The 288,358-nt window shown below is 43.6% G+C and overlaps 3 protein-coding genes across 4 annotated transcripts; 2 read left to right on the top strand and 1 right to left on the bottom strand.

Moving 5' to 3' along the window:
* The first annotated feature begins 61,301 nt into the window (after positions 1 to 61,301).
* ARHGAP20 (Rho GTPase activating protein 20) lies at positions 61,302 to 158,961 on the top strand. The gene is made up of 15 exons (XM_066621614.1): positions 61,302 to 61,403; positions 80,176 to 80,261; positions 115,352 to 115,522; positions 127,334 to 127,483; positions 131,111 to 131,152; positions 131,591 to 131,675; positions 133,706 to 133,783; positions 136,912 to 136,978; positions 141,164 to 141,352; positions 150,885 to 151,054; positions 153,539 to 153,700; positions 154,210 to 154,319; positions 154,701 to 154,890; positions 156,831 to 156,945; positions 157,582 to 158,961. Exons 1-15 carry the CDS (start codon positions 61,302 to 61,304, stop codon positions 158,742 to 158,744), a joined length of 2,880 nt encoding a protein of 959 aa, XP_066477711.1. The 3' UTR covers positions 158,745 to 158,961.
* An 8,134-nt stretch (positions 158,962 to 167,095) lies between these two features.
* On the bottom strand, positions 167,096 to 203,727 carry FDX1 (ferredoxin 1). The gene is made up of 5 exons (XM_066620561.1): positions 203,516 to 203,727; positions 201,774 to 201,898; positions 198,233 to 198,362; positions 188,930 to 189,023; positions 167,096 to 170,111 (listed from the first exon to the last, which is right to left on the bottom strand). The coding sequence occupies exons 1-5, from the start codon at positions 203,647 to 203,649 to the stop codon at positions 170,094 to 170,096; spliced, it is 501 nt and encodes a 166-aa protein (XP_066476658.1). The 5' UTR covers positions 203,650 to 203,727; the 3' UTR covers positions 167,096 to 170,093.
* A 23,117-nt stretch (positions 203,728 to 226,844) lies between these two features.
* RDX (radixin) lies at positions 226,845 to 287,747 on the top strand. Of its 2 annotated transcripts, XM_066618815.1 has the most exons (15): positions 226,845 to 227,207; positions 232,464 to 232,598; positions 236,610 to 236,687; positions 247,868 to 247,951; positions 251,768 to 251,863; positions 260,311 to 260,585; positions 262,109 to 262,192; positions 262,612 to 262,758; positions 263,069 to 263,165; positions 264,560 to 264,723; positions 276,343 to 276,473; positions 280,034 to 280,194; positions 281,478 to 281,570; positions 282,748 to 282,996; positions 285,370 to 287,747. In XM_066618815.1, the coding sequence occupies exons 3-15, from the start codon at positions 236,676 to 236,678 to the stop codon at positions 285,532 to 285,534; spliced, it is 1,758 nt and encodes a 585-aa protein (XP_066474912.1). In that variant the 5' UTR covers positions 226,845 to 227,207; positions 232,464 to 232,598; positions 236,610 to 236,675; the 3' UTR covers positions 285,535 to 287,747. The 2 variants fall into 2 exon arrangements, with proteins under 2 accessions (XP_066474912.1, XP_066474911.1); XM_066618814.1 differs by lacking the exon at positions 232,464 to 232,598.
* Positions 287,748 to 288,358: the final 611 nt, after the last annotated feature.

Below are 288,358 nucleotides of genomic sequence, written 5' to 3'. Positions count from 1 at the left end.
AGGCTCCTGTGCCCCCTTGCTAAACAGAAACAAACAAAATGACATCCCCCCCATGGGGTGCAGGGGGCACTTTGGCTAGAGAAACCTTGAAGCTGTTTAATAATGCTTACTATTTCTATAACACCGTTCAAGTGCTCCAAATGTTTCACATCATTATCTCTGAAATCCTTACAACAGCACCATCAAGCAGCCCGGTATTACCAACTGCACACTGCACATGAAAGAGAAACATGGCTTGCTCGTGGCCCTTTAGTGAGTTTGTGAATGAGAAGATATTTCAGCTGAGGACTTCCCAGCACATGCTTAGTCACGAAGCTGCACCAGCTCCCTACAAACAAACAGGGTTTATTCTGTATGCGTGAAAAATTTTTTTTATGGCCCAGTCCTATTTGGACACCGCACTGACGTCACACGGATGCTGGTACAACATCCATTGTACCCTAAGCCCAACCAGGCAATGCCATGCCAGTGCATCCCTTCCCAACAACACCAACAACATCCATGGAAACCCCGATACAGTCTGTCATCCGTGGAGCAGCGTCCTGACATTGACATGTCATTGGGGTTACAACTGTGTGTCACTGGGGTGATGTCCAAGAAGCCAATCACCACATCCACCCAGCAGCCAGAGAAGCACCACCAGGGTGAACTGAGCAGGAGGTGGAGACAGGTGCAAGGTTAATGAATGGTCACTGCTGGGGGGAGACCCTCCTGCCAGATACTAGGAATGAGGAACACAGCAACGGGCACCCCCACCACCATGGGGAGATGCTCAAAGGACACTCCACACAAACACGCACACGACAAGACACAAGAATGCCACAGCATCCCTGCCTCCTACAGGAGCTATGGTGGGGTGTATTGGAATCTGGAAGAACTGGCGAGGAGGTAGATGTGGTGTCAGCAGTGGCCCCTTTAAGGGTAAGGCCTGGGCATCCAGCAGAGCTTGCTGCACAGCTGCAGCCACTGGAAGGCAATAGGGCCCTCAGGGATATAAGGAGCACCTGAGGCAGAAAAGGTTTGTGGGTTTTGAAGGAGTGCAGGTTGGAGGTAGTAGAGGAGACTGACTTGGCTTATTGAATTTGGAATCTGACTGTGGATTGTGACTGGACTTTGGCTTTGGACTTGGATACCCTGACGGATTTGACTGACCTACCTGGAACCTGACCTTGGACTGTAACTTGGCTTATTGGCTCTGGATTCTGATTTGGTAACTCTAATTGATTGGACTGGTTTACTTGGCATCTGTGGACTGGAACTGGACTCTGACTTTTGTTTACTGCACTGGTGAGTTGTACAAGGGGGACTGATCAGCCTTAAGCAGGCACAAGGCCCAGTGGATTGGGATTTGGCAGAACATGGGGTGAGCAGAAAAGGAACTGAAGCAGCTAAGAACCCCTGCACCCACAATTCACATCCCCCTTGTCCCACCCACGCAAGCACACAATACCAAGGAATTCCTTTTGACTACAGCAGAGCAAAGGTAGAAAGATGGACAGGCAACTTGAAAGAGGGCAGCCATATGAAACAAACACACAAGTCTCTCCATGGCAAGGGTTCAAGGCTATGTGGGGCATTCATCTCCTGTAATGAAGCCACAGGGAGGCCCCTTCCTGGGAGGGCAGGGTGGGGGAGGAACCGAGGCAGGAGGGGACGAAAGTCCCCTTCCTCCAAGGAGACCTCCAGGGGCTGCTGCAGGCTGCAGTAGTAGCTGCTTTGGGGCTGCCTTTAGGATTGGGCTGTAAGCCAGCAGCATTTTCCCTCTCTGGCACAAACAGAATGTCTGCTTGTATATATGTATGTTGCTAAGTAAATGTAGAAATACAAGTCATGGATGCCTGCACACTCTCACTGGAGGTGGGTAATTCATTATTTCTGTATATAAACACCATTAGAATACACAAGGACACCATTAATCTCTCTTTCCCTGGGTACTTACAAGATTTGCTGCAATAACGGAACAACGAGCACCGCTTACATTTAACTCCACCAGCACCACTGAGTAGAGAGAGGAAAGCACAGATTTCACACTCTAGGGATGCTTGCAATTCTTCGCCCACTTAGCCGGGAATAAGTCCAACTGAACTCAATGGGACAAACTTCTGAGTAGGAGCAGGATTTGCTGTAAATTAATATTTAAGGCCAGAGTTTTCAAGAGGTTGCTTTGCACATGCCTAGCATAGGCACAGAGAGAACACCCTGATTTCATTTTGGTAGCGTTTAATATATGCCTGTTTAAATTACAGCACACTGAATGGTGGGCTTGCGCATATACATACGAGAGCTGTAGGTAGCAAGTAGCGCTGTACAAAGTGAAGCAAATGAAATATGCCCCCAGTCATGTCGTCATGAGTGTGATCAACAGTCATGAGTGTCGTCAACAGTGTTCTCAGCCTGCGAGTTGACGTCTTTGTGCTCACTAAGGCAGCAATCCTATACATGCTTTCCTGGGAGTCAGCCCCATTGAACTCAGTGGGACTTACTTCTGAGTAGACACGCATAGGATGGGCCTATGAGGCTACAATCCTATCCACACTTTCCTGGGAGTAAACCCCATTGACTATAATGGGATTTACTTCTGAGTAGACATGCATAGGCTTGAGTTCTAAAGCATTCAAATGTGGCTGTTGCCCTGGTGGCCTGCAATGTGACCTCCAATGCTCTGGTGGCCTCTAACATGGCCTCCAATGTGGCTGTTGCTCAGTGTTGCTCCACAAAGCAGACACTTGTGAAGGGTTTTTCCATTGCTCTCCAAACCACCGCCCATCTTTCCCTGGTTTTGAAGTGCCTGTCTGTCTAGCTACACGTTACATTGGCTAACACTGATTCTAGTCCAGTGTTGTCTACTCTACAAAACATGCTTGTGAGAGTCAGTGCCTGGAAGGGCCCATTAAGCTCAGCTGAGGAACTAGCCTGCTGGGGGTGGAGCCTGCTGACCTGCTGGGGACTGATTGACTGATTGTTCTCCTCCTCCTTGTTGGCAGGTGTGTACTATTTCACCACAGGGCTTGCCAGAGGCGCGAGCTGAAGGGCAAGGGCCAAAGGGCTCTTTGCCCATAGCACTTAGCCCAGGGGCTCATGCCACTCTTCCCAGTCTCTGACAAGGCTCCCAAGACGGTCAGCAGCTGTCTCCTGAGTTCCCCTCATCACTTAGCATCCAAGGCTCTGGAGGAAGATGACTGCCAGCTAACATTTCCACAATAGAAAAGTGTCTTAACGCTCCCCCAGTTTGCAATCGTTAGGAAGTGGGTCTCCACAATTTTTACATCCTTTTTCGACAAGGATTTCTTATCAAGGTTCTGCTGCTTTTATTGACCTTTACGTCCTACAGACTGAGGACTTTAGATTTAATTATTTATAGTCCTTGTGGCACACACCAGATTCCAGCAAGTTATTTCTCCAGTTGGAAACAAAGAGAAAAATTATTATGGGGCGGAAAAGGTCTCACTCCCTTGAGGGTGTGGAGGGAGAAAAGTTATCTCAACTAAGCAATCCAGGATTGAAGATTTCTTTGCATTAACAAAGACACCATTAAAGGAGCAGAGCAATCCAGATTATTTGGAGGCTGCGTGTGCAAATGAGAGCCCTAAGGCAACCCTCTCCTAAAGTTAGCAGGAGGGTAGCTGCTTATTATGTGTGAGAAATGCTAATAATCTGAAGGGAAATACGAATATCTAAAGGTCAAGGCCAGGATTGTCTTAGCATCCATTTATTTGTGGCTCAATCTAAATTTTAACACCCAAGGCCTAACGTCTTTGGTTTTAATTGTTAAATTTTCAGTCTACCTGGCTCAAGGCCGTACACACGAAGCTGAGACACTTGTGGTTTTCACCAGAGATTGTTCTGGCAATGGATTTGATTCAGGCAAGAGTGACTATAAAATAGAGACTGAGGGACATCGAACAAAAAGAAGTTGTCAGCAGATCTCCAGATTTTCTTGCCTCTGACAACACAAGGTATATAGCTGCCCTGGCCACTTACCTTTCACTGTTAAACAGTGCTTTTTTTTGTAAAAAAAAAAATAGGTGCAGGAACTCACAACTTTTTATTTTATTTATTTATTTATTTATTTATTTATTTATTTATTTATTTATTTTTAAACCTTTTTTATACACGCGTGCACCACGCGCGCGTGCACGCATCCATCCCGTGTGAGCTCCCTGATAGCAAAAGCACTCCTGCCACAGCTGGAGTGAAACACCCCATTTTTTTTAGGTGGGGAGGTGCTCCATTGGGCTATAGGAAACTCTCTCTATTGGGCTATAGGAAAGCCTATACAGTAGTTAAAGTGTTCAGAACAAATATATAAGGTCTTGAGCCCAGCTGGTGGCCATCAGTGCCTCAAGTGTTAGTTCCAAACACTTTGAGCCTAAGAGCTCTGTTGGCTCACTGAGGAATATTTTTTTTTTTTAGGTGGGAAGGTGTTCCATGGCTGCAAAATATAAAGGTTGGTTGCTAGTTGCCAAAAGGGGGGCCAGCTGAGGCTGCAAAACTCCTCAAAGTTCAGTCCCAGGCAGCCTCTTCTTTGAACTTTTTTTTTTTAAGTCCCAGGTAGGACTTAACCCACAGCCTCCAGCAGGGGGCTCACTCCAGGAGCTTAACTGTGGGTTAAGTCCTAACTGGAACTTAAAAAAAATAAAGGTCAAAAAAGAGCCTGCCTGGGACTGAACTTTGAGGAGTTTTGCAGCCTCATCTGGCCCCCCTTTTGGCAACTAGCAACCAACCTTTATATTTTGCAGCCATGGAGCACCTTCCCACCTTAAAAAAAAAAAATTCTTCAGTGGGATTTGAACCCCTAGCCTCTGGCTCCACAGACCTACAGTTTAACCACTGAGCCACCAGAGCTCTTAGGCTCAAAGTGTTTGGAACTAATACTTGAGGCACTGATAGCCACCAGCTGGGCTGAAGACCTTATATATTAGTTCTGAACACTTTGACAATAGGCTTTCCTATAGCCCAATGGAGAGAGTGCTGGGCTGTGGAGCACAAGGTTGGAGGTTTGAATCCCTCCCTAACCAGCAGTGCAGAGGGGGGTGGTGCAGGCAGGGGGGAAAAAAGGTGGGGGCAGAGAGGAGGGAGAAAAGAGGAGGGGGAAAAAAGGTGCCGGCACACCGTTCCGGTGCGTTCCATTACAAAAAAAGCCCTGCTGTTAGAGCTTCCTGGGCAGAGGAGAGCTTTCTTCCTAGCTAGGTGGAGAGCTCTTCGGCATTTGTCGAGGGCTGTTTCAGAAAGATCCCCGTCTCTGTTCCCCTGTGGTTCAGGGGAGGTTGAGACACTTGAACATGTCATGTGCTATTGCCCACTTTATCAAGGGATCCGAGATAAGTTTATTATTCCCCTGAGCAGAAAGTTCTTGGGCTTGTCACAAACAGAAATGGCCAAGAAACTTCTTTCAGGTGCTAATTCTCAGCTTTTAAGACCAACTGCAAGTTTTTTGGCTGCTGCTTACAAAACCCGAATGGGCATTAATAATGAGAGGAAATTTTAATTGCTACTCCCTCTTATTTGTTTGTAATACTACGATGGCTATTTTATTGTATTTTAATGTTGCATTTTAATGTTGAAAGTATTTTAATGTTGAAATCTTAAATTCTGCCTGTGGTAGGGTGGTATTGTGTGTTTGTTTTTGCTGGTCTTTGACTGTAACAATAAATACCTACAAAACATGTGCAACTCTATCACATACATATGGGCCTTCCCCATAATTTTAAAATTTGATCTGGCAAGAGTTCTTTTATAGATCTATCAAACCAATCTTAAAATAAAGAACTCTTGCCAGATCAAAGGTCCATCTCATCTGGTATTCTATGATCAGCTGGAAGCAGCAGGCACAACCAAGGGTTAAAATGTAGTTATAAGAACTAAAAGACTGCAGTAAAAGTAGGAAATACAGTCACAGCAAGTGTGAGAATGGAGAAACCATGGGGGCAGATAAAGAGGGGTTTTTTGTATTAATACAACATTAATTGGTTCTAGGGAAATCTTTTGGGAAAACCATGGCATCCCTCCCCTCAGTTCTTCCCAGAACTACCACCAGAACTACCCCATAACTACCAAGAGTTTCAGCTGGTGGATTCCAGGGCTCCGATTAGGTGACTGCCCACCACTGGATGTAGATGTTCAAAACTGTGAGAAGTGAATGTGGTGGGGGACCCAGAGCAGGAAGTTCATGACTGTGGCTTCAGAACTCTGAGATCTGTTGCCTAAAGATATCCACATAAGAAACTTCCTCCTTGGATGGGAGAAAAATATGAAAAGCTTGCTTATTTATGCAGCCTACTGAATATTTTAATATATTCATAACATATGCATGTATATATTTAAAATGTAGTCATCTCTAAAATCCCTTCTCAAATATATTTAATTGTATTTTTCCACTGCAGCTGAGTTGGTTGCATGTGGAAATGTACAAGCTTCCCTTGGCTTGACCCAAAAGGGGTTCAGGATTTGCAACGTTGACTTCAGATGAATCCCTGAGGATCTGTGAGTTAATGGACTACTCTCTCACAAAGTGTCCAAAGCTTCCCCCAAAGTGTCCAGAGTTTCCCAAGCCTCACTGCTGCTTCCCGTTTCATCCCAAGAAACTGAGAAATTTGCCTTGGGATGTGGGGAAAACAGTGAATGAGGTGAGGGTTGAATGTTCCAATCCGCCCCCACCACTACTGCCTCCCCCCATCCCAAGACACCCTCTAGTACTTACCTTGGGGCTGGTGGAAGGTATTGGTGGTGCAAAGACAGTGCAAATCACTCTGAGTCTCATCAGAGTATTTTTTGTCCACTGAAGCTGCATTCAGACTCCAGGTCCCAGCAGTCCCTGTGGAGAAATTATGATCTGTGCATCTTTTCAGGCCAGGAATACTTCAGGACTGGGGAAAGAGAAGGTGACAGTGGCAGACTCCGTTTGCAAGACTGAGGTGAAACAAGTCATGATTCTTGATGCATGTTGGCATACTAACGGATCTTGCTTCACCCTGATTCTGCTTGCAAGAAATCAGTTAGGGTAGCTTGATATTATATACATTGGATGTTTCAAGCTCTCCCAATGGATTTTGTGCAACATCTCTAGTTTATAATATTTGTTTTTATGTTGATCTTCTTGATTCTTATTTTTCATACAGCCTTTACGTACATACCCTGTACGCAGTTTTGGCAGATGGATGAGACATAAATAGTGGAATAAACAAACAACAGCTTAATATAAATTGATTCAATTTAATTTATAATTGCATTCTCCACTTTGTGGTACGTTATGGAACCTTCTGTTTGGTCCAAAAATAACTGCACAAGGAGAATGAACTGAAGTTTTTTTAACCCCACCCATAAACCTTGCATATATGAGATTAGTAATGAAGCATTAGGGCATTCTATTGTTCCTTGCTGCAGCTGTGCCAGGACACTGTCTGCACGCTCCTGCACATTTCCTGCTCTTCTGCAAAAGGAGGACAGCCTCACTATGCCATACCTCTAAATCATTTCCCCCTCCCTTAAGAAGAACCCTGCTGGATCAGGCCAAAGGCCCATCTAGTCCAGCTTCCTGTATCTCACAGTGGCCCACCAAATGCCCCAAGGAGCACACCAGATAACCTGCATCCTGGTGCCCTCCCTTGCATCTGGCAATCAGAGGCAGCCTACCTCTACCTTGCACACATACCTACCTACCATGACTTGTAACCTATGATGAACATTTCCTCCAGAAATTTGTCCAATCCCCTCTTAAAGGCATCTAGACAAGATGCAGTCACTACTTCCTGTGGCAAGGAGTTCCACAGACTCCCAAGTTATTAAGCACTGTAAAATGGAAGTTTATGCCAATAAAGGTAAAGTAAAAGTAAAATGGAAGTGGCATGATTTCAGCCAAATTTAGAAAAAGAAACCAAGGCCTCAGATTATTAGATATGTGCAAACTAGGAACAGAAGAATGGCTGACCTTTAAACAAACAAAGCCAGCAGACAGGTTGTAATGGAAGATCAGAAGATCATCAGGTGGATGATGTGGTGTTGACAGTGATCCCATGTTTTGACAGCTGTTTGACAGCTCTGGGAAGGGCAGGGCTGGCTCCACAGCTGTAATCAATCAAGGCCAATGGGCCTCTGATGGACGAGCTTCATTTGACCTTGATGGGACTTTGAATGGACATGGACTGAAGAGATGGCTCAGCTGAGCCTAATTTGGACTTAACAAGGTAGCTCACAGCTGAGCTGCATTTTGGATTATGAGACATCCAAGGATAAAAGGCAGCTTCAGAAGGACCAAAGACTACCCTGACCCAGAGGGAGATGCTACCTGACCCGGAGGAGACCTGACTTGGACTGTGACCCGGCATATTGACTTTGGACTGTGAGTTGGCAATCTGCATTTATTGGACTGGGACCTGACTCTGACTTTTGCTTGCTGCACTTGTGAGTTTAACAAGGGAAACTAATCAGCCTTAAGCAGGCACAAGGCCCAGTGGGGAGGAGCTATGGCAAGACACAGGTATACTTTTCTAGCCTCTGGACATAGGACCCATGCAATCAAACAAGATACTTTATTATCTGTAACAGCAAGTTATAGCAGTGATGCATCATTCCTGGAAAGTAGGAACACCAACAATATAGTTATGAGACCCTCCTTTGGCACTTCACTGTCCTGATTCACGACAGGCAAAAGAAACTACTTCTTTACAAAACCCAGAGTTAGCTTTTACAGCATGGTCTAAAGGCATAAGATTCAGCTACTTTACTGAAGCTAAGCAGGTCTACACCTGTTCAGCACCTGAATAGGTGACTACCAGAGTACCCCATATAAGGCCTTTCAAATTATCTGCTGGGGGGGTGGGGGAAGACAGAATATGAATGCAATAAATAAATATGAATGTAATAAATAAATAAATTCATGGGAATTTGTGGGTGCAAGATGGCTAATGCATTAGAAAGGTGGCTTTTAAAGGGAATTATCCAAATCTGTGGGGAACAAAGGCACAATCCTATGCATTACTACTCAGAAATCCCATTGGGTTCAATGGGAATTACACCTAGGAAAATGTGTATAGGATGCAGCCACTATCTACCAATGCCTGTGGATGCCTACTGTTATGGCTAAGTGTGTTCAGAGTCATCATAGCCCTGAAATGCTGGAGGCAAGCAGTGGAGGATGATTGTGGCCTTCTGACTGGACACCTGTAGAAATAGAATGCTGGGCTTGATAGACTGTTGGACTGATCCTGCAAGATTCTTGAGATCTCACTGAGAGTCTGTGAGCTCTGATGGAGGGTGACAAGGGCACCTTCCCCCCAATGCTTGGCATTGATATCATTGCCAGGGACCCAGAAGATGCTGTCAGCTTGGCAGCTGATCGTGTCTTCAAGGAGCAGAGCTCAACTGCTGGGATCAGCCCTTTAAAAGGGCTGCCAGCAAAGAGCAGAAGGAGAGCTTTAGAGAGGAGCAGAGGGAAAGAAGGCCAGCAGGAGAAGGAGACAAGAGAAAAAGCCAAGGTGAGAGAGACCCAGCCAGGGGAAAGGGGGAGTCAACAGGACAGGGATGGCAAAGTGTCCCTGGAGGAGGAAGCTAACCTGACTTAGCTAGGAAGGGAGCCAGAGGGGAGGAGAAGCAAACCTGCCCAAGAAGGGGGAATCAGGTATGACTGCAGGTCTCCCAACACTTATGAGCCCTCCTGGGGCTGGCAGGACCCTGCCATTTAGCTGAGGCTAAATGGGTGGGGCACTTTGGACCTATGATGCTCCACTTGCCTCAGAGGATCTGGGGCTGCTGAGTGTCCAATTGAAGGAGGTCCTGTTTTCATACTCAAGTGGAGCAACTAACAGTCCCATCTGATCCTGGGCCAGCCCAGAGTATGCAACAGCGCTGGCACAAGAGTTATTTGGATTAGATCAGTGTTTCTCAAACTGTGGGTGGGAACCCACTAGTTAGATCCCAAGCTAAGTGCAGGTGGGTCCCCATTCATTTTGATATTTTATTTTTAATATATTAGACTTGATGCTACCACATACTGACTGCATTTGGGGAAATATTACAGACCTAGACCTGTACTTAAACAAGCTACTCTGTATGTTCTTTTAACAATGATAGTAAATGGGACTTACCGTACTCCTGGGTAAGTGTGGATAGGATTGCAGCTTAGGATTGTTAAAAATCTTCCTGCTTAATGATGTCATTTCTGGTCATGACATCACTTCTAAAACATGACATCACTTCTAAAAAGTGGGTCCCAGTGCTAAATGTGTGAGAAACCACTGGACTAGATAGCAGAATCTAAATTTAAGTAATAAAGCACAATTATGCCATGAAGGGGAACTAGGGTCCAATTCGATGCATGTCTACTTGGAAGTAACTCCCACTATAGTCAATGGGGCTTACTCCCAGGAAAGTGTGGATAGAACAATATCTCTGAAACAGTGCTCTTCCCCCGCCCCTAGTACTGTATTTCTTCTGACTCGTCCTGGAAACATCCTAGTTGTTTAGGAAACATAACACTGAGGTTGCTTGGGTAACCAGAATTTGACTACCTACATCTAACTGTCAATGACATGCAAGTTGTAAGACATGGAACAGAAATCTGGGCAGACATCACTGTGGATTTTCTGCCGCAAAACCTACTACATATACAAAATAAGCACCATAAGGAATGTTTAAGGTCTGCCTGTGAGACTCTGGTGGGTTTAATTTAAAACTATGGATTCCGGTAGAGATGGAACTCAGTGACAACTATAGTGGGATTTTGAAGGCTTGTAAAAAAGAATAGAACCTACAAACCATTTCCAAGATATGTTTATCAATAAGTAGTCATGTGACCTGCGATACAAGGACATCTGCAAGAGGGATCTGAAGGCCTTAGGGATGGACCTCAACAAGTGGGAAACCCTGGCCTCTGAGCGGCCCGCTTGGAGGCAGGCTGTGCAGCATGGCCTTTCCCAGTTTGAAGAGACACTTTGCCAACAGTCTGAGGCAAAGAGGCAAAGAAGGAAGGCCCATAGCCAGGGAGACAGACCAGGGACAGACTGCACTTGCTCCCGGTGTGGAAGGGATTGTCACTCCCGGATTGGCCTTTTCAGCCACACTAGACGCTGTGCCAGAACCACCTTTCAGAGTGCGATACCATAGTCTTTCGAGACTGAAGGTTGCCAATACAATACAAAGTCATGTGACCAAAGGTTTTTGTATTAAAATTAAGTTTAAAGTATAAGTTTAAAATTAAGTTTTTATCACATGTTTCACTTACAGCCCAATCCTGAGCTGCCTGGAATGCAGGGCTGACGCAGCCCTGAAAATGGCTGCTGGGACATCCTGAACACCACCAGGCAGCTGCCACTGGCTTCTCAGGGGAAGGTGACATTCATCCCCTTCCCCCAGGTAAGGAAAGTAGCCCCACAATGGGGCTACTGGATTCTGCAGCAGCTCTGGAGCTGCCACAGAATCAAACTATTAGCGCTGTCTTTTTGGTACATGGTAAGCTGTCCCAACCTGGGTCTTCAGTCACAGGATCCATTCATTCACATAGAAGGGAAAAAGTGTCTTGCACTGAGTATAGAAGAATACAGAAAAAGCAAGAGCAAATGTTGGCATGTGGGAACATAGTGCTTTATAATAAAGGATATTTTGCTCTTTCAGACCACTGAGAACATATCCTGCACTGATCACATGAGATATGCAAGGGCACAATCATCACAGTCATTGTACTTTGACAATTTTATTTGAATGGAACTTGCAGGAGAATATTTTCAGTGGATTGTGCCAACCCCCATATCAACAATATACCTGAGCATACACACAAGATGACTCTAATATACATGTCATACCTTTAATCCAGTAGTTTCTCTTTACCTACCGTCTTCATTCATTCTTGTCTTGGGAAGATGATTTATCTGGCTTTTAACATATCAAAAACCTTAACAAAAGAAGGCCTGGGGCATCCTCCCAGAAGCTCAGGGGAGGCTTAGAAGAATGACAGACTGTTCTGGGACTACGCTAGAGATGCACTGGCAGTACAGTAATGAAATTGGCCCTGTCTGTGCTTGAGTCATAATGCAGTGGGTCTGTCATACTTTGGCATTCGTGCTGTATTCAGCAAGTGACTTTAGAGCAAATTTCATAAGGGAGCACGTCGAAGAGAAGCTATATTAATATATAATTCTTTCCACTGGATCATTCTGAAATTCCGTTATTTGTGGCAAGCTAGTTAAATATTCCAGGCATCTACTCAGATCCTTAACTCCTTGGCAATGGATTTGGCTCTACCTCTCAACTGATCAGGTACTACTTTCCCCTAAGTTCAGAACCTTATAAAAATGTTGACAGTTCGTATTTGGAAATAACACAGGCCTACAAAATTGAGGGTCAGAAAAGTTTTTCCCAAACTTTATGGTGGTTTGATATGAATTTGGGGTGCCGATTCCAAAAATGGCATCCATTTTGCCCTATCACGTCTAGTTTTGGAGATATAGTATAGCCTCATTAGTGTAGGCTTCCTCATGAGGAAGCTGCTTGAACCATTCACTGAAGAGGCTATGCAGTGTCTCCAAAACTAGAATTGGGAATTGGTGTAACGTTTAAGGAAGCAAAATGTGTGTTGGCTGGTGTAATATAATAGCACTAGGAGTGTGCACTCATTCTTACGATAAATGGCAATAGATGTGAATGGGGCCCGTTTGAGTTGTTTCCCATTTGTTCTGAGATGAACAGGTTGAGGACTGAATGGTATGACTCAGTCATACCACCTGATTACCACTCACCAACCTGATTCATTTTTGAGACCCCATCTGCACTCATTTTTAAAAATCCTTACTTTTATAAGCAGTTTTCCTCACCATCTGTATTGGTGGCAACAGGAGCTCCACTCTGCAGCTGTCTCCTAGTAGTGTTTGTTTTCCTTCCAGTGTCATTCCAGGGTAGTGGGGTTAAAAATAAATAGAAAGGCCAAATCCATGAAAAATGGTGGCTTCTACATAGCATTTCTCATTTTTCATGATGATGGCCATTTTCTTCCTACACAACCTGGGGATGATGTGTCCCAGGACCCATGGATAAGAAAAATAGCTGCCACAGGAGCAGAATATAGGGGTGCGTCATTGAACTATCTTCTGCTTAATGACGGACTACATATATGATGATGATCAAAGCACAACAAAGAGGCTCTTAATGAGTCAGTCAAATCTCCCATAGCCTGCAGTAGAATGTCTGTGTACACAATAAAGAGGCTCTTAATGCAAAGAAGAGGCAATCTGTCTCCAGTAGCCTGTTCAGCCAGAAAGTGTCTGGCAGGGAGTGTCTGTTTACACAACAAAGGCATTCAATTGGGCTGAATGTTCACTTAACAACCTAACTGCATAACAACAGGGATCAGAGAACATATTCCCATCATTAAGTGATGCACACTTGTACAGGTGGAAGTGAAAACTTCTTGAAGACATAAGGAAAAAAAATTAAAATAAGAAAAATGCATAGGGGGAAATGAATTGGTACCTTGTCACCAAGTCTTGAAATGAACTGGGAAGGGACAAAATAAATAAAATGAGACCCCCAAAATGGATGGGATTGTCAAAATGACAAAATATTCAGCATTTATTATCGATGAATGCAAAGGTTGAGACCCTTTTTGTGAACATCTTCACTAGCATTAAAAGCATACATACTTCAGTTATTTTGAGGGGGATTTACTCAGAAGGGGGTGAGGGTCAAATCCCACCCAATGTTCCAGCACCAATGCAGCCGTGAGGTAAGGTAACATATGTTTAGGAGTCCCCGTGACTGTCTCCTCACCACACGATGTAGTGTACACCCCGTTGGCACAGTTGCATCAGCACTGAAAAGTTGGATAGGCTTTTGAGTCAATCCCCCCAAAATAACTTGTCCAGCTCTCATACCATTTCTTACATTTTTTTCTAATGCTTCCATTTCCACACCAAGATTTACAACCCAATCTTATAGGTGCCTTCCACTGATGGAACTAGTTTTGTGTCAGTGGAAGGCTCTGCAATGGCGCTGCAGATGCAGTCATGACACTCGCAATGGAGCTGTCAGTGTGAATAGCTGGCAGCCATGCACACATACCACCAGAGCATTACACACATGCCACTGGAGGTACATTTGTGATGGAGGTGGGCAGTTGGCAGGGAGGGGGTATAACAGGGCATTTGGAGGGAGGATCTAGTGACAGTTGTGTGCATAAGATCCATCCCCCATTTTTCTGCCTGCCTGCCCTCTGGCTCTCCTTGGAACTACACCAGCTATATAGTTGGCATGGGTTCAAGGAGTCCCATAAGCCTTTGGGTGGCCTGTGCAGATGTAAAGAAAAAATTTCCCCTTCCAGATCGCCCCTCCCCCCATAGCATGCAGCATGTACCTCCGAGGAGGCCCTGCACACTACAGTGTGGCAGGGGATAGAATTGGGTTGTAAGATAATGAATCTGAAGGGCTAGATTAGATAAAGGCAGTCCAAACTGCAGTCTTCTCATGCCCATGTTATTGTCTTCTGTCCACACTGTTAAAAATGTTGCAAAATGAATGGACATTTTCTCCTTGCATATGGTATAGCACATTGTTTCTCAAACTGTGGGTCAGGACCCACTAGGTGGGTCACAAGCCAATATCAGGTGGGTCCCCATTCTTTTCAATATTTTATTTTTAACATGTTAGACTTGAGGCTACCATGGCATGTGACTGCATGTGACTGGGGAAATGTTACAGACTTGTACTTTTAACAAGCGACTATATATATTATTTTAACAATGATAGTAAATGGGACTTACTCCTGGATAAGTGTAGGTAGGATTGTAGCCTAGGACTGTTAAAAATTTTTCCTGCTTGATGATGTCACGTCCAGTCATGACATCACTTCTGGTGGGTCCTGACAGATTCTGACCGATAAAAAGTGGGTCCCGGTGCTAAATGTGTGAGAACCACTGGTATAGCAGGTTGAAACCTTTAGTTCCTTGAAAAAATCAAATAAACCTTTCAGAAAATAAATGAGACAGATGCTTTACATATCAACACAGATCTGAAAGTGGGCAAGATTTTATCTCGGATGCCTTTATTAACTTTTTTCTTTTTATTAACCTGACTTTTAAAGAATTCATGTTTGAAAGCAAGACGAACAGACAATTAAATGAAAGATGTTTTAATGGGATTAAGAAGGAAACCAAAATCTGCAAGGCAACTATGCAAATCAATTGCAGGCCTGTCTTTTAATTTGCATGCTCCCATGTTTTAAAATAGAAATGCTTTCAAATGATTCATTGCCATATGCTTTTCTGGGATGGCAATCCTGCATCGGATATGATATGGCCTTTAGAAAAAAAAAAGAAGACATTAGGATAAATTGTGTTTTAATGGATGCAATGTGTTTTACAATGCTGCACAATTTTATTTTAAGAGGATTAAATCGAGCTGATCATAACAATGCTAAGGAAGGGCCTAATTAAGAAGTCATATGAGAATGGGGGGAAGGCTGATCTGTGATGGGCAAGGCATTCTATAATATAACAAATCATCATTAGGATGGAAAAAGAAAAACTCTTCTGGGGAAAAAAATTACAGATTAATTGGCTTTGCTATGGTACGTTCATTTGATGCACACATCTGCCATTGTGATATCCATCAATGTTGTACCCAATAATGGCTTAAAATGTTTAAGAAGATTGAGGAAAATGTTTCTTACTTCCATATTCAGAGTGACAGTAAAGCAACTGGGTATCCAGATCAAATCTAACTCCTGCTGTCTTATTTGAGGATAAAGGAAATGTCTGGTCCAATATGTTTAGTGCTCTCAGTGGCTTTAACATGCTGTTTTAAGACTCCCTGAAGATGTCATTAGTGCAGCCTGGATGCTGATTGCACATAAAAGAATGCATGCCTATTGCAAAACATACTCTTGTGGCCAGCACTCATCCTGTGCATGATGCCTTTGCTCTACATTAGTTGTCTTAGAGCAGCGGTTTTCAAACTGGAGACAGCTGAGCGCTGCAAACAGCCTCCCCCGCATTACCAGAACTTGCCATTCTGCTGGAGAGGCTTCCATTGTTGCCGCCGATCGGCCCCCATGTTCGCTCTGCCCAGCCGCGTCTGCCAGGAAATCCTGGAGTAGAGCCTGCTGGGGAAGCAGAACATGGAAGCAGTGGGGCAGAGCGAACATGGAGGACGATTGGGACCGACAATGGTAGCCTCCCCTGCAGAATGCTAAGCTCCGTTCATGCAGGGAAGGGATTAGTGAGGGTGCCTGATCTGACCTGCAGTCCTAGAGAGCCCTTAGAACACAATCCAAACTCACCCAGCACTGATGCAGCCATGCCAATGGGGCGTGTGCTGCATCCTGTGGTCGGAGAACAGTCATGGATGCCTCCTCAAGGTAAAGGAACTTTAGTTCATAACTCCTGTGTGGATGCCAGGAGAAGACTGCTTCCAATGTTGGATTTTAGTATTGCAAGTGTCACCATTTCCTGTGTTGCTGCTCGCATTTTGAAAACAATTCTTTCCTTGATGCTTATACAAATCTGCAGGTGCATCACTTGGAAAACATTTGTCTAACCTATACTGGCAGTGTAGGAAAAAAGAGGGTTTCACCATAACAAATGCATAAATTCAGTTTATTCTTTTGAAGTGGACTCTTTGGATTTCAATTGGTTTCTGCTTCAGTGACACAGAAACTACTATCTACGCTACAACTTTGCCACTGTAACAAGGACAAAGACTTTTGTGAGCTATTGTGGTAAATGTGATTGTTAGTGCTGGGTAAGTGCTCCCCCTGCCACTCCTGAATCCAGCATCGATCTCCAGCTAAACCTCCTGCTTTTTTCTTGAAAATAAATTGTGTTATTTCTGAGTCCATTCCAAAATTCAGGCCCCGTTGCTGGCCCAGTGACGACATCAGGAGCACCTAACCTTTGTGAGTTCCACAACCCATCCCTGAGCCACAAAGCCTCCATTCCCCCAAATTTACCTGGTGATAGTAGCAATGATATTGGGGCCTTGTGATAAGGAGGACTTGTGCTGAGCCCTACTAACCCTGGAGATTATTGACGATTATAAACCCTGGAGATTATTAAAGGAGCCTCTTTATCCTGGGCTCCTGGAAACTGAAACACTGCTCATAAGTGTTCAGAGTGCTCAGGGTATAAAATGGGCATCATGTCTGAAAGTCAGTTTCTGTGAGGAAGGAGATTGTCATTGTGGCTGGGGTAAAATTCTCATACAGGCCTGCAGGTTCAGAGAAGAGTGGGAAGAGGCCCCAGGGCTGGGGAAAGTAAAGGAGCAGAAAACCCAAAGGAAAGGTGGTTGAAGGAAGGGTTTGGAATAGGTAGTGGAGAATAGGCAGTGGAGTTTGGAATAGGCAGCCGCCAATCACTGGCGTAGCTAGAGGGGAGGCGGTGCACTAAGTTTTGCAGGGAGCCTCCCTGCAGCCTGCAAGCGGCTCCCCCCTCCCCTTTGGAGCCATGTGGGCGAGGGGGGGGGAAACAGAGGTGAATGGCTCCCAAGGGGAGGGGGAGGAGCCGCTTGCAGGCTGCAGGAGGACAAGCCCTACGAGGAACTTGGCATGTTCAGCCTGGAGAAGAGAAGGCTGAGAGGGGACATGATAGCTGTCTTCAAATACCTAAAGGGCTGTCATATGGAAGAAGGGAATAATTTATTCTCACCTGTCTCTGCAAGCAGAACTAGAAGCAGTATGTACAAACTGCAAGAGAGGAGATTTCGATTAGGCATCAGGAAAAATTCCTGATGGTCAGGGGGGTTCGGCAGTGGAACAGGTTGCCGAGAGAGGTGGTGGACTCTCCCTCACTAGAGATATTCAAGCAGATGAATGGGGGATGTGAGCCCCCCACTGGCAGAATGGTGTGCCTTGTCAATTGTCAAAAACCTGATGGTGTACCTTGACCATTTTAATGCCCTGTCAGTGTGCCATGAAATGAAAAAGGTTGAAAACAGCTGGTGTAAGGGACTGCAGCCTTTGTTTTACTATTGACACATGCATTTTATGTATCACACAATTTCTGATAATGAAACTGCCATTTTGATCAGCTTGACTATCTTTAGGAGACACAAATTCTCCTCTAGCAGGTAACAGCCATTTTCAACCACTGTGCCATGGTACACTGGTGTGCCATGGGAGTTTGGGGGAGGATCTTTAGTATGTGTTAATATGTTTTTATTTGTTTTTAAATTGTTTTTAATATGTTGTAAGCCGCCTTGAGTCCCTTCGGGGAGAAAGGCGGGGTAGAAATAAAGTTATTATTATTATTATTATTATTATTATTATTATTATTATTATCTTTTGTTAGTTGGGCCACTGGGGGATGTGAGCCCCTGCTGTCAGTGTCGTGCGCCTTGTCAGTGGTAAAAAACTGAATATTCATAATATTCAGTTGAAAGTGAAACTAAATATTCACTTCAATATTTTATTTTTAATATATTAGGCTTGATGCTACCATGGTATGTGATTGCATTTGGGGAAATTATTATTATTGCAGACCTGTCCTTTTAACAAGGTACTATGTATATACTTTTAACAATGATAGTAAATGGGACTTGCTCAGTGGGTAGGACTGCAGCCTAGGATTGTTAAAAATTTTTCTGCTTGATGATGTGACTTCTGGTCATGACATCGGTTCCGGTGGGTCCTAACAAGATTCTCATTCTAAAGTGGGTCCTGGTGCTAAATGTGTGAGAACCACTGCTCTATACTATCAAAGGTTACAGCCAAAAATCCAGTGGGGCGGAGCTATGGTACATCATTACACCCACCGCCCAGGGCATTGTCCTGCCCGCTGCATGGGAAGTGGTCCATCATGGGGGTCATGCACTGGCCTCGAGCCAGTGATGCACTCTATTCTCTTGCAGTCTCTTCTGATGTAAAGTTTACATCAAACCCTAGTGATGCCACTGGCAGTACAATTTAGAATAGAGTGCAAGAAACATTCTAGAAAGGTGAGTTCTATGTGAAACAATGCTCTAGGAGAGATCATTAAATATAAGGCAAGTAAGTGGTGCTGACTGGCCTCATGCTTCCCACAATGCACTGCTCCCGGTTGTTACAATAGCACTAGGACAGAAAGCACTGTAATGTATCAGTGATAAAGGAGGCAGCATTATGAACATAAGAACAACCCCACTGGATCAGGCCATAGGTCCATCTAGTCCAGCTTCCTGTATCTCACAGCGGCCCTCCCTTGCATCTGGCATTCTGACATAGCCCATTTCTAAAATCAGGAGGTTGCACATACACATCATGGCTTGTAACCCGTAATGGATTTTTAACTCCAGAAACTTGTCCAATCTCCTTTTAAAGGCACCCAGGCCAGGAGCAAGGCCTGTGCAACATCCTGTGGCAAGGAGTTCCACAGACCAACCACACACTGAGTAAAGAAATATTTTCTTTTGTCTGTCCTAACTCTCCCAACACTCAATTTTAGTGGATGTCCCCTGGTTCTGGTGTTATGTGAGAGTGTAAAGAGCATCTCTCTATCCACTTTATCCTTCCCAAGCATAATTTTGTGTCTCAATCATGTCCCCCCTCAGGCATCTCTTTTCTAGGCTGAAGAGGCCCAAACGCTGTAGCCTTTCCTCATAAGGAAGGTGCCCCAGCCCAGCAATCATCTTAGTTGCCCTCTTTTGCACCTGTTCCATTTCCACTATGTCTTTTTTGAGATGTGGCGACCAGAACTGGACACATTACTCCAGGTGTGGCCTTACCATAGATTTGTACAACGGCATTATAATACTAGCCGTTTTGTTCTCAATACCCTTCCTAATGATCCCAAGCATAGAATTGGCCTTCTTCACTGCCGCCGCACATTGGGTCGACACTTTCATCGGCCTGTCCACCACCACCCCAAGATCTCTCTCCTGATCTGTCACAGACAGCTCAGAACCCATCAGCCTATATGTGAAGTTTTGATTTTTTGCCCCAATGTGCATGACTTTACACTTACTGACATTGAAGCGCATCTGCCATTTTGCTGCCCATTCTGCCAGTCTGGAGAGATCCTTCTGGAGCTCCTCACTTCTGGTCTTTACCACTTGGAAAAGTTAGGTGTCGTCTGCAAACTTAGCCACCTCACTGCTCACTCCTGTCTCCAGGTCATTTATGATGAGGTTGAAGAGCACCGGTCCCAGGACAGATCCTTGGGGCACACTGCTTTTCACCTCTCTCCACTGTGAGAAATGCCCATTGACACCCACTCTCTGTTTCCTGGTCTTCAACTAGTTCTCAATCCAGCAGAGGACCTGCCCTCTAATTCCCTTACTGTGGAATTTTTTCAGTAGCCTTTGGTGAGGGACTGTGTCGAAATTCTAAAAGTCCAGATATATAATGTCCACAGGCTCTCTTGCATCCACATGCCTGTTGACCTTTTCAAAGAATTCTAAAATGTTTATGAGGCAAGATTTACGCTTACAGAAGCCATTCTGATTCTCCCTCAGCAAGGCTTGTTCGTCTATGTGTTTTGAGATTAAGAACATAAGAAAAGACCCACTGGATCAGGCCATAGGCCCATCTAGTCCAGCTTCCTGGATCTCACAGCGGCCCACCAAATGCCGCAGGGAGCACACCAGATAACAAGAGACCTCATCCTGGTGCCCTCCCTTGCATCTGGCATTCTGACATAACCCATCTCTAAATTCAGGAGGTTGCGCATACGCATCATGGCTTGTACCCCATAATGGATTTTTCCTCCAGAAACTTGTCCAATCCCCTTTTAAAGGCATCTAGGCTAGACGCCAGCACCACATCCTGTGGCAAGGAGTTCCACAGACCGACCACACGCTGAGTAAAGAAATATTTTCTTTTGTCTGTCCTAACCCGCCCAACACTCGATTTTAGTGGATGTCCCCTGGTCCTGGTATTATGTGAGAGTGTAAAGAGCATCTCCCTATCCACTCTGTCCATCCCCTGCATAATTTTGTATGTCTCAATCATGTCCCCCCTCAGGCATCTCTTTTCTAGGCTGAAGAGGCCCAAACACCGTAGCCTTTCCTCATAAGGAAGGTACCCCAGCCCCGAAATCATCTTAGTCGCTCTCTTTTGCACCTTTTCCATTTCCACTATGTCTTTTTTGAGATGCGGTGACCAGAACTGGACACAATACTCCAGGTGTGGCCTTACCATAGATTTGTACAACGGCATTATAATACTAGCCGTTTTGTTCTCAATACCCTTCCTAATGATCCCAAGCATAGAATTGGCCTTCTTCACTGCCGCCGCACATTGGGTCAACATTTTCATCGACCTGTCCACCACCACCCCAAGATCTCTCTCTTGATCTGTCACAGACAGCTCAGAACCCATCAGCCTATATCTAAAGTTTTGATTTTTTGCCCCAATGTGCATGACTTTACACTTACTGACATTGAAGCGCATCTGCCATTTTGCTGCCCATTCTGCCAGTCTGGAGAGATCCTTCTGGAGCTCCTCACAATCACTTCTTGTCTTTACCACTTGGAAAAGTTAGGTGTCGTCTGCAAACTTAGCCACTTCACTGCTCAACCCTGTCTCCAGGTCATTTATGAAGAGGTTGAAGAGCACTGGTCCCAGGACAGATCCCTGGGGCACACCACTTTTCACCTCTCTCCATTGTGAAAATTGCCCATTGACACCCACTCTCTGCTTCCTGGCCTCCAACCAGTTCTCAATCCATGAGAGGACCTGTCCTCTAATTCCCTGACTGTGGAGTTTTTTCAGTAGCCTTTGGTGAGGGACGGTGTCAAACGCCTTCTGAAAGTCCAGATATATAATGTCCACGGGTTCTCCCGCATCCACATGCCTGTTGACCTTTTCAAAGAATTCTATAAGGTTCGTGAGGCAAGACTTACCCTTACAGAAGCCATGCTGACTCTCCCTCAGCAAGGCCTGTTCGTCTATGTGTTTTGAGATCCTATCTTTGATGAGGCATTCCACCATCTTACCTGGTATGGATGTTAGGCTGACCAGCCTATAGTTTCCCGGGACCCCCCTCCTTCCCTTTTTAAAAATAGGCGTGACATTTGCTATCCTCCAATCTTCTGGCACCATGGCCGTTTTGAGGGACAAGTTGCATACCTTAGTCAAGAGATCTGCAACTTCATTCTTCAATTCCTTAATAACTCTTGGGTGGATGCCATCAGGGCCCGGTGACTTATTGATCTTTAATCTATCAATGAGGTCTGAAACATCTTCTCTTTTAACCTCTATCTGACTTAACTCCTCGGTTAGGAGGGGCCATTCGGGCAGCGGTATCTGCCAGAGGTCTTCTGCCGTGAAGACAGATGCAAAGAACTCATTTAATTTCTCTGCCATCTCTAAGTCTCCTTTTATCTCCCCTCACCCTCCCCTCATGGTGAAGGAACCCTCACCATCCAGAGGGCCAACCGCTTCTCTGGCGGGTTTCCTGCTTCTAACATATTTGAAGAAGCTTTTATTATTCCCATTAATGTTGCTGGCCATGTGTTCCTCATAGTCTCGCTTGGCCTCCCATATCACCTTCTTACATTTCTTTTGCCACAGTTTATGTTCCTTTTTATTCTCCTCATTAGGGCAAGACTTCCATTTACGGAAGGAAGCTTCCTTGCCCTTCACAGCCTCTCTAACTTGGCTGGTTAGCCATGCGGGCACCCTCCTGGATTTAGTGGAACCCTTCTTTCTTTCAGTATACACCTCTGCTGGGCCTCTATTACTGTTGTTTTAAGCAGCCTCCATGCACTCTGGACTCTTTTTACCCTCCCTTTCAACCTCCTTCTAACCAGCCTCCTCATTTGAGGGAAGTCCGCCCATCGGAAGTCAAGGGTTTTTGTGAGAGATTTGCCTGGTATTCTTCCCCCGACGTGCGTGTCGAAACGGATCGCAGCATGATCACTGTTCCCCAATGGCTCAGTAACATTGACATCTCTAACCAGGTCCTGAGTACTGCACAATATTAAATCCAGAGTCACCTGTCCTCTGTTGGGCTCCATGACTAGCTGCTCTAAGGCACAATCATTTAGCATGTCAAGGAATCCAGTCTCCTTTTCGTGACCAGAACACAAATTGATGCAGTGTATATGAAGATAATTGAAGTCCCCCATGATTCCAACCCTGTCCCTCCTTGCGACCTCCCTGATCTGTTTCCTCATTTCAAGGTCCCCTTCCAGTTTCTTGTCTGGAGGACGATAGTATGCCCCCAGTATTACATCACTCCTCAGGCCTGGTAATTTAACCCATAGAGATTCTAAGGAGTCGGACCCACCTTCAGACTCTACTTTGCTGGATTATATCCCTTCCTTAACATAAATGGCCACCCCACCTCCAACATACCCCTCCCTGTCCCTCCTGTAGAGTTTATAGCCTGGGATTGCGGTATCCCACTGATTCTCCGCATTTCACCAGGTTTCCATTATGCCCACTATGTCAATGTTTTCCCTTGTCACTAGACATTCCAGTTCTCCCATCTTTGCTCAGAGACTTCAGGCATTTGCATAAACGCATTTGTACATGGAATGCCCCAGGATGGGCTGCTTATTAGCTCCTTTATCCCTGAATCCTCTCATTGTGCCAAACCGTCTATCACATCACATCACGCTACCATTCCCAATTTCTTCTCCTACTCTGCCTTTGACTTGTTGTTCTCTAACCTCCCCATCCTTGTCCCATCGGGATGAGGAGTCCCGAACCGGATACCCCTCCGCTCCTGTCGGCTTTCTCCCAGGGATCAGTTTAAAAGCTGCTCTGCCACCTTTTTAACGTTATGCACGAGCAGTCTGGTTCCATTCTGGTTCAAGTGAAGCCCGCCCCTCTTGTACAGACCCCGCTTGTCCCAAAACGTTCCCCAGTGCCTAATGAATCTAAACCCCTCCTCCCTACACCACCTTCTCATCCATAAATTGAGACCCGTGATCTCCACCTGCCTAGCTGGCCCTGCGCGTGGAACAGGTAGCACTTCAGAGAATGCTACCTTTGAGGTCCTGGCTTTCAGCTTCCTACCTAATAGCCTAAATTTGGCCTCCAGGACCTCCCGGCTACACTTGCCCATGTCGTTGGTGCTGACATGCACCACAACCGCGACTTCCTCCCCAGTACTATCTATGAGCCTGTCTAGATGAGAAGTGATGTCTGCAACCTTCGCACCAGGCAGGCAAGTCGCCATGCGGTCCTCACATCTATCGCAAACTCCCCTCTCTGTTTCTAATAATCGAATCCCCCACTACAAGAAGCCCCTGACCCCACCCTTGCCGAGGAGTATCCTGAGTGTGTTCGGATACGGGCCCGCCCCCTGGAGAAGGGGTCCCTCCTAGGGGATTGTTTCCCTCCTCTCCAGGATGACGTCCTCCAGCCCCGAGACTTCCCACCCCGGTAGCTGAGGAGCTGCACCTGAGGTTGGGACGAAGTTGCCCCATGGTCCTTCTCTGCCTTCCTCTGCTTCTCTAGGTCAGCCACCAAGGCTTCAAGGGAGTGGACGCATTCCCTGAATCCCTGGAGCTCTTTGCACTGAGGACACACCCATGACTTATGTCCCAGAGGCATATAGTCATACATGTGGCACTCGATGCAAAACACTGGATAGCCCCCACCCTGCTGCTGGCTGTCTGACTGCATAGCTTTTTTTATTTTGTTTGTTTTTGTTTAGGGGTACTTAAAAACCCTACACTGGTTAGCAGCCCTCTTCTCAAGGGAAGAGAAAGGGCAGTATCTGGGGCCCTGGCTTCCTCACCCTGCTGCTGAACTTGCACAGATGCTAAACTCACGGTGCCTTACCTGGCACTTTGTTCCCGAGGCACTTGGTTTCTCAGAGGCTACGCGTGCTTCTGCAGAGTAGTATGGGAAATACTACTGTAGTTAGACCTTTATTTCATTGACTGTTGCTGCACCCTCCACTGCCTGGAAGGCCTTGAAAGGTCAGAGCAGCAATAGAAATATAAAAAATAAAGCTGCCTTTGGTTAGTGACATTTTAAAACCACATATACATATGGATGCTTAGCATCTGTGGTGCTTCCGTTTTAATGGAAAGCAGTCAATATGGGTCATGTCAACTCATCTCCTGCCTAGAGATCTACAGAGCACTTTATTGACCATTTTGACCTTTCATCTTTTCTGTTTCGTTACTTTTCACTCTGAAAGGCACACAGAAGAGCATCCCCTGCCCCCTCCAGGCAGGAAAATCTATCTGGGAAGAACCTTGGCAGCTGCGTATCTTGGTTCTCAAGTGAAGACAACCTACAGCCTTTTTCCAGCCACGACAAATCACAGTGACTGGAGATCAGCCCTGCACTCAGTCACCCACCAAGGGAATTGTTAAGAAATGGGTTTTAGTCACAGAGTGAAGGTCATGTTTCTTCCTCTCCGGCTATGGTCTGACAAGGCATCTGGTAAAGCAGTCTCCTTGCCTGAGAAGTGTAACATGGAAGCCATGGACTCATGCAAGACCTTGGCTCTTCCACAGAAAGAGAAATTTCAGTCAGTTTTTCTTTTTCATGACAAGGAATCTGTGATCTTGTGCGCGTTTACTCTTCCCATGTTACCTTGCTGATAGGAACAGACCACTTCCACAAATGAGGCTGTTTAATGCAAGTCAATCCCAGCATGTCTGGGAAACAACAAGGATTATGGGCAGGGGCATCCCTGCTGCAGATTGCGCTCAGGGTGGTAGCGCTTATCTAGAGCTTGGCGTTCTGGAAGTTCAGAATGACGTAATGAGCTTGCCCCTGACCTTTCGGGCTCTTGCATTGATTTACACACAAAAAGCCCACCTCCCTTTGGGCTGCTTGAGGCCCAGCCACCATGCAGTCTTGCTCACAAGCGGTGAAACATGATCAGTGGCAAAAGATGGGCCTGAAGTGGCCCAAAGATCACCAAAGGGAGGCTTTTTTCCTTCCCCATTGTTACTTGGGGGTCCCATCTATGCCATCTCTGTTGCTAACATAGTATTTTTCTGGCATTGGGGCATATCTAGAGAAGTTAGGACATATGTCAACTCCTCTCCCCACCTCCCTCCCATGTCACACCCTGATCCCCTCCCCCCCCCAGTTTTGGCCTTTCTGCCAGTCCAGTTGTGCTGGTGTCCAAGGAATGTCGATAAAGCATTTTTCTATCATTACACTGCCATTTGTGGTGCATCTTTTGGTGGACAGACTTCTATGCCAGTGGGGCTGTCACTGAGCCAGAGTACATGGAGATATGCCAGCATATCTTGAGGACAGGATTGGGCCTTTGATTATTCAGAAATTCAACCTAGCTATTAACTCTCAGTTGATTATATGAGAAAGAATCCCAAAAGAATCTGTCTGTTCAATCTGTATCTCCCACACATTTCCTTCTACCCTTCCTGAAGCACAGAAGATGTGTACATTTCAGCAAAGACATTTTAGCAAGCACAGAAACTTACAATAATATAATCTGAGCCTCCAGCACAGTCCTATCAGAACTACCATAAATAGAAGATGCAGGATTTCAACCATTTGGGCCCAAACCCTAATTGCGGCCCAAACCCTAACCAACTTTCCCACGCTGACATAGCTGTGACCATGGGGCATGTAATGCATCCTGCAATTGGGTGGCAGTCACAGAGGCCTCCTCAAGGTAAGGCAATGTTTGTTCTCTTACCTTGGAGCCGCATTGCCTTTACCGGGGTGCAGGAAAGTTGGTTAGGATTGCGCCCTGCGTTGTACATAAATTATAAACATTTGTTTTGTGATTCCATTCATTATTAATTTTCCAAATCCTCCTTTTGGGATAGGGTAGCAGAAGCATGTTCTAGTGAGCTACCCAATCCTGTCTGTATCTACACAAAACTAGAGATAAGGCCTGTTGATGTTAATGGGTTTTGTTGATCTCCAAGTAAGTGATTAGGATTGTAGTCCAAGCTTGCTTTCCTTGAGGATATTGTCTTCTAGAAAACATGGACCAGTAGTTATTGCTACAATGTCTTTCCTCAGTAGTTCCTGTGAAGACACTGGGGTGACTTGTACCCCACTCCTGCTAAAACCCTCTCAGCTATACATCTGAGGCCTATACATTTTATGTGTGTGAGAAATGTCAGTTGTGTGCATATATAAACAGTCACCTTTAAGTAAAATGTTCTTTCTTGATCACTACCAATTCTGTTGGTTGAATGTGGCAAAGGTCCTAGCTTCAAAACAGCCACTGCAGTCCAGCATGGGAGATCTGCATGCAGAAACAGGTTTATGTACACACACCCCTACCTGATGCAGATGAGCATTTGAATTCATATCACGGTGCTCATAAGAGCCCCACTGAACAGAATGGATGCAGCTTTGATGGTAATGTAGTTCCCCCTCTGTGGCAATGATTTGTTGTTGTGTGTGTGAGACTAGGAAGACAGGATGTGGTGATTTATTTAGAAGCAAACACAATTAGGACTTCCAGCTCCTTTTCTTTTTGACTCTCGTTCTATTCCTCAGCCTCCAACAGCTACCTGATGTGCAGATGTTAAACAATTAAAAGCTTTCCTATCTCTGCATTCTCCTTTCTCCTATTTCTTTGGGTCAAGAAATGGTTGGGGGGGGAATGTGGGATTTGTCAATATGGTGCATGCATAGTGAAGCAGACTGGCTTGCAGGTGAAAAGGAAAGCTTATTATCTGGAATCTTCAGGGTGCTCCAATTTGCACTGCTAATGTCCTTTTGAATAGGCTTCCCCTCCGCCCTCCCCTATAATCATATGTGTTGTATATAAATTGATGCAGAGTGACTCAGAGCCAGAAGAACACACTGTTTTCTTCTTTCTGAGTGCCAGCATGGGTTTCCGCAGTGAGGCACAGCAGGTAGGAATGGCCTGCCCAGATTCAAAGAACAGCTCATGCTGACAACCCCATGTCACAGACATTTTTTAAAACCCTGGGAGAATTAAAGCATCTCATTCATCCTCACAAATGTATCAAGAGCCAGGAACTGAATGTGTCAACGATGAAAACAAACGCCTCAAGCGCCGTGCTGTCAGTTCATGTCCAGAGAGATGGGGAGAAGGCATTACAAGAGCTATCGTGAGGCTGCAATTCCACATACTCTGGGAATGTAATGCCTTCCTGGTCCTGTTGGGTGCCGCCCATTCAGCACCACTCCAGCCGAAGGCTTCCTAATGGCTTTGACACGTATGTGGTTTCCTTCCAGCACACTAACCCTCCCTGCATTGTCTATTGTACCACACCAGTCTATTGATGCCACACCAGACAACTACAAGAGGTACTCACATCCTTTCACAAGATCAGAGGACTCCCAAGGGGGCAGGGCAACATTCTGGCTGCTCAGACCGCCAAACCACAGCTAGGCCTACTTTGGTGCTGTGTCCAGGTCTATCCTCAGTGAATTTTTGTTTCCTGTCCTCCAGAGCCTACAGCCGCAAAGCAGCACCTTCCTCCTTGTCCTCAGCTGCGAGAGGTGGCAGCTCCACACAAGTTGAGTCCACTGGGTGCCCTTTCAGGAACAATGCCAATCAGAGGAGCACTCCAGAATGACTTGTTAACATTCACAATGAGAACTAGTAGGTCAGTCTAATATGACATTGGAACCTCTCTTGGGTAATTATACTTGCTCACCCCTTTGTTTACTCTCAGGCAGATAAGAATTCCTAGGGATCCACAGACAGGAATTTAGCCCTTTTGACCCAGTGGCTCATCAGTGCTGATTGGCACACTGAAATCTTGCATATCTCACTGGCTGTGCATGACTGGTAGGCCGTAAGTGAAGGACTGACATGTGCAGGATTTTCAAGAGGTGGCTGTGAGCTGGCCCCCAGTGTGGAAAATGCAATCTCCAACTGTATTCAGTTATCAAACACTGCAGGCCTATGTGCTTAACTTTCCAGGGCATATCTCAGTATGAGCTGACAAGCTTTTCATAGATAAGTGCAGTCAAAATGTGGCAGTTAATAGAGCTGAGTTGAATCAGGAGGGCTGAATGTCAGGCAGCCCAACCCTAACCTGTGCTGGAACAAGGAGGCTGGCAGGCCTGCCCCGTATCCAGAACAGGGTTGGGGCTGCTGGTGGCTTAGCCTGGGGAATGGGGAAGTCATTCCCCTTGCCCCAGTTAACACCACAGCAGTCCCAAAGGGGCTACTCAGATCTGCAAAACCTAAAGAGGTGGCGCAGATCTGAACAGCCTGGAGTTGCTCAGTGCTGGATCCTGGCCCCACCCCTGCTTGGCTGTGGCCCACCCATGGGCCCACCCACCACCCGCCCCAGAATACCTCCTTCCAGCCCTCCCCAAACCCCCACACTGATCTGACTCAGCCAGTGTGGCCTTACCAGTCCGCCAGCACTGCAAGCCTTGCGCCAGCCTCCCTCCTTGCACAGTGGTACAAAAGTACTTAGCACTTTTGTAGCACCTCTAGGCCAGCTCAAGGGACATGCACCAGCCCATCCAAGGGTCAGGATTGTGCCCTTGGTCATTTTTATTCTTTTTACAGTCACTCATTTTCAGCAACTATTTTGGGAAGCCCTCAAAAAGTACAAAAATGTTCATGAAGGGGAATGTCATTATTTTTTCCCCTGAATGCAGGTGTCTATGTGCATCAGTGCATGTTAAAAAGAATAGTTCAGTGTGCAGTCGCAAGTGAATCAGCTTTAACAGCCCACTAAGAAACACAAGTGAGGTAATTCGTTTCACTTCTAAAAAATGGCACAGAAGCAGCAGCAGCAGCAGGCTGGGGCAACAATAGTTTCGAACAGGCATGAAAAGATTTATGAAAAAGCGCATGGTGTATATTGCCAATCTCATATCCTTTAAAACAGCCATGTTGACATGAAAAGTCAAATATCGTGAATGTTCAGCACAGCACTAACATCGAGTAAAATGAGCCAGTGTGACATAAAGAAGCTTAATGGCCTTTCAACTATAAAATAAACTCAGTGGCCTTGGGCAAGTCACTCTTTCAAGGTTTACTTTTCTGACTTCCCACCATAGAGATGTTGATGACATGTGGTACCCGAAACCACCTCTTATTTTGGGTTGCAAGAGTGCATCAGTTTCAATTCCTGATTCAGGCTCTTCCTGCAGCTCTCTGTTGAATGAGGAATAGAGGACCAGCTTCAGTCTCCTCTTGCTCTTTTTCATCCAAACGCTCTCAGGATGTTTATAAGGCTAAAATGCCACCCTGAGCTCCTTGGAGGAAGGGTAGGATACAAAACTCACTGGAAGCAATAACAAGAAAACAACAGTTCAAGATATGGAACCGATGGTGGGTGGCTGAAGGAAAGAGAAGTCTTTTACCACACAATATCCCCCCCCACACACACACACGCAGTAAGGAATTTTTATATCTATATCCTATATATCTCTAGGATTTTGAGCCAGACCTGCTCCTAGTCAGACACTTACATAAGACCAAAATGACACACTAAGTGGTACAGATGCTCACCTTCACTGTTCCCATTCAGTTGCTTTACTGCCCAATAAAGGCAGACAGTAATACATTTGGAAGTTAGCTTTATGTGGGGGAAAAGCACACAGCCAACCCAGCACAGCTCTTTGCTGCCTTCACTTTTTATTTCTTAGTGACTCAGTAGTTACCGATATGGCAATATTCCAGTTTGGAAGGGTTATTTTGTTCATTCCTCCCATGTTGTATTTGTCTCATTTTCAGTGGAAAAACTCTGGGAAAGGAAAGAAACTCTGCTTTCCATAAGTTGGAGGGGAGTTCCTGGACCCCCTTCTGCAACTCTTGGCCAAATAAATGCTGCACAGTGGTATCTATGTATCCCGTACTTTGTTTACGTGCTCTGTGAAAATGTTTTAAAGATGGCTATAGTGAAGTTTGGTAGGTGATGGTAACTTTGAGACAATCTACACCAGCAGTTACCCACCGGGACCCACTTAGCACTGGGTCCATATCATAGAGGCAACATTGGACTGCCGTATAAGGTATTTTATTAGGATGACTGAGGTAATGTATGTGAAATGCTTAGAACACTCTAAGTGCTGAAGGGAACCTAACAGCCCAATCCAGAAACAACCCTGTGAGGTAGGTTAGTCTGAAAGATAGTAACTGGTCCAAGCCCACCCAGGAAATTTCATGATTGAGTGGGGATTTGAACCTGGATCTTTCAGGTCTGTGTCCAACAGCAGAACCACTACACCCATCCTGGTTTTCCAGTATTATATTAGATTATAGTAGATCTAGTGATATGGAACCCCTTCAAGTCCCATTGAAATGAACAGAGGTGGTAGAGAAATCGTTCTTCGTGGCACTTTGCATTCTAACATAAGAAGTGGCTTTGCTTTCAGGCTGGGAACCGGAGACCAATAGGATCAAATCCTATTCTATCCTACTTTAAAATGTGACATTATACAAAGGAGTTGAAGTGACCATGGATAATTTAGGTTGCTGTTCAAAAGCTGGTTGTTGAAGCAAGTTTGGACTTGCTACACAGTCATTTTTGCTGTGGCTATGGCACAATATGCTACTGTGTTTTGCGCCTTAATGGCTGCTCCCCAACTTCAAAAGAGAGGTCAGTTTCATTACTGCTACTGATCCACCCTGTCCAGTAACACTGTAATAACTCAATGTCACAACACATCAAAGGCCCCACAAAGGAAATTGATTGCCCCCCGATTATTATGCCAATAATCAAGATGATACAAGGAAGGTCTTTTTATTTGGTTGCATGGTATAAAATTAAGGTGACATCAAACAGAATCTGATGCATTCAGGAATGTGCGCATACATGATACATCTGAGTTTTGATAGTGAAATTGATTCTCATAACAAGAAAAAAGTCTCTTCCTTCAGGGCATGGCTGCACAGGGGTTTTTAAAAGGGGTCACACAGGGTTGTCAACTTTTCCAGCAGTCCCTGTAGTTGTGCCTTTATCAGTTGCTTGATCTGGAGACATTATCATGTGAAACATATTATCTCCAAGTTATGAAAGCTTACCTGCTGATTTCTGCAGATGGGGCTACTGTTAAAGATATAAGAGCAGGACAAACAGTTTTCTTCCTGGTCAGTTGGCAAACTTAGAGTAAGATAGGTACTACATATACATATACTACGTCTATACATATACTACATCTGACCACACCGCACCAGACTACATCTTCCCATCCCACACCAGTTACACCAGTAACTTTGTTTGCACCTGTTCCTTATCCGTTCATGCAACATCCACGCACACCATAACTATGGGTGATTGTGGAACAAGTAGAATCTATGATTTTGGCATACTCACGTGCTGTATAGATGAAGATGAATTTAAAAAATCAACAGACTTTTGAACAGACTATATCAACAGACTATACAACAACAACAAAACAACAACAGTATTTATATACCACTTTTCAACAAAAAGTTCACAAAGCGGTTTACAGAGAAAATCAAATATCTAATGGCTCCTTGCCCCAAAAGGGCTCACAATCTAAAAAGATGCAAAAGAATACCATCAGACAGCCACTAGAACAGACACTGCAGGGGGTATTAGTTGTTAATACAGGTATTAGTTGTTAGAATCCTTATTGACAGTGCAATCCTATTCACACTGACCTGAGAAAAAGCCCCACTGAATACAGTGGAACATACTTCTGAGTAAACTTGCACAAGCATGCAGTGTTAGATAGCTCCCAAACAGTTACATAGTGTTGTTAAGAATCCACAGTGTTGGAACTCTGTTTCTAGCATCTCTCCTCTCTGTTTTGAAAGGTCCGCAGCATATGTGGTTGTCTGTGGAATTACCATGTTTGTGCATATGCACCTGTCTAGACGGCTTTATTAACATGAGCCTGTATCATCTGCTACCCTTTCAGCTCTGCAGATCCCATTGACTGCTTTAGCTGCCTGGGGGAGCATTGGGGCATCACAACTTCTGGCGCTTGACCCAGAATTTACATGACAGTGCACACATTTCACTCTGCTCTGTTGCACCACAGAAAGTTACAACACAGGCCAAAGACATCATCTTTTCTGCTTTTTGGGAGCAGATTGCATATGTCACCTTCTTTGGGTCCTGCTGAAATATTATGGTTTTTCATTTCTCATAGGCACCTATGGAAACTTCCCCTGGATCTAACAGCAGCTGTGTCAGGGGCTGGAGGAGGCAATATCCAGTAGGAACATAGCGTAAAGGGGTTAAATACCCATTCTCATATTCCTCAGTCCAATCATGCCCACCTAACATGGCTGATATTCAGGATAAAAAAGAAGATCTCATGATGCATTTGGCATTGCAGGCTGGTTTGACTTTAAGAAAGAATAGGAGAAAAAAACAGAGAGAAGGAAGAAAGGAGGACAAGAAGGGATGGAGGAGTTATGTCAGCTGGACTTCAGTTGGAGGGTTGAAGGGATTAAACCAAAGGCAAGATGGCAAAACTGCATTTTGAGGAAGGGTTTTTTTGACCTTTTTATTTGGCTCACAAACATTTGCTCTAGTACAGCATGAAGCAATCTACATGGGAAACAGGTTTCCCCCTGCAGCTTATTACTCCTACCATATAAGCAGGAAGTTGCATTAGTAGCTAAGAGGCAGCTATGTTTTAATGTTTACTGCTAAAGTTTCAATTTTTAAAAATGTGAAATGAATCCTCGGTTTGTATAGCTACTCAAATTCATCCCTTGTTAGCAAGAAGAGTCACACCCCAATCCTATTGGGTTCTTATGCGGCAGATTTCAAGATCCACTTTTGTAAGGCCTAGTGTGGCGCTGCAAAATCTACACTGCTGCTGTGTGCTTTGGAGCCGTTGGCACAAATGGCCAGAGACTCTGTGCATGTGCCAGAAGCTCCCAGACATTGCTTGGAGCAGCACATACCGGCGGAGCATGCAGGGATGTGCTGTAAGTAAGGTATAGGTTTGGGCCATTAGTTAATGATGTCAAAAATTTCTGTTTTGTGTTATCCCTAATTTACGTTGTAAGGGCTGTGTCTACTGTGCCGTTTTGATAGAGATGATATTCAACAGAGGCAATCAATTCTGAACAACGTAAGCAAAGAGTTGGGTTGCTCAAATCTTGAAATTGGAGCCATCACCTTGTTTCATTCACCCAACTGGGCTGGAATTCGGTTCTTTGTTTTGCACCAGCATTTCCTTTGTTCCGCAGTTCTGTTTTCAAGCAGGATCTCTGACCATATATAATTCAATGTCTTTTATTTTTTAATTTAACTTTATTTATTTATTTTGCTCTGAACAACCATGCTTGATAGAAAATAAGTAGAATTTTAAAAAGCATCACATTGATCTGCTTCAATACTTCTTATTTAAGGGCCCAAGTCTATACTGGCTGAACGCTGGCGCTGGGTGTCGCAAATGTGCTGTAGGAGGAGCCACCAGCGCTAGGCCCGCACCAGTCGGCGCTGGACCTCAGCTTTGTGTGGTGACACCGCAGGAGTACTGTAAGGTAAGTTGCGCCACTGAGTGGTGGTGAGGGTTTTCTGGGCAGGGGGAGGCATTCAAGGGGGGAGGCATTCTAGGGCACTTGGTGCCACTGTTCCTTCAGGCACCAGGAAGCTCAGGATTGGGCTGCCCATCTAATTTCTAATTTAAAACAATTTCTCTGGGTTAGTGACTTGTCATATGAATTAATTTTATATATATCCACCCTTTCTCCAGGAAGCTCAGTAAAGTTTCCTTGGGGCTTCTGGGCAGCCTCCCATTCAGCATAGGCCTCTTTAGCATCAGTGATATCACAGTATTGTATACTCTTACCTGCCTTCTGATGATGGCCGGATCCCAAAGGATCTCCTCTATGGAGAACTCGTGCAAGGAAAGCGCCCTACAGGTAGACCACAGCTGCGATACAAGGACATCTGCAAGAGGGATCTGAAGGCCTTAGGAGTGGACCTCAACAAGTGGGAAACCCTGGCCTCTGAGTGGCCTGCTTGGAGGCAGGCTGTGCAGCATGGCCTTTCCCAGTTTGAAGAGACACTTGGCCAACAGTCTGAGGCAAAGAGGCAAAGAAGGAAGGCCCATAGCCAGGGAGACAGACCAGGGACAGACTGCACCTGCTCCCACTGTGGAAGGGATTGTCACTCCCGAATTGGCCTTTTCAGCCACACTAGACGCTGTTCCAGAACCACCATTCAGAGCACGATACCATAGTCTTTCAAGACTGAAGGTTGCCAACAGGTTGCCAACATACTCTTACATGAATCTTATATAATACAAGATTATTATATACACTTACATGAATCTAGTTTGTCAATATTCATGAGAAATCACACAGAGACCCACAAGACATTTTTACAACTATAAAAATTAAAATGTTTTTGCCCCCAAGTGGCATCTTCTAAGATGGAAGTCAGCAACTGATAGCCTCTGGGCCAAAAGGTAACCCTTTAGGTCCCATGAGCCCACCCCCAATTCTCAACTCCAAAGACAAATGAGGAGTATAAATGGGAGCACCTCTGGCAAGAGGGCTTGTCTGCAAGACATGGGGTAAGTATAGGGTTTGCCCTTCTGTGTCAAGGGGTATACAGTATGCTTAAATTCTAAGTGAGAGTAAAAACAGAAGAATAGTTTCTATCCAAACCCCTCTGTAAAATTCACAGTGTGTAAATATTTTGATCCTTGAAATAAATTCTTAACTTTTGGCAGGGATTTGAAGGTAACAGCTGTCTCCATGCACATATGGGTGAACAGCATTGTATAGCGTGAGATCAATGCTCCATTGCGTTCCATCATTGACCTTTGCTGTATGTCATGCATCATTTTGCTCAACATTCTCTGCGCTCGGGCTTGGTCTATTAATCCTCGGCAGCTCCGACAGTTCACGTTGTACAACCCCATCTGGATCAAAAATCTGCTCTTTGTGTGTGTCTAAACCTACCGGGGCGTTGCAGTTTGGATGATGAAAGCACAGTTTTTGTTTTTATCCCCTTGAGATTGTATTTCTTCTCAAAATGTGGGGGCAAGAGGAACACTTCTTATGCATCTGTTGAGTAAAATCTTAGGGAACTGGGGAAGAGATAATTAGAAAGTAATAGACTGTGACTTACTCATTTTTGGCATGGTAAATAGAATGTGGTTGATCTGGTAGATGGGATCTCAAATAGGGCACAAGTAGTGTGCGGGGGGGGGGGGGGTGTTGTTCAGATGTCACAGTGTTATATTATGATTGTTCAAAGCAGCCAGAGAGCTACTGCATATTATTTTCTATATGGGTGGCCACTTGTAAGAGGTCACAGCAGGTGCAACACAAGTGTGCGGGTTTCCAGAGTATTAGCTACTCTCTTGCTCTTCATTTTGGTGATCTCCTGCCAGCAAGTCAGGATTTGCCCAAGTCTACTTGCTCCTGCTTTACCACCTACTGTCAGCTTATTAACTTCCCTAGGCATGCCTACATTAGGCTGCAATCCTAACCACACTTTCCTGAGAGTAAGCCCCATTGAACAAAATAAAACTTACTTCTGAGTAGACCTGGTTAGGATTATGCCCTAAATCTCATTGAATTCAATGGGACTTACTCCCAGGAAAGTATATGTAGGATTGAAGCCTTCAAGTCCAATCCTGTCCCCCCTCCCCAAACAATGCAGTTGCACCAAAAAGGAGTTCACTGTATCCAGTGGAGAGGGGATAGGGAGACTTGGGAGGGGAAAGGGGAATTATTTCCCCTTACCCCTTTGTAAGACTGCCACCCCGCAGTGGGTCTCCTTGGATCTGCGCCAACTCTTAGCTGGTGCAAGTCTGAGGAGAAGAAGGGGGAGGGGAGCTCCTCAATAGGATCTGACATGCATCATTCCTTCTGGATCCACCCCCTTCTGCTGCCTCCCTGCTCCCATTCCTCCCCCTCCCACCCAGTTTTGCCCCTCCTTGCCTAACCCCTGACCCCAAAGCTACAGCAGCATGCACCGCTCACAAAATGGCCACTGATGCAGTGCTCTGAGTCTGTAAGCAAACATTTTATGGCAGCAGAATGGAGGGGAGGGTAAGCTGAAAACTTAAAGGAAATAGCAGAGGTGATGTACAGCTTCCAGGAAGTACATGACTACTCCTGTCTTTGCTGTGCCTGGTCAGTGGCTGGATGGGGTGGAGATGTACAACCCACTTCTATGCTGGCCATAGCAAAAAGACCACAACCAAGGGTGCATGCGCATGTACATGCACATGTGTGTATGTGCACCTGCATCTCTGGATAGGGTCTAACCTGGGCACAGTTGAAAAGCGGTATATAAATACTGTTAACAACAATAACAACAACAACAACAACGATAATAATAATAATAATAATAATAATAATAATAATAATAATAATATAATGCATAGGAGGCAGGAGTGGGAAAACTGGCAGCCTCCAATACCTTGCACTTCCATCTGGTTAGGGTGAAATTCAAAAATGGATCAATGTCAAAGCATAGCCTTATTTTAGCTTGCAGCTTTATTTTGGCCAGTAAAAAACATAACTAAATATATAACTGGTGAATGCATGCTAAACCTAAATAAACAGGAGTAAATATGGTTTCGAGCCCTGTCAGGGAATCATTTGATAATCCTGATACATCACCAGTTTTAGAGCTTGGATTCCGTACTAAAGGTTCAATGGAGAACCATGGGAGGTACTGCTGGCCCATCCATGCAACCACTTGATGTGGGTTGCATCAGTGATAGATAGCAAGGGGTCCAAGGGGGCAGCAGACTCAGGATGTGGTTCATTCTGCCACCAACCTCCAACCTGCCATCAATGCAAGCTATGACAATCTGTTTCCCACACTTCTTGAGCATGAAGCAGCTCATTGCTCTCCTTACCATGCTCCTTGCGCACTGCTGTGAAACGCAGAAGTGCAGGACTTCTGGTTTCATTTACAAGGCCAGTCAGAAGCCCTGCACTTCTGAGTTCCACAGCAGCATGCAAGGAGCACGGTAAGGGTTTTGGTGTTATTTTTGTAGCACAGAAGTGGTGGTCCCAAGGTGACATCTGGTGACATTTCTGAGTCATGCCGACCTTTGCTGGGATCTAATACCTTTTCCTGTTTTATGGAGGTGAACAGACAGAATGGTTTCTTAAAGCATTAAATGCTCATCTACCGGAGCTTACAAATATGATGCAATGGAAGCAGTAGTTTATTCTGCACTCTTTAAAACTACTATTAACCCTAAGAGGACATGCCCTGCCCCTCTGTTAACAGAACAAGCAGCCTACTGCTCCATCTCACATATTAAAATAAAAGAAATTGCACAAATGGTTACTACAATATGGTTACTATCCACTTTAGCAACCTCCTCCTTCCTCGGCCCCAAGCCTCATTGCCACTGGCCCTCATATTTCTGAGTTAGGGTGGGCTAAACACCCAATAAACAAAGGAAAGTAGTAAATGTAAAGCTGTAATAAATAAAGCCACCAGCCCGTTGAACAGTTTGTGAAAAAATGCTTAAATTAACAACCCTGGAAATGTTAAATAAAACATTTAAACAAAAGTTTAAACCTAACAAATTTTTTTTTGTTTTGTTTTGTTTTTACACCTCTTGTGGTCCAAAGATCCAAGTATTCTAGATTATGGATATCAAAGTCATTCAGGTTAAAGAAAATTAACAAAGGGCGCTGTTGAAATTCCTCTCAGGCTATTAAACATAATAGATGCAATGACTGGGTTCTTGTTTTAAACCTTGTTGTTTAAATTGTTTTGGCTCGACATTGGAAACTCAATATGGCTCCAGAAAGAATGCTTGTATAAAGTTATGGATATATTGGGAATGGAAAAATTGACCACCGTGGATAAGCAATTTTTGGAAGAATCATGATCAAACTGTACCAGTATCTTCTTGTATATGGCTAGTTCTTTAATAGACAAATAGGAAACAAATTGTGTGTGTAATGATCTGCTTTGATTACTGCTCAAAACTTTCAGTAACAAAAATTAAGATCCCATCCCAGTTACATTTTACAAGCATCTGGGACTGAACACAAAAGTTACTTTGCAAGCAGAATTACTTGCAAAACTAATAAATACTAGGGAGGCAACCCTTTTCCCCAAGCATTTATAGAAAAATAAGTAAAAGGGGCTTGCTCGCAAGGCCACTTTCAAGGCACCCTGAACCACATGGAAGCAATCCATTTTCCCATGGATGTGTGTTTTGTTGAAGCTAATGTATGGCATACATTCCATATAATTAGAGATGGTATAAAATAACTGCAAAGAAAAACTAAAAAGCCCTCCATGAAATGTCAAGGGGCAACACAATTCTGTGCAATAAACAGTGTGTGTTTATAAATAAAAGAGCCTGCCAGACAATCTTGATTGCATATTGTGACAGAGTTTTAATATTGCTGGACAAAGGGAATGCAGACAATGAAGGATTCTTCCAGTTTAGTAAAACAATTGATACAATCTCTCTCTCAAAATATTGATATTGGCAGGGATACGGACAATGTCACATGGACCGAACACTGCTAGGGTAACTAGAAACAAAAGGCTGGAGCAAAGAGCATATCATCCACCCAGGCCAGGATCTCAGGAAAGTGCCTATTGAGGCACCCCTACTGATCTGTCTCAGGTTCAGTCTTCCTTTAATAGTGTCAAAGAGTAATTGGCCTCTTAACAGCATCTGAAGATGAGAGGAAGAACAGCAAACACGGGGAAGGGGCAAAGATTTAGACAGGCTGACCTAGCTAAATCGGAAAAATCAGAAGAAAATTAAACAGTACAATCCTTCTGTCTACTCAGAAATAAGTCCAGTTGATTTCAGTGGAACATACTCCCTGGTAACCATGTATAGCAGTGTTTCTCACCCTGTGGGTCAGGACCCACTAGGCGGGTCGTGAGCCAATTTCAGGTGGGTCCCCATTCATTTCAATATTTTATTTTTAATACAGTAAAATAAAAATATTTTATTTTTAATACTTCATGCTCCCATGGTATTTGGGGAAATGTTACAGATCTGTACTTTTAAAAGGCTGTTATGTATATGCTTTTAACAATGACAGTCAATGGGACTGGCTCCTGAGTAAGTATGGGTAGCATTGCAGCCTAGGATTGTTAAAAAAATTTCCTGTTGGATGATGTCACTTCTGGTCATGACATCACTTCCGGTGGGTCCCAACAGATTCTCATTCTAAAAAGTGGGTCCCAGTGCTAAAAGTTTGAAAACCATTGATGTACAGCAGGGGTGCCCAAACCCCGACCCGGAGGCCACTTGCGGTCCTTGGGGGCTCCCAATCAGGCCCTAGAGGAGCCCCCAGTCTCCAGTGAGCCTCTGGCTCCCCAGATACTTGCTGGAGCCCATGCTGGCGCGACACAACTGCTCTCAGCATGAGGACAACTGTTCAACCTCTCAACTGAGCTGTAGGACGAGGGCTCTCTCCACTATTTGCTGTTTCACATCTGCGATGCAGCAATGGCAGCGAAGGCCTTTGTGCAAGGCCTTTTATAGGCCTTGAGCTATTGCAAGACCTTCATTCATTCATATAAGTTCCATCTCTAATAAATTCATTTATGTAAATTTATTCAAATTTGGAATGTAAATTAATTCTTTTTCCCCCCTGGCCTCTGACACAGTGTCAGAGAGATGATGTGGCCCTCTGGCCAAAAAGACTGGACACCCCTGAAGTATGGGATTGCAACCTAAGTCTGTGGATTACAAAAAGACAACCAAACTGAAACATCAACTGTAAACTACAACTTTGCAGTCTCATTTGTGGGCTGTGAAGATGGACTCCCCCAAACACACTTTTGATTATTCTTTAGTGGGAGGGGGGCTATGAGATGGGGGTGAAGATGTCCATTGTGCTGGAAGCAGGAGGGACAGAAAGCATGTTTTTTGGCCTAGGTAAACAGGTGGCACCCCATCTTCCTAGAGCCTCACAGGACAGTATGGAAAGGTGGAAAGGGTTGCCCAGTTGTCTAGGGTGAGGTGGTGTAGGGACACCCCAGTCTTCTGGTGTTGTGCTGCAAATAATAGGAAAGTAGAGAGCTTTGTCAAGTTACCTAGACAGCATAGGGAATGTCCCTATCTCTGAGGGCTGTGCTGCACTAGCTCACTGTACAGCACTCAGAAATAATTGTGCAGTTTCAGAAGGATTACAGTTGAATTACTGCTGCAGGAGATAGGGAGAGTTGCCTGGTTGCCCTGTCTTCCAGTGCTGTGCCGTTACCTGCTCCTTCAGTGACTGAAAACCACCACAAACAAATTCAAGGGACATTTTGGGGAGGGTTGCGAATAGGGTTACCAGATCCAAAGGAGGGCAGAGTGCCTCTACCTTTAACCATTGTCTAGAAGAGGGAATCTTAGCAGGTGCAGCTTTTTAAAGCCTTCCATGTTGAGCTGCATCTGCCAAGATTCCCTCTTCTAGACAATGGTTAAAGGTAGAGGCACTCTGTCCTCCATTGTATCCGGTCACCCTGCTGGTAACCCTAGCTGGGAAGGCATTTTATGCTCCAAATTTGCCTTAAAGTATCATCATAGTGATACTTCAGCTGAGCACTAGAAAGAAAAGCAACCTGATGTGGAGACACAGCTCCACAGTAGACAAAGCCATCTAGTACACCAGTGTTTCTCAAACTGTGGGTCAGGACCCACTAGGTGGGTCACGAGTAAATTTCAGGTGGTTCCCCATTCATTTCAATATTTTATTTTTAATGTATTAGGCTGTTGGCAACCTTCAGTCTCGAAAGACTATGGTATCGCGCTCTGAAATGTATTTTAATGTATTAGACTTGATGCTATCATGGTATGTGACTGCATTTGGGGAAATGTTACAGAACTGTACATTTAACAAGCTACTATGCATATTCTTTAACCAATGATAGTAAATGGGACTTACTCCTGGGTAAGTGTGGATAGGATTGCAGCCTAGGATTGTTAAAAATGGTTCCTGCTTGATGATGTCACTTCTGGTCATGACATCACTTCCGGTGGGTCCTGACAGATTCTCATTCTAAAAAGTGGGTCCCAGTGCTAAATGTGAGAGAACCACTGTAGTACACTGTTTAGGCTGAAATCCTACACATACTCGGGAATAAGTCTCATTGAACCCAATGAAGCTTACTTTTGAGGAAGCATGCATAGGATTGGGTTGCTAGTTATTTTAAAGATGTATATCCTTTCAACTTATCTCCAAAGCAGTTTAAGACAGATTAAAAATACGTATGCACCCACAAATACCCAGCAGCCCTTGTTCCTCTGCCCAGTGGCAGAAGCCAGAGTGGCTTTCTCCCTTGCCTTTTGCAGAGCCATGTTCTTTCCAGCAGGAAGGGAGGAAGCAAGCTCCCTGCTGCTGTTCCATCAGTGGCAAGGGATGAGGTCAGTCTGATCTTTGCCTTGCTGTGGTGTTCTTGCTGGGAGGGAAAAAGTATGTGGCCCTTGTGCCCCCCTCTGGCAGTGGCTAAGATTAATAGCCCAAAGGGCATGTGATCACAGGATGAAATCCAACGTGGTATTCACTGTAACACACCTAGAGCTCAATTCTATACATGTCTGCTCAGAAGAAAGTCCCATTATAGTCAATGGGGTTTACTGCCAGGAAAATGTGGATAGGATTGTAGCCCAATTTACATTAATTTTATCTTTAAAATATTCAAGAATGTATTTCAGCAGAACTATTTTTTTAAGTATTTACATTCAGTTTGTGAGAAAAAGCTGGATTAAAACTGACGCAAGCTTCTCCTCCTCAGATTTATTTGCTTTGATGTGTTAGCACCCAAGTTGACGAAGGTATAAATGCACCTGACTGATGACTAGGTGTGGAAATAATTGCTCAGTGCAGGCTTTCTGATTTCCCTCAGCATTGTGATGAGATGAGGTAATGCAATGCAGGCATTATGGCATCCTTCAGAAAGTAGCATGACCAATATAGAATTCATCACAATGTCTAAAACAAGCCACTTACTCTGAGAAATTGTGTTATTGCTGGTTGAAGCACTTCGGTGCAGAAGCGGTTAAGGGCCTGAAAAAAAAAAACACCAAAATACAGAGATGACATCATACTCTAAGGTACCAACATTCCTATAAGATCTGACATATATATTCACATGTTTAAATTATAGTTCACGGGCGATGATTTTTGCTTTCTTGCTTGCTCAGAGTATCCCCTTAAGCACTTGACTTGTCCAGAGTCCAAAATTCATTCATTTCCCTGTCAGTCCTCCAGAGATCACCATTTTCCACTAATTCTTTTAGCCAGAAGGAAACCCCTGCTTAATGGAATGAAGCAGGAAACCTCAAAACAGCAGGAGAATCAAGATTACTGTTCCAAGTAGTGTATGAGGACAGAAAATATTTTATTTAATAGACATCTAGCATCTCAAGGCTCTAGCTCCACTAGAACCCTATAATAGCATTATGCTACCTAAACTGTAATGGCTTCCACCATAGAATCCTGGGAATTGTATTTGGGCGTAAATAGTGCCTTTGCTCCCCTTGACGTATTACGGTTTCCTGGGAGGATGGCACAAGAACCAGTTTAAGTTTGTAGTTTAGACGTGGCCTGTGTGACACTCATTCTAATTTATCTATGGTATTCAAATCCAGACAGAATGTTACTTGGTGTAAAGTGGTACTCATTCAAGGATGGCTCAAAGTCTGGGACTTGTAGGGCATCATTTTGTATTGAGGTTTAGTCAGGGGAGGCTCAGTCTGGCTGGCCCCTGAATCTTAGTATTGTATTGGTAACTGTGGCAGGACCCAGCTGCGCCATCATGGGGGGCCCCAGTACAGGACTTTGTCCCCGGGTCACCAGCCCACACAGAAAGAGGATGACTCCTGCTCCAAGTTCTTCTCCCAGAGCACCAACAGTCCTTTCTCAGCTACAGGAAGTTGGCTGACTCTTGCACTGAGTGACTAGTCTTAATGACACCTGTGCCCTATCATTCTACAGAGAACTGAACAGTTGTTGTCATCCTTAGGCAGTCACTGTGGTGTGTTTCACAAAGATTAACTTGTCCAGGCAGCATGGTTTGTGTGCTTTAACAGTGCTTATAGAGGCAAAGGCTGCAATCCTAACCACACTTTCCTGAGAGTGAGCCCCACTGAACAAAATAGGACTTACTTCTGAGTAGACCTGGTTAGGCGTGTGCCCATAGTTTCAGTGACTCAAGTTGTATTGATGATGCTCTTGATGTTCTGACTGCTCATTCCAGAGTTGTATTTCTCGTCTCTTATAGACAGATCATATTGTGGCAACTCCCGTTGTTGGACGAGCAGACTACTGATCTTAATGACTTGCATAGTCAACGGCATACTGTTGTCAATTAGATTAGAACATGGCTGCACTGACATCAGTGGTAGAAGTGTGTTTTTAACTGGGTACCAGCACCTTTTCTTTTTGTCCAGGTTCCATCTAGAACTGCCAACTCTGGCTGATGCTGAGATTTGTTTTTCCAGCATGGTGTAATGTTGGAAATTCCAGCAGTGCAGGGTGCTTTCTGGCAGTGCAAACCCGGGCCACTGTCACACACTTCTGGGCCCTTGCTGCAAATGGGCATCTGTGCAGTATGCACTGCAGCCATTCCAGAGGCCACCAATGGTGCTGGTTAGTTGGCAATAGAGGCATGTCATGGGCAGGGCTGGGGAGGGCAGGGGGAGTTTTGGAGAGGCGAGGGGGAGTTTCAGGGAGGATCAGGGGAGGAAGAGTGGATCTCAGTGGCACTGGGGTGTGCCAAGTCTTATCCCCTCTTTCCCAAGCCTTTTTCTCTATTTGAACATATGCCAGCAAAATGGCTGGCATGTGTCCAAGGAGACCCATAGCTTATGGGCCTTTATGGGCCATAGGTGATTGGGCATCCTACTTGGAGGTAAGTAAAAACCATTCCATTGGCATGGCTGCTGAGGACTCCCAATCCGGCTGGTGGACAGCCCCTAGTCTCCAATGAGCCTCTGGCCCTCCAGAGACTTGCTGGAGCCCACGCTAGCCCAAGGCAACTGGCATGATCGCCAGCTGTTCTACCTTTGCGTGTGGTGTGGTACAACAGTTCCTCTACTGCTTGCTGTTTCATGTCTGTGATGCAACAATGGCAGCAAAGGAAAGGCTGGCCTTGCTTTGTGCAAGGCCTTTTATAGACCTTGAGTCACTGGCATAGCTAGAGGGAGGGGGTACTAAGTTTTGCAGGGAGCCTCACTGCGGAGTGCGACGGCCCCTCCCCTTGGGAGCCATTAGCCTCAGTTTAACCTCACCCCAACATGCAAGTGGCTCCTCCCCTCCCCTCTGGAGCCATCTGGGGGGGAAAGAAGGAAAATGGCTCCAAAGAAGAGGGGCTGTTTGCACGCTGCAGGAAGGCTCCCTGCAAAACATAGTGCATTGCCCCCCCTAGCTATGCCAGTGCCTTGAGTTATTGCAAGACCTTCATTCAGGTAGGTCATTGCAATACCTTCATGCAGGTATTATTGAGATAGTATGCAATACAACAAGGGCGATTTTGAGTAAATGTTAGGATGAACTTCGTGATGGTACAAATTGTTTGGCAGTGCAACACCCTGCCTTGGAAGGTGGTACACTCTGAAACCTTAGAAGTCTTTAAGCAGAGGCTGGATTGGCAACCTTCTGGACTAGCAGAGGGTTGGACTCGATGAATTTGTAGGTTCTATGATTCGGTATATGAACTTATTTGAATGCTCTCAAAACTTTATGATATTAAGATCACAATCCTGTACACACTTACATGGGAGTAGGGTCCACTGACCTTGGTGAGACTTACTTCTGAGTAGACATGCACAGTATTGAGTTGCAAATGTTAACAACTTTTTAGAGTCAAGGCTATCGTTAAAATCAAATTCATAGTCTGCTATTTGATCATTTATGGACTCCTGGCTTATTATTGTGCTTTTACTATACTTTGCTTCATTTGGAATCAGGTTAGTCTCCATTTCTCCACAACTCACTGATGTACAGTATAGAGAAACTGTTAAAAATTAGATTTCACCCCAGAAGAGCTTCATTTCCTTCCAATGATCCCCTAATGTCTCCTTGAAGATTAAAGAGCTGAAGAATCCTTTCTCAATTAGGAAACTGAACTTATTTCACAATGAAAATGATTAATTTTGATCACAGTTTTATTGCTTTGACATACCCTGAGCTTAGATTCAGTCAGCTGTAGATGCTAATAATAAATTAAGGCTTGAAATTATAGCCACAGGTGATAAAACATGTCAAGAAGCATTCTGGATGCCTAGAATTCAGACTGTGCTTCTAAGAACAGAAGCTATCAAGCAGTTTTCTGTACTCTCTCTCTCTCTCAAAAAAAAGTCTCATTAGTACCTCATTAACACCAGCTGCTAATGATGGGCAGGTCATAGTCTCACTGCTAGTTAGGAACAACCATACTCAGGCATTAAGACAAACCATTGCTTAAGGTGGGGTGGGAAAAATTTCAACTTTAGGGATCCTGGATCTTTAACAATTGTACAGAAGAGGGAATTTCTGCAGGTGCAGCTTGTCACTAAGGCCTAGTCCAGTGGTTCTCAAACTGGGGCATTGTGACACCCCAGCCTGAGGGCCCTGGGCTCTGCCGCCTGAACATAAGAAGAGCCCTGCTGGATCAGGCCAAAGGCCCATCTAGTCCAGCTTCCTGTATCTCACAGTGGCCCACCAAATGCCCCAGGGAGCACACAAGACAACAGACACAACCTGCTTCCCAGTGCCCTCCCCTGTGTCTGGCAATCAGAGGCAGCCTGCCTCTAAAACCAAGAGCTTGCACATACCTACTGTGACTTGTAACCCGTAATGAACTTTTCCTCCTGAATTTTGTCCAATCCCCTCTTAAAGGCAGCTGGGCAAGATGCCATCACTACTTCCTGTGGCAAAGAGTTCCACAAACTAATTATATGCTGGGTAAACAAATATTTTCTTCTGTCTCTCCTAACTCTCCCAACACTCAGCTTTCGTGGATGTCCCCTGGTTCTGTTGTTATGTGAGAGGGAAAAGAGCGTCTCTCTATCTACTCTGTCCATCCCCTGCATAATTTTGTATGTCTCAATCATATCCCTCCTCAGGGTGGGGGGAAGGGCAGAGGTGGGTGCGATTGCTCCACTTTCACTTTCTAAGGCTCGGGGAGCCCTGTGGAGGGTTACGCAAGGCTTCCCACACCCCTGGGAGGTTGCTGCAGGGACTGGTTAGTGCATGCCAGTCCCTGCACCCGCCTTAGTGATACAATCCTGGGGATCACGTTGTTGCCTTTCCCCTGACCCCTGGGAGTTTGAGACCCGCTGACCTAGTCTCCTGACTATTTTAGTGTGTGGCGGCTGAAGCCAACTTGTGGTCTGTATGTCAACTTCTAGCTTCTGTGGCTTGAACTCAGGACTGGTCGGTGCCATAAAGGGCTACATAACTGCAGTGATGGCTAGCATAGAAGGCACAAATGCTCAGCTACCCAGCTGCACAACTGTTTCCACTCAGGATTCCTCATGTGTTCACTGTAAATATTATGAAGCTTTGTATTGACTTTGTTATTGGGTATTACCTATATCCTGTTTGCTATCTTAGTTGGTCCAAATAGTAAATGCTCTCAAATACAAATTACATTAGATGCAAGTACCAAGAGTCTTTATGTTCTGGACCCCTATAATTGCTAGCTTACAGCCCAATCCTATCCACACTTTCCTGGGAGTAAGCCTTATTGTCTGTAATGGGACTTACTTCTGAGTAGGCATGCATAGGCTTGGACTCTCAATCAGGGCATGAGTGAATGATCTCAGACACAAATTCAAGTGGGGTGAGACTGATTGTATGGGTTTTTCTTAATGCAGGTGACGCCTTTGCTCCAGCAAGATACTGCATCAACTAAGGGCCCAATCCTATCCAATTTTCCAGGGCCGGTGCAGTGGTGTCAGTGGGATGTGAGCTGAATCCTTTGGTGGGGAGGCAGTCACAGAGGCCTCCTCAAGGTAAGGGAACATTTGTTCCCTTACTTCTGGGCTGCATTGTGCCTGCATCAATACTGGAAAGTTGGATAGGATTGGGCACTAAGGGGGAGGGGGGAATCCCCACAACCAGCCCCACCCATGTTTGTTTCACACCCACATGTCCCACAGTTGCACTGGATAGTCCCATGGGGGAAGTTGTTCATTCCAACATAACTTGGGATGTGCGTGGTGGTCTGGCAATCATGTATCTTCTAATTTATTCTGGCTGGCTGGCATATCAAAAAGCTTCTGTAAGATTAGTTGCAGCCCTTCAAAAGTCTGTATTAATTTCTGCAGCAATCCTTAGGTACCTTGAACCTCAAAACAATAGAAGAGTTCTTTTTTTGTTACTCTGAAAGAATTTGAGCTGGTGGCACAAAATAAATGGTGTCTTTGCTCATGCTTCTGAGAACACTGAGGAGACATGATGGGCCTTGGGCCCATCAACTTATTGCTTCAATTGTAAATTCAGCTTTGAGAGATGATGCAGTTGATAAAGCACAAAAGGTTAACAGGGAGAGATATGGATTAGAGGATGAGAGGTGACTGCAAATCTCTAAATAACACTGGGATGCCACCTTAGAAAGCCACTTGAGAGCCCCTTGCTTCCAGGATTCAGCAAGAAACTGTTGAACCAGAATTTGTCAAGAAAGTTGACTGTATTTAATTTTACTTGGGCTGAGCCAATATGTTGTTAAATAACTAAAGTTCAGCCAGAAAGACTATTATTAGCTATTATTGTTGATGTAAACTATCACTGTACTTAGCTCATGCATTTAGTTCCTCATAAGAACAATCACTGACTGAATTTCCCACAGTCCATGGCCATTTTGGCCTCTCACCAGATCTGGACCAAAGACAACAATTTTTCTGTCCACAATACTTTATTAACTCACAGCCCAATCCTAACTAACTTTCCAGTGCTGATGCAGCTGTGCCAACAGGGTGCGCCACTCAAATGTTTGTTTGCACCAATAAATGTTTGTCCCTTTACTTTGGAGCTGCATTGGTACTGGAAAGTTAGTTAGGATTGGGCTGTGTGAACAGCTATAGTGGAAATGCACAAGATCCCTCAAGGCGATAAGGTGTGGTGTCAACAGTGGTCCCCTGCTCTGATAGGCCAGAAAAGCCTCAGAATGCAGTGAGTGTGCTACCCAGGTTCAGGCACTTAAAGGCAACAGGGCCCTCAGGGAAAAAAGCAGCACCTGGAGGATGGAGTGGGTGTAGAAGGAAGGAATCCTATCCCACTGTCTAGCACTGGTGTAGCTGCAATGCAACCCTGAGGTAAGGGAACAAACGTTCCCATACCTCAGTGGTATTCAAACTGGGGCATCATGATGCCCCAGCCTGTGGTTCCTGGCCTCTGCCCCCTTAAGGAGCGGGGGCAGCCAGGAGACAGGGGGGAAGACAGCGGTGCTTCAGGGGCTTGGGTTCACTTGCCCAAGCCTCCTGCAGCCTTTTAGGGGTGCGGGGAGCCCTGCGCAACCTTCAGCGTGCTCCCTAGGTCAGGAAAAGTGAAAGTGGAGCAATTGTGCCCTGCTCCACAAAACCAGAAGAGAGCACGATTGCTCCGCTTTCCCTTCTGACAGGCCTGCAGGGACTGGGGTGCACCCTCTAGTCCCTGCAGCAGCCGTCCCTGTGTGCTGGGAGCCCTGCACAAGCACCTGCAGGGTGCCCCAGGTCAGGGAAAGGGAGTATGGAGCGATGTGCTCTGCCTCCCTTTCTCTGACCTGGGGTGCCTTGCAGGCACTTGCGCAGGGCTCCCAGCACACAGGGACGGCTGCTGCAGGAACTGGAGGGTGCACCCCAGTCCCTGCAGCCCCCTGAGCGATGCGATCCTGGGGATTGAGTCGCTGCCTCCCCCTGCCCCTGCAAAGACTTACTGTGGGTTTCAAACTCCCAGAGAGTTTGAAAACCGCAGCCATACCTTGAGGTGGCCTCTGTGACTGCCTCCCCACTATAGGATGGTGCATGTTCCCCATTGCCACAGGTGCTCTGGCACTGGAAAATTGGATAGGATTTGGCTCTGAGAAAGCCAAAAGCAAGAAGCTTGGAGGAAAGAGGACTGACTGGTGGACAGACTGACTAGCTGACTGATGGACTGAATAGAGACTGCTGAAGATTGGTGTGTGGCTACCACACTCAAGAACTGCTGAGAACCAAGGTGTTGCTGCAGTGGCTGGAGAAGTTGCTAGTGGCAGAGGGGAGGAAAGAGGACCTCTGCAAGTTGAACACATGAGCTACCTTGGTGGTGGGGTCCAGCAGTGCTGCAGTGCAGAACTAGGGCCATTGTCGAGGAAAGAAGGGGAGCTCATTAGCTTTAAGTGGGCATAAACTCGAGGTGAAGCTTGGAATGGAAATTTGGCTAAACAACAGCCAGCAAAATGTTTTATCTACTGTGCTTTACATAAGTCTGGTCATCAGCTGTGCCTTCTCCATCCCATATTCTGTCATCCCACCTTTATTTTTGTTCTCTCCAAATCTTTGTATATACATGCCTGAGGGGGATTGGGAGAGGGAGGGATTGCAGAGGCTGAGCAAGGAGGAGGCAAAGGGAAGTTTGCAGAGGGGGAGGGGGAGGGTTTGCAGAGGGCGAGCAGGGAGGAGGCAAACGGAAGTATTGCTCTCCCTTGCAATACCGGGTAGTTGGGACTCGTCAGCCTAGGAAGGGAGCTCATCTAAGAGAAGGAAACTCTGACCTCAAACCTCCACTGCCTTGTGGCTACATCCAGTTGTGGAAAAGGCTTCAGGAGTCAACCTCGAGGCAAAATCAGGAGCCGGAGTCCCTGAGGCAGTTCATGGCTGAACACAGTCACGTTCTGGCAACTCCTGCGACGCCACTGGAACCAACCGTATTGGCTTCTGCCTTTCCATTGGACCATTCCAGCGACGTGGAGAGGGGGGATTTGCTGCATGGGTAACAGCCTATCCTCCATACCTTCTTTACCCAGGCTTCGCGCACTGGAGAGGACACTCCAACTTCGCCATACGGCGTCGGCACAACATGGGAAGCAGCAGTTTACCGGTTATAAGTCTTTGTTCGATTGGCGTAGAGCATGACGCCAGGGGCTGCTTCCGACGGTGGGAGAGATCATTCCATCTCATTGGGCAGCTACCGCCCGCCTTAAGCTGGGCAGTCCCCAGCCAGTAAGGTGTTGCCTCGCCACGGTCCATTAACCTCATGGGGTGCGTGGGGTTTAGGGTGAAAACCGACAAGCGGATCGACAACTCTGCACCATGCAACAGAAAACAGAAAACTACTGCCCTAAAGCTGGGCACCTGGAATGTTAGGACAATGACACCTGGCTTCTCTGATGACCTGCAAGAAATAGACGACGCACGCAAAACAGCTGTCATCGACATGGAGCTGAGCAGACTGCAGATGGACATCGTCGCCCTTCAAGAGACTAGGCTGCCAGATTCCGGATCTGTCAAGGAGAGAAATTTCTCATTTTTCTGGCAGGGAAAACCACCAAACGAAACCAGGGAACATGGCGTTGGCTTTGCGGTCAGAAATACCCTGCTGAAATCCATCATCCCACCTACTGTGGGAAGTGAAAGAATTTTGTCCCTGCAGCTCCAGTCATCAGCAGGACCTGTCACTCTCATCAGTGCTTATGCACCGACTCTGTCGTCTCCAGCAGAAGCCAAAGACAAATTCTATGATGACCTGGCCACCACTGTAAAAAAAATCCCTGTAAAAGAGCCATTGTTCATCCTCGGCGATTTCAATGCTAGAGTTGGTGCTGATAACAGTTCATGGCCCACTTGCTTAGGTCAGTTTGGCACTGGGAGGATGAACGAAAATGGCCAGCGCCTGCTAGAGTTTTGCTGTCATCACGGTCTCTGTGTCAGCAACACGTTCTTCAACACAAAGCCCCAACATAGAGTCTCTTGGAGACATCCAAGATCAAAGCACTGGCACCAGCTCGACCTGATCCTCACCAGACGCTCCAGCCTTCCCAGCATCAAGATCACACGCAGTTATCATGGTGCTGCCTGCGACACTGACCACTCCCTGGTGTGCAGCAGAGTGAAACTGCAAACAAAGCGACTGTATCACACGAAAAAGGAAGGAAGACCTCGCATTGATACCAGCAAGACCCGGGATCAGAGAAAAGTGGAGATATTTGCACAAGCGCTTGAGGAATCTCTTCCAGGCCCGGCCGACGCAAACGCATCCAACAGATGGGAACACAACAAGAATACCGTTTACAACACCGCCTTGTCCATATTCGGCAAGAAGACCAACAAGGCGGCAGACTGGTTTGAAGCCCACTCTGAAGAGTTGACACCAGTCATTGAGGAAAAGAGGAGAGCTCAAGCACATACAAGGCCTGTCCCAGTGAGCGCAACCTGCAGGTCCTCCGAACTGCTCGCAGCAAAGTCCAACAGACTGCCAGGAGATGTGCTAACGACTACTGGCTCCAGCTCTGTTCCGAGATACAGATAGCAGCTGACACGGGCAACATCAAGGGGATGTATGATGGTATCAAGCAGGCCCTAGGTCCAACACAGAGGAAAATTGCCCCTCTGAAGTCTGCCACAGGCGAGGTCATCCAGGATCGGGCGCAGCAGATGGAACGCTGGGTGCAGCACTACTCTGAGCTATATTCCAGAGAAAATGTAGTCACCGAAGAAGCACTGAACAACATTGAGTGCCTGCCTGTGCTGGAAGAGCTTGACAGTGAACCAACCCTAGAAGAACTTCACGTGGCCCTGGACTCCCTTGCCTTTGGCAAGGCACCTGGAAAAGACAGCATCCCTGCTGAAGTCCTAAAATGCTGCAAAGAGATCATTGTCACTGAGCTGCATGAAATCCTCTGTCTCTGCTGGAGAGAAGGTGGAGTACCTCAAGACATGAGGGATGCAAACATCATCACGCTGTACAAGAACAAAGGTGACAGGGGTGACTGCAACAACTACCGCGGCATCTCTCTCCTTAGCGTTGTAGGAAAGCTGTTTGCCCGAGTTGTACTAAAGAGGCTCCAGGTACTTGCAGAGAGCGTCTATCCAGAATCGCAGTGTGGATTCCGAGCCAACAGGTCCACCACTGATATGGTATTCTCCCTTGGACAACTGCAGGAGAAATGCAGGGAACGACAGCCACTCTTTATAGCCTTCATAGATCTCACAAAGGCTTTCGACCTGGTCAGCAGAGACGGCCTCTTCAAGATTCTCCCCAAGATCGGATGTCCACCCAGGCTCCTCAGCATCATCAGATCTTTCCACAAGGACATGAAGGGCACTGTTGTCTTCGATGGCTCCACATCAGACCCTTTTGACATCCGAAGCGGAGTGAAGCAGGGCTGTGTTCTTGCACCAACCTTGTTTGGGATTTTCTTCGCTGTCCTGCTGAAGCAGGCCTTTGGAACTGCAACAGAAGGCATCTATCTCCGGACCAGATCAGACGGAAAGCTCTTCAACCTCTCCAGACTGAGAGCAAAATCCAAAGTCCAGCTGAAATGTCTGCGTGACTTCCTCTTTGCCGACGATGCAGCTGTCACTACCCACTCTGCCAAAGATCTCCAGCAGCTCATGGATCGTTTTAGCAAGGCCTGCCAAGATTTTGGACTGACAATCAGCCTGAAGAAAACACAGGTCATGGTTCAGGATGTGGACTCACCTCCCTGCATTACAATCTCTGAGCATGAACTGGAGGTTGTCCATGACTTTGTGTACCTTGGCTCAACGATCTCCGACACTCTTTCTCTCGATACCGAGCTAAACAAGCGCATCGGTAAAGCAGCTACCACGTTTTCCAGACTCACAAAGAGAGTCTGGTCCAACAAGAAGCTGACGGAACATACCAAGATCCAGGTCTACAGAGCTTGCGTCCTGAGTACACTTCTGTACTGCAGCGAGTCATGGACTCTTCGCTCACAACAGGAGAGGAAACTGAGCGCTTTCCACATGCGCTGCCTCAGACGCATCCTCGGCATCACCTGGCAGGACAAAGTTCCAAACAACACAGTCCTGGAACGTGCTGGAATCCCTAGCATGTATTCACTGCTGAAACAGAGACGCCTGCGTTGGCTTGGTCATGTCGTGAGAATGGATGATGGCCGGATCCCAAAGGATCTCCTCTATGGAGAACTTGTGCAAGGAAAGCGCCCTACAGGTAGACCACAGCTGCGATACAAGGACATCTGCAAGAGGGATCTGAAGACCTTAGGGATGGACCTCAACAAGTGGGAAACCCTGGCCTCTGAGCGGCCCGCTTGGAGGCAGGCTGTGCAGCATGGCCTTTCCCAGTTTGAAGAGACACTTTGCCAACAGTCTGAGGCTAAGAGGCAAAGAAGGAAGGCCCATAGCCAGGGAGACAGACCAGGGACAGACTGCATTTGCTCCCGGTGTGGAAGGGATTGTCACTCCCGGATTGGCCTTTTCAGCCACACTAGACGCTGTGCCAGAACCACCTTTCAGAGCGCGATACCATAGTCTTTCGAGACTGAAGGTTGCCAATACAATACAATACATGCCTGCTTGCTGAGGGTTTCATGTCATGGATCTCATGAAGTGGACTGTAGGGGACAAAAGCTTATGACAAAATAAGTTAGGTAACCTTTAAGGAGCTACAAGCTCTTACTTGTTTTTGTTGCAACACAGCTATCCCTTTGGAAACTGCTAAGCATGAGCATCTTTCCTTGCTTTCCCCTGGGAGCCAGGTAGGTGGCAGCAACCCAAGTTTGTGTTGCTTCTCACCTGCATTGCAAATTCACCGGTTCTGCTGGCCTAGCCCTTTGAACAGTTACAGTAAATAATTAGATACCAGGCAGTTCCTGAAACTGAAGTGCTGTAAACAAACATGATCTTAACCCATTTTTGCCCAGGCTGCAGATGTATGCATTTGATCCATGTTGTCTCATTGCAACGTTGGGCAGAAATGGCTTAAACAGAACCACCTTTGTCTTCCAAAGTCTCCGTGAGGTGCCACCATGCTTAACAAATCCTTGTCTTGAATTGAGCAGTAGCAAGCTTTGCTTTGTCTGTAGATTGACTCCAACAGTCAAGAAACCCAGGCAAAGGATGTCTGTAACCTTAATCCCCTTCTTTCCTAGGATGAACAGCAAGAGTGGCTTGGCCAGAGTTTCCTTCTCCTGTACCTTGATAGCAATAATTCTTAGCATTTGCATAGCAGTTTTGGAGTATGTAAAGCAGTGTTTGAGTTGTTTTGATGTCATCCTTAAAGCAACCCGGTAAGATAATAAGCATTATTATCAGCACACTGCAGCTGAGACCAAATGGCTTGCCTAAGGCCTTCTAGTAGTGAGTCCACGGTAGAGGTAAGATTTAGCAGTAAGCAGCTCAGGGCCCAATCCTTAACAATTTTCCAGCACTGATGCAGTGGCAATGCAGCCCCAAGGTAAGGGAACAAATGTCCCCTACTGCAGGATGCAGCACACACCTTGTTGGCACAGCTGAATTGATGCTGAAAAGTAGGATAGGTTTGAACCCTCACTCTCTCAGCCACTATGCTAACCCAGTTTATACACAAGAGGAGGCAGCTGAGGTTGCATAAGTGGAAAACTCTGCCCAGAGCACTGTTGATTACTGTTGGGGGGGGCATGGGGCCCCACAGGGACTATAGGAGCTAAGAGCGAAAGCAGAGTATCTGCACCAGAATGAAATTGGTGGTGTTAAAGAATCGTTTGCTTGGATCTTGGCACAAAGAGGAAAAAGCAGTTGATGTACATTATAAGGGGGAGGATCTTTGGGATCAGGCCCTTCCCAGGGACTTACTCCCAGGGCCAACCTGGGAGTGGGGCTCATAAGAAGAGCCCTTGAGCTCAAGATAGTCTGAAATTTAGATTTTAGTTTTGTGACATTTTACAAGTTTTGCAACTTGTCATGAATATCTTTATAGGACCAAAAGGTGACGTGCTCAGCTTAGAGCTGAAAATTTAAGTGAATAAAGATGTGACCTGGTAAAAACACATTATTTTAAAATAATTGCCTCAGAAGCTGAAAGTGGCCTGGGTCTCTGAACCTCTGAGGTGGCCTGCTTACCCCCAAGGAAGTGTGAATAGGATTGTAGCCACAGTCCCTCATTTTATTGGCATCAATTGGGTCTACAGTGGATTAAGTGGCTTGAATTTTTTGCTAACATATATCATTCTGTCCTGTTCTCCTTCGCCCCCCCCCCCGCCATGTGTAGAGTAAGAGGAGAAACCTTCTGGAAGATGTATGCACTTTAAATGAGAATCCCTAGCTGCTAGTTTGGATGTATAGTTCAAAATATAGATATATCAAACTGTTGCCAGACACTAGTCATGTAATCAGGATGATTTGAGCATTGAACACAATGGGGCTGATGCATTACTGAAAACTCCACATTTCAAAATATGAACCCTGATCCACCTATAAAACAAACTGACACTAGTGACATCATCAGCCCTCCACTGGGATAATCTATTTTGCCTTTGTTTTGTTCTTGGCAATCGTTGGCTGCGTTTGTTTGTTTCTCTTGAGATTAATAAATTCAAGGTGTGGCGTCTTGATGGCTGCAATAGGTTATTTTTTAGGTACTGTTTTAAGATGCTCACTTCTTGCATGTGCACATGGTGCCCACTCTGTCAGCTGATTTGCAAGCACTATGTTCTAAACCAGTGTTCCTCAACCAGTGGTAGGAGTACCGATGGTGGTACTTGAGGCAGTGTCCAGTGGTACCCGTGGGAACCCCCAGATCCCTTCCATCTGGCAGTGAGACCGACAAGGCAACACAACAAGCAGCAGTAGGAAGCTCGGCTTGGCAGGCAAAGCTCCAGCGTGCACTTTTCATGCACTTAAAAAAGGCCTCCCATTTGCCCTGAGCCTCTTACTAGTGTTCATTGTGTTGCATCTGGCCTCCCACTCTGACATCATCAACAGTTACTTCCAGTAGAATTTCCAATAGGTGGACCATGAGAAGTGGTACAGTGGAGGACAAATGCTGAGAAACATTGTTCTAAGGCCTTCAGAAAGCATAGTTTATGCATAGCTGTTTTCCTCTGAGCTGCTCTTTATAGATCCAGACATTTGACATACAACATTCTGTTGGTTTTTGTGACAAGAGGGATGGTAAATGGAGGCCAACAAATGGTGCCCAAAAGTTAGGAAAAAGGCACAAGGATAGAACTGCACATTACCTTGAGTCCATTTGTGTCCTGATGTGATGTGATGACAATGTGTCTTTTCCTATTGTCACTCCACATCATTGGGGGTGGTGATGGAGGGAGGGTTTTAGGGTGGATTTGGAAGCTGATGTAGCACAATGGCTAAGACTGCTCAAATACAAATTAGGATTTCCCTGGTTTGAATCATGCCTCATCTGTAAACCCACAAGGTGTCTCAGTCAAGCCACTTGGCCTCAGCCTATCATTTGCAATATGGGGATAATAAAGTATATTACTGGGTTGTTATGAGGACTATATTAAGGTAATGCATATGAAGCTTAGAGCAATCAAAAAAACCCTCTACAAATGTTAAATATCATTTATTGATTTTTTTTAAATAAAGCATCTATCTGTAAGGATGGGCACCCCCACCAATCCGTTGCCTGAGGTGACTGCTTCAGTTGGCCTTATGGATGGGTCGATTCTGCCCAGGAATAATATCTTGACAAGGGGAAGACTAGCCTTGGCCCCAGCCATCAGCCAGAGAAGAAACAGCCACGGGGGCTCACTTCTCCCTCACCACCAGCTTGAACACTGCTTGCTCCAACTAGCAGTCACTCAGGGAAGAAGCACCCTTGTCTCAAAATACAAAATGTATTTTGTTATTATTTTAAAGTGGTGGGACACGGAGCAGGGGCCTCCACTGAAGATCCAAGCATGCAGACAGGAACAGTGGCAACTTTTCCTCCTACTTAGAGTGTTGGCAGCCCCATGCATAGACTAAGTTGTGTTCTCTGCATCACAAGAGTGGGTGGGATAGGGAAGGGGCGACAAAGCCTTACCAGCTGCTTGCTCGCTAATGTTGGCAATTTTAAAGGATTTTTTTCTGACAACCATAAATAAAACATCTTTTTAAAATGAGATATAATATTCCTTTAAATGTATCACAAGTTTATGTATGAGGGGGTGAGCCATCAATTTAGTGAGCCATGAATATAAAGTCAATGTTTCTGGCTTTGTTCCTTTCCCCAATCTCCCACACAGAGTTGCAGATGTTTCCTATTTTAAAGGGTCATCCTTTTTTCAACAGCATCACAGTGTCATAGAATGCAACAGATGCCTCCTTATTTCTGCACTTCTACAGAACTTAAGAGATGCTGCTGTACAACACTAAACCTTCAGCTACTCGATAATATAATTCAAGATGAACCTGACTGGCCTTCTCTCTGTTTGGTGTTTTCATACTTATTTACTGAAAAAGTTTCTATTGCCCCTTTCTGCCCACTGAGGACTTTCACAATACACAGTAATAAGATATGATAAAACAAAATAAGAATATGATAAAACAAAATAAGATATGATAAAACAAACTCCACATGGTATATCAGTGCAGATATAAGAAGATGAAGCTGCAGGAGTAGAATTACTGTAGCTTTGTGGTAGAATTAGTAGCAGCAGCTAAATAGTACCTATTTAGCCATTACTTGGGTGAAACACAGGCAGGGGAGGGAGGAAGCCAGGTGTGGCCCACTTTGACTCCACTGTTTTCATCTCTCTTGCTCTGTGTGTTTACGTCTGTGTGTACACATTCAAATCCACTCCTGCCAATGGATGAAGTGGAGTATTTGTATTGGCAACCTTCAGTCTCGAAAGACTATGGTATCGCGCTCTGAAAGGTGGTTCTGGCACAGCGTCTAGTGTGGCTGAAAAGGCCAATCCGGGAGTGACAATCCCTTCCACACCGGGAGCAAGTGCAGTCTGTCCCTGGTCTGTCTCCCTGGCTATGGGCCTTCCTTCTTTGCCTCTTAGCCTCAGACTGTTGGCAAAGTGTCTCTTCAAACTGGGAAAGGCCATGCTGCACAGCCTGCCTCCAAGCGGGCCGCTCAGAGGCCAGGGTTTCCCACTTGTTGAGGTCCATCCCTAAGGCCTTCAGATCCCTCTTGCAGATGTGCTTGTATCGCAGCTGTGGTCTACCTGTAGGGCGCTTTCCTTGCACGAGTTCTCCATAGTGGAGATCCTTTGGGATCCGGCCATCATCCATTCTCACAACATGACCGAGCCAACGCAGGCGTCTCTGTTTCAGCAGTGAATACATGCTAGGGATTCCAGCACGTTCCAGGACTGTGTTGTTTGGAACTTTGTCCTGCCAGGTGATGCCGAGGATGCGTCTGAGGCAGCGCATGTGGAAAGCGCTCAGTTTCCTCTCCTGTTGTGAGCGAAGAGTCCATGACTCGCTGCAGTACAGAAGTGTACTCAGGACGCAAGCTCTGTAGACCTGGATCTTGGTATGTTCCGTCAGCTTCTTGTTGGACCAGACTCTCTTTGTGAGTCTGGAAAACGTGGTAGTGCAGTACATGAAAAATCTGGAAAAGTCTGGAAAAAGTGGAGTGCAGTACATGAAAATGTGTGCTAAAATGAATGTGGTAGCCTTTGTCAAGTACAGTCTACTTAATCAGGTGCCTCAGTTGGCAGCATGTGTGTATGTACATGTGTGTAAAATCTAATATACATATAGCTACATGTATAGAAAAATGTAAACTGTGGGGCCACACAGCCATGGAATGCAGGAGGTGCACATCAATGTGCTCATCCTACATATATCTAAGAGGGCAATCTGTAATGAAAATGTGCAAGATCCCTTGAGGAGACAGTGTGGTGTCAACAGTGGCCCCTTCCTCTGACAGGTCTAGAAAGCATGGAGTTAACACCAGAGCCTTAGATTGCAGTGAGTGTGCTGCACTGCTGCAGCCACTTAGAGGCAACAAGGCCCTTAGAGATAAAAGAAGCACCTGGAGGAAGAAGAATTGGTGGGTGTAGAAGGAAGGAGCTTGGATGAAAGAGGACGGACAGATGGGCTAACTGAATGATGGATGGACAGACTAAACAAAGACTGCTGGAGATAGTGGAGACTGGTGTGGCTCCGGTGCCCAAGAGCTGCTGAGAACCAAGGTGTTGCTACAGTGGATGGAGAAGCTGCTAGCAGGAGGGGGGAGGATCTCTGCAGGTTGAACAGGCAAGCTACTCTGGTGGTGGGGTCCAGCAGAGCTGCAATGCAGAACTAGAACCATTGCTGGGGAAAGAAGGGAAACTAATTAGCTTAAAGTTCTATAGACAAAGGTTGGAACTGGAATTCCTGGAACAACACAACACAATCCTATCCTCACTTACCTGGGAGTAAGTCCTATTGACAACAATGGGGCTTACTTCTGAGTAGACATGCATAGGATTAGGCTCCAAGCCACTATAAAATTGTCACAGACTGTAACTCTTGCATTTTACAGCCGCTTGACCCCTATAGTTTACCTACCATGGTTAACCTGCTTCACAGAATGGTTCTGAGGACAAAAGGAAATAACCTAGTTCACCACCCTGAGCTCCTTGGATGAAAGGCAGTATAAACAAGTGAAAAGTAAAAATAACCCTTTACAATATTCACTTTTCACCTTTTCCCTCCCCCTATGTGTATATAGAGCTGTCTACTGAGGATCTCACTTCATGCGTCTGATGAAGTGGGTGGGTTGTAGCCCTCCAAAACTGATACTGCAGTCAGCTGGCTAATCTGCAAGGTGCCACAAGATTCTTTGTGTTTTTTTTTTTGCTGCAACAGACTGGAAATCCCTGCCAAGTGTTTCTGCAATCAAACCTTTAATAAAATATATTTATTTCACATAAAAGCAATGGCTGTTATTAATAATAGTGATATTACTAATCCATTCGTGCTTCTTCTTCCTCTGCAAAACAGACTTCCGGGTGAACAAACCTACCCAGTGGCATAGTTGGAGGGCATGCAAAGCACTACATTTTGCAGGGAGCTTCACCACAGTGTGCAAGCAGGCTCCCCCGTTCCCTTCAAAGTCATTCTGGGTGGTGGGAGGTGTGCAAGGGACCCCTCCCTGTCCCCTTGGAAGCCATTCTGGGTGCTGGGAGCAAAATGGAGGCATTAGTTTCTGTTTTGCACCCACCACCCAGAATGGCTCCAAAAGGGGACGGGAGGGGCCCCTTGCACCCTGTGGTGAGGCTCCATGCAAAACTTAGTGCTTGCCCCCTCTAGCTACGCCACTGAACCCACCATCCCAAACAACAGCACTGCTGCAGCTCAGTTTCCTGGCAGACTGAGCTCGTGCTGTTGACCACAGTCGTGGGCGGAGCCAAGTGGGCGTGGCTACCAGGAGACCTTCCTGCTGATAGGCCGGTACGCGCAGGGATAGGGACGTGGCTCCCGGGCATCTTTGATCTGTGGGCGGGGCTTCGGGGAGATTTGCTGGTGGGGCGTGGCCAGCGGTGCTGCTGCACTGGGGTCCCTGCTTGCAGCGGCGCTCGCGCTCCAAGCACGGGTTGCAATGGGCAAGATGCTGTTGCTGCAGTAGCGGCTGCTGCAGTCCGGGGAGCCAAGAGCCGCCCGCCTTTCCATGAGCCCTCGTGCTGCCGGCAGAGGCTCTGGGGCTGCTGCTCTGCTCTGGACGAGCCTGTGATGCTCCCGGGCTGACGTCAGGTGCCTTCCAGGGGGCTTGATGGAAGCGATGTCCCCGCAACAGGACCACGTTGGGCAGGGGCGCTCCTCCTCCCTGGCCGGGGGATCCCGGCTCTCCTCCGCAGCCTCCGACGGCAAGAAGGTGAGTCTGGACCTGCCTCCGCTTGCCTTGCACGCTTGCCCGGTGTCCTGCCCGGGCAGTCTCCCCTCCCTGCACCCAACACTCGCTGCTCGGCCCGATCCTTCCTTCCTTCCTTCCTTCCTATCTATCTGTCCCTCTAGCCACCTATCCCTCCACGTATTTGTCTATCCCTCTCTCCATCTGTCTGTCTGTCCTCTGTCTCTCCATGCTCTGCCTATCTATCCCTCCATCCTTCAATCTCTCTCGTTCTCCATCCATTCCTCCATCTGTCTATCTCTCTTTCTCCATCTATCCCACTGTGTATCTCCATCCTTCCATCTGTCTATCCCCCCACCTATCTGGCTGTCCCTCTGTCCATCTATCCCTCTATCTATCTGTCTATCCCTCTCTCCATCTGTCCCTCTGCATGTGTGTCCATCCCTCCCTCTGGGCAGCCACACTGTCTTGCATGGGTCTTAGGCTGCAATCCTCTGTGCACATTTACCATGGAGAGCAGTGGGATTTCCTTCCGAGGAGCCTGCCCAGGCTTGAGCTGCTCATCCCAGGTGAGCCTAATGCAGAGGACTGCAGCCCTGCGGCTCCGCGTGCGTTACCCTTTTCCCAGGAAGGTCCCTGGCATTGAAGTGAACGAGCAGCACAGCGGCAGGCAGAGGGAGGGTGGATGTCGCTGCCTCCTATTTACTCTGTGTGTGTCTGGGAGATTGCCAGGTCCTTGCAGTCTTACAGCCCAAGCCTCTGCACGTCTACTCAGAAGCAAGTCCCATTGGAGTCAATGGGGCTTACTCCCAGGAGTGTGGATAGGATTGGGCTGCTGCTTCTGAGTCCTATAAGAACATAAGAACAGCCCCACTGGATCAGGCCATAGGCCCATCTAGTCCAGCTTCCTGTATCTCACAGCGGCCCACCAAATGCCCCAGGGAGCACACCAGATAACAAGAGACCTCATCCTGGTGCCCTCCCCTGCATCTGGCATTCTGACATAACCCATTTCTAAAATCAGGAGGTTGCGCATACACATCATGGCTTGTACCCCATAATGGATTTTTCCTCCAGAAACTTGTCCAATCCCCTTTTAAAGGCGTCTAGGCTAGACGCCAGCACCACATCCTGTGGCAAGGAGTTCCACAGACCGACCACACGCTGAGTAAAGAAATATTTTCTTTTGTCTGTCCTAACCCACCCAACACTCAATTTTAGTGGATGTCCCCTGGTTCTGGTATTATGTGAGAGTGTAAAGAGCCTGTATCGTTCAGTGGCGTAGCTGGAGGGGTGCAAAGCACGAAGTTTTGCAGGGAGCCTCCCCGCAGCGTGCAAGGGGCATTCGCCTCCGTTTTACTACCCCCGCCTGGAATGGCTCCGAAGGGGAGGGACCCCTCGCATGCTGCGGGGCGGCTCCCTGCAAAACTTCGGGCTTTGCCCCCCCCTGCTACGCCACTGCGCCGTTCTGGTCCTTTTAGCCCCCTTCTGTTCCGGGCGGGGGGGGGGCGATATTTTTCCCCCAGCTGACCCTTTTCCTTACTGCATTTCTACTGCTGCTGAATTGCGTGACATTTGGGCTGCGATCCTATCCACACACTTACCTAGGAGTAAGCCCCATGGACTGTAATGGGACTTACTTCTGAGTAGACATGCAGAGGTTTGGGGAGCAGAAGGGAAGCATTCAAACCTGGGAGACAGCTTTCTTTTTGCAGGCCTGGCTGGGGCATGCTAACCTTGGAGGACGCAGGCTGCGATCCTATGCACGCTTGCCTGGGAATAAGCCCCATGGGCTATAATGGGCTTTCTTCTGAGTAGACATGCACAGGCTTGGCTGGGAGCCCTGTTGAGCGTGGTGGCGCTTCTTTCTTCCCATGGAATTTGACCCCTGGAGGATCTGCCCGGTGCAACGGGGTTGGGGCTGAGGAAAGCCTCCTGCAAGCACCTGATCCCCGTGCATCGTGTCCTTTCCAGGCACCTTCGTGCGGGGGAGGCGGGTGCGTGACTCCCCCCCCATGCAGTTTCCCCTGCTCTGCCCTGGGTTCCTTGCATGCCCACGGTCTCTTTGCACTTGATGGAGATGTCATGATGGGGAGGCTGTTGCATTCTTGCTGCCTTCCCCCCCCCCCCCCGCAGGGCAGGAAGAGGAGCAGCTGGGGGGTTTCTTGCCCCCCCTTGCTCCTGATATGTCATTTTAGAACAGGCAAAAGAAAACATTTCTTTACTCATCATGTAATTAGTCTGTGGAACTCCTTGCCACATGATGTGGTGGTAGCATCTGGCCTGGATACCTGTAAGAGAGGACTGGACAGATTTCTGGAGAAAAAGTCCATCCCAGGTTGCAACTCCTGATGGGTATGTGCAACCTCCTGGTTTTAGAAGGAGGCTACCTCAGAATGCCAGGTGCAAGGGAGGGCACCAGGATGCAGGTCTCTTGGGTGCTCCCTGAGGCATTTGATGGGCCACTGTGAGATTCAGGAAGCTGGACTAGATGGGCCTTTGGACTGATCCAGTGGGGCTCCTCCTATGTAATTAGTCTGTGGAACTCCTTGCCGCAGGATGTGGTGCTGGCATCTGGCCTGGAAGCCTTTAAACGAGGATAGGGTAGATTTCTGGAGGAAGAATCCATTTCAGGTTACAAGCTGTGATGGGCATGTGCAACCTCCTGGTTCTAGAAGGCATTCTAGAGGCATTCTACCTCAGAATGCCAGGTGCAAGGAAGGGCATTAGGATGCAGGTCTGTTGGTCTTGTGTGCTCGCTGAGGCATCTGGTGGGGCACTGTAAGATACACAAAGCTGGACCAAATGGGCCTTTGGCCTGATCTAGCAGGGCTCTTCTTATGTTCATGGCATGCGAGGGGGGGGGGGTTTGAAGGTGGCACCTCAAGCATGGATAAGTGGTGGCCTTTTGACTAGCCAGCTGTAGCTGGAACCCACAATGCCCATTGGTGTGTGTATGTGTTTGACCAAAAGGTAGTGGCATTCGGGGTGGGGGGGGCAAAATGCTAAGTTTTTTCAGGCACAGGGACGTCTGTGTAAAGCACCCCCTCCCCCTTGCCTTCACAGCCAGTTGCAGCTGCAAAAAACTTAGCATTCCCCCCCCCCCCAACACCATGCTGTGGCCAGCCTGCATGCTCAGTCCACAGTATTCCTGACAGGAATTTCCTGTGTAAGGAAAGCTCTTTGATATTGCCGTTCATGGCATTTTTGCCCCTCATATTTGGCCCTTTGGGCACTCAGAAAAACGCAGTCACGTGTTTTACCACAGCATGTCAGATTGGTGTCCCCTTCCCATGTGCCTACAAGAGAGGGACGTGCTCAAGTGATTTTTTTTTACCATTTTTGGAGGAGGGGATGTCTGTTGTGCTGGTTTGTCACTTCTCTATGCTGTACTGCAACCTGAGGGCAGGTTGTAACATGTGACAGTTGAATGCACATATGTTATGGTGCCATGTATGCTCTCTGTGCACATGTGTTGGGGGACAGCTGCCAGGTGCGGCTTCACAGTGTGTGTGGACAGGTAAGAAATATGTGTGTGTGTGACTGTATCATGGCACACAAGGCTCAGGGGTTGTGCATTTATTTTCCTGCACCAAAGGAAATGTTTGTTGTGTGTGTTTAAAGCTTCTATCAGAGAACAGCCCCTTCCCCTCCATAGGCTTTATGTCATTTCTTTTTTTTTTTTTTCATTTGCCACAGATCAGCAGCTAATGAGAAGGAAGGGGGGTCATTGAGCGATTCCTCTTTTGGCCTTCCAGATGAGATGTGTTTTAGACTTGCCTCTGCCTACCTTTCTCAGTCCTTCTTAGATATTAGGAAATTCTGTGTTTTTTAGCATAGAATTTTATTTCTATTTGTATCTGCTTTCTGCTTTTTTACATACTTGATAACGACTTTCTTTTTCCTTGAAAAGACTCAAGAAAGAACCCCAGAGTAATAATAAATTTTTGAAATTTGATGATCTAAGTTGTTCAGGCTAAGGGTCTGTATAGTCCATAATCTAGTTTCCAGCTGTGGGGAATCCCACAAACAGGGCATGAAACAATCTCCCCCCCCCCATTATTTGCCCCCCAGCAACTAGCATTCTGAGATATGTTCTGGGTTCCCTTCATGGCTTGTAGTTGGTGCCTGTGGCCTCCTGGAAACTACACCTGCAGATTCAGAAGCCCATGTGTCTGTGGAAATGGATTATTAATGTATTACTCTGTTCATGCTCAGAGACATGTCTTCCATGACTTTTGCGCATGTTCTAGTCTTGACATTGGAAGGTCCTGGCATTTGGAGATGAAGGCATAGTGAGTCCTCATAGAGATGTAAACTCTGCTTTTGTTGGGTCATCCCTTACAATTAATGCCCAAGCTCACTGTTTCTCAAACTGTGGGTTAGGACCCACTAGGTGAATCACGAGCCAATTTCAGGTGGGTCCCCATTCATTTCAATTTTTCATCTTCATTAGACTTTATGCCAACACTGTATGTGACTGCATTTGGGGAGATCTGTACTTCTAACAGGCTGCAAAGTATATGCTTTTAACAGTGATAACACAGGTCAACACACATTTTGCTTCCTTAAACGTTACACCAATTCCTGGGTATATTTGGGGTGCCGATTCCAAAAATGGCATCTGGTTTGCCCTATCACATATAGTTTTGGAGACATGGCATAGCCTCTTTAGTGAATGGTTCAAGCAGCTTCCTCATGAGGAAGCCTACACCATGGCTTCCTCATAAGGAAGCTGCTTGAACCATTCACTAATGAGGCTATACTATATCTCCGAAACTAAACGTGATAGGGCAAAACTGATGCCATTTTTGGAATTGGCACCCCAAATTCATATCAAGCCACCATAAAGTTTGGGAAAAACTTTACTGACCCTCAATTTTATAGGCCTGTGTAATCAGTGGACCTTACTCCTGGGTAAGTATGGATAGGATTGCTAAAAATGGTTCCTGCTTGATGATGTCACTTCTGGCCATGACATCACTTCCAGTGGGTTGTGACTGATTGTCATTATAAAAAGTGAGTCCTGGGCTAAATAGTTTGAAAACCACTACCCTAGCTGTTGTTATGGCTTCTCAAAAACTCATTCACAGAATGGTTGCTAAAAGTCATTTGTACAATCCATTTTGTGACCTGAGTGAGTCTTGGCTATGTTAATGCCAGATTAGTAAGTATTCTATTTTGCTGCCTTTTTTTGTCAGCCCTGTGAGTCCCATCATAGTTATTATGCATGCAGAAGCTGGTTCCTTTTTTTTGTTAGTTATTGTTGAATCAGTAGTCCTCAAGCTACTGAGTGGAGAGGAGCATCACTGAAATTCCAGCGTGGAGAGCTGGGTTAATGGTGTGGTGTAATAACTAGAATGTCAGCTCTGGATATAAGAAGTTCAGGTTCAAGTCTCTGCTCACCCATGAAGCTCAATAGGTGATCCTGGGAAAGTCTCAGCTTTATCAGCCTCATAGGGTTGTAAAACAAGATGACCTCACGTATGCTTCTCTGAGTCTCTGGGAGAAGAATGGAAAACAAACGTCATAAAGATACAGTAAAAGAAGCAATATGCTTGGCTGGGTAGACTCTTCAGTGCTCTTATTCAGATCCTCAGTGGTGGCATAAACATTATCTGGGAGAGATTCCCAGTGTAGACTGTGTCTTATTCCCTGCACTCTTATTCCCTGCCTTTCAGAGTATACTTTGTGTGTGTGTGTGTGTGTGTGTGTGTGTGTGTGTGTGTGTGTGTGAACTTGCCTTTGTGTGTGAAACTTGGTAGAGGAGGAAGTGTGATTTATGAGTCAGGGATGTGTTGGGGGCCCCAGAATATGGTCCAGCATACAGTCTCTCCCCCTCCCACCCCTCACTGTTATTTTTTTTAATCTTGGCCTGCAAGAAACTATTCCAGAATAAATAGTGCAAAAGACTAAGGGGAACCAAGCTGGGAAGGAAATCTCCTATTTGCAGGGTTTGCATTAAAATGTCATTAAATCCCCGCAAGCGCATTACTGCAGCAGGCTGCCAAAATTGCTTATTGGGATTTTAATGCCTGCCTGGTTTATTATAGTGCACTTCATAAATATTTTCAGTCCTGATTGTGTCGGAGAGAGGGAGAGAGATGAGGACTTCATATCTGTAGGTTTTCTGCTGGACTCTCCTCTCCTTTCAGTGTGACCTTGTTGTACTGCTGGACCTTTTATTCTTTTTGGTGTATTGGCCCATCAGTGTCAACAGTTGTGAGCGCCTGAAATCCTATATGCTTCTGTATTGCATTTAATTCCTGATGGCAGTAAGAATGTTACATTATCTTATATCGGTTAATATTCTAAGGAGGATTGCTGAAAGTTTGTGTATTATACAACTGTAAAACCACATTGCAGATCTCTCTTTCTGTGTGGGACCAACCCAGGTACCAGTATATACATTCTCATATGATGATGATTTTAATTGAACCATAGAAATGATTGCAAACCAGGTATGTATAATGTTTTGCAATACTAGTTAGATGTATTTTAAGAGTACATTCACTCAGGTTTGTAAATAGCAACATTCCTACTGATTTAATTTGTCTCTGGGTAGGAAAGTTTTTGGAAAAAGAGTTTTTTGTCTTTCATGCTTCTGCTGTGCCCCAAATTATTATTATACAGAGGTGTGTGTGGAAGTAAGCTACAGAAAGAAAAATTGAGGACTAGTAAGTTTTTTTTTTCATAGACTTGTTTCAGATTGCATCTGCAGCATTTCCTTTACATTGAAGCTAACACCTTGCCCCAGACTTGCTGGACAAACCAATCTAATACAGCAAGAAAGTGTTATCTAAATCTTTGATAATACAAACATCTTTATTATTTGTGCAGGATCAGGCACTCTGATGTCATCGTCTCACTACTTAAGCCACCCTTTCTTTGTTTGAATGTCTTTGTATTTAAATGAGTTCAATCATTGTTGGTCAGTCACAACCAAGCTTGTTGGTTAAATTTGTTTGTTCTGCCCTGACAATGCAATCTTCAATTGAAATTAATCATCCTCTATCCCATCTTTTCATTTACAATATGAAACGAGAACACTGCTAATATTATATCTCACAGCTTGCCAAAGATCAGTCAAATGCAGAGGATATCAGTGCTTCAATCCTATGCCCCTGTAGAGAGATAGAGACTACTTCAGATGCACAAAGGAAGCATAGGCAGTTGTTGTCCAAGAATGTGGACATAGTTATTAAAAATGAAACTATAAACAGACATTTCATTTTCCGATAATTTCTGTAACATGTTACTATAACAGTAAATTCTGACATAGTAAACTCACTGAAAAGCCTTTCTATTTTTTTCTCTACTTTTCTTGTCCTTCATCATTCATTCTCTTCTCTAATGGACACATCACCAATTTTGAACCTTGAATATTTACATGCATTTACTCTGGAATAAGGTCCATAGGAACTCAATTTTGAGTAAACATCCACAAGATCATACTGCATGACTGTCCAGATCAAATTACATGATTTTCAGATAATTTTGTCAGCTGATTCTTTTGGGGATTTGCCATTGTAGAATAGAAAATTGCATGCCAGTAGATTACTAAAACACTGCCTACCATGGGTCTTGTGGGAAATGAACTTTTTGGTCCTTGACTAGCTGAACTTCAGCTAAGAACACCCCCCCCCCCATTCCCTTCAATCAAGGATTGTCCACACTCTTGGCTCTGCAGAATGTTTTGTAGCAGGTCTGAGGAACTGCAGACTTTAAGTAATGGGTAGCAGATGTTCCCCAGTGCAGGAGCAGCTTGTGGGTGAGTAGTCATCTTTTGATTTATTATTTTATTTTTCACATTTTTATACCGCCCTTCCTTCAAAGAGCTCAGGGTGGTGTACACAGCTGCTCCCCTCCTTTTGTCCTCACAACAACCCTGTGAGGTAGGTCAGGCTGAGAGAAAGTGACTGGCCCAAAGTCACCCAGGAAGCTTCATGGCTGAGGGAGGATTTGAATCTGGATCTTCCAGGTCTAAGTCCACCTTCCAAACCTCTACAGCACCCTGGCTCTCAGATTTGACTGCTGCAATCACCTCCTTATTGGCTCCATTGGCTCACCTTGGTCCCCTTGCCTGCATTCACCCTAAAGTCCTGCTCCCCCAAAAGTCGCCTCCCATTCCCCCTTGTCATCCCTTATACTTGTGAGAAGTCTACCCTTCAAAACTCTTTTTAAAATCCATCCCTTTTCTGGAGCATTTCTAAGAGTTGGACTTGAACCTGGAAGATCCAGGTTCAAATCCCCACTTAGCCATGAAGTTTCCTGGGCACCCTAACCTACCTCACAGGGTTGTTGTGAGGGGGAAAAAGAAGGAACTGTAGGAACCCTGAGCTCATTGGAGAAAGGGTAGTATAAAATGTGAAAATAAATAGGGTTGTGGATTTCCCAGCTACACTGAAAAACAATATTCTTCCCCTGCCCACCTGTCTCAGTTTCCCTCCCCTTCCTCTGTCCGCCTAGGTTGTAAACTGTTTGTGGCAAGGATTTGTACTCTCCTCCTTTAGAGCACCATGTACCGTGATGGTTCCATATAAATGAACAATAATTTCAGATAACATAGCACTATTTGATGGCTACTCATAAGCATCTCACCATGCAGCTGTGGCATCCGTGTGTGGAGCTGGTAATTTATAGAGGCTGGCTAAGCAGTGGATCCAACTTTATCACACCCTTGGGGAGAGAAGCAAGGTTATGTGAGATCAGCTTCACTGAGTCCCAGTCAGTACAGATAACTGGCTGCCCACATGGATACAGCTACCGTATGGTGAGATTATAAACTGTTGCCAAGCAGTGTGGTGTCATCTTGAATCACTCCCACAACCCATATTTTGTGGTGAAAGGTTTATTTTTAATGTTTTAATTGTAAGAGATTGTACACCAGGTCATATTACAGAGATCACATAGCTATATGTTGTGCTTTGCATTGGTCTTCAGTGGCTGTCCCCAACACTAGTGAGTCTCTGCAGCTAGTGACTCCTTATTATGTACACTTAAAGGGCCCAATGCTACCCAACTTTCCAGACAATGATGCAGCTGTGCCAACAGGGCATGTACTGCACCCTGCGATGGAATGGCAGTCATGCAGGCCTTTTTAAGGTAAGGGAACCCTTACCTTGGGGCTGCATTGCAGCTGCATCCTAGCTGGAAAGTTGGATAGGATTGGACCCATAACCCATTGCGTTAAAATCAGTGGGTTTAGGTACAGCTCATAAGAGTTCTGCATAAGATTGGGCTGTTTTTTAACAAGGTTGGGAAAAATCTGGCTGTCTGAGCCTCCAACATTTATGTAGAAACTTGAAATTTTTGTTCAGCTCTGTTCACAGTCAGCTCCTAATTGATGCTGAATGATAAAAAATTTTTTTGCTAGCTTTCTGGAATTTGACATATTTTTCCCCACTGTCTTGTCTAGACATGAACATGTGCATACATAATAGTTCCTGAGGTCAGGCCTAAGGATTGGCTATGATGCTAGCTGGCTGTGATGCTGTATGCTGTGATGGTAATGTTGGTCACTGTCTCACTTGTAAGAGCATATTTCCTTATAGAAAAATATGTATACCTATATGACTCAATACCTAGGAATTTGATACTGTTCTGGAAATGTGAAAAATGTGATTTTTTTTAAAAGCCCAGTTGGTGTTTTGTTTTTTTAAAAGCTCAGTTCATGTCTCTCTCAAGAGTGTTACTGATTCCAGGATCTAAGGGTCACAAGACAGGATGAATGTTGTGATCTTTTCATGTATATGAGAAAGATGGTTTATGTTTGCTTGTTTAATACCACTAATTTTAGAGTGCAATACTAATCTTGAGTTAGGCCGGTGCAAGTCCCCTGCGCCAGCCTACAAGTGTCACAAATATGCCATAAAGCACATTTGCAATGACTTGGGAGTTGGGTAGGCTTATGCAAGAATTTGCCCTGGCCTCCCGTCGCTGAATCCACACTGGTAGGAGGTATGTTTGCACTGGTGGCAGGCTGCCAGCATGGGGGTTTGGGGAGGGCAGGGGGAAGCCATTTGGTTCTAAGGTGGGGGAGGGTGGGCCTGCAGGCAGGCCAGCCCTGGGAGGGGGTGGTACCAGATCCAGCACTTAGACTGGATCCTAACTTCCCTCCTGGGTGGCCTGGCCTTACACCAGGCTGTTTGGCTCTGCGCCAGCTCTTTAGGTGGCACAGATCCAAGTAGCCCCATGGGGCAGCCGCAACACAGGGAAAAGGTAATTAATTTCCCTTACTGAGTTGCACTGCAGCCTGGCCCAGCAGCCATGCTCTGGTTGCAGCGCAGGGCAGCCAGCCTGCCTGTTCCAGGGCAGGTTAGGATTCGTCTGCCTGTCATTTGAAGAGAGAGGGCACAGTCCTAACCCACTTTCCAGCACTGACATGAGGGCAGTGCAGCTCCAAGGTACGGGAACAAGCATTCCCTTACTTTGAGGAGGCCTCCCTGAGTGCCACCCAACTGCAGGGTGCAGCACATGTCTCATTGGCACAGCTATGCCAGTGCTGGAAAGTTGGTTAGGATTTGGGCCATAGTGTTTTAATTGTCTCTTAATTATTAGAGGTCACATTTCACACACATACAAAGCAGTACTAGCAGGGGGTTATACATTCCAGTTATGTATAAAGTACACACACCAACTGAGGGTTCAGAGAGTTATCATCTGTCCAGAGCAAGAGTCTTCCTACGTAATAGCATTTCTATGACAACTGTGTGACAGGCACAAATTCATCTGGTGAAGCTTTCTACAAGAGCAAAACCTTTTCTGGAACAGTTGCCTCTGTGGAATTTCTGCTTGTCTTGTATTTGTGAAAGGTACAGGGGCCCTACCAGAAAACAGACGTGGTAACCTTATAGCTGCTTGTGAACGTTTCTCACAGAATGACACACTGTTCTTGTTCACAGAAAACATACATCAGTTCATTCAGGAATCTCAGGACTGTTTGTTAAATAGACTGTTGCCACATGGGTTGTTAAGTGAGTACATTACGTTCTGTGACAGGCACGTGTTGTGTTAAGACTGTTGGGTTTATCCAGATCTTCCCTTTGCTCCAATGGTAGAACGTAGTCCGGGGTGGGGAGGAAGGCTGTTTTTCCTTCAATCAGGAGAAAATGAATGAGTGCGTAAGTAGTAAGTAAGTAAGAGTGGCAAGTCAGATGTCAAGATGTCAAGAATGATTAGTTTGTGGCTGCAATTCTATGTATACATGGGGAGAAAGTCCATTGTTAGCCTTACTTCCTAGTAAACATGCATAGAATAGGGTTGTGTGAACATGAAAATGCTTCCAGTCAGGGGTGGTATCGTATCTAAAAATTAGGTTGGTGACAGCAAACATGTTTGAAGAGATTCACTTCACATGTTTGTTTAGTTTGTTCCGTTACATCTTCTGACTATTAACACACTTGTCATTCTGAAGTTGTATGCTTGATTCTATCAAAGTCGTAATGGAATAATTATTGCTGAATCTTTTTTCTTGTTGACAACCTTCAGTCTCGAAAGACTGTGGTGTCGCGCTCTGAATATTGCTGAATAGGCTGTAATGTTCTGGGGCAGTTCTTTACATAAGATGTACATGTAAAAATAAAGTTCCCTGTGACATGTTGAGGTCTGTTCTTATATGCTAGAGCAGTGTTTCTCAAACTTTTGTCAGGGCCAACAATTAGGTTGGTCATAAGCCAATTTCAGAAAATATTCATTTCAATATTTTATTTTTTAATATATTAGACTTGATGCTCCCATGGTATGTGACTCCATTTGGGAAAATGTTACAGACCTGTACTTTTAACAAGCTGCTATGTATATTCTTTTAACAATGATAGTAATTGGGACTTACTCCTGGGTAATTGTGGGTAGGATTGTAGCCTAGGATTCTTAAAAATTTTCCTGCTTGATTATGTCACAGTCATGACATCACTTCTGGTGGGTCCTGTCAGATTCTCATTCTGAAAATTGCATCCCAGTGCTATATGTGTGAGAACCACTGTGCTAGAGGCCTGGCATGGCACAAAAACGGAATTTCTGGTAAAAACGGAAAACTGCCATTGTCATTATTCTCTTTGAGACTGTAATATGGTGGTCTCCTAAGCATTTCTGTGGTTAAAAACCCTCATTACAAGTTAGAGCAACCATTGTCAACCACTGTGCCGTGGCACACTGGTGTGCCACAAATGGTCTGTAGGTGTGCCGCAGAGTTTGGTGGAGGGTCACTTATTATTAGGGCCATTGGGGGATATGAGCCCCCTGCTGGCAGTACAGTGTGCCTTGTTCATTGCCAGAAGACTGATGGTGTGTGCTTTGAGAGTTCTAGTATCTTGTCAGTGTGCAGTGAGATGAAAAAGGTTGAAAATCACCGAGTTAGAGTGAAAAACCAGTTCAGTTTTAAAGTGCCTATAACATCTGTTGCTAGCTGCCATTGTATGGGTGAAAAGATGGGATGTACTGTATATCCACAGGCCTTTATATTTTAAATAAAGGCCTGTGAAGATATGTGATCCAGACTTTTTTTTTCCTGTGTCTGGGTTCTCAGTTTGTTACTGATGTGAAGTTCTCCATACCATAGAATGCTTTTGGTATGATGGACCCATGTGATCAGATGTCCTTCTCTGCCTTTTGAGGAAGGAAGTAGCAGTTGAGTAAGGAAAGGCATTTGCTGGTTGGGCTTATTATGGTGCATTATGACACAGTGTGCCACAAGTCTACAGAAAATCGGCGTATAGATTGGTGATATTTAAATAAAAGAAATCATGTTTACTTTTCTGAGCCGCTGAAGATGAGGGAAATTGAGAATGGATATTTAAGAAGTTAAAATCCTTTTCATTTTGTCTGAGATATACATTAAGAGAGAATGTGAGCTCCTGCAATCCTGGGGGATACTTGCATTTTCTGAACTGAATTTCAGACCAGCTGCTTCAGAGTGAGAGGTGCCTTCTTTGTGGGCAGTAGATGTATGCAGAATTTTTTTTTGTTAGTATAAATGAAACACAGGTATTTTTTTCCTCTAGCTTCAAACCCCAGTCAAGTTAGTAACAACATGGTGATTGGAGAGGAAGGGAAAGACAAAATGGTGATTGGACAGCAGACAGATAAGTTCATAAACCCTGTTCAGATCTTATTTTCATGTGATAAATGTCCGTGTCATGGTGGGGAAAATAAGAGGACTTTAGCAAGCCCTGCCCTATGCTAAAGTACTTCTGAAGCCCCATCCTTGCATTTGCCCACACATCATCATCATCATCATCATCATCATCATCATCATCATCATCATCATCATTAATAATAATAATAATAATATTAATATTAATATTATTATTATTAATAACAACAGTATTTATATACCGCTTTTCAACTAAAAGTTCACGAAGCGGTTTACAGAGAAAAATCAAACAACTAATGACTCCCTGTCCCAAAAGGGCTCACAATCTAAAAAGAACACCAGCAGACAGCCACTAGAAAAGACACTGCTGGGATGAGGTGGGCCAGTTACTCTCCCCCTGCTAAAAAGAGGAGCACCCACTTGAAAAAGTGCCTCTTGCCTAATTAGCATTCTTGCTCCCACCACCACCATATGGACTTATATCATGTGCAGATAAGGCAGCGATTTTCAATTGGTGTGCTGTGGCACACTGGTGTGCTGCAAAAGGTCCCCAGGTGAGCTGCAAGGCTTTGGAGCACATTGGTTGAAAGCTGCTGAAAAACTTTTCCGAGTTCTGTGGCTCTGTTTCTAGGGCAATTCTCTGTGGTAATAAATCGTCCCTCTTCTTTTGCCAGCAGAGTGGACAGACAATTTGTTATTACAGAGAGTTGCCCTAAAAACAGACCTGCAGAACCTGGAAGAGTCTTTCCAGAAGTGACATCACAAGAGGTAAAGACTGTAAAGGTCAGTGTGCTATTTGAAGAACAATGTTGAAAATTGCTGAGATATCGTCTGAACAGATTTGTGCCTGTGTTACATCCATTGATGGTTGACAAGTTGTGTGTGTGTGTGTGTGTGTGTAAGAATTTGGAAAAGGGAGAGAACAGCTGTCAAGGAACTTTTAACAGCAGCCTCTATCTCTCCCTTATGCACACACATCCAAATAATAAGGGCATATCTACTAGTTCACCTTCATTTTACACCAGTTTGTTTAAAAACAGAATGTCTGCATGAAACTCTGGTAGATCAAATATGGCCATACTCTTACAGCTTCTTAAAATCCATTTCTTTCCAGCCTACAGGTGTACACATTTGATCCCTGTTGCGTATATGCAGTGCTGGGCAGAAATGGCTTAAGGTCCTTCCTAGAAGTAACTGCAAGACTCAAGGGCACCTCAAAAGTTTAAAGTGGCTTTAGATTGGAGCACAAAAATGCCCTCAAAGGATATTTGCTTTTTTGGACCTATAGTGTTTTGTGGCAGATTCATTTTAACCCCCCCCCCCCCCAATGCATGTCCTGTGTGTGACTGGCTATAGCTTTGTACTAAGATACCAGATTTGAAGTGGGGAGGAGTGATTTGTTTAGAAAAGTCCTATGTTTCTTGATTATTTTTTTTTAGGGATTTTGTTTCCCCCAAAATGAGAAGATTGGAGTGAAAATAAGAGCATTTTTTTTACAAAGATGATCAGGATTGGTATTTCGATGAGCTTCTCAAGTTCATGACCAAAAGTTATGAGGTTGTTCAGGTGCAAGTTCCCCCCTCCCCAGTTACAATCTGGCATTCTAAAACAGACCCAGATGAGGGGAAAAAACCTGACTCCTGAAAAGTTAATTATGGCATCTGATATTTAAATGATGTACTGGGCACTTAGAAATATTTTGCCATCCTGTTTTGAAGCAAGCATTAGAGAAAGATCATTATGGTACCTGTTCTTGGGATGGTGTGTGATCAGCCTGTTCTCTTAATTTATTCTATTTTGGGTTCAGTCCGGTATAGCTTAATCCTATTGACTTTAACATAACTGTGCATGGGATTGTGGCTGTTGTGGTTGCCTTGTAATCTGCCCCAAGCATTAGATAATTAGCATGGGTGAACATCTTAAAGAATTAATTGTGAGCAACTGCACTTCTGTGCCACAAGAATTGTAGCTCTCAAGATTGTCTGATGGTTGTTGGCAACCTTCAGTCTCGGAAGACTATGATATCGCACTCTGGATGGTGGTTCTGGAACAGCGTCTAGTGTGGCTGAAAAGGCCGATTCGGGAGTGACAATCCCTTCCACACCGGGAGCAAGTGTAGTGTGTCCCTGGTCTGTCTCCCTGGCTATGGGCCTTCCTTCTTTGCCTCTTTGCCTCAGACTGTTGGCCAAGTGTCTCTTCAAACTGGGAAGGGCCATGCTGCACAACCTGCCTCCGAGCGGGCCGCTCAGAGGCCAGGGTTTCCCACCTGTTGAGGTCCACTCCTAAGGCCTTCAGATCCCTCTTGCAGATGTCCTTGTATCGTAGCTGTGGTCTACCTGTAGGGCGCTTTCCTTGCACGAGTTCTCCATAGAGGAGATCCTTTGGGATCCGGCCACCATCCATTCTCACAACATGACCAAGCCAATGCAGGCGTCTCTGTTTCAGCAGTGCATACATGCTAGGGATTCCAGCTCGTTCCAGGACTGTATTGTTTGTAACTTTGTCCTGCCAGGTGATGCCGAGGATGCGTCGGAGGCAGCGCATGTGGAAAGCGTTCCGTTTCCTCTCCTGTTGTGAGCGAAGAGTCTATGACTCGCTGCAGTACAGAAGTGTACTCAGGACGCAAGCTCTGTAGACCTGATTGTAGATTGTACAGGCAAACTGTAGATTGCCTGAATGGAAGCTTAAAAAGAACTTTTTGGACTATTATGCTAAACAGTGTTGCCTAAATGCATTTACTTAGAAGTTCTTTTGAAATCTCTCTGGCGATTGTTTTGTTCTAGATATAGGCCATTGTAAGTTCATTGTAAGTTCATGCAATAGCTAAGTGCAGGTTAACACAATATACAGTGCTTCAACAGGTATTAATCTGCCAGTAAAAACTTTAAATCCAAAGCAGTGAACATATGCTCAAGTTGTCCCTTAGCATAATAGTACAAGTTACTTTGTGCAGCCTTTGAGAAAGTGCAGGACTACTGATTACAAATATTTTCTACTCATCAGAAGTCTGATTTTTATGCTGTGCTCCATAATGATATTTTATTTGAAAAATGGCCCAATCCAGCATAGTATGCCCGCATGGACTGCCTAATAGTAGTTGTAAAAGCACTTGTGGTAGCATACGAAGTAGTATGCTGCCTGAGTGCCTGCAGGAAGGCTGAAGCCTTCCTATGTGCATTGCTGGATATGACTGCCCACCCACCTGAGCAGGTAAGCCAGTGGGGAAAGTGGTGAGGGGAGGAAGTGCAGAACAGGGCAGGGAGGGGGCAGGAATGGCAGTGGGGAGGCTATAGGAGGAAATAGATATGGCAGCAGTACCGCATGATCCAATCCCCCTTTCCTGTAGCCTCCTTTGCTCTCTTTATCTCCTTGGACTTGCACTAGTGAAATTGCTAGTATAGGTCGGAGGAGACCCATTGCGGAGCAGGAGGCTTATGGAAGTGTAAGGAGATTTAAATCCCCTTTTGCCTCTGAAGCCTCTTGATTGCCTCCCACCAACTGGATACCGCTTGCCTGTTTTTGGCATGGCTACACGGGGGGGGGGGGAAGATATAGGTTTGGGTTGTAGATATCTTCTGTGTTTCCGTGTTTAGATGTTTCTTTATATTTGTCACTGCTCTAAAAATTACTTAGAATTTATCTGTAGGCAAAGTTTTAGGGACATTTCTATTTTAATTTCCACCTTGTGATTTTAGTGCCTGTGAGGAGGTGCTCTCAAACAGAATCTGAGAGCAAGCAACTCACTTAGAGCCTTCCTGCGTGTTATGAGATCTCAGAGTGGGGTTTCTTCGGCATCAGAACTTGGCCCGTGTTTGTGTTGGCTCACCCACACAGAGTCATATCCCCGGTAGTAGTTTGGAACTAGTTTAGGAATATCTGAGCTGTGTTGGTTTTAAAATCCCACTGGGAAAGCCCTGAAGTCTAGGAGCACAAGTGCACTTTGCCAAGCATACTTGCTTCGTTTGTGTACACTTGTTGTATGTGTGCGCTCTTCTGGTCAAAGAGAGACTGGAATTAAAAAAAAATGTTGTGCTGCAGTACTGTGAAGTAGTCTTGGCATGAAAGCTTCTTGGGAGAATGTCCTCTCCCCCTTAAAAACTCTGTGAGTGTACTTGATTGGCTTTCCTTTCCACTCAACGTTTGATAAATGGCAAGTGACATTTAGCTGCCAAGTATAAATTTAAGTCAAGAAAAAAGGTTAATTGGCTAACTGTTTCACTGCTGATGTATGCAATGTACGGAATACTTTATGGAACTTTTTTTATCCTTGCAACAACCCTGGAAATGGAGTTGCTATCATTTCCAGTTTACAGGTGGGAGAAAAAAAGATTAAGAGCTGTTTATATGTATACTGTATGTCCCCGGACTTAGAATGAAATAAAATTTGGACCCTGTTTTCCAGATCGCACGTCATGGGATCTGTTTGCAGGACTACTTTGGGCTTCCTCTGGAGCAGAAGGTGCTGTCTTATATTTAGTTGGGCTAAATGGACTGCCATTGGTTTCATACTGTCTCCTCTGATTAGCAACTGAGCCCCATAGTCCTAAGCAAATAATTAGTTTCCCTTCAAAACACCAAAATGTATACTAAACTTATCAAGATCTGAGGAGTAGAGGGACACCTCTACTGCACTTCTTGCTGTGTATTGGACGTCTATTAAAAAAACACTACCTGTATTCTGCATTATGTGGGATTGAACTTATGCTTCATAGACTGGAGTTCTGACATTCTCATGATGTGAGCCCCCCCCCCCCGAATGAGTTAGAGCCGAGGGTCACACCCTGACAGTCACAGCCCAATCCTGTTGATGGTCTTTGCTGCCGGAACTAGTGTTCTCATGGTGGAATGTGTTTTTCTGGCATAGCCAAAGGTGCTCCAGAGCAGCACACTTCTGGACCTCCACCGCACAGGCCCAGTGTGCACTGGTAGACAGAGGAACGCCCAGTAGTGACAGTGAGTTGGCAACTCGGGCAAAATGGGGTGGAGGAGAGCAGAACAGGGGAGGACCAGAGACATGTTGAGAGAAGGTGGCACCCAACGTGGGCAAGTTGTGCTGTATGATACTCTCTTCCCAAATTGCTTAGCTTTGGTCAAACTCTCCTGGGAGGGCTATGTACGAGGTATATATTAGGAAACTGGTGAATGAACTGTTTCCAGTGGAACAATTTTTTTCCGGATCGAAGTGGTGGAGGTGGGGTGAGATGTTGATAGGAATGATGCCCATTGAGAAAAACTTATTAGCAGTGAAATTGGTATTCCTCATAAAACAGGTGCTGGCTTTGTTATAGTGGGGTGTGTCCTAAGATTTCCTTCCTCCTGAGTCTTCCTACTGCAGGAGGACTCCTGAGGAACATTTCTTCCACAGGAAGGAGGAAACCTTAGGATACAACCCAATGTCCCTTGTTTAAATATTCAGCATGCTAGTAAAGACCAGAGTCAGAATTGGGCCATGCAGGAATGGTTTGTGATGGTGTTTGCTGGAATAAATCATGCAAGACTGGTAACCTTCTGTGTTGTCTCACCTGAACATTTCCACTTTCCCAGTATGTAACATTCTGCAGACTCTCCTGTCCCATCTCTTGAGGACTGGGGATGTAGTCTCTGCCAGTATGGTGTTGAAACCCTTCTCTTAAAAGTATTTTTCCCCCAAGTTATTATTGTAAAGATTGTCTTACATTTAGTCTTGTTTCTGTTTTTCATCAGAGGATGAGGAGCTTGGTCCAAAGACGTCAGTCAGCACCATCTCTGGTTCACAGCAAAACTCTGAACAAGTCCAGAACCACTGCCAGGTGAGGTGGAATGTGCTTCTTTTGCAAGTTTCCCTGCCCAGATTGTAATGTGTTTAGCGGTAGGCATTTAACTACACAAGGCTGCAAATGACATCTGCAGAGATGCAAACCATCCCCAGAATGGTTTTTTCAGGAGGCATTTCCTGAAACTGCCTTTGCATTCAGAATTTTTCTGATTTGAGGGGAAAGTGTGCATTCCATTCATATACAGCCTATCTAGAATGGAAAAAGGCTGTAACAGTGTTTCAGTTTTGGAGGTGTCTTCAAAATCTTGGCGCTTTTAGTTACCCAACATATCAGTTTCTTTCCTTTTTCAAGGGCCTGAGCATGGGTATATTGGCAGCCAAAATGCTCTGTTTATGTACTTGTTTAAGTAGCTCATGGGTATCCCTATCTGTTAGAGCAGTAGCTCTCAAACTTGCTACTTCAATTTGTCTGCCAGAAAAGCTTTCTGCTGTGAAACTCCTATGCATTTAAAGCAATCTGGGGTGTATTCTAGGGGGTAGTTATTTCATATGAAGTGTTAGCCAGGCCTATAGGACCTCACTCCTATATGAATGAAGAACATACTCTTGGAGAAATCTGCAGTGGCTGTGTGTTCCTTGGGAAGATCAGTGGTAGTGGGCAAACTGTCCTTCAGGGAAGCTTGCCTGCTATTACTTCTTGAAAATCCTGATAAACTTTCAAGATCTAGCATTTCACAGAGTATGGTTTTCAAAACCACTTACTAAATTCAAAACTCAGCACCAGTGTGTGATATGTGGTGGTGTGTATGACACTGTAAAGAGATTGTCAAGTGATGAAATTAATTAGTGAGTGTCTGCACAGCATTTTCTAGTTGCATTTTCTTTCTCCCAGAGGATTATGTTGCTATTGAACCAATACTTTTCCAGCATTTTGTGTCTTCATGATTCATCTTCTCAATAATCTTTTGTGCCAATTTCTACCAGTCTCGCCTATAATTCATATAATTTACAGGGATTGGATCTGCTGAGGTCACTGGTAAAATTACAGGTGACCAGAACTGACCATTTGACCTTGGTTCAGTTGATTTCTTTTCCTTAGCTTGGTCTGTTCTCCTGATCTGTTTAACAAGACTCCATTCCTCTTCATCAGTAATAAAACAAACCATGTTTGAATTTTCTTCTCTGTCCTGTAAATGCTTAACTCTTCAGAATTGCTCCCTTTTTTAAGCAGCTAAGAGCAACAGGTGATGTGTCTTGTAGCTAGGTAATCACATATTCTTGTCTTGAAGCTGTCTTAGTACCCCTTTGTAGACAAAGCACTGATTTAATTTTAGATTATAGATTCATTTGGGCACTAAAGCAATCAATCCTATTGTTGATGCTCAGTATACTGTCCCTTTAGTGGCTGAACAACCTTTAACAATATAAACATTAGATCACAAAATACTTTCTTCCAACTCTAGCATAAGTCTGTGGGGGATTTGTATGAAAAGTATCTCTTTAGCAACTAAGTGATGAGCAATTCAGCTCATTTATTGAACTTTTAAAGAGGGAATTTTATTAGGAAACACTTGGGGAAAACCTACAACCCAATCTAAGTAAATCCCCACGCTGACCTGGGAAGGCAAATCAGGCCAGGGAACGGGGTCAGGATTTGTTGTGTGCTGCCACTGAACCCACCTGGGCCCGATCTTCTCCCTCCTCACCCCCATCACCGATCAGTCAAGCTGGCGCAGATCTGAATTGACCCATGCAACTACTGGAGGTTACGGCAGGGCAGAGAAACCAATATTCCCTGACCCTGAGGAAGCCTCCAGTGGCCAAAAATCCTCTGTGGGAAGATATGTCTAGAGATGGCGACTGTTTGTTTAAAAGCGAACTTCTAGAGTACTTAAGGAGGAATTTTTAATAGACTTTATAAATAAATGTATTGGAATCCTCCTGTTTATAATTCTAAGTTTAGCATTTCATACACGGAGGAAAAGATGTGGTTTTGAGACATTTCCCTGGTTTTCTTCCATTTTTGTTGAATAATATCAAAAATCTGTGTTCCGTGGAAATCTCGGTCTTGTCTAGATCACAGTAAATGATTTTGACATGTTATTTTACGGTCTTATGCCAAATGCTAAGTACTCCTAGATAACAAAGATCATGTGTGTTATCTAGTAACGCAAACAGCTTAGCTCTACTATGGAGATACAGTGTGTACCCTAAAGCATTGCACAGGCTGTTCCCAAAAGGTTTAATCTGAAGACATGTGGATCATCTGAGCTATGTGACTAGAAGAGGATAGAACCAGAAATTTATTAAATGTAAATTGCCAGGAGGCCTTAATTGCCTGTTCCAAGAGGCCCAAGTAGATGATGGATGTTTCATCTAAATCTGGTTGGGAGAATTACTTTGTTCCAAACATTGTCAGAATGTGCATCAGTTTACACTTGTGTGTTGTACATAAATTTGGTTTTCTGACTTTGCGGGTATTCATGGTATCATGTATCATGATTTTCTAGTGCATAAATTAGTGTAGTTCAAAGCATTGCTGTTCAATGAACTGATAGTGCATTATGTTTAATCTTCAGGGATGATCTTGTAGACTATTCAAGTCTTTTTAATTTATAGGTTGACCTCCTATAGTAAATTCACCCCTAGGAGAGCTGATGACAGCTATTAAAGGATCCTATCAAGGATATAATCTGAGGGCTGCTTGCGATTTCAGAGAATTATTTGTGCTATACAAGTGTCTTCTGTACATAGGCTTGGTGCTCTAATGTGTTGTAGCAGTAGCCGTTGATTGCTTTCATAGATCACTATCGTGTTATATGTGGCTCATAGTGAATCATTAACTCCACCAACTTCCTATATACCTTAGGACAGTGTTTCTCAGCCTTTTTCCCCTGCTGTAGCACCTCACATCATCCACCTATTGGAAGTTCTGCCAGAAGTAACTGGTGATGATGTCGTCACCAGTTACTTCAACTCTGGTAAGAGGCTCAGGACAGATAGAAGGGATTTTCTGAGCACACAAAAAGCACTTGCTAGAGCTCTGCCCTCTGAACTGAGCCTCCTACTGCTGCTAGTTGCATTGTGTTGCTAGTCTCACTGCCAGGCAGCAAGGGTCTGGGGGTCCTGCGCATACCATCGGACACTACCCCAAGTATTACTGGTGGTACCCATACCACTGGTTGAGAAACACTGCTTTAGGAGTTTTCCATGCCACAGTCCACATGTTCACTTATCCTGAGTTGAAACAGGACTGGTGTATGCAAACAGCATATGAGGTAGCTGTTATGAGTTCTCAGACTGCCAGCTTCATCTTGTAGGTCAGAGATCGTATGAATTCTCTTTCATATTAGAAGCATTCCTGCTAACTGGCAAAGAGTTATTTTTTCCCATGAAGCTCGTCTTATATTTAGCAAGGGGAGACTAACTGTCCTCCTTCATCCCAGTGTAGTGTCTTTTCTAGTGCCTGTTTGCTGGTGTTTCTTATGTATCTTTTTAGATTGTGAGCCCTTTTGAGATGGGCCATTTCATTTTCTCTGTAAACTGCTTTGTGAGCTTTTTTTGTTGAAAATCAGTACATAAATATTCCTAATAACTAACACACAAACACATACGCGCGCGCGCGCGCGCACACACACACACACACACACAGAGGGGAAAAAGAATTCTGTCCTAGACATCTCCATGACATTCTAGTTCTCTATATAGAGTTGTTTTTTTCTTCATGTGGCAGTGTTCGGATATGTGATGATTTGCATCACTGCTGCCTGCAATTCCAAGTACTATAGTCTGGGAACAATTTTATAACTTCATCTACTATTTGTGTGGCCCAGAACATAAGAGCACCTTGTTCTCCAGGAGCTTTTGATATACTGTAGCTGTTAACTTTTATGTTCAGTTCAGCAAACCCAAAATTCAGTTGAATTAAAGAGTTTAAGATTCTTAGGGTTACATAAACTCTTACATGCATTTTCTCCCATCCCTTCTTCAGTATGGCCATTGTTCATATGGTTTAATATTTCAAAAGAACTCCTTTTTGGGTGTACCTAGAAGAAGATGCTGCCAGGTCCAGATTCAGCCCCTTCTATGTTGCCTAGTCCCTTACATTGTAGATTAGATTTTTTGTCTTTTGGTTAATGTCTCCAAAGCTGAACTTGAGTAGGGGTCCAATACTGTTGGGTTTCTGCACTGCCAGAATTCCAGAATTGCTGCATTGCCAGAATTCTGGTGGCACAACATGCTTTCTGGAAGTCACAAAAGGTGACATGCCATTTAGCACAGCCAGGCTACCACAGCAAGTGGTGAGTGATCATGCATTAGTGACCTACCAAGGATCCCTGGCACTAGTATGTCAGCACAAGGAGGTAGGTAGGAGACAAGGGTGGGTGAGAAAGCACAGAGAGGGAAGGAACGAGGTGAACTGGGGTGGAGTGGGGGTTGATCGAGGCCAGGAAGAATGGTATTGGCACTTTGGCCAATTGGAACCTTTTCAACTTTGATCTGACTTTCTGGGTCCACTCAGGCTTGTGCCAACAAAATTGCTGGTGCAGGTCTGAGTAGACCCATTTGGGCAGCAAAGGCTGAGTCCTGGGCAAAGGAACAAATGTTCCCTTACCTGGAGAAGGCTTCTGAGACTGCCCCCTCCATGCAGGATGCCTTGCACACTCTGGTGGCATGGCTGCATTGCTGGGGGTTGGGTTGGATTTATTTAGGATTGGGCTGTAGGTTTTTGTTCACTGTAGCAGAGTTGAGAAACAAAAGAAGCAACTTCGTAAGTTTGTTAGGACCTGCTTTCTGATAACCATGGCCTCAAAATAACTGATACTAAGTGTGAACCAAGACCTGGTTCTGCCCTAGAAGAATTTTTCCATCAGAAATTCCAGACTTGGTTAAGACATCTCCCACAATCTGTGTTGGAGCCAGATGAACAGCAGGTGTGAAGGTGTTGTGAAGTGCAATTTCCATCCTTTCCCTGTTTTAGTGTAAATAACTATTGGATTAAAAAAAAGCAAAGCTCTTTCTCTAGTGAGAGAACTGAGAATGTTGAATGCATTTTTCAAGTGAGGAGATTGATGGTGTTGGATTGTAAGAATAAACACATAATGATTCTGAAGATTTCACTGGCAAAACGTGAGCTTCTCCCAATGCAAGCAAGTATGTTATTTCCCTTGGTCTGAAAAAAGCATCTCCTTCCTTCTGCTGCAGCCTGGTTCTGCTTGGCAAATGCTTGCAAAGCTGGTCTGTTTTTGAAACACCAGGATGGGACCCTCCTTCCCAAGCTACAATTCAGTGCACCCTTACTTAAGAATAACACCCATGGAAAGCAGTGGGTCTACTTCTGAGGAAAAAGGGCTGCAAATATATGCAGCTGCATCTCCCTGCTGTGAATTGAATTGCACACTCCCAGTTATGTGTTATATGCTGTATGTAGAGCTTCTGGCTTAACACACCAGACACCTTAAAGGTGGATTTGATTCATGGTTTCACCTTTTTCACTAGCATATCCCTTGGCAGCCCATTTCCATAAATTGTACACTTCCTATTAGCAAAATGTTTGTAATTAGTGAGACAAGCCCTCATCTCCTCCATATGAAAGCCCAGACTTCATGTATTTATCATAGTGTTTTCTCTTTTTATCTGTTTGAAGAACAGAAGACTCTGCCTTTGCAGGGTTTTGCTGAGAAATTCTGGGTGATTGATCACTTTCCATCTTATGTTTCAGCTTTTTTACTGTGCTGGTTTTCAATCGCTGGTTCATACATGAATTGATGGACAAAAACTAGCTACTGTTGGGGCTTTCACAGCCAACCAGCTATCTCCCTTCCAGGCCGTGCATTCTGGAGCACGGCCTGCCTTTTTCTGCCATTATTCCATTCTTTTTCAAGTACCCCTAAAGGTCCTGTTCAGTGTCCCTGGGAGTACATGAATACCAGGTTGGGAACCACTGTTCTACTGGTATGTTGTTTACAGTGCACTTACTCTGATAGTGTTTACAAAAAGGTGGTGAATACCAGAATTTTTAAAAGAATAAAAATGTATCTTATGATCTTTTACTGTGTTTTTAATAAATTAGAGACTACAGTTCTTAGGTAACAATTAGTGGTAGGTTATTTTTCAGGATCTGGCCTCAGGTAAAATCAGATAAAACTATAGTCAGACAACCCCCTAAGTTTAACCCCTGACTTATCCGAGGGTCATAGAAAATTCCATGATTGCTCAAAACTTGCCCTCAACTTATCTGTGGGGTCGACTTAGGGGCGAGCGCCTGTGGTAGTTGTGAGTGGTTAATGTTGAAATGATTTCTCACTGTGCCAGGGTGGCATTAACTGAGTCTAAAGGGTAATAATTAGATCACTCCACACATGTAATTGGAGGATAAGGAATAACTTATTTGCAGCTTTTTTAAATAAAAAGGATGATGTGCATTTCTGTACAGGTGGGGATAGAATGCACATAAAACACAAATTATAATGGAAAGCATAGTGACCCAGAAAAAGTTTGTGGCCCTCTGTGTGGGGGTGTGAGGAAGAAGCCCAAAACCAGGGTATCCTTTCTCACTCTGCCTCCCATCTGGGCAAGACCCAAAAGACCAGAGTTCCTACAGTACAGAATCTGGTGCTAGAGGAGCATCCTGGGAAGCAAACAGACCCTGCTAACCCCAACACCTCAGCGTCTACATTTGCCCTAGGTCAGCTTTTCCCATCCTGGGTGCCACTTTCAGAGACTTGGGGAGCCCTGCGGGGGACTCCTTAGACCTCCCAGGACTTCAGCAATGGCTGGAGGAAAGTAAAAAGTGCCCCCCTCCCATCCCCAGCTACAACATGATCCTGGGGATTGTGTTGCTGCAATCCCCCTCCCCTGCACCTTAAAGGGGAAGGGATAAGTGCTTCCCTGTCTAGTGGGTCACGACCCACCAGTTTGGAAACCACTAGAACATAACCTATAGAACAAAATGCACTTCTGGGCACACATCAATTGTCTCTGAGGCTGGAGAGAGATTTTACATTTTAGTGGATACCTCCCTAATTTACAATAATAGCCTCCATAATCTACCATAGTTTGCCAGTGATGGAAGGTGCAAAGAAAATAATTAAAGCTTGCATTGTGTGCCATGAAAGAAGGCGGAGTGCTTTTATATCTCTGTCTTTGTACAGATGAAACATTTTCAAACACTGCTGTTGAGCTCTAGAAGTTAAAGCCTGAGAAATGCAGCACCGCCTCTCTGTAGCCACTTTGCAAGCAGCTGAAGAACTGGTATGCGTAACATTATCACACTGAGTAATTGTGCAGTTGTATCTTCAGCTGCAAGTCATGGGCAGACCCTGCAGGGAGCTCTGCTGAGAGAGAATGACAATAATCTGACCTCATAGTTAAGAGGGCATGCTGTCATGGAAGTGTTCCAGGATAAATAAGGACGTGACCTGCGCACCTAAGAAAACACCTTTGCTCATCCCTGCATTGGCCTTGTTGGGGGAAAAAAGGGGCAACAAGGCTTTTTACCTTCCAAGGGCAAGAAGAGTGTTCTTTCATTTCCTCTGTAGATAGTCATCATTAGCAGAAAGCTAATAGGTGGAGATGCCCAGAATTTCAGCATTTTTCAGCATAGATTGTTTGGGAAACCTTTCAAGTGGTGCACAGTAAGAGGAACACAAAAACATACTCCAAGACACTTTTATGCAAGATACAAAGTGGGCTAACAGATCTTGGGCACCAACTGAGGACCTAGGCTTATTGGAAGGCCCTCTTGGCTGGTCCAGTCCCTGAACTCTCAGTCCCAGTGGCAGTACTCAGTGCAGAATCAGGGGTTGTCCTGGGAGGCTTTGTCCCAGAGCCCCCAGCAATAATGCCAGCAGTGTGAGGGAGGATGCACATTTGAGCACATTGAGCTGCACATTTGAGCAGTTTAGCTGTGGGATTGAGACATCTTCTGCCTCCAGCACTGGCTTCTCATAACTTTTGTCCCATTCACATTGCAGCAAACCTGAAATGGAAACTTCCCATTTGGCAACCTGAAGTGTGGGGATCATGTGGGAAGCCAGCTGTGGTGTTGAGGTGTTTGCTTCTGTGTTCGATTTTGAACAGGTAGCCATGTTAGCTCACAGCAGCAAAAATAGCAAAGAGCCTTGTGACATCTTAAAGACTAGCACATTTATTATAGCTTAAGCTTTTGTGGACTTTCATAGATGGTGTTGTGGACTGCAGGAATGAAATATTGTGCAACAATAGATTTGTTGATCTTCAAGGTGTCACAAGGCTCTTTGTTGTGTTCTTTAGTGATCTTTGCTTTCCTGTTGTCTGTCCTGAAAACATAGAGTTGTTTTTTTAAAAAGAAACAGCAAACCATCACACTAGAGAGAAAGCTAAAACCCTTTCAGGTAACATGTTGCCTTGAGTGCTCCCTGGGGCATTTGGTGGGCCACTGTGAGACATAGGAAGCTGGACTAGATGAATGCTTCACCTGATCCAGCAAGGCTTATGTTCTTAAACCTCCTACTAGAAATACTAGCTTCACATGTTCAGTCAGTCTTTTTAAAGCACATATGCTTTTAAATATGCAGTATCCCCTGCCTGCTGGGATGAAGTATAAAGCCCAGAAAGACCTGGAACATGTAATATTTTTGAACAAGTAGATTTCTCAGGTATTGTTTCTACATGGAGGGGCCCATGTGACTACTTTACAGTGTAATCTTATCTTGCGCTGGAACAGGCAAGCCAGGAGGCTTGTGCTGTATCCTGCACAAATACAGATGCAAAGCGGCTCAGTCGAAGATAAGAAGAAACTCTTCCCCTTACTCTTGGGTAAGCAACTACAACCCCTGTGGGTCTCGTCGGACTTGCGCCACCTCCTGAAGCTTGAAGCTGCTCCGCGCTGCTCGGGAAATGTGGTTGGGATCTGGCATAACTGTCGGGTCCTAGATCCACCTTCCACTCCCTGCCCTCCCTTCCCCTGCCCTGGAGCGCCTCCCTCCTGCCTCCTCCCCGCCCACCCCAGAGCCTTGCGCTGGCCGAACTCGACCGATGCAGGTCTTCTCAGAAGAGTCAGCACAGAGGCTGGATACAACTGCTGTGGGCTGGCGTGCCTCTGCGCTCTGGCTCAGCTAACTCTCGAGGAGGCGCAAACTTGCCTTATAGCATGTTTGCGACCCTCCTGGGCCGGCACAAGGGACTTGCGCCGTCCTAAGTGCAACCTAGTATAGCATGCTTAGAAAATTAATTCGTGAACTCTGAATTACTGGCCCTTCACATATTCAAGAAATAAAGTATCCTTGTTTGGCCTTAAGAATCAAACATGATAGTGAACCAATTATGCTTCTGTGTTTTAAGTAGTCAAAACCATCATTGAGAAGCTAATGTGGCTGATATTTACTTGGGACTGTTGTCTGTAGGAAAAAAGGAAAGGATAACAAAAGTAGATATGGATGTATGTAAACATGCCAGAGTGGGAAGTATGCCAACATAGCAAGTTGCTTAGGCTGCAATCCTAACCACACTTTCCTGAGAGTAAGCCCCATTGAACAAAATAGGACTTACTTCTGAGTAGACGTGGTTAGGCTTGTGCCCTTAGTCCTCTTCATCTGAATTCAATTACACCCACTTCTAATGACTGGCAATACTATTGCATGTAATGGAATTTCAGGATCCTCTGATTTCTGTTTCATTCGGGTCACTTATGATGCTGTTGTAATTTTTTTTTCCCCAAACTGTGCACTTGAACTCAGAAGTTATTTTTGTGCAGTAATAGCTAGGGATAAAATTTCATTAGAACTGTTAATAAGGAACAACATGAACCCTTGGAGGCCTCAAGTGGTCCTTTTTCCCCCCAATTAACTTACAAACTAAAAAATCCCTGTTCTCCTGCTGTGTTTTTTTTCCCCTTGTGTTTTTGTAGGACATTTCAATTCTATGGTTATTACATAAAAGTGGCTTATGGCTGTGTTTGTACACCTGGGCTGCTAGACTTTTTGTAGTACACTTCTTTTATTTATTAGACAAAAGGTAAAGGGAAGGGTTCAGAAGAAGTGCATTTTCAAAATGTAACTTAGCACCCTGGATTGTATTAAAGGTTATATTTTTGTACTAGAATTTTAGCCCCTCTAAATCAAAGAAGAGATTCAAAGTACAGGCTGCTTTCGATTTATGCAGGGGTTACATTCCTGGAAAACTGCATGTACCGGCGGCCCACATTACCCGCAGATTCAGGACCTGCGAATTTGATCATCCATGGGTTCAGAACCCGTGGGGTGGGTCCAACCTGTACCCTCCGCAGGATGTTCTGTGGCCTGTGGAAGCCATATATGGTCTTCTCGCCCCTCAGAAGGCTTTCTTTGGCTCCAGGAAGCCAAAAGTCACAACTTCTGGTTTTTGGCCGAAAACCGGAAGTCGCTATTTTCGGCCTTCCAGAAGCCTTACGTGGTCTTCTGAGAGCTGGGGAAGGGCCTCCTTACAAGGTCTTCCTTGTCCCTCCGAATGTCCCCAGGACTTGGTTTCCTCACTAGATCCCAGCTCTGTCAGATAACCCAGGATAACAATTGCATGTCAGGGTGTGGTTTATGTTTCTTTATGATTATATGTTTTGTACTCACTTCGTTAACATCATTTATCCTCTGGTCTGCATCTTGATTGTCAACAATTTTTATGACCTGTTCTCCCTTGAGAAAGATTGGAGGAATGAAAGAATTTGGTCTAATCTGTTATCCCCACCCTCCCTCCCCAGTTGAAATTGGAGAATTAACTGTGTCCATCAGGTGAAAAGAAATTGCAGTTTAAAAGTGGATAATGCTTTCACATTTTTTCCTTAATCTATAGAGAATTACTATGGCAAGATCTGGGGAAGTCTTCCCTAGTTAATATCCAATACTTCAGAAACACCTATTGGTAACTTGGCATACCTCAAGGAAAAAAAAATAAGACTGTCATGGTTAAAATCTCTTGTGACCTTTACTCTTAGCTGACATAAACAAATGAGAAAGCAAATGGTGATGTATAAGATCTGGTGTGACTGGCAAGGCCAGGTACTTTATTTCACCTGGAATAATGTGATTATGGATCAACTGGTAAAATTGACTTTTGATTTGATAACCTTCTAGAACAGTGTTTCTCAAACTGTGGGTCGGGACCCACTAGGTGGGTCGTGAGCCAATTTCAGGTGGGTCTCAGTTCATTTCAATATTTTATTTTTAATATAATAGAGTTGATGCTCCCATGATATGTGACTGCATTTGGGGAAATGTTTCAGATCGTACTTTGAACAGGCCACTGTGTATATGCTTTTAACAATGATAGTCCATGGGACTTACTCCTGGGTAAGTGTGGGTAGGATTACAGCCTAGGATTGTTAAAAATTTCCCTGCTTGATGATCTCACTTCTGGTCATGACATCACTTCTGGTGGGTCCTGGCAGATTCTCATTCTAAAAAGTGGGTCCCAGTGCTAAAAGTGTGAGAACCACTGTTCTAAAATATTATGAAGAGTTTAGCTGTGGCCTTGATTATTTTTCTTGCGAGTTGAAAGCATCTTACACATGATTTTTAAAAAACAATCGAATGCCTAGGAGTTGTACATATTATTCTTTCCTTCTTTTACTCTGTTCACTATCACTGTTGAAGCCAACTTCAACAGTTTAAAGATCCATCTGTTTGGCCTGGCCTTTGGAGAGGAGGACACTTCTTAGGGACCCCTTATACACTTCCATGTTGCTGACATTTTAATCTGCTCTTTTATTATCTTTTAAATGGTTTTTATTTTAACAACTGATTTTAACGTTTTATCTTTATGCGTTTTATCTATTGTGCACCACTTTGAGTGTTTAGAAAAGCAGTATGTACATCTAATAAATATGTTTAATAGCAATTCACACTTATAAATAATCAGTGGTGAATACAAAGTGAGTAAAGGATGTGAATCTACACGATTGGCCTCCTTCTAAACATTAACAACCCACCGAGTTCTGGGTGTCAATGGTTCTGGGTGTACTGTTTAGAAACCACTATGTTAGGCCAGTCTTTCTCTGAGATTGTCAGCTCTGATTGAAGCTAGAGGTCTTTTTTCCAACATGATGCAAAACTGGAAATTTCTGGAGGCTCCAGGATTGCTTTCAGTAGTCACCTGGAGTCTGATGCCAATTCCTTGAGACTCCAGGCTGATCCTGGAGGGTTGGCACTGTAAATTTGCTTGATGACATTACTAGGCTTCTTGGAACAATGGGTATGTATTGGCAACCTTCAGTCTCGAAAGACTATGGTATCGCGCTCTGAAAGGTGGTACTGGTATAGCTGGCAGAATACAACCTCCAGACAAAGTGGTCCCTGGTCCCATGTGCTTGAGAAAGGTAGAGGGGCTGCCATTTGGGTGAGTGAGGTAAGTTAGAAGAAAATGGTTTTTTTCTTGCTCTCTCTTGCTTTATGTAGGTATAAGTCTTTGTGCACTTTTCAAAGTTGTGAAGAATAAGACTCTCTTTGTCAGATTCTCATTCTAAATATCAGACTCTCTGATATCTTCCTTCATATCAAGAATACAGTCCCAAATAGAAATTTGCAGAAGTCTCAGTTTTTTGGAGCAGCCCAGATGTCTGTGGGCAAATAAGTTGATGTAGTTGGCACTCACTTATCTATTTGTGCTAGCTCAGATGGAATCTGGGTCACTCTGCATGTGCATTGCCACAGCGAGCAAGTCCAGAAGAATCAATTATTATCTTCTAATCTCTTTACTACAATAGGATAAACCCCGTGCAATAGGGTGAGCATCAAAATATGATTTAAAGCTCTGCAGTCAAATCAAGGTCAGATTTATTCACATTAATTTTGTGGCTCAGTTTGAAAACCGATAGAAATAAATTATTCTGGCTCTCTCAAATATTAAAATGTGATTGGTTCTTATTTGATCCAGTCAAAGTGATGGGCATGACATATGTGACTGATAAAAGCAAGTACAGCACTTCATTGAATAACTAATGTAAGGAATTCACTAGTGGAGATAATGTAAAGGGAATTAGACATATTCATGGAGGGTACAATTATGAACAGTTATGATAGCTACATAGAGCTTCTCAGTATGACACTGAATACCACGTGCTGGGGGCAAACCATGAAAGAGGTCTGTTGCTTTTGTGCCCTGCTTGTGGACTATTGTGGGAAATGGGAAAAATGATTAGATGGCAATTGGCCTGATCCAGCAGAGCTCTTCGTATGATTATCTAGCAATTTGGTCACATGTTTCAATCTGCGTTTGAGTGTGGACTTTGGTTGCATTTTGAAATATTCACCTAATACAAGTGATGAGATCAATGCTTTATCTTGCATAGAGGCTATAATATGTGTTTCATGGAATCTGGTCTGTCATGTGACCATCACCATTAGATAGTACTCAATTCAACCGAAAAGCATGATCTTATTTTCCTGTAGGAAAAACTTCCGGTTAAAAAGCAGTTCCTTATAATACTACAAATACCGTGGCATCCTATAGCTGGTAGAAACTAGACAGATGTGTCTGGTCTGTTGTCTCTCTGACATAGTGCAACTTTCATTCGACCAATTAGATTAAGCTGGGTTGCACTAATCCCAAAAAGTCCATATATGCCTGAATCAAGGATTTTTATCACAGTGCCAGAAAAAGAATCTTGCCCTGTGATCAGGCTCTACTACTACTACTTAAATAAATGTGCATAGCACTTCAGTATGACAGCAGGGATTGGTTGCTATTGTAATGGGCCTGTTGTGGCATTGCAGTGCCGACACTAGGCTATCGATTATGCGCCTCTACCATCATTGTGCAGTCCAGAAACTGAAAAAAGGGAATTGCAGCACAAGCCTATGCTTGTCTACTCAGAATTAAGCCCCATTGAGTTTAATGTCACTTACTCCCACGTAAGAGTATAAGGTAAGTTCAGGAGCTTGTTCCAAATTGAAGAAATAGGTTTTAAAATGTAGATGCCTGCTGAAGATAAGCAGTGTATAGTAATGGTAAAGACTAAAGCAATCAATTTCCAGTAGCCAGTAATGGGGCAGGTGAGAGAATTGGGCCATTAGTCACTTCACTTTCTTTCTTTCAATTCAGGAGCTAGTTGTGATCAGGATGAAAAAACAAAGTCCTTGTCTTGATAAATAGCTCATGGAATGGCATGTAATTGATCTAATTATATATATTCTCCTCAGTGTGGCTTCTGCGACATCACTGAATACATTAATGAGGATTACGGTTGAGAGCACAGGATCATTCCTTCAGCAGCCTAAAATATTTTCTCAATTACTGCATGCTCCTGTGTTTCTTAATTATGGTCTGTGGTCTATGGTCTATAGACGGGACCTGGTCTATGTGTGCAGCAGGTGGTAGAATCCTGAGCTAGTAAAGTTGATTGTATACAGGTGGGGCCTGGTTATCTGCAGGGGATCTGTTCTTAGACTCACAGCTTCTATGGGCTTTAAAATGTCTCCTAGAGACAAAAAACGCTACTTCCAGCCCTCCTGTGCTTCTCCGGCCCTCAGAATGCCTTTTAAAAGCATAAAAACGCCACATTCACTTTCTGAAGACCTCAGGCTGCAGGAAGATGCAAGAAGCAGGCTTCAGAAAGTCCTCCAGAGGGGAGGAGAGGGTTTGGGTTGGGCCAGGTCTGGGTCCAGGAGACCTGCATTTGACCAGATCCGCAAACAGAAAATCTGTGGATAAATAGGCTCAACCTGTACCTCTTTACAATGCAGGAAGTGTGCCACGCTTTTATTTTGGAATGCAGCCCAATATTAAAAGAAAAACACTCCCTGCAGGTTTAAAAAACGCACACATACAGCACTGCAGACCACACCTACTTCCTGCTGTACTTGTTTCTACTTGTAAGTAATGTATTTTTTTAATTTGTGTTAAAGGAAGTATTCCAAAGTAGGATTTCACCCTGTAGAGTAGTCCACTCTACTACTTCAGGGCTATACCACCTCATGCTCCAGCTTCCTGGTTCAATTGCTCTACTCTTTGTAGAAAGGAAAATTTAATGGATATTGCTACCATATACTGTTGTATTGAACATTCTCTTCTATTTCTTAGATCATTCATCTTGCCACAGACAACCAGGTATTAAAACGTAGTATCACTCTTCTGTTTTTTACCCCAAACTCAATGCACTGTGTTATGTGATAGCAGCTCCGGAAACATTTTTTTCTCTGTGCCTTTACTACTTTCTAGTGAGTTGAATTGGTCAGCTGTTGACCAGATCTCTTGTAGCAATTGCAGCAGTAGAAATTGTGAGACTGAAATATGTTGGAGAGGGGCAGGTGGAAGATTGCAGGAACAGGAAACTCCTGAATCTTCCACACTGAGTACTGGAAATCATAGGTGTTAATAAGCCAAAAAAAAAAAAAAAAAATCATGGCCAGACCAATCCTAACTTGTGCTGGAATAGGCAGGCCAGCAGGCCTACGCTGTATCCATTGCAAGTTTGGGGCCAGAATTGGTGTAACCCAAGACACGACAAAAACTTTCCCCTGACCCCAAGTCGCGTTGCACTGCCCCCAATGGATCTACTTGGATCTGTGCCACCTCAGGTGGTGGAGTAGAATGGAGTGGCCAGAGACAGCTCTGTGTCGCCTGGGGTCAGGATCCGGCATAACCACTGGATCCTGGTCCTGCCTTCCTCTCCCCACCTGCCTGCCCCTGGCTACAGCCTCCACCTGCCCTCCCCCTGCCCCGAAGTGCCTCCTCCCTGCCCTTTCAACACACCCCCAGACACCTGCATTGGCCAAGCTCAACCAATGCAAACTTACCCCACCAGGCCTGGATCTGGCACGGGGAGGCCAGTGCAACTCCTTGTGCTGGCCTCCTCAACTCTTAGGTTGATGCAAACATGCCATAAGGTTTGCATGGGACACCCTGGGTTGGCACAAGTGACTTGTGCTGGCCTAACCCAGGGGTTAGGATTGCAACCTATTTTTTGATAAACTTTAATTATGTTTGCTAATGTTGCACAATTGCAGTCTACTCACAACTGTGTTTGGAAATACTGCTGAATGGAGTTCTAACTTTGCACTTGGAGAACAGACAATCGCCATTCAATGTACAGTACTTGTTTTATGGAGTTATTTTCGTGAGGTATTTGTTGATAAATGGTGATTTTCAATGTGGATTTAACCTTTTCCAGATGTTGTTGTTCTTGGGTTGAATCTCGGATGCTCATTTTTTTTTGTTCAAGTTGAAAATCAATTGGTTCTCCACATCACAGAAGTTTGTACCTCTTGAGAATCTATTGTAGCTCGCAGGCAAACTAATGCTGATAATAGCTTCCAGTTAAGATTTTAATAATAATAATAATAACTAGGTATTTATATACCGCCTTTCTGGTCATCGGATTACTCCTCTGACTTTATTCAAGGCGGTTTACATAGGCAGGCGTTTCTGAATCGCTCAAGGGGATTTTTACAATCATAATGGTTCTCTCTTTCAAGAACCAACAACATTTCAGAATGGATCTTCCTGGTTTGGTCTCACTTCTGGCCTTTAGTTCTTCCACGCAGGCTGGCAAGCAGCTCCATCTCTCACATGGAGGGCAGCCAAGCTTGTCAGCTGCTTCAAGGTCTCACCATTCTCAGCCGTTCAGGGAGCTGCCGGTGTCCTCAAACTGAGGACCTTCTGATGTTATCTTCAGGCTAATGGAGGCTCTACCCTCTAGACCAGACCTCCTGCCCGCTATTAACACTGTCTTTTTAAGAATTTAGCAAACTAGTACTTTTGAAAGTCAAAGTCCTTAAGCACTGGTACAGTGTTTTTAGTTGTCCAGAGCCTTACACGTAGCTGCAATTACCTAGCTGCAATTTTTACAACCTTTTTAAGTGTGTCAGTGTCATTATCCCCATATTGCAGATTGGGCATAGGTGGACTGAGATGGAGAGGGACCAGCTGGCCAAAAATAATCCAGTGAACAAATGGATGAGATAAATGAGATTTGGACCTCTTAGCCCCTCTGCTACACCTCTCAATAGAATTTTTGATAAAATGCATCTTCATTAGCAGCAAGTAGAACTACCTTTACTACTTTCTCGCAAGCTGAATTGGTAACTGAAGACCAGATCTCTTGTAGCAATTGCAGCAGTAGAAATTGTGTGACTGAAGTATGTTGGAGAGGGGCAGGTGGATGATTGCAGTAACTGGAAACTGCTGAAAGCTACACTGAATACTGGAAATCATAGGTGCTAATAAGCAAAAAAAAAAATCCCACCTTCTGTGCGCACATGCATACAATGCAGTGTAAAACTCATTTTTTAAATGTTGGTAAAATTAAAACTGGACACAATATTTAAATTGGACCCAAAGCAGTTCATGTGCTATGGTGTTCAAGAAGGGCTGCAATGAAGCTTTATAGAATAACATTGTCTTTTTTTCCAAATTCAGAAGGCCTTGAACCATTAAAATAATTTGCTTTTGTTAAATAAAGAGCCCCATTCTTAGAACAAACAGCACACATGCAGCACATGCTTCATCAGTGTGCTATGTGCTCTGGGCTGGGGGGATAGGATTGGGCCCTGAAAATCAGGCTATGAAATAACCATGCAAAGGTGACCATCTGCTTGCTCCTTTTCCAATATGAACTTGACCTAGCTTTGACATCTTGGGATAATGGCTGCCAAAAGAGTGCGCAGTATAGAAACTCTGGCACAGGCTGAACAGTATAAGAACTAAATTAGGAAAAGAATAAATGCAAGTGAGATTGTACATTAGCGGGAATTCCTTTTCACTAATATTAGGGCCCTGTGTTTCACCATTGGCTTAAGTGGGTGTGTTGGGTCTTGTGGAATTGGATGGACATGGTTCAGATAAGCTCATGGAGGGATCCCCAGGGAATGTTTCCGATCTAGACAGGAAGCAAAATAGGAGATCCAAGGGGGAAATGTGGCCATGGTCTTGACAAAGAGACAATATTGTTGTTCTGCGCAGCCTTACCACATAACACCATTCTCTTGGCCACATTGCGGTGAAAACAAACTACTAGATGGGAGCTGCTAATCTTTCTCTAGTCCTGAAAAGATGTGCCCCCCTTTGTGCATGCTCGTGCATACACTTGGTGGGCCACTGTGAGACACAGGAAGCTGGACTAGATGGGCCTTTGGCCTGATCCAGTTAAACTAACTGGAAGGATACAGGCTGGGTTTTTGCCATCTTCTGTCTAGACCTTCCATTCTCATCCATCCTGAATTTTTCTTAGAATGTCCTAAGGCAGTGGTTCCCAAATTTTTTTGACTGGTGGCTCTCTTGACCTACTGGGTCATTGGCTATGGCTCCCTATTAGGGCTGCAATCCTATACATTCTATAGGATGTATAGAATCCTCTTTTTGCGATGTTTCTGTGGGTCTCTGGGGAGCCATGGCTCACAGCTTGGGAACCACTGTCCTAAGAATAAATTCACATGTTCGTCTTAAGTAGAATTCATCACCAGTGCTCAGAAAAAATTGTTTCAAAGCTCTAGCACAAACCAGTGGCATCACTAGGATTCGGGTCACCCAGTGCGGGAGGCCTGCTCATCACCCCATGCAGTGGGCGGGGCAACACCCCAGGTAGTGGGTGTGGTGATGTATCATTGCCCTGCCCCCACTGGTTTTTTGACTGTACCTTTTGTTAGAACACAGATATTTCAATGTGGTTTGTTTCATTGCATTCTGCATTAAATTACGCATTGATTGATATATAACATGATGGTCTTATTCCTCCAAATTCCAATTTTAGTGATTTTGAAAACTTGTAGTCACACACACGCACCCCTGTGTCAACTTACTAACACCTTATTGCAGCAGTTCTCAAACTTTTAGCACTGGGACCCACTTTTTAGAATGACAATCTGTCCAGGACCCATTGGAAGTGATGTCATGGCCAGAAGTGACATCATCAAGCAAATTAAAATAAATAATTAAATTAAAATAAAAGAAATAAAAAAATAAGGGGGAGCCAGTCCTGTTCCACTAAGTGAATCTACTCTGAAGTAAGTCCTATTGTGGTCAATGAGACTTACTCTCAGGAAAGTGTGGGTAGAATTGCAGCCTGTGAGCTCAAGCCTATGCATGTCTACTCTGAAGTAAGTCCCATAGTGGTCAATGGAGCTTACTCTGTAGTCTACCTGCAATACCCCCCCCCCCCAAATGACTGAGATTTTCAGCCCTCCCCAGTGCCCAGTTTAAAGTTCTTCTATTTCAGGCATATCAAGATAGACCCACCTGGCTTCACAAGTGCAAAATAGAAAACTTTCCCCTTACCACAGTGGTATTCAAATTGGGTCATCACGTTGCCCCAGCGTGTGGGTCCTGGCCTCTGCCCCCTTAAGGGGTGGGGGCAGCCAGGAGACAGGGAAGGCAACGGCGCAATCCACAGGATTGCGGTGCTCAGGGGGGCTGCAGGGGCTTGGGTGCACTTGCCCAAGTCTCCTGCAGCCTCCCGGGGGTGTGGGGAGCCCTGCGCAACCTTTGGCAGGGCTCCCCAGGTCAGGAAAAGCGAAAGTGGAGTGATCGCGCCCTGCTCTGCAAAACTGGAAGCAGAACACGATCGCTCCACTTTCCCTTCTGATGGGGCTGCAGGGACTGGGGTGCACCCTTCGGTCCCTGCAGTAGCCATCCCTGTGTGTGCGGAGCCCTGCGCAAGCACCTGCAGGGCGCCCCAGGTCAGGGAAAGGGAGAGTGGAGTGATCTGCTCTGCCTCTGTAAAAGAGGAAGCAGAGCGCAGTTGCCCCACTCTCCCTTTCCCTGACCCGGGGAGCCCTGCAGGCGCTCGCGCAGGGCTCCCCGCACACAAGGACGGCTGCTGCAGGGACTGGAGAGTGCACCCCAGTTCCTGCAGCCCCCTGAGCAACGTGATCCTGGGGATTGCGTTGCTGCCTTCTCCCTGCCCCTGCTGCCTCCCCCCGCCCCCGCAAAGACTTACTGTGGGTTTCAAACTCCCTGAGACTTTGAAAACCGCAGCCTTACCAGCTGAAGCCTCTTTTTTGTCATTTTTAGTAGGGGGGGGAGGCTGCCATCTGGAGCATCTATAGCACCATCAGATCTGGACCATTTTGTGTCCTCACATTTCCCTTTGCCTGGCCTGACCAGCAGCCAAGGCGCGCCTGCCTACTCACAAGTAAACGTGACGTGAGGCTGCTTGCTTTCCATAGGGCTCAGGAGACTGCAGCTGGGAGGGAGGGACGGACCTCCTTCTCCCTTTTGTGTTTTTGAGTGCTGCATTCATTGGATCAGGACCATTCTGACGTCCTCTCAGTTGCCCTTTCTGATGGACTACTCATGAGTAAACATGTCCACGTGACTTCGTTTCCAGCTCAGGCTCAGACTCACAGCTGGGAGGGATGGGACCTTCTCGGGTGTTTTTGGGAAGCTGCATTCATTGGATCGGGACCATTCTGGTGTTGTTGGATTCTGCTCAGCCTGCCCTTTCCAACAGACTATGGCAAGTACGCCTACTCATGAGTAAACAAGCTGTACGGTTCACTTTCCAAAGGGCTCCATCCATTTTTTCCTTCTGGTTTTTTGGCCATAACGTTTGAATGAAAGGAGAGATTTCAATTATGTTTTCTGCACTGCACTCCCCTGGCCATTCTGCATCCAATGGTGTATGGCATGACGCAGTAGCTTCTAAATCCGCAAAGTTAGCACGTCACCTCAAGGGTGTGTTACCCCCTGGTGCGTCACCCGGTGCGGCCCACACCCCCTGTACCCCCCTAGCGATGCCAGTGGCATCAACACAGAGCCTTATATACAAATAGGCTGAACATAATTTAAGAGACTGAACAGGAATAGAAGCTAAATGTTGCCGTTTCCTTACTTTTTCACTAGGTTGCCACGGTAGGTGGGATACGGAATGTGGTTTGGAAGTTGCTTTGAGTTCTGTTAGTCAGCAGTGGCCCTGTGAGTTAACCTGTAGCAGCTGTGCTGGAAAGCAACCAATATTTTTCTCCTAATCCCCTGGGATTTTTCCAACCCTGGGTTTCTCTTGATGAGTGAAAGCCAACCCGTGATGGGATTATTCCCTATCAGCTTGTCTCCCATAGTTTGGGTGATTGCTTCAACTGATGATAACCAAAGATTCATGATGTCTTGGTACCCTGGGAATTGACTAGATCAGATTCACAAATTCAGGTAATCCAGTGATGACTCCCTAGTTGTCAGGTAGAAGGTATCCTTGTCCTTTGTTTTGCTGCTTTTGTAAGGATTGTGAGTTTTTCAGTTGTTGTTTTTTTTTTTTCAAATTGACAAAAAGCAAACAACTTGTACCATTTGGGGAAAAGATTAACTTCCTGTGTTTGGAAACAAAGCAAACCAGCCTTCTAGTTCAACTTTTGATATTTTGACTTCCAGTGCATATAGATGAAGGAAAATATTTTTCATTGTATTAGACTGCAATGCTACATGCTTACCTGGGAATAAGTCCCACTGAACTTGTTGAGGCTTACTTTTGAGTAGACATGCCTAGGATGCAGTTATTCCTTCTTCCCTTCCTTTCTCCTCCTCCTTAACTGGCAAAACAAAAATAAGAAGAAATACTGTTTCTGTGGATGGAAATATTCTTTTTTTTTTTCTTGTAATGATGTATATTTTAAAGGTTCAAGAGGCTTGCGTAGAATTGCTGGTGGCAACCAGTAAGAGATTGTGCTAGCAAAATCTGTTCTAGACCCTTAAAACCGCTAATGCTTCATAGTGTATAACATGCCTGCTGCTCTTCGCTACTTGAAAGGCATTCTAAAAATAAACTTAATGATGATAGTTTGAGTTCATATTTCCAAAGACCTACAGTTTGTGTCTGTTCATTTAAGTTGTTTGCCCTCACAAAGCAGAGCTGGCAGATAGCATCTGAAATATAAAGGTTCTGCTTTTGCAAAATGAATGAACTGTACGTGATTCTCTTGGTCCTTTGAGGCACAGATACTCTGGCAGATAAAACAATACAGCTGACTTGCTGGATCAGTCCAGAGTTCCATCTGAGCAGCATTCTGTTCCAGATGCTTCTGAGAAGGTTATAAGCAGGTAATGAAGGCAGTAGCATTGCCCTGTTGCCGGCATTAGGCATTCAGAAGTATACCACCAATTTGTATGTAGAAACTTGCCTGTGGAAAGTTGTTTCTAGGTAGGGCTGCCCAGAGGGCCAGGGGCAAGTGCAGTATTGGTAGCCTCTAACAAGGACCCATGTATTTTTGTACAAAAGCAGGGAGCCACATGCCAGAAGTCTTGCATGCACAAACCACTTATGAGTACTCCTCCATGCATAAGAACATAAGAACCACGCTGCTGGATCAGGCCATAGGCCCATCTAATTGAGCGGATCTCACCAAATTGAGTGGCCCACCAAATGTCTCGGGGAGCACACAAGACAACAAGAGACCTGCGTCTTGGTGCCATTGCTTGCATGCAGATTCTCCTTGCCCGGGAACAAGCAGGCTTTCCCTGCAGAGGGAGTTTACCTCTGTGACAGGTTAGTAAAGCAAAATAACATTAACACTTTGCAAGAGAAGCATTTATTAAACTTGTGTTGCAAGGCCAGAAACTAAAGAACAATTGGAGTTCTTTATTGGAGGAACTAATTGAAACTATTGGAGACACTTTCATGCAAGAGGAACTGGGGGAATATATGATTTTTTCACCTGATACTATGTCCCTTTCACTTTACACCCCCTAAACCTGGCTCATTTTGACATTCTCTTGTTGTTTCACTGCTTATTTCTTTTGTGACATTTTTGTAATCAGAATGTCCCCACAAGCAGTGTGCCACCTACATAGTCTTTTCTGCTTTCCTTTCACTGCCCATCTAAACTGATACAGTGTCTGCTTCCTCTTTTCAACCTGAGTTTTTTTTCCCCTCTATTCTTTTGCTGCCCTGGACTGATAGATGTATTTCAGCTTTTCTTATGCCAGGATAGGAAAATGGGAATAGGGTTCTGCTTCTCTTGAATACTTCCTCCCAATTCCAAATCTTTTCTGGCAGATACTCTCTCCAGCTTTCTGAGGTTTGCAGATCTTCTGTTGTGGTCTGCTGGTCTCTAATCCTTCATCGTGGTTGATGTCAATTACAGGCAGAGAATCTGTGTCATCTTACTTTCTAATACTGTCCTCTTTTCATGAAAACATTAAACACATCACTCCCAGGCCTTTCCTTATGGTAAGGACCACAGAAAATTACTTTTCAGTGTCACCTATCCTGGAAATCTGAGCTGGTGCTCACTATTTGAACTCTTTATGTGGGCCTGTGTTCTGCCAAATCCCAATCCAAGCTCTGCCTGGAGAATTATGCCCACATTTAGCTAATTAGCACCCCTTTTTTACCCAAGAATGACCCTGGTTCTGCTTTGCAGTCCTGCTGGACCCCACCTCCAGGGTAGCTCGCCTGTTCAACCTGCAGAGGTCCTCTCTCCTGCCAGCAGCCTCCCGCCACTACAGCAGGCCCCTTGGTCCTCAGCAGGTCTTGGGCACAGCAGCCACACACCAAACTCCAGTGTCTCCAGCAGTCATAAGAACAGCCCCACTGGATCAGGCCATAGGCCCATCTAGTCCAGCTTCCTGTATCTCACAGTGGCCCACCAAATGCCCCAGGGAGCACACCAGATAACAAGAGACCTCATTCTGGCACCCTCTCTTGCATCTGGCATAGCCCATTTCTAAAATCAGGAGGTTGTACATACGAGTTCCACAGACCAATCACACGCTGAGTAAAGAAATATTTTCTTTTGTCTGTTTTAACTCACCCAGCACTCAATTTTAGTGGATGGCCCCTGGTTCTGGTGTTATGTGAGAGTGTAAAGAGCATCTCTCTATTCACTCTTTCCTTCCCGTGCATAATTTTGTATGTCCCCCCTCAGGCGCCTCTTTTCTAGGCTGAAGAGGCCCAAACACTTAGCTTTTCCTCATAAGAAAGGTGCCCCAGCCCAGTAATCATTTCCAGCAGTCTCCAAAGTCCATTCACCAATCAGCAGTCCAGTCTGTCCTTCCTCAAGGTTTGCTCCTTCTGCTACCCACAAACCTTTCCTGCCTCAGGTGCTCCTTATATCCCTGAGGGCCCTATTGCCTTCAAGTGGCTACAGCTGTGCAGCACACTCTGCTGGATGCCCAGGCCTTACCCTTAAAGGGGCCACTGCTAACACCAGACCCTACCTCCTTGCCAGATCTACCGAGATTCCAATGCAGCCTGGAGTTCTTTCTGTCATCTTTCTGTTCTGCCACAGAATCCCTCTTTAAAGCCTTCTTTCCTTACAAGAAATTTTTAACTTTGCCTGGGCCAATCTCATCTCTATTGATGTCTAAACATGAAGAAAAACTTACTGCCTTGCATCTGTGTATTTATATTTGTGAATTTATATACCACCTTTCCCCAGGTAACAAATCTGGTGCCCAAGATGGTTTACAACTTATGTACACAATAAAATCACATATTAAAAACACAGTAGCATACATAAAAATATAAAAATAGCAGCTAAAACATAGGACATTAAATAATAAAAGACCCAGCAGGTGCTTCACACTGTAATTTACAGTTGGGTTGTAAAAATTCTCCCTTCCAATCTCCCAAGGATATATCTCACAGTCAGCTTAAATTTGACTAAAAAGCAAAAAATAATTCATTTAACAGGTACTTTTCTAGATGAGTATATACACATCAGTGCTTCAACCATAACTTTAGCCATGAATTCCATGAACTTTAGCCATGAATTAACCCCTGCTAATTGGGTAAGAGGCACTTTTTCAAGTGGGTGCTCCTTTTTTTTAGCAGGGGGAGAGTAACTGGCCCACCTCACCCCAGCACTGTCTGTTCTAGTGGCTGTCTGCTGGTATTCTTTTGCATCTTTTTAGATTGTGAGCCCTTTTGGGACAGGGAGCCATTTAGTTATTTGATTTTTCTCTGTAAACCGCCTTGTGAACTTTTAGTTGAAAAGCGGTATATAAATACTGTTAATTAATGTTAATTAATAATTCACATCTACATATTCTCTTTCACAGATAACTATGTATAATATTTCCTTCATCATGGTTGATGTCACAGTCACATGTGAAAAATCTGTGTCATCTTGTTTTCTAATACTGTCCTCTTTTTATGAAAACATTAAACAAAATAAGAGTTTTGTTAAGTGGTGTGGGGCCATCAGAGGCAACCAGCCCCTTGTTTAGTAGGGACCCAGGGCAAAATGCCTCAGTTGCCGTCCTCATCAGCTCTGCTTCTAGGTGAGGAGGTAGGAAAGCCTTTACTCATTTTGAGAATAGCCCTCCCCAATCACTTCAGGCTGTGCCACAAGTTAATACTGATAAGCATTTGCAGATGAGCTGGTGAAATTTCTGTGGGTTAATAACTTTTGCAAGTTTCTGGAAGCTCTCTCAGCTTCATATATCTAGTTGCATCAGCTCAACCACTTCGTATCCAGCAAGTAAGACAGCCAAGACAAGGACAGCTTTGTAGCATACAAATGTCCTTGCACTAGACTAGTAATCACCGGCCCCAGAAGGACTCATTATTTATAATGAAGGCTGTATCCCGTTCACATACCTTAGTTGAAATGTCGTATGTTATCAACCCTTATGTCACGACACTGGCCACTTCAGAAACGGGTAATTTTGTACTGACCTATGCATACCTGACTCAGGGCCCGATTCTAGCCAACTTTCCAGCTGAGCAATGCAACCCCAAGGTAAGGCAACAGATGTTCCCATACCTTAAGGAGGTCTCTAAGACTGCCTTCCCACAACAGAATTCAGTGCACGCCCCATTGGCACAGTTGCACTGGCACTGGAAAATTGGATTGGACCCTCAGTAATTGGTGGTTTTGAAGTTACCAGTATATTAGGGGACTGTTGTCTTTCTATGAAGTGGACATGCAAATAGTGATATTAGAACTAGGACAGGATTCCTGAACTCCTGCCCAACATGCTTTGGGAGGTGTACCAAAAGTAGTAAGGGAAGATGACGTATCCATCTTAACACTTACCCCTAGAAGTGATAACTCCTCTTCATGAACTTAATGGTCCTTCAGTAGGTTTAGAATGGTCACTTTGGTAGTCAGCTACCTGCACCTTCCTTTGTGTTGCTGTGGTCTTCCCATTAGGTGATGTTCAGGTCCTCTTGTATCCCTGGTGCAGCTAGTCCAAAGGCTGAGGCCACCCTGAAGTCTAATGGAGGATGTCCCTGTTTCTTGAGCCTCTGTGTGGATCTTCTGCATAGTTAGCATTATCTGGCTTGATGAAAGAAACTGCCATGGGTTAGATAAGGATACTTTAGACTGACTGATGGGATTTGTACATATTTACAAAGGCATTGTGGTCAATGCCAGGATTTGGGAGATGGTGCTTCAGTTCAAATTCCATCTTTACCTTAAACTAAGTATGTGTGTGGTCCTGGTGACTCTGATGACCGATGACTCTGTTCCCCAGCTGCAAAGTGGGGGAAGGGGCAAGAGAATGAAGAATTACTTGCCTCATAGTGTTGTGAAGATGACAACAAGGACTGCAAAGGACTTGTTGAATTATGAAGGTCAGTAATACTAATAATTGCATAGATATTTTGCTTTCCCATAAATTTTAAGGTGGCCAGAATAGGACCCCTAAGCAATCTCTTATTCAGACACTGGCCAGATCCAAGCCAGCTGTGCTGGAGCAAGGTGGCTGCACTCAACCTTCAGAACTCATAAATGTGAAATTCCAAGTGCTTCATGTAGGCTGAAGTCCGGAATACTGTACACTCACCTATTGATCTCAGTGGGACTTGCTTCTGAGTAGGCTTTCACTTGTAGTTTTATCTTGGTGTTTCTTACAATAATGGTGGTGGTGATAAACTACTAGGTATTTATATACCGCCTTTCTGGTCATCGGATTACTCCTCTGACTTTATTCAAGGCGGTTTACATAGGCAGGCGTTTCTGAATCCCTCAAGGGGATTTTTACAATCATGGAGGTTCTCTGGCAGAATGGGCAGCAAAATGGCAGATGCGCTTCAATGTCAGTAAGTGTAAAGTCATGCACATTGGGGCAAAAAATCAAAACTTTAGATATAGGCTGATGGGTTCTGAGCTGTCTGTGACAGATCAGGAGAGAGATCTTGGGGTGGTGGTGGACAGGTCGATGAAAGTGTCGACCCAATGTGCGGTGGCAGTGAAGAAGGCCAATTCTATGCTTGGGATCATTAGGAAGGGTATTGAGAACAAAACGGTTAGTATTATAATGCCGTTGTACAAATCGATGGTAAGGCCACACCTGGAGTATTGTGTCCAGTTCTGGTCGCCGCATCTCAAAAAAGACATAGTGGAAATGGAAAAGGTGCAAAAGAGAGCGACTAAGATGATTACGGGGCTGGGGCACCTTCCTTATGAGGAAAGGCTACGGCGTTTGGGCCTCTTCAGCCTAGAAAAGAGACGCTTGAGGGGGGACATGATTGAGACATACAAAATTATGCAGGGGATGGACAGAGTGGATAGGGAGATGCTCTTTACACTCTCACATAATACCAGAACCAGGGGACATCCACTAAAATTGAGTGTTGGGCGGGTTAGGACAGACAAAAGAAAATATTTCTTTACTCAGCGCGTGGTCGGTCTGTGGAACTCCTTGCCACAGGATGTGGTGCTGGCGTCTAGCCTAGACGCCTTTAAAAGGGGATTGGACGAGTTTCTGGAGGAAAAATCCATTACGGGGTACAAGCCATGATGTGTATGCGCAACCTCCTGATTTTAGGAATGGGTTAAGTCAGAATGCCAGATGTAGGGGAGGGCACCAGGATGAGGTCTCTTGTTATCTGGTGTGCTCCCTGGGGCATTTGGTGGGCCGCTGTGAGATACAGGAAGCTGGACTAGATGGGCCTATGGCCTGATCCAGTGGGGCTGTTCTTATGTTCTTATGTTCTCTCTTTCAAGAACCAACAACATTTCAGAATGGATCTTCCTGGTTTGGTCTCACTTCTGGCCTCCAGTTCTCCCACGCAGGCTGGGAGATATCAATAACCCTGATAAAAATCCATCATTCATAATACCCATATTGCAGAGGTGGTATTTTGAAAGAGCTGAATTGACTTGCCATCTAATAAGCATGTAACGGAGGGACTTGAAACTGGAACTTTCCAACTCATAGCTTCGGCTTTTGTCTGTTAGGTTTTATCACCTCATTTGTAGTAGTGTCCTTGAAAAGTGCATTGTTAATTGATCAGGTCTGGTCCAGTGGTGATGTTCCTCTTTCTCTCAGATTAACAGGGCCTTTCTTTCTTTCCATTTGACCTCTCTGTTTTGTGTATTGTAAAGAGCTGTGATCGCTCTGATCCAAATCCCAGAAAGGTCACTTTGCTTCAACGGAGGTGGATCCAGATGTCTGTGCTGCCGAATAATGTGTGTGCTTTTAGTACATTACCAAGGAGACATCATAATATCTTGGTCTTGTTCCATCTACCAATTGATATTAAGCTGCATTTATATTCCACTCTGAAAATAAACATTTTGGTGCACACATAATAAAGATACCGGCTTTATTTAGAAACACTGATGAAAGCCCTGGGAGGGGAAAAATATCTTTGCTTGTGGCTTTTGTTTTAATTTCCTAGTAAAGCCAATGACGTTATAATGATGTGAGACCCACAATGTTTGTTTTCACTCTGTCCATAGTGCGGGTGTTCCTTCAATATTTAACTGTTTCTTAATGTTGGCCGCAGAGCTCTCAGTAACCTTTACTACATGTGGACTGGCAAAGCTCTTGCAGGATGACTTTAGGTGTTAAATAGCAGTTAAATAGATCACCTGCACAGCAATAGCCCGAGCCTAGACACACCCTGCTGTGATTCCCAATTGGATCAAATTCCCTCCCTTCCCCCCATTGCTGTTGCTTTGTGCCAAGGGAGTAAAAATAAGTTATCATTGATGTCGGTGGGAGTTTTTTTCACCCCAGCAAATAGCCACTGGGCGGGGGTCCCAGTCTGGCTTTTAGTTAACATTAAACCACCACCACTTGCAAAGCATGCGCTTTAAGAAACATGTAGTTTAACAGCTTCCTACCATCCTATTGCTAGCTGGCTAGACAGGATCCAAGTTGGTAAAGCCAGAAATGTTTTTTCAGATGAAAATCATTGGTAAAATCAATTCAGTCATAACCCTTTGGGTATATGTACATTTTCAGAGTCATTCAGTTGGCCAAATGCCTCCCTGCCCTGGAGTTAGATTGTGCCTGGATTTTGGATAGTTTCCAGGTGCCGTGGCAACCCTTCAAGTGGTAGGGTCAACCATGGTGGTCCTTGGTTCACTTCCAAGGCTGACAGCTGCTATTAAGAAAGGCAGCCAACCAGTTAGAGGCTTCTTTAAAGTTCAGAGAAAAGTCATTCAGAGGTAACTTACAGTTGGTAATCTGTTAAGATGAATTTCTCAGAAGTGGTTGGTGATCTGCGCCTACTAAGCAGACTCTGCGTTGCAAAGACAGGAATTTTTAGAGGATGCTTGCTCAACAAATGTTCACAAATTGAGCAAGATAATTATGCCTGATGATGGTAAATCACTAGTAGGTTTTATAATAATAATAATAATAATTATTATTATTATTATTATAATACAGGTATTTATATACCGCCTTTCTTGGTCATCAGATTTCTCCTCAGACTTTATTCAAGGCGGTTTACATAGGCAGGCTATTTAAATCCCATAGGGATTTTTACAATTGAAAGAAGGTTATATCTTTCAAGAACCACAACATTTCAGATGTTTCTTTCTGATTTGGTTTCACATTCTGGCCTCCATCCTCCCACACTCAGAGCAGATGGAATAACTCGGCTCAGCTTGTCAGCTGCTTCAAGGTCGCCCGGTGCTGGTGGCCTCAAACTGGCGACCTTCGGATGGTTTGGTCTTGGGACTTGGTTGGCAACCTTCAGTCTCGAAAGACTATGGTATAAGCCTACAGCACCCAGTATTCCCAGGCGGTCTCCTATCCAAGTACTAATTTTTATATAAATACTTCCACCTGTTATCTTGCCCCTTTCCCATCTGCATGTGCTAAGTCAGTATGTTTGGCTTGCTTGGTACAGCCTCCGTAGCACCCTTGGTGGAATAACTGAAGCTAAATAAGGTTCTACCTGCACATGGGCTTTCTGCTCCAGCTTGTTACGCTAGATGTGACCGTTTTCTTTCTGAAGGCTCAGGAACAATGCAATATGGGACAGTGTCATACTGAAATAGTTTGTTGTGGGGATTGCATTCCCTACACTACATTAGTGATTTTTCCTTTTTGCCTCCCCTCTCCACTGATGGTATAACACCATGGAATTTACTATATGGATTTGAAGCAGCCTGTATTACTGATTTCTGATGACTTTTGTCTCTAACACCAAGGGAAATTTACTTAACAGTAATTAACAAGAGAATATAGGGAAGAACCAAAGAATACATACAGGACTCTTGTTGTCTTGTGTGCTCCCTGGGGCACTTGTGTGCTTGGTTTGCCACTGTTGAGATACAGGAAGCTGAACTAGATGAGCTTATGGTCTGATCCAGCAAGGCTATTCTTATGTTCTTAATATACGATAAAAAAGATCCTTGAAATGTTTTCCATGGATTCTGAAGTTCCCATTATCATAACAGTCTGAGCTCAATGCCACGATATGACTAAAGTACAAGAAGTAGCAAACTTTACATGTGTGTGAACGACATATTTTCTTTTTTGAGTGTGTGTGTGTCTTTTAAAGAAGGCAACTTTAGGATACTTCCTGTTTCTGAAGCAGTAACTGAGACAGCAAATCCTCAAAGGGGCTGAGGTCAATGGGTGCTTTCAGAATACGGTAATTAGTTTGAAGACTGTAGCCTTATTCTGGCTTTGTGAATAATCTTTTGTATTTCAGAAGGACAGTGTTTGCAAACAGCTTATCTAGTGGGAGTGACAGCCGCACCCTTTTCTTAACTATGAATGGAATCAGAGTTCTGGCTAAAGTGGAGGGTGAGGAAGAGAGTTCTCTGCACAGCTGAAGTTGCATAATACTGGAGGGGCAGCAGGCTCTACAGCAGTGTTTCTCCAGCAGTCACAGCAATGGGTTCCTAACTCTGTGTACTTAAGAACCTTTTTTCCCTAAAAACTGACAAAACTAGCCAATGGAAACTAGTATGTTCATCCAACGTTGCCTGGTGCACCAACTGAGACAATACTTGAACCGTTTTGACCAGCCATAGTGAGCCATGCTTTAGTAAGACTGAACTACTGTAACATGCTCTACGTGGGGCTACCCTGTAAAACAGTTCGGTAACTGCAATTAGTGCAGAATGTGGCAGCTTGGGGGCTATAACTCTGCTGGACCACGGCTTCAGCAGCTACACTGGCTGCTGTTTCGCTTCCGGTCCCAATTCAAGATGCTTATTCTTACCTTCAAGGCCCTCCATGTTTTGGGTCCAGGCTTTTTGAAAGACCGCCTCCTTCCATACGTTCCAGCCCACCCTCTTAGGTCACATGAGGGGGTACAAGTGCTGTCTCTGTCCCAAGTGAGAGGGGTGGGAATTGGGGGCAAACCTTCTCTGTAGTGACACCACAACTATGGAATTCCCTTCCAGGGGGATTGAAAGCTACTGCTTCCCTCCTGGCTTTTTGGTGAGGGCTCAAAACATACCTGTTTCATCTGTCATTTAGTTGCTGAGAAGATATTTGCCCCCTGCACCTCTGATACTTGCCTTCCTGGACTTATTTGTTCCCCCAGTGGCTCAACAATATGTATTGGGTCTTGCTTTGCTTTTTTTCTTTTTGTTTTACATTTCATTGCTTAATGTTAAAATTTATTTTTTTTAATGCTTTGTTGTTTTTCTTCTTACCTATTATGATACTTTGTACTTTATTATGGAGCTTTGTAAGCCAACTTGGGCATTTGCTTCTGCACAGGAAAGGTGGGATATAAATTTCTCAAATAAAATAAATAAACCCTATCAAGTGAAACCATTGTGTTTTTATGTGATTTTTTTTTAAGAAAGAAAAAGGGAGCCATGATAATGCAATTCTTCTCAGAAGTGATTTACATTGGATCCATGTGGGGCAGGCCCCATGGACATTGAGTGTTGACGGCAGGGCCTCTGAATTGTATCAGGGGGTACAAAGTTTCTTTTGGGCCCCCTTGCAAAGAGGGAATGGTGAAACAGAGGGGGAGGGTGGTGACGGGCAGGCAGAATAGGGGCAGGGAGGGGCAAAGCAAGCTGGGGGGAGAGTAGAGACAGTTGGAAAAGTCTTTGGAGCCCAGGTCTACCCACCCGTGTGGCATCGGTAGTGTCCTCAGCATCCCCAGTCATGGTAGTGTCCCCTGCATCCCGTACGGGCAACAAGTCTGAGTAGATTGGAAAATGTCAGATCCTATGAAATTTCTGGGCCCCCTTCTTTGGTTCCTGGGCCCCCCTTTTGACCCTGGGCCCAGGTACAAATTACCCCCTTTACCCCCCCTCTCCTAGGCCCTGGTTAGGGATTTCTCGTGATCATTTTAAGTAAAATTCTTCTGTCTTGTACTTCAATTGCTAATTTTTTGGGCTGGGCTTCTTCCCTTAAGAGCTGCAGAAAGGACTGCCTTTATGATACCGTTCCCCTTTCACTTCATTTGCCAAGGAACCTCTGAGCCTCTGCCATAAGAACATAAGAACAGCCCCACTGGATCAGGCCCATCTAGTCCAGCTTCATAAGAACATAAGAACAGCCCCACTGGATCAGGCCATAGGCCCATCTAGTCCAGCTTCCTGTATCTCACAGCGGCCCACCAAATGCCCCAGGGAGCACACCAGATAACAAGAGACCTCATCCTGGTGCCCTCCCTTGCATTGGCATTCTGACATAGCCCATTTCTAAAATCAGGAGGTTGCGCATACACATCATGGCTTGTACCCCATAATGGATTTTTCCTCCAGAAACTTGTCCAATCCCCTTTTAAAGGCGTCTAGGCTAGACGCCAGCACCACATCCTGTGGCAAGGAGTTCCACAGACCGACCACGCGCTGAGTAAAGAAATATTTTCTTTTGTCTGTCCTAACCCGCCCAACACTCAATTTTAGTGGATGTCCCCTGGTTCTGGTATTATATGAGAGTGTAAAGAGCATCTCCCTATCCACTCTGTCCATTCCCTGCATCAAGCTTCCTGCTTGATGATGTCACTTCCGGTCATGACATCACTTTTGGTGTGTCCTGACAGATTCTTATTCTAAAAAGTGGGTCCTGGTGCTAAATGTGATCTAGGCAGTTTCAGCCACACCTTCCTGTTGAATTGGTTGTATCATTTGAAGGCTTTCTTATTTTTCTAAGGAACTGCAAATTTCATCATTTGAAGTTAATCGTTCTGAGACAGAACGGCAAGTCGAATAAGCATGTAACTTTAGCCTCCTGGTTTTCCACTTGTAGACCCCTAACCCAAAGGGATGGGGAGATGGCGTATGAAAGGCTGCATCTTGTCCTCTTGAGAGAGCTTCTAAAAATACACAGGCCTACAAAATTGAGGGTCAGAAAAGTTTTTCCCAAACTTTATGATGGTTTGATATGAATTTGGGGTGCCTATTCCAAAAATGGCATCCATTTTGCTCTATCACGTCTAGTTTGGGAGACATAGTATAGCCTTATTAGTGAATGGTTCAAGCAGCTTCCTCATGAGGAAGCCATTGTGTAGGCTTCCTCATGAGGAGGCTGCTTGAACCATTCACTAAAGAGGCTATGCCGTGTCTCCAAAACTAGATGTGATAGGGCAAAACGGATGCCATTTTTGGAATCGGCACCCCAAATATACCCAGGAATTGGTGTAATGTTTAAGGAAGCAAAATGTGTGTTGGCCTGTGATATCAGACCCCCCCATCCAAACAGGACAATTGTAAGCTGGGTAATTGGCAATTGGTCTTCACAATCAGTTTTATCTTCATTTTATCTTCACTATCTTCAACACAAGCGATGAATTCAGTGACATAAAACAAACAGAAAATCCTTAATGGAATTAAGGTATAAAGAAATATTGTATTCATGACACAGCAAAGAAATAAGGCGACATGTCTCGCCCCTTGCTGTCAGGCAGCAGCTATATGCAACTTCCTTACAGATCAGTGAGTGGGAGTCATGCTCAACTCATGCTGAAGTTCATGTCCTTCCAGCACCAGCTGACAGGGTTCCTTAAGTCAGCATTATCTCTAGACCCCTCTGAGTAATCCAGCTGCACTCAGCAAGGGTTATAACAAACATTGGGATGGGGAAGCTAAGAAGCATCCAGGAATAGCACTAGTGCTCCCTTCCTCCCCCAAGCAATGGCCTGAGGAGTTCATTGAGTGACCAGCTGTTTCTAGTGCTGCTGCTTCCAGTAAGCCAGAGTGGAATAGGCAGGGTTGAGGATTGTGGGGTATAGCACATAACTAGCTGCAAAGTATGGGAGGATGAGAAAGCATGAAGCAAGACAGCACAAAGATCAGTGGCATATCTAGAGGGGGTGCAAAGCACTAAGTTTTGTAGGGAGCCTCACTGTGGTATGCAAGCAGCCCCTCCCCTTTGGAGCCATTCCGGGTAGTGGGAGCAAAATGGAGGTGTATGCCTCTGTTTTGTTCTCACTGCCCAGAATGGCTCTGAGGGGGAGGGGCTGCTTGCATGCTGCAGTGAGGCTACCTTCAAAACCTAGTGCTTTGCCCCCCCAGCTATGTCACTGCCACAATTGGTTTGCTCTAGAAATCAAATCTGGCCCTGTGTAATTCTGATGACATCAAGAGCTCAATCCAAACTTAGCTGGAATTTCGGAGTTAGAATTTGGATGGTGAAATGCACTTATTTCTACATAATTTTTTAAATAAGTGGAGTTCTAAGTTATCAGAAGAATGCTTTGATATTTGTTTGTTTCTATCATTTACTGATTGCTACTATTTTATTATAAAATATTATTATAGAGACAAGAGTTTCTCTTTCTGATTTGGAACTTGGGCCACCCAGCCTTCCATACCAGGGAGAGAAACTCTTCCTGTGTTCTGTACTAACCTCTGCAGACAAGCACTGAACCAGGGGGTCATGGTGTGTGTCAGTGTGGGGGCATGGTGTGGTCCCATTCCCCCATACCCATTTGCAAAACACCTTCAGCAGGGCTAATGAGTCGATTACTGCTGAAAATAAAAATAGTTAGTAGCACCATGTTTTTGAGAAAGCATTCTTCATTGTAATTAACTGTTGGGCTGACAGTCCTTTTTTTGTATTTTGTTTTTGCTGTAGGGAAGGTTGCTTCTCCCCAGTCAGTCCTGAAGACTGTCTGCTGGTACAGTCTCTTCTCTCTCCCAGCAGATTGCTGCTTCTGGATGGGCACGTACAGCTGAAGACTGGCCTGCAGACCCAGGAGCGACATCTTTTCCTTTTTACAGATATACTTGTGGTTGCCAAGCCCAAGTAAGTCCAGTACTGAAGAAAATACAATTGTGATAATCCTGACATAGTTTGTATGTTCTCAATGGCCAGTGTTTCTTATTTTATTTTGTATTTTTAACAACTTGTAATTGTATTGCAAAACTGATCCTGTGGGGTTTGAAGGAAAATTTGGCCAACTTTTCGCAAGTGGTGGTACCTAAGGGGGGCAGGGGGTGGGAGAATGAACCTTACTGATGGTGTAGTAGGGCCCACTACTGCAGGAAGTGTTGACTGCAGGAAGGAAGACAGCTGGTGGTGACGAAGGGATGACAAGGTAAGTCCCCTTTTGCAGGCCTCTTGAGCTCTGGTAGGCTTCAAGAGGCAAGGGGACAGATATGATCTAACACAGGCATGTATAACTGAGCTTAGGGCCCAGTCCTCTCCAACATTCTAGTGCTAATGCAGTCATGCTATTGGGGCATGTGATGTACCTGGGGCAGTGGAGTCATATAGGCCTCCTTAAGATGAGAGAACATTTGTTTCCTTGCCTTGGGGACTGCATTGCAGCTGCATCGGTGCTGGAAATTTGGATGGTTTTGGGCCCTCAGTTCCACTTAGGGATGAGGCCAAAGAGGATTGAATGAAGAAGAATGAAACGTGGTTGTTACTTCCTCACTGCTATTGAGGAATAGGAGGTCAGCATTCTTGCTTTGCAGGGGGTTGAAGTCCCACTGTATTCCTTTAGCTACCTGATCATCCCCGTCTCCAAATCTGCTTTGTTACATTTGATTCATGACAGACACAGGACCATTGTTGACTTAAAGACTGCCTGCCTGCCCACCAAAATGTAAAAAGGGTGCCTGATGCTATCAAGGGAAATTTCAGAGTATGGAATTTAGACAGGTTTTTTATGTAAAGATTTATGTAACTTCTTGAAAAAATAGTTAATGTAGCATTTTAAATATGTTGTTTGATTTGATGGACATCCTACAGTTGTTTGATCTTGTGAAGTCTCACATTTCTAGAAACAGAATTATCTTAATGGTTAGTGAAGCGGGTGAGAATTTTCTATTCTTTTTGCAGACTCAGACCCTATCTAATGTCCTGCACAAGTATAGACATTTTCAGGTTTCAAGAAAATTCTCTAACTTGGGGCCAGTGCAAATATAATATGTTTAATGATTGGAAGTCAGTGGTAGCATTGCATGCTATTGTCTCCTTTCCTTTCTGAAGTAAGGATGTTTCCCACCTGACTTAACCATGGTTAAGCAATGCTTTGCTACCATTATTAAGGTTAGCTATGTTGCCTTCTTAGCTTGAATTCTTAGCCAGAGTTTGAAGCTGGTTACTACTCCTAGGTTATCAAGGAACCTGGTTCCCATTGGCACAGTTGTGTCAGGGCGGGAAAGTTGGTTAGGACTTGGGCCTTAGAAGTGTTTAATCATATTTAGAGCAGGGAAGATGCAGAGAAGGGTGTGTGCAGTTCTGCAACCTTTTCTTGGTCTCCTAATATGTGTTGATTGGACAGTGAAAAGTTTGACCTGGTTGTTTCACTCATTTTGCAACTCAGCCATAGGTACCATGCGTGAGATGTGAGAAAATAACATTGCAGGACACAATGTCTCCAGCAGTGGGCAGTTAGATTCTAAGAAGCTGATGAGCAGGGCATGAAGATGAAAGTCATCCCTCAAATGCTTGTGGGAAAAGCTTATTTATAGTGGCTCTAGCTGCAGTTTCTCTAGTTGCCAGTCAAAGAGGGAGGGAAGATGTATGGCAGCAAGCACAACATACACATTCAGACCATCCAGCTGACTACGCCCATTATCTTAGGGGATAAAGCTGCATTAGGGCTTTTCCCTCTTAGTTTCTCCTTCACGCATAATCACATGTGAAAGAACCCTCTAGGTTTGCCGGGGACCACAAGCAGTACTACAGGAGGCTGGCATGCAAGAGCTCCAGCTTGTACATTTGATTTAATTGTGAATGGTTGGGTGCATAATCCAGGCTCAGTGTCAAGCCTGATTGCACATGGATGGCTTACCCAGACTCCTCAGTGCTATCACCTTCTGTTTAGCTCTTTAGGAGCATCTTCCAAACTGTTTTTGTTACTGCAGAGGAAGAAGGAAGGCAAAACTAGTTGGCATATGTTTACAGAACACTACACTCCCATTCATCTGTTCATGAAAAGCTACCAAAGAAATGTATAATATGTGTGGACTCGTTTTAAAAACAATTATTCCCTAAAAGAACTGGCTTATAAATAACCTTACTCTGTTTTACTCCAGTTCTAGCTCCAGTGTCTCTATTTGCATTTCATTGTCTGTGTTTTGCCTGTGTCTGGGACTGGATTTACCCGGCCCAGAGAGCAACCTGCCTGGCAAGCACAGGGCAGGTTGCAGACTGGGAGAGACCAGAAATGCCATGGCGGGGAGAGCGTGCATCATCAGCCCACTGAGCAGAGTGCATCTGCATGTGGTGGAACAGCAAGGCACAGCATGTATCCACAGGAGCTTTCCTGCCTCCCATCAAAGGAGGCTTAGGACCCAGAAGGTGACTTAGGCCAGGAAGATGAAATGAGAAAGGAACCAGCCAAGGCCAGGGGAATATAAGGAGAGGGCCAAGAATGAGAAAGGGGTGACCAAGGGCTAGAGACTAGCTGGAAGGGAGGCTCCAGAACACTGTGATGCTGGACAAGGGTCTGAGACAGGGGAGGAGCATGGTGCTGTAAACCCCATTCCTGCCTCTGCTCTGAGGCTTGTGGGAGGAAGAGAAGGACAGCCCCGAAGCGTCAAGCCAGATTGACATCACCCTGGAGACCTTACCTAGACTGCTGCCCCAGAATGTTAAACCAGATCGGAGTGTAACATCTTGAATGTAGTGGTTCTTGAAAGAAAGAACCTTCTTTCAATTTGTAAAAATCCCTGCGTGGATTTAATAAGCCTGCCTATGTAAACCGCCTTGAATAAAGTCTTGAATAAAGACCAAGAAAGGCGGTATATAAATACTGTATATTATTATTATTATTATACTGGTGGGGAACCAGGTGACAGGCAGGGGCCCAAGACCCCCATTTGTCAGCACCCCAACAACCTGCTTTCAGATCTGACCCATCTTCTATGGTATCTGTAAGTCTTGTACCATCTGAAACAGTGCTGCTTCAGTGATGTGGAGGCAGATCCCCATATATTGCCATCATATTGAAAGAGTAGTAGTATGTCAGATTTGTGCTGCAAGTGTGTGCACTATTCCATACTGTAGCAGTTCCCAAATTCTCTGGTAAAGTTTGAACCCCTGTAAGTCTTTGCAGGGGATGGGATGTGACAGGGTGTCCACAATCATACCTCTGCAACTCTCAAAAGGGCTTTTTTGTACTTACTTGGGGCTTCTATGGCCCTCTAGAGGGTGCAGCGAGTCCACAGCCCTCTCTGCAAGCCTCACCATATCTCAGAACTGCTCTGAAATGTGATTGCAACCCACTTTGCTGCCATCACCCTACCCCTCAGGGAGCAGAGACAGGGCTTCTCTGGCTGGGGCATTGTGGCGCCCTAGTTTGGGAACTGCTGTCATAATGAATAAATGACTGACCCTCACATTATACGCACACAGGTGCGAAACAAAAGATGGTGCTACTTTTTCTACAACAACAAGACCCCCAACTGCATGTTATCTCCTAGTGATTTCTCTCTAGAAAGAGTAGCTATGAAGCTTTTGTTTCACACACCTGCTTGTAATGTGTAGTTAGGCAAAACACAACTGAGGGAAAAGTGTCAGAGAACCAGTAGCACAGACAACCCCTGAGTCATGGAGGGTAAGTCTATAGTGGCTATTAGCCATAATTGTGCAGCTCCTTCATGTCCAGACCTCCGATTATGAGTGGCAGCCTGGAGGCAAACAGTAACACAGCTATACTTTAGCTTGCACTTTAGAGTGTTCACCTCGCACATATTATTTCAGTAATCTCAATACCAGTCAGGGAGGTCAGTATTATTATTCTCCTATTCTAATGTTGAGCAGAATCTAAGAGAGGGTGACTTGCCTAATGCCACCGTGTGAGCTCAGTGAGGAGGTGAGATTTGTGCTGGGGGCTTCCTGGCACCCATTTTCAGCCACTGCAGTAGCTTAAGAACATAAGAACAGCCCCTCTGGATCAGGCCACAGACCCATCTAATCCAGCTTCCTGTATCTCACAGCGGCCCACCAAATGCCCCAGGGAGCACACCAGATAACAAGAGACCTCATCCTGGTGCCCTCCCTTGCATCTGGCCTTCTGACATAGCCCATTTCTAAAATCAGGAGCTTGCACATACACATCATGTCTTGTAACCCGTAATGGATTTTTCCTCCAGAAACTTGTCCAATCCCCTTTTAAAGGCATCTGGGCCAGATGCTGTCACCACATCCTGTGGCAAGGAGTTCCACAGACCAACCACATGCTGAGTAAAGAAATATTTTCTTTTGTCTGTCCTAACTCTCCCAACACTCAATTTTAGTGGATGTCCCCTGGTTCTGGTGTTATGTGAGAGTGTAAAGAGCGTCTCTCTATCCACTTTATCCTTCCCATGCATAATTTTGTATGTCTCAGTCATGTCCCCCCTCAGGCATCTCCTTTCTAGGCTGAAGAGGCCCAAACACCGTAGCCTTTCCTCATAAGGAAGGTGCCTTAGCCCAGTAATCATCTTAGTCGCTCTGTTTTGCACCTTTTCCATTTCCACTATGTCCTTTTTGGGATGTGGTGACCAGAACTGGACGCAATACTCCAGGTGTGGCCTTACCATCAATTTGTACAATGGCATTATAATATTAGTCGTTTTGTTCTCAATACCTTTTCTAATGATCCCAAGCATAGAATTGACTTTCTTCACTGCCACCGCACATTGGGTCGACACTTTCATTGACCTGTCCACCACCACCCCAAGATCTCTCTCCTGACCTGTCACAGACAGCTCAGAACCCATCAGCCTATATGTGAAGTTTTGATTTTTTTGCCCCAATGTGCATGACTTTACACTTACTGACATTGAAGCGCATTCTCCATTTTGCTGCCCATTCTGCCAGTTTGGAGAGATCCTTCTGGAGCTCCTCACAATCACGTCTGGTCTTCACCACTTGGAAAAGTTTGGTGTTGTCTGCAAACTTAGCCACCTCACTGCTCACCCCTGTCTCCAGGTCATTTATGAAGAGGTTGAAGAGCACTGGTCCCAAGACAGATCCTTGGGACACACCGCTTTTCACTTCTCTCCATTGTGAAAATTGCCCATTGACACCCACTCTCTGTTTCCTGGTCTTCAACCAGGTCTCAGTTCAGCAGAGGACCTGTCCTCTAATTCCCTGACTGTGGAGTTTTTTTCAGTAGCCTTTGGTGAGGAACCGTGTCGAACGCGTTCTGAAAGTCCAAATATATAATGTCTACGGGTTCTCCCGCATCCACATGCCTGTTAACCTTTTCAAAGAATTCTAAAAGGTTTGTGAGGCAAGACTTACCCTTACAGAAGCCATGCTGATTCTCCCTCAGCAAGGCCTGTTCGTCTATGTGTTTTGAGATGAGCTTTTCATACTGTGGTGTATATAATATCTCAGTCTTTTCTTTCTATCTACTCCTCATGAACCATGACTCTTGTGCTGTAAATGATTGCACAGGTGTAAGAATTTCACATATACAACATTTCCTATGACTTCAGTAGTATGAGAGAAGTTGCATCTGACGAAATTCCCTCTTCCATCTTTCTCTCTTATAAAGGGCACCAAATTCCTTCCCCTTATTGGCTCTCTGGCAGCAAAGTGGGTTGGATCAAAATATATCCAATGCAAGTATAGGTGTGCACCACTTAAAAACAGGGATATGTTTTCCAATCCCTGTTATCCAATTAGGTTGTTAAGTGAACATTCGGCCCAAGCTAGTGCCTTTGTTGTGTAAACAGAGGCTCCCTGCCAGAAACTAGCTGGCTGCACAGGCTACTGGAGACTGATGGCCTCTTCTTTAGTCTTATTCCTGACTAAAGAAACAAACCATTTTCCTTTTTTTTTTTAGTTTCTTGTTCCTTATTCCTTCATGGTCTTATTCCTCCAAGTTCTGATTTTAGTGATTTTGAAAACTTGTAGAGTCTCACACACGTGCGCACCCACACACACCCCTGTGTCAACTTACTAACACCTTATTGCAGCAGTTCTGAAACTTTTAGCACTGGGACCCACTTTTTAGAATGACAATCTGTCCAGGACCCATTGGAAGTGATGTCATGGCCAGAAGTGACATCATCAAGCAAAATAAATAATTAATAATACAATAATAATAATACACAGTATTTATATACCGCCTTTCTTGGTCTTTATTCAAGACTTTATTCAAGGCGGTTTACACAGGCAGGCTTATTAAATCCACGCAGGGATTTTTACAAATTGAAAGAAGGTTCTCTCTTTCAAGAACCACTACATATTCAAGATGTTACACTCCGATCTGGTTTAACATTCTGGCCTCCATCCTCCCACGCTCCGAGCAGATGGAACAGCTCAGCTGCAGCTTGTCAGCTGCTCCAAGGTCGCACGGTGCCGGTGGCCTCGAACTGGCGACCTTGTGGATGTTAATCTTCAGGCAAATGGAGGCTCTACCCTCTAGACCAGACCTCCTGCCCTAATTATAAATAATTAAATTAAAATAAAATAATTAAATAAGGGGGAGCCAGTCCTGTTCCACCAAGTGAATCTACTCTGACCACCAGCCAAGGCACGTCTGCCTAAATGCGACTGTGAGGCTGCTTTGCTTTCCATAGGGCTCCATAGACTGGGAGGGAGGAACCTCCTTCTCCGGTGTTTTTGGTGGGCTGCATTCATTGGATCAGGATCATTCTGGTGTTGTTGGATTCCTCTCAGCCTGCCCTTTCTGAGGGACTATGGCAAGTATGCCTACTCAAGAGTAAACACGTGATACGGCTCACTTTCACTTTCCATAGGGCTCCATGCATTTTTTTCCTTCTGGTTTTTTGGCCATAACTTTTGAAGGGAAGGAGCAATTTCAATTCTGTTTTTTGCACTGCACTTCACTGTCCATTCCGCATCCAACAGTGTGTAGCATGACGTGGTAGCTCCTAACCCTGCGATGTTAGCACATCACCCCCCAGCGCGTCACCTGGTGCGGCGCGCACCCCCGCACCCCCTAGTGACGCCAGTGCTTCAAGCCCCATGAACCACATGTGACTCTTTGTTATATTTACATCCCACACTTCCTCCAAGGGTAGCTAGCATGCATGGTCTTTCTCCCCTCCCATTTTATTATTGCAATTACCTTGTAAACTAGGTTAGGCTGAGGGATGGTAACTAGTGCAATTTTGAGTGAGAATCCCACATCACCCTGATTCTCATCTGTGCTTTATCCATCCCGTTTGCATCGCACAACGGACCATGACAGTGCAAGATTAAATATACTGCGTTTTCCAACTGTGTTTCGATGTAGGTTTGAGGTTCTGCTATGTCACATTTTTCTAAGAACTTGTTCTCAATGTCCTGATTGATGCTCAAGTGGTAGAGCAGGAGATATGGAAATGAATGCAGAAACATGGCAAGCAGGAGGCACAATTCACCTAGAGCATCTGGACTAACCTGCTCAAAACAATAAAGGGAACACTTAAACAACACAATGTCACTCCAAGTCAATCACACTTCTGTGAAATCAAACTGTCCACCTAGGAAGCCACACCGATTGACAATCAAGTTCACATGCTGTTGCACAAATGGAGTAGACAACAGGTGGAAATCATAGGCAAGTAACAAGACACCCCCAATAAAGGAGTGGTTCTGCAGGTGGTGACCACAGACCACTTAGCAGTCCCTCTGCTTTCTGGCTGATGTTTGGGTGACCTTTGAATGCTGGCGGTGCAGTCACTCTAGTGGTAGCATGAGGCGGAGTCTGCAACCCACACAAGTGGCTCAGGTAGTGCAGCTCATCCAGGATGGCACATCAATGCGAGCTGTGGCAAGAAGGTTTGCTGTGTCTGTCAGTGTGGTGTCCAGAGCATGGAGGCGCTACCAGGAAACAGGCCAGTACACCAGGAGACGTGGAGGAGGCCATAGGAGGGCGACAACCCAGCATCAGGACCGCTTCCTCCACCTTCGTGCCAGGAGGAACAGGAGGAGCACTGCCAGAGCCCTGCAAAATGACCACCGGCAGGCCACAAATGTGCATGTGTCTGCTCAAACGGTCAGAAACAGACTCCATGAGGGTGGTATGAGGGCCCGACCTCCACAGGTGGGGGTTGTGCTGACAGCCCGACACCGTGCAGGACGTTTGGTATTTGCCAGAGAACACCAAGATTGGCAACCTCGCCACTGGCGCCCTGTGCTCTTCACAGATGAAAGCAGGTTCACATTGAGCACATGTGACAGACGTGACAGTGTCTGGAGACGCCAGGGAGAACGTTCTGCTGCCTGCAACATCCTCCAGCATGACCGGTTTGGCAGTGGGTCAGTAATGGTGTGGGGTGGCATTTCTTTGGGGGGCCGCACAGCCCTCCATGTGCTCGCCAGAGGTAGCCTGACTGCCATTAGGTACTGAGATGAGATCCTCAGACCCCTTGTGAGACCATATGCTGGTGCGGTTGGCCCTGGGTTCCTCCTAATGCAAGACAATGCTAAACCTCATGTGTCTGGAGTGTGTCAGCAGTTCCTGCAAGATGAAGGCATTGATGCTATGGACTGGCCCGCCCGTTCCCCAGACCTGAATCCAATTGAGCACATCTGGGACATCATGTCTCGCTCCATCCACCAGCGCCACGTTGCACCACAGACTGTCCAGGAGTTGGCGGATGCTTTAGTCCAGGTCTGGGAGGCGATCCCTCAGGAGACTATCCGCCACCTCATCAGGAGCATGCCCAGGCATTGTAGGGAGGTCATACAGGCACGTGGAGGCCACACACACTACTGAGCCTCATTTTGACTTGCTGTATGGACATTACATCGATGTTGGATCAGCCTGTAGTGTGTTTTTCCACTTCAATTTTGAGTATGACACCAAACCCAGACCTCCATGGGTTAATAAATGTGATTTCCATTGATGATTGTTGTGTGATTTTGTTGTCAGCACATTCAACTATGTCAGGAACAAAGCATTTAATAGGAATATTTCGTTCATTCAGATCTCGGATGTGTTGTTTAAGTGTTCCCTTTATTGTTTTGAGCAGCTTATATAGAACAGCTGTCCAACTTCCCTTTTATTTCCATAGAGTTCATACAGGCGAGTGTTTCCAGTGAGTTGTGCCCAGTGCAATGCTTACATCTGTGGGTGGTTGGGTTGGCGCCAGGTCCTCTGTGGCACAGTGTCCAGTCACAGCTGTTAATGTACTAGATGTGAATAGCTTTGAAAAAATTGGAGCCTCATAAATGTAGGTCAGTTCTCTGAAATCCATAAGGGTCAAGTGCTTTCACATTTGAGATCTAAATAGCTGGATGTAACCTACATTTATATTATAAACTAGACCAATTCTGAAGGATGTTATATGGTTCACTACTGCGTATTCAAGTCGTTACTTGGCCTTTTGGGAATCTACCCGAGGTGGTGATAGGAATGAGATGGGGGCTTTATGTGCACCCTCATATTGCTCCCTTATCTAGAGGAGAAGGTTATGAACATATTGGGGGATACACTTCTACTTTGAATGCAGGATCTCCTTGGGTGCAACATTCCGTACTTGAACCTATCAGAATGACAAGAGTGCAAGATGTTTAGGCCTGCTCCAAATCTCCAAATCCATGGGGTTTATCAAGGGGGGGTATTATTCAACTGAAGTTGTCGGAAAGCTCAGTTCAGAAGATTCCAGTACACAAGGAAGTTTTTAGATTATTTATTTGCAACCCCACTGGATGTTCAGACACTTAGTGAGCAAATCCCATGTTCCGAGTTCTGGAAGCTGCAATTCATTTTGGCACAGCCATGGAGCCTGCCTGAGTATGAATCTTTTCTGTCATTAATAGGTCAATTAATAAAGCGTGTGTTTATCCCTTTTTTCCTTTAATAGTTTTCAAAGTCTTCAAAAAATAAAATAAACTCAAGCAAAAAAAAAAAGCACTATTATTAAAAGCAAGAGCAAGCAACAAACCAAAAGAAGTATAACTTTGGAAAATAAAATGGTCATTAACGCAATGCAAATGACAGTAAGTGCTAAGTGAATCTCTCGGAAGGGACTTCATGGCATCTCAGTATAAAAGGCCTCATCTCCATTCTCTACCCTTCCAGCCCCAGCAAGGGGGGGGCGCCTAGAGTAGGGTCTCCAAAGATGATGTAAATGAAAGAGCGAGTTTATAAGGAAGAAAATGGTCTTTCATTCCATATATTCTGGGTTCAAACTCTTCATGACTTTATAGTTCAAATATATAAACTATAGTTCAAAACCAGCATTTAAGCCAGTCTAGATCTTTTCATGCAGAATATGTTCACTATTGGAAATGATGAGTTTCCAGGCTTTGTGGTGATGCTGCAAATCCCAGCAAGGTCTGAGATACTGCAGAAAAACCAGTAGGGGCCAACTCCCTTGTCATGTCTCTATCTTTTTGTGCTCCTTTTGATGTAGTAGGAGTAGGGATTGGGTAAGTATATGTCTTGTAGAATGCATTTTGCCAGATCTTTGAGTTGACATTCCTTTCCACTTTCATAATAGTTGACACAGAGAGACAAACTACATGTTACCCTAAATGCTAACAGTTCAGTATGGTTTTTCTGTATTTTATAAAAAGCATGTAGAGGGGCTGTGTATAGTGGTGAAACTGTGAAGGGGGAGTAGAGAGTCTTTAGTCCTTTGCTTATGCCGTGATTTCGATTCTGATTGTGACTCCTAAAGAAAAAAAAACTTTGAGTTCCAATTGGAATTGTTTTTCTACCCAAAAATACCATTGCGGGGCTGGGGGGTGGCAGGATCAGGATTTAAAACATGGCCGGGACAAAGTACTAAACCTTTTCAACACATGCACTTGCTTGATTTTGTCATCTTTCGCAGCTCACCTCCCAGTCACACTCTTTATAAAGGAAAAGACCACCCCACCAAGCTATATTGCATTTAGCATAACATTTAGCTCTTTGACTTGTTGTTTTTTTTCTTAGATTATACAGGCCCCAGTATCCCAGTATCCATGGGGGTTCTGTTCTAGAACCCCCCCATGGATACTGAAAACCACGGACACCCATCACTGCGACCCCCCCCCCCCCGTGCAATTTAGACTTACTCCAGCCGATAATTGTTCCGTAAACTAGGTCACTACAAACTTAGGAGCTCATAGCAACCTTCAGGTTACTTCCTGGCAGCCTGGTCATTTCTAAGTACTGTAACTAGATAGTGGTTAATGGGAAACAGAATGTAACCACTTCCTATTAACCTCCATCTAGTTCTTTTTTTTAAAAAACCAGGCTGCTGGGAGGCAGCCTCCTCCTTTAAGGAATTTTTTTGGCTGGGGTAAGTTCTTAAGCAAGCTCGTGGGGGAGGGGATTGTGGAGCCCTGGACTTAGACCTAGTTTAAGGAACAATTACTGACCCAAGTAAGTCTAAATCACGTGTGGGGGCTCCCGCATCCGTGGATAAATCAATCTGCAATATGGGATCCGCGGTTATAGGGGGCCCCTGTACAACACTGGAAACAGCTCTTTTCCCTGTAGAAACTGGTTTGGTCCAACAAATTTAGATTGTGAGGTTACAGAGCCTTCTGTTATTTCAGTCGTTTTGCCTGCAGAGCTGTGGCAGTTGTAAACTCCTGTTTTGTAGCAAATGCAGGCGTAATTGTGTTATATATTTCAATTTAATTGAAATGTTTGTCAAGTTTATATTTCTAACGATTTGGTGGTGGTGTACTATAATAATAAACCTTCCTCAATTTCAGATCTCAGCTGCATTTCAAATTGAAGAGCCAAGCACACCTCTGTGAAATATGGACAGCTTCTTGCATGGAGGAAGTCTGTGAGGGTAGTACTAACCCAGAAAGGTCTTTCGTTTTAGGATGGCCAACCACGAACTGTGTGGCTTGTTTCAGGTATACGAGGTTCTTAATATTTTGCCTTGTTACGTTCATCCAACTGAATCCAAGAATAACCAGGGGTGCAACCGGGGAGGGGGTAGGCAGATGGGGAAGAGATGGGGAAGATTGGGCCAGGGACTGGGTGGTTTTGACAATGGTGGCACCTGCCTAATCATAACCCCCTTCTTGAGCCTGATCTGCCTTCAAGGATCAACACAGACTTCCAGCAGTCAAAACTCCCTCATGAGATATAGTGGAGGCCATGGAGGCATCTCCATGTGGGGAGTTATTTAGGATTGGGCTGTAAAACTGCAGTCTACAACCATTTACTCCAGAGCAGTCTTGCTGAGCTCCTTAATATTTGAACTTCTGGGTTGATGAAGAAAAATATTTAATGGGTGCGCTTCCTTGTCTTCCGTCAAACTCTGAAGCAGTCTCCATTTTAAATACTACGTCTTTGTCAAAAGAGATTTTAGGATTACAGTCATGCGCCATTTAACAACAGGGCGCAATCCTTGTTGTCAAGCAGCGCTTGACGCAATCCAGACCCTCCGCAGGGGAGGGGATGCTCCACTCCCCTTCCCTCCAGAGGGTTGTCTGAGCCTCCCAGAGGCAGCGCACGCCCGAGCGCTGCCTTTGCAAGGCTCAGACTGAGCGAAGTTGCATCTCCCACATCACTTCTGGTTTCATGGAGGAACCCGGAAACTGCGTGATAGAGATGCAATTTCCCTTAGTCTGAGCCTTGCAGAGGCAGCGTGTGGATGTGCACTGCCTTTGGGAGACTCAGACGACCCTCTGGAGGGGAGAGGAGCAGAACTCCCTTCACTTTCGGTGGGTTGGGGGGGTGTGCCTCCGACACCCACGTGACCACACGTAGTCATTGGTTATGCGATCCTGGTGCAAGCTGGAACATTGCAAACTGGCGCACCCCTGTAGATGTAAGCAGAGGTGTGGTACACAGGAAAGTAAGTTGAGCATGTGAAAAACGTTTTACAAGAGTTCTGTAATATTTAAATTCACAAGAATGTGGTAAGCAAAACGTTTTAAAATAAAGTCCAAATATTCATGAAGCAAAGTCTGTGGAGCAACAAACACTTTTTTGAACATGCTCTTTAAATCCATGGAGCTATTGAAACTCTGTCTGTGAATGATGAAGAGATAGAAGCAAAGGATATAAGAACTGATGGGTGCCCTGCTAAAGTCATAGCCCCTGATGACATTTGTCAACCTTTGTCTCAGCTTACTGCTCACACTCCTAGCCAACTTTCAACTTAGGATCTCAGCAACCCAGATTTTAAGCAGTGAGGTCAGTGCCGTTAACAGTGGACAATGTGCTGCAGCTCTCCAAGCCTGTCCTCCATTGGTGGAATAATGTGTTCAGTTTTCATTGTCCCTTCAGATACTTGAAACTGGTCTTATTCTGAACACATGGTTTATGTGCAGCCTTCATTTGGCACTCTATTCTGCATGGCTTTTGAGATTTTGAACAGATGGTGCCCTTTGTACATTTCTGGATGGGTGTTTTGTGAGTGTGTAAGATCTGAAGTTGATGTGGTTTGGAAGCTCCATGTCTGGACGCTTCTGGCACCCAGAGGGTTCTGTGTTGCCTCGGCGTACTGCATGAGTTATCCTGAACTGGTAGCCATTTTGTTGTCGTTTGAGCATCTTCATCCCTGGCTGACCAGAAACAAAGAACTTGGGTTTGAGCTACTCTGTTGAACCACGAAATCTACCTGATTTCCAAAAGCAGGAAACTTGCTAGTTCAGGTGATACCCCTCCACCATCTAATTTTACAAATGAATCCTGGTGAGCACCCACAAGCTATAAAAAAACAGGGTCACACACTGTCCTCTATGAACTTGCTGAGGTCCAGTGTCAGAAGCACTTGAGAAGAAGTGCTTCTACCCAGAGAAGCTGCATCAAGGTTTTTGTTTTATTTTCCCTAATCCCTTTAGTATCCCTACCAACCTTTCTGTCCCCCCCTTTTTTCCTCTTCCTAGTTAATCTGTGCATTATTTTAATCCCTTGCATTTCCCCTTGATTTTTCATCCTTTTAACAATCAACATAAAAGATTATCTGCCTTATCTCAGTTCATTCAGGATGGTGTGGGTTTCCTCGACTATCAGACCACCCATGTTCCATTACTGGTTGGTTTGAAAGGGACCCCTCCCCCAGATCTTGGGGCTCTTTGTTTAATATGGAAGGGAGGCTTCCCTTCTTTCTGGGCCTTCTACTTTGGATAGCAGAAGCAAAGACTACCTCTCCCCAATTCAATTCCAGTTTAGTCAGCAAAGAAAGTGAAGCAGCAGGTGAAGTGTTGGTAGCTAACCATGAGGTGCTACACTCTGTCTGACCTTTGTTTTCCCTTACAGAGAATAACGTTTTCCTTCTTCATCCAAAAGCTGTAATTAGCCACAGGCTAAGAGCACAAAAACTGTGCTGTAAATTTCGTCTTTTGCAATTCATGGCAACTTCAGGAGGACAATTTATGTTGGAGAAGCAGTGTGGGGGACACTGTATTAAAACACACCTCACATTGCAGCCCAGTTTAAATTGGGAAGCCATATTGGCCATATTGCTTTCAGAAAGCAAATAAATAAACCAGTGATTTTCAACCTTTTTCAGCTCATGGCACACTGGCAAGACACTAAAATGGTCAAGGCCCACCATCAGTTTTTTGATAATTGATAAGGCACACTGCCCTGTCACATCCTCCAATGGCCCTACTAATAAATGACCCTCTTCCAAATTTCCGTAGCACACCTGGGGACTAGTCGTGCCACACCAGTGTGCCATGGCACAGTGGTTGAAAATGGCTGAAATAAACAAATTGCTCCAACTGTGGAGCTCACAGTATTGCATCTTGTTTGGTTGGAAAACCCTTTAGGGCGCAATCCTAACCAACTTTCCATCACTGACATAGCTGTGCCAATGTGGTGTGCACTGCATCCTGCAGTGCGGAGGTAGTCAAGGGGGCCACCTCAAGCTAAGGACATGTTTGTAGCCTTACCTTGGGGGCTGCATTGCGGCTAAGTCAGTGCTGGAACATTGGTTAGGATTGTGCCCTTAGTCTCTTAAATGTTACCACACATTCAGAGCATTCATACACTCCCCAAGTTTAACATATGCATTCTGCTAAGTAAACCACATGGCACTTGTATACCACTCTCATACTTTTCACATGCATAATCTAATGCCTAGCCAGCACTAGTGTAGAGCTGCCCATCATCTTTTCTGCTGGAACCTTTTCCACCAGTGATACTCAGGTCTATCCATCTCTAGACCTTGTGTACTGATAGTATTTATGGGCAGTTGACATTATGAACATTCCATAAAACCGTAGTGACTGAGATTATTTCTAGGAAGGTCTCATTTTGAGCCTCTAAATTCAGAACGTTTAGAACAAATAGCTATGGTGGCTTCAAAAATTGCACCCTGGTCTTTTATTTGCAGTTATATACTTTTGGGATTGTACGTAAATTGACCAAGACACACATGTTTCTACAGGTTCTTTTCTTCTAATTTGATACCTCTTTTCTCCACCCCAGTGCTCTAAGATATTGTCCAAAGTTGGTTTGTACTTGAATAGATGTTATTGTACTGTCTTGCAACTGTGTAAAACTTGTTTTTATTGTTTCAGTTCCGTTGCAGAGAAAGAGAAGTGGCACACTTCCCTTCAAAGGTACTGATCCATAATAACAAAACAGGCAATGAAAAGCTTTGTCTTGTCAATCCCTGTTGAACTGAGGGCAGTTCCCTTTTCTAGCTTCTCTAGTCAAAGTGGGGTTCATTTTGGTTTTCCCAGAGTAAAATCAGTCACAGTTTGTAAAGTCACATTAAGAAGAGTGATATAATTTTTGATAATTAAATTTGTTCAGACTTTGGTCAAGCAAGATTTTATTTTGTAGAATCATAATTCAGTTGTTCAGAGGGTATAATCAAGCGGTTTGTCCTTCTCATTTTAACAGCCTCTTAAAGGCAAACCGCTTAACCAGCATAGCAATGAAGGAAGTTCTACTTTTTATAGCATCCAGTGAATCAGCACCATAAAATGGTTCTACCATTGATTATTTGGAATTAATTGTTTTTAAAACTGCTTCATTTCTGCTTCCTTCAACAGTCGGATCACAGAAGAGAAAGCAAAAGACTATCCCAAGAGCATTCCCTTGAAGATTATTGCAAAGGATATTGGAAATTGTGCATATGTAAGTGTTCCTAAGACACAGTGTGAATTTAGGAGAATGTCAACATGGCAATTATGTATGTTCATTGCCAAACAGCTATAGAAATTCAAAGGGTATGATGGTCAACATTTATTCTGAGCTTAAAGTTTAGGGGTGTTTTAGAAGATAATTAACTGATAGTGAAGAATACCTCTCTTTAGATTGCATTTGCATTCAGAGATTCTATTTCAGGTTTCTTTCTTCTAACTAGCCATATAAAAAGCAGGACTTACAGCTTATGAAACATTTGTAGGATGTGACACAGCTATTGGATACGCAGTCCTGACTTTGCATGACTGTTGCAATGATCTGTGGTATTCCACGAAACAGTGCATAGCTTTAATACATGGAAAATCCATTTACTAGTCAGTGGCAGACACCCAAGATTTTATTTAACCCTTTCTGAAAAACAAAACAAACCAACTAGGATAGTTGGGGTTCTGATACAGTGTTCATCGACAAAGGGCTGTTGTAGTAATTTGGACTGAACCAAGCTCAGTTGAGATGTATTGAGAGCTGCCTTTTGTCTGTCATGTATGCACACAAATTGTGCAGTGGTTCAAAACATTTACAGTGTGGGGGGTCCACAGGACTGGTCATCCTTGAAAGACAACATAGCAGTGCCAGAAATATCACTGACAAGGTGAAAGAGTGGCAGATGGAAACTTCCTAAAGATCTAAATTCTTTCTGTAAAGCTGCACTTCCTTTTTTGGTGGAGCAGCTGGAGATCTTTGGGAATTGTTTTATTTGATGTGAGAGTTCGGGTTAGCAAGAGAGGGAGGCATTTGCAGCACAAATCATTTTATTATATTCTAGCCAAAGGCAAACCGTATGCAAATGTGCTGACCTACTCCTGGGTGCCAGATGTCATTGCTTTGGGGAAATGTTAATTTTTTTGTTTATATTATGATCATTCACTTATATCCTCAGGCAAAAATAGACTGCTTTCATACTCCTTTGCTTCAGTTTTCTTGGCAGTGTATTGTTTCAGTGGCTTAGGCAGAAGGACATTCTGGAGATTTTGTGGAATGCAAACTGGCACAAGGTTTTGTGACCTGGGAATTCTGTAGCCAATTTTAAAAAATTGAAGTGAAATTTCATATATAGTAGAGTTAGAACTGAAGAATGATTGTCAGACTGAAGTGTGGAAGTTCTGAGTCTGATACACCTCCCCTGATGGTCCCATCAGGGCTAGTGAGAGAGCTCAGTGTCTGTGGAGAAAATATTTCTAGAAAATGATTCCACATTGGAAGCTTTGGTCTTGCATGGTTTGGGGAAAAAATTTCTAAGAAATTTCTTAGAAATGGGAGAGCCCCCAAATAAATAAAAAAAAGCACAATCTGGTATGGAGGAGACCGAGGGCCAAACTGTGTGTTACATTGGAGCTCTTTGATTAGAACCTCCAATGTAATTTTCTTATAAAGAAAAAAAAAACTTTTTGAAGGGAGGGGGACAATTTGGATTTGATAGTGTAGGCGAGATTTGGATCTTGATTCCATGATTAACCCTTCCTCCAATATCTCTTAGCCATGAAAAAGAAACATAGGCACAGATAGCTAAGGATAGTGGGGTGGGGGGGTGATGTTGATTCATAGTATTAATACGTTTGAATCAAGGCTGTGGCATGGGGTAAAAAGGTTGGACCTTCCCTTGCTGTAACCGTGTTCCAAATTGTCCTTCCCCTTAACTGCTTTTACAAGAAGAAAATTCTGGTAACTAGATCTCCAAATTCAGAGCTCCAACATAATGTGTAGTTTGACCTGGAAAAACACCAAGCAAATGTGAAGGGCTTTTTGCTGAAAAGGTATATAAATATTTTTAATATTATATAACAAGTAAATCCACTTTTCCTTGTTGGTTCCCGTTATGTTATTTTCTGGACCTTGACATTAGCTCAGGTTCTAGCTAATGTTTTCAATTGCTATTGTCCTATAAATGTCCAACTGTTTGGACTTTTAAAATGTTGTCATTTTGATATTAATTTGTGATTTCTTTCCTTCTCCTTCCCCAGTCAAAAACTTTAACTGTAACCAACACCAATACAGCAAATGATGTCATCTTCATGGCTCTGCAGCAGCTGGGAATTAATGTGAGATTTGACAACTTACTACTTTAAAAATGTATATTGCTGTATAATAATATATTGCTAATAATATCAGTGATCCATTGCCTGTTGGAAAGGAATAGTGGAAATGGAAAGGCTCTCAAAAGTGCTAGCAATATGGAAAGGAAGTGTTCTACCTTACCGTCATGATTCAGTGCAATTATAACTTGTCCTGCAAATACAGTTTCCTAAGATGCACCTGCCTTGTGTCAGTTGGGCTGATACAAAGTCATGGGCCCATTTTGCAAGGAATGATGAAATCAGCAGCATTTGCCACTATGCCCGCCTAGGGCAAATTGGTCCCTGCATTTGTCCTATATAAGAAGAAGCTGCCCACAAATTGCTTGTTTCAGTGTGTGATGTGTACAGCATAAGTAACCATGGGCTAGTGGCATGTTTCCAGCTGATTCAGAGGCAGTGTGTACTTTTTAGATGGCCAGTCAGTTCCTTAAAATCATTAGCATTGCTAGTCATATTGCTCATCTCAGCTCTGCACCTGAATTTGAGGTTAAACATGTAAGAGTTCATAATACTTGAGCATATATTCTTGAAAATTTGCTTTTTCCCCCCTACTGTTTTGCTGTTTTTATCTATTTCTGGCCTTCTGCAACACCAGCTGTGTTGTTAGACCTCGTATTTTTTCCTGCTAGCCTGCTTCTTATCATAGCCCCAAAATTCCATGATAACCCCAAAACTTCACAGGAACATTTGTTCCCTTATCTGGAGGAGATGAAGGGTAAGCCTCTGCTACCCCAGTGGGTCTTTTTGGACCTGCTCCAGTGGTTTTGCTGGCGCTAGACTTTGAGGACCTTGGTAGGTGATTCGAGGCCTGGAAGGAGGATAGGATATTGGCAGAGCTGTTTCCACCAATAATCACCCCCTTCCTGCTCTCGACACACCCTCATCCCTGCCCTGGTCGCCACCTGGTTTTTCCCCTTGGCAACCCTGTTCAGCCCATCTCCCACCCACCCCTCCACCAATGTAACGATTTCCAGCGGCAGCCAGGCTGTGCTCTATGGCACATAATATTTTATGATAATCATAAAGCTCACTGCATGTACCGGTACATGTGTTCTGGTGATGCAGGCGCTGGATAGGATTGGGCTGTTCTCTGTTTCATGCCTTAATATAATTCTTATCTTATATATAATATAATTCTAAAAATTTTTTAGGTTGAACTGTTAAAAGGGTACTCTTGCAGGCATATCCTTCACGATGGGGAGCACTTCATTGTGTGTTCCCATTTCTTAGGGTTCTATTTGCAAGTAGGAGGCTGTTCAGATTAATATTTCAGCACTGATTCCATGGTATAAAAAGACCCACTCAGCCTTGCCCATGTGGTCATATTAGTCACCTTTATCTGCTTGCAGTCTGCAATTGCACCATTCAGCAGTAGTAGCTGTACTTCAGGGCTTGCATTTGGACCAAGGATCCTTGGGCTGCACTCAGAGGCTTTCTGGTTTATGTCCAGTCCAGATGCTAAATCTGTGCAAAGGGCCATTAGAGGTGTGAAATGCAGGAGGAAAGGAACGCAGCAGATTGTTTTGCCTCCGTTTGGTTCTTCTTTATTGTGCCATCTATGAAGTTTCCTGTGTGGAAGCAATGGCGGAATTCATCCCTTTCCATTACACTCTGATCTTGCACTAGGTCAGTCTCAAGGTCTTGTATAATACCTTGCTCACTGCAGATTGCAGATGTCTTTGAGCTTGTGGCTGGCTCTATAAGTCCATATATTGCAAAGGATGCGCAAATATTGTTATTTATTGTTATACAAATCATTGTAACGCGCTGTGTGTGGGGCTGCCCTTGAAGATGATTCGGGAACTGCAACTAGTGCAGAATGTGGCGGCCCGGCTAGTTACTGGAGGTAGATGGTTTGACTCTGACAGTCCACTTCTCCAGTGGCTGCACTTGCTGCCCATTCGTTTCCGGGCCCAATTCAAGGTGCTGGTTTTGAACTTTAAAGCCCTATACTGCTCTGGGCCAGGGTATCTTAGTGATCGCTTACTCCCATACAGTCTGGCTTGTCCTGTTAGGTCATCAGAGAAGGCCTTTTTACAAGTGCCGCCGCCCAGGGAGGTACATGGGGCGGCAACAAGAGATATGGCCTTCTCAGTAGTGGCACCTATGGAATTCCGTCCCCCTTGACTTAAGAACTGCTCCCTCTCTTGAAACTTTCTGGCGAGGCCTGAAGACTCTTCTGTTTAGACAAGACTTCTGAGTTCCTGGCCTTTTTAACATCATTTTAACATCTTTTAATTCCTTTTTATCACCTGGTTACAGGCCTGGATCCAGCTGCTGCTGTATGCTCTTTTACACATTTATCTGACTACTGTTTTTAATGATGTATTGCAAATATGTTTTTATCTGTTTTTAAATTATGTTTTTTAATTTATGTTTTTAACCTTTGTTGTAAGCCGCCTTGAGTCCCCCCGGGGAGAAAGGCAGGGTAAAAATAAAGTTAATAATAATAATAAGTTTAGATCAGTGTTTCTCAAACTTTTAGGGAGTGTTACACCCTAAATAAGTCTTTGCAGGGGAGGGACGAGGGCAGCGACGATATGATCCCCAGGATCATATCGCTAAGGGGGGCAAGGGCGTGCCTTTACTTACTATGGGCAGAAGCAAGGAGCAGGAGGTATGGGTAGCCCCATGCAGCTCTCCACTGGGCTCCCCGAGTGTTGAGAAAAAGTGTGTGCAATCCACCTCCTGAAAACCAGAAGTGGTTTGTGTGTGCTGTTTCTCAATATTCTAACACTCAGGCTGTGCAGGGCTCCCCACACCTCCTGCTCTTTGCTTCTGCCCACAGTAAATAAAAGTAAGTAAAAGCACCCCCTTGCCCCCCTTAATACCGCAATCCTGGGAACCACATTGCTACCTCCCCCTTCCCTGCCCCTTCAAGGGATGGGAAAACTACACAAACTGGTGACCTACCAGTTTGAGAACCACTGGTTTTGAAGTTTTGCTGTTTGAGTTCTAAAAAAATATTTGATCTTTAAATTAGGGCTGTGTGTTAATTAGGTCTGTGTTCAAGCTGAAGATTTTAATTTATGATTTTTTTTAAACATCAGCTTCTTATTCATTGTAATGGCTGTGGGATTTTATTTTTAAAGGGCTCTGAAAAAGAGTATCGGCTGTGGGTGAATTCTGGGAAAGAAGATGCCCCGTATCCCCTTATTGGTAAGTTTCATGAAAGTATATTTTTGTATTTATTATATATATATTTTTATCAAGTTCCATCCCAAGGCTTCAGAGCAAATTACAACAGCTTAAAAAGAGAATAAAATACATAAACAAAGCCCAAAAGTAAAGACTATCCTACCACACACCTGTTTAATCCTGATTGTTTGAGAGCCAGCACAAAGAGGGAGGTTTTGCATCTAGCATGTTTTCGGGCTCAGAATCTGACATACTTCTAAGGAAGGTAGTTTCACAAGTGGGAGAGGGCCCTGCAAATACCTTTCTTCAGGTCCTTGCTTTTCGAATTTTGACCATGTAGATGGTCAATAAGGTGCTCTCAGTGAATATTGCAGAGTAAGCTTTCCTTTAAAAATACGACAGGTGTTTGAAAACATAGAAGTGTGGATCCTCATATTCTCAGTTCCCTTTGCTATGTTGTAGAGCAGTGGTTTCCAAACTGTGGGTCAGGCACAAGCTTGATGGTTACACAACTCACTTCTTTGGTTTGCCAAGCTGTTCAGATAGTGTGGTTGGTTTGCTTTTAAGTCCCAAAGTGACTGAAGGGGCTGGACAGGGTGGATCACAGACTTCTGTAGTCTACTGCTATATGCCATATTAAAAAATAGTACTATATGCTGCTGTTTCCTCTTAGCTGTGATCTTCTTTGCTATAAATCATTAAATACAAATTGGACAGAAACATTCAAGTTTTCCCCCCAAAGTGATTATAGTTGCAAGCACATAAGCGTATATTGAGAATAGGGCTATATTCGTAGAACAATACTGTTTTATCTTTGAGGATTTTAATTTAGCTCTCTGCATGTAATTTTGTTTCCATATTTGAGATTTTTGCACTGAGAAACTTGAAAGCAGATGGAAAGACTTTAGTTCTCCAAGTCTCTTCCTGTGTAGTGCAGAACATGGTCTTCTCTTGCACATCGGACACTGAAGTGACGCTACATTTGATACTCTCCCAGGAGCTTAATGAAGGATGCCAAGGGCCCTGTTTCCATTGCAATCTGATTTGCAGTGGGAGTTGCACAGATGCACATCAGAAAGCAAATTGTGGCCCTTATTGCTTCAGCTTTGTTCCCTGCCTGCCACTACGCCCACAAACAGATTTCAGGTTTCATTGCTTCCAAGTACATTTTAAGTGACTAATGCTTTTCAATATTGCACAAAAATGAATAGGCACATTATGGGTTATTTTGACCCAGGAAGAAACATGTTTCAATTAATTTAGTGATTAATATCTTCCTTTTGGGGTCATAAAGTGACTTGGCTGTAGTCTCTGTGTATTTCTTGTGGTCTACAGTAAATGGACTTGAATCAAAGGCTCACAAGGCAAAGAGAAAATTCTGTATTGACATGCAGAAACAAAAACAGCATAGCATACAGGACATAAAAATCTGTAATAGGGGCACAAATGCTTTGGATCCAACAACTATGCATTTCAGAACTCTGTGTCCAGGTGACCAATCAGATACTTCTGGAAACTCACAAGCTGGCTCACAGCCATCCGTTTTTGTTTGTTACCAGCTTTTGGTATTCAGAGGCTTACAGCCTCGGAAAATTGAGATTCTGTCTCATTGCCCTGAATAAACAAGTTGATGGACACATCCTCTGTGAAATTATCTGGTTGTTTAATATAGCTTTCTGCCCAAGCGGCCATCATTGCATCTTGTACTGTAATCTGAAGCTAGAATTTTATTACAGCAGTGGTTCTCAAACTGGTGGGTCGTGACCCACCAGCCTGAGAACAAATACTGTTGCCAGAGGCAGGCAGAGATGCGATCCACAGGATCGTGCTGCTGCAGGACACCTAGGGGCTTTTTTAAAACATACCTGAGTCCCTGCTGGCATCCAGGGGGTGTGGGGAGCCGTGCAGAGCTCTCTGCAAGGCTATCCGCACCTCTAAACACTGACAAAATGCCATTGCATTGTGATCTCGAAATCGCATGTTAAAAAAAAAAAGTCCCTGGGTCTCCTGCATTGGCATGATCCTGGAGATTGCATTGCTGCTCTCTACCCTGCTCCCTCAAAGACTTACCCTGGTCCTCAAACTCCCTGAGAGTTTGAGAACCAGTGTATTAGGGATTCTTTCCAGACAGAGTATCCTCAGCCAAATTTCTTCCTGAATTTGGAAGTTTTAAATGATCTTGGAAGTTTGGCCTTGTTTCCAGAGTGGAAATGATATTTGTCACTATTTCATGGTTGTTTTCAAGTTGTTCAGAACACCGCACACACTCACCTATTTATTTTTATCCTATCTTTCTCCCGTTGGCATGGGTGCTCAAGGCAGTTGAGCATAAAATAAAATATTTATAAATAAATATGTATAACATATTATATATGTATAACATATTATTTATAAATATGTATAACATAAAATATACCTAATATAACAATAAATCTACCCATAAAACAACCAATTAAAGCAGCAGGCAATATGAGAACAATTGCATATAAATATATAAACAGAAACATGTGGTTTATTGCAGTGTTCAGTTCTGTTAGCTTAGTGGTTCTCAAACTTTATAGCTCCAGGACCCACTTTTTCAGAACGATAGTTTGACAGGATCCATCTGAAGTGATATCATTAACCTGGAAGGGATGTCATGGCCCAAAGTGATGTCAGGAAAATTTTTAACATCCCCATATGATAAAATCAAGTCAATTAAGTAAGTAAATTAAAAGTTTATAATAAGTATACATTTAAAAATTTATTTAAAATAAAGAAGAACCCTCTTAACCCTCCCAAGCAATTGCTGATCTGTTTTAAAAAAAATTCCTCAAACATCCCAAAGGCTGCAATCCTATACACACTTACCTGGAAGTAAGTCCTATTGATTATCATTGTTTAAAACATATACTTAGTAGCCTGTTAAAAGTACAGATCTGTAACGTTTCCCCAAATGCAGTCAGATACCATAGTAGTATCAAGTCTAAAATGGTTGGCAACCTTCAGTCTTGAAAGACTATGGTATAAGCCTACAGCACCCGGTATTCCCAGGCGGTCTCCCATCCAAATACTAACCAGGCCTGAACCTGCTTAGCTTCTAAGATCAGAAGAGATTGGGCATGTGCAAGTCTAAAATAGGAAAATAAAATACACATTGAAATGAATGAGGACCCGCTTGAAATTGGCTCACGACCCACCTAGTGGATCCCAACCCACAGTTTGAGAAACTCTACGTTAGCTCATTTTGACTTGTGTCCACCTCTGCAGCCATCTTACTGAAGCTAAGCATGTCTGGGTCTGATCAGTTCCTGGATATGTGATTGCCTCAGAAGCGCATGAAAGCAAAACAGGGTTTGGTATCAGTTGGCCCTAACAATGCTTTGTGTTGACTAATGTGCTGAGTACATTAAATGTGTAAATCATTGTCAATAAGCCTGGCACATCATGGATTTATACAAGAGGTTCTACTCCCGTTTCTTAGGAGCTGACATTACTGAGATGAGCCAAAATAACCTTTCCATTTTCACCATCCCATTCACTGACAGAAAAAGGGGGGAGGTTGTCAATTTGAGAGACAATGGAGGTGTGAAATTGGGGGTTAAGGAGTGTGAAACTCAATTTCAGTCCTCCTAGTTTATGATGGCCACAGTTTCTTCCCCAGGATTCTTCCCCACAGTTTCTTCCCCTGCTCCTGTCAGAGTGATGCTATGTAGTTATATAGTGTTAATCCAAGGGGGATTCTGGGAAAAAGTGGAGGCTGCCAGTTCTCTCCCCCCCCCCTTCGCACAAACCCTTTCAGAATGTTGCTATATCATCACACAGCATCTCGGAGAGAGGGAAGAATGTAAGGAAAACAGGTCACCACCTGGAGTCCCCCCACCCCATTCAGCCTCAAGTTCTAATTTGAGGGCATTTGGCACAGTACTGAAGGAACCAGACAACAAGGGAGGGAATGGGAGAAAAGGTTTATCAAAAAATGAGAGTGAAGTGGGCAGTTCTGATTTTAAGAAATGAAGATGAAAATGAGAGAGAGGCTTATCAAAAGAAATGCAGTATGAAGACAAATTTGGAAGATGAGCATTCACAGTGTAGGTGAAATCAATAGAATATATTTGTTCAGAGGTTTTTAGAGAAATGTCATTGCAACATATCAAGGAAGTGCTCTTTGGTTGCCTCATCCGCACTCAGTGCAAATTAAATTCTCTTCCTCTTTTCTTTGAGCAGGACATGAATATCCGTTTGGAATTAAAATGAGCCACATTCGGGACACTTTGCCTCAGACACAGGGATCAAAGGACTGTGTCTGCCCTCCGGACCTTCAGGGGGCCTTCCTGATGGAACAGCTGCCCCGGGAACGTCAGTGCCAGTTTATACTCAAGCCAAGTCACCTGGCCACCAGCCATCAGCTGAATGGTGAGTCTCTCCCCTTACAGAAGCCTGGTTCAGAAAGAGCGTGTTCAGATTAACTCTGTATTGCAGCAAGCCAACCTGCTGAAATGTAGGCAGAGGAGGACACAAGAGTGAAGGAGACAAGAGATTTTGCCAAATAATTTTCTTCTGAGAATTCTTTTCATATTAAACAAAGCTTGCTTTTCAACAAGCCAAAGCCAGCAAGGAAATGGCCAAATTTTTTCATTTTATTGCCTGTATTTATGAATGACTAGAGCTTTTGTTTTGTTCCAGAAAATAATGATCTACCAGGCTTCCTGTCACAATAACAAGGAGACAACTGGATGGGTCTAGTTGTCTCACTAGTTTTATACACAAATATTTCTCTAGGCTTTAGGTGACATGCCTCACCTATATCCTTCAAATTCATTTATATGTTTTTGAGTCACATTTCTCGTTCCATCTTGAGGACTTTCAGTGTTGAGACTTAAAAGGAAAAAAGAAAAGATGAGAAAAGAAGACTTGCATGTGAGCCTGTTCCTCTAGTTTTTTAAAGTTTCTGGCTTCAGGAAACCCTTTTCACATTAGCTTGGGAGGCAAGGAGGCCCTGCCAGATCTGCAAAGGATTCTGGGAACCATTCCAGGGTGCACATTTGGTTCCTGCAGAATCACTGTTGAGTCTTGCTGTTGCTTCTTGTGCTTTCTGACCTAGTCCTAGGATCCTAAACATTCCCTTGCACTTATGCATTGCTAGGGTATTTGGGGTGTGGTAAGCAAATTTCCTTTAAGGAAGACAGGTGTGCCATTACTGAGGTCTGCATTGTGGGACACTGGATACAGTTCTAGGACTCCATGGCTGAAACACATCTTTAAAAATCACCAGTATATGAAAACTGAAACCCACTTCTGCACCACCATTTGACCCTGAACTGAGATTCAGCATTTCTTTGTACTTCTCTCTTTTTTGCTAGCTTAATGCTTTTAGGAGTAGAACGCTGCATTGCTTTTGTTGAACAAACTAATCTCTGTGACTTCATTATAAATTAGTGTATTATAACAAGCATGGATATGCTTGGAATCAGAGGACTTGTTCCAGTCCCACCTCTAGTCTCTGCCTCCTGGTTATGCAATTAGCTGTTTCTAAAGCAGCTTTGTAAAGATAACGAACGTTGATCCTCTTCTACCCATCATACACTTAGCTGACACAGAACTGGTTAGCTTCGTGCAATGTTGGCTTAGGAAGAGACCGAGGCTCCACTGTCCCTGCCCCCGGGCCCAATCTGTCCCATTTAACACCCCCCCCCCAGAAAAACCTCTCCCCACTTCTAGACCACCCTCCCACCAACCCTCCCCCTGCTACCTGGTGTGAACCTTACCTTCAACGGTGGATGTCAGGGGGTATGCAGTGTCCACTGAATGGCACAGACCTTCCTGCTAGAGCTGCATATTTACTGGGTGTCAAAAATTGCTTTATGGTGCTTTTACAACACCCGGCGCTATGGCTGCAGTATCAGCACCCATAGGATTGGGCTCACAGTCAACAAAATGCTTGAAAAGGGCACTGTAGTTCTGGGATAAATGATTTCCGTTTCAGAATTTAAACTCTGCAAAGCTTAAACTCTGCAAAGATGCCCTTCAATCGATTTTTCCTGTCTGTTTCCCTTGACGTTGGAGAGTATCCTACTCTCCAGTCTTGCACATTCAAGCCTCATAGTAATGTTTCTCTGTGCTTGTAGCATTCACACTCTGTCCCTTTTTGGCCACATTAATCCCTTGCCCCTTTTATACCTGTTCCTTTCCATCTGTTCTATGCAAACACTTCCTGCCAACTACTTGAACAATTTAGGTCCTGTCTTCCTACATTTATCAGGATCCTGTTCTCAGAGCAGTTATATGTTTACAGATGCACCCTCTTGTGGCTACTTAATGCTGCAGTAAGAAGCATTGCTCAGGATAGATTTGCTGTGCACTCATATTTCCAATACAGTATTTTCTTAGAAACTACCGTGGATAAAAACTTTCAACTTTCTTTTTCTTTAAGCACTTGAAACACTGGGCTTTGTTTCCTGGTAAAGGAATTAATATCTTCTAAAGCCTGTTTCGCGGAGGACACTGTGATGGTTAAAGTTTATAAAACTAGTGAATAAGCACCTGATGCTACAGCTTTGCTAAAGTAGCTGTGGATCTCATCAGAAATCTCAATGGGAGAGAACTGGTAGCCCCTGTAAGCATGGAACATAAACTTCACCAGTGACTCTTTTGTTTTGTTTAAGCAGATTTGTCTTTACATTTCACAAAAAAGTCTCTACTTCACTCTGCTTTTCAGAACACACAGATTGGTGTAACATTTTTTGCCACTTTGGACATCCTTGCCTCCTGCTGAGACAACCAAAGGACAGCTGCCCAGGCTTTCCCAGAATGCACCAGCAGCGTGGTAGATGTTTGTACAGGAATTAGATTGACACATGGTTCCAGAAAGGGAAATGATGTGCAAACCTGCTCTGCTTTGTTTGTTTAGACAGCATCAACTGGCAAAGTCACAACCTGGCTACAAAAATACATCCAAACAGTTCCCTGTAAAAGGCACTTTGTCTCTTGGGGGTTTTTCTCTGCATGTTGATAGGCAAATAAATATCCAGAACACTCACTTCTCAGCTATGTCTGTTGTATTGACATTACTAACATTTCTTGTAATATAATTTATCACTTCAGATTGTCCAGCATCCAAGTACTTATGTAACCATCTGTTACAAGGCACTGGTGCATAGTAAACTGGTCTCATCAAATTATTGAGAAATACTCAGAGAATTTTTTTTTTTACAAGGGCAAGAGAGGCTTTAAAATTGTCAAATAAGCAAAATGTTTTCTGTTGAATGTTGGAGACATTTCTTAATAGATTATGATATGAGGATATGGTAATAACTTTTAAAAGATTTTAAATTTATGCACATCAATGCACCGGATTTTAGGGGCATCTCCTCATAGCAGTTTTTTATACTCAGAAGCAGGACCCATTGAGTTCAATGGAACTTATTCCCAAGTAAGAATGCACAGGACTGAAACATTTGCGTGATATTTGCTTCTAGCCCCAATCTAGTGCCAGCAGCATGCTATCCCGTATCCCAGTGTGATTCAAACTGTGAGGCGCAGCTCCCTGGGGAGGCACCACAAACGCACAGGGGAGGCGTGGGATGTCCTCTCGCAGCGATACAGTCACACCAGCTTTCCTGGGCAGAATGTGAGCCCCTCCATCCCCAAATAAAACACTTCCTATTTTAACAGTTTTTAAAGTGATTTATAAATCTTGTTGTTTGACTGAAGAGGAGAGGCTGTATTTTTAAAGTGATGAATCTTGAAGGGAATACTTGAATACTTGAAGGGAATACTTATCAGCCATTGATGAAGTGATTGCCAGCCCAATCCTATTCCTGGGAGTAAGCCCCATTGACTGTAATGGGACTTACTTCTGAGTAGACATTCATAGGATTGAGCTGTGCATCTCCTAGTATAGGAGACAAATCAGCCTCCTAACCAAACCCTTATCAGCTCTGATATATTTTCATGGTCTATTTTTATTTTCCCCACCAGCTGCTGGAAAAATTTAATGTAATTTAATTAATAAAGGGTTCAATCCTATCCAAGGAGAATGGGAGAAATGACTAGTTGGATTGGGGTCCACAGAGGTGTGTGTGTGTAATGTTGGTCAGACTAGGTGTTCACAAAGTTCATTTGATAAAACAATTCAACTGGTATGCTTACAAAGTTAAAAAAATGAGTCCTCCTGGACCAGACAAAATTTACCTACTCCAGCATCCTGTCTCCAACAATGATCCACAGCTGATCATTTATATTATATTATATTGTTATATTATTTTATATTACACACACACACATATATCTGCAAGAGGGATCTGAAGGCCTTAGGAGTGGACCTCAACAAGTGGGAAACCCTGGCCTCTGAGCGGCCCGCTTGGAGGCAGGCTGTGCAGCATGGTATTTCCCAGTTTGAAGAGACACTTGGCCAACAGACTGAGGCAAAGAAGGAAGGCCCATAGCCAGGGAGACAGACCAGGGACGGACTGCACTTGCTCCCGGTGTGGAAGGGATTGTCACTCCCGAATCAGCCTTTTCAGCCACACTAGACGCTGTTCCAGAACCACCATTCAGAGCGCGATACCATAGTCTTTCGAAACTGAAGGTTGCCAACAACATTAATAATATATTTTTAAGATCTGCATTTAATTAATGATATGATTAATATAATTAATATTAATATAGTTAATATTTCTGGCCACTTCCTGTTTAATGATGTCACTTCCAGCCCTCAGGAATATGATGGGGAGTCATGGCCAACAGCCACAGGGGTCAAGGGAGCTATGGGCCGGAAAAGTTTGAGTACCACTGCCGTATCTCCATAATGGAAGAGGGGTAGCCTGGCTGCAGAGTATCTCATGTTTGTGTCTGGGTTTGTTTTGTAAACAAGGGACAGGTATATTGCAGTGTTGAAGGGGGTGGAGTGGACAGCATTGAAATATAAGAAATCGAAAGTTTCGCTTAATGCTACAGTGTGGGAGAATTTGGCATTTACAGAACTTTTGAAAGTAATTGAGAACCTTTTAAAAGCACTGGTATAGAGGTAAAGAGGTTTGAATTCTCATCACCTAAGATTTGTTAGGAACTGTTCAGTAGTTGCCCATGACACTTGCACAGCCACATCCTCCATAGCATTAACTGTTGTAGGTGATGCACTGCAGAAGGAGAATTGTGTTTCTCAGCTACATAATACTGTGATATCAGTACTAGAAAAATGCTGTTTCCTTTCATGGCTACTTTGAGAAAAGACATTTGAATCCCATACAGTAACTCACAGTGCTTACTTATTTCACAAAATAGCTCATGGTCTAGAAAGGGCTTAATAAGATTCTTAAGCCCCCCCCCCCCCCAAATAATGTTCCTGGAGGAATCTAGATCACAGCATAGTTGGATCCACTTCATTCATGCTTATACAGATACAAATACAGGTCAGCGCCACTTAAGGATGTGGATACATTCTCTGATTCCCATTGTTATGCAATTAAGTCATTAAGTGAACATTCAGTCCAATGTATTGCCTTTGTTGTGTAAACAGACATTAGCTGGCTGCACAGGCTAGTGAAGATAGATTGGCTATTTGCATTAAGAGCCTCTCGGTTGTGTAAATAGATACTCTGCTGCAGGCTATGGGAGACACAAATTGCCTCTTCCGGAGCATCTTTATTGTACAGCGACCACAGTCATATATGTGGTCCATCTTTAAGTGAACGGTTGTTGACTGGTGCGCACCTGTATTTGTCTTTTTTTATCTGCAGTGGACCCCTGTGGTAACCCCGGCATAATTCAGTGTCTCTTGTATTTGAGCTCCCTGAGGCATCTGGTGGGCTACTGTGAGACACAGCTGAACTTAGATGGGCCTATGTCCTGATCCAGTGGGGCTCTTTGTATGTTCTTACGTTAAGGTGCTGGTTTTGACTTCTAATGTGCTGAATAGCTTCAGTCCACCTGTCCTTAGCACTCTGCATGTCTCTGTGATTTGGCCAGTTGGCTTTGTCAAAACAAGCAGCGTTCAGACCTCATGGTTTGCAGAAATGAATTGACAAACAACTAATTAAGAATTTCATCCTATATTCAAAAACAAGCCAAGCATAGTGTTAAAACTTAGCCCGCTTATATTCTCACAAAGCTGAGAATTTTCACTAACCATTATAAGTTTTAAAAACAAAATGAATTTTGAGTCAGATGCTGTCCCTGTTGCTGACTATTACTCTAAGCTTTTAGTATTCCTCCCACTCCCAAGTTTAAACTGATCCTTTGTAATTACATGCTGAAAGCAGCTATTATAGCCAAAAGGATATCGGGGAATTAATATTTTCCTGGGTGATGTGAACAGAAATGTGGAACCAGTTTTGGTCTAAGGGTTCCATTGTCAGTTTTAAACTGACCAGAGGGTAACTTAAAATGTTTATGAAAAGATATTCTCTTACAAATGCCCACACAGTGATATGTGAACTTCCAAATTTTCTCTGTCTTACAGAAACGTGCCGTAGTACACAAACACTGGGACTTGCACTTTGTTCCGCATGCATTAATGCACCACTTTGCAGAGGTGCGTCTAGCACTTTTTTCTTTGTGCACACATGCACATATCCATATTGCATGTACACACAGTATATGCAAACACATGCACAGTCTGCCAGTCACAGGGAGATTGAAAGATTGGACATACCACACCGCAGCATCTGTATGGATATGCTAAACTTCTGAGCCTATCCCTTGCTGATACGTAGTCCTGTCTTCCATAGATTTACTCTCAAAATTCATTACTGATTCTGTTGGTAGAGAGAATCAACTATTCTTGCAGATCAATTGAAGAGTCAACTGTCAGATCCATCTTGAATTCATATTTCATGAAGCATCTAGTTTAAGCAACTGTTGGAGAAAGATATTCAACAGGATGTACCATTATTATTTTACTTAAGCGTCATGGTCCAGTAGAGCCATGCCATCTGGCCAAGTGTAGGATGTCAATGGCTTTCATAGGTGGGAGGACATAGAGGTAGAGTTAGAGGAAGAGGAGGTACATATTGGTGATGTTCTATGCAACATCAAAACATCAGTTTCCAGTGGTTGTTTCCATTTTACTCATGCACGCAAACATGAACTGTCCTTGAAAAAGAGAAGAGGGAAGCCTTCTATTCCTCTGCTTAGTGTAGAGAAAGCAGGGTGAAAAGCCACCACTTCAGCCACAAAACTTCCTTCCTAGAACTAGTTTACAAAACCTTTGTGTTTATGGCAGACCTTCTTTGCTTGCTTCCAGTATGGTTCTATCAGGAGCAGAGACCATAACTTTGCACTCAACAGCTCTGCTTAGTTTGAAGGGGTTGCTGCAATACAAAATTGAACTGCTCACCTAAAGGGTTCATCTGGGCCATATTTGGAACTGGAATTGAGAATTACCGGTGTCCCTCATGAGTAAAAGAGTCATGCCTCCTAGTTGTTGGGGCACTCAGTAACTGCTAAAGTGGCCTCTGTTCTCAGCAACTGAGTTATCTGAGTGATTGCCAAGTAACTTTGTACTTCACTGTACTTGACATGCTAAAAACAGAAAATTTGTAGGGACTCTTTTGTGGCCAGGTAGAAATAGAAGATGAGGGTGAAGAGCCTCCTCTTCACTCCAACACCACCCCTTTCAAGTACTCAGTACTGAAGACTTCTTAGTTTCAAGCATGTTACCTTAGTTCAACAGTATGTTACCAAAGGGCAATTAAATGTAATAGTCCTATTGAAATGAGCAAAGGACTCCTGCAAGCACGTCATAATCTGTGGGCTGTTAAGAAAGCAAGAAAAGAGAAGTGTCGAGAACATTGGACTGTACCCTGCATTTTCTACTTTGCAGTTCCTCCAACACAGCCCTGCAGGACATCCTTTGTTCTTCAGCAGGCTATTATGCCCATGCTTGAATACTGTTAAATGGTTCTTTTTTTCTTTATGCTTTAAAGAAGTGAAGTCTATTGACACTTGCAGTTTTAAACTTCTAGAGTCCAAATTTCACAGTATGAATTGCTGTGAGACATTTAGAAGGCAGCGGAAGGTTTTTTGGCCCATGAAGTTAGATGCCAAAGTTGACGTCTCAATGGCAAGTGGGAGTCAAATTCAGAGTTACAGAATTCAAATACAGGTGGAGCCTATTTATGCGCGTGAGTTCTGGTGATTAAGAAAAAATCGTGTTGTGCTAAATTCCATAGAGTTACACAAATATGCTGCAGCCTGACACTTGGAGCTGGAAGGAAACTTAGGCAGCTGTTATCAATCCCCTCCCCCTCTGCTCCTTTGCCTCCCCCTCCTCCGCTCAGTACTCAGTCCTGTTGCCAGCTGTCCCCACTTCTTTCACAGGTGAGATGCTGAGCTTTTAAGAGTCCAGTCCTATGCATTTCTACTCAGAAGTAAGCCCCATTGTAGTCAATGGAGCTTACTCCCAGGAAAGTGTGGATCAGATTGTAGCCTGAAAGCCCAGTCCTATGCTTGCCTTTTCAGAAGTAAGTTCCATTCTAGTCAATGGGGCTTACTCCCAGGAAAGTGTGGATCGGATTGTAGCCTGAGAGCCCAGTCCTATGCTTTCCTACTCAGAAGTAAGTCCCATTCTAGTCAATGGGGCTTACTCCCAGGAAAGTGTGGATCGGATTGTAGTCTAAATCTCATGCTTTGGCTTGCTGGGAAGACTTGCTTGCTGGGCTGTTTTGTCTCCATAGGCTGGAGCACAGAGAGCCTGCACCATCTCAGTCTGAAGGGGGGGGGGGGGAGAATTGGGAAACACTCCCTAGGTTTTTTAAAGCAATCTCCTCTGTTGCTACCGCACCTGCCCCTGTGTGTGTGTGTGAGTGAGTGAGTGAGAGAAAGCGCTCCACATTGCTGCTCTGGCTACAGAGGTTTTCCGCCCCTTCCCCTCTTCAGCCTCTTTGCTGGCTCAGGGGCTCCAGGAGTCTTACTATTCCTTTGCAAGGGGAACCTCTTCCATGGTTCCAGGGCTATTCCCTGCCTGTGTGAGGCGGAGCCTTTTTGTAGTGTTTTGGGCTGCCTGGAAATGGAGCGAGAAGACAGTGCAGGGCAAAGGAGGCAAAGGTGTGTGTGACTTTCAGTTCCCCCTACCCCATTTGCAGATAAAAAAATCCGTGGATAAATAGGTTGCACCTGTATTAGATCTACTTTGGATTCAGTGACTTGGTTTCTGGCAATTCCAGTTTAGGAAAAATTCCATTTGAGGTATGGCAAAAGTGTACCTGACCTGTTGGCCACATGATGCGCACAAAGGTCATGTTATTGTGGTTAATAATCACATTTGTATCCTGCCCAGCTTTCAAGAGGCTCATGCATGGGGGTTATCATATTTTATCATCACAGCAGTGAGTTAGGTTAGGCAGAGACATAGTGACCTGTCCAAGGACTGACCAGTCCAAGGTCAGTCCAAGGCAGTTTGGACTCAGCCAAGAATTTGAGTTCTGTTTTCCGAAGTCCCAACCAAACACTCTAACCATTATGTCACCCTTGCTCGATGATGTTTCGAAACTAGGATGCTTCATCTCAGGCTTGCAGGCTGAGAAGACTTTAAATGGGCTTTTTTTGCCAGTTCTTTGTCTGTGCTGTAAGCAGGTGTTCCTATCCACAGAACTGTATCTGAGTTTGTATGTAGGAATAAATGGGTCAGATGCTTAATAAAGGAAGAGTCTAGTGGCAGAGAGAGTAGGTAGCTTGGGTTTTCCTAATCTTTTATGCTCAGATAGCTGTGTTCTATCATTCATTGAAGCTCCTGGGAAGTCCTCTTAAATCCATGCATTCTCCAGGTAGGCACATACAATATATCAAATGGAGGAGGCAGGATTGACTCTCTGAGAGCAGACTGTGTTCATAAAACTTCCTTTTCCATTTCCAGAACCAGAGCAATAACTAAAATAAGCAAATAAAGGGTGTGACATAAATTTGTGGGTTTTTTTTTCTTCTAATAGCGTTGTCTTTCTTTCCTCAGAGATAAGCCAAAAGCCATTTAAAAGGAAAAGATCCATTATAAACTGGGCCTTCTGGCGGGGAACAGGCGCCCCACTAGACAACACGCCAACATCTCCTGTGTCAGGGAAGCTCTTTGGCCTTTTGCTCCCAGCCATCTGTGAGAATGACAACCTGCCCAAACCACTCTTGGTAAGTCACATAGATGACTGAGCTATAATTAGTTTTTGGCTGATTAGTAAAGTTACACTGAGGGCCAAACTAGATATTAGGGACAGTCATGTCTTTGTTAAACATGTGCTTGCTGCATTCAGCCTATATCACATTATTAATATGGCATGTTCACTAATGTGCCACACTTCAGGGGCTTCTCCTGGTAGCAATGTTTCTGTTCATGTTTACTCAGATGCTGATGCTGCTGAGTTCAATGAAACTTTCTCCCAAGTAAGAGTGCGTAGGCCTGAAATATTCATGTATTTTAATATGCAAGTTTAATTCCCTCTCCCACATGTCTCTTCTGGTAGAAGAAGTGTTACATGGTCAATATTTTAGTTAATATTTGAATTAATATTTTAATTCAAAGTGTTCAGAAGACATGCATTTACGAGCTTGTACTTGGTGCTGGGTGCCTGCCTGGAAAGCAAAGCACCAGCTCAGTAATATACTTACCGGACACAGGTCCACAAGTCTAGCAAGAGTCCACAGGCCAAGAGAGTAATCACTTCAATTGAATCATGCAGTCACATCCCTTCCCTTTTCTTTATTGTTCCTTCTTCAGTGCTCCAAATTTGGATGGAGACTTTTTACTCCTTTGATTCAAATGGAGTTTTCACACCTCCAAAATTCAGATGAAGCCTTCCAGCTTCAAATTCTGATGGAACAGCATATTTAGCATCTTGTGGCCATAGTCAACTCCTAAGGACTCTTGAGTTTGAGAAAAACAACATTGGTAAAACAAAGGAAAAGTTTCACAACTACAAAGGTCCTTACCAACCCCATGATTAAGCTCAATCTAGGAGCAATCCAGCGGCCCTCCAACTATCTGTTGCATCCTCAGCTGGGGGGGGGGGGAAAGGTGGAACCCAGCAGGTTTAGCAATAAAGGATCTCCTGATTGAGTCATGCCATTAAGGATCCCATAGGATTGTTGTGGGGCAAAAACTTATAAAACTCTGGGATTTAGAGCCTTGTGTTCTTCTTTTTTTACCTGCTCCCCTGCCTTGCTGTTGCACCTTTGGGAACCCTGATGGTGCTGTGTTAAGACACCCCCATTCCAGCCTCCATCTGAGAACTACCTTGCCAGCTGGGACCCAAGATGGGTAACACCCTGCAGTCCCCTTTCCTTTCCAGTCCTCGCTTTCTCTACCTCCCCAAGTACCACTAAAGCTGCTCATACCAGCAGGAGCCTGTCACTGAACTTTTAGGACCAGTTCTGTCTTCAAGGCTGCCTCCTCATTGCATGCTAAGGATTGCCACTTAGTCCTCTTTATGCCTTTGAAACCCAGGGAAATTCACATGGTCAGTACTTTTGCCACCGCTGCAACACAGTGGTCTCAAGCCTTGCAAAATAAGAGTTGGTAAGCAGCCTCACCAAAGACCTACCAACTGCCAGCTATTTTCCTTGTCATGGTCACATTTTGTGCATGCTTGTAGTTGGTGCCTTTCCTCTCGGTGATTGCTGTGTGATTGTGTTTGAGTGAAGCCTGCCTGCTCCAACCCTTCCTCTTGATGGATCCTCAAGTCCTCTAAATAAGGAGATCTCACTTGCCTGTTGTAGTCTCCTTCAGAGGCTTAGTGTATCCATCAACAGTGCTTGTATGGTGGGAGAGACTAACTCCTTCCACTGCAAGTAGATGCAGTGGGTTTGCAGCCTGTTTCAAGGCTCGCCCTTTGCCTATAGCCCTTGGTTCAGGCTACAGAAAGCTGTTGCCAGCTGCAGCCTTTTGCCATGACCCAAACCACCAGAACCTTTCCTTTGTCTTCCCTACTAATCCCCCCTTTTGTTCTCTCTCCTTTCCTGCATCCATAAACCTCTATGCCCAGTCCCTGCAAGGAGTCATAGAGTTAGGTGTCATCAGCATCTTGGTGGCCCACCACTCCAGATCCCTGGATGATCTCCCCCAGTGGTTTTATGTAGATGTTATAAAGCATGAGGGTTAGGATAGACCCCTGCGGTACCCCAAAAGGTAAGGGCCAGGGTGCTGAACAGGTGTCTCCCAGCATCATCATCTAGGACCTGTTAGATGGTCTCAAGCTCCCGAGGTTCCTATCCTCATCCTCAGGAGATTTGCTGTCCTTTTTTTCTGTTTTGTTGCCCCTTGAAAACCTGTTTAACTCATTCTGGGGTTTGTTTTAATTTTTGGCTTATGTCTTTCCCCTCTTGTGTTGGTTTATGAGGAATTGGTTTATGATGAGAGGTCTATGGCTCTTATGATATATTGAGTGTTAAGCTTATTGTGGGCTGCCTTGAGTCCTTCCAGAGTGAGGTAGGGTAGAAATTTTTTAAAATAAACACCTGGAATGTCCAATGCACGAAGCAGGAGATTTACCATTGACCTCTATTGCTGGTCGTCTAGCCTTCATAACAGTTCCAGCTAGACAGGAAGAAAGACAGGCACAGTTCTTTCCCTTTCTGTATGTATTGCTTATATGTTTATCTCATGATTTTTTTCCCCAGGATATGCTTTCTTTTCTCTACCAAGAGGGGCCTTTCACCCAGGGCATTTTCAGGCGTTCAGCAAATGCAAAATCCTGCAGAGAACTGAAGGAGAAGCTTGACTCGGGAACAGAAGTGCACTTACTCTGCGAGTCCATATTGGTGACAGCCTCAGTATTTAAGGTAGATGGATTCTCTCTTTCTCAACCTCAAACCTGGGTTGGTGTTTGAATCCGTCTTCTCAGTTCAAGATTCCACCAGTTATTTATATATCCCACCATTCTTTATTTACCTAGTTATTTGAAATATTCATTACCTGTCCTTCCCATCTCCATCCCAAGTGGGACTTTCAGGGCACCCAACTACCATAAACTCATAAAATAAGACTTTGGTGCACTGTAGCACAACTTATTAATACTACACTATGATTTTTGCTCTGTATCAAGCTAAATCATCCCTTGTTGTGTGGAAAACTCAGTGGGGGAAATTATTCAGATGTATCCATGTAGCCAGATGATGTTTGATCAACAGGTCATCGTTACATGATTTTGATCTTCTTAACCAATCTGCAAACTACAAGCTACAGTACAGGCTTGAGTCGTGTCGCTGCACCAATGAAATCTTACTTCATAGGTTTCATTCCTCCGACAAATGACTGCTTCTCTGTTTGTTCTCCCTTCTCTCTCAATAAGGATTTTCTTCGTAATATCCCAGGCAGCATTTTCTCATCCCAGCTCTGTGATCAGTGGGTCTCCACAATGGATGAAGGGAACCTTGAAGAGAAACTAAAAACCATCCACAGGTGAGATGATTGGCATAGCTTCTTTCTGGTTCTGCTTCCTGGATGGAATAGCCAGGAACTGGGAAATGGGCCCTGCAAGATTTACGTTTCAGGCTCTTAAACAATCAAAATATATCTAATTCTAAGCTTCACTAGTAAGTACTCCAGTGTGCTCCCCTTTTTGTAAGTATTCTCACTTGTTTGTTGCATGCCAAAAAAAAGAGGACTAAGGCTGCATGTCTAATGCTTCATATAGAATATGGGTAGCATATGTTTTACTTGGGAATCTTCTACCAACCTTGCAATTGCCCCAGCTGTGAAAGGGCACGCTGTGAAGAAGAAGAGTTTTGACACTCGTTTTATGCAAGCACAATCTGATGGGTTGCTTTTGTGTATTTCTAGGCTAATGGAACAACTGCCCAGAGCCAATGTGGTGTTACTGCGTTACCTCTTTGGAGTCTTGCACAGCATAGAAAAACAATCTGATGACAACAAGATGACAGCCTACAATTTAGCAGTGTGCATTGCACCCAGCTTGCTTTGGCCTCCAGCTACCGCCAGTCCTGGGGCTGAGGGGGAATTCACAAGGAAGGTAGCTTAAGCAGCAGTTTTGCTCAGATATGTCTTGTCTTTTATAGCCATTTCAGGACATTCCACAGAAGTGGCAAAAAAGCAGAAGGAGTGATTGTGCTCCCTTCCCCTATGCTTCTGGGGTCTTGCACAAAACAGGGAGATTTCACCTTCTTCCGGTGCACAGATAAAATGTGCATCATTTCCTTTTGGACAAGATCCAGAAGCATGGGAGGAGGGAGGCAATGCACTCCTGCTTCTTCTCTTGTTTATATCTTGGAACACCAGGGTCTTTTCCAAGTGCAGCAGGGTTCTATCTTGTCCCGTGTACTCTGCAACTTCTACATTAAATCACTGGTTGAGGTCATGCAGATATTTGAGCTAGAGTACTACATAACATCCACCTGTATCTCTTGTTTCCATTGTCTGATCCTGGGAAGGTAGTGGAAGTTTTAAACTAGTGCCTGGAGTTTTCTCGGAGCGAATAAGGGCACACTAACTGATACTTAACCCATTTCTGCCTTACCTACCTTTGATCCCTGTTGCATATATGCAACGTTGGGCAGAAATGGCTTTAATCTAGGTAAGGTGGAAGGCTCTTGTGATCCAAGAAGAGTACAGCCTGTTGTGCATGAGGTCGTAGATAGCAGTTTGGGAGTATTTCTGGGTCTAGCTCTGCTCCCGTGAGTTCAGCTAGTGATTTGCAGATTTGTGTCTGGCCTCAGTTCAGTTAGTCGGGTTTGGCTATTTATAGACCTAAACAGCCTGACACCAGGGGGTCTTAAAAATTGCCTCCTCTCAAATGAATTTACCCAAGAACTTTTGCTCTGCTTCTGAGGCCCATGTCTGTGTCTCTCACAGAATGAATGAATGATGGGGTGGATATGACAAGTAGGGCATTTTCAGTAATGACTCTCAAAATGTAGAATGGCTTCCATGGATGACAATTCAAATATGCCACTTCAAGTCTGCAACCTGAAAAAAAAAAAAGAAAGCTTCACTACATTGTTCTGGGAGGTGTGTGTGTGAGTATAGATTCAGTGCAAGCCAGTTTAGCCCCTTTGCTCTAGCTTGTCACAGTAGTAATTTTTGTTCATAGTTGAAAGATGTTCATGGATAAGATTTTGGTGATACGCTATAAAATGAAGTGTAACAGTGCCTCCATTCCTCTCCTCCTTCTTGGCCCCTTATATGGCCCAGAACTCTTGTACAACATTTTAAAATTGTTGTCCAGTTGGATAAAACTGGATAAAATTATCCAGTCTTGTTTTGGGAGGCAGCCTAGAACAAGCAGGTTGCATGAGGAGGATTTGTGTGGGAGGAAAATACCGGCACAGAAATGGGATTGCTCATAGCTGACAGCCGGCAGGCATGGGAGATGTTCTGGTAGTGAGCATGAGGGGAAAGTGTCGTGGAAAGAGGCTGCTCCAAACCAAGGAAGCAATTGAGACTGAGGGAAGGCTCATTTGTTTTTAAAAGTGCTTACTATCAATATGTATTACCTTATATAAAAACCAATCTCCAAATGAAGCATTTGCATTGATGCACATTCTTTCATAGCGCAGAGCACCAGAATAAATCAAAAGAGAGATGCTATGTTAGTCCATCCAGAGGGTTAGCCATGTTAATTTGTCGCAACCAAACCAGGAAGGTGATGGTAATTGCTATATTTCAGCAATTATGCTTTTATGGACTGCAGTCTACAAAAGCTTGTGCTGAGATAAAGCAATTAGTCTTTAAGTTGCTAGAAGACTCTTCATTGTTTTTTCAAAAATCCATGTTGTAGAAACATTGGAGAGAGAAGAGGAGTCTCTGAATCAGCAGCAAAGGCAGGGCCAAGATGGTGCTTTATTGTGGCTTTGGATGGTCACCAATTTACATTAAAGCCCCTGTTGACCTCCCTCATGCCTCTCCCTGTGCCTTTATTTCTTAAATAAATCTTGTTATCCTTGTTGGTTGCAGGCCTCCACCTTGGTACAGTTTTTAATTGAAAATTGCTGCAGAATTTTTGGAGAGGAAATTACTTCCATCTTTGCAGATATAATGCCCAAAAATGACAACAGAGAAGATGGCTCAGGTAAAAAAAAAAAAAAAAAAAAAAAAAACTAAGAAAAAAAGGAAAAGTGGTAGTTTTGCATTTTTGTGCAGATGGGGGGAGCCATTTTGGTACTAACTCCATGGTGGCTTTTAACTTATGCTTCAGGGCGCAGTATGATACGGTGCAGTGGACAGAGTCTGGTTTGAATATGAGATCCTAGGATCAAATTGCATGAAACTGATTGAGGGTCAAATTAGACTAGGCATGACATGGGAGTTATGTGATTGGAATCTCCCTATGTCTTTTTTGAAAAAGCTACCGGGTGAAGCTTGGCTCAGGAGGGAAATCCAGATCTGCATCAATTCCCTGACTTAAATCTTTCCCCACCCCTCAGTGTTGCCATGAAGTCTTCTGGCATAATTTTGTGCCTGAATTGGAACTATAATACTGGGGAGCAGATCTATATCCTCCTTCCCCCAGTGCAATGTCCCTGATTTAGAGGGAGAGATAGCTACTTATTAAAAAATAAAAGCTGTTGCGAGTTCTAGTGTGGTGATGCTATCAACTGAAGAGATGAGACCTCCAGGTGTTTCTTGTTGAAAAGTATAAATATTCTTAATGGTAATAATTCATAATAATATGCTCATTGCTAATACGCATTTCAAACTTTTACAGAGCCCTCTTCCTTCCATATGAACGACTCCTCCTATGACAGTTTAGAAAATGAGTTGAATGATTGCACAGATGACTCATTTAACAACCTAATCAAAAAACGAGATATAGAGAACAGGAGCCGGGAGTCGGTATTCACCTTGAGTGACTGTGATTTGGACCCACCAGAAGCAGAAGGTGCTCAAATAAAATTACAGGCCAAATCTCAGCCAGTGCCTATTTCTGCTGGTTTCCATCATCATTCCCCGTCACGGGAGCACTCAGCGAATGAGACATCGTGCTCCATCACATCAGGCTACTCATCAACAGGCGTCTCAAATGTTCTCAAAACCTCAAGAAGACAGAGGCGCTGCTCGGAGCCTGCAATTGGTCTTCTTGCCTCCAAGTTTACACCGCTCAGTGAGTTTCATGAAAGTACCGTGCGCAAAGCCAGCTGTGATGCTGTCCTGTCCCACACAGACGAAGACTATCTTGAGCAACTTCGTACACTGCAGGTGGAAGGTCAGAAGCTTATCAATCAGAGTTTGGCTATGGGGATAGAAGTGAGCAAGGATTGTGCCGAAAGCCACATTAATAAAAAGAAAGACATACCTAACCGCCTTCTGCCACCACCTCCACTTAGGTTAAATATTTGCTCAAGGACCAGCTGTTCTAGCCTTTCATCTCCTGGCACTTCACTTTCCGGGTCTTCAATGGGCTCTTTAGATAGTGCTTTCTCGCAATTTTCAGACTACTCTGTGTTCACTCCCACTGAAGCTTCCTCTCCTTTGGACTGCACCTGGGCCTCCAGGCAGGAAGAGACAAAGAACAATTCAATTAAAATAACGTTGGAGACACAAATGTATCCTTTGGATTCACTGGAGAGTAACCTGTGTCAAGGACAACAAGAAGTGGACAACTCTGTTGCAACAGGTGTCACAGTTGTGTTAGAGAGCCAAGAAGACGGTTCTTCTCAGGGAGCTGGACAGCTCATCAGCCTTCCTTTTTATCCAGTGGAAGCCAAGGATAAGCAGCTAAAGGCCTTGGGGCTTTTGACTGAACAAAGCAAGGAAGAAGAAGAGGAGGAAAGATCTTCATTTTTTCCTCCTTGCAGAAGCAAGCCTTCCAGTCCTAACATAGGTGCCAAACATAAACCTGAGCTTTTCACAGAGGAATCTTATGTTTGAGATCAGCCTGCCTAGTAGGGTGATGGTACCTCACATCAAACTCCAAAAGTCCCTCCCTGTGACAATTTAATTGCCACCTGTGTAACATGGTCAACTCCCTTGTGATCAGCAAAGATGCTTATAAGGTGTCATTTCCACCCCTTCCATCCTCCCTCTGGGATAAGGGGATAAATAGAAGCGTGTCTTCCCTGTAAGCCGCTGAGCTGCACAGCTCAAATTGGAGCCCCACACAGCTTCGGTCACAGTGCTCCAGAGCTTGACAATAATAATGTGTCATCTCCAAGCGCTGTGGAGCTGTCCCCGTTTGTTTGGGCTCTTTGTAGTCCCTTTAGGGAACACTTTAGGGAGATCCCCTTCTGATGCCCTCTATGAATTTGTTCAAGGCAGCTATTTTATTTCACCATGTGCTCCCATTTTCAGGTATCAAGTAATTCCTCTATGAACTCACCCCACTGCCCTGGACCAAAAGAGAAAGGTTTTAGACTATGACATGATCAGAACGGACACTATGCCAAGGCATCATTTACCCAGTGTCCCAGGACCTGTGATTGAGGTGTCATGTGACACCTCTAAGAGCATATGCCAGCTTGCCTAGCCAATTGGAAGGGGATTTAAATCTTTAGGGAGAATCTCTGAGATGGGCTTATGAAGTAAACAACTTTGTGTGTGCAAAAGTACTAGGGAACACAGAGATTCCCACAACATACAGATTTCACTACTCTGCCACCTTGTACTAAAACAGCAGCTCAGAAAGGGGTATATTTATTTACTTAACTATTTACTTTTATCTTGCTTTTCTCCACAAAATGATTATAAAAGGTCATAAAATAGAAAATACAAAAAAAAATGTTTAAAACAATTACAAAATACCCTAAAAATGTATAAAACAACCTTAAAACAATTATAAAAAAACACAAGAGCAGAGCTACAGTAGCCATCTTATAAGAAAGGGCATAACCTGCAAAATCCAAATGTTTTTATTAAAAAGGCCAAGAAGTCAGAAGCATTTTCTGAAAAGAAACATTGTCAGGCCCTGCCAGAAACCCTCTAAGGAAGGAAGAGTTCATAGATTGGGAGGGAGGGAATTCCTTAAAGTTGGTGCCACTTCTGAGAAGGTCCTGTTTCTTGCCACTGCCCCTCCCATCTCCATAGGAAACGGGACTTTTAAAGGGGACCTTCTCTGGTGACCTGAGGTGACTGTACAGAAATAAGCCATATAGGGCTTTAAAGATAAAATCAGTGCCTTAAATTGAACCTGAAAACTACTTGGCAGCCAGTGCAGCCACCGGAGCAGCAGCCTGACAGAGCCAAACTGCCTACCTCCAGTGATAACATGGTTGTTGGCAACCTTCAGTCTCGAATGGTATCGCGCTCTGAATGGTGGTTCTGGAACAGCATCTAGTGTGGCCGAAAAGGCCGATTCGGGAGTGACAATCCCTTCCACACTGGGAGCAAGTGCAGTCTGTCCCTGGTCTGTCTCCCTGGCTATGGGCCTTCCTTCTTTGCCTCTTTGCCTGTGCCGCCACATTCTGTGCTAACTGCAATTTCCAAACCACCTTCAAGGGCAGCCCCATGTAGATCGTGTTACACTCTAATGTCAACTAACCTAATGAAGTTTGTTAGGTTTGTATAGTTCACAGGAACTGGGCCACTCAATCTTGCCTTCATATAGACCTTATCTGCTGTCACCACCCGCTCGCAGGGGGTTATTTATTTATTTAAATATATATATTTTTTAATTTATTACAGTATTTATATACTACTTTTCAGTAAATTGAAGGTGATTTACATCGGCAGGCTGGCTGTAAGCCCCCTTTTTTTCAAATGGGATTTTTGCAAGTATTGCTCTATGTGGAACCTTGTAGAACCTTCATTTCTCCAGTGACCTTTGCAGTGTGGTAATTCATTTCTTTGCAGTGTGGTAATTCATTTCTCCAGTAACCTTTGCAGTGTGGTAATTTTTTTTCCCTTTCTGCCTGGCTTTATGCCTTCCAAGCTTCCACAGGCAGCAGCCTACTAAAAATCAAACAAAGATATTTAGCAGTTGTGTTCTTGTTCTCTTCCTTCTAACAAAAAATGCACCATGTCCTGCCCCTCCCACCCTGGTGGGGTAAGTGTCTGAACCAAATATTGTTGTCACAGAACACTGTATAGGCAGCAAAGGAAACGTCATGTGCACAAGAGTCTCAACAGTACGATTAGCACAAGGACATGATCTTCCACTTTCCTCCATCCCCAAAATCTACCCCATAGAAGATTAGATGGAAAAATATTAAATCTAGCTATAGTGAAGGCTCGGCTTTCCTGGGGACAAATCAAACAGTATAAATCATTGCAGCTTGATTCTTGCACCCAGGAAAGATGAAAAAAAGAGGATGAACAGGTTTTTCTAGCTGCTGCTATAAGCTCTTATTTTTCTGTATCCCACAATCTAATCCTTAACATTTTAAATGCAGACATCAGAAGTAACGTACCTATCAGATCACCTGAACGTCCTAATTGTCGTATTTTTTAAAAAAAAATTGTGAGAGTCCTGGGGATAAAAAAGAATGCCTTGTAACAAGGGTCTTCATCTGCCTCACAAGAGATACTCATCTGGCCCAGTACCTGGTCACTACCTCGCCCAGACCATCCTCTCTATTTTATGTTGACCTGGCTCAAGACATAAAGCTGCGTAGGGTGCACAGTGCGCCCCAGCAAAAATTTTATAGAGAAATGCTGCTTGAACTTGCTGCACAAGCTGAGAAAAACTTGGCATCCCCACTGGGCTGCTGCCTGCTAATAATTGAGCTATTATCTTAGTATTAAAAACCTTTAAGGCTGGTGGAATATAAAAAATTTTCTAGTTTGCAAAAAAATTGCAAAACTGCCTGTGATGTTAACCTTGCAGGTTTGATGGCAGCATTGTGTTGGGCGAACCATTGATGCCTCCTATCAAATATAACACTCAAAGCTTTAAGCTCAGAAATCTTTTGGATTGTTTTTTTCCCCTACTTGGAAAACTATTTGTTGCTTGCCAGAACTATGAATATTGAAAGAGGATAAAATACAATAGCAAATTGTCCAGTCACTTTAAGTGCATCTGGCTGGGCGTTTGTGGTTCTTGCAAGGTGTGGTGGTCTTGCACAACCCCTTGACTGTGACTTTATTGAACATAGCAAATTAACGTGGTCATTGGACAGAATTGTCACTCAGTCAGGAAACTGAGTGTTATGACTTCGTGTTATCTTCTGTTTGTAAAAAAATAAATACAATACAAACTTAAAACTTGTTCAAGTTCAAATATAATTTATCTTTAATCTGCTTTTTAAAAAAAGTATGCAAATAAAGAATCCGATTTTTACTACTTCATACATCACAGTAGATTTATGGCAGGTAGCCATTTTGTTAAGTAGCACATGTTGGTTGCCTACTCCTGCTAGAGACCAATGGTTCCCTACCTTCTGGCAACCACCAACCTGTGCCACCCCACTCAGGTCCATTACGGACCACTGAGTGTGCAGCCGCAGGAGAAAGTGGCCAAGATGTCATCGCCAACAGCTGCTGGGTTGCCCCGATTTCGGCCAGTTGGAGCCAAAGGAGTGCAGGAGGGCCCATGTAAGCACTGGTGAATAAATGTTTGCACAGTGCTCTGTTTGTCTGCAAATTGCTGGCTCACAGACTACCTCCCCTGCTACCATTGGCCACCAGTTGGGAATCGCTGCTATAGACATTATGGGAGTCTTCGTGTTTGCTAGAAGTATTACTTGGCATCCTGAAAGGCTAGCGTCAGGTGAAAGACCACTGAGTGATCTCCATTTCCATCCACATCCCTGGTCCCATGACCCCAAACCCATTTTTATTAGTCCAGGATGGTGGGGCAAGTTTGTAGAGGTGTTTCTTGGTTACTACCCCTAAAGCAGATCATGGGGTGAAGTATGGAGTGAAAGAAAATAGGTGCCTACCAAGTGCCACTTCCCTGGTCCCATGACCAGGGTGCTCTTAGCTGGGTCACATGGTACCCAAAATACAGGGTGGGAAGGAGAGGAAGTGATGCACTAAGCCATCATTTCCAGTCACTTGGGATGTTGGCCCTGTGACGCAGGGGGCAAGAAAACAGAGTGAGCTTTCTGGTGTTTGATGCAAGATATCTCCACACTACTGCTAGACTCTGTTAAAGGATTTTCTTCCCAGCTCTTTACTTTGGTTTACTATCCCAAACATTCTGTAACTTACGACTCTTACGTTTTGTGTGTGTGTGTGTGTGTATGTGTGTCATTCATTGTGTTCCATATGGGTGTTTACTTCTTGTTTGTTTTTTTTGTTTTGATTGTGAGTAGTTTCTTAATGATGATGCTGTCCAATGGCATTTCTGTATGCCATCTTATTGTTGGCATTGCAAGCAGAACTTATGTAATTTTATTATCTACTATTGAAATAATCTTTATTATAATATATTGAAAGTAATGCATTATCTTGGAAAAAAGCTTCGAGATTGTATATCTTGATAAAATTTTGCTATTGTATGTGTTCCCAAATAAATGTGTATTTTTGTACTTGCGGAAAATTCTGCTAACATTTTGGGTGCTGGGGACACTAATAGGGATGTGTTCACAGGGTGTATTTTAAAATTTTAAAAACTTCTGAGTAGTATTATTCAAATAATTCTTTCTTGCTGACTTCCAGGTTATACATATTTTGCCCAGGTTGCGCCAGTTTCTTTGCAAAAGAGACCCCAGTCAACAAGAATCTTCCCCTGCACAATCTTCATTGAAATGAATGGTAGTTTGAGAATTGATACACCATTAATGAATGTAACTGATGGTGAGTTGGAAACTCTCCAGCTGAGATGAATCTTATTAATACTGGAACTATTCTTATTTAGGCCGGTTGTGATGTGGACACTGTGTGTGTGATGAGGATACCCAAACTCCATGTTAAATAGCTGAGTAATGAGGGCTTCTGCAGTTAAAGAACCCGGTTTCTTATCCCATGGATGCAAGTAGCCAACAAAAGTGAGTAGAGTATACACTCTTTGGTTTGGTTCTCACCAAAGGGGTTCCCTGAATCTGGACTATACCACTGTAGTGTGTGACTGGGGTTTCATAAGATTGAATCCACCATACAAAAAACTCTCACTGCACGTAGAAAACAAGACGTCGTAGAGATCTGGAAAAACTAGATGTTGTAGAACAGGGATTCTCAAACTTCTTGGCAGTACAACTCCCAAGGTAAGTCTCGGCAGGAGAGAGGCCAAGGCAGCGACGTGATCCCCAAGACTGCACTGATGCTCGGGACGAAGGGTTTTTTTTTTTTACTTACAGGGGGCACAGCGGGCTATTGTTTCCAATAGCTTATTTTTAGTATTCTAAGGCTTGGGGAGCCCTATGGAGCACTGTGCAGGGCTCCCCGCACCTCCTGGAGCCTGCTTTGTCCCCCTGTAAGTTTAAAAAAAAATCCTTGGTCCCTGGCACCAGTGCAGTCTTGGGGATCACATCACTGCCTTTCCCCTCCCCTGCCTGTTAAGGGGCCAGAGGCTGAAGCTCTCAGGCTGAGGTGTCAAACGGCCCAGGTTTGAGAATCTCTGTTGTAGACGATCATTGTGTCTGACATCTAATTTTTTTTTGTGGACAGTGGCTAGTTGTGTGGAGGAGCATTCAGTAATGTGAGTGCATTCTTGTACCCTCAGGTGATTTAGTCCAGTCTTGACTTTACCGCCTCAGTGAAAACTAGACCTTCGTTCTGATAGGTTATCAAATTTAGGCTGCAACCCTCTATATGCTTTCCTGTGAGTAGTCCTCATTAAACACAGTGGGACTTACTTCTGAGTAGACAAGCATAGGGTTGTGCTATCTATGTGTTTTTGTATCTACCTATACATACAGTACAGGGAGTCTGTGGGATTGACCAGAATAGTAACTGATGTTGATGTCCTGGTATCGTAGCACTGTTTCTAAGCTGGTAACTCAAAGGCTTCTATTACCTGCTGGAGGAGTGTTTGAATAAAAAAATGAAACATTATTTTAGTAGAAGAAAGCTGGTGGGTTGATCCATATTTTCATCTGATCATGAGCCATCCCACATTTGAGCAGTTGTGAATGAAGCTGTTCTTATGTCAGATGGCTGAAGCACAGCCATGCAGCTTTGGTGCACTTGCCTTGAAAAATCCCCTCACAAGCTCCTTAATGTGATGATAAAGACTGGTCATGGTAAGACAAGCTCTAGTGGGCTATTGCACCTTCTTCCAATCCAGGGAGTGGAGAAGGAGTAAGGGCAGTGCAGCTGAGCAGTTGGATGAGAGTGAATGCCCCAACCAAACTGTTACATGACCGTCTCAGTCAGCCCCATTAGGTAACTGTCAGGGAAGGAACGGGAGAGCCTGGTGGTTACCCTGCATGTAATCCAAGCGGACTGAGAGGAGAAGCTCACACACCCCTTCCTGCTTTCTGTTTTCCCTTTATACTGGGTCAGCAACTGAATGAGGGTGAACTGGTAGTTACGTCTGCTACCGCCATCCCAAACTAAAAAGACCAGGCAGAGGGGGGTTGCTGGGGAAACCTCAGCAACAAAACACAGAATCCCATGATTCTTGTTTAAGATCAAATCACAGTAGTGCCAGGAATGATAACCCACTGATTTACCCATCAACATCAACTAGGTAGGCAAAAGATCAAAAAAGGATCAAAACATAACCAGTTTATTCAAAACCCCAAAAGAAGAAGGAGTTAAACAGTGGAGACAGGCTAGTAAAGAAAAATGCAGTAAGCAGACTGATAGAAAATGCCTGAACTCGGCTGGATGGACACAAGGAAATAGCTTGACCATATTGGGTTCAATAACTTGTGATGCTCAACAGAGTGAGCCAGGATGCTACTCAAGAGCAAAGTCCACAAAACCCCAAACATTGTGACAGTGGTGAGTTTGCCAGCTGGTTTCGAGTGAAAAGAGCAAACAAAACAAAATTCCCTGAACAAATCTATCTAGAAATTCAGTCTGTATTGCTCACTAGTTATGTTGTCCCAGGATAATCCACTGATCCATTTGCTGTAAAGTAAGTGGAGTGTGCTTTCTACAAACCAGCATTAAATTTTGTGGAACACCGGGCAGAAGCACATAAGAATCCCTGCATTACAGCTTCAAGTCCCCTTCTGAAGTTGCTTTTTCCTAGAAAATACAGCAGTTGAAATCTGTGAAAAAATAAAACCATTTTTAAACACCCCAACTTATGGGGCCTAACTTACTGTTACATTTCCCTATATGGTGAAAGGATGTAATACTTGCATCTTTCCTGCATAAGGCAAAGCACATTGTTATTCATATGTATGAAGGGTAACTCGGGCCCTATTTGAAGGGTTGCTGTCAATGAAGAGGGTAACAAAAATGGGCAGTCTGCGAACACCCCCCTTCCGAAAGCAAATGATTCTTCATAAAAAGAAGGGGATCCACGTCTGAAGGAGACTGCAAACCTGAAACCTGTTCTTTAATGTCATTTCTTTTCAGATGTGAGGATTCAGAAACCTTGTCTTTAAAAACAAACTGAGATTCTCCTTGTTGCATCAAGAATCCCTGCGCCAAAAGAAAATGCTGCTTTTATGAGCTCAGTGCAACCCACATGCCATATGTTTTTACCCATTGCTTGTGTGATCATACAACAGAATGCAGGAGAAACTTTCTATTTATCCTTTAGTAAAAGAATGTCCTTGGGGGTGGAAAAAAAATTGACCAAAATAAACTAATTTTAAGTAATAAGCAACAGGAGTAGCAACAAAGTAATATCTGATCTTAAGAGGCTATCTTCTGAGACTTGGGGGGGGGGAATTAGCTTGCTGTGAGGCTGGTTTCACACTTGGAACATATAATAGTGACCTAAACCCAAGAAAAACAACCTAAAAGTACTTAACCGATTTCTGCCTGGCCCACAGGTGTACAAATTTGCTCCCTGTTGCATATATGCAACGTTGGGCAGAAATAGTTTTACATGCTTTCCCCCGCCTTCTGCAGCAATGAAAGTTCAGAACTGTTCAGGGCATTGCAGGAGCTGTGTGCCTATATCATGAGTGCACACAGGTTTCAAACTCCTGTTTGTAGCAGTCATGCTTGCATTTAACACAGTTTACACTTTATATGTAACATTTAGTTATAGGTTTGGATCAGAAGAACTGTGAGCAGCAAGAAGTTCCACACAGACTGTTCCACAAATACGTGCAAAGAAGTTCATGTAGCACTATGATAAGTGAGTTCCATAGCAGTTTTCAGGATTCTGCTTCTACAAGAGGTCATACATGCTCCGTGTTTTTCAATGTCTTTCACTTTTCTCATGCAACATTTGAGCACAAAGTGGAAAGAAGCCTTTCCTTAAACCACTATTTCTTAGACCAGGTCAGGACCCACTAGGTGCGTCGCAAGCCAATTTCAGGTGGGTCCCCATTCATTTCAATATTTGATTTTTAATATTAGACTTGATGCTACCATGGTGTGTGACTGTATTTGGGGAAATGTTACACATCTGTACTTTTAACAGGCTACTATTTAAATGCTTTTAACAATGATAGTAAATGGGGCTTACTCCTGGGTACGTGTGGGTAGGATTGCAGCCTAAGATTGTTAAAAATTTTCCTGGTTGATGATATCACTTAAGGTCATGACATCACTTCCGGTGGGTCCTGACAGATTCTCATTCTAAAAAGTGCGTTCCCGTGCTAAAAGTTTGAGAACCACTGCCTTGAACATTCCAAATGGGGTAGGCACTTTGGTCCAATCCAAATACCAGGAACAACACAAATCTGATGTCCACATTTTAAAAAACAAACATGTAAAGCAACCCAATCATTCAAGAGAGATTTGGGCACAACAGAGGGTAATGTACCTGCTGTGCTGCCTCAAATATGACCCTGCTAAACAAGTGACTCGTGCTGGAGTGAGTATGGAACTGGTGCTTGCCTACCAGCAGACAATCGGCAAAGAGTTTAATTAGCTGTTTGACACTGCACAGAAAATGCCCCTGGGTGCTGGGCATTTTAAAGCATAAAAAGAACTCATAGTTGCTCAAGTAGGAATGGTCTTAATAAATCTAAGGTCAGTGTAGCCGCTGATAATAGATTTTAAAGCAATGCCATTTACTTAATGTATTGATATTATTTCTCCAATCAAAAGGGTTGAAGGCAGCAACAAGCTATGTAAGACAACAAAAATACCCCTCACACTGTAATTGTCAACATTCAGTGTTCAGTCCTCAAACCGATGCAGAATTCGCTAAACTGTAGACTGCTTTGAGAGAGTCATGGATCTACCATCTTGGCCATTGTCCTGTTCCTTGGTTGTTCACTTATTTCTTTAGTTGGTATTTTGGTCTTGGGTTTGGTATTGTTCAATATCATAAATGACTTGGATGAGGGAGAAGAGGGGATGCTGATAAAACCTACAGCCAACACTAAATTGGGCAGCATAGCTAATATCTTGGAGATCAAGAACAGGGTAGAAGATGAGCATGAGAGGATCGAAACCTAGGCAAACAGGAAACTAACAAACTTCAATAGGATAAATGTAAAGTTCTGCATTTAGAAGCAAACTCTTCCTGAGACAACTTTATTTCACGTGTATTCAAAAGAGCCTCTGCTCATAGGCACAGTACAACACATGTTTAATACTTTCTTTGCTACAAATTGAAACATTAAATACAGTGGTTCCCAAATATTTTCAAATGGTGGTTCCCTTGACCTACTAGGTCATTGGCTAGGACTCCCCAATAGGGCTACACTCCTGTATATTGTATAGGGTGTTGGGTTTTGTTGCAAGGATTCCATGGCTCCCCAGCTGGTTTGCTCACAGTTTGGGAACCACTGATTAAACCTGTTTAACTTCACAAACCATCCATCCACTCATCCAGACTTACTCCTTTTCCCAACTTCTTCCTTATCCTTCTGCACATCAATGTATTGACCAAAGTTTGAGGCCTAGCCTGCTTCATCAAGAGAGGTTAAACATGCTTCAGCAGTGTAATGAGAGGGGCAAAGAAGGCATATTTAATTCTATGGTACATCAACAGAAGCACCATATCCAGATAGCTGCATGCTGCTTTAAGTCAGATCCCACCTGGAATATTGTGTCAGTTCTGGGTGCTGCAGTTTAAGAGGGATACTGACAAACTGGAATGGTTCAAAGGACCACAACTGGGGGACGATGACTAGAAACTATGTCATATTAGGAGTTGGACATGTTTAGCCTGGAGAAGAGATAGTTAAGAGGTGACATAATATCTACAAATATCTGAGAGGCTATAATGTGATGGATGAAATGAATTGATTCTCAGTTTCTCCAGAGGGTAGAACCTGGAAATATGGGTTTCAATTACAACAGCAAAAAGATTTTTATTAAATATTAGGAAGATCTTCCTGATGGTATTGTTGGAAGAGTTTTTGTTTGTTAAGCTATGTTACCTCAGTATATTGCTGGTCTTCAACAGTATGAAATGTTTGTCAGTGGACCGGTCTGTCTCAGAAGGTAGTAGGCTCTCCATAATTGGAAGCCTTTAAGCAGAGTCTGGATAGTAGTTGGCCAGAGATATTGTAATTGTGGACTGTGTATGAAGCAGGATGCTGGAGTAGATACATACAGGTCCAGCCTTGTTATACACTGATTTTTTATACACAATTTGATTCAACACGAATGGCCCCTGTAAATGAGAAGAAATGTGCTGATCCCTGGAGAAGGGGAAAAATGCACCCCTTTAAAATCACAGTTTAAAAAACTACTTTTTACTGTTGCAGAGAGACAGTCATACAAGTAATTACAGGTATAACCTAAGTATCCACAGATTTTTCTATCTCAAAGCTGATGAGAAGGGCCCTTTAAATGAAAGGAAAACAGTCATTTAATGCCAGAGAGGGCAGTCCTCTGACAATCCATCAATCATTCTCTCTGCAGGCTTCACTCCTCCCTTCCCCTTGAGCCTGTGAAAGAAGGCTAAATGGCAGCAATTATCACCTCCATTCTTTCCCCCTCATTGATTGCTGCCACCTAGTGAAGCTCCTGGACACAGGCTGATTATCTCTGTGTGATTACAAAGGTCAGCAAGGCTGTTTTTAAATCATCTAAGGAAAGAGACTTTGTTTTTTAAATTGATTTGCTGTAGTACATTTTTTGCCATCCATTCTTGGAACATGTCTCAACCTGTATTTGGTCTGATGCAACAGGTCTCATCTTGCATTCTTTCAAGTGACTGATTTCCACTTTTGGCGTCAAGAAGTAATTTTCCCACACTGAAAGATTGTATGGTTCCTGAGAGCCTGCCATGACCCTATTGCAGATGGTTTGGCTCAGTTGTCTTGGGTCATCTGGAGCCGGTCATCTGAATCTGCGAGGAGCATGTCATCACATTTCTGCCAGCACCTAGTCAAAAATCAAGAGGACAAAGCAGAGAGATGAAAAAAATGTTCTCTTCCTCACTTGGCAGAAGGATAGAATCAATTTTTCTAAGCAGTTACATGCACGCCATGGTCATTACTCTTTAGCAAATGGCTTTCTGTTTTCATCTAGCCTCTCTTATGCAGAGTGGTATGTATTTGTGCCTTTGGCTAAATTGGATTTTTTCCCAGCCTGTGTACAACAAATGCTAGAAAAGCAGGACACAGCAGACCTTCCCCGATAGCTCTTTTATTGCTAACACCAGAAAAGTAGAAACACCTAGACCAGTGTTTCTCAAACTACAGGTTGGGACCCACCAGTGGGTTGTGAGCCAGTTTTTGGTAGGTTGTGTAATGTGTTTGAAGCATTAAAGAAAAAACTTTGCAAGCATGCTTCCTTGATTTGCAGAAGAAAATTGGTAGCTGCTAAGCTAACAGTGGTGCAAGGTAATCTTCATAACCCCCAATTAAAATGTCATTTTCTGATTTTTCTCTAGTAATTGGTGTGCTGTAGATCATCTGTGAACCCAGTACCTTTTGTCTGTCCTGGAAGTCCCTAACTGCACATTTTGCTCTCCAGGCCAGCCTTATGGGTACCCTGGAATGACTATTAAGGTTTGGGGGAACAGTCCTTTAATTCCTCAGAAGTCTGTGAATGGTCGGTCCTATACGATTCCTTCAGGAACGTGAACAGTCCTAGGTTCATTCGGATTAGAATCAAGAGACAATCCACCAATAAACTGTGTATTTTTAACTCATCAGTCTAGGTCAGTGCTTCCCAACCTTTTGAGCACAGGGACCCACTTTTTAAACAATCTATCACAACCTACTAGGCAAAAAAGATATAGAAAAGAATATTTCATTAATAATAATAAAAATAAATTATGAATTAATAATGATTGGGGTCCTGTGCTCTTGAGGCTGCTAGAGTCCTTACATATTTTGTGTGTGTGTTGCTAGACTGTCCCTAGAAATAGAATAAATATAAATATAGAATATAAATACAGTTAATAATGATAATAATAACTGAAACTGTTCCCCAGTTTTCTTTTACAGCCTTCTCCTCTTGAGTATGGCCAATATGAGATACAGCAACTGTTACCCTGCATGTGCCCAATCTTGTCTGATCTCAGAAGCTAAGCAGGGTCAAGCCTGGTTAGTACTTGGATGGGAGACTGCCTGGGAATACCGGGTGCTGTAGGTTTATGCCATAGTCTTTCGAAACTGAAGGTTGCCAACCAATGCCAGGTCCAACTCATTCAGGAGGCCAACTGGTTGCCTCAGGCAGCAGCTTGGTGGGGGGCACCCAACTCTGTCCACCTGACCTGCCTCCAATACTCCTCTTTCCACTCCCCGGATTGGAAAACTGGAACAGAGAGGAAGAAGAATGCAGAGAGGAGGAGAGTGCTGAGCTAGGAGGACATGGGAGAGTGGGAGCAGGAGAGGCAGGTGCATAATTGGGTAAGGGGGCAGCACTTGGCAGGCCACCTCAAGCATCAGGAGGTCTTGGGCCAACCCTGGGCAATGCATTCACCCTATTTGCTCAGTCACTTGATTTTGACTCTGATCCACGCTGTCCCTACGGGGCTAATTTCATGATTCATGAAGTTGCAATCCTCCAGGGTTCGCTCAGAGTATATTCCACACTAGCTTGCCTTTGCTTCGTTCCAAATATGTGATGAAAGTTTGACCTTCAGGGGTGAAGTCAAATGAATATTTCAGAAGATATTAGAAGTCACATTTCCTTTTCTCATGTTGAAAAAAGGCTTGGCAAAAAATTGACAAGAGGAAAGACTGGTATATCTTATTTGATGAAGTTCTTAGAATGTAGTGCTGGTTGGGACCCATCAGAAATTTGATTTTTAAAATAGCTTTGGGAAAGGCTCAGCCAAAAACATTGCTCTAAATACTGTTGTGAAATATTTTCGGTTCTTTCATTTCACAGTGAACTTCATGTGCATTTATCACAAGCAGCTGTAGCAGCCCACAGGTTTCATTTATTATATATTGCTGCGTGAAGCACTATTACTATAAATGTGAAATGCGTATTATTTGATGGGGGAAAATATGACTTGTCAGCCTGCTGATATTTATGTATTTGTCAACATACAGCCCTGCAAGTACCATGCTGGCAAAATATGAACTGTGCCTTGGGACATGTGGAAGTCTGATGGATTAAAAGGGAAGGTGGAAGATTCATCACCCTCTGGTTGTGATGAAGTGGACACAACCAGGACAAGCACTTTGCATGGAAAGAAAAATGAATTCTTGATACAAAAGGGCTGATTTCATTTTTGTATTCATTTGCTCAAATTTTAGCTGCTTGCGGGAGGGAATCTTTAAATGCAGGGTACTCATCCTGCAAATTAAAATAATTTGCATATTAAAATAATTTGCAGGTGGTATAGAAATACTGTAGTATCACAATAACAATAAAGACACTCCACAACAAATGGGATGAAATTAGGGGTGTACAAGATGCTTGCCCATTATATTTGAGGATAAATGGGCTTCTTCCTTGGATGAGCACAATCAATCAGAGTTTGCACAAGCCTGTGAAAAATTCCATAGGATCTGTTATTACTTTTATGACTTCTGCAAATGGTCAGTAAGTCATCATCCCTGCTAAAAGAGCAAAGTGGCATCTTTTAATGTGGTGCTCCCCTATTTATTTAAAATATGTTTATTTAAAATATGTATATGTAAATTTATTTAAAATATGTCCCATAAAGTGGGACATTTAAGGCAGCTAACAGTAAAATTTAAAATTCAAAGTTACAATAAGATATAATTAAAAAGAAACACACACCATAGCTAAAACAGTACAACAATAAATAATAAAGCAGTAATAAAACAGCAAAGCAGTAAAATAATAAAAACCAACAAATTAAGATTATATAAAAGAGCTAAAACAGCAGGAAGACTGGGGGGGGGTATGAGTAGTAGAAGAAGAACAGCTTTAGCCCCCACCAGGAGGCTAACAGGGAAGTTGCTGATCTTAAGTCAAAAGTGAGGGAGTTCTAAAGATGAGGCATCACTACAGAGAAGGCCTCATCCCTTGTGGCCATCAGTCCGGCCTATGCCAGGGATGGTACATGCATCAAGACCCCTTCCAATGACCTTCGTGGGAAAACCAGTTAATATAGAAGAAGACAGTCCTTGAATACCTTGGTCCCAAACCGTAAAGGGCTTTAAAGGTGAAAACCAGCACCTTGAACTATGCCCAGAAATGAACTGGCCAGCAGCTTACCAGAATCAAACTGTTGAGGCCCATTCACCACATAGGCACAGCATTCTGCACCAAATGCAGGTTCTGAACAGTCTTCAGGGGCAGCCCTATGTGAAACATTTTACGATAGGTAAGTAACCAAGGTATGGATCACTGCAGCTAGGTCTAGTTGACTCAAATATGGCTACAGCTGGCACATCAGACATTTATTTACATAGTTTGGGGGTGAGAAAGCATGTCCTAATTCATCTCAGCATAGTGTTTGTAATGCTAATGGCTGTTTGCTGGTGTTTTTCCTGCATTTTTTTAGATTATGAGCCCTTCAGGGATAGGGAATTATTTATCGGTTTATTTTGTTCTATGAATGCTTTGTGAACTTTTTTTGTTGAAACATGGTACACAAACCTTCATCAGCATCATCACCACCACCACCATCACATATGGCTGTGGTCTTCCGGCACATTATACAGCCCCCTTCCTGAAGGAGTCTAGGTCTGATCAGTGACTGGATTGGGTAACCAACTGCATACTCCTTGTAGCCGAGTCCCATGATGGAAGCAGGCTAGCAATTAGCCTGCAAAAAGCACGTACAATTCTCATGTTTAAATCACTGGCTGTGGCAATCTGAAGCAATACAACAAGAATATCAAAATATATTTGACATGCTTGTAGCAGTGATGGAATAATTTGGTTAGATCAGGCTAGTCCAAAAATACTTGCTTCTTTTATATGTATGGAAACACAGCACTGTATTCATTCACCATCATCCAGGAACCCAGGTACTCACCCCTTACCTATCAGATGATCAACCTGTGATCAAGTAGGAGTGTTGTGTGGTGGCTTTGCTGAGAGTGGACAATGCCGATTAGATGTTACTGAATGAAAGGAGGGCACTGGATACACGGTCTTTGGCAGTATCCGCACATTTACTGTCAAATATTTCTGACTGTAGAACTAAGGTGAATAATTCTTGAGAAAACAGTTTCCAGCATTCTCTGCTTTTCCGCTGTGAATTGTTGAGCTTATCAGATTTTCCCTGAAGCGACGATTTTAAAACTGTAGCAAACACAGTCAAAGTTAGTTTAGTTCAAGTTCCCCCCTCCACCCCAAACAGCTGGGCTGAGGAAATCTCTAGAGATACCACCCTTGTTCATCTTTGCGGTAATCTTTGAAGTAATATTTAATATTTGCTAATCTGCCCAGCAGCCCTGTGAAATGTATTTCATACATGAGGAAACAGGACGGTTAAGAGACTTATCTGAGGACATAGAAAGAATCGGTGTGAAACCTTGTATTGAATTTTCAAGAACAGCACTGAAGTCTTCAGGTCAGACATTTACCCTACAGGATTTTTAACTCTAAAATCAAATGTGTTGACGTTGCTTAAAAAAATATTAGCTCTGCAGACTTTTGCTTTATCAGGAGAACTGGGGACATTCAATAGAATGCATTTATAACCAGGTCTTTGATTTAAATAGTATGTGACAAGAGGAGCAAGTGAAGGGAAACAATTTCTATATGGAAAGCACTTCTCTTACATAAGGTCATTGGGTGGCTAAATCCTAGACAATTAAGCTAGACTACTGCCCGTTGTGGTACCCGCCTGCTTTTCCCCTAGCACCGCTTGACATTTGCAGTCACACCATAGAAAGCTCTTGATATGATGAAGCCTCAGGGCAGCCCTTGTGTTGAGAAAAAGTCAGTGCTCAGCATACCATTCAAATTAACAAATCAAACACATGTGCCAAGTTTAATAGGCCTCATGTAGTGGAAAGATTCCATGAGGAGCTTGAGAATGATGCAGAACTTCAGTGTGTAAAAAATGTGGATGAATTAGTTTGTATATCTACTGTGACAACAATATTGCAGCTGTATTGACCAAGCAAATCATCCCTGATCACCTTGGCTCTTTCCATTCAGTGAGGTAGTGACCCCTAGTGTGAGACAAGAAATCCCCAATTTAAATTTGCATCAGATACTAATTTGGCAGGTGGATTTAGAGTGAAACCACAGTGTATGCATTATTTTAGCAAATGTGCATTCCTGACCCAATTTATATAGAGGTAATGTGTGCATAAGAGAGCACCAACAAAAGAAGTAAGAGAGGAGAAGGCAATACCTTTTAACCTTTCCTGTGGCTATTGATTCTCTTCCTTTGCAAAACTATTAGAGAGTAATTGCCCCTTAAAGAGTCACTATGTGAATTGCCCCATTATGGATCTCTTCCTATTTTTTTCTTTTATCTTTTAATAGCTAAATGAGGGATTGAGCCTACAAAGAGGAATGAATTAATGCAAACATACAGGAACATTTAAAACCCTTAACATTTTTGCCTGTCCACACTGGCATAATTGCAAAATTTGCATATTTTATTGCAAAAATATATAAAACAAATAAAGCCTGAATACATATAGGAGACACATAGGAAATACTGGAGTTACCTGGAAATGACATGTGGATGCTTTGTAAAAAGTAAGTGAATAAAGAATGGCAAATCCAGAGAAAAAGGCTAGTGTGGAGTTATATGGTTTGGAAGGCAAGCTGAATAAAAATAATATAACCTTTTTAGCATCTCACTCCCTCTGCAAGAGTCACATATGCTAGCTGCAATGCAGGTAGCAAAGAAATTCCTGTCACTTTACAGATATCCCTTGATACTTTGTCACATCCTTCTCTCCCTATCCCTATGTATTCTTCCATGCTTTCCCCAACATTATCAATGTTCATACCTAGAAGCCATATAATATAGGTTTGAAAAATAGCTCAACAGAGTACACTTGCAAAAGGAAGAAGACTGAACCAAGATGTCATACGTGGTAGAGCTAAGATGCTTCAGTCTGGTTATGCACAAAAATGGCTACACAGGTTTTTCTGTTTTATGTGCTCATGTGGATCAAGGCATTTGTCTTTCCCTACCCTAATCTCCTTCTGCTTCTCTGGTTTGTGATCCAGCTGAAACAACACAGCCAATGGGGCCCATCAACCCCAAGTTTACCTCCAATGCAAATCAAACAGTACACCAAGCAGATTGGGCCATCACTCATAGCAATTTCAAGAAAGCAAGAAGATGTGACATGCACTGTCAAGTTGGATTGTGAACAGCCTGTCATGTAGTGACGCATGACCCAGTGGAGCTGTAGGGTCTAGCGTAAGATTACATAAACCACTGTTTGTCATGGGGGGGGTGAAATGAGGGACAGATTCTCTCCCCCAACCACTATGTCACAAGCAGCTGTTTTGAAAAGCCTTTTGCTGAACTGCTTAACAAATAAACACATACTCAATACTAGGAATGTCTACTCAGAAATAAGTCCTATTAGAGTCAATGGGGCTTACTCCCAGGTAAGCGTGAATAGGATTGAACCACATCATATTAGCAGAGAGCAACAGATAGATGCATGACCAGAAGGGGGCTGAGGGGATTACAGTGTGTAAAGCAGGAATAGGCTGAGGGCAGTCTGCCAGTGAACCACCACTGACTAGTTTCCCATATGGGCATATGCAGCTACCTTGCAGTATAGTGAATAATCAGGGTCAGAGCAATACATACTGACCCTTGAAGTGACATATTAAATGCTGCACCTCTTACTTGATGATGTGCCAGCCTCTGCTTTCCCTACTTCTAGCACAGTACTTTCCTCTCATCCAAATGTCCTCTTTTCCTCTGTCACCTTCTTCCTTTTTTCCAAAGCCGAGCATGCAGCAGAGGCAAATTCGTGGCAAGAGATGGGCATCCACTCCCCCAATCTGCTGCCCGAGGGAACCACTTCAGTTAGCCTCATGGATGGGCTTGCCCTGTGAATAACAGACAATTGATCCACCACCTAGCCACTGGGCTCAGCAGCAGAGTCTGTCTCTTACCTGCCACCTGGTGCTCTTACCTGTCTTTGGCCCAGCAGCAGAGTCCTCCACCTGCTGCTCGGCCCAGCGCCAGAACTCTTTCCTCCCATGATGTTGTAAACATGCTTTATGGCACATTTACAATACCTAGTGGGGAGGCAGGGTGAGGAACTGGCCTGGGACAGGGTTGGGAGCAGCAGAGGAGGCCTGTGCTGGATCCTGTGTGTTGGGCTGAAAAGCCTGGCATGGAGATTCTCAAGTCTGCGCTGGCAAAATAGCCAGTGCAGATTTCAGAAGCCCCATTGTAAGTAAGCCTACTATCTTACTTGGGGGGACAAAAACACCCCCTTCCCTAGAGGAGACCTCTGGTGGCTTCCTGGCACCTGCAGGATACAGCGGTCGCCATTTTGGCGCTGCTGTTCCTCCAGGTGCTAGGAAGCTTAGGACTGGGCAGTCTGTCATTAAGCATGAGCAGTGCTTTTTTTGTAAATTAAAAGGTGCAGGAACTCACAACTTGTTAATCTTTTATTTATTTATATTTAAACCATTTTTTATTGGAGAAATAAAATATTTTTTATGTGCTTCCCCCCTAAAGATTTACTTCTGAGTAGACATGCATAGGATTGGGCTGTCAATCTCCACATCCCCTTCCCCCTATTTTTTCTACACATGGGGAAAAATACTGTACAGGTGCACTTGTAGTGTGAAGTATATAGTGTGGCACTACTTCGAAGAGAGGAAGCAGTGAATGCATTCTGAAAAATGTCTTGCATGAATTCCATGTAATAAAATTACTCTAAGCAACTGTGGGAGTAAGAACAAAAAAGGAATTCTTACACGAGAGGGGTCCTTAGGTGCACATAGAAACAGCTACGTTTGCAAACAAGCAATTAAATATGGTTTAATTCAGGTATCAGAATACTCTGTGTCTTTGGGAAGGCGCTTGGCATGCAATTGTATGTTCTCTGCTGCCCTGAGCAACTGCTGTGCATTGCTGGAGAGAGCTGCAAACGCTGGCTGGCGGAGGGCATGCTTGTGGGGGAAGGATGAGGAGGATCTCTGGCAAGTTGTACACACGTAGAATCCCTTTTCACCTGCCCTTAGCATGTGAAAACGGGTGCAGATATATATCTCTGCCAGGATTAAGAGCCCAATCCTAGGTATGTCTACTCTGAAGTAAGTCTCGTTCTAGTCAATGGAGCTTACACCCCGGAAAGTGCCTAGGATTGCAGCCTAAGAGGCCAATCCTATGCATGTCTACTCAGAAATCCACTTTAGTGAATGGGGCTTACTGTGGATAGGATGGCAGCCTCAGGGCCCAATCCTGTGTCTGTCTCCTCAGAAGTCAGTCCCATTAGAGGCAGTGGGGCTTCCTCCCAGGAAAGTGTGGAGAGGACTGCAGCCACAGAGCCCTTCCTCTGCCTGTCTACTCAGGCTGCAAGGCTATGACACTTTTCCAGGAGTAAGCCCCATTGAACACAATGGAACTTACTTCTGAGTAGACATGCTTGGGCTCTCAGGCTGCAAGGTTATGCACCCTTTCCCAGGAGCAAGCCCCATTGAGCACAATGAGACATACTTCTGAGTAGACATGCCTAGGCTTATGCTGCAGATTGGCATGGGGGCTGCACCAGCCAGCTTCCTTCCCCTCCTCCTCCACCAAGCCAGTACCTGGGCGTTCCGTGGGTGCCGCAGCCCGTCTCCCTGGCTGGCTGGCTAGCTGTCCATCTGTCCGTCGTCCTCCTCAGTGTCGGCACGTGTCCCCCACGCCCTCCAGTGACTTGGAAGCTGCGCTGGGAAGCAGAGCGCGGGGGGAGTGGAGGCAGGCTGGGCTCAGGCGAGAGCTTGGAGATGGGGGCAGGAGGGGGTTGTTGTGCGGTCAGGCAGGGGCCAGGCGCCTGCCCACCCTGCACCCCCCAGCATCCACCCAGCGAATGCCTCTATTTTGCTCCCCACCTCCTGGAATGCCTCCAAAGGGGAGGGGCCCTTGCAAAAAGGTGCCAGAACTCCATCCCCCCGCGTTCCATTAGAAAAAAAGCCCTGAGCATGAGTATATAATTTTTTTAAAAAAATTGTTCTTGCCAATTCTTGCCGGGCTGTCTGCCAGCTGCTATCCCATCTCTCAAGTTAAGGGGGGGGATTGTTTGTGAGGTGGGTGGAAGGATGAAATAGCAGTCAACAAAGGGTGATGAGCAGAACTAGGGGCCCCTGTGCAACATGAGTTGCGCCTGCCTCTGTGCAGCTCAGAACAAATCAAGGAAAGATGCCCATATGGCTGAATACTCCTGCAACAAATGTTTGCGACATCTCTCAGCCAAATTCCCTCTTAAACAAACCCTACTTTTCCTCTAGTCCCTGGGCTAAAGGTAGGGAGATAATTGAGGGCTGCCACTTCTGTGCTCAGTGGGAGTCAGATATTCATTTCCATGACGACCTCCCTCTTGTGTGCCATAGACTTGCTCATTTTATGCACTGAAGCAGTTCGTTGCTCTCCAGAATGAAGCTTTTGACAGCATCGCCTCCTCTTCGGTTTCACGCATCAGTCATTCAGCCACGATGCTGCCTTCTGGCTGAAGAGCATGTTTCTGTGTCAGGCAGACGAGAGTTGACAAGTTGAATCCTTATTAGCTTTTGAGATCGGGCCTGCAGGCTCGAGTGCAGATACATTTGTTTCCATTAGTAAACTGAGCAAACATGACAGGGATGTGAAAAAGGCCAAAGAAACAAAGGAAGCAGGAGGACATAATACAGACTGTGGAGAGCCAATGTCGTGTAGTGGTTAGATAGTGCCAGACTAGGTCTGGAAAGAACTGGCTCCATCTCTGCTCAGCCATAGAGCCTGCTGGGTGACTCTAGACTGAGAAACAGAAGTTGGCCCAACCTACTTCACAGGACTGTTGTGAAAATAAAATGAGGGTCCAGAACCTCTCATTAGTTTTGTTCTTCAAAGGTACCTCTTGGGAAAAAACACCATTCCTGGGGTGTGTCTAGTTGCCTCCCATTGCCTGCCACCAGAAGTTATCCCTAGGTGAGGTTGACTTGTGTTAGGTTGGGAGCTTAGCTTTTTTATAGTCTGTTCTGCTTTTTGTATAATTCCCATATCATTATTATAAGAGTCTTAATAGTTTCTTTGTTTTATTCTTAATCGTTACAGCAAGTGGGGAATTTCTGGTTCAGCCAAACCTGGAGCTGAACAAAGTCACTCTACTGAAACTTTTGCCAGTACTCAGGAGAAAGGGGAGTTCTGAGGCTTGAGAACTTCTGTTCCTGTGAGTAGCTAGGGTGCATAGCAGGGATGGGAAAGTCCAGCGTGGTGTGACTCGAGTTGAGACACAAGTCAGCGCCCCCCTGCGACTCCTCGAAAACAAGTCATAACGGGCAATTTCTGAGTCACTCTTTTGTGACTTGATAGGACTCGAGTCGAGTTGTCCCTTTAAAAGGCCCGCCATGGCTCTGTGGAGGGAAACGGGGCTGCTGCTGGGCTGTGTGCATGCTTTGGGGTTCCCTTTCAACATTTCCTCACCAGTAAGGATGTAGATAAGAATGAACGGGTGGGGATGCAACTGGGACCACCACGTAATGAGCTCAGCCCCCACGGAGGAAGAGACTTGCTTGTATGACTCTGTATAAATAACCATGGCCCTGCCCCTTACCAGCAGAGACTTGCTTGCCCGTTGTGCAGCTTTGTCTATGTTCTGCAGAATAAACTTGGAAGCGTTCCAAACTTCAAACCTGTTGCTTTTTTTTTTTTTAAATTTGCCACACCGGTGACAAACCAAGCCCCTTACGGGCTCCAGCAATTTAGCTAATAGTTAATTATATTGCATTCATAGGCAATGAAATTAACAATGTTCGGGTTGATAGGCTGTGGTTCTCACCTAATGTTTCATCTACTACTTTGGTAGGCATTTTATACTACTCAGTATAACTGATGTTCTGATCTTAGAGTCCTTACTTTAAGATCTGAGGTAGAACAATAGGTACTTGGGATTTTAAGATCAGAATATCCATTAGCCCCACTAGACGCTGTTCCAGAACCACCATTCAGAGTGTGATACCATAGTCTTTCGAGACTGAAGGTTGCCAACTACATGGTAGTTTGAAGAGCTACTTGCTGTAGCTTCATCCTCTGAAAATGTCTACCAAAATAGTAGGTAAAATGTTAAGTGAGAACAGCTTCATTTGACCACTGCCTATCAGCTCTAACACTGTTAATTTCAATGTCACAAATACCGTCCATGAAAGCCTTAGTATTTCTATCACTCATAGGTAATTTACACAGTTGGCTTGTCCTTGATTCAAAGTGAACCCTGCTGAAGAAGTACAAAACTAGATTTTCAGAGCTCCCCCTGGATCAGAAAAATGATGTTACCTTTGTATGGCATGTGAGGCAGTTGCTTTTAGCCACCCTCTGGTCTTAAAATGTCACATCCATCTTCACCCTCAATTGCGCCATAATATTTTAGGAAAAGCCTCCCATGAGCCTCTGCTACGTTTCATGAAAAATTTGTCAGCAATCTTTGAAAAGGAACACTTAAGATGGTGACAAATAGGACCCCAGCTATCTTTGTAGCAAACCAGGCAGAGTGGAGCTAGTACTAATATGAACACTTTGGATGTTCCTCTCATTCGTACATGATGCCTGCAGTACTTTGACTTTGGCCAAAAGAGTGAGTCATTTCACCCCTCTGGCCTGTGTCTTTCTGAAAAGCATGTCTCATGGGGATGACTAAAATCTGGTGGAAAGAAACACAAGAGGAAGCCTGAAAGGTCTCAGAAGTTACCTCCAGGGCTCTATGCAAGAAACTGGTGGCTTGCTGGATGTCTGAGCAGGCTGAGTACATGAAATTATCTGTCTTGTGGGCATATTTGGATTCCTTCTAATAGCTCCCCATAAGTAGAGACTTGTCAGCGATTGAGGCTGCCATCCTATACATTCTCTGGAAGTAAGCCTTGCTGAACACAATGGGACTTCTGAGTCAACATGCATAGCCCTGTGCTATGATTAGCCTTGCATAGTGATGACAACCGGTCAGCAAATGCAAATAGGTTCAGTGAGAAGAACAGGCAATGAGCCCAGTGCAGTCATAGCATCAAGATATTTCATGCAGGATAAGCAGGGCTGTGTCCTGCAGCTAACCCTGCACAATAAATAGCTACTTACATCCCACCTTCCTCTGTGACAGGGACTAGACCTTGGAGATGGGCCATAGCTTGGAAGCAGAGACATCTCTGCAGCCAGAAAGTCCCAGTATGTCCAGTCCCATGCAACTCTAGGTTATGTATCTTTGTTGAAAATTTTTCTATACTGCTTTTCTATACAGTAATGCATCTCATGACACTGGGGATCTATTCTGCAGCTCAAGTGCTGAGCGAAACAGAGCTATAGGAGTTCGGATGTGTCTAGGGTACTTGGGCTGCCTGGACATGCACCTAAACCATCTTTTGATTTCCTCTGATTCCTCAAATTTCTCGTGTTTGCCTTTCTGCTTTATCATTGGTTGTATTGGTAACTTTACTATCTTTGAATGAACGTCTTTTATTTTACTAGTTTACCTGACTGGTCTCACGTCTCAGATCACTTGAGAGTTGTTCGCTCTGTCTTCCCAAACCACCAAGGTCCATTACAGTCTGGCTTTTATGGGAAACCACCCTCTCCCCCAGATCTAGGGGCTCTCTAGTCTTCTGGGAGGGAGGTTTTACAAGGCAGCCTCTTTCTGCCTAGTTTCTCTTGTACTGGCTGCAAGATGACTGGCCCAGTTTAAACCCAGTTTTGGAGTGAGATGGGCTGGAAGTGGATGCCAGGTGATAGGCACTGTGCTCTATGCCCATTTGTCCACCAAAGGAGACACTGGGCCTTGGATACTTCCTCTCCTCCTCCAGTAAGCCTGTGCTAAGCCTACTAACAGATGGATTCCAGGCTGGGAGAAAGACCTAAACTCAGATCCCTGGTGGCAGTGAAAGCCTAGTGCACGTTTGTTTTTTGTTTTGACATCTTAAAGTGATCCAAGGTTACATGGGAACCTTGCATCTTCCGAGAAGATCACCCCTGGATCCACCACACCATGTTTTTCCTTAGGTAAGTAGCACACACAAGAAGGATTGAAACAGCAGTGACAGTGTAGAGGTTTTAAAATGAAGCTACAGAGCAACAATGGAGGTAAGCTGAAGTGGCTGTGAAAGTAGCTGATGTGTGCAGCTGCTGCTTGTGCCCATCTGCTGCTCAAGGCAACCCACCTTCTCTCCCCATGCAAAGGGGCTGCCCTGTTGGCAGTGAACCACTGCCAACAATGTCCTCAGCAATGTCCACCAGACCTCCTCAGCAATGTCCACCACTGATGCCAGCCCTGATCTTGAGGAGTGGAGCTGGGACCATCTCTGCCTGAGGCCTTGGAGAGCCTCTGACAGCCCACAACAGACAAAAGTTGAGAGGAGAGGTGGCTTCAGATGATTCCATGGCTGAGGATTAATTGTCAAGTTGGAAATCTGAAGGCTCTTCATATATTTTAAGGAATGAAGTCTTAAGAAAAACAGAAGTTACAGGCATGGAAGATCAGTCCACAAATCAGTCAGAAAAGCACGGTTATTTCCCTTGCAGAGGGTTATTTTTAAATTGCTGTTTTTAATTATTACTGCTAAGGCCTAGAGAACAGGTTACAAATCCTTCCATAGCAACTTTGCTAGGGAGTCTTCTCCTGAACAAGTGGCATGCAACAGACACTTCCAAGTGGAGGAGAGATCTAAAAATGCACAACTCAAGCCTTTTTCTCAACAGGTGATAGCTAGTAACTGAGAATGGATGACAGAGGGGGACACTTGTTTGAAGGGACAGAGGGAAGAGCCATGCTACTGTTTCTTTAAAAATATGCAACATGCCAAGAGAGGAATGGTATATGAGCTAAAACCCACCAAACAGAGGAGTAAGGAGAGCACACCAGTTGACTTTGGCAATGAATGCCAATGCTCCCCTCATGTTCAGTGCAGTTTCTCCCTGTAATTTAACATGTTAGCCACCCTGTGTTCCACATCACAGGATCTCTCCCTGAATTCATCATTTGCTTCTGCAGAGAAGCACAGAATACGAGGCAGGCAGACAGCATGGCTATGGAGCATCTCAGTGGTGGCTGATGCAATTAGCTGGTGTGGCCTCATTCTCCTGCACCTGAGTACAGTGCACCAGATTTGTGAATGGCTATAGGAAAACTTTCCTTTCCAGTAAAGTAATAGTGTGGATCTCCCCTCCTGATGAGGATCAGGATCATGGTAGAGATCAATTCAAACACCCTTCCATATACTATATTTAACAATACATGAAAGGCATGGGATGGGAGGAGTTAATTGTTTACCATTGCTAACATCATGGGCCCTATGGAAAACAGAAATGTTTCCCTGTGGGGTAATGGCTGGATCCTGCAAGAAATGAACACACGGTGTATTTATTGTGCATCTCTATAAAATGTCTAGAAAAGTTCAGGATTAGCAATTGGAAGTTCCAGGGACAAATTCTGTCCTTTAAGGAATACTAGTTGCCAACTCATAGATATGTGGAGGCAGCAGTAACTGAAGCAACAGGACATGGTAGCAGTCTATGAACACAAGAAACTGAGTCAGACCACTGGCTCACTTGGGGAAATACGTCCACATTAACAACAGTAGCTGTTAAGGATTTCAGGCAGTGTTTTTCCCCAGTTCTACATTGGAAAAGTTAAGGCTTAAACCTAGAACCTTCTGCGTGCAATGTATGTGCTCTGCAATCCAGAGATGAACCATGGCCTCTATGCCCTTCTCTTGGAGATCAGGCAAGGAGGAAGAGTGCCTCACCCCCCTCTATCTCAGGGGTCAGCAACCTTTTTGGCAAAGGGGCCAGATGTTCAGTGTCATTGCCAAGTTTCCAGAAGTGACTGGAAGATTGGGACCTTTGCTTGGGACTTCCTACCCAATTCACTGTGCAGCAGACAGGGAACAGCAGAGCGCAGCACCACAGGGACTCTGTGAGCCTGGGCAGGCAGCTTTGTAGTTCCCAGTGTGCCAAATTGTGTGGGAAGCTTCATCTCCCAAGCTGAGCTCTGTGTGGGCCTGATGACCTGGGGTGGCAGGCCATATATGGCCTGCGGGCCCTAGATTGCCAACTCCTGCTCTATTGCCTCCATTTAAAAAATCACCCTTGAAAATAAATTAGGGCACTAATTTAGGGCACCGGATCAGCCCAGCCTCTATGAAGAATCTTGCAACCCTTTAGTTGGCAGTGAATTGCCAGACAGTAGAATGATGGACTCTGAAGCAGTTCTCCTTCAAGCATTGGTCTATAAGGAGGAACTGAGACTCATGCCCAGGGGAAATGAGGAAGTCCACATATTCACAGACTTAATGGAACTTCATTAATAGAACATTGCATGTGTGTTCTATCTAGCAGTTAACCATGTAAGCAAGCTGGGGGACAGGAAAGGAGGAAGGACATTGTTGTTGCAGGGTTCCTGAAGCAGGAACTGTAGCCTTCCTTTGCCTGTGAACATTCTTTGTATCTCAACTGAAACTGAGTTTCAAAACATAGACATTGAAAGTGGACAAATCCATCACTTGGGAGATACGATGCGAGGACCTGAAGTCCAGCTACAGCAGCCTATTATAGTCGTGGATAATGCTCTTCCCCTGCCTACAAGGCCTTGTGGTAGCTAAACATGCTGGATTGCTCCATGAGAACTGTTCAGAGGAAATGTCAACTCAACCTGTGTCATTCTAATTTATTCTGCAATTCACAAGCAATCCCCATCTCTGAGTAGGATGACCACCTCAGCTGCTGGCTGGGAAATTAGCCCCAGTGAATCTGGCTGAGTTGCTCTGTCTGAAGCAGATGAGAATGCGGAGCTGTGATTCTTTCAATCTGTCTCCTCATTAGGCCAGCAGCACCATTTGCTTTCTCAAGAGCAGCTGAAGCACATAGATTGGGGGTGGGAAAAAACTGATTGGCAATTCACATTCATGAGCACAAGGCAATTTAATTGCTGACAGACAGAAATGGGAAGCTGATTACACATAACAGTATTGCTCATGCTCCCACATGCATAGCTGACATGGGCAACCAACATCTCATACTTACTTTTGAAGCACTGCACTGATGTTGTGGTCTTCCTCACAGCAGCAACATTTAGATTGCAAGCACCTCAGGGCCAGGACGCACATTTTTGCTTGCTTCTCTGAGCTTGAATTATGGGAGGAAGAGGGTGGGTCCTTAATGAAATCCAGAGCCCTGCCAGATTGGAAGGGGGTCTTGCACTGGGTCATGTCTCCAATAGCTGGGTGGAAGGGCAGCATTTGTCCAGAGTGCTTTGCCATGGCCATGTTGAGTGCCCCACGCCAATGCAATATGCTTGTCCCTTCACTACACCCCAGTCACATGACACTAGGACCAGTGCATTGCCCTGTTTTTGTTTTTTTAAAGGTGATAGCAGCTAGGGCAGCCACTGTGACGTTCAGTAGGCCTACTAGCTCACTGTTATCGCTCAAAGTCAGACAGTTGGCCTTTTGTGGGCATTGGGCTGCTAGCCAGTGCCCAGCTCGACCAACCCCTGGTGTCATTCCTGATGAGACTACAAACCTCACGCTTGGCTAATCCCAGAACACTGTAGCCTTCGAGAAACAGTTGTTAAGGTAACCTCACCTTACATACTTGCTGTGACAACACTTGTGGTATATTGTGACAACTGCATTTGGCACAAACTGACGCTCCCTTCAGTATAGGAAAAAAAGCATTGTTCGTGAAGATTAGTGCAATTTCTGTTAGATCATTTTGCAGAGGAAGGCTTTGGTGTCTTAGAGAGTGTTCTAGAAACAGGAGAGCTGTACCAGTCAGCAACTAAAACGAGAATGTCAGAAGGCAGCTGAAAAGGAGAACTGCTGTGCTTTGGTGGAGATGCAACCCCTCCCTTCCCCCCCCCAAAAAACAGCCCTTAAGGAATGCTGAATAAGTGTTAGATCAGCTCTAAGAACAAGAGAAGTACTTTACTGCATCTGTACAGTCTTCGTTCCTCTTTTTTATTTATATGCCACCTTAGCCATACATGCTTCCAAGGCAGCTAATGCAATAAAGCACATCCACATTAAAACAATTATCACAAAGTAAAACTTTTGTTAAAATGCAGCAGGAGAGCAAGAACCACTTTAAAACATTGAAGTAGCAGGCAGATTAAACAACCCTGAAGGCAGAGAAACACATCATTTTGTGCTCAATTAAAAGGTTCAGGCCATTTTCAAATCAATTTTCTCCTGGTGCTTAAGTTCATAAGAGTGGGCACCAGGCCCTAGGGAAGGCAGTCCACAGCTGAGGTGCCACTTTAAAGAAGGCTTGGACCTCAACCACCACCCGTATAACCCAGAGCCAGCCCAATAACACTGAGTGCTAGAAATGGTGTGCCAAAATGCTGCCTTCTGTATCTAGCAATGTGGCCAGCCTCTGCTCTCCCCACTCTCCGGATAGAAAAGGAAGAAGAGGAATGGAAAATGGTGGGCTAAAGTGCATGGAGGAAGAGCAGTGTAGGTGACTGGGCAGATAGAGACAGTCACCCCCTGCCAACCTGCTGGCTGAAGCAACTTCCTCTGTTGGCCTCATAGATGGGGTATCCAAAGAAGGAATGACCTAAAGAGAAGGCAGGTTTGAATGGAAGCATTGGATTGTCCTCAGTTCAAGCTGTTTGTGTCATAGAGAAAGATGCAAAGACCAGAAATTGGAGACAGTGGAAAAACTCTTAGCAAAATCAGCTATGACTGAAGCACCAGTTTAAAACCTGTGAAAGCTTTTCTAGCTATCACCAAGTCTCCTGTTACCACCAGTCGGATTTCAAGAAAGAAAGTGAGTTTGCTTCTCACTGCTCCAGGATGGAAGGCCTCTGACGAAAGCCACAGTTTGCTCAGTCTTACAAGGACTTGTCAGGCAGAAACCTCAGACAAACCTTTCCTTTACTCTACAAGAGATAATCTGGGAGGAAGCTAAGAGAAAATTGCTGCACCAGGAGAACAAAGGGTGACTTATTCCCCTTCACCTCACATATAATAATCTGCAAGAAGCTAAATTCCTGAGACAAAAAACCAGGCCATTATTTTAAACATACCTGGTCTGCAAGAGATATAAATGCCATCATTTTTTCATCTCTTTCAGTAGTATTCACATTAACTGGTAAATAGTTTTAATGATAGTTTATACATCTGTGCTTATGGTTTGGTGGCTAACATTTGGACTTACTAATAAATGCTATAGTGGGGTTCTCTGTGTGATGGAAAGATACACTCACTGCAGTGCTTCTGTGTTGAACACATTTCCCAGGACAGAGGCTTCCTTTTGGGGACTGCATTGTTCAGCTCTCAGCATGATAAATAGGTAGGCCAGTCTTTAGAAGACTTGTCAGAGTGTGGCAAAGTAACTCACTTAGAAGTTTGCCAATTAGCCAGAATTTCATTGGTTGTAGCTGAAATTTTCAAACCCATGATAAAATCACAAGGCAAAGAGGAACCTCACGGAAGACACAGCAGAAAGTACGCACCTTCATTTTCAGCAACAGCACATGGTACAGTCTGCCTGTGACTGTGTCACTTCAAAATGCATGATTTATTTGTGTTCTGCATTTTTTTACATGTATCTACTGCTTTCCTGCCTTAGTATTCAAGGTGGCTTGCAAGTTAAAATATTAAATCAGTTACAACAATTGCATGAGACAACAGAGTTCTCCTAGGCCAGTGCTGACCTTCATTAGAGATGATGAGTGGACTCCTCTTGCCTTGGCTCTTCTCTTCTGCCATGCTTTCTCTGTTATTTTTTTAACACAACTTAAAAATTCCCTGCATGTGGAAAAATAGCATAGCAGGTTAAATAACGTGTTCTTGTCATGCTAGCTTTCTAATGTCAGGGATTTTGGGGGCATTTAATCATACAACTCCCCACATGCATTTTGAAGTGATACACCTAAAGACATGTACCTTGTGCCTTCTATAAATACATAGTGTAGCAGGCATATACATATATCTGGCATATTTTGCAGTAGCAGGTCTGACATAAATCTTGTGCAAGAGGATACCCCTAGGAGGCACAGGGTAAAAAAGGCCCAATGCCTAACAGTTAGTGTAGTCCTCACCCCTTGCTGTCTCTTCTTCCTTAGGTTAGTCTGGGGGTATTTGGGGATTTAGTAGATCTCTCCTGTTTTCACCAAGGCTGGAAAAGCCCGAAAAAGTTAGGCTACCTTGGAAAGCTCTTTCCAAAAGGGATTCCACATCGAAACCAAAACAGTAACAAGAACTGACTTGTCTGGGGAAGCATGACTAACCTGCTGTCTCCTCAGTAAACTGAGGCTACACCAAAAAGCAGTTAAAATGAAAAGATATTTATTACAAGACTAGATCAACAACACAAAATAAAAGAAATGGGAAGAGGCTGCAAAATGCATACCAAAAGACAAAATGCATACCAGAATTAGGACAGGACTGACTGAGGTAGGGGGTTAGCGGGTAATGGACACAGAGCTTAAAGACAAGCAAAGCAAAACAAAATCCCTGAATGCAAATTGCTATTTTCCTATCTGCACCCTTTGTTCAAAAGAAGGGATGATGTCTGCACCCCTTCAAGCATCACCTGAAGCATCAGGCATCATTATGAGGGGTCAATGAGCCTTCCAGTATGCAGCACATCAGTGACAAACTAGAGACAACAATCCAGAACATCTCTATATGAGCCCTTAAAAATATTGACAGAGACAAAACACCAAAAAGGCACATTATGTGGGAAAGTCCAGCTAGGAAGATTCACATGAGAATTATATTCAGAAGTCAAAGATAGATTTACTTAAGGAAATACACTTTTATGGGAAAGGAGGGAAGTGCTTGTCTCCAGTTTGTCTGGCTAGCTACATCTCTTAAGGGACAGAGACAGAGAGAGCGCGAGCACAGATCAAGGCCAAAGATGAGCACTCTAGGTAACCAAAGAACATGTATTACCAGAGAGAACACCTTGTCCCGTTACCACTAACTAGCCTTACTGCTCCCTGGTGGCACAACTGAAAATAAGCACGGCTGCTTGTTCCAACATAAGAAAGCAAGGTCTGCTGATTTCATGTCATATAAACCACTTTGTGAACTACTCCGTTGAAAAGTGCTACAGTCGGTTCCCGTTAACTGCTACAGCAGTGCTTTTCAAACTGTGAGTCAAGACCCACTAGGTGGATTGCAAGCCAATTTCAGAAGGGGCCCCATTCATTTCAGTATGCATTTTATTTTTAACATATTAGACTTGATGCTACCATGGTACGTGATTGCATTTGAGGAAATGTTACAGATCTGTACTTTTAATAGGCTACTAGGTATATGCTTTTAACAATGATAGTCAATGGGGCTTACTCCCAGGTAAGTGTGGCTAGGATTACTGCCTTTGGGATGTTTGGGAGGTTTTTTTTAAATAGATCAGCAACTGCATGGGAGAGTTAGGAGGGTTCTTTACCTGAAACAAATTTTTAAATGTATACTTATTGCAAACTTTTGACTAAATTAATTGATTTGATTTTGTCATATGGGGATGTTAAGAATTTTCCTGCTTGATGATGTCACTTCTGACCATGACATCATTTCCAGATTAATGATATCACTTCTGGTGGCTCCTGACAGATTATCTTTCTAAACAGTCCTAGTGCTATAAAGTTTGAGAACCACTGAGCTAGAGAGTTAGGTTTCTGGAAACCCGAGTGGATAGCAAATTCGCAGATGACAAACCACTGATCCTATGGAATCAATGGGGTTAGGTACAAGGGGCACCCTGAAGGGGTACCATCAGAATTCAGCATAGACCCTCAGGAAGCTAGCAGAGTGCAGCAGGAAGTGCCAAAATATCTGAATGCTGCGGAGACTTAGAGGCTGCAGGGGCCTTCAGAATGGTGCCAGAGAAGAGCCCTTTAAAATGAGCAGTGAATGCTTCCGCCAGCCATTTTAAAGGGGTCTGCACTGGTCACATCTGCATAGTAGATAACAGATAATGAGATAAAGCAGATAGCAAGAATAGAGGCGCAGATAATGAGAGATGGTAGAAATTCTGCCCCTTGTGGATAAGCAAATTCGCAGATAGTGAATTCACATATAAAGAGAACTGGATCAGTATACAAATATTCTTAATACTGTTGGCCCTCAATACCTGTGGGGGATCCATTTCAGACCCCCCCCCCCCACACACACACACAAGGCTTTCTGAGGCACAGGGAGGTGATGTGCTACCTTTCCATGCCTCAGAAGTCCACCCAAAAGCTTCCGAAAGGCACTTCTGGTTTTTCAGCAAACCAAAAGTGCTTTTTAGAAGCCTTAGAGGCCTTCTGAGGCCTTAGGTCACACACAACCTCCCTGTGCCTCAGAAGACCTCCTTGACATGACTGGAAGGCACTTCTAGTCGCATTCAAGAGATTTCTGAGGCCCTCCTGCCATGGGTTCAGTGTCCGCGTATATTCAAATCTGCAGATGCTGAGCCCATTAATAAGGATGACCCACTGTATCCCAGCCCTGTAGTTCAGTACACACTTCACATTTCTCAATAGACAGGGATAGTAATGAATCCAGAAGAACGAATATGTGGGAATCCACTGAAGAAGCAACTTGAGCTGATTTTGATACTGTAAAATTTAATGATGTGGACTTGACTTTTACTAATAGAATAGTACCTTACTAAAAAAAAAGAAAAAGATTTTGTATTACAATCTGGCCTACAAGAATTAAGAGCAGACACTTGTAATAAAGTTGCTTTTAAAGCCAACTAATCCTAATTTATCCTCCTTTTCCTCCAGAAATGGCAAGTAATGACTTCTGGCAACAGCCGAAGTGTAGAAAATTTGATGGATGATGTAGCTGAGCAGGTTCCATACCATGCAGTCATAGTAAACACTAAAACCATGCATTATTTCTTTTTCATTTCTGACCACCTACCTAATACTGGTTAAAACTATCAGTGATGTTAAATGTCCTAAGCTGTAATCTGGACTTTTGAATCAATAATTTTTCCTCTACTAAAAAGTCACTGATGATAAAAGAAGCACAACGTAAGGCCAAGAGTCGAAGAATGCATCTTTAACTACTCTATTAAAGCCAGATGTATTGAGCTGCTAAGCATTACACAATGATACCCTCAATCCTCTTTAACTTTACAAAGGCAACAGACTTTACAAAGGCAAAAACTCTGGGTAAAATGAACATATGAGTGATCTATGAACAGAACTCAGTGCTGATCCCTCTTTGCCAGTTTATTTTGCCAAGGTCATGGTTTTTGCTTGTTGAGTTGGGTACAAAAGTTCTTTATGGTACTGATAACAGAACAGAGAAGGAACATAGCAAGTGCTGTAAAGTGATCAGAAACATTGACTGTGGGGCAAGGATCAAGTAGTGTTACAGCTGTTCATTTCTAGAGATTGGTGCATCAATGATGCATCCATTATATCAGGTAGGTCAGGAAACAGATTGTTATCCTATGAACCATATAGAAATTTCAAAGGTTAAAATATATCAGACCTGCACATAGAAATTTCATCACAGGTCTTTCACATAGTATCTACCACCAAAGTCATCAACCTTTTTCATTGCCCTTACCAGACCATGTAAGCTCTTGCATTGGCTTCCTGTCTGCTCCCAGATATAGCATAAAAGACTTACCCTTACCTTCAGAGAGCTCCATGGCCAGGGTGGTACATCCATGAGGCTGACTAAAGCAGGTATTTTCAGCAGCATCCTGGAGAAGCAGCAGACTGGCAGGGGATGTTCCACACCTTTTCCATGAATCTTTTGGCACATCCTCTTAGTTCAGTAGGTTATAGAGACTAAATCCAAATGACTGAAATAAATACATATCCTTCTTTTTACCCTTGTCTCCATTTCCTTCCCCTTCCTCCGTTATCTCCCCAGTTCTGAATGATAGACTGAAATTCTTTGGTGTGCGGATCTCATGCTCTTGGACTTTGTAAAACATCATGCACAATGAGGTGCTACAACACCATCCTCCTCTATTTTTTTCACTAGTAGTTCTCAAACTTTTAGCACCGGGACCCACTTTTTAGAATCAGAATCTGTTGGGACCCACCGGAATCTGTCAGGACCCACATGTCATGACAGGAAGTGACATCAACAAGCAGGATAATTTGTAACAATCTTAGGCTGCAATCCTACCCACACTTACCCAGGAGTAAGTTCCATTTATTATAATTGTTAAAAGCATATACATAGTACCCTGTTCAAAGTACAGATCTGTAACATTTCCCCAAATGCAGTTACATACCATGGGAGCATCAAGTCTCATATATTAAAAATAAAATATTGAAATGAATGGAGACCCTAGTGCGTCCCGACCCACAGTTTGAGAAACACCGCACTAAATATAGGTTTTTAAAAGGCTTCTTAAGAGCTTTTTTAAAGGTTAAGATTCCTAAGACAAAAGAAAGCTGTACTTGACACATTTCTTTATTCAGCAGTGAGCAAACGAGCTAGGGACAAAACTGTCAGAAAATCAAGAGAATAGATCTGCTATTGTAAGAAAATTCACCCAGAAAGAGAAACACAAGGACTCAGTCGCTTAACATCATTATCAAATGGGTTACTGCCAGTCTGTGGAGCATACAGTTTGACCCAAAAGCTTTTAACTTTGCCCTGCTGTTACTGAAATTGTCTTTTAGACAGATTCACTAGAAAGAAAAGCTGGCTACTTTGCAAAGCAACTTGGAAGATCAATGTGAAATTCTCTCCTCTGTCTTTTCCATCACAGCTGACATTTAAGCCCAGGAACTGCAGTTAATGAATGTTACATAGATAAAGCCCTGTTTGGAGGGGAAAGAAAATCTAGCACCACAAGCCAATTTCCAGATTCAAGGCCTTTCTTTGTTTCTGCTACTAACTGCAGAAACATGATATTCATAAAGAAATTAATTTGACAGAATAACCACATATTGAATGCCTATTACACCATGACTTTATGTATTGAGTAAACCATTAATGCAAAATCCTAACTGGGCTTTACGACAGTAGAACAGTGGTTTCACTGACAAAAATGGCCTTCCGGCAGCATGCATCATGCGCCACTGGCAGCCATTCCGGAACCACTCCCATTAGTAGCAGTTGTGTTGGAAGTTCGCTACTGCATCTGGCTACTGGTGGAACCACAAGTACATTGGGAGGAACAGGGGTGTGTGTTTGAGCAGGGGGTGAGTGGATGGTGGAATGGAGAAAGGGGATTGATTCCAGCAGCAGGATTGATTCCTAAGTCCCTCCCTCCCCTTTGTTCTGTGCCAGCAAAATAGCTGCCACAGATTTGTGGAAACCCATTGGGCTAGTAGAGGCTTACTCCAAGGTCTTCTTGATAATACCTCTGGAATGCATCACCACTGGATGCAGTGCATGCTCCTCTGGTGCAGCTGCATCAGTGGGGGCATATTGGGGGAGGATCAGGGTGGGGAGCTGACCAGGCTGGCAGCAATTCAGGGACAGAAGGTTGCTGCACACACTGGATCCTATCCCCGCTTCCTGGCCCAGGCCCTCTCCCCTTGAGTCTCCTCACACTTACACCAGCCAAAGAGCTGGCATAGGTCTGAGGAGACCTACTGAGGACCAGACAGCCTACAGAACGGAAAGTTTTTTTTTTTTTTAAACTTACCTCTTGGGTTATCTGGTCCCTGGACAGACCAGAGCATACAGTGCACACCCTGTAAGGATAGGAGTGGGCTATAAATTGCTCCCCTAAAGTTATGCCAATTAAAAGTAGGATTATCAATCTCTGTGCCTGGACAACATCAAGATACAACAAAAACAATATTGCAGGCTGATTCCACAACAGTGCTGTGTTGTTGTATCAAACAATATAAGTGGACATCAATATCAAATTCATGAGATAAAACGAGTGTTGCAACTGGAACTTGCTGTCTCATAGTATTAAGTTGCATAAGCCCCCCAAAACTGTTCATAATGATTTTTCTGATAAACAATAGACCACATCCCCCATACCCATGTAGAAGGATCACTTTGGGGATAAATAGAGTAAGTCCCCAGGACAAAAACATACTTTCTAGTGACTGCTGTCAAAACAGTTACCAAATAAAACCAAGAACACCTTCTGCTCAGAAAAGAAGAATCCTAGAAATTAATATAAAAATGATTTATTTTCAGATAAAAAATTAATATGTACACCTGTGCACTTTCTTGGATAGGATGATCACCAACCTTTACCAGACAACTATTGGACTGGGCAGAAATTCTGGTGGCTTCTTCTTGCTATAACCCAATTCAAGTAAAAAAAAAAATTTACAAGGAAGTACAGTTGACATTTGCATTGAAGTGCTAACATAGAAAAACTCTTCACCAAATTAATGAGTGCTGTGTTTGTCATTTCACAACTGCATTTGTTTGATACTACAACAATGGACTTCAGGATCAAAGATGCCTCATTCCATGCAACATAGCATATAACAGTTCCAATCAATATCCTGCACAAAATTGTTTTGAACCATGTTGGAAGAATCAAGAGGCCCATGACAATTTTTCCTCAGTATACCCTATGGCATTTTGAGCAGTATTATCATCATCACCAATTTTTTACTGTATGAGCAGCATACATGCGCCTTAGGGACAGAGCAGGATAAATGTGGCCTAGTGGAGAAAGATGGCAGCAAACATTTAGACGTTTTTTTTCTTAAAACTGAAAATGGAAAGGGATCAGAAAGTGAAATAAGCTAAAGAAAGAATTGTTTCATTTTCTAATTCCTTTCATTCTTTTATACCTTAGCGCATACTGGAAATAACCATAAAAGATCCTATTAAAAGAAAATGAAATGAAAAATTAAAGAGCATCCCACTCCAGAAACCTCCTGCATAGATTAGCAAATTGCACAATACAAAACTGGCTTCAAAGAGATTAAGAAACACTCAGATTAGCATTAGATGTCTTGCTGTAAGAAGTAATGGAATTCAATTGTTATGCAAAACAAAAGTTAAATACATTGTACATCTAACAGTCCGCTGTTCACTTCTAAATTTTCTCTTATTTTAGAATTGCAAAATATAGGGCTGACTTTGATAAAGTCACTAACCAACAGCTGGGAATAGAGAAAAAAAGGTCTCTTTCTCTTCCTCCTCAACCAGACATTTTCACCACAACATAGTCATGGCATGCGTATAGCCATGAATCTCAAATGATTTAAAACAAAATTTTACACAGGACAGATGCCTTCAAAACACCTATACTTAAATCCTGTAGTTTAATCCAGTAAAGATCTGAGACAGGATTTGTTTTTATCATCAGATACTTGCAGTTGGCAAATAAGAAATTTACTAAAACTTGGGCATAAGTTCACAACGAAGGATTATATATTTGCAGCAACAGTATATATCCTAGATCAAGGTCACTTTCTCAAGAATAACTGTACAAGGAAGCTGCTATATAAGAATGATTCCTAACCCTCAAATCTCATGAGATTCCCAGCAAAACATTGATTTTGCATACTGTACTTGTTCATTCTTCTTCCCGAGAAGAGATTTACCTTCTCTGTTACACATGCTTCAACACCCCAGAAAAGGAAATTTTAAGGAACCTTTTGATTTCATCCATCGTAAACCCAGTACTTAGGGTACAAAAGTGAAATTCCTAATGACCAGGAATTAAAGAACAATTAAAAAAACACTACTTAATCAGTAAGAAAATATTTGTCATTTAAATGCAGACAACGCATTTCTTTATGAGAAAATGTTGCTCTCATATTGCACTGTGCACCTAACTTTCCAGCAGTTCATTTCTAAGTATTCTCTGATTTTAGAATCCCAAAACACAGGGCTGCCTTTGATAAAGAAAGGTAAAGAATGATTTATCAGGAACTGATAATCATAAAATTAATGCATATTTACGTACGCTTTCATATTTCATTAAGCATTATTTCATTAGAAATAACTTATAAAAATACTTCTAATGTCACAAAACAATACCCTAGAAGTCACATTTTAAGAGTTCTTGCTCATATCTAGGGATTGTCTGGCATCAGCAACAGCTTCAGGCACTCGAACAGTCATATTATTCATGAATTTCTTCAGGCAAATCTGGCAACCCAAACGAGATCTACAGGAGAGAAAAGCACCCCAAGTCGAGGACATATGTATTTTTTTTACACAACTTGTACCAGGACACAGATAGGGCAGCAAGATGGGGCAAGAGGGGAAGTTTGTTAGATATTCAATTGATACCAAACAAGACAATGGGGAAAAAAATCAAGTGGAGAAACAAAAAAGGTAGCCCATCTCTGAATGCCAGATGTAAGCGAAAGCAACAGGATGCAGGTCTCTTGTTGTCATATGTGCTCCCTGAGGCATCTGTTGGGCTGCTATGAGATAGGAACCTGAACTGAATGGGCCTTGGGCCCGATCCAGCAGGGCTCCTCCGGTGGAGAGAGGTAGGTGAAGGCATGAGGGGAGGTGGGGAGGAGGTGTTCCGGGGCAGGGGGAGGTGGAAGGAGGGTGGGGAGAAGGCGCTGCAGGGGGAGGGAGCGGGGTGAGAGGGAGGCGGCACCGGTGTAGGTTTGCTCCACTGGATCCAGAGCCTCAGTGCCTGACATGGATGCTCTTGATTCTACGCTGACATTGTGGGGCTACTCACTTTACCCAGGGGAAGGGGACTTTTGTCCCCTTCTCCTGAGGAGCCGCCGATGGCTGCCTGGAGCGGATGAGGCAACACAAAAAATATTTTCATTTTGGCCCAGTTTTGCTGTTTGGGCAGTTCAGATCTTGGGAGAAAAAATGCTTTCGAAAGAAGGATTTTTTAAAATGTAAGGAATGACAGACTAGGAATCTGACATCCAGTTCTTCAGCCAGACACAATTTTACAGGTTACTTATTAGAGAACTGGAAATCAGATCTTTTCCACAGAAAACATGAGTGTTTTTATTAATCTCAGGAAGTTGTGTCTTATATAGAACACGTTATATGTTTAGTGTAACCTTAGCAAGGAATAGTTTCTTGAATATTCTAAGGCCCTTTGAGTAGATATCAAGTATGTTCTACCTTACCTTTCTGTCAGTCCATAGGCAAGATCCAGCATATCCATTTCCTCATCTGTGATTGCATCCAATTTCTCAAATATATGATCTTCAAAGATTAAGTGACAAGTAGAACAGGCAAGCGTTCCTTCACACGCACCTAAAGATTAACAAAAAGTAGGTGCACATTCAATATACATTCTTTACATTCCTGTTTTTTGGATAAATGCTTTCTAACTTTATCTGTAAAATTAGGAAAGAACTGTAACATGTATCAAATAAACAGGTTATGTGTGTGCAATGAACCAGTGTGTACTAATGTTTTTGAACACATTTTTCTTTCCATTGTTACTGAACTTGTGCATATGCATGTGTAAATTGGTGTTGACATAGCACAACCCAGACCACTTTCTTGACATTTTGTTTCATGATTGTTTTGTTGGGGGGGCAAGGTCAAATTTTGGTTCTGCATAGCACCCCCTCCCTCTTAGGAGAAGCCTTGGCTTTCTTTCTCTTTTGGAAAACTTCAAAATCAGCCACACCTTGCTTCTCCAGCACATACTGGGAACTCTCTCATTCATAGCAAACACAAAAGAAGTACCTTCAGTCTTGGCTTCCCTCACCAACTTCAATCAAAAGTGGTATGATAATTAAGGTATCACCTCCTGAGCAAACAAGAAATCCTCTGTTACACCCTCTGCAGAGTGCAGAACAATGCTCCCATCACATGCCAGGGATGAACCACAAAAGAAAGATCCTTGGTAAGTTCACCCCACTACAGCCTCTATACTTCTCTATAAGAATTCTTGTTATAAAAAGGTGGGTCACAGACTCACTTTGTACCTCTCTTCCTATTCTTGCAGCTATTGCTGCCATTTGTGAACTACTCAATGATCTGCTAGTGCTGCAATAAGTGCCCCATTCCCTCCACTACCCAACAACTGGTGAGCCATTATGTACCCCCTTCTACAAAGGATTTCATTTCTTTCCTTCTACCTAGAAACTGCTGGTGTTAGGGCCTAGTTATGCAAGTGATTGCTGCAATCAAAAAGAAAGTGCAATGCATTGTACACCATTCCATTATTGTATTCTTATCCCCACATACAGGTTAACTAATGTTGCACTTTGAACCTGCCTCCTCCCTCATTTCATGCCATTCCATAAGCCACTGCCCTTGGTCCCTGCACATGCAACCAATCTTCCTATGTGCACATCTCAGAGCATGCCCAGTATTTTTCCCACAATCTGTGGACATCTTATACGTTTTTTGTTTATTTATAAAGGGGAGGTAGTTCATATGTAATTTTGTTTTAAGAATGTGAGGTTGCTCACAAATGTTTGCCCAGCAATCATGGGATTACAACATTCTTGCTTCCTTCCTCCAGTGGTTATTACATAGGTTAAAGACAGAACTTGTTACAAGGATTAATCATGCACAGATCAAGATAATTTATATGAGATATGCATTTATGCCTCAGGTAAAATTAGTATCCAAGAAATTAGTGCAAGAAAAATTAAGAGAAAAATATGAACGTGGAGATCACCCTAAAATGGCAAATGAATCACTGTAAGAAAACCATGTTAAAAGGAAGGAAGAATTACATGAAACAAATGACTATGTCTACATCTTCTTAAGAGAAACAGATAACATTCAAAGTTTTCTGTATCTGCAGTGCCCCCTAGTGACATAATTAAATACACAACAGTCTTCAGGCACTACTTCTGAAGACATTTCAATAGTGTAACTAGCAACCATTTACAGGTAGGGCCTAGGAGAGGGGGTAATTTGTACTTTGGCCCAGGGTCAGAAAGGGGGCCCAGGAGCAAAAGGAGGGGCCCCAGCAATTTCCTGGGATCTGACACTTTCCAATCTCACCCAGACTCACTGCCATCATGGAATGCACATGGCACATGATGGTAACTACTGCCAGAAGCCATACGCACCAGGCCCAGGAGTGTGTACACTCCTTAATAGTGTCTCATCTGGGAGGAAGCTGGACTGTTCCAAGAGCTCTTTGGCTTGTGCATCTGCTTGCCATGAAGGAGTGTGGAGGAGTTCACAGACACAGCTGCAAGACTACAGCTGCTACAGAAGTGCTGTCCACCCCCACTGCCACCCCTGAGCCTGTTTTACCCCCTACCTCTTTGGGAAGGGGCTCAAAAGAAACTTTGTACCCCTGATACAATTTCTCTTGGAGGCCCTGTTAATAGGGCTTAGTGAAGATTTTACAACCTGCACATTTCCCTAACTTTCAAGCTATTAACATCTTGCTTCCTTACCTGCTTTGTTAAAACGGGTGTAAACTGCTATATTAAACAACATATCAGAATCTTACTCATAGTGACAAAATCAAGAAATTAGGTTTTTGTTGGGTGCCAGAAAGATTAACAACACTTATACCATGAATAAGAGCTTCAGCAATAGTCAAATGTGGAGGTAAGGAAGCAGAAGCAGGGAAAGGACCAGAAGCCTGGGTCTGATGGAGGCAAGAACTAATATGAACCTGCTGTGTCAGAGTGAGTTACAACACTGGTTCACTGAGCTCAGTATTATTTATGTACTGACTGGCAGGAGCAATCCAGGTTTTTAGGAACAAGCTTTTCCCAGTTCTACCAAAAGACACCAGGAAATAAATCTGGGACCTTCTGTATACAAGGCAGGTCCACTGAGCTACAGTTTCTTCCTACTTGTGTAGAAAACACAGGAACAGCAAATGAAAAAGAAAAAGTGATTGTCACATAGAATTTAGAAATAAAATGATGAAGCACAGTTCTGAACGGCTGTGCAGGTAAATGAACAGTCTCCTAGGAATACAGCAGGCCAGGGTTCCCCTAGAGTTCTGCAGGGATTCGAGAAAGTTATATGTTCCAAATACTGCATTCCAAGAGATCACACTTGTTGGAGGTTAAAGAACTAGGCAACATTATCCATTATTTCACCCAGTCACTGGACCTATTATGTACTAGCGTGCTTCCTGTTCACAGAACATGAAACCTTTATTTTCCTGAAATGGAATCTGTCCCTGTACTACTTTATTATTATAAGACTAAAAACTTTTTAGCTAAAAAGAAGTGGCAATAGAACACCAAGAACTGGAAACCTTTCCCATTGAATGAGATATGCCACTTTTGAAATCCTTTATATATCTTCATTATATAAGGAGAATCTTTACAGCTGCAGAATACAGTAAAATGGGGGCCTCAGTCATACTGTTGGAAAGTAAAAGAACACTTCTGCAGAAACCCATCCCCCTGAAAAAAACTGTTACAGAGATGAATACCAGATTCTGTACGTAACACATCTGTCCCAGAATGTAGACAATTAGCCCTATTTTTGTTTACTGTTAATGCTTCCTGATTTTGTGGAAACCTGGTTTTGTAGAGAGAATGTTTCCTGGTCTCTCTAAAGCCCATGCTTAACTCCTCCATTCAAATCAGTGGAATCTAAAGTTCGCAAGTTTGTCTGGCTCACAGCCCACATATTTTGAAGTTTCTGAGAGAGAGAGAGAGAGAGAGAGAGAGAGAGAGAGAGAGAGAGAGATTTCATTTATAAGAAACTAAGCACTCTTACCAAACCCATCTATATCCAGATTGTTGTCAACTACAAGATCAAGAAGCGAATCCCCAACTTTCCCTTGGGCTGTGAGCTTGTCACCATCACGATTTACAAAGTGCACAGTAACTTTGTCTTCTGAGCTGGAAAAAAAGGAGGGAAGCTTTTAAAAATCTTTACCTACAGCTTGGCGAGGATTCGGTAACTTTCTGACAAGCAGATAAGCAACAGGACAACACGAACACTGTGTTTTGTATTGCCAAAACATTTATGTAGTACTGCAAAACTTTCTTCAGAATTAACAAAGTAATATTGCTGGAGCTGTTCCCATGCAGTCTGATCCTACAAGTATTTACTTAGAAGTATGAAATGGTTAAAAAGTAGTGTTGGGTAAGCCTTGCTCCCAAGTGTGACATAGGATTGCAATCTAGCCCTATGCACTTCAGTCTCAGTAAATTAAATGGAATTTCCAGGTGTAACCAAGACTGCAGTCTCAGTTGTTATTATTGTTATTATACCACCTTTCTCACTGACTCTCACAATGAGTGAGAGTCTTACAGACTCAAAGTGATTCACATAGGCAGGCTATCACCAACCTCCCTCCCTTTTTTATACAAATTTAGTTCTATTATTGTTCTATGAGAAACTCATAGTTTAGTCTTGTCTAAGAATGCTAGAAAAACTGCCAGTTACTGCTAGAGAATAACAGTATAGAAATTGCAGTGCAGTTATAGGGCTACTATCACAGTGTCATTCTGGTCCAAAATAACCCCAATAAAACTATTAATTCAGAAATGAGATTTGAAGTCCCCAAGTTACTCCCAGTTCACATACTAACTTAAAAAAAAAAGATCACACAGCCAAATGCTGTGGAAAATGGGCGACCATGGATATAGTCAACAGCTATTCCCATGATTATGATCAGCAGAAGTGCTGACAAAAGGAGGAGGTTGATTATATCTATGAACCCAATTCACATGTTACATTTGACCATGTGAATGGAGGCAGAAGGATGATGAGAACACTCAATAAAGATGATTAATATTAGGCGAGTCAGTTATTCGTTTTGGAGAAATACAGGGAGGGGGAGCAACTCTGGCCTAGTCTACACATGAAACATATACCGTATAATTCATGTTCGATTTGGATCACTGCAGACTTGAAGCTTGCTCACACACTGATGTACATTGCTCAGTTTCTCAACATGATTGCTATACCCCTAACACTTACTAACCATACACTTAAATATGTATATATATCTTGATCCACGCCTAACTTTTATATATTTCTTACACTTGAATCCCACCTTTTTCCTCCTCATATGACCCTTCCACACCACACACATGTCATGTACACAACAACCCTGTGAGGTAGGGTAATTTGTACCCAGGCCCAGGGTCAAAAAGGGGGCCCAGAAACTCCTGTCACCCCCCTTCCCACCCTACCCCAGCCTTGTCCACCCTTCTTACCATCTCCTCCACCCCTGCCCTCCCACCACTCTCCATCACCACCCCTGACCTACCCACCCATGTCACCCCCACCCTTCTCATCCCCCCGCCCCTGCCCGGCCCTGCCCACCCTTGTCACCCCTCCCCCCTTGGGGTGCCCCAAATCTGCTGCGACCCCCCTGAGAGGACCCCCCTGGGAGGCGCTGGCCTTGCTGGGGTGACTTGGAGGGGCGGCCAGCCTCTGCAGTGGGGTTGCAGGCGAAGCCAGAGGTGGCCCAGCCCAAGGTCCCTCGCAGCCCCTCCAGGACGGACCTCTCGCTCCCCCACCTGAGCCCCGCCAGGGCGGACGAGTGGAAGAGCCGGCCGGGGCCTCCGCCTCCCCAGGCCCGCCGACAGGAGCTGGCCGCAGCCCGGAGGAGCAGCCTGGTAGCACCGGAGGTGGCCATGAGGGGCGAGGAGGACGACGGGACCAGCGCGGCGGGCAGCCACTTCCTTCCCCTCACGCCGAGTCCAAAGGCTGCAGGCTTACGCAACCGGCATCGACAGCGGCTATTCTCGAAGCCCTGTTGCGCCGCTTGCCTGAGCGTAGCCGCCGCCCCGCCCGGGAGCGCCGCACGCAAAAGGCGCACGGCCCGCCGTTTCCGTAACCTCGACCTCAGCAGGTTACGCAAATGGCGTCAGAAGAAGCGCCTACGCGCGAGGGCTGCGAATAATGCGCAGTCGGGCCGCGCGCATGCGCAGAGGGGGTAGTTGTCACGCCTTCCCCTAGCCTTTGCTTCAGGGCAGAGGGGTAGCTAGTGTGGTGCCTGAGGGACCCTTGCCCTGGGTGCTGCCTGGGGGCGACATGCAAGGCAGTCACTTCTGGCTTTGCCCCGGAGGAGCAGGTGCTGGTAGCTTCACGTCACCCGTTCCTTCTCCTGTGGAGGCTCCCCTTTGGGGAGTCACCAGCACCTCGTCCTCTAGCCAGAAGTGACATCACAATGACACCATGACATCACTGCCCCAGGCACCAGAGCTTTGAGCCACCAGCAGCTCTTCCTCCAGGGAGACCCAAGAAGTGACATCACAATGACATCATGTCAGCATGACATCACTGCCACGTAGGGGGCAACATGCGAGGCAGTCACTTCTGGGTTCTCCCTGGAGGAGGAGGTGCTGGTGGCTTCATGTCCTCCCCCCACTATGCGGCCCATTTGCAAACTTCTGGAACCAGCAAAAGGGCCGAGGGCAGTTAGGATTGGTCCCTTACACTCTTAAGTATAGGATTGTTGGCAACCTTCAGTCTCAAAAGACTATGGTATTGCGCTCTGAGTGGTGGTTCTGGAACAGCGTCTAGTGTGGCTGAAAAGGCCAATTCGGGAGTGACAATTCCTTCCACACTGGGAGCAAATGTAAGCTGTCCCTGGTGTGTCTCCCTGGCTACGGGCCTTCGTTCTTTGCCTCAGTCTGTTGGCCAAGTGTCTCTTCAAACTGGAAGAGGCCATGCTGCACAGCCTGCCTCCAAGCGGGCCACTCTGAGGCCAGGGTTTCGCACCTATTGAGGTCCATTCCTAAGGCCTTCAGATCCCTCTTGCAGATGTCCTTGTATTGCAGCTGTGGTCTACCTGTAGGGCGCTTTCCCTGCACGAGTTCTCCATAGAGGAGATCCTTTGGGATCCGGCCATCATCTGGTCATCACCCTTTGGGATCCTTTGGGATCTGACATGACCAAGCCAACGTAGGCGTCTCTGTTTCAGCAGTGCATACATGCTAGGGATTCCAGCTTGTTCCAGGACTGTGTTGTTTGGAATTTTGTCCTGCCAGATGATGCCAAGGATGCATCGGAGGCAGCGCATGTGGAAAGCGTTCAGTTTCCTCTCCTGTTGTGAGTGAAGAGTCCATGACTCGCTGCAGTACAGAAGTGTACTCAGGACGCAAGCTCTGTAGACCTGGATCTTGGTATAGTCCGTCAGCTTCTTGATGGACCAGACTCACTGCACTCACTCACAGACTCACTGTACTGCACTGTACTCACTGTACAGACTCACGTTACTGCAACAGAAGGCATCTATCTCCAGACCAGATCAGATGGAAAGCTCTTCAACCTCTCCAGACTGAGAGCAAAGTCCAAAGTCCAGCTGAAATGTCTTCGTGACTTCCTCTTTGCCGATGATGCAGCTGTCACTGCCCACTCTGCCAAAGATCTCCAGCAGCTCATGGATCGTTTTAGCAAAGCCTGCCAAGATTTTGGACTGACGATCAGCCTGAAGAAAACACAGGTCATGGTTCAGGATGTGGACTCACCTCCCTGCATTACAATCTCTGCGCATGAACTGGAGGTTGTCCATGACTTTGTGTACCTTGGCTCAACGATCTCCGACATTCTTTCTCTCGATACCGAGCTAAACAAACGCATTGGTAAAGCAGTTAAATATAGGATTGTGCCCTCAAATAATAATCCTTCATGATATATTCCAGAAAAAGGGGTAGATGTGTTTAACAGTTAATCTTAAGGTGCTTTAAAAACATGCAGCACAATACTATACGTTTACTTGGACATAAGTACCATTGAGTTCAATGGGGATTAGGGCCCAGTCTGATCCAATTTTCCAGTGCTGGTGCAGCTGTGCCAATGGGAACATGCGCTGCATCCTGTGGTGGGGAGGCAGTCAAAGAGGCCTCCTCAAGGTATGGGAACATTTACTCCCTTACTTTGGGGTACATTGTGGCTCACCAGTGCTGGAAAGTTGGATAGAATTGGGCCCCACCGGATCTTGAGCCTTTGCATCAGGCTCGGCAGTGAATCAAGTAGCCCCATTGTGGGGCTACTCCCTTTACCTGGGGGATAGGGACGAAAGTTCCCTTCTCCTGAGGTGCTGCCCGTGGCTGCCAAGAGTGTGCAGGATGCGGCGGCAGCCATTTTTGGTGCCACCGCAGCTGCGCACCCTGGGAGCTCAGGACTGGGCTCTTCCTTTACTTTTTCAGTTGGACTTCCCACCTTAGTTTCAATATTGCTGTTTTTGCTATCTTTAGATGCTTTTATTATTTGCTGCTACTGCTGCATTTTATGTTGCATTTATGCTTTTTTGTATTGCCAATAAGTATGTTTTATGATGCTGTATGCTAGATTCTCTTTTTACTGCTTTTACCTTTTTATCTCTGTATGTTAATGAACATTGTAAGTCTCTGTGGGTGCTCCATTATCAGGATGAAGGGCAAGGTAATCTTTAGAAAGAAATACCACACAAAGGTGGACACATATCGTCAAATGTATGATGACAGAGGCACTAGTCCACAAAACGTTATGCTACAATACATTTCTTAGAGTGCAATCCTAGATTGCGCTTAAGCCAGCACATGTCCTTTGCAACGGCTTCTGGGTATTGCGACTGGGCCATCAAGCACGTTTGTGCCACCATGGGGGCTGGGGAGGCAGGCAAAAAGACGTACACCAGCCTCCCTGCGCCACAGCAAGCTCTGGTAACGGCAAGTGCGTGCTGCTGCCAGGCCTCCAGAGTGGAGTTTGGGGAAGGTGCTTCATGAGTGTGGTGGTGTGAAAGGAGGGCAAGCGGCAGGTGGACTGGTGGGGGGAATGGGTCAGGCCTGGGAGTGGGGTGGGACCAGCCTCCATCACTTAGACCAGATCTTAACCCCCTTCCTGGTCTAACGCCGGGCTGCTTGGATCAGCACCAGCAATTTAGGGCCCAATCCTATCCAATTTTTCAGTGCCTGTGCAGCCATACCAATGGGGCGTGTGCTGTATCTTGTGGTAGGGAGGCACAGAGGCTTCCTCAAGGTATGGGAACATTTGTTTCATTACCTTGGGGCTGTATTGTGGCTGCACCAGTGCTGGGAAATTGTATAGGATTGGGCCCTTAGCTGGCTCAAATCAGAGTAGCCCCAATGTGGTGCTGGGACAGTGCTCATGTTAAGGAAAAAACCATCCTCTTGCCCACAGCACGACACAGTTGTGCACAACACAGTTGCAGCACAGCCACCTCCAACCCTGTGCTGGATACAGCACAGGCCAGCCAGTCTGCCTGTTCCAGTGCAGGTTAGGATTGGGCTGCCTGTCTTTAAGACTGTACAAGACATTTTGCTGCCATCGAAGAACACGGCTCTCCCTCTGGGGTTACTTAAGCTGCTCTCTCACATGTTCTGTAACCCAGATCAAGCACCAACTGGGTTCCAATTAGATGTGTATACGCCTTTCTACATGCAAGGGCTTGTTGAATCCTAGCAACTAACTCTTGTTAACTTTAATTGACTGATTCATGCCTCTGCCTCTAGGATGTGTTCATTTATCTTTGAATCTCAGCCAGTAAAACAGTCTTTCCTTTCCTTAAAAGCCCACTTTAGACTTTTGTGTATGAAGGACTTGTTGGCATCCTTCAGTCTTGGAAGACCATGGTATTGCACTCTGAATGGTGGTTCTGGAACAGAGTGTCCTCTCCAGTGCGCGAAGCCTGAGTAAAGTAGATATGGAGGATAGACTGTTTCCCATGCAGCAAATCCCGCCTCTCCACGTCGCTGAAGTGGTCCAATGGAAAGGCAGAAGCCAATATGGTTGGTTCCAGCGGCGTTGCAGGAGTTGCCAGAACATGACTGTGTTCAGCCATGAACTGCCTCAGGGACTCTGGCTCTGGATTTTGCCTCGAGGTTGACTCCTGAAGCCTTTTCCATAACTGGATGTAGCCACAAGGCAGTGGAGGTTTGGGATCAGAGTTTTCCTTCTCTCAGATGAGCTGCCTTTCCAGGCTAACAAGTCCCATCTACCCGGTGACTGTTTAGTCGCCTCTTACAACAAGTACAGCCAAATTGAGGGCCTATTCTTATCCCCAGCCCCCAGGGGAAGGGACTACATGAGGGACTAAATCATAATAAATTAATTTGCCCTTCAAGTGCCACTTGGCAGTCTCTTTTCCTACAACAGATGCTTATAGAAATTGGCCCAGTTTATCTTTCACAAACTGAAGCAGCTTTCTAGTTTTCTGTGCTGCTACGAGGTAGTTCAGTAAATATTTTCACTGAATTATTCACTGTAACTCTGGGCCCTTTAACTGTAATCACAGCTAATTTAGAACAAGGTGTAGAAAGATCTTCTACCATTAGGGGGCAGAGCAAACCAAGAATGAAACAGCATACTGTACTGTATCCTTCAGCAATTATATGATAGTAGGTTCACTTATTGGGAGAGATGCACCATCTGGCAGGGAAGTAAGCAAGAGGAATAAGCAGACCAGAGCAATGGTTGGTAGTAGAGCAATCTTTGCAATCACAACTACTTTGTATATTAGCTTGCAACCCAGAAAACACATATAGTACTACAACACCACTGTTTATAGGGTGAGAGCCAAAGGTGTCCTTCTGCAGGTGGAAGGTTTTTCTTCTAATGGAAGGGCTCCTGTGATGAAAACCCCTGATTTTTCCCAATTCTTTGCCCATTTTCTCCTTTTAGGGCTCAATCCACTGGCACTTTCTAGTGCCAGTGCCAGTGCAGTCACAATGCAGCCCTATGGAAAGGAAACAAACGTTCCCTGACCTAGAGGAGGCCTCCGTGACTATTTACCTGCTCGGTGAGGTTGCTGACCTATTCCTTCCAGTCAAGCACCTTGTAGCTTTGCAAACACCATGGCAGACAGTGAACCAAATGGTGCAGCCAGACGTCACTAGCACCTGTTTGGCTGTCTATTGGATAACTTGGAATGGCACAACAGCTCTTCTGGGAAGACTGGGGAATAGAGATGGTTGGGATGGTTGTGTTTCTTACAAATGCTGCTGTATCACTGGTATAGTTCAATAAAAACCTTGACTGGTGCACACTAAAATTGAGTGTTGGGAGAGTTAGGACAGACAAAAGAAAATATTTCTTTACTCAGCGTGTGGTTGGTCTGTGGAACTCCGTGCCGCAAGATGTGGTGACGGCATCTGGCCTGGATGCCTTTAAAAGGGGATTGGACAAGTTTCTGGAGGAAAAATCCATTACGGGTTATAAGCCATGATGTGTATGTGCAACCTCCTGATTTTAGAAATGGGTTATGTCAGAATGCCAGATGCAAGGGAGGGCACCAGGATGCAGGTCTCTTGTTATTTGGTGTGCTCCCTCGGACGTTTGGTGGGCCGCTGTTGAGATACAGGAAGCTGGACTAGATGGGCCTATGGCCTGATCCAGTGGGGCTGTTCTTATGTTGTTACTTTGTTCGCCAGTAGGGACCCTTTCTTCCTGCCCTAGTTGTTTCTTACTTCAGTTGGTCTCAGAGAGGGACTCTTTGGGGGGAGGTACTTCTTTGCTCCTAGGATATCTGCAGCATGGGTCTCTAAATCCTGACCTGGGGAGCGGCTCACATCTGGTCCATGGGACGATTTGTTGTGGCCTGCTGCATGTGAGCGGGAGGAAGCTTGACTGTTCTGGCCTGCAGCAACCTGCTGACAAGCCGGGGAATGCAGTCACGTGCAGAGAGATGCTTCTGCTGAAGAGGCTTCTCCAAAGATCACCACAGAGAGAGTGTGTGTGTAGGTCTAGATTCATTCAATATCCTGATCAGACTGCTGGTCAATCAGTCCCATCTATCCAACGCATACTAAAAGCATGTTTCTTTTTACAAATTAGTTTATTTCTCAGATTCATCCCAATTTTACTTAATTGTTCACCAACTCATTAATTGTCCCTCCAACACATTAATTCTCGCCCCATTCCTCCAAATTTCCCCTTCAAAATTTCCCCCAATACTGATTTTTCTACCATGTTCTGCCTTTTAAAACTCATACTCCCAAAATTAATTTGCCTTTTCAAAATCCATCCCTCTTCCATCTCTAACGTACTTATTATTACAAATATTATTGTATTAATTTTACAGTCCTCAGCACCATGTCAGATATAAGATGTGGCCCTTATGCTGAAAAGTTTGGAAACCCCTGATCTGCAGCATCCTCACTCCATGACTTTTTGGGTTTTGAGAAGGGGTGCTCCTCAGTGATCATGGTTCCCCAGAGTTATCAGTGAGTCTCCAACAGGCAGCTTAGAACAACATCATCATTCTCTACCCACTATTCTACATCCTTCCTCCTATATACAAAGCAATAATTACCAAACTGGTATACAGTTGGGAGAGGCAAGAGATACTGACTCTTCTAAATTTGACTGAACTTTGTGAAGCTGCCTTATACTAAGTAAGTCTGGCTTAGTATTTTCTTCCTTTACACTCCAGGGTTTCAGAGAGGGGTATTTCTTATCCTTACTGTAAGATGCTGACAGGGATGGGCAAGTCCAGCGCGGCTTGACTTGAGTAGAGTCGCCATCGCCGCCCACTCGACATGAAAACGAGTCATAATGGGGGCACTTTCCGAGTTGCCGAGTCACCCTTTAGTGACTCTAAAAGACTCGAGTTGAGCCCCCTTTTAAAAAGCCAGCTGTGGAAAAAATGGAGCTGCTGCTGGAATGTGGGTGTACGTTGGAGCTCTCTTTACTCACTCCCCTGCTGTCCCCACCCATCTGTAAACAGGGCAGGAGGAGGTGGGAGGGACTGCAAGAGAGTGGGGACAGAAATGGCAAGAGGGAGGAAGGTCATGTGCAGCTGCTGCTAGGCTTACCAGGACAACCCATCCTTTGCAGTCCTACTCAGAAGTAGTCCCACTGCAGCTGGCCATTCAGTAAGGCTTCCCCCTTCCAAGTATCTCCGTTTACAGCAGCCAGCCATGTGGTGGAAAGCGTGATTGCTACTATTGCCCTTTCCCTTCCTCCTCCTCCTCCTCCCTGGGCTTCTGCATTCAATCATAAGGCAAGAACACCCTTGGCTCCTCCTCCTGCCCTCCCTCAGCCAAAGACAATATGAGAATGCCCATCCTTTGTACAATGATAGTTTCTTCCTTCCTATCAGACATGGCAAAAAGCCCTGCCTCCCGCCCCCCACTTGGCTGGGAAAGGAAGCATTAACCTTTCCCTGCCTCCTGGCTGAAACTCCCTGCTACTCACCCAATTGAAATGCTGGCCCCATGAGGTTTTTCACGCCACAAAAACAGAACACAAACACACCCAGACACAGGCAGACTAAGCACATTTGGGGATGAGTGCCGAGTCAGGGAGGCCCTGACTCAAGTCTTTTTCATGACTTGAAAAAGTACATGACAAGTACATGACTCATGAGTTGCCGAGTCACCCAAACGCACGCATTTTTGTGACTCAAGCCCAAGTCACTGACTCGAGTTCCCAACCCTGGATGCTGGGTATGGAACCTGGAATCTTTTGCATGCAAAGTACAGGCATTACCACCCTTCTCCGCCTTCAGTTCATTTACTAACCATGAACTAGGCATGACTACTCAGGTGTAAGTCCCATTGTGTTCAATGGAGTTTACTCCCAGGGAAGTGTGCATTGGATTCAGCCTAAGAGTCTGAGGAGTGGTTGTGGTGTTTTTCTTTTTTCTGTTGACTGGGAGCAATTGCACTAAAAATCCTTGATACACATTCAAATAATAGAAGGCCACATCTAATCAGTTATAGCTCCTGTTACGTTTATCTAACCGCACTTTGACTTTGTATAGGGAAAGTCCAATCTTTAGCTAGTTTACATTTCCTATCAATTTAGCCTTGCACAGAATACTCTGTAATATGTACAGTGAAGTTATTGTGGATGCAGATTCTCCTGACATCACCACCTCGCCCCCAGAACCACCACCTCCTGCAGAGTGAATTTGGCCTCTGTTGATTTGCTGGCACTCAGTCCCTTAGGTTTCTTTTTCCTTTTGCATCTGCAGAGGATTTTGGTGCGTCTTTGCACACTGTTAACAGAAACTAGCTAGACTGAGCTTGGTCACAGCTGTGAGGTTCTTGGTTCAAATCTGGGAATCTCTGAGACCAGAGCAGAGGCATAACTAGGGTGGAGCCTGAGGGGCACCTGCCCCAGGCTTTACGCCATGGGGGCACATGACTGCCCCTCAGGCTCCTTCTTAGGTACAGAGGAGGCACTGGCAGCTTCATAGTCCCTTCCCCTTCAAGGGGAGCCTCCATAGGAGAAGGAACAGGGAGCACAAAGCTGTAGCATATATTGCTCTCTCCTTCAGGCAGAACCCAGAAGTGCCATCATAACATCATGTGAAGTCACTGCCCCAGGCGCTGGGGCAGTGCATTACGCCTCTCTCTGATACCTTGGAATGGAAGTAGTCAGAACTGTGAACATAAGAAGTGCATAACAGATGTGGTTTGGAATTGTGGGATAAGAACCTAGGGTTGTCCAGTGTTTCTCAATGATGAGCTAGCCAGGTTGCTTAGGATAGTTAGGTTGCTCTTCTCTGAATGTCCTTCCATTTTACAATGTTCCCATCACTGACCCTATTTCAATGCTCTGCTCATAGCCAAATAGTCTTGTACTTTAGGTTTTTCTCCACTAAACCTACATTCATAATAAATGGATGAATAATTGTTGTTTTTCAGATTTGATTTATTGAAGCTTTCCAGATCTCAGTGGGAAGTGAGAGCAACGGGCGTGGGGAAGCTTCAGAACTTATTCTAAATGTTGTGTGTTGAAAGGAAAGGATGTAGGCAAAGGTGACAGATTCCTCATGTTGGGATTCCATCCAGATTCAGAGTCATGCATCCCTAGCAGGGTGATAAGACTGGTCAGCAACATACACAAATAGCACAAACTTCTGCATGTCTACTCAGAAGCAAGCTCCACTGAATTCAGAAAGACTTATTCCCCAGTTAGTGTATGTAGAACTGCAGCCAAATTACACGTGTGCTGCTGAATCCACAGGGGTTCCTTTCCTGAAACCCCCATGGTTATGTGAAACCACCGATACAGGCGAGTGCTTTCCCCACCCTCCAAAGCTGAGGGGAGCTCCCCTCACCTCCGGAGGGTACTCTGAACCTAGTAGAGGCTGTGGACGGATATCCGTGGCCTCTGCTGGGACAGTGAAAAAACCTCACTTCCAGTTTCACTGTGAAACTGGAAATGATGTTTTTAATGCCCTATAGGAAGCCTGGGGAAGCTTGGACCTCTGAGCCCAGCAGAGGCCGTGGACTTCTGTCTGCGGCCTCTGACGGGCTCAAACTAAGTAAGTTCCCTTGTGTTCAATTCCCATTGTGTTCAATGTTCAAAAGTTCCACTGTGTTCACTGTGAATAGGACTGCAGCCTTATTGTTATAACGATTTTAAGCATTGTGAAACTAGAGTAATAATTAATGTGTATGTTATATCTTATTTTCATAAAATGAATCAGAGGGGACCATTGTTTAAGAAAGGATTCATAATGTTACTTCCCATCCCTTAGCTGTAAATATTCAGTTAAAATCATTTCAACCACTTCTCACATTTTAAGCTAACTTTTCTTTTAATGGCATAGCAAATAATTGGGGACTGAAAACACGCCTATGTTAAACAAACTGCTGTTCTGGTTGATTTTACCCATGTCACAATTGGGTGTGTGAGTCCTCTCAGGGAGAAAGGTGGGGTAAAAATACTGTACGAAAATAAATAAAATACCTGGGGTAAATACCTCTGGGAAGCCACAGAAGTGCACATAGAATAATTGAAAAAATTAACACGTGTGTCAATGTTGACAAGGGTGAGGCTTCAGCAGCTTGAAAGGGGATGAATTCCATCATGCTATCTTTTAAATTTCTTCCCTGAATTTTATTTTAAACTATTAAAATAAACTTTGTAGGCCCCTTGTGTAGCTCCTGTTCATTTCAATGAGACTCTCGAAAGAGGCCTTCCTGCTGTAGCATAGCTCGTGGTCTTTGTGTGTATATACACACAGTCCCAATATAGGTACTTTATGCAGTTCTCTGTCATCTATCACCATTTGTTTAGTGAATATTTGTCAGATATTCTGATCCACAAATATAAAAAAGATGACACACACCCTCTTCTTTCCTTAGAACTTATAATAACAGAGTTGTGGATGGCTCCAGCCCAAGTACCTTGAAGCAGCTGCCCTTGGAGTTTCTCCTGCTACAGAAATGGACTGCTGGAGAGTCATATTTCAAGGCACTTAAAAAGGCAGGCGCTTTTCAGCTAGCCGGAAACAAAAGGGCATAATAGTCTTTAAAACCTGCTTTCCTAGGCAACAAAGCCAAAGGCCTTAAAGATCTCACAACTTCTTTCCAAGTCATCCCCATTAGCTTTAACAGAACAGTCTTCTAATGTCATCAAGACTGTTTTCTCACAGTCCTTGAGTGGGAATACTGGGAAGGCATTCACAGTAGGAGAGCTGAGCAAGGGAGTCGTGCATACAAAAAGAGGAGATATAAAGTACTATAAATAGGATTTCCAAATCCTGGTGGGCTTGATGTTTCTTTAAAAGCAGGAATGTTGCTTGCAAACTGGCAAGTACAAACTTTTCAGACTTCCTTGTTTGTTCAATTGCAACCTTCTGGGGTCCCCTCTCCTGACATGTTCTGTTCTGGCTCTTTGGCTTAATGCTTCACAGAAGATGGAGAACAGAGTGGGTGGAAAGGGAACCAAAGAAGACTAAGATCTGAAATGTTGCTGTCACTGCTGACAGCAATACAGCTTTTAGGCTTAAGCTGGGTCTGGTATCCCTACACTTAAGAACAGAATGAATTATTCAAATGAGCATCAGTCATTGCAGTGGGGCCCAGATGGCAGGCTGCACAGTTGGGTGGCCCCTTGAGGATAGTGTCTCTGTCCACATTTGGGATACCTTTTGCTTCCTTCTATCACATATCGGCACCAGGCCAAAGTCTGCTAAGCAAACTACTTTAAAAAAGGGGCCAGCTTGGATAATACCTCTTTTTATTATTCACTGTGCCCCTTGGGTATATGGTACTGAGCTCACAATTAAAAAAAAGGATGCCAAAGGGATAGCAGAGGAAAGCGAGAGAAGTGGAAACGGGAACAAACCACAGTGGTTCCCAAGTTGTGGGTTGGGACCCACCATTGGGTCGCGACCCAATTTTTGGGGAGTCGTGAAACTGAGAAAAAAAATTTATTGAGCCTTATGGAAACCAAAACGGAGTAGCACATGCATGTTTTACTCATGAGTAGGTGACTATGCCTTGGTCCACTTCAAAGGATAGGCCAAAGGGAACTCAATGCCACCAGAATGGTCCCAATCTGATGAATGTGGAGCTCAACCAATGCACCAGAAGGTGCCCACCCCATAGTAAAAAAGATAATAATAATAATAATAATAATAATAATAATAATAATAATAATAATAATAATAAAAACTTTATTTATATCCCGCCTTTCTCCCTAAAGGGACCCAGGGCGGCTAACAACATGTAAAAAAACCCAGATTTTAAAAAACATTAAACACATAGCAGATAAAAACATTTAAAAACACATTAACAGAGGCCATAAAAACAGTAGTCAGATTAAAAGACAGAATAAAAGAGCAAAGCACAGAGGAATCAAGCGTGTAAAAAGCTAAAAGATGTATAAAAATGTTAAGACGGCCACAAATCAGAAGGCTTGTATAAACAACAGTGTTTTCAGGCCTCGCCGAAAACTCTCAAGAGAGGGAACCATTCTCAAATCAAGAGGAAGGGAGTTCCATAATGTTAGTGCCACTACCGAGAAGGCCCTATTTCTTGCAGCCACCCCCTGGACCTCCTTGGGTGGCAGCACTTGTAAAAAGGATAAAAACAGAGTCTTGCGTGGTTGGTAAAAAATGAATTTTTTTTTAGTCTCGTAAAGCTATCGGTGGATCCTGATAGAGTGTCATTTTAAAAAATGGGTTCCAGTGCTAAAAAGTTTAAGAACCACTGAGTTATAATATGAGGTTTAAGGTGCCTCACCCTGATCCTGTCCACACACATATTTTGTTTGCTTAAAATGTGTATATATCATTTTTCAACAAAAAAGAAAGTTATCAAAGAGATTTGCAAAGTAAAAGGGATGGGAAGATGGTTTAAGAACATAAGAGCCCCGCTGGATCAGGCCACAGGCCCACCTAGTCCAGCTTCCTGTATCTCACAGTGGCCCACCAAATGCCTCAGGGAGCACACAAGACAACAAGAGACCTGCATCCTGGTACCTTCCCTTGCATCTGGCATTCTGAGGTAGCCCATTTCTAAAATCAGGAGGTTGCACATACCCATTATGGCTTGTAACCTGTAATGGATTTTTCCTTCAGAAACTTGTCCAAGCCCCATTTTTTTGTCCCAAAGGTGCTCGTAATCTTAAACATACAGAGAGAGAGAGAGAGAGCGAGAGAGCGCACAAACAGTCACTGGGAAGGCCAGTATGCTGAATTGAAGAGGAACAGCTGCTCTCCCTCTGCTAAATATAAGTGAGGCACCACTTTAAAAGGTACTTCTTTGCCCAGTTATTGTGGGTTAATAGCTGGCACACTGGTCTACCCAGCATCCTGTTCCCTACCTCCGACATCCATGGAAGGAACATGTAACTTCCAAATTCCACCTGTATGTATAATATCCAAAATATATCAACCAAGCTTGTGCAGTTGACTTCCTCAATACAATCAATGGCACAGTTTTTATCTGCATTGGTGGGGTTTGCTGTACGTAACACATATGACAATGTGGATGTCCAGAATTCTTCAAACTGGGGAGAGCATCATGTGTGACCAGGGATGGTAGGAATCTCATACACCCTCCAAGGTGAGGGTTCAACTTGGTACGATATAATTTAATGTATGCTCTAAAAAAGCCTATCATTACTATATAAAACAACGTACAGTGTTATTATCAAGTGTCCCAACCCACAACTGAAGGAACTGGGGGGTGTTGAGGCCAACGTTTCTCCAAATCTTGAACAGATTCTATAGTAGTAAATGCTTAAGTGTATCATTTTAGGATCTGACAACAAGTCCTGTTGCACCTACAGCAGTTAATAATCCGGCATATCCACAGAACAGCTGCTACTGTTGTTTAACTTTCTTACCTGGCGCTATTCCTAAACACTTATTGACTCTAGATTGTTTTATTATGTATTATGGCTGTAATTTTACAGTCTTTTAGATGGGAGGGGAAAAAAAATCCAGGCAGATAAAACCACCCCTTCTTTATTTACATTATCTCCTTTTAAAACAGGTCTACATATTGTTTATTGACTCAGGAGATTAGATAAGTTTAAGTGCGGGTTCTGAAAAATTGCAGCCCAGTCAAAATGATATTAAAAATAAATGGCAGAATTTTATGTTGTCTATCACTTTGTATGTTTGAACAGAAGCCACTGAGCTGCTATAAATGACATGCTCACTAGCCACATCCCAAATGTAAATCAGTGCAATACTGTATATTGGAAAATCACACCTGTATTTAGAATCATTTCTACTTATCAGAAAGATACTGTCACGCAGAAACCTGTAAGCATCTCAAACACTTCTGTTCCTTTCTGACAATATCACTCTGATCTGAAAGAGTGCATGTGGAGCTACCAGGCAGAGTTACCAACCCTTCAGGATTGGCCTAGAGCAGTGGTTCCCAGCCTGTGGTCTGGGGACCACAGGTGGTCTGTGAGACCCTTAGAAGTGGTCCGCAAGGTCTCAGGAAAGAAAAAGATGATGACTCAGCAAGATGTTTCCCCATGAACCACCAGAGAGGGTGGAGAATGGACCCCCTGCAGCTTGTATTTCCATTGTCTAGCTGAGCAGTCCCCCATGGGCTATCAAACTGAATTGTATTTTTTTGTGTGGTGGGGATTGAGGGGGTTGCATGTGGTTCACGATAATTCCAGTGTTTGCCTCTGTGGTCCGCAGGCTCCTAAAGGTTGGGAACCACTGGCCTAGAGTCTCCAGGGATCAGGTAATCTCCAGGTAATTACTGCAAACAATACTGGAGATTTTAACAGGGCCTTCAGGAATTTCAATCATCATATCATGTTGAAGTCTGAATCAAGCCCCCCCCCCCCAAGCCTATTGGGGTCAGCCAGTGGTACATGCTGGCAGTAACTACTGTAAGGAAATTGTAAAAGGCACTCTGACGGTGCACAGAGTGGCATGCTTCAGTAGTGCCATTGGGAAGGAGCCTTTCTGCATGCATCAACAGATCCTGGTGAACCCACCAAGGCAGGCAGGATTGCGGGGGAAATGAGACAGGATGGAAGAGTGCAGATTGGGGGCAGGGGAGGGTGGAATGAAGCAGCAATGGAGGTGAGGGAGGCAGAACAGGGCGACAATGGGGCAAGAAAGATGGATCGGGTCTGGGAGGGGTGTGGGTCCAGCTGCAGTGGTGGCCACCAAATCCTAGCCCTGTCCTGGACTCCATCCTGCAGTGTGGGTCCATTCAGACCTGCATCAGCAAATTTGGGAGTGCAGGTCTAAGAAGACCCCTCTGCGCTGAGGAGGCTTACCCCTGAGTAAGGGTCCAGTCTATCTGAAGGACTACCTCCTCCCATACATTCCAGCCTGCCCTTTAGTAATCTGAAGGGACTCTTCTTCAAGTGCTGCCTCTATCCCTAGTGAGAGGGGTAGCAGCTCAGAATGTGGGGAGCCTTCTGTGTAGTGGTGCCACAATTATGGATTACCTTCCAGGGGAATTAAGAACTACTCCTTCCCTTGTGGCTTTTGGGCGAGGGCTCAAAACTTACCTGTTTTGTCTTGCATTTGGTTGATGGGTCGAAGTTTGCCCTCCATGCCTCTGCAGTAGTACTATGGCTTGATTGCTTCCCTGGACTAATTTGTGTCCCCCCTCCATGGCTCAATGATGTGTGTTGGGTTGTTTTGCTTCATTTCAATGTTGCTATGTTTGAGTGCTTAATGTTAAAATTAATGTTTTAATGCTTTGTTTTGATTTTTTATTTTTACTTCTTGTGGTGATACATTATACATTTGTAAGCCGCCTTGGGCATTTGCTTCGGCATGGGAAAGGCAGGAAACAAACAAATGTTCCCTTACTCAGAAGAGACTTCTGTAACTGTCCCCCACCCCCACAGGATGTGACAGTAGCCATTTTGGTGTCACTACATCAGTGGAGGGGAAATATAGGATTGGCTCACGGGTACTTTCCTGTACTTTTCTTCACTTGCAGATTTATCTGTGCTGGTTTTGCTTTGTTTTTGAACCCATACAAGCTATTGCAATTTGAATGATCGAATGAAATCAAATTGAGAGTTGAGAGCGAACCACCCACTGAATAGTGCCAACATGGGACCTGCATGATGGGCATGCTGGCTTTGTCAGATTATTACAAATGCATTGATGTGTGCGTGCAAATAAAAACCCAAGAACAGAGGAAACTGTCCTGGAGACATATCCTTAAAGCTCTCCTTTCTCCCTATCCATTGCCTTGACTTAGTACGATATTAGTGGCAATCCCCTTGTTCACAATTCCAAGCATTCATTTGACCTTTAGAAAACTGTGTTAAGATGTATCTTTTTTAATGTTTTATGAGGATCTCTGTGGCTCTTGTACTTTTAATCTTCCCTTCTGCCATTTAATGTTGTGCTAATTATTTCATGCAGGGGTGCCAGGAGACTCTGCCTGTCTTCATAAAGTGCCTAGCAGGCAGGGGATAAAAGAAATGAAATGAATGAAAGAGGAGAGCAGTACAAGAAGAAGGGAGGCCCAGCCATTATACTCCTGTCCACAGCCTTAAGGCATTTAAAGAGAAAGGCAGGATCTCCAAGTGAGACACCTGTGTGCCATTCGCACACCTGCAGCATTCTGTCATATAAAAACACCTGGGATAGGTAGAGGCATCACTGCCAACACAACTCAGTTGAACTGTACCTAGAGCTTCCAGATCAAATGTAAACTGTGTGTCCCACTTTGCCAGTAGGAAGCTTTGTGATCATCACAAAGAACTAGTCAATTCTCACTCTGTACTACTCCTTTGGCTGAGGGTTTCCTTTGAGCTTAGTCCAGTGGAGAAGAGTGCATGTCCCATAATGGTGCATTTGCTTCTGTAGTGAGGTCACTATTAAAAATGATGTATATCAGTACATAATTGTAGTTGTACACATTTTTGGCAAGATGTGTGACCAGCCCATCTGCTTATGTTTTCATCTTGCCTTTCTTCCAAGTTGCTCAGGATTGCATACATTGTTCTCCTACCTCCTATCCTCCCACCTGATGAGGCCATCTAGGTTTTTGTTGGGGCATTAGGTTTATTTATAGCACTGCACTTGCCATGTCACATGGTTGCCATCTTGGCGTTAGGAGGACATGAAGACAAGAATACCAGTCACCTGATGCTTCTTTACCATTCAGATACTGCCAGTGTTGCTTTACAGCTGATCATGTTGTATCTGGACTCCGTAAAGGGCCCCTACAGATGGGATTGGTAGCAGTACACCCCTCCACATTTTGTGCATTTAACTATAACACCTGTGTAAATATATTTTTGAAGAGTGTGCCTCCATCAGCAAATCCAAATTGCTTTCCTTGGGGTTGGGTGGAAGGGGACCATACATTGTATAATAAATCACTTTATTTCATAAATTTATATTCTACTTTTCTACAGAACTCAGGGCAGTGTTCAATTCTTTCTCCTCCATCATTTATCTTCATAACAACTCTTTGTAGCTGAGGCTGAGAGAAACAGGCACCAAACCTTACAGTGAGTGAGCTTTGTAATGAGTGGGGAATATAAACCTGAGCTTTCTCACCTAGGACAACACTCTTAACTACTACACCACACCATTTGACAATTTATTACTCTTTAGTACTGAAGAGGAATAACCCAAAATTTGAGGCCCACTGCTTTAACCTGCCCAAGAGCAGGGGTTGGTCTGATTCCAGCCCCTTGAAAACTAATTAGATCCCACTCCTCCAAATTAATTTGTGAGCACCAGGTGAAAGAAGTCATAGTACAGTATATATATTTAAAATAAAAACATTTAAATTATAAAGCAATAAATATAAGGGTTAAAATCCATTACCACTGAACTAGATGGTTTTCCTTTAACATAGAAATGAAAGAGATATATTAAAAGGGCTAATGTATTCTTGCTCTCCACCCCTATCAGGAATTTGCCCTGACTAATTTTAAATGGCTTTAATTATGAAGGCTCCACAATTTCCCCAGGGTCATTATTACCATGTGGTTCCTTACAATGAGATGCCCCCCAATCTTTTTCTTCCTGCTATTCTTTTTAATTGGAAATTCCTCTGTATTCTTCCTTCTGCCTTTAGAAGACAGCCAGGAGCATGTTATATTAATAGCTCCTGCATGACTCAGAATTGGTAACTCAAATCCCTCTCTGCTTTCTTTGAAATGAACTGTGTTTCTCCTGCTTACCCTGTGGCTTTAAGGGTATGTTGTCCAAAACCAAAAGAAAACAAAAGAAAAAAAAAAACTTGGCTTCCCTCTGTAAGCTGCATCTCTGTGGTTGCTACTCTAGGGAAGAAAAAAAATAATACACAAAGGACAATGCTCAACACCACTTGTATAAGGAGTTTGAATTTCTCTGGTTCACAGGAAGTTTAGGTGGCAGGGAAAAGGAAGGATGGATTGAAAAGAGAACTTGTTAGGCTGCATCAATGGCATCCTTCAGTTTTGAAAGACTATGGTATCGTGCTCTGAAAAGTGGTTCTGGAACAGCGTCTAGTGTGGCTGAAAAGGCCAATTTGGGAGTGACAATCCCTTCCACACTGGGAGCAAATGTAGTCTGTCCCTGGTGTGTCTCCCTGGCTATGGGCCTTCCTTCTTTGTTGGGCAAGTGACTCTTCAAACTGGGAGAGGCTATGCAGCACAGCCTGCCTCCAAGTGGGCTGCTCAGAGGCCCAGGTTTCCCACCTGTTGAGGTCCATTCCTAAGGCCTCTTGCAGATGTCCTTGTATCACAGCTGTGGTCTACCTGTAGGGCGCTTTCCCTGCACGAGTTCTCCATAGTGGAGATCCTTTGGGATCTGGCCATCATCCATTCTCACGACATGACCGAGCTAACGCAGGCATCTTTGTTTCAGCAGTGCATACATGCTAGGGATTCCAGCTTGTTCCAGGACTGTGTTGTTTGGAACTTTGTCTGGAAAACGTGGCAGCTGCTTTACCAATGCATTTATTTAGCTTGGTATCAAGAGAAAGAGTGTCAGAGATAGTTGAGCCAAGGTACACAAAGTCATGGACAACCTCCAGTTCATGCGCAGAGATTGTAATGCAGGGAGGTGAGTCCACATCCTGACCTATTAGGCTTGTTGCACAGTGTATAGCAGGGGTGGCCAAACTTTCAATCTTAGCATTCCTATACCTTTAATAATTGTGTAGAAGATGGAATTTCAGCAGGTGCAGGTTGTCATCTGTGAGATGAAAAGCTGTAACTGTTAAAATTCCCTGCCTCTACACAATTGTTACAGGTCCAGGGGCTCTAAAGTGGAAAGGCTGGCCACCCTGGTGTATAGTATAGCCCAGTGTATAGACACCCTGGGTCCCTTTCAGAGAGAAGGACAGGATACAAATAAAGTTTATTATTATTATTTATTATAGTAACAATCCTGGCTGGTTCCACTACATAACACCAGAACTTACTGACTAGATCCAGGCCTACTCAATTTTAGCAAGGATTTGCAAGATGTGTCTTCACAGGCTATCCATGGAGCCCAGTAACTGCCTTGCAAGGAGATTTCTTGAAGGCTTGACATAGTACCATTTGCAGCTGTCTGATTTTATGTGTCTGTCAGTTTGGCCATTTGAAAGCCTTGAAATTAGGCATTCCAGGCTGGTTTTTGGGATAAATTTGTTATTGTCTGGGATTACAACTGTTACCTTGCATGTGCCTGATCTCATCTTATCTTGGAAGCTAAGCAGGGTCAGGCCTGGTTAGTACTTGGATGGGAGACCACTTGAGAATACCAGGTGCTGTAGGTTTATACCATAGTTTTTTGAGACTGAAGATTGCCAGACAGATGGAACTACAGAGGCTGAATTATTCTAGCCGTATTCCATGTGTCATTTGGTTTGAAGTATGTCAGAATTTTCCCAGTTTGAAGAGACACTTGGCCAACAGTCTGAGGCAAAGAGGCAAAGAAGGGAGGCCCATAGCCAGGGAGACAGACCAGGGACAGACTGCACTTGCTCCCAGTGTGGAAGGGATTGTCACTCCCGAATCGGCCTTTTCAGCCACACTAGACGCTGTTCCAGAACCACCTTTCAGAGCGCGATACCATAGTCTTTCGAGTCTGAAGGTTGCCAACCTTATGTCAGAATTGGATGTTATGAGTTTTATTTTGAATTTTTATTATTTCGTGCCCGAAATGGGTCCTTGATTCTTTTGAGGCATGGTACAGTCTTGCATTATTCCCATATAGGTGTGGTGGGTGTCAATCTGGTGGTTTGGAATGCCTTGGAAGTATTTTGGACTTCTACTGCCTGGAACAAGTCCCAGAAATCTGCCAGGGCTTAATGTAGATCTGTATTTAATGCCATTCTAACCCTATGTGAAATACTGTGTTGGAATGTGGCAGAACCAGGTGTTCTAGGCTTTTTCTTGGTTAACTGTAGGTTCTGGTTGATAACTTGTTAATCTACTAGTACATTTTCTTTTTCTTCAAATATTTTTCTCAAGGCTCTCTCACATATCCCATTGTTTGTGGCAACAAGATTACTGTTGGGGCAGAGGTGTAGCTAGAGGGGGTGCAAATCACTAAGTTTTGCAGGGAGCCTCACCACCGTGTGCAAGCGGCCCCTCCTCTTTAGAGCCATTCCTGGCAATGTGAGCAAAATGTTAGTCTGTTTTGCTACCACTGCCGGCAATGGCTCCAAAGGGGAGGGGCTGCTTGCATGCTGTGGGGAGGCTCCTTGCACCCCCTCTAGCTACACCACTGCTGTTGGGAACCATTCTATGCCACCGTTTACACTTCCCATAATATATGTGTGAGTCGAGATACTGTTTGCTCTTCTATTTTTACCTCTGGTTTAATGGACACAGGCTGGAAAAAGTTGTACTTCTACAAATCTACACTGACCTCCCTCCTTCCATTCTAATCTGTCTTCTTGTGTGTAAAGCTGTATCTCATTGTGGTTTTACCTAACATAACCTTGCCCTGTGCATTAAGCCTAGAAGGATGGCGTTCCCTCAAGCATGTAAAAAGTGATGGTTTTGATAATGGTTACTTGCCATTTCCACTTGAAGGGCTAGGAAGGATTTGTGTGCATCTTGTAGCATCTCTCCAGTCAGTTGGCATCAGAGGATTTGTGAATCAAGCAGCTATTTAAATACTTGTGTAACATGTCACATCATCTCAAAGGCGTTGTTCATGAATATCGTTGTTCTCCTTATGTGCATGTGTTTGAAGGATTTAAGCCTCTCTGAATGATTTTATACATGTATGAGTCATCTCTCTAAAATACCTTCAAGGCAATGTACAAAACAAGAATAAATCAAAACAATTAAAAATGTTAAAATTAAACAACCAGTGTTTAATACATAATAATACATAATGAAATAATACATAATGAAACAGGGTAAAACCCCATGAGCACGGAACAATAGCAGTGGCACCAACAAATTTAAATTTGATCAATTTAAAATTTGCACAGAAAAACTGTTAATATCCTCTAAAATATTCTGACTCATGAGCGAGCAAGTGAGCTGGCAATCCTATGCACACTTTCCTGGGAGTAAGCCTCATTTAACACAATGGAACTTATTTCTGAGTAGACATTCAGTTTTGTGCTGCAAGACAATTCACCATTTGCAACAGGAATGGAGAGTTCTCCATACCAGCAAAAAAACAAATGTAGACTACCGGTGTAATCTTATGCACACTTGGTAGCAGATATCCATGAAGAAAACAGAACTGTGTAAATGTGCACAGGCTCAGGTTGCACAAATCTATCAAAGAAGTCACAAATCTAGCTAGAAGAGAGCTTTTACTCTCCTAAAGTTTTGCTCTTTGACATAGGATCAAGATTTAATCTACTGAGGACATGGGACAAGGAAAAGACTCTCACTGTGAAGCTAGATTTAGGCTGCAATCCTATACACACTAACCTGGGAGTGAGTTCCATTGAACTTAATGGAACTTTTGAATAGGCACACATGGAATTGCTGCATTAAAACTGCAATTGAGACCACTTGCTGCTTGACACATCACTATTCTGGCTGTTCATTGGTGTATTGTTATTGATGGCATATTGGTTTTGAAGTCATTCTGCATAACTCTATTTCACATGCACTATAAAAAAATAGTAATGTTCAAAAAGTGGGAGAGCATAAAAAGGTTTGTATGTTAATGGTGTGGCCTCTTTTAGGGTTCAACCCATCAGTTTTAGGACACTATGATTCAAAATGGGATTGTGTGTGACATCATGCAGTTCAGTCCTAACCACATTGATTCAGAAGTTAATTGAGTTCTATGGAGCTTCTGCCTCATAGAGCTTTCATTACACACACATGCAACCAGAGAGTTTCCTTTAGCATTTACTTGATCTTTTTCATCAGAAAGTTCACAAAGCAGTTTGTGAAAATTGCAGTTTGTGAGCAAGGAAAAACAACACTTGTCCTGTGTTGCCTGTCCCAAAAGGGCTAACAATATAAAAAAAGACCAGCAAACAGCTACTAGAAAGGATGCTATGTTGGAATGAAAAGGACAGTTGCTCTTTTCTGCTAAATATAAGACAGCCATCGCTCAAAAGGTGGCTCGTTCCCCTATACTTACTCAAGATTATTTTATCCTATTTGCTGCCAACAATGCAATTCTCTGCATGTTGATTTCAGAGTAAATCCCACTGTATGACTTCTCTGAAGTTAAACCACCTTGCAAAGCAGAGGGTTTACTTCTGAGTACATATACAGATTGCACTGTTTGCTCCACTTAAATAAGGACAAACATACTCACAAGTAAACTAGCCTCACAGTTTGACACCATCCACCATTACTCAACAGAAAATCTCAGTGGTTTCAATGGGATTCACAGCCTGAGCATCATGAATGGACACAAGAACTTAAGAGCCCTGCTGGATCAGGTCAAAGGCCCATCAGGTCCAGCTTCCTGGATCTCACAGATGCCTCAGGGAGCAAAAGAGACCTGCATCCTGGTGCCCTCCCTGGCATCTGGTATTCTGAGGTAGCCTACTTCTAAAACCAGGAGGTCGCATGTACCCATCATGACTTGTAACCTGTGATGGACTTTTTCTCCAGAAATCTGTCCAATTCCCTTTTAAAGGCATCTAGGCCAACTGGGATCACCACATCCAGTGGCAAGGCGTTCCACAGACTAATCACACACTGGGAAAAGAAACATTTACTTCTAACTCTCCTGACACTCAATCTTAGTGGATGTCCCCTGGTTCTGATGTATGAGGAGACACTTTTAAATCCCCTTTGAAAGGCATCCAGGCCAGATGCCATCCCTACATCCTGTGGCAAAGAGTTCCGCAGACGCTCAGTGTCGTGGCTGTGCCCTGGTTCTGGTCTGTGTGAGAGGGAAGGAGCACCATATCCTGTGGCAAGGAGTTCCACAGACGCTCAGTGCCATGGCTGTGCCCTGCTTCTGGTCCGTGTGAGACGGAAGGAGCTCCCCCCAGCCAGTATTCTGAACAGTATTCTGCCTCAGACTCCTGCAGTCTCCAGCCCACAGCGATCTTCCCAGCCTCCCCCCAACGCTCCCTGGCAAGGGCCCCGCCCTCTCGGTCACGTGACGCCCAGCCTTCGCCTTCTTTCCCGCCCAGCCGGCCGGCTAGTGCTGGCGGCGGCTTCGAAGGCGCGAACACGCATGCTCGCGCGTGCAGCGCGCCTGCGCAGAGTGCGCAGAGGCGCGAAGAGCTGTGATAGGGGGAGAGGCTACCCGGCGGCCGCCATATTGCGGAGCTGTCAGCAGACGCGGCGCTGCTGCTCCTGCGGCTGCTTGGCGCGTCTCGCGCAGCCGGGTTCCGGCGAGTACTGAGGAGGGAGGCGGGAGCGCGCCGCGCTCGGAGCGGCCCCGCAGCGCCTCTTGGGCGTCGTCGTCGTGCCGCTGCCCGTTGGACCGGCGCCGGCGTCGGCGTCGGGAGGGGACGCAGGGAGAGCTGGCCGCCCCCGGGCGCTGCAGACCCCCGGGTGAGGGAGGAGAGGAGCGCCGCCCCTCCGTGGCCGCCTCCAGGCCGCGCGTCGCGCTGCTCCGCCGGGGATGAAGTAGAGGCTCCCGCGGCAGCCACGTATCAGTCGCCGCGGCACCCGGTAGGTGGAAGGAGTGCCTCGCCTCCCTCGCGCACCGCTGCTCCTTCCCCGCTCTCTCTCTCCCGGGACTCCCTTCCCTTCCCCGGACACTCCGCGCCTGTCCCTTCCCCGCATCCAGCCCCTTCTCCAGGCTGCCGTGTGGGCTGATCCGAGGGCGCTGAAGGCGTCTCTGTGAGGTGGCGGGACTTGCACCTGGTTGTAAAATGTAGGCTCACTCCTCATGCTTACGTTCCTTTCTCCCTCAGGTCCTTAAGGTTAAAAGGTTGTGTGTGTAGAGCTTATACCTGGTAGTAAGACGTAGGTCAACTCATGTTTACGTTCCTTTCTCTCGCCTTCCACACATTCAAGAACAATCCTTACACCTCTTAGTAGGATGCAGGTCAACTCTTCATGTTTACATTTCTGTCTACCCTCCACATACACCATTAGCAACAACCTTTAAGGGGTGTGTGTGTGTAAAACTTGCATCTGGTAGTAAGATGTAGATTAACTCCTCATGTTTACCTTCCTTTCTCAACCCCCCATCCCCACAATCAAGAACATTAAGGGTTGTGTGTATAAAACTTTCACCTAGTAGTAAGATGTAGGTCATCTCCTCATGTTTGCATTCCTTTCCCCCCCATCAACAACAACCCTTAAGGACTCTCATGAAGGTATTGGTATGTCCAAGTGAGTGTGTGGCTGCTCTGAGGGCACTAAAGGGGTGTGTGTGTGTGTGTAAAACTTACACCTATAGTAAGATGTAGGTTAACTCATGTTTACGGTACATTCCTTTCTCCCCCCTCCAAACATTATCAACAACAACCCTTAAGGAGTCTTGTGTTTCACATTAAAGAGTTAATAAACTTGTGGATGTGTAAGTTGTTACAGGATAGAGCCCCAATACTTGATACACACTTTTTCAGATGATACTCTTCTTATTTAGCAGGGGGACAGTAACTGTCTCTCCTTACCCTAGCAGTGTCTTTTCTAGTGACTGCCTGCTGGTGTTCTTTTGCATCTCTTTAAATCAGCCATTTTCAACTGCTGAGCCATGGCACATTAGTGTGCTGCAAGTGGTCAACAGGTGTTCCACAGGAATTTGGGGGAAGGTCATTTCTCAGTAGAGCCAATGGGGGGGTGTAAGCCCCCCCACTGTCAGTGTGGTTGGCCTTGTCAACTGTCAAAAACCTAATGGTGTGCCTTGACAATTTTAGTGCCTTTTCAGTGTACCATGAGAAAAAAGGCTGAAAATTGCTGCTTTAGACTATTTATATCCCACCTTTCTCCCCACAGGGACTAGATTTTGAGCCCTTTTGGGATAGGGAGTTATTGGTTGGCTACCTTCAGTCTCGAAAGACTATGGTATAAGCCTACAGCACCTGGTATTCCCAGGCAGTCTCCCATCCAATTACTAACCAGACCTTACTCTGCTTAGAGGGAATTATTAGTTATTTGATTTTCTCTGTAAAGTTCTTTGTGAACTTTTCTTTGAAAAGCAATGTATAAATACTGATAATACCACCCTTAATACTCCTGAATTCCTTTATTGTCAAAGGGGAAAGAATGGGAGGAGCAGGCTTCTTGGCTCCCCTCCTGAGCATGTCTGCTCAGGTCTGAAAGGGTAGCTGTACTGATCTATGGCAGCAAGAATAACAGTTTCGTGGCACCTTAAAGGCAGATGCATTTTCTGGTAACAAGTGTTTGTGGATGATGGTCCACTCAAAAGTCTGCCTCTTCTTCTTCTCCTTTCCTTCCCTGATGGAGTTTACTACCTGCCAAGTTAGGTAGCTTTGCTGCCTAACAACCTGCATGTTGATTACTTGGAAATAAGTTCCATCGAGTATATGTGGATAAGATCACATATGTGTTTCTGAGAACCCTTACTGCCGAGTGAATTGTATCATCAGTGGGGCTTGCTTCTGAGTAGACAAACAATCTATGCTAAACATATCTGCCTGGAAAGAAACTCTTAGAATTAATAGTGGGTTTCTTTTTCCCACAACTGTTCTCCAATAAGGTTTATAGTACTGGTTATTTTCTCTCCCTCAGCATGTGTTTTAGAGTTGCTGTTGAAGTAGAGAGGAGGAGAAGGAACTGAACCAAAAATCTTGGGAATGCAACTTTGGATACTTGTTGCAAATGGAGACAGTACATTAACACCCTCCTATTGGTAGCTGCCAAACTTATATCCAACTTCCTATCCTTTGCATTCCCAGGAAGGGGTGGAGAGTACCTCTAGAGAAGCTGCCAACTACTTTAGGGGCACATTGGGGTCTGAAATGGCTGTTTAAGCTGCTAATAGTTTTTCACACTTTATTATTTTTGCTTTGCTTGACTGAAATTTGAATCCTAGAAGAAGACAGCAGAGTCCCTTAGTTTGAAATCTGGTTTGTAAACAGGAAAATCTAGGGTGTCACAATTAAAAGTGAATTGTGTCCTAATTATGTGGGATGGATTAGAAGAATGTGTGTGATGAGTTTGACAAGTCAGGGCTTTTGTGTAGATCACAACACAAATAAACAGAATTTCAGCCCTATCATGTGCACATGATGAAAGCTTTGCAAATGGGCAAATAAAGAATGATCTCATATGCAACAGAATGTGAATGTGGTGCTGTCTCTTGTTGAAAACAAATCTACATTTTAGTAGAGTTTTAAAATATATTGATTTACATAATTAGCACATCTGAATAGCTCTATTGTAAGCAATTTGAGTCAGTGCATTATGCAAATCTTACTAGCAGCAAGTTTCTAAACAAACTTAAAAGTAGACTTGTAGACTTTGGCTGCAGTTTTGTACACAGCTTGAGTGACTTCAGCCTCTATGCATGCAGGATTGCATTGTTAATTCCATGTTCTAAGGGTTTTGTTGGATCAGGCCAAGAATCCTGTTATCAGCCAGATGCCAGGTGCATTCACCTGCAACTGATTGGCCCCAGCATCTGAAATGGATTTCCTATTTAACTTGTTGAACTAGTAGTTAACACCTATCTTTCATGGTCTAGTCCCTTTTTGAAAGCTTATGACTACATCATGGCATGGTTAGTTATATTTTGCACACTGATTATACATCATGTGAAGTATTTTATGTCTTGAATCCATTGCCAATCAATTTCATTGAATGACTGCAAATTCTACTATTCTGTGTCTTCATATAATACTGATAGCTACTATGAACTGTAAGAGGGAATTTGCCCATTACTGTAGAACAGATGTTTTCATTGTAAACACTATGATACAAGCTCTTTTTCCCAGATAGCAGCAGCTCTTTCAAATCCCATCAGAATATGGAATTAGGATTTTTTGTTCCAGTGTTCCTCACTTTGAACTCATGTTGAACCTCATTTGCTGTTTTGTTGCCCACTAATCTAGATCCTTTTGGAGCTCCTCAAAGTCTGCCTGAGTTTTTACCACCTTGATTAATTTGGAATTGCCTGCAAACTTGGCTACCTCACCTCTCAAATCTGGCTCCAGATAACTAACGAATAAATTAAATGGCACCAGTTCCAGTACAGATCCTTGGACTCATTGTGCAAACTGTGTGTTTACTACCACCCTCTGCTTACTATTATTTAACTAGTTATTGAACGATAAGATGACCTTATCCTGTAACCTTTCATCCTGTAACTATGAAGTTTACCCAGGAGCCTTTACTGAGGGATAATCAAAACCTATGTGGAAGTCCAAGTATAGAATGTCTACCTAAATTCAACACTTCAAAGAACGTTAAACTTTTAGTGAGGTAGGGTTCCCCTTTCCCCAAAAAAGCCCTGTTGTTTAATACTGTTTACAAAGTGTACTACAGAAGTGTAGTACATTTGACTTGTATGGCACTTTGCATGTAGTAATATGTATACAAGCAATTAAGTAGTTCTGTAGAGTGATATACTATTCACTTTAATTGGAGATTGGGAAAGGTATGTAAACAAAGGTATGTAGAAAATAGATGTGAATGTTATAAAACTTATAATGTTAAAATCTGTTTTTCAGCCCAGTTTGGAATTGTTGTAGGGGAATCTGAAATATTTTTCTAGTTCTGCTTTAAGAGAGTGTGGTTTGGATTATTCCAGAGTTTGGAACTGAAAGAAAAAAATGTAGACATTGTCACTGATTTTCTTTATGTGCTTAACTGTTTTTGTTTATAAATTTCCTATTACTGCTGTTCCACAGTGATTTTGAAAATACAGTTGTGTAGCGCTTTAACATAAATTACCATATTTAGTAGTTTGGTGCTCTAAACGTACATCAGAAACGAGAGAAATTTTGAGTGTTAGCATGGCATTGTTTCTTTTGCATTATTTTATTACTATAATTTACATAGTGGTTTAACTTTTGGTGAAGGAAATTTAGCAGTTGAAGGCATCAGGTTTTGGTTGACATTTTGCCCAGCCCACAGGTGTACACATTTGGTCCTGTTACATATATGCATCTTTGAGCAGAAATGACTTTTAATTATCTGTTACATGAAGCCGAGGAGTCTAACTGATGTATATGTAAAAATGCCAGTAAAATAAAGTGGAGTTTGTAGATTCTTGTCACACGTTACTGAAATTGCAACAGTTTGTGCAGTGTTCCTGGGTAGCCTGTGTAAGTGAGAAGTCCAGCCCTTCACATCTCTTCCAGGTTTCAGTCTGGGAGTTCTGTTATCCTCTTAGTAGTTTTTTCCCTAACTCGGCTTCTCTGTGAAGTTGAGAGTCATCAGAAATCCCTGCTTTTGGACTAATGTTCTCTTCATTGGTGCTCTTCCACAGGCGTTTGAAGGCAGTGCTACAAGCTGCATACCTCCTGGGTGCTTGCCTCAGTACAGTGTATTGCATAACTACAGCAGGGAACGCTTGCTTGGGAAAGCGTTGAAGTGCACCCACATTTATACTCAAAAGTGTGCTTCAATGATCCTTGACTATTAGGTTGTAGTGTACTTGAAAGGAAGGTTGACATTTAAAAGTTTAAGGAGGAAGCTAAGGTCAGAAGTAAATGGTGTAGTAGTATCTTATTTTGATCTCAACTTAACTGATTCCTCAAGACTTTGAGAAAGATGGGAGTAAGTGGTGATTTTCCTTGTTAGTCTTCTCTGAATCATTTAAGAGAGGAGGCCCTGGAGGCAGATCTCCAGGCTTGTTATCTGAGCTCAGTAAAAAATAGATTTAAAGGATTCAGGAAGTAGAAAATGGAGAATAGTAAGTTGCACTGCACAAGAATAATGTGAAAGATAAGGAGAAGGGGTCAATGGCAAAGATCACATCTCCTTTGTTTGCATATTAACTTTCATATATAGTTGGTTGCTGAAGAAGCTAGAAACTGTGGAAGTGGGGAAGAGGACTTCGAGGCCACGTGGCTGATTACTTGTGGAATTACCCAAACCAAGACAACTTACCAAGTGGGATACTGGAAAACTGAATGTATGCTCAAGGTACTTGAGATGAGATGATTTATGGGGGGGGGGGGGCAAACAAAGTTAACATGGTGCTTAGAGTGGGGACAAAGGTATCTTCTCAAGTAAGAGTGCCTGTGCATCTCTGTGGTGCAGCTTGCTTGGTCACAGCAAATAGAAAAATAGATAGGCAGGAGAAGGGAGGTCAGCAGAAAATGAGATGGGCAGGAAGGGGTTTTTGAAAGTGTTGAAAGTCACAGAGATCTCTGTGGAAGCAAGTGGGGTGCAAATGCATTAATGAAGCATAGCAGTGGCTTCATTAACGCACCAAAGTTGGAAACGCAAGAAGTTAACCATTTGGATTTCTCTGGTCAGACTATTTATTGAGTGTTTTTACACAAAGTTTTTTTTGGGGGAATATTAACTACTCTTAATAATAATGTTAATAATAATTGAATTGAAGAAGTGTTGCATGTCTCCATTCTCTCGAAAGGGTTTGATTACTAAATGATATGGGCTGGAAAAAATTTGAAAGAACAAATTTATTTCGGGTATTCTATTCTTACCATACTTATTTCTCAGAGTGAGATTTAAGCTTTGACAACTTGGTAACTACTTTTTACATCAATCCTTTTGTCAATCCATGCTATACTTAAATACTTATCACACAGTTATATAGCATAGTTTAACAATCCCAACAGTTTGGTTTTGTAGTATATACAGTAGTGTAATAATTTTGTTATAGTTTCATAATTATCATATATTAAGACAATAATTATTGACCCCTTTTAAAAAACTTGGTTAAAGATTAACTTTAAAAAGAATTTGCATAAGTATTTTAAGACACAGACACCTTTAGTGGAGTATCTATCTTGTGGAAAAGAGGCTTCTGATTTACCTGGCACTGGTGACACTTTGGTTGGCACTTTGTGTTCATGATGAAGAAGGGCGTGGAGAAACTGAAAGAACCTGAACAAAAAAAAAATGTTTGGAGGTGTCCACGCATTATCAGTGTCTAAAAGAATTGGGTTTGTGAAGAGGAAGATGAGAGAAGGCTTGAAGTGTCTTGACATGTTTTCTGGATGATAGAGATTCTCTGTGGAGGGCTTAAATGAATATTCATGACTATGAATAATATGCACAGAAAGACTGTTTAACTGTAAAGCATGGTGAGGCTGGAACAGGCTATCTGTAGCTAAATCTCTCTGTGGCTAAATCTGTGAAGGTGTTTAAGAATAGCATTTAAGTTTGATTTCCTAGCTGTAGTCAGCCCCCCAAAGGAAGCAAATAGACTGGGTGACCTCTCAGAGTAAGTTGTATCTGCATATTCAAGGATTTCTGTTATCCAGGATTCAGATAAAATAAGAATCTTGTGAGGAAAGAATGGATGGTGATTCATGAAGTTACTTCAGTTCTCTGCAGTTCTGATCTTTGCATACTCTAGTGTTTTGCTTTTTCATTGGCAACACCCAAAGAGGGCTTACAAAGGTTTAAAATAATATTTTCCAAAGGGTATGTAACTCTGCTGGCCTACAGTTCCAGACCTTGAAGCTGTGTTGTTTGGCTGATCATCTCATATGGGTAGATCAAGTTATGACCTTGTTGGAAATGCATAGAACAAGATGTCTTGCCATATTTCTTGAGGATATTTGGTTCATATAAACGTGGTTCCTATGAATATTTGTATACTACATTTCAATAAAAAGTCAACATAGTGATTATATAGCTAAATTATTTCCTATCCCCAAAGGGCTCACAATCTACTGAAGTTAAAACCAGAGTAGAGCTTTTACTGTTTTTAAAGAACAATATTTAGAGGACAAGCGATCTTCTGTCCACAGCAACATACTGTGATGCAACTTGAAAAGTCTTCCTGTATTGGTGTTTGGGAAGTGGATTTGGTAAGCAACTAATAAGAAAATAATCAACAGTGTCATGACATTTCACTTTCAGATTGACTATATGTACCAGTATCCAAGAAACACACATTAATTTAATGTGTACAATGGTAAAATATTCCAGTCAAGCTCTATAGGATTAATGCTTCATGTTCACCATATTGCTGGGAAAATTATGGTGGATTAGGCACATGTACACATATCTGGGAATGCAAAAGGACAAAGCATTACTAATATTTAGTGCTAAACAAATGTGGGAAAATCCTGGTGGATAAGAGGGCTTTTTTTGTGCGTGTGAAAAGTGCATGCTAGAGCTCAGCCTGCCAGATCGAGCCTCTTACTGCTGCTAGTTGCATTTCATTGCTGATCTCACTGCCAGGTGTGGGAGTCTGGGGGAGTCCTGCAAGTACCACCGGATAGCACCTCAAGTACCACTGATGGTACAAGTACCACACTATTGTATAGTACCACACTATTGTAGAGTATGATCTCACAATAGGTATCCACAAATTTCTTTTGTTAAATTTATTACTAGAAACAAAAATTGTGTGGGCTAGTTGCTGGAAGCAACCTCCCTCTCTAACATGTGGTTGCAAATGTGGTTTATCAAAATCTGGGAACTAGCCACCATTTGAGTAACATAACAAACTTGGAAAAAACTCCAAGCAGAGTATTTGTTTCTCCCTCTTTAACTTCCTAGAATATTCCAGTGAAAAATCCACTAAATCCATTTATACTACAGCATTTCATTGCTTTGTGCGTTATTTTGAGTTGACTTTGTATGTGACAAATTTAGTAATAAGCATATCTGAGTCCTCATGTATTTGTGTATGTATTATATACCTTCCTTGCTTTGTTGTTTGGCTTGTATTTGTTTTTGAACTCAAAAATTTTAATAAATGCTTTTATAAAATACAGTCATAATAGCATAATATAACAAAATAGCATTAAAAATTAACACCAAAATGTACTGTTAAGAGCATCACTCTGTTAAAAAAAATCAGGTTATTGGACATTAAAAACTTTCTGAAGTAAAAAGGCCTTTAATAGATGTCTGAATATAAACCAGAATGCTGTGTTCTAGTCTTGGTAACATCACTGAAAAGGCCCTAGGCTTGTGCATGGCCCATCTGATCTCACCTAACGGAATGGAGAGCACGGTTTCTTATCTTAAAGCTTAGACCAGCTGAATGAAAAGATTATAGTTGTAGGGTTGATGGAGTTTTTAAATATTTGTAAAGCAAACTGACAATTGTAAGTTTTTTGGTATGTTTTTTTTTTACCAATTGATTCCTTGGCAATACTTCTGTGAACATGTTTATCAGCAAACAACTTTTTGTTTCAATCTGTTTGCAAGGATAGGGGAACAGACACCTTGTTTGTTGTAAATGTTATGTTCTTGGATGCGAAGGGGATTGAATAAGGAGAAAGCAAGATTGTGGGAAAAGGCAGTCTATACAGTTTGGATGTAGATAATTATGGTGCACTAACAGATTTAATTTCATCCGGAGGTTTGTTTGCATGACTTGTAATCTAACTAAGACAAGGTTAAAAAGGAGGTGGGGATAGAGAAGATCTGCTTTTGTGACTCATCCTGCAAAGAAGTTGGCAGGGTATTTGGTTTCATTATGTTTTTATGATGTTTACATTGTATTAAATTAGCAACTGCCTTGAGAGTCTTAAATTTGGTAAGGATGTAAATGTTCTAAGTGGTGTACTTATTACATTTTACTGTAGATAGTGGTGGCTTCTGGATTATTACAATGTATATTGAAATTCTTCAGTGTTGCAAACGGAACAATGTCCTAGCCTTTGCATTTAATCTTTATGCAGCTCTGTGCGGCTTTGAGCAAATCTGTAATGTTTGTTTCTTGACTTGTTGCCAACATTTCAGTAAGTAAAAATATAAAGCCAAACTGGCAACAACAAAGTCCAGCCTTTTCTTTATGTGCTTCTAATTCAGGCAGGCATAAGCTTCTGAATTGTTTGTGTGCTCATGACTGCTTGTCATGTAAAAGCAATGGAGCTATGTGAAGCATAACACATACATGTGCCAATAGTATACTGGACAGTTATAGTATGCATGAGTGACTTGATTGTTTAATGAAATGTGAGCCACTTGTAGCTATAAACAATTACTTTGTTTTAACAGAAAGAAGCAAGATTGCACCACAGCCGATGATTTAACTGAACAAGCAGCACAGAAGAGGGGGGCAAAATGCCGAAACCAGTAAGTAATCCACTTCTTAACCTTCTAGAACTTGACAGGCTTTCAGTTCTATTTGTGATCTGGTGGCATGTATTTTGGAAGGAATTGGACCTTTCTTATATAGGAGTCTCTCCTAAGAAAACCTGCATTTTAGAGGCCCACCATATGGGAAGCAAGGCATTTAGGCTCTACACCTGGAGGATTGGAATTGACAGTTAACAACTGGAATTAACAAGGATCATAACAATGGGGAAGGGAAATGCAGGTAAGGGATAGGCCACTCCAGTAACTCAAGTCCATGTTCAGAGTTACTTCTGCTCCTTGTGGGATTCACCTACATGGGGGAGATAGGACACAAGTGAAAAATTGCATCATTGGAAGTCCTTGCTTGGTAGCAAAGCAGAGTGTAAGTTAGTTTATCCCCCACTTGGATGTTTTGCTCATTCAGCTCCCTGTTGCTTAGTGGTTTCCTATTTTGTGAGGACTGAGCCTTCCTGTCTTCTTATTGCACAGAAGGGTTGTTTTATGACACTTGAATGTACTTCAAGAACTGGTGTTAAGGGAGTGATTTAAGACCATTGAAGAGGGGAAAAAATGTGCCAGGAGGAAAACATACCTTGGAAGTATCTTATCTCTGGGATGAAAAAGACATTTTAAAGAAGTGGGGAGTGGAGGCAAAAGTGACTAACTTCTTCCTGCTCTTTTGGGTCTTGTCAACATAGTGAAGTGTGTTTTCTGAGCATCAGGGAAGGTGTATATTTCCCCCAGAGAACAAGACCTGGAAATGTGGAGAAAGGAGAGAAAAAACATTAAGCATATTTCATCACGTCTTGAAGATACCTTGAATCTGTTTGAACAGCAGCTGTTCTTAAAGATCTTATTGTGTGATGCTCCATTATAAATATTAGGTCTCTACTTCTATCTACTGGAGAAAAAAGGACCTGTGTCATAGTAATTCCTGTTCTGTGAATAATTTTATAATGAAGATTATTTTTCAATAGTGTGATGTCTACAGAACTCTCTTGCAAGTATAAAATGAGAGTAGCTGTATGGCAAGCATGCCTTTTTGTGTAATCAACTTTGCAAATGATTGGTTCTGTGTCAGGATTCTTCTAAATGATGTGTGGCGTTGTTTTTCCTTCAGTCTCAATTTCCTGCTGATATTCTGTAGTCTTTGAAGAAAAACTAATATTCAGCTATTGCTGTGTTTCCTTTGTTCTTACTTACTGCATAGTCCCTTACCTTTGTTTTTCTGTGTGTGAGAGTGAGAGTGAGAGTGAGAGTGAGAATACTTCCACTTATGAATGTACTTGCATGTCTACTTTGAAGAAAAACTCAGCATCCTTGTGATCTTCAGTAAATTGAACTGTCAGCAGTGGCTTCATTTCTATATATTTAAAAGGCAGCTGAACAGTAGTATTGTGTGGATGTATGAAGACACTTTGTTCTCATCTGTAGGAATCTCCACTGTTGGAGAGAGGACAATCTTGTTTTGTTTCCCTTATTTAAGTGCATTTTCAAAAATAATGAGCTAGTATAAAGATCATTTACGCATTCAGCCTGATAAAGTGCAGCAGAGACATAAAGGTTTGTGATGAAGAGTTCTGGTTGCTCTGACTCCTAGGTTTTCTTCAGTACTACTGGGGGATAATTTCATGGTCAGGGTTATTTGGGACTATTCCACATCTGTCACTTTATAATGACTTTATAAACTCATGTTTGTTTTAAAAACTTAAACCCCACATTTTCTCCTTCTGCAGGACTCAAAGTGACTATCAAAAAAATCAAAACAGTTTATAGCTTTGTGTTCCATGTTCAGAATTATTTTATTTTATTCTTATTTTGAGAGATTTTATACCCCACCCTTTCCATGCTGAAGCAAATGGTCCTATTACATTGTCTCTGTTTTACCGTAATGGACCTTAATGTATTTTCATGATTTGGATCATGCAATTCTGATGTGATTTGCACTGATGCCTGTGATACATGGACGATGATTTAAGTGGCAGGCTTCAAGGCTTCTTTTGTGAGAAGGTTGTGGCTCACTGTTGTCCCCCCATCCTTACTTGTATGTCCTCTGAGTCTTAGGGAGAAGTCTTATCAGTGCCAGTAAAAAACACCACCAGTTATAAAGACCCAGAACCAGCAAAATCTTATATTTGTAGTTAGCCATGACACTATTCGTACACTACTGGGGTATTTAGAACATTCTCTTAACTGTTCGGAGACACACTATCTACATAAATGGCTTATTCCTGTAATAACTTCATTAATCTAGGAATTCTTCCCACTGGTTCATTATATTTTGGGATGGTTTTAAGTTGACTGCATAGTCATGAATAGATGCAGTTGCTAAATAGTGTGCCTTGTACCTTCAGTCAGTGTCAGATGGCAAATCTGATAGAGCTGTCCTTCACGCAAGGTTCTTGCCTATCTCTTAGAGAACATAATTGCTTTCAGGCCTGGCTATGGCACAGACTGCTCTTAAATCAGGAAGAGGTTACTTAACCTTTTGATTACTCTCTTATGATTCTTGCAACTTATCTTTCTCCTTGCAATGTGGAACTCTGAAGTATTTGCTCAGAGAATAAACAGGGTCATATTTCTTGATAGTTTGTTACAATGGTTCTTGTTCAAAAATTAGATGTGATTTATTTCATGGCTACTGCTTATAAGAGCTGTGGATAGTAAGAAACAGGGCCACATTGGAGCTATGAAAGAATATAATTCTCATTTACTAATTTATATTGAAATCTGGCTACTGTACTTCTGCAAGACAGTTTTGATAAATTCAGGCATCCAGTTTTGCTACCAAGAATACATGTTATTTGTGGATTATATAATTTCTATACTAATTGAAAGGGGACACTTAATTCTGCATTCCTGTAGTGTGAAGCTGAATATACTTCCTGCTCATAATGCTGAGTTATTTCATCGCTTAACACTTCATACCACATGTAACCAGATTATATTCACGATCAAGTACAATGGCTCATCCCCTTGATTGGCCTTGTTCAAGGCACACTTGAATGGCTTGTTCAAGTTACTTGTTCAAGGCACTTGTTCAAGGCACTTGTTCAAGGCACTTGTTCAAGGCACACTTCAAGCCATTCAAGGCACACTTGAATGGCTCATCCCCGGGCAACATCAAGGGGATGTATGATGGTATCAAGCAGGCCCTAGGTCCAACACAGAAGAAAATTGCCCCTCTGAAGTCTGCCACAGGCGAGGTCATCCAGGATCGGGCGCAGCAGATGGAACGCTGGGTGCAGCACTACTCTGAGCTATATTCCAGAGAAAATGTAGTCACCGAAGAAGCACTGAACAACATTGAGTGCCTGCCTGTGCTGGAAGAGCTTGACAGTGAACCAACCCTAGAAGAAGTTCACGTGGCCCTGGACTCCCTTGCCTTTGGCAAGGCACCTGGAAAAGACAGCATCCCTGCTGAAGTCCTAAAATGCTGCAAAGAGATCGTTGTCACTGAGCTGCATGAAATCCTCTGTCTCTGCTGGAGAGAAGGTGGAGTACCTCAAGACATGAGGGATGCAAACATCATCACGCTGTACAAGAACAAAGGTGACAGGGGTGACTGCAACAACTACCGCGGCATCTCTCTCCTTAGCGTTGTAGGAAAGCTGTTTGCCCGAGTTGTACTAAAGAGGCTCCAGGTACTTGCAGAGAGCGTCTATCCAGAATCGCAGTGTGGATTCCGAGCCAACAGGTCCACCACTGATATGGTATTCTCCCTTAGACAACTGCAGGAGAAATGCAGGGAACAACGACAGCCACTCTTTATAGCCTTCATAGATCTCACAAAGGCTTTCGACCTGGTCAGCAGAGACGGCCTCTTCAAGATTCTCCCCAAGATTGGATGTCCACCCAGGCTCCTCAGCATCATCAGATCTTTCCACAAGGACATGAAGGGCACTGTTGTCTTCGATGGCTCCACATCAGACCCTTTTGACATCCGAAGCGGAGTGAAGCAGGGCTGTGTTCTTGCACCAACCTTGTTTGGGATTTTCTTCGCTGTCCTGCTGAAGCAGGCCTTTGGAACTGCAACAGAAGGCATCTATCTCCGGACCAGATCAGACGGAAAGCTCTTCAACCTCTCCAGACTGAGAGCAAAATCCAAAGTCCAGCTGAAATGTCTGCGTGACTTCCTCTTTGCCGACGATGCAGCTGTCACTACCCACTCTGCCAAAGATCTCCAGCAGCTCATGGATCGTTTTAGCAAGGCCTGCCAAGATTTTGGACTGACAATCAGCCTGAAGAAAACACAGGTCATGGTTCAGGATGTGGACTCACCTCCCTGCATTACAATCTCTGAGCATGAACTGGAGGTTGTCCATGACTTTGTGTACCTTGGCTCAACGATCTCCGACACTCATTCTCTCGATACCGAGCTAAACAAGCGCATCGGTAAAGCAGCTACCACGTTTTCCAGACTCACAAAGAGAGTCTGGTCCAACAAGAAGCTGACGGAACATACCAAGATCCAGGTCTACAGAGCTTGCGTCCTGAGTACACTTCTGTACTGCAGCGAGTCATGGACTCTTCACTCACAACAGGAGAGGAAACTGAGCGCTTTCCACATGCGCTGCCTCCGACGCATCCTCGGCATCACCTGGCAGGACAAAGTTCCAAACAACACAGTCCTGGAACGTGCTGGAATCCCTAGCATGTATTCACTGCTGAAACAGAGACGCCTGCGTTGGCTTGGTCATGTCGTGAGAATGGATGATGGCCGGATCCCAAAGGATCTCCTCTATGGAGAACTCGTGCAAGGAAAGCGCCCTACAGGCAGACCACAGCTGCGATACAAGGACATCTGCAAGAGGGATCTGAAGGCCTTAGGGATGGACCTCAACAAGTGGGAAACCCTGGCCTCTGAGCGGCCCGCTTGGAGGCAGGCTGTGCAGCATGGCCTTTCCCAGTTTGAAGAGACACTTTGCCAACAGTCTGAGGCTAAGAGGCAAAGAAGGAAGGCCCATAGTCAGGGAGACAGACCAGGGACAGACTGCACTTGCTCCCGGTGTGGAAGGGATTGTCACTCCCGGATTGGCCTTTTCAGCCACACTAGACGCTGTGCCAGAACCACCATTCAGAGCGCGATACCATAGTCTTTCGAGACTGAAGGTTGCCAATACAATACAATGGCTCAGTCTTATATGAAGCTGTAGTTTAACTGGATGGAGTACTTCTGTAGGTTAAACAAACTTATGCAGCTGAAAAATAAAATGGTTGGAATTTAAAAGTCACACACACCGCCTGCCACAGTTTTGGTATGCTATCTGGGATGCTGCTCAACTTTTATTAGCAGCCCAATCTGAACTGAAAGGCATGTGCTGTGATGCAGTGGTGCTGAAACAGTTGCCACTGTATTCAGCAACAAGGCAGCTGGAGGTCTTCCTGAGGTAAGGAGACTTTTGCCCCCTTTTCCTGGGGTAAGCCCCAGAAGCCACTAATGGGCTACTTGATCCTGCACTAGCAGGATCAACTATTTTGGCAAATTGGGCCCAGGAAGGGGGATAGGATATGGCCAGAGCCTCTGCTGCCATCCTTGCCCCTTCCCAGGTCCAGTCCACCCACCATGCTCCTCCTTCCTCCTCCTTGCCCCAGAATGCCTCCCCATGCATTCAGAATGCAAGGAGCATACTGCTGTCCACACCCAGTGCCTTTTCAACCTATGTGAAAAGCCAACTCCTGCTTGTACTGGCCTCCGCTCAAGTGCCTGCCTCTGCCCTGTCACAGTGATGTGTTTTACTGCACTTTTGTGACAGCCTTTGCTGAGATTGGGCTGTAAGTCTTAAGCCTACAAGGAAAGCAGTATGTATATATCACCAGTGTACTGTGTGTACTGAATGAAGATATTTAAAAACAAGTTCACATACTCCTGACATATTAATTACATTGTGTTCCTGCATATTCGGCAAACCATTTATTAAAATTAAAAGCCCTTCTTGGTTTAAGCAAGGAATTAAGTTAGTATTTGTTGCTCACTTATACTAGCACTGTTTATATCAAAAAACATAATTAATGTAAACCCGCAATTTAATACAGCTGTTAAAATTAGACTTTTTGTTTCTGTTCTAAAAGGCAAAATATTATGATCACTTCTTGTTTTTAAAATATATTGTAATAGAAAATGAGATTATCTCAGGATGCAGGGGTGTTCCCTGTTCTGTATGCACAAATGTTCTTCCTTAATGGGATAATTATATTAACACTTGATCATTGCTCTATACTAAAACAGCCTATATCAATATACCTGTCAACTTTGTTAGAATATATGCAGCTGAGATTTTTGAAGTTGTCTCATCTATGTCATTTATGATAAAGCAGATGAAGCTAATATAGACGACTCTGTTCTAAAAACAGCAGACATTTGAACATATTTGAACAGGTAAAATTGTTTCTGGTTCCTGGAAATAAAAGTGATGGATACTGTGAGGCCACAATGCCATTTCTGCAATTTCTATGTATCTGTTGAGCACAGTGACCAGGGCTGCAATCCTAAACACATTTATCAAAAAGTAAACCCCCACTGAACACAATGAGACTTAAAGTACGGTAAGTGAAACCAAAGCAATTGTATCTTCATAGCTGTTAGAAATCCATGGGGAGTCAGTTGACTTGTACAGCTATTAAAATTAGCTGTAGAAGGCTGTCGTTTCTATGGATGTAATCCCAGTAGATAGTCCTCAATGGCAAGTCCCCTGAAACCTACTGGAGGTGCTTTTTTAAAAGCAGATGTCACTAGGAGCAGATGAGTTCAAACAGCCTGTGTACATACATCATATGCGTGAACCCTGTTGAGTTGTTACAGAGTAACTTTTTCCGGGGGGGGGGGGGGAGTTGGTGGTGGTGGAACATCACACTACTTATACAGTGCAAATGATATATTTGATACTTTGAGCACCTTTGCCTGCTGCCTCTACCATTCCTCCAAAGGCAGTAATTCTTGCCAAACATATTGGAGGGACAGGGTAAACGGAGAGAAATCTTTATTATAAATTATTGGATTTTCAGGCACTCCAGTGGCAAAGCAAGGCCAGTGCTGGAGTTGGCCTGCATCATAGCTGATGTGGTTCAACTTTATTTCAGTAGACTTTTGAAAGAAGGAAAACTTTGAATGGGTGAGAAGAAACCTGATCTTGGTCTTCAGGGAACAGGGGAAAATATATAGTTATTTCATTTAATTCTTTTTAAAATCTTTTGTTAGTCTTTTTTTCCCTTTTTGGAAATGTTGAGTTTGGTAGTAGCAGGAGTATTGGCATTCTCAAAATGAAAACAGAAATATACATTAAGAGTTCAAATCTTAACTTCTGCATGTTGCTCTCAGAAGAGTAAAATAGAAGTGATGCTGAGACTGTATCTGTATAAGACTTATGTAAATGTTCAGTTCTGGCTTTAGAACATTTCAAGCAATCTGAACTGATCATCGGAATCAGTCCCTGGTACTTACATAGCAGGATACAATCATCCCATATTTAAACACAAAAGGTTATTTATTACTTACAGTGATTGCTTTTTGTTTTCAGTGCTATATGTCCTTTTTGTTCTCCTGTGGACATGCATGTCATGGCAGACTGTACATGTTGGTGGGTTGGGGAAAAACAATGTGCTGTTGAAGATTAGAGCCATCCTCACCTGTTGGCCCACGGTTTGGTGACAAGGGACTTCTTTTTGTCATGTTGTTGTGGCCAGTCAAATGTCAGGCATGTAGCAAAAGCAATAATAACACAGACCTACAAAATTGAGGGTCAAAAGTTTTTCCCAAACTTTATGGTGGTTTGATATGAATTTGGGGTGCCGATTCCAAAAATGGCATCCATTTTCCCCATCACGTCTAGTTTTGGAGATATACGTAGTATAGCCTCATTAGTGAATGGTTCATGCAGCTTCCTCATGAGGAAGCCATGGTGTAGGCTTCCTCATGAGGAAGCTGCTTGAACCATTCACTAAAGAGGCTATACTACGTATATCTCCAAAACTAGATGTGATTTTTTGAATCAGCACCCCAAATATTCCCAGGAATTGGTGTAACGTTTAAGGAAGCAAAATGTGTGTTGGCCTGTGTAATTTGTTAGTACAGCAGAAGTACAGCACATTTCCTAAATTTATTGTCTCTCAACATTTGGCAGCTTTAAAATCATGTGGGTCTATATATGACAATTATCAGGGCACCAAGAGGTAATTTTTAAAAAAATTGTGATTGATCATGGATCATAGCAATTTGTCACCTAGGAACTTCCATGTAGTCTCTTCATTTGAATGTTTGGCTATTTCTTAAAGAAAATCTAAATAATATCTTTGAAGAAACCAACAGTTTAAATTCATGACTTTACAGCATTTGGTTTCTGGTACCTGGCTATTAACTTTTTGTAAATGATTGCAATACTGGCTCGTTGCTAATGATTTGGATTACCTAAACAAATTCGCTTGTTTATGCTCAAATATAATTCTAATCTTTTTGCATTCAAACTCTTCTCTGGAATTCTCAATGAATGCATATTTTCTAATGATAGGTTGTAAATGAAAGGCATCTCCTACACAAAGTGCATTGTATCCTAAGATAGTTAATCATGACTAAGCATCTTTAAAATCAATAGGTCATGACTAACAATCAATAGCTATGACTAACTTCAGTCCCATTAGTTTCAGTGAAACTTAATTCCTAATTTTCTTAGAACGTGTGTGTGTGTAAGTATTCCTATGTATTTTATTTTTTCATCTTTATCTCATTTTTCGCAATTGGTCTTGAGATGGTTGACAAAGTGTAAATATTTTAAGTTTTACAGTAATCACATTTAAAATAGTAATTAAAATGGATGAAAGATAAAATACTTCGACAGGAGACCTCAATCAAAATGCATGGTAGAACAGGTGGTTCTAGAGTGCCTTTTTGAGAGCACAGAAGGGGGAGGCTTCTTGAAGTCCCTGACACAGTCACTTTCACACTTAGGGAGTTATTGTGGAAAATAACAATAACTCCCTAAGTTTCCTATGTGCATGTAAGTTTCCTATGTGCATGTACATCCTATGTGCATGTATATCCTATGTGCATGTAAGTCAAATCTTGTTGAATTACTTCATGTGGAGCCTCCCCTGAATATTTTCGCTGATGGGTAGATACTTAAGGTATGGGCAGTCCTTAAAGTATTGAAGGCTAAAAGCGTGTAGGGCTTGAAAGGTAATGTCTAGCACCAGTGCTTTTTTTGTAAAAAAATAGGTGCAGGAACTCACAACTTTTTGTTTGTTTGTTTGTTTATAAACCATTTTTTATACACGCGAGCGCGCGCACACACACACACGTCCATCCCGTGTGAGCTCCCTGATAGCAAAAGCACTCCTGCCACAGCTGGAGTGAAACACCCCATTTTTTTTAGGTGGGGAGGTGCTCCATTGGGCTACAGGAAACTCTCTCCATTGGGCTATAGGAAAGCCTATACAGTAATTAAAGTGTTCAGAACAAATATATAAGGTCTTGAGCCCAGCTGGTGGCCATCAGTGCCTCAGGTGTTAGTTCCAAACACTTTGAACCTAAGAGCTCTGGTGGCTCAACGGATAAACTGCAGGTCTGTGGAGCCAGAGGCTTGGGGTTCAAATCCCTATGAAGAATAATTTTTTTTAGGTGGGAAGGTGCTCCATGGCTGCAAAATATAAAGGTTGGTTGCTAGTTGCCAAAAGGGGGGCCAGTGGAGGCTGCAAAACTCCTCAAAGTTCAGTCCCAGGCAGGCTCTTTTTTGACCTTTATTTTTTTTAAGTTCCAGTTAGGACTTAACCCACAGTTAAGCTCCTGGAGTGAGCCCCCTGCTGGAGGCTGTGGGTTAAGTCCTACCTGGGACTTAAAAAAAAAAAGTTCAAAAAAGAGCCTGCCTGGGACTGAACTTTGAGGAGTTTTGCAGCCTCAGCTGGCCCCCCTTTTGGCAACTAGCAACCAACCTTTATATTTTGCAGCCATGGAACACCTTCCCACCTAAAAAAAAAATATTCCTCAGTGAGCCAACAGAGCTCTTAGGCTCAAAGTGTTTGGAACTAACACTTGAGGCACTGATGGCCACCAGCTGGGCTGAAGACCTTATATATTAGTTCTGAACACTTTGACAATAGGCTTTCCTATAGCCCAATGGAGAGAGTGCTGGGCTGTGGAGCACAAGGTTGGAGGTTCTAATCCCTCCCTAGCCAGCAGTGTGGAGCGGGGTGGTGCAGGCAGGGGAAAAAAGGTGGGGGCAAGGAGGAGGGGAAAAAAGGGGGCGGTGCGGTGCAGGCAGGGGGGTAAAAAGGTGGATGCAGAGAGGAGGGGAAAAAAATAGGTACCGGAATGCTGTTCCAGTGCATTCCATTACAAAAAAAGCCCTGTCTAGCACCTACATAAAGCTTACCGTGGCGCGCAGTAGTAATCTGCATAATGATTCCCAATTCAACTGTTTCTACCATCAAGGTGAGAAATTCCTGTTCCGTACAAGTTCTGCATGATCCAGTTTTAATTTATTTTAACTGTAACAGAAAGGTGAACCAAAAGTAGGAAACAGCAAACTCCTGATGGTAATTGGACAGGAAAAAAGTGATCACAAAAGAATTCACGTTAAATATTCATTAAAAAAAAGAAAATGTGTTAAGTACATGCATTTAGATTGCAGTCTGTTCGTAAAGCTACATAGTTTTGCACTGCACAGCTTTTGAGGCAAATATCGGCACAGTTAGGATTATCTTTGTGTTTTAATTGGGCAAAATAAAGTCTAGTTTCTGCTCATTGGCCAATGTTAGCAATTTTTCAATAATGTGAAAAAAGCTATTCCTTGCATTTTCAGATAACACACTAATATCTTCTACTCTTCCCTCCCCACAAGTACAAAGGAAAACACAAAGGATGACACTTTTCTGTATCTTTCAATATTGTAGATAAGATTTTTCTGAAAATGAAAGGAGGTTTGAGCTTTCCCTTGAGGAAACTTGGAGAGATCAATTAAATAAGTTTCCAGATAGTATATTCAATCATTGCATGCAGAATTGCTGTGCTCATTTGTGGGAGTAGAAGAAAAAACTTTTATTGTATTGATTTTAATTTGATTGTCACACTTCGTTGTAAGGAATGCTTGGGGCATAGGGGTTGTATTTGTATTTTAGTATTGAATTGCTGATCAAAATAGGAATTGATGATTGTTCAACAATAATCTTTGAATTTGTATTCTGTGCAGATTAATGTAAGAGTTACCACCATGGATGCAGAGCTGGAGTTTGCCATCCAGCCCAATACAACAGGGAAACAGCTTTTCGATCAGGTAACATTTTATGATGTCTAAACATCCTTGCTGCAGTAGGCAAAGGCTTAGTCATGACATGCTAAAGCAGTTGTAGGCAATGTGTGGCCTATGAGGCAATTTGGTTCTATCATTGCCCACATGCCAAGTTGCCAGATTCTTCCCTGGTATTCATGGGGTCATGGTTAGGGCATATGCCTGATTTCAGTATTGCTGTCGTCTGAGATAAAGGTGGGGCTAGTCATATGGCCCATTCAGTAGCCTAGGTTGCCCACCACTGTTTTAAATATGATTTAGCACTAAAAGAATGAGACTGTAAGCCAAAGTTCATTTACATTCCTCGCCTGTGCCCATGAGAAGAATTTAAGTTTCTGGTTTCATTTTAGAACGAATCGCAGTTCCATGTTATATATAAACTTGTGGCAACACTTTTGTTCTAACTATAGCTAGCTGTAATAAACCAATGTGGGAGCATTTGAGCCTGTGGCTCCCATACGCTTGTTCTCATAGTGTGAAAACATGATTTAGTGTTGTGTCTAAAGTGGGTTGCTGTTCTACAATGTGCTTGATGTTGTATCTTAATGCACTGGGCCCATATTTTCTGAGTTAGGGTGGGCAACTTCTTGAGAATTATTTTGTTAGGGCACTGGTAATTACAAATTCTTAAATAAGGATATGGAATAATAACCTATTAGACATGTTTTTGTAATTTGGTAATGGTTTGCAATCACGTGGCCTGCTTGTTTTAAATTAAACAAGGCAAGAAGTTTTAACCTGTGAACTTGGGGGCTCTTAATTTAATTATCTCAAACAAAAGCTGAAAGTTGGTTAGTTTTGTTTAATAATACTGACTTGCTCAGTGAGGAAAGAAAGGGAGTTGCCAAACATAAACACCCGTCTTGATGTCTGCCTGAGCTACACATTTGTATGAACCACTCTTAACAGTTTAATTTCTGAATATGTTTATGCATTCACAAAATGAATATAACTAAAACTGAATAATAGTTCATGCTTCATACAGTGATAAAACCAGTAGTAATACATACCACAGGTTAAGAGAATTATGTTGTAATATGAACCATTAATGCCTTCATTTGGAGCTAAATAACATTCCTGAGGTAGACAGAATCTAGACTTTACCTGTTCCTGATGCCATGCCAGTAATGCCTGTTATTGGCACTCTACTGTTTGCCTTGGCCTCCTAATTAATAGTATTTCAAGGATATCCTATATGAATTGAACTGAGCTTGAATGCATAAGCCAAATACAACAGAGTCCGACTATTATTGGGTATTAATATTACTCATATTTTTTGAGAAGTTAGCCAGAAGTTGATTATTGAGGAATGCCAACTTTATAAATTCATAGTATTTTAGATGAATTTCCTTTCATGACTATAATTAGACAAACCCTTTCCTGATTTGGAAAAGATCCATTTATGATTGTGATTCTAGAATTGAATTTCTTGAGGGAGAAAATGTTCTTGTTTTCCCAATGTGCATAAAGTTTTTAATGCTTTTATTTTAAAACTAGCTTACAAACCCTGTTGCCTGCGTACTACATACTTTGCATACATTTAGCACTTGTCAGAAAATAGATGTGAACATATGCATTCAACATGCTGTCAGACTTGAAAAATAAGTTGACAGGGAGGAGAGAATAAAGCTCTGTTTGTAGAGTTTGGCTTTTCATGCTGCTCAAATGTCAACTAAACTTCACACTTGGAGTATATAATTTTCTTTATTTCATTGTCCCTTAGGAAATTGTTATAGCTTTTTCCAGAGATGGTGGCCAGTTTCAACTTTGCTCCCTAATTTTACCTTTAAAGCTTATTCCATGATTTTCTGGTGAGACTTTTGTGCTGCTACTTCAGGTGCAATTAAATCAGTTAATGTGGCTTGTCGTTGAATCCAAGGGCTTGATTAGGAACAGTATGTGGTAGGTGTGGTGGAAGAGGTCCTTACAGGCCATAAAAACTTGTTTTCCCCCTCCACATTAATATCTGTATTTCTTGGCAGAGGAATGGACAGGATGGTGGGGATGTGGGAGACATGTACAGACTTCTAATTCCATGTAATGGCCTGGTGCAGTGCCTATTCATGTGTGCTAGGAAGGCAGAGGAGAACTCTGTTTGCTGAATGGAAATCCCTCCCCTTGTGCATCCTGATACTACAGCGGGCTAGTTCACGCCCAGGCTATGTAGTGCTGAAATGGCAGAGAGCAGCAAGAGGAAGGAAAAAAAGCATATTAGTGGTAGACAACCTGAGGGTGATATTCAACCTAGAGACACTTCTGTGATACAACTTTTAAGCAATTTCATGTCTATTTTTCACAACTAGAAGTAACATGTAAACTTTTCACCAGAAACTTTGAATTTTCCCTTCCTATGTTTGATCCAGCTCCCAAAAAGTGGTGTTTAGATAGAACTGCTCAATCCCTATCTGAAAATTGTGTGACTAATCAGGAACATATTAATACTTTCCATATTCTGCCCCAACCCAAAATGTCCATTTATCCAAGTGAAACACTTTGGGGGGGGGGGGGAATTAATTTACTTAACAGAATAGGCAGTCTTTGAGGCAAAGTTCTTTATTTTGTCTATATTGTTTGCTTTCCATTATTATGTTAGTTGGAATTCATTTGTCCGCTTTTATTTTCTTTTGCTGTTTCCCATACGTCTTTCTAACTCAAACGCTTTTAAATTGAACTAAATATATTTGATGGATTTTTCCCTGAGAAATGAAAACGGCTACAAATTAAGGGCAAGTAACTCTTCATTGGCTTTAGAACCTGACTGCTCAACTTTAGAGATGATTAGTTTTAACCTAGCATAGAATGAAAAAAAAATCTTACCTGATTTGCCTGTAAAATATATGTGTGGGGGTGTAGAGCAAGGCTTGCTTTAAAAAAAAGTGTAGTAGGTGGGGGAGAAACCCTCATTTAGCTCTTGCCTAGGTAATGAGGTTAAATTGACCCAGAAAAGCTGCAAATCAAAGGGTTTTTTCTATTTTCTGCATTTCTTTTTGCCACACATTTCTCAATCTTAAATAAATTCAGTTGCCCTGTGGTGTTTCATATCCCCACCCCCAGGTAATTTTTTGTAAGTTGCGGTGTGTACTCTGATGGCGTTGGAGTCATTTTTACTGCAATTGCATTGAATGTAAAACTGAAATTAACACACACCTTTCATGTTTTTTCATTATTGTAGATTTCACCTTTGTTAACCTAATTATTTTTTGCTGCTGTTTTATTCCTGTAGTAGGAAGGGAATAAAGTTAAACGGTTGATGTCCTGCTGGTGTCAAGGCAGCCCAGCCACGTGGTTGTTTCTATGATTTGGGGAGACATTTGATCTTCGGCACTAGATAAGTGAAGTATGCTTAGGCAGTTTTCTCCCTGTCTGGCTTGCTTCTGGTACCAGAGCTGCTATCGGAAGTCTGGTGTTGCACCATCTAAGGCCCGGTTTCAATGCTGCTTGTATGGCATGAGCCAATTTTGTCATAAGTACTGCATGGTGTTTTGTTGGCCAGTCACTGTTTAACTTCTGTTGTGTTAGATGTTTGTACCATCTTGAATCTTTTGGAGAAAAGGTGAGATAAAAATGTAGTAACAATTATAAATTGAGTTGTTATGGGCCTTAATATACCCTTTGTTTCTGTTGTACTTGAGATTCTCTTGCCAAAGGGTTTTATCTTTGTTTATTCATACAGGACTGACTTTTCTCCTTTATGAAAGAGTGATAATGCTGACTTGTCAAAGGACATCTGGATCTCCTAGATAATGAAAATGAAACTGAATCATGCAGTTTTTATCTAATATTGATGTAATTTTCTTTAAGGTTGTTAAAACTGTTGGCCTACGTGAAGTCTGGTTTTTTGGGCTGCAGTATGTGGACAGCAAAGGATACTCAACATGGTTGAAGTTGAATAAAAAGGTAACTTTTTATAGTTTGCCTTCTGTTCCAAATAGTGTGATATGAAGTCTTCATTGTAGAAATGAAAAGAGAGAATGACGTACTTGCACTTTTTCTTAGAAGGAGCAGTGTACTTTGATAGTTGTGTAAAAGATTTATACCCAAGCTTCAGGGCATTTGACAGCAATTTTAAAGCAGTAGATCAAGCCTATATAAGTAGAGTTTAAAAAAATCTTTAAAATACAAAACAGTTGCAAAGATGATAAAGACAAAAGTGTTGCAGGTCAACGAAGACATTATGAACTTAAAGTCCAGATAAAATAAATGGGCCTGCACTATTTAAGTTTGGGCAGTTAATGATACAATGAAACACCACAGAACAGCAAATCAGAAACTATTGAAACGGTAATATCAGTGCTTTTCGGTAAAAGCACTGGAAAATATGTAGTGTTGTGGTCAAGATCTGGTACTAGAAAATTCTTGGTTCATTTCTCACCTCAGGCTTTGGGACAGTCCACTGTTCTTCCAACTCCATTTCTCCTTCCCAGTCTCCTGGTGTTGTCATAACTTTCCTCAAGTATCTTTTCATTGAAGAAAAAAATGTATAAAATTGCTATGTCATTTTCTAAGTCTCTTTTAGGGTTAATAAAGATACCATATCATGTGCCCATTTTCTTAGTTTTTATGCTGGTCTACTTGTAAAGAAGCCCTGCTGTTAAATGTTGAGACCTGTTTTTAAATGCATTCCTCTGAATTTTTTTCTGAGTGGCTGTCAATTTTTATTTTTAAAAAAGTATTTGAAATCACCTGATGCTTCAGGGATCATTTCCCAAGGGGAATTTTTCTTCTGCTGACACTTAGTATTGTGATGTTGTATTGTATTGGCAACCTTCAGTCTTGAAAGACTATGGTATCGCGCTCTGAAAGGTGGTTCTGGAACAGCGTCTAGTGTGGCTGAAAAGGCCAATCCGAGAGTGACAATCCCTTCCACACCGGGAGCAAGTGCAGTCTGTCCCTGGTCTGTCTCCCTGGCTATGGGCCTTCCTCCTTTGCCTCTTAGCCTCAGACTGCTGTCAAAGTGTCTCTTCAAACTGGGAAAGGCCATGCTGCACAGCCTGCCTCCAAGCGGGCCACTCTGAGGCCAGGGTTTCCCACTTGTTGAGGTCCATCCCTAAGGCCTTCAGATCCCTCTTGCAGATGTCCTTGTATCGCAGCTGTGGTCTACCTGTAGGGCGCTTTCCCTGCACGAGTTCTCCATAGAGGAGATCCTTTGGGATCCGGCCATCATCTGGCCATCACCCTTTGGGATCCTTTGGGATCTGACATGACCAAGCCAACGCAGGCGTCTCTGTTTCAGCAGTGCATACATGCTAGGGATTCCAGCTTGTTCCAGGACTGTGTTGTTTGGAATTTTGTCCTGCCAGATGATGCCAAGGATGCATCGGAGGCAGCGCATGTGGAAAGCGTTCAGTTTCCTCTCCTGTTGTGAGTGAAGAGTCCATGACTCGCTGCAGTACAGAAGTGTACTCAGGACGCAAGCTCTGTAGACCTGGATCTTGGTATAGTCCATCAGCTTCTTGATGGACCAGACTCACTGCACTCACTCACAGACTCACTGTACTGCACTGTACTCACTGTACAGACTCACTGTACTGCAACAGAAGGCATCTATCTCCAGACCAGATCAGATGGAAAGCTCTTCAACCTCTCCAGACTGAGAGCAAAGTCCAAAGTCCAGCTGAAATGTCTTCGTGACTTCCTCTTTGCCGATGATGCAGCTGTCACTGCCCACTCTGCCAAAGATCTCCAGCAGCTCATGGATCGTTTTAGCAGCGTCTAGTGTGGCTGAAAAGGCCAATCCGAGAGTGACAATCCCTTCCACACTGGGAGCAAGTGCAGTCTGTCCCTGGTCTGTCCCCCTGGCTATGGGCCCTGCGCGTGCTACCTGTTCCACGCGCAGGGCCAGCTAGGCAGGCGGAGATCAGGGGTCTCAATGCGTGGATGAGACGGTGGTGTAGGGAGGAGGGGTTTAGATTAGTGCTAAATGACTGTGGCTTAGATCAGCTAGTCACGGAGCCCACCAGAGGACAGGTGACTCTGGATTTAATTTTGTGCGGTACGCAGGACCTGGTTAGAGATGTAAACGTTACTGAGCCATTGGGAAACAGTGATCATGCTGCGATCCGTTTTGACGTGCACGTTGGGGGAAGAATACCAGGCAAATCTCTAACAAAAACCCTTGACTTCCGACGGGCGGACTTCCCTCAAATGAGGAGGCTGGTTAGGAGGAGGTTGAAAGGGAGGGTAAAAAGAGTCCAATCTCTCCAAAGTGCATGGAGGCTTCTTAAAACAACAGTAATAGAGGCCCAGCAGAGGTGTATACCGCAAAGAAAGAAGGGTTCCACTAAATCCAGGAGGGTGCCCGCATGGCTAACCAGCCAAGTTAGAGAGGCTGTGAAGGGCAAGGAAGCTTCCTTCCGTAAATGGAAGTCTTGCCCTAATGAGGAGAATAAAAAGGAACATAAACTGTGGCAAAAGAAATGTAAGAAGGTGATATGGGAGGCCAAGAGAGACTATGAGGAACGCATGGCCAGCAACATTAAGGGGAATAATAAAAGCTTCTTCAAATATGTTAGAAGCAGGAAACCCGCCAGAGAAACGGTTGGCCCTCTGGATGGTCAGGGAGGGAAAGGGGAGATAAAAGGAGACTTAGAGATGGCAGAGAAATTAAATGAGTTCTTTGCATCTGTCTTCACGGCAGAAGACCTCGGGCAGATACCGCTGCCCGAATGGCCCCTCCTGACCGAGGAGTTAAGTCAGATAGAGGTTAAAAGAGAAGATGTTTCAGACCTCATTGATAAATTAAAGATCAATAAGTCACCGGGCCCTGATGGCATCCACCCAAGGGTTATTAAGGAATTGAAGAATGAAGTTGCAGATCTCTTGACTAAGGTATGCAACTTGTCCCTCAAAACGGCCACGGTGCCAGAAGATTGGAGGATAGCAAATGTCACGCCTATTTTTAAAAAGGGAAAGAGGGGGGACCCGGGAAACTATAGGCCGGTCAGCCTAACATCCATACCGGGTAAGATGGTGGAATGCCTCATCAAAGATAGGATCTCAAAACACATAGATGAACAGGCCTTGCTGAGGGAGAGTCAGCATGGCTTCTGTAAGGGTAAGTCTTGCCTCACAAACCTTATAGAATTCTTTGAAAAGGTCAACAGGCATGTGGATGCGGGAGAACCCATGGACATTATATATCTGGACTTTCAGAAGGCGTTTGACACGGTCCCTCACCAAAGGCTACTGAAAAAACTCCACAGTCAGGGAATTAGAGGACAGGTCCTCTCATGGATTGAGAACTGGTTGGAGGCCAGGAAGCAGAGAGTGGGTGTCAATGGGCAATTTTCACAATGGAGAGAGGTGAAAAGCGGTGTGCCCCAAGGATCTGTCCTGGGACCGGTGCTTTTCAACCTCTTCATAAATGACCTGGAGACAGGGTTGAGCAGTGAAGTGGCTAAGTTTGCAGACGACACCAAACTTTTCCGAGTGGTAAAGACCAGAAGTGATTGTGAGCAGCTCCAGAAGGATCTCTCCAGACTGGCAGAATGGGCAGCAAAATGGCAGATGCGCTTCAATGTCAGTAAGTGTAAAGTCATGCACATTGGGGCAAAAAATCAAAACTTTAGATATAGGCTGATGGGTTCTGAGCTGTCTGTGACAGATCAGGAGAGAGATCTTGGGGTGGTGGTGGACAGGTCGATGAAAGTGTCGACCCAATGTGCGGTGGCAGTGAAGAAGGCCAATTCTATGCTTGGGATCATTAGGAAGGGTATTGAGAACAAAACGGTTAGTATTATAATGCCGTTGTACAAATCGATGGTAAGGCCACACCTGGAGTATTGTGTCCAGTTCTGGTCGCCGCATCTCAAGAAAGACATAGTGGAAATGGAAAAGGTGCAAAAGAGAATGACTAAGATGATTATGGGGCTGGGGCACCTTCCTTATGAGGAAAGGCTACGGCGTTTGGGCCTCTTCAGCCTAGAAAAGAGACGCCTGAGGGGGGACATGATTGAGACATACAAAATTATGCAGGGGATGGACAGAGTGGATAGGGAGATGCTCTTTACACTCTCACATAATACCAGAACCAGGGGACATCCACTAAAATTGAGTGTTGGGCGGGTTAGGACAGACAAAAGAAAATATTTCTTTACTCAGCGCGTGGTCGGTCTGTGGAACTCCTTGCCACAGGATGTGGTGCTGGCGTCTAACCTAGACGCCTTTAAAAGGGTATTGGACAAGTTTCTGGAGGAAAAATCCATTATGGGGTACAAGCCATGATGTGTATGCGCAACCTCCTGATTTTAGAAATGGGTTAAGTCAGAATGCCAGATGTAGGGGAGGGCACCAGGATGAGGTCTCTTGTTATCTGGTGTGCTCCCTGGGGCATTTGGTGGGCCGCTGTGAGATACAGGAAGCTGGACTAGATGGGCCTATGGCCTGATCCAGTGGGGCTGTTCTTATGTTATGTTATACACCACCGTCTCATCCACGCATTGAGACCCCTGATCTCCGCCTGCCTAGTTGGCCCTGCGCGTGGAACAGGTAGCACTTCAGAGAATGCTACCTTTGAGGTCCTGGCTTTCAGCTTCCTGCCTAAAAGCCTAAATTTGGCCTCCAGGACCTCCCAGCTACACTTGCCCACATCGTTGGTGCCGACATGCACCACAGCCGCTACCTCTCCCCAGCACTGTCTACTAGCCTGTCTAGACGAGAAGTGATGTCCGCAACCTTCGCACCAGGCAGGCAAGTCACAATGCGGTCCTCACATCCGTCGCAAACCCCCCTCTCTATGTTTCTAATAATTGAATCCCCCACTACAAGAAGCCCCCGACCCCCCTCCCGCCGAGGAGTATCCCAAGTGCGCTCGGATACGGGCCCATCCCCTGGAGAAGGGATTCCCCCTAGGGGATTGTTTCCCTCCTCTCCAGGATGACGTCCTCCAGTCCCGAGACTTCCCACCCGGGTAGCCGAGGAGCTGCACGCCTGAGGTTGGGACGAAGCCTGATCGTCCCCGGAAGTCTCCCCACGGTCCTCTTCTGTCTGCCTGCGCTTCTCCAGGTCGGCCACCAAGGCTTCAAGGGAGTGGACGCGTTCCCTGAGACCCTGGAGCTCCTTGCACCGAGGACACACCCATGACTTATGCCCCAGAGGCATATAATCATACATGTGGCACTCGATGCAGAACACTGGATAGCCCCCACCCTGCTGCTGGCTGTGACTGCATAGCTTTTTTTTGTTGTTGTTGTTGTTTTTATTTAGGGGTCCTTTTAAAAACCATACACTGGTTAGCAGCCCTCTTCTCAAGGGAAGAGGAAGGGCAGTGTATGGGGCCCTGGCCTCCTCGCCCTGCTGCTGAACTCGCCCAGATGCTAAACTCTTGTGCCTTACTTGGCACTTAGTTCCCGAGGCACTGGGTTCCCAGAGGCCACACGCGTCTGCAGAGAGCCTCACACGATGGCCCGCCTAGCTTTATACTCCTGGCTGGGTCCTCCCACCTCCTTCCTTCCTGATTGAAAGGGGGCTGGCCTTCCCAGGTGAGTTTACAAAAGCTCAGGAAGGCAAACAGCTGCTGATGGGCGTGACCCACTCTGCAGGCTCCTGAATGGACTGCTTGGATTAGCCTAATTGGACTCTTAATGGGTTGGGAATTGGCCCTTCCTAGGTTCTTTCCCTCCTAGTTCTGTTCTCTTAGGCTGGACTGTTTTTGTAACCTCAAGCTAGTTTTTATTTGGGTTTGTTTAATTATTTATTGCTCTCTAGATCCTGTGTCCCAATTTACTGACCTGTTTAGGTTATGTTCTAACTTAGATTAAGTTTAACCTGGGTTAAGTATAGGTTTAATTTAAACAAGTAGAAAAACCTGCTTTCCACTTTATCCTCCTCCCTTCCTTCGATTAGGTGCTACCTTAGGTGCAGCTAACTTTCAACTTTGATTTAAATGCCTCACCCTTGGGCTCTTACTCACGAGTAGGACTCTGCTCTTACTCACGAGTAGACCTATGTACCTCCCTTAGGTGCTAACTTTCAATTTTGATTTAAGGTTGATTTAAAGGTAAGGTTAAGGTTAGAAGACAGGGAGTTAGAAAGACAAAGTGTTAGAATGAGTACACTTACCTCCTTCTCCTGCTCCTCCTCCTCTCCTTCTCCAAAACTCAGAGGTCTCCTTGCCTTCTCCTCGCCCAGATGCTAAACTCTCGTGCCTTACCTGGCACTTGGTTCCCAGAGGCCACACGCGTCTGCAGAGGCAGGGCATCTTCTCGCCCCCCCCCCCCGTACAACATTGAAGGCTGCAACAAGCACAAGGTTGGGGTACTTAACCCAAGGAAGTAAAGTGTTGTGAAAACTGCACCTTTCACATGCTGATTTCACAGGATTTTCTTTTGGTGCCTCAGAAGTGCAAGCCAACTGTCCATCTGGGGCACATCTGCATAGGGGGTGTGTGCATATGCTGGTGTGCATAATAGCTGGCCCATCTAGGGCAGTGCATCACCAGGACTCCCCTTTCCAAACTGCCCAGTAGAGAGTCCATGGTTAGAATTTTTCATTCCCATCTTTTTGTTAGTGGAGTCTTTCTACCCTCTTGATACGTTTGTTCCTTAACAACAAAGTGGAGTTCCTCAGAGGGGATCTCCTATCTAAAAATTTCATGCAGCACCTTCTTTAGGCCTGTAAAATCCATATAGAAGTTAGGATACTTGCAGATTAGGAGGGTGATGGGTGGTGAAGAGATACTTGGATGATACAAACCCATACGTCTGAGGTATTCAATCTGTCCCTGCTCCCTAGGGAGGTGTGTCTAGACACCAGGGGCTTCATGAGGTTCATGATGCTTCATGAAGCATCTCATGAAGAGGTGGCCGTAGCTCAGCTCAGACTTGCTGCTCAGACTTGCTGCTTTTCTGCAGCTGTGAGCGACGTGGGTGGGGCAGCATAAGGTGGGGAGGGTGTGTGAAACATGGTGGGGGGAGGTGGGAGAGAAGGCTGGCTGGGCATCGACACAGGGCTCGCTCCTGGCAGGCTTCAAACTGGGAGGGAAGAGTAAGTACAGGCAGCATAGCGCTTTGCTCCACTTGGGAAGGAGGGCGCCCAGCCTGCTCTTGGAGATGTCCAAATGCCACAGCCTGCATTCCTCCATCTTGCCTGGGGGGAGTAGGGGTGGCATCTGCATGTTGGGGTGTATGTGTGTGAGCATGCCCCCATCTACTTTGGGGGTGAGTTGTAATCTTGCTCTATGTGGCTGCAATCCTTTCCGCACTTTCCTGGGAGTAAGCCCCATTGACTCAAATGGGACTCACTTCTGAGTAGACCTACATAGGCTTGGGGTCTGTATCAGGTTAACCAAGGATCTTCACCTTTCTCTTTTTCCTCCCCCTCCCAAAAAGAAAAAAATAAGCTACTCTTGATGGCTTTGTCTCCAAAAATTGATTAAAAAATAAAAACACCCATTCCTTTTCAGCCATCCCCCTTTTTCCTCCTGCCTCCTGGGGGGGAGTACTTCCCACGTTGGCTGCTATTATAAGACAAAATGCACAATCCTAGCTAGGTCTACTCAGAAGTAAGTCCTATTGTGTTCAGTGGGACTTGCTCCCAGGAAAGTGTTAGGATTGCAGCCTCAGAGTGCTGGCAGCTGTTTTTTTGTTCCTAGTGTATAATTATAACACCTTCACCCCCATTTTGGGGGTAACTGAGGTGAGGTGTTGTAATGGGGAGCTGTGGCCAATGGCCACAAGGATCAGGGGAGCCGCGGGCCAGAAAAGTTGGAGAACGACTACCATAGTCCACATACTATTGCTGCCTAATGTGCATTTATTCTGTGGAAAATGCTCATTATTATATGGATTTCTACACATGTGCTTTGGGCTTTCGTTAAAATTTTGTTATTGGAGTCTTAAGTACTTCCCGCTCTTGCATTGTTACCAACCATTCTGGTTCTGATTTGGGTTTGAAAAAATGCAGTGCTCAGTAAACTGTGTTATGTAAATACTTGGGAACTTGCCACATGTCAACGCATTTCACTTGGAAGTCTGTCTGCACAATGCTCATTAGTATTTGGCACAACAAAAAAAGAATTTGCTGATAAACTCAATCTTCAGTCATTGCTCATGTACCTCTAACAGTCTGATTTTTGCTGAATCACTGAATACAGATAGAACTTCAAAACTGAATTTGAGTAATGAAAGTTGGTGTAACCTAAGAATGCAGTATGGTCTTTAAATGGTTTTATGTAGCCTCTGAAAGCTGTCATGTTTTCCTAATTCCCAATCAATTATTTAGGTATCTTTGTGAATCACAAGTCCTTCAGTGTTGTGCTTCTTAGAGTTGAATTACAGTATGTAACAACCAGGGACTAGATTTTCCTGATACTTTAATGCTCTATTTCTCTAAAAACTTGCTTTCAGGTAACACAACAAGATGTAAGAAAAGAAAACCCTCTGCAGTTCAAATTCAGGGCAAAGTTTTTTCCTGAGGATGTATCTGAAGAGTTAATTCAAGAAATAACTCAGAGACTTTTTTTTCTGCAAGTCAAAGAAGCTATCTTAAATGATGAAATTTATTGTCCACCAGAAACTGCTGTTTTGCTAGCTTCTTATGCTGTTCAAGCAAAGTATGGAGATTACAACAAGGAGATACATAAGCTAGGATATTTGGCCAATGATAGACTTCTTCCTCAACGGTAAGAAATTTGTATGCCACAAATCCTGCAAACTCTGTTAAATATAGTACTTTGGTTTAGTATTAAAGCATGCCTGAAATACTAAGCAATGCATGATGTGATTAAATCAAGATAAGACTAAATCATGGTGTTAAGGGAAGATGGATGACCTATATATAAAATTTAGTTTGGTAATTGGTAATGAATAGTAAACCTGTAATTCTGTTTTCATCTTTGTGTGGGTTTATGGTTGTGTGATAATTGTTTGAGGAAATTTGTAGGTAGATAGAAAGATATGACTTCTAATTTCAGTTAAAATGCTTCTGATAACAGTCATATTGGTAAAGACATGTTTTTTCTTAACATTTAAGTGAAATAGTGCCATACTTAAATAAATGAAGAGTGATCTTTTTAAACATGTATTCTCACAATTTTAAATATTGTGCATACTGGCAATAAAATCAAAACAAGCTCTTTATATCCTAAACCCCTCTATTGGCTATAGAACATTTTGAAAATCTGTTCACTTTCATCCCAGCAACAGTTTTGTGTTTGGTTTTTACATATTAAATTTCTATCTGGAAAACTAGCAAGGTTTCCTGTTGGCATAGATTGTGTATGATGGCATACATTATGGATAGTATAAAGTAATGAAAATCAACTTGTCAGAAGGACAGATCCTCTCCTGTATTAAAAAATGATCACTTATTTGCTGCTTGTATTATGTTTCTTGCGCTTAAAAATGTGTTTACATTTCTGAAAGCAAATGTGCAATCCATAAATAGAGAAGCTTGTAGCAACTTGTAGCAATGGACATAAAAGACAGGGATTTTCAGAATGGGTAGGTAAACTGTAAGCAAATGATAGTTGACAACCAGAAGTCAACCTGCTCTGATCTTGACAACTTATAGTTGCTTATTAAAAGACTGCGTTTTAAAACAAAGCTCCTTTTTCTTGACTTGTGCTACACCAATTTTATTATTGTTTTCACATGTTATCAATGCCTTCAAACTTAAGGACATAGTCTGATGCCATATGCAGTGAAGTTAAATCAGTGGTTCCCAACCTTTAGGAGCTAGCGGACCACAGAGGTAAAAATTGGGATTGTTGTGGATCACATGCAAACCCCCCCCCCGCACATGAAAATTACAATTAAATTTGGTAGTCTGTGGGGGAGTGCTCAGCGAGACGCTGGAGGTGCTAGCTACGGGAGGTCCATCCACTGCCCTTTCTGGTGGTCTGTGGGAAGTGCTGGCTTGGTGAAATGCTAGAAGTGCTGGCTGTGGCTGTTCTCTGCCCTTTATGATGGTCAGTGGGGAGATACTCAGTGAGATGCTGGATGTCATTAAAGGCAATCTTTTTGGCCCCTGAGACCTTGCAGACCATGCGTTGGGAACCACTAGCTTAAATATACTCTGAAAAGCTGTTAAGATGGTCTGTGGCATGCTTTTTTTTTTTTGCTGACCCCAGACTTAAACTAATGGTGTAGGTTTTGTGCAGAAGTATTGCAACACCTATTTCATGATGATCCTTTTATTTGGCAGTGTTTTGGAACAGCATAAATTGACCAAAGAGCAGTGGGAAGAGAGAATACAGAATTGGCATGAAGAACACCAAGGAATGTTAAGGTAATTTTCCCACTATATCTGCAGTCCTCATTTGAAATTGGTTTACCACTTGTGTTCCTTGAAGTAATGTGTATGTTAGGCCAACAGTAAAGAGCCATTGCATGCATTCCTATACATAATTAATTTTACTACTGCTGTTTTTAAAGTCAGAAAGACATTGGGCCATGTTCAACAAACGTTAGTCACACTTTAACACCATTGAAATAAGTGGACTTTCAAGTAAACATGGACATAATTGGGCTGTATTCTCACTGCAATTGATGAATGTCAAGTGCATATAAACATTTTTTTCATCAATTTATTTCAGTGGACCTTTGCTGAGGCTAATTTCAGTTGAATGGGACCCATAATGTTACTGCTCTGTAATAAATACAGAGTTGGATTTTTTTGGTTTTAATTATATTCTCTTCATTGATCAGGGAAGACTCTATGATGGAGTACCTCAAAATTGCACAAGATTTGGAAATGTATGGAGTCAACTATTTTGAAATAAAGAATAAAAAAGGGACTGAATTGTGGCTTGGTGTTGATGCTTTGGGTTTGAATATTTATGAACATGATGACAAGTAAGTACTACATTTCTAGAGTAGAAATGTAAAGATAAGTAGTACTAGAATGTTTGCAATGTTTCCAAACTACAGTTCAGAGATAATTCTTCCTAATAAGGCCCTATACAAACCTGTTAAGACTTCATATGGACTCTCAAGAGAATCTGGATGGTGGAGAGGGATTTGGTGGCGGGATGGTCCAACCTTTTTTGGGCAGAGGTGGAACAGGTGACCTCATTTTCCTTGGTGTCTATATTTGTTGTCTTTAATTGTGATTTTTACACTGTGAGTTTGGTACTTTTTACTGAAGATTATTTCCCTCTTAAAGGTTGACTCCCAAGATTGGTTTTCCTTGGAGTGAAATCAGAAACATTTCATTTAATGACAAAAAGTTTGTGATAAAGCCCATTGATAAAAAGGCCCCTGTAAGTACTTCTTTTGGATTCTTATTCAATCATGATCTCTCAACATAGAGCATATTCATTATCAATTGCGCTTTGGTCTTAACTTCCTGTGAAGAGTCTCCCTGTCTAAGTACTCATTTGAAATACATATGGCATGTCACTCTTTTCTTGTTCTGCATTTTATTTTAATGTTTCTCGTTTGATATTAATTTTACTTACTTATGCTACCAATGAGTCTTCATTGGGAAGGATAATTAATTCCCTACTACCCTTTTGAGATGGGATGGCCAAAACTATATATGATATTCTGAATATACAGTAGCAATACCATATTTATTCCTTTCTCTTTCATTCCCAATACTGAATTTGATTCAGTATATTGGGTGGAATTTTGAATGAGCCTTCCACCCTAACCTAAAGAACTGCTTTTTCTGGATAGTCACTGCTGATTTAGTTTCCAGCACTGTACATATGAAGCTGTGATTTTTTTTTTGTATCTCCCAAATTGTCACATACCATATCCTTTGATTCTCCCATTTTGTTGCACAGTAACCTGGTTCAGAAATCCTTTTGGAATTCTTCCTATTATGGTTGGTATTTCATAGCCATGAACAATGGCTTAGCTGTGTCAGTCCCAAAATTCACTTTCACTCCCAAAATTCACTCTCAAAAGCCTTTTGCTTCCTCAAAAATGGGCTCATTCAAGCTAAACCTTCCTGGGTGCAGTGTGCCTGCAAAGGTGAAACCAGCAATAGCAAAACTGAGCAAGCCTTGCTGGCTTCTGCTGCAATCTCCTAACTAGCTCACTCCAATACAAATAAACTGTTGCCTTTAAGGAGATTCCTAAACACCCCTTTGCCTTTGTGAAAAATTTTATGGTTCTCTGCAACCCACTGAAGGTAAGAGGTTGGAGGAGAACTAGAAAATTCAAAAGTAACTAGCCATGGGCTCTGAGCCCAGCCAGCCGACTTCCTATTTTTTGCGAGGTAGGGTCAAACTGCAGAAATGGTCAGCCTTGCTTGAAGAAGCCATTAACAGTCAACCCTGCCTGGAACTGGTGTCAGGGGCTTTCGTAGTTCATTAGGAATGCTCTTCCTCTGCCAGGGAATTTCATAGCTGTCTCTTGCATTCTTTTCCAGTTATCAATACCTTTAATCTTTATTGTGAGCTCATGAGAGGTCTTCATTAAAAGCCTCTTCAAAGTCTAAGTATGTCTCAGAATTGCTACTTGTTTGTCCTGTGCAAGTCACAAATATTGCTCCTAAAGGGTGTGCTTAGTGAAGGAATATTAAGCCTTGATTTAAAAGATGAAGTTCCATTTAAGGGAGAACTAGAGTGTCTGTGATCTCTCAAAACCTGCTCTGCAGGTTTCTGGAATGTAAACGGGGGTTTCAGCAACATATATTTTTCATTAGGATTTTGTTTTTTATGCACCACGTCTGAGAATTAATAAGAGGATATTGGCCCTGTGTATGGGAAACCATGAGCTATACATGAGGAGAAGAAAGCCAGATACAATTGAAGTTCAGCAGATGAAAGCCCAAGCTAGGGAAGAAAAACAGCAAAAGCAATTGGAGAGGTAAGATATTGACAATCTATGCATATAAATCTTCCTTTCTGAATTTTCCTCTTAAATATTTTTATTTTGGCTTTTAGTTGACTTACCTCTTTGCTGTGCTTGGCTTTGAATATTGCTGTTCTGGTTGTTCTGTGATTTGTTGCCTTGCTATTGTCTTCCATTCTATCTTTTTATTTAATATTGACTGTAAGCACCTTGGGCTCTCCATGTGGAGGAAAGGTAGAATTAAAAAAATTAAGTGAATTCATCTTGTCATTTGGAACTGATTGGGTGATCTTACAAACCTGAGGCAGACTCAAGGAGGAAAACTTTGTGTTAGGCTCTATTTTGCACTCAAATGAGGGAATTTTTTTTTAAAAAAAACAAGCTCTTTTAAAATCTTTAGTAAGTACAACAAATTTATATTTGCTATCCAGTTATACGTGTTACACATGGCTCATGTATTTCTGGCAGAAAATAGGTAGATGTGTTTGTTTCTGGTGAGTAAGATAGGTTTTCATCCTAAGTCTTACAGAACACAATGGGCTTACTTCTGAGTAAGGAAAATACCACTTTCAAACACTTCTATAAATAGGGTTTAAAAATTACATAGGAAGAAGGAAAAGATTTTTAAAATTCTTGGTTACCTGGTCCTGAGCAGGGGCTATTGAAGCTCATTTGCTGTTACAACCTTGTGGCACAACTGAATTTGTCCACTAGCAGAATACAATGAGATCAGTCTGACTTTTAATTGGACTCTGCTGGAATCCTGATGCTTCAGAGAAAAACATAGGTGTTTACATTGACATGTTTAACCACATGTTCCAATAACAACTTCTGAAGATCCTATACTTGTTAAGCTGAATATTAACACTGAAACTACTGTTGGTGAATGCAGATCTGTGAGCCACCTTAAGTGTGCAAATAGCTTCTGCAAAGGTGAGAAGAGAGGGGAATCAAAATACTCGGGTTTTATAGCGTTAAGTCAGGGTGTCCATGTTGTACCTCTTTTTATAAAGTGTCTAATGTTGTTGTAAAAACCTGTATCATAAGAACATAAGAACAGCCCCGCTGGATCAGGCCATAGGCCCATCTAGTCCAGCTTCTCACAGCGGCCCACCAAATGCCCCAGGGAGCACACCAGATAACAAGAGACCTCATCCTGGTGCCCTCCCTTGCATCTGGCATTCTGACATAACCCATTTCTAAAATCAGGAGGTTGCGCATACACATCATGGCTTGTACTATGATACAAGTGAGAGAGTTTTCTGGGACTTGGTCTCTGGGTCAAATGCTAAGCAGACACAGACTCCTTTACAAGCGTATAGAAAGTTTATTTACATGCTATTTACAGATTAGGAATAGATTAGGATGGATACAGGTTCGAAGTTACCTCATGGTGGATCGTTGATTTCTCTCTGAGAACCACACCCAAAACTCCTTTACTTGTACTCTGTCACAAACACCTGACCCATGTGATATTGCGTGTCACTTCCCTCTCCTTATTTGGCATACTGGTGCATGGTTCCAGCCCTAACTGGGAAGTCTGTTAGCCACGTATGGAGAAGTTTCTGGCCTGCAACTTTGATTACATAAGACCCTGGAATGTTCCTTTTGGGAAAGCTATGACACACATGTTTTTGTTCTCTGCAGGTCATCTTGACATAATGACTTTTCCTATCCTGGTTTTAACAGAAAAACTAGTCACTACTTTGGCTCCTAATTTCGGGTGTTTTTCTTATCTGAGAGAAGTTAGGTTAACCCTTAAAATCTCCATCAATCCCCTGTTTTTTTCTTGACCAAAATAAATATCTCGGTGTTTATCTTGGTCACACCCTTATCCTACTGATTTGGGGACATACATGTTTGTTTGAACTTCGTTGATAGGCCTTTGTTATGTTGGTGCATTTGCTTCTTCATGTTATGCAACTGTATGTATATATTTAACTAAAACAATCAGCTTTAACTACACTTTCCTAAGTGCACCTTAACAGTTTAGTATTGAAGTCTTACTAACTCTAGTGTCCTGCTTTTGGAACTTGGAAGGGTACAGTCTTGGTACTTGGAAGATTAACCATGAAAGAGAACCTGTCATAGTGACAGAAACTATAGCAAGAAAGAGAGTTGCTATATCAATGGTGTAGCTTAAGGGATACAAAGGAACTTTTAGGAAGTCTCCTTATAACATGCAAAGCTGCTATTGATAGCAGTAACTGAGATATATGTTTAAAACATGTTTCCTTACATAAAGTGCAATATCCTTAGTGAATCAATATGTATTGATTTCATATTTGATTTATTAGTACTTCCACATTCATCACACCATGCTTAATTTGCTCATACTTTGCTTATGCAACAAGCATCCGTGTCACCTTATTCCATAGGCTGCTTACAATCCAAAGGCCTTGTTATCTAAGCCAACCCAAGTCTCTTCAGACATAAGTTGTCTTTAGATCAGTGCCTTAGTTAAAAGCTAGCCTAATTTATGGCCGACACAATGCTCAAATGCACACTATAACTACTCTTTTAAAGAGTAATATTCTGTAAAAGAAATACTTCAGACTTTGCAAATTCATTCTTTTAACTTTAAATAATACTAAGGACAGACCACTTTATTTGTGAATAGTGTACACAACCAAAGCTATATGAAAATGCTTTCTCATGTAGAGATACTTTATAAGTGTTTGCTAACCTTAGAAAAAGCCTTATAGGACTTTATGAAAAGAACTCATACCTTTGTGTAGGTTGACTTTTTAAAACTTAGTCTACACTGTTTATGTTTTACTATGGTTAGACCTTAATTACTTCAAGAGAGGTTTCTTGCCACCTAGTATGCTCCCTGAGACACTTGGTGGACTGCTGTGAAACACAGGAAGCTGCTGTGTAAGGTAGCACAAGTATGAAGGATCAGACAACCATCGGCGTTACTCACACTCAACCAAATAAGGAATGCCCTGCAAAACACTTCTCTCTGGGAAATAGGGAAACACTTCTCAAGAGCTTCCCCTTTTACCTACATTTACCCACACTTGCAGTGTCTTTGGATTTCTTCACCTCCTTCAACTAGGTGCAATAGGTGTGCAATAGGTTAACCATGTTTGTCTTCTTAGCTTATTTCTCTCATTGCTCTTTGGACTGATTAGAATCAAACAATAACAATTTGGTTATACTTCAGGCATTCCACATACAGCTTAACTCAGGCGTGCTCAAAACGTCGATCGCGATCGACCGGTAGCTCACGAAGCAAAATCCGGTCGATCGCGTGCCAAGCCTCCCGTCCGCCATGTTGAAAGGGGCAGGGAAAGAGCTCAGGAGCTTCCCGATTGGCCTGCCATCGCATCTGGGACACTCGGCGGCGCCGGGCCAATCGGGAAGCTCCGGGGCTCTTTCCCGCCCCTTTCAACATGGCGGGCCAATGAACTTCAATGAAGGGCAGGAAAGAGCCCTGGAGTGCCCCCTAGCCCCGCGCTGCCACTGTAGCTCCGCGTGCCCGGCTCCCTCCTGCCCCACTGACACGGCCGCTGATGCGGGCTTGTGGGCGAGGCAGGAGGAGGAGAGCGGGCGGGCGGGCGAGCGGCGGAGCCGAGCGGCAGCGGCAGCCGGGCGGGGAGGGGAGGACGAGGGGCTGCCTGCCCGCCTCAGCGACGGAGCCCCGGCCCTCCCCACAGGCCCCCCCAGAGATGGCCTTCGGCTGAGGAGCCTCCGTCCCGCTCGCCCCCAGGATGCGGGCAGCGCTCTGCGAGGGAGGAGGAGACTCCTGTGCGGCAGCACCCCGTGAGCCTGGCAGGGGGGCCCCCGAGGAGGCGGCGCTGCTGCTGAGGCTGGTAAGCCAGGCAGGGGGCATCGGGCCCCTCCTCCCCTCGCCGCCGCCTCTGTCCCCCTCCCGCCCAGCATCCCCGGGCGGCCTTGCTCCCTTCCCAGTCCCCAGCTGCATCTCGCTCTCCTCGGGTACCGGGCGCTGCGAGGCTGTGGCTGGCGGGAGGGCGAGCGCCACCAGAGGACAGGTAAGGGTTGCTCGGGAGGAGGCGCGGCGTGGCGCGGGGCAGGGAGAGCGGTCCTGGTGCACAGGGGTGGCTGCGGCTGCAGTCCTGGCTGCTACTCCTTACCTGGGAGTAGCCCCGTTGACTCGGATGGGGCTTGCTTCTGAGTAGATCTGCCTCTGAGGCTGCGGTTCTCACCTCACTTACCCGGGAGTAAGCCCCATTGACTAGCATGGGACTTACTTCTGAGGAGACACCATAGGGTTGGGCTCTGAGGTTGCAATTCTGTCCACATTTACACAGGAGTAAGCCCCACTGACTCTAATGGGACTTACTTCTGAGTAGACATAAGGTTGACCCCCAACACGTCTAATTCTGTTATGGCAAATGCTATTATTGTAAAAAAAACTCTGGTAGATCTCCAGGCCTTGCTGAGTTTTCAAGTAGCTCTCGAGCCAAAAAAGTCTGAGCACCCCTGGCTTAACTCTTACACATTCATCTATCACTAAGAAAACAACAATATTGCAAACATAATACAAATCAACATAATGAACAATTATGACATATGAAACGTGAAAATGTTAGAACAGTGGAAAACACATCGCAGAACATCACATCACAACAAAATACAAACACAGTTGTAATCATTAAAGATTTGCAATTAAGAAAGAGTCCATTAAGAAACCATTTGGAAAAGTCCATGTTTTAAAATAGTCCGTTAGAAAAGTTCAAAGTAATGCTCCATAGGACATTAACTGTTTTAGTAATCCTTCTCTCCAAACAAAGTCCATTTCATTTTTACTGTTTGCAGGTAGTAGTTTATTCCAAATGGATAGCTCTCATGCTTCATGATTATTTCCTCAAACACAAGCACTTGGTTTACCTGGAAAATAATAAGCTCTATACAAATTAACAAGGTCTCAACAGACAGAAAATTTCATTATTTTTTTTCAGTATGGCCTTGCAGGCTTTATTTTACGCTTACAAGAAGGAACATTTTTTTTTCTTTTCTCTGAGCAATCTTGGCCAACTTCCCAGAAACTTTTGGCTTATTTCCTAGAACTTCAGCACAGAACTTAGATCATAAAAACTCTGCTGGCTGTACCACCACCAGCACACACACACAGTGATGAATTTTCAAGATACAAATTTTTTTTTACGTAAAAACTGGTGAGTTACAATACAAGATAAGCACGTCACTAACTCACCTCCTCAGTGCCCTTCTTCCGGTCACCTACCCAATATCCACCCACACCTGGTCTAGCTAAAGTCATAGCTGCAAGGTGTTAGCAATCAATTCACAGCAAGAATTTGAACTTTGTTTTACATACAAGTCTCTGTTATTGCGAGCATACAAATGAACTTATAAGAAATAGTCAAAATTAGAACATACAGATCAAAACAAACTCACCCAAACTTATGCCTTTTGTACTTTGTGAATGTATATTGTTGCTTGTTTGACCTTGGAACATTGAGGTTCTTTTTTCCCATTATTTTAAGAATTATCCACTCAAATCACTTTGTTCCTGCATTTGCAGATTTCCCTCAACCTTCCTTTGCATATACCTGATAATACCTATTATTTGACACACTGGTAGGAAATAAAAGAAAATACAAACGAAAACACACATATGCCAAATGGCAAAACACAACAAAATTAATTACTTCATTTAATACTTAATCAACTCTATACTGCCAGCAGAAGCGTCCTTCTGATGGCAGCATCATAAACTAACACAACAGCACAGTGGCACACTAATAGAATAGGCCACCCAGGTACTAAGAGGAGAACTGGAAGGGGGTTACCATGTGAACTTTAACTAAGATGACAATAACGTAGCATAACAAGGAACTTTTTTTATATTCTTTTTAAGAGAACATCACCTTTCCAATTATTATTTTAATTCTCTTACTGAGAATGAATAAGTTGATCAAGCTTATTCATTCCTAATTTATATCACAATTTGAATGTGCTCCAAAAAAAATTTCCTTTAGTTAACTTACACAGACACTGACTGTTATAACTCATATTTATACTGTTGTACACTTTCAACACAAAGGTAACTTCTGATAGAAATTGCAAGAGGGATCTGAAAGCCTTAGGAACAGACCTCAACAAATGGGACTTGAACAAATGGGAAACCCTGGCCTCCGAGCAGTCCACTTGGAGGCAGGCTACACACCATGGCCTCTCCCAATTTGAAGAGACACTTTGCCAACAGCCTGAGGCAAAGAGGCAAAGAAGGAAGACCCATAGCCAGGGAGACAGACCAAGAACAGACTACACTTGCTCCCAGTGTGGAAGGGACCGGCACTCTCAATTTGGCTTTTTGATCACACTAGACGCTGTTCTAGAACCACCCTTCAGAGTGCGATACCATAGTCTTTCAAGACTGAAGGTTGCTATAATAGTAGCTAAACATACAAACTATTTAATCCTTGCATTTTTGCAACATTAGCTTTCCTGTTTAAATGCACACAAATTAATTCATCCTTTCCCAAAATCAGCACCTGAGCAACTGGCAAAGACTAGATGTGGGGCTGATTCAGCAAGGATACACACAACAGAGACACAGCCTAGAGATCAAGGGATAAAACTTCTAAGGGATAAGAAAGGAGGTAGGACTGTCTTTGGGGACTGGGTACAGAACTCAGGTTCGGAGTGCAGCCAGAAAGAAAGCTGCCATGGGACTGGACACTTTCTGAAAGGGTCACATCAGGGTCCCTGGAGCACAAAGGCGTTCCAGAGGTCTCCTCGCTGCTACCTCCTCCCTATGCTAGGAAAGGGCTTTGGAACTACGAGGGTCTCTGGACTGCTGGGCGTGTGCGGTGCTGGTCCCAGTCCAGAATCTACTGGTGGGACTCCTTAACCTCCTTTTGGTGGGGGTCACCTTTGGGGCCACCCTGCTCCCTGCAGGGATCCTGTTGGGATTTGGATTCTTATGTCATTCCAAGTTTCTGCACACCCAGGCATACTACTGCACAGCCCACTTGCACAATGTTGCATCAGTCGCACTGCTGGTGGCTGGCTTCACCTTGCTGGTGCCTCTTAGTCCTCACACTGGCTGCCTACTGCCACCTGACTCACCATCTCTAGCTGGGCTACTGCCTCATCCCCTACAGCAAAGCCATCTACAAGAACTTGCCAGCAATCCGCTACCACAGCTCTGGCTGCTGCTGCTGCGCCCAGGACAATGATGCTATAGAAAAGTCTGGGTTTGAGGATTGAAGTGTAAGGGGACAGTTCTGGGGCACAGAAATAACAGGGCAGAGGTTGGGACTGAGGAACATCAGCTGAGCTAGCCAAGCCAACCAACTTTAGGGGACTAGCATTTGTTTTTGTTTTTCTTTCCAGCAAACTGGATACTTCACTGCAGAGAGGTGTGCAATTGCACATCAGGCTCTCCCAGAACACAGACTCACTGGCATGCACTGCAAGCCCTAAATCCCATCAGTAACCAGGTTAGGTACAAAGATGCATCCAGCACAGGAAGAGAGGAAACCAGTGCCATCACCTACCTAGCAACATGGCTAACCAACACTGACACTTCCCACTCAAGATCACGGTTGTAGGAAAGCCAGAAGAGATGCAGCCACTCGCAAGGCAGGCAGGGGCTACAACAGTCTGCATTCCAGGGTAAAGACAAGGCAGATCTTACTGCAGCATTGCAAACAACTATGAGATTCATTCAGGTTCAGTTAGCAGAGGAGGGTGTCATGAATATGTATGGTTTAGACTTAGTAGCATTGCAAAGCCTGAACCAAAGTAACCCAGCAACACAGAGGGGCTTGCATTCCTAGCTGCAAGGAGCCTACAACCCATGGAAGGTGACAAGGTGGCACTTCCGTAGACTGTCAGGAACCTACCAGAGTGGAATGCAATGGGACCTCCAATGGGAAGGGGAAACCAAGGGAATAGCTTTGCAAATTGCTTTTAGCCCCACTGAGGGAAGACTCTGTCCTCAAGGGTTTCAGACACCCCCATCATCTGCTGCTCTTGCAACTTCCTGCAACCCAGGTACTCAACAAAGTAAAAATCCCTTTACCATGTTGGTTCATTGTCTATTGGGAACAAAAGTTCAGAATTTTGCCTTGCCGTTCAGCAAGCTACCAAAATCCTCTTTGTGGACTAGTAACTTGAGGACTGAGACTTTAAGTAAAGAAAGTGCTCAGTGCCTACAAGTGCCTATAGTTAAACCTAGAGGGTCTCAGTTTCCTTGGACTGAGACACTGGTTCTTACAGGGTGGTGGCAATACTACCGAACAAGGATCTTTGAGGGCTCTAGGGTTCAGACCCAACAACTCTGAGCATCCCAAAACCCTGGGAATGAGACCAAATATACTACAGAGGAGTACAAAAAAAACCAGAAAAAACAGAGACAGAAGAGGTGCCTGAAAAACAGAAGGACCTGCAAAATTCAATATTAGACACAAGAGAGCGAAGGTGGTGGTAAGGGAAGCTGGATTAAAGTGGCAACCTTTCCCTTGGGAAAATTCAATATACCTGCCTAGCAGAACAGTTCACCATCAGTTAGGTATAGCACATCTGACCCTATATATGTACTATATAGCACATACATAACCTTTCAAGCACACAAGACTTAGGACAGTGGTGCAGCCTTTAAAAAATCATTTCAAGCATTATTTTACTTGCAAGTAAAATCCTTTCAATTTTTTTTTTTAGACACATGACTGCGCAGAAAGGAAAAATTCTTACCCGAACCGAGCAGATCATAGTTTAAAATAGCTGCAACAGGGAGCCTACGCAACCAGTCTGGGAGACTGCCGAACAACCTCAGACAGACAGCTTCAGCTTAACTTTTGCTAAGAGCACAAGCAGGAAAACTTTTTCTTTTAACATTTAAACTGAAAAAACTCAGGACTTTCTAAAGTCCTAAAAACATGAGAACATACATTTATAAACAAGGGAAATTAACTCAGATTTCCCTCGCCTGGCCAGGCTGAAAACCGGAGTGACTCCACTGACTGTTAAAAAAAAACACAACTCACTGCCGTTAACTTAGCTGACTTTACCAGTTAACTAGAAGCACTAATTGCAACCAGAGGAATTAGAGAAGTTTATATAACCTATTTAGACAATAGGAGATAAGGCACATGTGATAGACAACATGAAACAAAGAAACATGAAACAAACAGGCAGCATAAAGTCAAAATCTCACACCTTCATACATGTCCATGGACTTCAAACACTCCAAACACATTACTCAGTCTATACACATCTATACCTATAAATAGCATATTTCTCATTACACATGCTTATAATTTACAGCTCTAATACACATGCAAAAGAATTAAACATTTCATACTTACTTTAGACTTCTTCCATTCTGAGGTTTCCAACACTGAAAGCACGCTTACAGTACAATCTTACCTCTCTTCTCTTCAGATGCCACGACAGCCTTATCACTTCAGGTACTAACTTCTGTTAGATCTCATTGTTGGATCAACAATAAGCACACTGTCCCTTTTAACTTAACTTTCCGCGTATTCGCTCCTCCTAAATCCTTACCTTGCCCCATATTCTTTTTAAACCAGCACACAAAAGCACGTAGCTCTGTTATAACTATTAAATCACTCTGGCTTAAACAACACAGCCTTAGACAGGAAGCAGATTCACTGACTATTTTTAGGAGCAAACTTTTCATTACAGAAACTACTTGAGTAACAAAGCAGCAAGTTTTTCCTCTGCTTTAATTGAATCACTTGCTTTCACTTTGATATTTACAAATTTAGAAGCTTTTCTATTCTTTCTCTGTCTCTAAAAACAGTGAGCACCATAAAGTTCGCTTATTAACTTTCCCACAGGTATGTCTACCACACACAAGGGTCCAGACAATATGTTACCTGTTTCCCCGCAGTTCTGGCCACCCAGAACTGGAACCTGCCTTACCCAGACAATAAAATCACTGGGGATACACACAATTGTCCCCAAGGGCCCTTATTTACCCAACAAGGTTTACCTAAGGTACCAGACTAGGAAACCTGCTCCTACTGTACCCTGTACTTACCTTGTTGTATAAGGTCCACACCCTCATGCAGCAACTCCACTGCAGCAACTCCACTGCAGTAACCTCTAACCTCTGGTCGACCAGACAGACAGACACTCAGACAACACTTAAACACATACTTGCCTGCTTGCACCACTCACACCAGTAGACATCATGTGCAATCAGGGGAGAAACCATCAGAACCTGTATCCCACGTCTTTTCCAATTCAAGTTGCTTTTTTTTTCTTTCTTCTTTTTCCTAACTGCTTAGCAGAGAACAACCAGAGTCCCATCTGGGTCAGCCAACTGATAGAGAGTTTTCTGGGACTTGGTCTCTGGGTCAAATGCTAAGCAGACACAGACTCCTTTACAAGCGTATAGAAAGTTTATTTACATGCTATTTACAGATTAGGAATAGATTAGGATGGATACAGGTTCGAAGTTACCTCATGGTGGATCGTTGATTTCTCTCTGAGAACCACACCCAAAACTCCTTTACTTGTACTCTGTCACAAACACCTGACCCATGTGATATTGCGTGTCACTTCCCTCTCCTTATTTGGCATACTGGTGCATGGTTCCAGCCCTAATTGGGAAGTCTGTTAGCCACGTATGGAGAAGTTTCTGGCCTGCAACTTTGATTACATAAGACCCTGGAATGTTCCTTTTGGGAAAGCTATGACACACATGTTTTTGTTCTCTGCAGGTCATCTTGACATAATGACTTTTCCTATCCTGGTTTTAACAGAAAAACTAGTCACTACTTTGGCTCCTAATTTCGGGTGTTTTATCTGAGAGAAGTTAGCTTAACCCTTAAAATCTCCATCACCCCATAATGGATTTTTCCTCCAGAAACTTGTCCAATCCCCTTTTAAAGGCGTCTAGGGTAGACGCCAGCACCACATCCTGTGGCAAGGAGTTCCACAGACCAACCACACGCTGAGTAAAGAAATATTTTCTTTTGTCTGTCCTAACCCGCCCAACACTCAATTTTAGTGGATGTCCCCTGGTTCTGGTATTATGTGAGAGTGTAAAGAGCATCTCCCTATCCACTCTGTCCATCCCCTGCATAATTTTGTATGTCTCAATCATGTCCTCCCTCAGGCGTGTCTTTTCTAGGCTGAAGAGGCCCAAACGCCGTAGCCTTTCCTCATAAGGAAGATGCCCCAGCCCCGTAATCATCTTAGTCGCTCTCTTTTGCACCTTTTCCATTTCCACTATGTCTTTTTTGAGATGCGGCGACCAGAACTGGACACAATACTCCAGGTGTGGCCTTACCATCGATTTGAACAACGGCATTATAATACTATCCTAACGTTCTTTCCAAGGGATGAGCAGTATCTGACTATTTGGAGTGATTGTGAGGTGAAATTAGAAGCCTTATGTTCATATTCAGCTATAGCTGTTGACTATATTGTTTAATAGTATCCCCTCATCAAAATTCTGAGCTGAACCTTGGTTCTGTTAGGTACTTGGTATAGCACTTTAGAGCAAACTTATATTATTGCAGTAGAGCCTTTTCCTCAGTAAATTACCTGGTGGCTTATATTGGTGGCATGTTTGGGTAAATGGATTTATTAATGAACTGTAGCTTAAGACGAATATGATTTGCTCTTCGACTATACATTTATTCCCACATCTCTTCGGTTTAGGGCACAACTTGAGAATGAAAAAAAGAAAAGGGAAATAGCAGAAAAAGAGAAGGAAAGAATAGAACGTGAAAAAGAAGAATTGATGGAACGACTAAGACAAATTGAAGAACAGACAATGAAGGCCCAAAAAGGTGAGTCCTTGCATCACGCCTATTTTGCTTGATAACTGGGGGTGTTTCTGTTTAGAAGACACTGTTACTTTGCTGCCTGGTTTGATATTAAAAAGTTGTCTTCTAGTTACATAAATTTTTTGTACCCAATCACACGCAATACTTATGCAAGAGGATAGATAGTACTACATGTTTGCAGTTACACTCAATAGTATTCAGACTTAGGTGTTATTAGATTAAATACTATTGTGGTTAACTGCAAACGTGTAATGTTCTCTTTCATAAATATTGAGTGTGATTGGGTACAAAGGATTTATGTGACATTGTGGATTTACCATATATAATAGTGATTATGAATGTTCAGTTTTAAAGAAATTAATAATTGAAATCAGTGGCTCCCAAAAGTTTTAGCACCAGGACACACTTTTTAAAATGACACATTATTGGGGCCCACATAGCCTAAAAAAAATTTCCTTTTACCAGCAGCTTAAACTGCCTTCTGGAGCATTTGTTGAGCTCCACGTTCATTGAATTAGGACCATTTTGGTAGCTTTGCATTCCCCCTCACCTGACCTTTGATAAGAGCAGAGGCATGGTTGCCTACTCCTGAGTTAAAAAGCATGTGTGACTCAGTTTAGCTTTCCATAGGGCTCAATGCTTAGAGTGTAGAACTTCCTCCTTGAGAGTTGGTTGGAGGCTGCATTCATTGGATTGGGACCATTCTGGTGGTATTGCATTCCCCTTGATATGGGAATATTGGTGTTACATTCCCCTTGATATGCATTCCCCTTGATATTCCCCTTTGAGATGGGCCCTAAAGACTGCAGTACCAAAGGGTGTGTCTATAATGGTGATTGGGCAGCAGTGCTTCCCACCCCAAGTAGCAGCTTGTTTAACCCTTGATGCACATAACCTAATCTGCCTTGTCAGTTTCATGACCCACCAAAAATTGGCTCACAACCCATTGGTGGGCCCCAGCTTGCAGTTTGAGAAACACTGGTTTAAATAAAATCAATGGAATCAATAGTAGTAACTGTGTTCTATATAGAGTGTTCATTACTGTTTTAAGCTTGGAACTAGCAGCTGCCACTCTGAGAAATAGATTTGTCTAAATGACAGTGGGTTGCATAGCGGAAAGATCTATTAAGTTTATTTTAAAACTGTAATTAATCTCCTAGTCACCTAATACTTAGTCTCTTAATCTCATTTATGTAGGTCAGATAATTAAAATAGTAATAGAGATCTGTATGGAGAAATCATCTCCAAAGGAAAGGGAAATGCAGACAAGGGAGGAAATGTCAAAGAAGATAGGCAAGGAAGAGAGCATACTGGACAAGGAACAAAACGTGTAATGTAATTCTCACCCTTAGCGAGTTCAGGAAAAGCACCGTCAAATTGGATTTACCTCTGGAGCATTCCTAACCGATTATGAATAAAGACTTCACACTGTTGAACTTCTTTTTTTGTGGCTTCTGGTTTTTGGCAAGATTTCATATGGTATTTTTATGCTACCTCTCAGTAACTCTTTGTGCTGTATTTTTTAAAATGTACAATTTATAAAAACGTAATTGGGCAAAATAACCAATGTCTCCAAAGAAGAGAAAAGTGCTAACACTTGGTAGTGCAGCATCCCTTATCCAAAGTGCTTGGGACCAGAAGTGTTCTGGATTTCATATTTTTCCATATTTTGGAATACTGGTGTATACGTATTGATCTTGGAGTTGGGGTCCAAATCTAAACACAAATTCATTTGTGTTTCATATACACGTTATATACATAGCCTAGTAATTTTATGTAATATTTCACATAATTTTGTGCATTAAACAAGGTTTGTGCATGAAACAGTTTGTGGTTCTATTTCTTTAGGTAAAAGGGTAAAACAAAAAGTCATGTTGGCGCTCAATAAAAGTTCCATATTGTGGAATTCTGGATAAGGGATGCCCAACCTGTACTGAAACTTTTAAAATGATTTGATATGAGAACTGCTAGTGCTCAGCAAGAAATAAATAATGCAAGTAAAGCTGCCTGTGCATCTGAAACAAAGGCCACTTGTGGCATCTCTAAGTGGTGCTGCATCTCTTGCTTGGTTGTAGCCATGCATTCCAGTTGTCTTCTGCTGGGATTGGGTAGTGATATCTCTGTTTTGGTTACCATTGGATCATTCTTATGTAGAAGTGAAAATTACCTGCATTCACAGAAGGCACCCCAGGCAAAGCACTGCTTGCAGAAACACAGGGATGGGCTTTTCTGAGGACACATCCTTTTTACTCTAACTCTTTTGATGGAAGAGTAAAGTGTCTATCCAGTTTAAAATACAGAAACAAATGGTTTGTCAACTTGAAATTCACTGCTGAATTGAAGTTTATTTAACTGATAATGATCTACACTGCCCATAATAAAAATATTATTTTCTGGTGTCTGTATAAGCTCCATCAGATAACGAAATGGTCAGAAGTAACGAATGAACAAGGATCTGACAGTTCATGTTTAGAGGGCAAGCACATAGTTTACCATTAGATCAGATGTATTATAATTGGTAAATGCTAGTATTTTTCAACCAAGAAAGAGCAATGGCATTGACCAGTGATTTTCAACCTTTTTCATCTCATGGCACACTGCCAAGGCACTAAAATGGTCAAGGTACACCACCAGGTTTTTGACAATTGTCAAGGCGCACCATGCTGCCAGTTGGGGCTCACATCTCCCATTGGCCCTATTAATAAATGACCTCCCCCCAAATTCCTGTGGCACGCCTGTGGACCACAGCACAGTGGCTGAAAATGGCTGGCATTGACACATGCAAGCCTTGTGGTTCAAACCAAACAAACACATAGTTTATGTAGTTTAAACCTCAAGGAGGAAACATGCTCCCATTAAAGTGTGGCCAGATACAAAAAAGTGTACATAGAAAAGGCTGGGGTAAATTCCAGATCCTTGAGCTTTGCTTAAGAATTAAAATACTTTTTAAAAATGTGTGTGCAGGATTGATATCTTCAAATTGGATCCAGGTGCCAGAGAATTGGAAACGTGTTTGCAGCCCTTGGAAGAGGGTGTCTGAATTTATATCCTGTTTTGCCATCATGGTAGCCTTGTATTAGATCAGCTGGTATCTTCCTATCCTGTCTTTCACACATGCTTGCTGTTACTCCTCCTGACACAAATGGTTTACATATTTACATAAGGACCAAGTCTTTTTGTAATCTGAGGCATAGCATTGTTCTCTGATCTTGGAAAATGTATAAAAAACTTCTATGTGTTATTCCAGATGAGCAAGCTTCCTGCCAACCACGTAAGGTGCAGAAAGCACTACAGTGTAAACTCAGCACTGGGTAACAATTTGATTAATCTGTGGTACAAACAGTCCTAGATGATTTTGGTTGAAAGCTATTGTATCTACACCTACTCTTGGTTTTTAGAAAGCAGTGTAGGACTCTAATTTTATACAGTCTTCAAAATCTTTTAGGTTATTTTGTTAATCCTTGGCCCCCTGAATTACTTTAAAATTACAGAATTACTTTAAAACTTTTGGGTGTCTATTCCTCAGGGGATAAGTTTTGATTCATTTATAAACCTTTGTATAGAATTGGAAGAACAGACAAGGAGAGCTCTGGAACTGGATCAAGAACGAAAGAAAGCAAAAGAGGAAGCGGAGCGCCTGGAAAAGGAACGTAGAGCTGCAGAAGAGGCAAAAGCTGCTCTGGCGAAACAGGCCGCTGATCAGATGAAGAATCAGGAGCAGCTGGTAAGATGTTAAGCTGATTATGTTGGAACATATTGTTTCATAAGAGAGCTCGCTCAAAACAAGGAAGCAACATGCCTTTTCAACTAAACCATGCAGGTCTTGCAAGATATTCTTGGGGGGGGGGTGGGTGGGAGGAAGGAGACTAATATTGCCATTTTTTTCAGTTAGATGGGCTTTCTTTGTATAGGGAGAAAGAGATCTATAGATTTTTTTTCTATATAACCTGTTCCACAAAATATAAGTACTCTTCATTACTTCTTGGTGGTGCCTTGTTTGTAGAATGCTTTTGCCAAGAAAGCATGCCTGATTCTTATGGTGTTGTGTGAAAACATTTTTTATTCTATCAAGTTTCTGAATTTTTAAATATATAAATCTATTTATATTTCTGTGGTTGACTTATTCTGTTTAGTAGTGACTGTTTATTTTATATTCTGGTTGTATATCAACTTGCAGTTTTGTGTGCGTTTTAATAAACTTAACCCAGTGGTCTTCAACCTTTTTTGTGTCATGACCCCAACAAACAAAGTATGAGACAGAGGACTCACCTTAAATTTCACACCCTAGACCCTACCTTCCCACCCTACCCTGTCACCATCCACTTTCCTCCCCGTCATGCCCTCCCAGCACTGTTCATTTAACCAAATATTCTTATTAGATGGAGCAGAACAATTACCATGTAGCCTGGCACTACTTAAAGCTATTTAGCACACTTGCTAAAACATGAGCAGGACTGGGACACAATCTTCTGGCACCTGAAGGGGTACACCAAATGTCCCTGCTTTACCTGGTGGTACTCTAGTTCAGTGACCTGCAATCTATTTCATTCCTGTAAGTTGCCACAACCTCACAACTGAGGCTTGGCAACTCCTTTGAGGTTTTGACCCCAAGGTTGAAAAACACCAAATTAACCTATTAACTGTAAAATTTAGGTTTTGCACAGAAGAATCATAGCTTAGTAGTATAATACAGAAGGTCCTAGGTTCAATTCTTAGCATCCCCAGGGTAGGACTGTGAAAGAACTTATCTGAAAGCCTGAAGAGCCTGTACCAGTTAGTGTATTGTTCTAAATGGACCAATGTAATCTAACTTGGTATAAAGTAGCTTTGTGCTCTGTGTGTTTATAGGTGACAGACTTTCAAGGGTCATGCAGCAGATTCTATTCTAGAAGCAGAAAAGAATGTAATAATTTAGCTGAACCCATGAGGCAAAATTAGTAGGTTTTTCTATATCACAGAGTATTGCATAAGTTTGCCCTAAAGTTGGAATTTTTTCTTGCTTTTTAGGCAGCAGAACTTGCTGAATTCACTGCAAAGATTGCTCTCTTAGAGGAAGCCAAGAAGAAGAAGGAGGAGGAAGCTTCAGAATGGCAACACAAAGTAATTTTTTAGTACACTAAAACCGAATTCTGAACTACATTCCAGGGCCTCTAGGAGAATTAACAAAGGAACTTTGAACAATGATAGCTATCAGATTCTCACTTTGTTTGCTGGAACATGCTTTTAAAAACCAACCAACCCTTTTAGTATCTTTGTACAGGCATATTTTCCTAACTAGTATGAGAACAAATCTCGGTCTTGCGTATGCCCCTTCTCTACCTTTTCTCTTTTCTTCAGATAGGAAATAAAACTGTCCATTGCAACATAGATTCCATCCATATTCAGGATTACTCTGAACCTGCTACTTGCCTTTAACTTGAGAGTATGGATACTCAGTTCAGGGCACTCCCAGATACAAAAGATAATCCAGGCTTTCACTGGGTCATGGTAAGCTCTGCCTAACAGAATGAGGATGGAAGGCCTGCATAAACTAATCACTTTCATTCCTATCTGATAGAAAAGTGTTCTAACAAATGGGGTGGGAGTGTACTGCTAAATTGACTTCTGTGGACAAGGAGAGGGAAACTTGTCTGTATTTATGAATACAGTGGGCTTACACAAGGGTTATATTTCAGTGCGTTAAAGCTAAAATTGCATATACTCAAAATTACCTTGAGCACAGCTCTGGTTCCCTTCAGAGGGCTCAGGTGGAGCAGAGTCTGGCTCAGTGCAGGTCTGGGGGACACATGTTGAACCAGATGTATAGATGAAAAACCTGTGGATAAACAGGCACCACCTGTAGATAGTATTTAGAAAGAAGAGATGGCTTATGAGTAGAGGTGCTTAGTTCATTGCTTCAGCTGGTATCTCCTCTCCTTGAAATAATTAGTAAAGTAATTTAAACCTAGCAGCTATGACCTAAAATTTTTTTACTGGTGTTAATAGAAGTCCATCCAGTCCCATTGCCTCATATCCCTATTTTAAACCATTTCTGCCCAATGTTGCATATATGCAACAGGGACCAAATGTGTACACCTGTGGGCTGGGCAAAAATGGGTTAAAGTGCAAACTTGGTAGCTGTCAGTGGCTTGTGGACTATATATATGTTACTTGCAAGTTTGGGTACTTAAATTTGCTTGCTTGCTTGCTTTCTTCCCTCCCCAACTTGTTTTTCCTTTTGTATTATGTCTATTAGGTTGTTAACCTATGTGTTTATTTAATCTTTATTACTACTTAGGCTTTTGCAGCCCAAGAAGATCTGGAAAAAACCAAAGAAGAATTGAAGACTGTAATGTCGGCCCCTCCGCCTCCACCACCCCCACCCCCACCGGTAATTCCTCCAACAGAGAATGAACATGATGAACAGGATGAAAATAATGCTGAAGCTAGTGCAGAATTGGCTTCGGATGGGGTTGTGAACCATAGGAGTGAGGAAGAGCGTGTAACGGAGACGCAGAAGAATGAACGTGTTAAGAAACAACTTCAGGTAATGTGAAGGCTTACAGTAATGTGTTGTATGACTATAAATCAGAAAGCATCTTAAGTGTGGTACATAAGTTTGTGCCCATCAGGATTTTCTACCCATGCTACAGTGACCTGTGGCCACAGTGTATGTTGCTTTGCAAAGTCCTCTTGCAAGCCTTCTTAAATTTGGGCATTCCTTTGTTATGAAAAAGGTTGTGTTTCATAAGGTGGACTTGGGAACACGAAATGGAACATCTCCTTTCATTTCTTTAGCAACTGTTTGTTATGGGAACAGTCAACTCTTCTGCTGCTTGGGGTATTGTGTTGACTGGGAATACTGCAGCATTATGTGCTTGTGTGATGGGAATGTAGCAGCACATTTTTACTTTTAAAGGAAAGTACTGTTAATGTTTGGGAATAATGCATTGAGTTTCCATTAAAATCTATATTGTATCATGAAACTCTTGCTTTTATTTACTCAAGCTACTCAGCACCTCTTTTAAATTGAAAAAGCTTAGATTCAATTACACTTTAGTTGAAGTTCTTGGAGTAGACTGTTTGCTGAGTTTCCATTAAGGCCTCTAGGGTCCTTTAATAATGCATGTAAAGGTATCTTACTTTGGAAGGGCATTAAACCAATGTGTGAGGTTCTTGGCAAAACTGTTTTATGAATAAGTGATGTTGTCTAAGGTATAAATATAAACACTGCATTTGGGAAAAGTTGATAGCTTCATTTGGTCATAGAAGTTAGCTATTACAGTGTAACAGATTAAATTGCTACCTCTTTTTAAAAAAGAGAGAACTTTTTATATCATATGATGGCTTAAGTGGTGGATTTGCCAAACTACTGGTAGACAATGAATTAATAGGGTTCTGTGATTAAAAACCCACACAAGAATTGCCGGCAGGAAAAAAGAATCTTAGCCCTTACCCTAACCCATTGAATCTTCCTACCATAACCCATGTGGGCTAAATCTGTGTGGGTTTATTTCCATGTGGGCTTTTTTCTGGTTACTAGTTAATAGTATTAATAGTTGTCTTGGGCATTTGCTCTGGCAGAGGAAAGGCAGAGTATAAATCTTTTAAATAAATAATAGTACTTGTATACTGCTTCCTCCTCCATCATGGCCTTGTCTTCTGTAATTCTTCCCATAATATGTGAATGAGGAATTGTATCTATATAAGCTGTAGGCAGTCATTGAAAATCATGGAAGCTCGTAAACTGCTTTTTGAAAAAAATGTGTATTATGAGTTAAGCCTTTGAACATGGTGGACTGTGACTAAAGTAACAAGGTCCTTCTTGTGAGCAAAATGCTCCTTCTGTTCTCAGAAGTATTTCTTGGGATGCAGCTGTTTGAATACCAATATTTGCTACTTCCAAGAGTTCTTATTGTTGCCTTGGGCATTTTGATATGATGGGTTATAATTATTACAACAAAATTTGTAATTGGCTCTCTGTAAGGGTACATTTCTATTAGCCTTTGCTGCTACATGCACCCTCTTTGTTAGGTAGAAAATTCTATGTCATTTGGGCACAGTTCAGCATGCATGTGTACAGTGGGCCCTCATCTGCGGGTTCAGCATCTGAGAATTTGAATATCCGTGGATGCCGAACCTGATGCTGGAAGGCCTCAGAGAACCTCTCGGTCATGACTGGAAGTGGCTTCTGGTTGCATTGGGTGGAGTCTTGAAGTGTGGGGAGGACCACGCACAGCTTCCCCATGCCTCAGAAAACCTCCCGGATGAAATTGGAAGGTGCTTCTGGTTCGTGTCAGCAAACCACAAGTGACTTCCAGTCATGCCCAGGAGGCTTTCAGAGGTGCAGGGAGGCTGTGAGCGACATCTGGACAGCCAGGCATGGCCCTCAGGTAAGGAAGTCCGTTATCCATGGAATTTGGTATTTGCAGAGGATCCTGGAATGGATCCCCCATGGCCACTAAGGACCCCACTGTATTTAAATTTCATTGGGAAACTCTGAGTGCACTGATTTACAATTTAGGGTCTTGATTCAAAGGACTGCACAGTGAACTTCTGAGCCTCCCCCATACTTTGAGATATGCTGTCCCCAAAACCTTGAACTTCAGGAGTAGTTTCCATAGCAGCGTGGGGAGCTGCTTCTAGGTGTGAGTGTGGGTGAGAAGAAAGAGAGGCCCTGGTGTTCTTTTTCCAAACCTCTGTGCTGTTTGAGTCACAGATGAAATACCAGTTGATCAAGTAGTAGGAAAATACCAGAAGTAACTGAATTTAAAAAATCTGTAATGATTGTTAAATGTCAAACAATGCTTATTTTATGTGTCTTGGTCAGAAGACTCTGGCATAGTCTCAGCTGATGCTTTATACCAAATAAAGTATTGATAACTTGGAGACACCTAAACTTCAGTACTTTATTTGACAGGCCCTGAGTTCTGAGTTGGCTCAAGCCAGAGATGAAACCAAGAAAACCCAAAATGACGTCCTTCACGCTGAGAACGTTAAAGCAGGCCGTGATAAATACAAGACTCTCCGACAGATCCGACAAGGCAATACAAAGCAGCGCATTGATGAATTTGAAGCAATGTGAGAGCTGTTGTTTTGCATATATGTTCTTCATTAAGCTTGAACCACCAGCAGAGAAACAGGCCTTTCCATATATGAAAGGAACACACTCCACCTTGCCAAAGCACTGACCAGTTTGTGGTTAAACCACATTTCATGACAGTCATTCAACAATAAGGCAGCCTTTCATCTCTGACTCTTTATGGGGGTGGTAGCAGTTTCCATGATCTCATATCCCATATTATATCTTTTTGTGTGCATGGGTGAAGTTTGGAAAGCTCTTCTCAGTTTGGCCAGTTGGCAAGAAGTTTGGTATTGCTCAATATATGATTCATTTTGGGGTGTCTTCCCCTAAGGTGGAATTCTTTTGGTGTTTCATGTCCCGTCATCATTGATGGTTTTCTTTGCCTGCCTGTTCACAAAGGTCTGGATGCCAGGTAGCTGTTCCAGTATACGTTTTTTAAATTAAAAAAGTGGAACACTACCTGTAGAAAGTCTTCTGCTTAACAGGTCTCTTACAAAAGCCTTGAGTTTTTAAAATAAAAGTAGGAAAAAAGAAATGCTAAATTATCCTACCTTCATATTCTGTTGTCATATATGAATTGCAGTTCAGAAAACCTGGACCTTTCTGGCAAGGGAGCATATGAAAACATCAGTCCCAAGGAGGGGACAGTATCCTACCTCACTACTATATACATGATGACTGGTCCCTCAAACACCTTATTGAAATGCTGATTATGTTATGCTGGACTCCTCCATAGCTAAACACTACACAAGTGTAGGAGCCTTTACTCTTTAATATTTTGTTTTGTTACAGCATAGATTTATAGAACTCAAACAGTATTGTTCAGCTGCCTTTTTGTTGAGTAAAATTGTGCATCATGTATTTTTATGTTTTAAAAAATGTTACCTGTCACTGGTATGAGATCCAATGAGAGGGTGTGAAATGTTTAGATGAGCCTATTTTCTGGTTTCCTTTGTATTCACTCAACATGGCAGTGAGTCTCATTTCCTAATGAAGTATGTGCATAAAACAATACTGCCTTCCTTTTAGGGCCCATCTGCACTAATGTTCTTTCTGTTCCTTCCATCATATTTCTGAAGATTGCAAGGAAACAGCATACAAACACTTTGCGTTTTCATATAACCCAGTCATGGGAATTGTGGCAAAACAGGGGCAAATGAGTTGTATGAGCAAACCTTTAGACTGAAGGTCTGCACACATCTGAGTATGTTTATGTTGAATCACTGTATTGCTCTTAACTGTTTTTCTTTGGAATGGGCAAGACTAGGCACTAAGTTTGAAGACATATAGCTTATAGAATCAAACTGAAATTATGTACAATTTTTCACGCCTTATACTTTGTAGTTGGGAGAAAGAAAGAAGACCTGCTTTCTCTGAGGATGGTTCAACTATCTTCTGTTTGGAATTATGCACTCAAAAATGTACACTTATCCATTAAAATTGCCATTTTATTAAATATTCATGCACAAGTTCTTATGAACCCTGTTGGACTGGGTTTTTTTCTGAATTTAAGGGAGATCTGTGGAGGGAGGCCATCATGAAAGGGACACACTTTCACACTCAATTTTGTGGGTAAATGTAGCTAGCTAACCTTAAATTGTACAATGATCCATGTATCCATGTGTACAAATGTTGTGCACATGCTCCAAACACTGATTGTCCTTGGCATTTTTACTTTCAGCAGCTGAAAATGAGGGCACAAATTTTTATGCTCTGAATCATGAGACCTGAATTTCCACAGTGTTTGAAAATTTTGCCATAGCACGTGGATTATTGTGCTTTAGTGGTTCTTCCCTGAAGTGTGTGCACAGTCATTGATATGCCAGGGAATCAGTGTGAGAGGAACAATACCAGCTAGATTTGCTGTTCATAATCTACATTGGATAGATAGGATTTAATTAAATGGATCGAATCCATTTATAAAGCTGTGTGATTTTTTTTCTAAGAGACCAGGAATAAACATCTGTAACACATTTTTCCCCACAGTGCACGAAGTGGTGATAATGCTGGTTACCACCTTTTGGGGAAAATGCTTACTGAGGCAGGTATATTACAAAAATACTTAGTGAAGAATTTTTCAACATGCTTCCCCAATCCTTTCCTCACCCCCTCCCCTTAGCATCATGTTTTGTGTTGTAAAATTAAGCTACAGTTAATAACATCTATTATTTTGGATAACATTCTTTGGCTAACAATAAAGAGAATACAGTTGATTTTCCTGAGGTCCACTGTTGTTATTTAATCTCATCTTTCCCCAGTCAGAATGTTTGGTCACGTTGTCAAAAACATTATTTTTCTAGAGAGGTGAATGAACATCCTTATGATCACATTACAAAATAGTGTTCTGACAGAAGTATAAGCAGGAACTGCAACTGGAGAAGGGCAGGGCACTAAGTTCTCACCTACAACTGTGAGGAAAACCTGTAACTTTGAGTTCAGAAAAGATGGATTATTGGCACAAAACTGCTCTTGAGGACCAACAGCTGCAGGCACTCATGCAGCAAAGTTCTCAAGGCATATGCTGCCAGTTTTGGAATACATAGTTCTTAACTTCTGCTATTAAAGTAACTTAATGACAGTCCATGTAAGCGAAAGCTACTCAGTTGAGATTTTTTCAAGGTTCTGTTTAATACCAGCCTTCTGCCTTTCTCAGTTCAGATACAGTATGCGTTATGTTGGGTTTGTAGCAGCCTTCAGTCAAACCAGTGAAGGAATGCAATGAATTGATTGGATTTGGATAAAGCCCCACTTGGCCATGAAGATCTCTGAATGACCTTGGGCTCAGTTATTAGGCCAACATACCTTGCCAGAAGTCTGAGAGAAA

Source organism: Tiliqua scincoides, chromosome 3, assembly GCF_035046505.1.
Source record: "Tiliqua scincoides isolate rTilSci1 chromosome 3, rTilSci1.hap2, whole genome shotgun sequence".
In the NCBI taxonomy this organism is placed as follows: domain Eukaryota; kingdom Metazoa; phylum Chordata; class Lepidosauria; order Squamata; family Scincidae; genus Tiliqua; species Tiliqua scincoides.
This window is presented reverse-complemented; position numbering and strand designations above follow the sequence as displayed.

Excerpts from the sequence above, each read along its gene's own strand:
- ARHGAP20 (XM_066621614.1), top strand. The coding sequence starts at position 61,302 with ATGGAAGCGATGTCCCCGCAACAGGACCACGTTGGGCAGGGGCGCTCC. Across the intron at positions 131,676-133,705 it reads ATATTGGAAATTGTGCATAT|TCAAAAACTTTAACTGTAAC; the intron begins GTAAGTGTTCCT and ends CTCCTTCCCCAG. Across the intron at positions 141,353-150,884 it reads CACCAGCCATCAGCTGAATG|AGATAAGCCAAAAGCCATTT; the intron begins GTGAGTCTCTCC and ends TTCTTTCCTCAG.
- FDX1 (XM_066620561.1), bottom strand. The coding sequence starts at position 203,649 with ATGGCCACCTCCGGTGCTACCAGGCTGCTCCTCCGGGCTGCGGCCAGC. Across the intron at positions 198,363-201,773 it reads TCTGGATATAGATGGGTTTG|GTGCGTGTGAAGGAACGCTT; the intron begins GTAAGAGTGCTT and ends GTTAATCTTTAG. Across the intron at positions 189,024-198,232 it reads GCCTATGGACTGACAGAAAG|GGAATTTTTAAGTTGTGTTA; the intron begins GTAAGGTAGAAC and ends TTCCACATGCAG.
- RDX (XM_066618814.1), top strand. Across the intron at positions 251,864-260,310 it reads GGTTGAAGTTGAATAAAAAG|GTAACACAACAAGATGTAAG; the intron begins GTAACTTTTTAT and ends ACTTGCTTTCAG. Across the intron at positions 264,724-276,342 it reads CAGCAAAAGCAATTGGAGAG|GGCACAACTTGAGAATGAAA; the intron begins GTAAGATATTGA and ends TCTTCGGTTTAG.